Below are 288358 nucleotides of genomic sequence, written 5' to 3'. Positions count from 1 at the left end.
TGGTGGATTACGAACCGCTGACCTTTTGGTTAGCAGCCGAGTTCTTAATCACTGCACCACCAGGGCTCCAATCTTTCACCCAACCTCCTAGAACTGAAGGATAAATATGCAACAATATTTCAGCGTAGTTGCTTCCTTTGTTCGCTGTAAACCAAAACATAGCACTGCTGATGTTGCAGCCCATAGAAAAACGCCCGTGTCTACATGGAAATCAGCTTTAGTTTCAGACGAAGGACGTATGAACGAGGACAAGGCAACACGTTCAGTGGGTGCCGTTTCCATAGTGTTGGTGATCCCCCTGAACAGGGTGGTTCCTGGAAGCCAGGAAAATAGGATCCCGTAGTCTCTCACCGCAAAAGTCAGGAAAACAAACTCAGGCTTCTCAGTTCTGACATCAGCAGCATTTCCTGAGCCCTGTGTGCTGCCTCCTGAGCTCTTTGCTGGGGTGGAAGGAACCACTCATCACCTCCTCCCTCAGCTGCCAGCTTCTCACAGCTTTGTTAACTCTGAGCCCTCAGATTCACAACTTCTGCTGTGAAGACTTTTCCTAGTACAGATAACGCAAAAAAAAAAAAAAAATGCTTAAGCTTTCCTTTGAAAAGGTCCTCTGCTAACTGTCTTGTGAATTTGATTAATTCATAGGCCAGGACATTATGGCATTCGTTTGGATGACATCTTGCTTCGTTACAATTGAAAAGAAAAGCATTTAAGCTAAATCATGGGCTTTTGTATTTGAACACCCTTCAAAGGGCCCTGGATCTCAGTAACGGAAACCTGGAAGTCATCTTTGGTACTGACTGTCTTCTTGTTACTCTCCCAGAAGGAGATCCTCAGACAAGGACTCTAGTGCAAATACTGTGAAACCTGTGAGAGCCGGAACTCGACGGGACTGCCTTGTTTCCCACGTCTTGCAAGTTTTCCGCCTTTGAGAGGGTGCGGTCCTACCACTTTTCTGTCACTCATTTCACTGGAAAATATTTGAGTTTTCCTTTTCTGACTGGTTTCCACCTTCCACAGGTTCCGGCTTTCTCAGGTTTGACTGTAGTTTATTTGCAAGGTGATCCCAAGAGAGGAGCAGGGACTTGACAGAGAAGAGAAGGAAATCAAGAAAGCATATGCTATTAAACAACCTACCACTGAGGGCAGCTGGACTGACTTCATCTCAGGCACTCTGGGAGAACATTTGGAACAGGTTCCGGCCGAGGGCTGAGAGAACTGGGGGATTTACCCACCAATTGAGGCCTGAGGTTGAAGGCGGGTAGGGTGTGAATCGCTGGTGCCTCTGGTTTGCTGAGGCTCTGGACTGAGAGATGCAGACACTGAAGGTGGGTGTCCGAGGGCCCCCACTACAATGGCAAGGCCTGAGGAAGCAGCACAGGACAGCGGCATTGTCTGCCACACTTCCCCTTTCATGTTTACTTTCCTTTCTAAATATTCACAAGGTATTTAGAAAGAAAATGTTCTTGATTTTCCACTCTCTGTCATCTTACCTCACTTTGATATTGCAACATCACCTCCTAACTGGAATGGCTGATGTGTGTATGTGTCTATAGGTGTGTACACTGTATTTCTGCTATCTTTATCAGATATGAGGTGAATGTAGGTTAAGTAAAAAAATTGCCATTGAGTCAATTCCAAATCATAGCCACCATGAGGGCAGGGTAGAACTGTCCCATAGGATTTCCAAGGAGTGGCTGGTGGATTCCAATGCCGACCTTTTGGATAGCAGGCTCTTTCTTAACCCAAGCACCACCGGGTAAGTCAGGTAAATATTATGATATGGCCTTTGCTTGTAGTGCTCTCTCCTCCTGGAAGTCAGCCCCTCCCCTTTTGCCTAGCTACCCTCCACTCTTCCTTCTAATCTTAGCTCAGTCTTCACTTCCTTGGGGGAGTCTTGCCTAACCTCCCTGGCCGGGTTCATTTTTGCTAATGTTTGCTCTTATTACACCATATATCACTCCTTTGCAGTACTTATTGGAGTTGTAATTTTTATTTTTGTGTTCCCCAAACAGTTTGTTGTAACATCTTGTTACATCACAGAAAACCCTAGGTGCCTTGAGACACATAGACTTTTTATATTTTCCTTTATCAATGTTTCAATTGAAGAAGCAGAAGGCAGAGAGATGAAGCTAGTGATGATCATGGGGGAGAAAAAGGGAAAATTGATGGGTGTACACATCTGTATGTGTGTTCACCCTGTGTCTGTTGTCTTTATCACATATGCACTGAATGTATATGTCAGATAAATATTATAATATGATCACGTGAGTGCCAAGGGCTGAAAATGGCTGAACAAGGCTTTGTATTGTAAGGCCTACTTATTTGTTGTGGATTTAATCATTTTGGAAAGCACTGTCCTAAACTATTGACCAAAGCAATTTCATCCCACTTATATGCAGAATCGACTCGACAGCAATGGGTTTGTTTTGTTCTCTATGTTCTTCTCCTTTCTTCTCCCTGTTGACTACCTTCTATCCTAGGACATTTCTACCATACTTTTATGTTTGAAAACCCAAAAGAGTTCATGTAAGAAACGATGATGCAGAGTAGGAATTCCACTCCCCAACTTGTAATCAGATAAACACTGAACTGGCCTTCAGGGCCCAATGCCTCTCCTCCTCCCATAGAGCAGACTCTGACAGTCAGGTGGCAGCCCACCACCACATCCCCAGGGCACTCACCACGCCCCTGTACACTGGCCCCCAAATTCCTGGACATTTTGCATGAGGGCTTCTCTGCCTGCCTGAGCCTACGGGGTGCACCCTCAGGGAAAACCAGAGGCATCTGAGAGTTGGTGCCACCCTACCCTGAAGCAGTACTCTGCCAGTGATTAGTTGATTTGGTGGACGAAGCCCCCATTCCCCTTGCTCCTCTGGAGAGGTACCTCCGAGGCATGTTCTATGCTGTCTCCCATAGTTGGGGGCAGGGAGGGGGCTGGTGTTAAGCCCCAGACTCCCCCACGGCAGCTTCAGAACTGGTTGTGAAGTCAGGTCCAACTCAGGGCAACCCCACGTGTGTCAGAGTAGAACTGTGCTCCACAAGGTTGTCCATGGCTGACTTTTAGCAAGTAGATGGCCAGGCCTTTCTTCCCAGAGGTGCTTCTGGCGGACTAGGTTAGCAGCTGAGCACTTTAAACATTTGCATCGCCCAGGGACTGGCAAAGTGCTGCTCCAGGCTGGGGTGGCATTAGCCAGGGACTCCAATTTGCTTGTTGTTGTTAGGTGCTGTCCAGTCAATTTTCGACTCACAGCGACCCCATGTGACAGAGTAGAGCTGCCCCATAGGGTTTTCTAGGCTTTAATCTTTAGGTAAGCAGATCGCCATGTCTGTCTTCCATGGAGGGACTGGGTGGGTTGGAACTCCTAACCTTTGGGTTAGCAGCCACCGGGCCTCCTACACGCTTCATAATGCACCCTTTATTGGCTTTTCCCTTTTATATTTCCCTTCCTCACTTCGCCAACAGTATTTCCAGGAATCCCCTTCCAAGTGACTGAGCTTGAATCTTTGTATCAAGTTTGCTTCTGGGAAACCTAGAAAGGGAAAAGGAGCTTTTTGCTCTGAGCGAAAACAGAAGTCACTGCAGAACTTTGAGAAGAGGAGTGACAGGCTCTGACACACGATTTAAACGGATCACTTGCGTTGAGAATATATCGTAGGGAGCAGAGTAAAAGCAAGGAGACCACTTAGGAAGCTATCGAGCTGTGATAATAACCCCCCTCAAGACAAAGATAGTGGATCGAACTAGAGTGTACCTGGAAAGGTCATAAAAAGTGCCACATTGTAGTTGTATTTTGAAGGACAATTGCATGCAGAATATACATCAGAAAACACATGATAAACTTACCAGCTGTCTTAGTCATCCAGTGCTGCCATAACAGAAATACCACAAGCAGATGGCTTTAACAAAGAGAAATTTATTTTCTCACAGTGTAGTAGGCTACAAGTCCAGATTCAGGGCTTTGGCTCCAGGGGAAGGCTTTTTCTCTCTGTTGGCTCTATGTCCTCAATCTTTTCCTGGTCAAGGAAATTCTCAGGCGCAGGGACCCTGTGTCCAAAGGATGTGCTCTGCTTCTGGTGCTGCTTTCTTGGTGGTATGAGGCCCCCATCTGTCTGCTTGCTTCCCTTCCCTTTTTTCTCTTGAGAGATAAAAGTTGGTCCAGGCCACACCCCAGGGAAACTCCCTCTACACTGCATCAGGAGGTGACCTGAGTAAGCGTGGTGTTATAATCCCATCCTAATGTTCTTACCATAAAATTACAATCACAAAATGGAGGACAACCACACAGTACTGGGAATCATGGCCTAACCAAGTTGACAGATATTTTTGGAGGGGGGGAGGGACACAATTCAATCCATGACACCAGCTAAACATGATAAACAAGAGCTGTACTTGCTGGTGGGAGGGGAAAGTGGGGTTGGGGTTTATTATAACAACTGACCTTTAGACATGGAGTTTAGCCGCAGCTCAGCTTTTTACCAAACATTTTGGTTACATGATTTGGATCAAATCCATTTATTGCTTTGAGCTCCAATTTTCTCATCTATAAAATGAAAGAGGTCCTTCCCACTTCAACAGCGCCATGGTTCCTTCTCATTTGCAGCTTCACCAATATGGTAAACCTGCCTTGAATTTGCCCCTATTTCTGTCATTACCTGAGGTGGCAAAGCCCTGCTGTCCTGCAGGCTTTCCTCATGTTCTCTGGGTCTTCAGCATCTGAGGTGCCTGCTTGTGTCTTGGTCTCCTTCTGATATATTTACAGTTAAAATGAAATGTATACTGTTAGTTGAGAGGTAAAACATAAGCTAGTCAGAAGAAGCCCATATATAGTCTCAACTGTTTTAAACACTCAACCTGTGAGGGAAGGCATTGAAGAAGGGATGAAGGGACCACGGGAGGGAGCATGTCACCAATACATTTTACAAAGTAGAAGACAAGGGATATTGTTTGTGGTGGATGAAATAAGAACTAGAGACTTAAGAATGTTAGTTAAAGTTACAAACGTTACCAACAAAGAAAATAAAAAAGGTGACGGAGACTGGAGAAACCCCAAGAATATGGTCCCCAGACACCCCGATAGATCAGTAATGAAGTCACTCCTGAGGTTCACCCTTCAGCCAAAGATTAGACAGACCCATAAAACAAAACAAGACTAATGGGTATGCCAGCCCAGGGGACAGGAAAGCTGGTAATGGGAAACCCAAAGTCAAGAAGGAAAGAGTGTTGATATGTTGTGAGGTTAGCAAAAATGTCATAAAACAATACGCGTATTAATTGTTTAATGAGAAACTTGTTTGCTTTGTAAAGCCTCATCTAAAGTACAATAAATATAAAAATAAATAAATAATGGCTTTGTAATGTAGCCCAGATTATAAATGGGTCACCTGCTCCTTTGAATACTAAGTCAAGGTTATGGTTGCAAGAAGTATACAAATCTGTTAGGTACAGCCTATGAGAGCAATTGGCAAACAACTAACCTTTCAGTGTGGTAGAGTCCTCCCCTCACCCTCCCCCCGCCCCTACTTTTGGGCAATTAAAACATCAACAATAATGACAACAACAAACAAAGGGTGAAGAGAAGCTAAAGTTCAAAAAAGAAAAGAAAGTAGGGATAGAATCTTCTTGGGGGAAAAGGGAGGGGAGACGGGTTGTGGTATAAGTGAGCAAAATCCTCACCAACTGTAGCGAGCCATCAATAATAGTGAAGTCTGAATTTGGTAAATAGTGAAATCTTGGTAAAAGCATATAATTTGGAAGTGTTTCAATACCCACTGAAGAACCAAAGCCAGAATGGTTAAAAGTGATTGCCTCTGGGGAGTGGGGCTCCAGCAGGAGGGTAAGGGCTAGGCTATGAGCTTTCAGGACCCTAAGAAAAGACCAGCTATCTGAAAAGAATGGTAGCAGAGGTACTCACGGATGCCATCTGTGAGCGTTGACTGTGCCAGGTATGATGCTCAACACCATGTGCTAACTTACCTCATCCTTTTAAAAACAATGTTGTTGTTGGTGGCTGCCATCGAGTTGATTCTGACTCATGACCTCATGTGTTACATAGTAAAACTGCCCCATAGGGTTTTCTTGGCTATAATCTTAACAGAAGTAGGTAGCCAGGACTTCCTTTCAAAGTATCTCTGGTTGGGTTAACAATTGAGTGCAGACCATTTGTGCCACCCTGGGACCGTTAACAATCCTATGAGGTAGCTATTAACCCATTGCTGTAGAGTTGGTTCTGATTCATACTGACCCTATACGACAGAGTGGAACTCTCCTATAAACCTCTAAGATTTCCAAGGAAGAGCTGGTGAATTTGAACTTCTGACCTTTTGGTTAGCAGATGAGCTCTTAACCACTGTGCCACTGGGGCTCACAAGCCAAACCCATTGCTGTCAAGTCAATTCTGACAGGTCTGCAATTCCTTATTGGAAACTCTAAAGGGCATAATACATTTCGGAATTCAGAACTTTTTTGATTTTAGAAAGGTAATATAGTACATATACCCTATATTTTATCCTATATTACCCAAGACCTTCAGCAGAGTCTAGGGCAGTACCTTAAACAAATATATGAATATATTGAGATTGAAACATATGATATTTACATTCACTGGGATAAATACCCAAAAAACCAAACCTGCTGCCATCAAGTCAATTCCTACTCATAGCAACTCTATAGTGACTGGGTCACACTGGGTCTATAGTGACTGTGATAAATAAAGAGAATAAATAGCCTCACACTGGGTCAAGGAAGGCTTGGCTGCCAACAGAGTTAAAAAATCTCTCAGTTTTCAAACTCTTTGGGTTTATAAATTACAGATGAGGGATTAAAGAACATCACTATTCCCATTGTATAGATTATGAAATGGAGATACAGAGAACAAGTAAACCGCCCAGGGTCACAATCTTAGAGAGCCGGTAGGAATGGGGCCGAAGCCAGGCAGCCCAACTCCACAGCTCTCATTCTCTCAGCTGTGGATTCAAACAGAACAAAAACAAAAATAAAAAAGAAATCAGCCAAATTAAAATTTATAAATGTTTAATTAAATGTCTACAAAACATATCATCAACTTCATTAATTGTTAAATTCAATATACATAAAAATTTTATTACATTTGAAAAGAATTTGTAGACTTTTCTCTTTGAAAAAAATCTCCTAGCAGGTACCATGATTGCTCAGTTGCTGAAGATCGTTTTAAGAGTAGAATTATAAAAGTTTCGGAGAGCAGAAAAATTCTATTTCATGGGGATATGGGAGTATTTTAATATGTTTGATACAATGTATGTTGGGAATTCAAAAGATAATTGTACCTGAGATTACAAATTTCTAAAACCTGTCTTTGGAAAAAAGTGGGGCAAGGAAATATTACCTTTTATTATAAGCTCTTTATTCTAATTTTAAACCATGTATTACATTGAGGTTTTTTTTTTAACATGGGAAAACCCTAACCTTCACATATTCCAAGATAATTTAGAAGTACAAGTATGCAGTTAGAATCTTTTATGATATACTTTGTTAAAATATGTTTTAACTGCCTTACTGAATAACTCACACTGAATCTGAATGAAAACTTGATTTGTTTTATTCGTAGGAAATCTTTTTTTCTTTTTTCCAGAAGTATTTTGTCACAGCAGCAACAGTAAGGCTTTGGGTTTGTGTGGTCATTCATATCTCTTTCTGATCAACTTTAATTCAAGTTTTATATCAGGCTGAGTATGTTGTAGTTTTAGAAGATAAATCATTATGTTACCACTAAATCAACTGTATAAATACTTGAAAAATTAAACTCTTGTTGCCTTCCTAGAACTTATTGGCTGGGTTCTATTAAAATAGAACCTGAATAAATCCCTGGGTGGCACAAACAGTTAAACACTTGACTACTATCCAAAAGGTTGGCCGTTCAAACCCACTAAGAGACACCTTGGAAGACAGGCCTGATGATCTGTTTTCAAAAGGTCACAGTCTTGAAAACCCTATGGAGTGGTTCTACTCTGCACGCGTGGAGTCGCCATGAGTCTGAATCAACTCGATGGCAGCAAACACAACAACACCATTATCGTTGTTTGAACCAAACAATGTTAATGTGTCCAATTTATTTTAAATCATTAGAAAATCACGCACAAAAACTGTTGATTTATGACAATCTGGAAGGCACCCATGTATTTACTCATGACAGAAATCTGAGAATCGTCTTTGACACCTCCCTCGCCCTCACTCTCACCTTCAAGCCATCTGTCAGTTATGTTGTTCGATCCATTCCTCTCCACCTCTGACCATGTCACCTGCCTACCTCAAACCCTGTGACTTCCCAGTGTACATGGACAAAACTAAACCCCTTAAAAGGCCCGTAGGCGCTCAGCATTACCCTGGCTTTTGCCTTAGCTCTCTCCCCTGTGTCATCGCATGCAGCCACAGTGTCTTTTCCTCACACTTCACCCTTCCCCTTTAAGCCTCAGTTTACCTTTGCTGCCTCTGAGAGGCTGTCTTCCCTCCCCATTCCCATCTAGACAAGTTTTCATTCCAGTCCTCTGTCTACACGGTCCCTAACCTGTACGTTGTGAGGCCTCCCCTTTGTGAATGATGCAGTTCTAATAAAATATCACTGTTTCAGTTTAATCAAAAATGTATACCAAAATTTATAGCATACCTGGAGCCCTAGTGACGCAGTGATTAAGAGCTATGGCTGCTAACCAAAAGATCAGCAGTTCGAATCCACTAGTGGCTCCTTGGAAACCCTATGGGGCAGTTCTACTCTGTCCTATAGGGTCGATGTGAGTGGGAATTGGCTCGACAATAGTAGGTTTAACAGGTTTTTATTTTTAATCAAAAATGTATACCAAAATTTATAGTATATTTATGTCATTTCAAATATTTTATATTACCAGTCATTGTAACAATAGCACAATTCAGAAGGAACTTTTTTATATTTAGGTGAAATCAAACAAGTTTCTATGTATGTATTTCTTGCAGGGAAGTATGATAGAGATATCAATAACAGACTTTCAAATATAAAATACGTTACATTAGGATAGACTCTATAAGGAAAATGGAATGGAAAGTTGAGGATAAAGGGGAATGATATTAAATTTCTGAATGTTAATTAAGAGCGTGTCCATGTGCTTCTTGATGGATGAAAGTAGTCACCAAATTTCAACGCATTTAGATTCCATTGGATACATTTAAGAGAGTGATGTGCCAGTTTTTTTTAAAAAGTAAATTTTTCCAAATGCTGGAAATTGAATCCTTTGTAACTATTCAACATGAGGGAAAATCAGGAAAAGGTCAAGTATATGAGCAAGAATAAATTGCAGACCACTGGTGTATGAGATTTCCTTTGGCATTAGTTCTCAGATTTATCCTGTCCTCTGCCAGTGGGAACCCCCCAACAGGGCAGCCATACCTGCCTTCAGCTATGCCAAAGCTACCTGCTCAAATTCTTCTCTGGGTAGGATCCCCCTCCCTTAGCTCAGCTGCCACCTGGCAACCCCAGCACTCCTACCCACCCCTAACGTCCAGGCTCCTTCATCCAGAGCCATGGAAACTTCAGGGTCCTCCTCCATGGAAAGTTGCTTGTGGAATTCTGCTCAATAGATGCTGCCTTGAATTGCATCATGTGGTCACCCACATCATCTTTCAAGCATATCACAAACTGCAGAGAAGACATGTCCAGTCCTCCCAAGAGGCTCTCACCAAGCTGGCCTCCAGCAGCATCTCCGGGTGGCTTCACACTCTGCAGTTCTGTAAACACCCCGGGTGGAGAACAAGATGTTAGGGTTCCCTTTGGGAGGCACCCAGCAATGTCCACATGAGATTCTCTAAAACCCCACCTCACAGAAAGACAAGGGAAAAGTCTCCACGGCAAGCCCAGCAGCCACCGAAAGTCATTGACAGCTCCCCTATCTCCTCCTTAGTGTGCGTGCTGTGCCTGTGTGTATGTAGGGAAATGAAAGAACCCTGCCTCCTCATACGCTCTCAGCTCTAAGCCCTAATTTCTAACTCTGACACTGAGTAGCTTACATCCCCTTGAAATACCTTTTCTTTCTGTGTCACGATTTGTAATTTTGTGTTTATTTATGGCAATACGTTTAATGTGTTTCCTCCATTTGCACCAGGAGGGCAAACACAGCATCTGTTTTATTCACCCCTCCGCCCTCCTTGCTTTGTGTGGTGCCCAACGCTTAATAGCCAATGAATGAATGGATGCATGAATGAATTAGTTCTGCATTAGCCTTTGTAAGTCAATACCACATCCTTTTATACCTGCCAAATATATTTACTTTTTAAATCTGTCATGGTTGAGGAAATGTTGCTATTATTCTTCACTACTTAACAGGTATTTAGCACTACTCATTCAAGACTAGTTTTACAACACGTCAAGGTGGTGACTTTCACTTCAATGTGTCTCTGCCATAGAAAAATGAAAACAGTTATTTATGTTTATTTGTATTTTTAAGAATTTTAAAATATGTCAAAATCAACACATACCTGTGCAGGAAATGAGAATCACATGTGTTTTTCTATAAGCCTTCATGTTTTCTGCACTTGTCTTTTCCACCATGCATCTTGAGAACAAATTCAGATCCATTCTCACACGTATTTTTCAGACACAGCCTAACGACACATGCCTGTTTAGATGAGGCCAAACATTTCATATGGGATGAGGACAAGAATTTGATGATTATAAACCTAATTGCTCCTACGTGTCCCTGGAGCTGCAAACCCAGGGCACCTCTCCCAGTGCCTACTCCACTAGGGTAATCAGCCGTGTGGCTAGTACACGCGGTTCTCAATTCTGTGCCTGAGAGAAAATCGGGAGTGGATTTCCCTGGGGATAACTTTCCTTCCTTTCAGTGCAAGAATAATGTAATGGCACCAGAGCTACCGGGGTGTTGTTGTTAGGTGCTGTCGAGTCGGTTCCGACTCATAGCGACCCTATCTACAACAGGGCAAAACACTGCCCGGTCCCATGCCATGCTCACAGTCATTGTTACGCTTGAGCTCATTGTTGGACCCATGGTGTCAGTCCATCTCGTTAAGGGCCTCCCTCTCTTTCACTAACCCTGTACCAAGTATGATGTCCTTCTCCAGGAACTGGTCCCTTCTGATAACATGTCCAAAGTACAGAAGACGAAGTTTCACCATTGTCAAGTCTAAGAGGCGTTCTGGCTCTACTTCTTCCAAGACAGACCTGTTTGTTTCTCTGGAATTCTTCATCAACATAATTCAAAGACATCAATTCTTCCGTCTTCCTTATTCATAGCTCAGCATTTGCATGCCTATGAGGTGACTGAAAATACCATGGCTTGGGTCAGGTGCACCTTAGTCCTCAAAGTGACATCTTTGCTTTTTAACACTTCAAAGAAGACTTTTGCAACAGATTTGCCCAATGCAATATGATGTTTGATTTCTTGACTGCTGCTTCTATGGGCGTTGATTGAATAGGTTGGCCGATTCAAAGGAATTAAGTAGATATAAAATCATCTATTGCATGTTTTGTTTCACATCCCCCCAAATGATCTAACAATAAAACATAGATACCAAGTAGGTGATTTTTTAGTGGGAATTGTACACGTGTTGTAAATTTTTTTAGAGATTTACACGCTAAGACGTTTATTGCTTTAATGAAAAGAGTGGGAGGAAATGACTAACCTTTGAGTTAGCCACTGGATTCAGTTTTGCCAGTAGCAAAACAGATTTAAAATTATGCGACTGGCATTCTGAAATAGGGAAGTGAACAATTTATTCGCTAAGAAGTGAATACACTCACACCGGTATTCCAGGTCAGATTTTATATAGACCCAAAGGAGTCCTGCTGGCACAATTGTTAAGCGCTTGGCTGCTAACCGAAAGGTGAGTGGTTCAAACCCACCCAGCAGCCTCAAGGGAGAAAGACCTGGCAGTCTGCTTCCCTGAAGATTACAGCTTAGGATACCCTATGGGGCAGTTCTACTCTGTCGTATAGGGTCACTATGAGTCAGAATCGACTCCCTGGCATACAACAACAGCAACAGGTTCCTTTTTATTCTAAGAGAATAGCCACAAGATTCGTTTATGCATTCAGTTCATTTAGCAAGTGTTGGCTGAGCACCTACTCTCTGCCAGGTTCTGTTTTAGATGTTTGGAATATGTCAGCACAAAGAAATCTCCGCCCTTTATGGGGCTTTCACTCTAGTGGGGAGGAAAGATAAACAGCAATAATAAACATAACCAATAAAAAAGAAATTTGAGGTGTTATGTTTGAAGGTGACAAGTGTTATGAAAAAATTTTTTTTTTTTAAATTGGGTCACAGAGGAAGATTTGGACTGGGGGGCAGAGGCAGATTGTAATTATTATTATTTTTTTTTTTCAAAAGGTCAGGAGAGATTTCAAGGTGACATTGGAACAAAGACTTGAGTGAGATTGCCAACATGGATATTTGAGGGAAGAACGTTTCAGGCAGAGGGAACAGTCAGTGCAAAAGCCCTAAAATTGAAAGCGAGGATGTCCATGGGACAAGGGACAGTGCAAGAGTGTTAGAATCAGTCGTTTGCTGATCCTGGTGGTGTCTAAGGGCTTCTGGAGTTGAGACATTAGAGGGAAAAACCTAGAAAGACAGGAGGAAGTCAGAACATAAAATGCATGCAGCCCACCCCTGTGTGTGAAGAAACATTTGCCTCTGGTCCGCATAAGCAGCAGGGTGCACCCACATTCTGTCCACCTCCTCTGCTTTAGGTGTGGAAGTCTGGCTGCTTCTACAGGAGCCCATAAAAATAACTTCTGCATCATTTTTTCCCTTTGGGGAGAGAACTGCCAAGTGTCTGCTGCCCAAGATACAGACTCTGCTGGTGGCTGAATATTGCAGGGATGGCCCTGCAGCCTCGGACACTGAGCTTCCCCCACAAAGAACAAGAGTGTGTGATAAACCAGAACCAGGCCCTTGAGACTTGAAATCTTAGAATTTCCCTACAATTCTTCTCTGTTTAACAAAACAAAGCCAACCTCAATATGAGCAATGGGTAGGTCAAACTATATTTACTTTATTCATGGGGTAAATTTCTAAATAAACGCATGGCCTTCTGGAGTACACTGTACTTGTACTTTCAAATTCTAGATACAGTGCGTTTCAACTACTGCTCGTTTTCATGCAAGTCACCTCACTAAAAATGCTGAAGGCCCTGTTCCATGTGGAAAACAAAATGACCAAAAAATGAACAAACAAAAAACCCAAGAAAAACAAAAAAGGAATGACCTGCAATTATTAATTATTACAATAAACTATACTTTAAAAACAGCCTAATAAAGACATCTTTTATATCATTTGTTGTTGCTATTAATTTCCCTAGAGTTGATTCCAGCTCATGGCGACCCCATGAGTACACAGTAGAATTGCTCCATAGGGTTTTCAAGGCTGTGGAAGCAGATCACCAGGCCTGTCTTCTGAGAGGTACCAACGTTTCAGTTAGTAGTCAAGCACTTAGCCATTTGCGCCACTGAGGTACTCTGTGTCTTGAAATATACCTGCTCCTAATTGTTCATTTAAAATAATGAAATGACAATGCTCTATTGGGGCTTGGGGATACCTCAAATAGCAAGCCAGTGTTCTTGGTTTGTTAGGTTTCTGATATCCTTTAAATTGCTCTACCCAGCTTACTTGCACTAAAAAAGACAAAATGTCTCTCTTAAGGAACGTTTGTATTCATATGGTCAAGAGAAGGGACAGAACCAAGAAAGAACTAAATTTTAAGGATTTTTTTTTTAACCAGTTGCTGCAGGTTAGGCCTCAAGTTCCTATTTGGGGGGCCATTCTCATTCTTATTTTCAATTTCATGAGCCATACAGATTTCACTACCTGAGAATCGGCTATTTCAGGAGAAATTTCTGAATCTCCTGATCTGGTCTTTAATTTAGGTACTGAAATTCTAATATCAATAATTGTGTGCCTCTTCATCATGTTATATTGCCCCTCTTGACTTTTAGACATTTGATCATGGGAAATAGGGAAATTGTAAGTTTATTGATATGTCAGCATAGTCAGACTGATCTTGGAAACATTCAGGTGGGAAAGGAGGTAAAATCTTCTAATAGTCTTTTTGACTATCCCACCCTGATTTTTTTTTTTTTTTTTAACCTGAGAATTCTGAGTGAAATTTGACCTTCAAATTTTTATATCAAATTAGCCCAACACAGAGCAGGCACTTTGCAGTCATCAGTAGAATGGTTAAAGTTTAAAAGGTGAACCTTCTAGCCTATCTGGGCTAAAAAAATTTTAATATATGAACATCAACTCAGAGCAACACATTAAGCTTGATTAGAACAAACTTTTTAAATTGGGAGTAGAAGTATATGAAAATCAGTCATGTATGTCTCAATTTTCTATTTTTTATTGAAAGATATTAAAGAAGAGATTATTGAGTATGTTAGAACTCTATTAATTTGTTTCTGGGCAATTAATTCAGTGAGAAGAACTGGTGTTTCATGGATGAGTAGAATATAAAGTTATAGCACGTTAGGGCTGGAAGAAATGATGACATGGTTTTGTCCAAGCCCTCCTTTCCAGATGGAGGATCTGAAGCTCAGAGTCAGTTCTTCCAGAAGCTCTATGAGGTTTAGCTATTTCTCTGTTCCAAGGCCCCTCATCTGCGAACCTATCTCTCTACTCTCAAGTGCATGAATCTGAAAGGAAATTAATGTTTGTGAAGAGGCCTCATCTGCTTCCATGCACAAATGTGCAGAAGAACCTTAACCCCTCTCCAGATCCAAGCCTCCTTACCATGTCTCACTGCCTTTCCCTCTTGTAGATCCTGTACACCCAGGTCTTCTGATGCCCAGACCAATGCTCTTTCCAAGTTACCATACTTTATGAAAAAAATAATAAAGAGACATGGAATGAGAGGCCTTCAACAAGAGAAGGCCATATCTCTAGGAACAACTGCCTCTTTTGCCATGAGACCAGAAGAACTGGATGGTGCCCGACTACCATTGCTGAACATTTTGATCAAAGAGCCTATGGAAAAGACCTGATCAAAAGGGAAAAAGTGCAGAACAGAATTTAAAATTCTCATGGACTCCAGCTTTCTGGGGCCATGGAGGCTAGATGAACCCCTGAAACTATTTCCCTGAGATAATGTTAAAACTTCAACCAAAAATGCCCCCTCAAGTTTTCTTAAAACCAAATAATAGTTTAGCTTAACTAGTAAAAACTGCCTGCCTTGGGCATTATACTCTTTTAAGGACTCTTTATACGCGATCAAATTAACTAGCGCAACTTGAGAGATTAGACAGACACCTTAGGGGACAGCGAGTTTATGTTAATGGGGGAGGAATGGCTCAGGAAAGGAGGGTGAGATGGTTGCACAACTCAGAGAATGTAATAAACGTCACTGAATTGTACATGTAGAAACTACTGAATTGGTGTATGTTTTGCTGTGTATATTCTCAACAGCAACAACAAAATAATAAAATTAAAAAGAAAAAAAGAGAGAGAGAGAGAAGACCATCATTGTAAAAAGCCACTTTGGGCTCACCATCCCTGAAACTGCCCCAGGAACTCCAAGGCAGCAATCGTCTCTGGGCTCCTACAGCATGCCCCCTTCTTGGGCATCCTCATTTCACCAGTCTTGTGCCTGATAAAGCAGAGATATATATTTTTTTTAATTGTGGCAAATACATAGGTAGCAAAACATTTCCTTTTTCTACAATCTTCACATGTACAGCCCAGTGACATTAACTACACTCACCATGTTCAACCAGCACCATAAACCATTCCCAGTTTTTTTCATCAGCCTTCATAGAAGACTTGTTTTAGACATCAGGAACACTCTGAAGACTCTTGAAGTTGTCCCAAAGTGACTGTTACTCAGGCTGTTTTCCTTTCACTCATACTCCCAACACCAACGTCTCCAATTAGTTTTCACTCCTGTTCTCACCCCTTCACTGAGTCCAGTGCTCATCTGACAAGTGGTGGCTAACATCTGCTCGACAGAGCACCTTTTTTTGCTCCCCTCATGAGTTAGCCATTGAAAGCATCTTAAATAAATTTGGAGTTAAGCCTTTTGTATTCAATTTTGACTATCATGCCCTAGGTAAATGAATCCAGCTGACCCACTTTTGGCAGAAAGACATTTCTTCATCCCCATAATGTGGAAACTCATAGACTTCTAGAGAGAGTTGTCGATAAAGTATCTGTCCCTGAGGATCCACAAGCTTGCTTTGATGTTTAGATTTTACAGCCATATGAAAAACAAGAATTCCCTGGCAGACTCTCACAGGCTTGTTAGACTTGCGTAAGTAGGGTTTATCAGGCAACATCTTTGTGGATACGTGGGTAGTCGGCTTCTCCTGTCCTTTCCAACCACCTTTGTCATCCAATATTGAACCTAACTAATACAAAAAGAAGTGGAGATTTGGTGATTATCCTGCTGATTTGATTAATGTAGACAGATTACTTGAGTAATTTAGACTGCAAAGTGGATTTTTTTTTTTTTAGACACTAAACCATCTACTTTGCTAGTAGTGTACATTTATCAAATTAAATGGAAAAATACCAAGATTCCATTTCACCTTGTGTTATGAGGGTATATAGCCCAAGAAACTGACTCGGTCCTGAGTTACTTTACGTCTGGGGTAAGGATTGGATGAGAATATAAATTCTTGATATATACTTCAAACTAGGGCATAGTTTTCTTTTCACCATAGGTTTTCAAACTGAGTGTTTGTTGTGAAATCCATTATACAAATGGAATTCTAGGTAAGAACCCAATAGGTAAATGAAACTACCCTGATTGGCTAGAAGTGGCCACACAGGGAAACCTTTCTCCCACCCTTAAAATGCATTTCGAAATCCACTGCTTTCCAGAAAACTTATCATTGATCACATTCCACTATGGTTTTTTGCATGTGGGCGGGTCGGGGTCCCAAGAGGAAATATGGAACACTCAAATAAGGATCATTCAGGGAGGTTTTTATTTACAAAGTGAGAATTTATAAAGGCGTGGCACAGTGTAGGGGAACCATAAGGGATAGGGCAGGAATTCAGGCCAACAACAGTGGAGCTGCCACTATCCCTAGACCTGAAGGGATGAGGGAAGGGAGAGGTTACCAGAACCCCGGAAGGACAGAGTCATACAGAGCAAGCCGCTTTGAGAGGATCAGTGACCTTCTGTTGAGATGACCTCCCTGTTGGCCAAACTCAGTCAAATGTCAGAGGGCAAGGGAGCCCACTGATGTGGTCCACACAGTTCAGCTTAATTGAGAAACAAGCAGAATGATGGTGGGGATGTATCTGGAGGAGCAAACAGAAATGGCTGTCTTCACTAGCTCTAGCTCTTTCTTCCTACGTTCCTAATACATTGTCATGATGACCTACAGCATCCCAGTACTGAATTATTTCAGTGGTTTCATAACAGGCCTTCCTACCTCAGTCTTACCATCGTGAAACTAATTTTCCTAAAACATAATGAAGTTTCAAGGTTGGAAAGTTCTTAGGATTTAGTCGTTCATCTCTGTTACGATGCTTGAATCTTGCTAGGACATTCCCACGAGTTACTGTAAAGCCAATGCTTAAATACCTTTTTACCCCTGAAAGAAGCCTATTTCAGCTCCATGGAACCATAAGGCTTGAAAGGTCCCCTAATGTTGCGTTAAAATCTGCTTATCAGAAACTTCCACCCATTGTTCATAGTTACACAGGTGCAGAGAAAAGTCAAATCTCTCTTCCACACAAGAGCCATTTGCTCCTATGTTCCAAGACCCAGATACCCAGCAGTCATCTGCCTGGGTAGCCCCTTGCCTGTCCAGCTGCTGTGTAACCCCAGCTGTTTCCATGCAGTAACCCTGCCTTCTGAAAACAGGTCAGCTGATTGTTAATAGCTTTGATTTGATGTTCTTGGCAGGTAGAAAGCCCTCGACAAATATTTGTTAACGAATAAATACATCCTAAATGTAATTCCTCCTTTCTTCTCTGTGATATCTTCCTATTTGAATTATTTAAGAAACTAAGTAATATGCAACTGCAGCTTGGGGCTCCCGTTGTTTTACTAAATGTCAAGACATGTTATCTTTCGTGTTATTCTGCATTCCAGTGTATAAATTATATTTTCAAATCAAATTGTAGAATCTTGGAAAGAGATATTGAGGGTCACCTAACTCAACCTTTCCTCTGATCACTTTGCAGGAACATCTTCAAAAATATTGATTGTATAGGTAACTACCAAGCATCTGCTTGGGCACTTGTGAGGATGGGGAGCTCACTATTTCACAAGGTAACTATTGTCAATTGAACCATGTCCCCCCAAAATATATGTTGAAGTCCTAACCCCTGCTACCTGTAAATGTGACCTTGTTTGGAAATAGGCCTTTGAAGATGTTATCAGCTAAGTTAACATGAGGTCATACTGGAGTAGAACAACGCTTATCTACTCTGAGTGGTGTCCTCATAAAAAAAAAAAAAAGAAGAAAAGACACAAAGAGACAGACAGAGGAATGACAGTCATGTGAAGACGCACCTACATGTCAAGGCACTTCTGGGGTTGCCAGAAGCTGGGAGAGACAAGAAAACATCTTCCCCTGGAGACGTGGAGGGAGCACAATCTGGTGAACATATGGATTTGGACTTTGAGCCTCCAGAACTGTGAGACAATGACATTTGTCCTGATAGTTGGTGGTATTTTGTTATGGCAGCACTAGGAGGCTAAAACAGAAACCCATTCCTCTGTTGGGCAACTTCCATAGGTGGAACTAAAACAAGCATTCCTTTTTTCAGTCTTAGTTCTTACTCCAGAAACAACAAGGAGAAGGTCTGCTTCCTCTTTCACATGTTAGCTCTTCATGTACAGACAGACAGTCTCGCTGCTGACCCATATCAGGCAGAAGGAGATGCTTTGATTGGATCCCAAACCCAGAGCACTGGATTCTGTCAGAACTTGATTCCTCCATTCAGACATGCTCCCTAGCTAACCTAAAGGAGTCCCTTTTCTTAGGCAAAACTAGACAGCCATGTTGCTGGACCAGAATTCTCCACGTAGTTTCTTCTTCCCCGCACTGTATTTTCCCAGGGTGACTGCAGTTGAAAATTGACCCCCACTCCCTCCCACGCATCCACCAAGAAATCATCCATTCCTGAGTCCCACGCAGGAATTCAGATCTACATGTTCCTGTGTGTCAGCCAACATTTCCCTAGTTCTTTAATGCTGACACTGGATGAATCAATTCCATAAACCCTGGTTTATTCCCTTAACAATTCTACGAATAATTAACACAGTGCTTTGTTCTTCAGGACCGAATAGTTGCAGCAGGCTGAAACTGTACAAGCAGGCCAAGGTCAGGGCAGCTGCAGGCAGCACACCTACTGCTCTTGGCTACCATTATCAGCCCCAGGGAGAGCCTCTCACCCACCAGAGAAGAGCCAAGGCCAGTGTGTATGTGACAAGTCTCCTGCTTCCTTCTGGCCTTAACCACCTACAAATCAATATTTCCTCCCACTTACATTATATTTTTAAATTTTATTTTGGCAGACTTGGTGATTCAAGCCCATCCAGCAGCTCCATGGGAGAAAGACCTGGTGATCTGCTCCTGTAAAAGTTACAGCCCAGAGATAGCCTCTCTAACAAACGCTGCTGGCAAAACTGGATATCGATTTGCGGAGAAATGATACAGGGTCTATACCTCAGACCCAGGGATGGATTACCCAATAAGCAAGGTACTTTGATGTGGTGAAAAATGGTGAAATTGTGCACTAGAGATTAGTAAGCAAGCAAAAGAAAGCGCGCGCGTGCCTTGCTTATTGTAAGCCTGTGCATCCCTTACTTACTGGTTAATCCACCCCTGTTCACACCGCACCCAAAAACTAATTCAAGATGGATACCTAGATGTAAAACCTAAAACCATAAAGATCATAGAAGAAAAAATAGGGAGAAACCTAGGAACCCTAATTTATGGCATAAATAGAGTATCAAACATAACCAAAAAAAGCACAAATAGCAGAAGATAAACTAGACAATTGGGATCTCCTGAAATCAAATACTTGTGCTCATCAAAAGACTTTTCCAAAAGAGTAAAAAGAGAACTCAGACTGGGAAAAATTTTTCGGCTATGATATATCCAACAAGGGGAAATCTCTAAAATTTATAAAAACCCCAACGACTCAAATAACAAAAAGACAAACAACCCAATTAAAAAATGGGCAAAGGACATGAACAGACACTTCACCAAAGAAGACATCCAGGCAGCCAACAAATACATGAAGAGATGCTCGCAATCATTTGTTATTAGAGAGACGCAAATCAAAACTGCAATGAGATACCATCTCACACTGGTAATAATGGCACTGACTTAAAAAAAAACAAAACAGAAAATAACAAATGCTGGAGAGGCTGTCGGGAGATTGGAACTCATGCACTGCTGGATGGGAATGTAAAATGGTACAACCCCTATGGAGAATGATATGGCACTTCCTCAAAAAGCTAGAAATAGAAATAGAATATGACCCAGTAATCCCCTTCCTAGGTATATAAAAATAGCCAAGAAAAATAAAAGCTATGACACGAATAGACATATGTACACCCATGTTCACTGCCACATTATTTACAATAGGAAAAAGGTGGAAACAACCTAAGGGCCCATCAACTGATGAATGGATAAACAAACCGTGGTACGTACACACAAGGGCATACTATGCAATGCTAAAGAATAACCAGGAATCTGTGACCCATCTCACAACGCGGATGAACCTGGAGGACATAATGCTGGGTCAAACAAGTCAATCCCAAAAGGACAAATACTGTATGACACCGTTACTATAAAAAATCAAGAAAAGGTTTTCACACAGACAGAAATATTCTCTGCTGGTTACCAGGGATGGAGGGGTGGGGATAGCAGATGCACACTAACTTTGATGAAGGAAGAGGTAATCCATATGGGGGAAGTCAACACAATATGGTCAAGGTTAAAGAAGACACTAAAAGGTATGCAAAATAAAAGGCGACAATGGTAAATACTGGTACATACGAATTCCTGCGGCAGCAGTAATAGCAAACAATAACGTAGGAGTGGATACGTAGGTAGTTATGTAAGCCGATCAAGGGTGGAAGGGTGTATGGAAGTATACCATGCCACAAATATACCCACGTATCCAATAGTGCACACAGAGGAGACAGTCACGAAAACTTCTTAGCCATAACCATACACTTCTCAGGACTGAGCTACTGGGCTTGAGGGCTAGGGACCATTGTCTTGGGGAACATCTAGGTCAATTGGCATATCGTAATCTATATAGACAATGTTCTAGAGCCTACCTTAGTAAGTAGTGACCAAAGTATTAAAAGTTTGAGAGCGGCCTTCTAAGATACAATTGGTCTCTTCCCATCTGGAGCAAAAAGGAGTAAAGAAAACCAAAGACTCAAGGAAACAATTTTCTCAAAGTACTAATGAATCACAACAAACACAGCTTCCACTAGCCTGAGACAAGAATAACTAGATGGTGCCCAGCTACCAGTACCTACGGCTCTGGACAGGACCACAAGAATAGGTCAGGGAGAGTGGGAGAGAAATGTAAACAAAATTCAAACTCATTAATAATACCAAACATACTCGTCTGATAAGAACTGGTGGAACCCCCAAGACTATGACCTTTAGACGCCCTTCAAACTTGGAACTGAAATCACTCCCAGAGATCACATTATAGCCATATGAAAGACAGGCCTATAAAATTAACAATAACACACATGACGAATGTATACCTCAGAACAATCGGCTATACGAGACCTAAAGGGCAGCATTTACCCAAAAGCAAAGTTCAGAAGGGTGGTAGGGACATGAAAGCTGGGCAAATGGACACGGGGAACCCAGGGAGGAAGAGGGGAGAGTGCTGACACATTCGGGGGTTTGCAACCGATGTCACCAAACAAGCTGTGTGTAAATTGTTGAATGGGAGATCAATTTGCTCTGTAAACTTTCACCTGAACAACAATAAAATATTCAAAAAAAAAAAAAAGATTATAGCCTGGGAAACCCTATGGGCTCATTCCACTCTGTCACATGGGGCTGCTATGAGTCAGAATCACTCCACGGCACTTACCAAGAACAACAACAAAATAGACATAACCCCAAAACTTGCCATTTTAACCATCTTTAATTTTAGAATTCAGTGGCATTACTCACGTTCACCAAGATGTACAACCATTACTGACATGCAAAAGTTTAGCATCACACCCAACAGAAAATACATTGATTTTTAATATTGTAGCAACTTAAACACTTTAAAGCCATGGTTCTAATCATGTCTTTCCTGCTCAAAAACCTCCAGTGATCCACCATTGTCTACCAAATTCAGGCAAAACTTCTGACAAGCCTTTAACACTGAGCTGATTATATTCCATTTGCCAACCCCCTTTTCCAGCCATTTGGTACTCATCTCTGTGCTCTAGGAAGCAGACCGCCATGGACAGCATCACCAGGGCTCCCCTCATCCTCGGGCTTCTGGTTGGGTTTGGCCAATGGGAAGTAACAGAAAAGATGGAAGGATAGGAGGAGAGGTCATGATTTTCTTAACTACTCCCTCCCTGCTTAGGGCCACATTTCTGACAGTGGCTGTGTCCCTCCAATACTACAGCCTCCATTGGCTGACGTCTCCTCCAGGGGTCTGGCTTTCACTGGGTTCTTGTAACCTCTTTCTTTCCCTTGTTCTTCTGGTCTAGGAGTGATGGCAGTCTCCCTCTGTTGATACTACCTGGGTGTCTTAATATTTCTTGTTGAGCCCTTTAACACGGCCCACAACCTCTGTGAATGATCCCTTCATCAAAGGTTCTTGATCTGGGTGAGCTGGATTCTGTTTCCATCCAAGACTCTGATATAAATGTTCTATGGAAAATGACCCTCATCTGCTTCTCCATTCTTCACTCTGACCTTTCTAACTTAGACCCTGAACTTCAGTGAAACGCTCCTATTTGCTGCACCAAAATTCAGAGGGCTCCAACTCTGACTAACAACTTAAAAAAAAAAAAAAAAAAAACCAACCCTCAGAGATTCTGACTCAATTGCCCTGAGGTGTGGATGGGTTGTATGAGCATGGGCCAGTCAGAACAAATGCAGATACTAAACAAACAGTATGGCCGTGCAGAGGCAGGCTGGATGGGATCAGTCCTGGGTCCGGGCATTGTTTGCTTAAAGCTTTCCAGGTGATTCTGCTATGCAGCCAGGACTGAGAAGCACCATCCTAAATATTGCATTGCCCCTACTACCTCTTTGCCTTAGCGAAATGCTTCTGCGTGGAATATGCCCCACCTGTCTCATCCCTATCACCAGATTATGGAATCCCACCTTCGGAGCCCATCTCAGATGCCTCCTCTTCCATGAAGCCTTTCCCTACCCCCACCCCAACCAGCTATGACGTCTCAGTCCTTTGAACGTCCATTGTATTTATTCTTCTCTTGTGGCATTTACCCTCTTAGTCTTATATGATAGTTGTTGGGCTGTGTGGCCTTACTGCTCAATGATATGTGAGAAGGGATGGATGCTTGTATTTGCAAAGACCCTCAAAGGTCATCCTGCCTAACTCAGAGCGAGAAGCACGGACTCAGGCAATATTGAGCCCCATGTCCCTGGTGTCACGGCTTTGTGTCCTGCTATCACTTCTTCAAATTAAAAAGGCTGAAATTGATTCTAGTTCAAATTCTCAGCCTGTTCTCCTTACATCTGCCTAGCTATGCAACACCACAACATGTCAAAATGTTTTGTTGAAAATCAATTCTATAATCATGTTGTAGAACAGAAGTGTTTTGTTTAGATGATACAACTGAGTGTTAATTAATTGTTACAAATCATAATCAATAGATATAAACACTCTGTTCAAAACAATCCAATATTTCCTATAAGAACCCTGGTTTACTTGGATTTCAGGCTTTAATGCTAATACACAGAAATATGCTTTAAAAAAAAAATAAACTGCTTCTTTGATTCTGGGAGATGAAGTGACGTAGCAATTCCATGCATTGGGCAAGCCCTAGGGCATTACTCAATTTAATGGTGAACAAGGCCGGCCTGTCATCTTTTTATGACCTTCCTTCTCCTCCCTACACAATTTATATTCCTTTAACCTTTCATTAAAGCCTTGTGTGCTAGCCCATCATGCTATAATTGCAATTAACTGGTAACTCTGTGTGTGAATGAAGCCACCTGCTCCTCCATAGTGTTCTGCATGCTTCACTCATTTGTACATACGTAGTAATGTTTCAGAAGACCTGGTGGTGCAGTGATTAAAAACTCGGCAGCTAACCCAAAAGCTGGCAGTTCAAATCTGCCAGCAGCTCCTTGGAAACCATACAGGACAGTTCTAGTTTGTCCTGCAGGGTCACTATGAGTCAGAATCGACTCGATGACAATAGTTTTTTGGTTGTTAATGTTTCAAGAAGCCCTTGCTTAAAGCTTTCCAGGTGATTCTGCTATGCAGCCAGGACCGAGAAGCACCATCTTAAATATTGCATTTCCCCTACCACCTCTTTGCCTTAGCGAAATGCTTTTACTTCTGCGTGGAATATCCCCTACCTGTCCCATCCCTATCACCATATTATGGAATCCCACCTTCAAAGCCCATCTTAGATGCCTCTTCTTCCATGAAGCCTTTCCCTACTCCTATCCCAACCAGGTATGACATCTCAGTCCTTTGAACATCCACCATATTTATTCCTCTCTTGTGGCATTTACCCTCTTAGCCTTATGGGTTTTTTGGTTGTTAATGTTTCAGGGAGCCCTGGTGGTGCAGCGGTTAAGCACTCAGCTGCTAACCAAAAAGTCGGTGGTTTAAACCTACCAGCAGCTCCATGGGAAAAAGACCTGGCAATCTACTTCCATAAAGATTACAGCCTAGAAACCCCTAGGAGGCATTTCTACCCTGTCACCTGGGGCCTCTTTGAGTCAGAATCTATTCTACAGCACCCAACGACAACATCCATATTTCATAAAATCTAAGACACCGTCAGGTGGGATATGCACCATTATTTTCTGTACCACTAAGGAAGAAAAGTTCCTTGATAAATAAACTGTGGCAAGCCATCAATTACATGATGCCATTGATTGTAACGTGTGTCCTGAGTTCACAGGTGTTAATATGTTAAAAAAAAAAAAAGTGTGCCTTGGAATCTATACAATATGGCATTTCAGAGCATCACTGCGTCCTCCCTGTCAGCAGCTCTTTGATCCCATTACTGCCTCCGGTGGTTTTCCAGAGTAGACTCTGGGTACTCAAGCAATGACGCTGAGTTTTGGCTACGTCAATCTCTTCCTCTCCTTGTATCTGTTATATCTTATTAGGTTACCTTGCACCCATTCTTTCAGAGGTGAGTTTCTTATTGGTACAAGAAGCCTTCATCTTGTGTGATTATAGCACAGTTAAGAACTAGAAGACACTGCCTTTGAAATAGTCAAGTTCATTGGTGTGGTCTATCAGTCCTTCAGGGAGCCATTATAGAAACACTCAATTACTTCACTGAGAGTAGCTGGAGTTACTTTCTGTGACAGAAAAATTTATTATGTTACACCATTTTGAAGTACCACATTGTTTCTCAGTCGAAAAAGGGTAGTAAATAATATTGCATACATTCTCATGTTACCCACAAGCCAATTTTATTTTAGGTTCAATTTTTCTCATCTAAACTTTTTTTACTCTGCAGAATATAATGGAAATTCTTTTTTTTTTTTTAAGTCTGTAATTTTTTTTTTCTTATAAGATTTCCCACTGGTTTCTAAAATACTCAGAAACATTAAAAAAAAAAATACCAATGACACAGGAATGTGCCTTTTGTGATTTGACATGGAGGGGCAGTCCCCTAAAAATAGAACTGGAGGCCTATTCTAAGCAAAATGATGCGTTCGATGCTGTGAGAAGACTCCAGTGCTGAGACCATCACTTGGCAGCAAATTTAGACTTCCTTTCCTAAACTTAGGTCATGTTCTGTCTCGATGCTTAAAAAAAAAACTGTTTATTTCTACAATTCTAATGTCTGGGACAAGAAAGGTTTGAAAACTTGCAAATGAAGTCCTTTTTTTTTTTATAGAGTAAGATCCGCCAGAGAGATAGAATACAAAATGCCTATAAATTAGAGACCCATCTTCCATTCTGAGCTCCTCCAATTACTGTGTACCATTGAGAAAGTTGCCATCAAAGCCTCAGTTTCCTCATCTTTGTAATAGTGACAACACTAGCTATCTCACAGGGTTAGCACGAGGGTGAAATGAGATATGAATGAACAAATCTGTCTTGGAAGAAGTACAGCCAGAATAGAATGCTCCTTAGAAGGGAGGATGGTGAGACTTTGCTTTACGTACTTTGGACATTGTCTCAGTTATCTAGCGCTGCTTTAACAGAAATACCACAAATGGATGGCTTCAACAAACAAAAGTTTATTTTTTCACGGTGTAGAAGGCTAGAAGTCCAAATTCAGAGCATTAGCTCCAGGGCAAGGCTTTCCGTCTCTGTCGGCTCTGGAGAAAGGTTCTTGTCATCAATCTTCCCCTAGACTAGGAGTTTCTCAGCACAGGGACCCTGGGTCCATAGGATGCGTTGTTCTCCTGACTCTTATTTCTTGGTGGCATGAGGTCTTCATGTCTCTCTGCTTGATTCTTTCAAAATATATTGACTTAAGACACAACCTAATCTTGTAGATCGAGTCCTGCCTCATTAATATAACTGCCGATAATTCCACCTCATTAACATCATAAAGGTAGGATTTATAACATAGGAAAATCACATCAGATGACAAAATGGTGGGCAATCACACAATACTGGGATTCATGGACTAGCCAAGTTGACATATACTTTGGGGGGACACAATTCAATCTATAACATTCCACACCTTGCCCCCCCATTCACATCCTTGCCACATGTAAAACACATTCACCCCATCATATCATAGCAAAAGTCTTAAATCAACTCCAAGTACTAAATCCAAAAATTCTTCCTCAACTGTGAAATCTAAAATCCAAGTTATCTGCTTCCAAAGTACAATGGTGGAACAGGCACAAGCAAATGGGAGAGATTGGAAGGAAAGAAGGGGTAACAGGCACCAAGCAAGTCAGCAGAACACATTACATTAGCTCTCAAGGCTTGATAATAACCCTGTTCTCTGAGAACATTTAGGCAACGGCCCTGCCCTCCAGGCTGTAAGTATTGGCTACTCTCTCCTGGTTCTGAGTAGAGGCCCCTTCGCCCTGTGGTTCAGCTCCACCTTCCAGGCCCACTGGAATGGCAACTTTGCCCTCAAATTTGGGAGACCCCATTCTCCTTGTCCATCTGAGTGATCCCTCCACCCTTAGAAACTCCAGAGGTCGTGGCCCTGCCCTTTGAGACTGAGGCTGCCCTGCTTCAAGTGTTCCTTGTCCCTTCAGCTTCTGCTTCCTGGTTCCCTCTGGCCTCCCTGCCCGCATCTCCCCTGTGGGAGCAAGTGTTCCAAAGCTCTTTAGCCCCACTGATAAGCGCCTGGAGGTACCCAACTCCATTAGCAAACTTCGACCAGAAGGCACTGAGCTCTCCTGCTCCATGGGTCGGCAAGCCCAGCTCCGGTAATACGTGCCTGGAGGCAGGCCATTCTGCCAGGAAGCCTCCTGCACAAAGGCACTCAGCTCTCTTGCTGCAAAGGCACTTAGCTCTCTCGCTCTGTGGGTCAGCTCCAGTGCTGTCTTGAGCTGGTCTTCTAGTTCTGCTGCTGCTCTTTTTCTGCTGCTGCTGTTTCTCTGCTGCTGCCTCTCACCATCTGTACCATCTCTAGTGTAACAGCTCTCCTCATTTCCTTCTGAGTCCTCATCAGAATTGTCTTTGATGTCCATAATTCCACCAACAGTCTCTTCAAGATAATCTGGGCTTATACTGCTAAAACAAACAAACAAACTCATTGCCATCAAGTCGATTCCAACTCACAGCAACCCTATTAGGCACTTTAAAATTTTTCCAGGCTCTATTCATTCACACTCATAGCGCATATGAGTCAGCAGTGGGGTTTTTTTTTTTTTTCTAACCATTCACAGTTTCAAAATGACTTTCTTGTTTCAGGTATCCGTTAGAGCAGCACCCTGCTCTTCTGGCACGAAATTCTGTCTTAGTCATCTAGTGCTGCTATAACAGAAATACCACAAGTGGATGGAGTCAATAAACAGAAGTTTATTCTCTCACAGTCTAGTAGGCTATAAGTCCAAATTCAGGGCATCGGCTCCAGGGGAAGATTTTCTCTCTCTGTCAACCCTGGAGGAGGGTCCTTGTCATCAATCTTCCCCTGACTAGGAGCTTCTCAACACAGGGACCCGGGTCCAAAGGACTTGCTGTTCTCCTGGCTCTTGTTTCTTGGTAGTATGAGGTACCCATGTCTCTCTACTCTATTCTCTTTCGTATCTCAAAAGAGATTAATTTAAGACACAACCTAACTTGCAGATTGAGTCCTGCCTGATTAGGTGCCGCTAATCCCACCTCATTAACATTGTAGAGGTAGCATTTACAACGCATAGGAAAATCACATCAGATGACAAAATGGAGGGCAATCACACAATACTGGGAATCAGAGACTAGCCAAGTTGACACACATTTTAGGGGGACACAATTCAATTCATAATAGACATGTTATCAGGAGGGACCAGTGCCTGGAGAAGGACATCATACTTGGTAAGTAGAGGATCTTCAAAAAAGAGCAAGACCCTCAACAAGATGGATTCACATAATGGCTGGAACAACGAGCTCAAACATAGAAATGATTGTGAGGATAGCACAGGACCAGGCAGCGTTTTATTCTGTTGTATGTAGGGTTGCTATGAATTGGAACCAACTCAATGGCACCTAGCAACAACAAACGAGATATATAATTAGTAGCAGCCATCACCATTTTGAGGAGCCTGGTGGTGCAATGGTTAAATCTCAGCTACTATTCCAAAGTTTGGTGATTCAAACTCATCCAGTAACTCTGTGGTGGAAAGCAACTGGTGATCTGCTCCCGTAAAGATTACAACCTAGAAAACCCTGTGAGGTAGTTCTACTCTGTCACATGGGTCATATGAGTTGGAATCAACTGAATGGCACCCAACAACAGCATCATCATTTTAAATATACCTACTCTTTGACCCTGTAATTCCATTTGTAGGAATTTATGTGATAGATACACTGGTACAATTGCATAAATATGTATGTATGTACACGCATACTAATATGAAAATATTTGATGTACTTCTGTATGTCAAAAAACATCAGAAAAGAAAAAAAAGTAAACTATAAAGTAGGTAAAATATGAAAAAGGATCAATATCCTGAATAGACAAGATCTCTTAAAGCAATCAAGAATACTGTATTAAAAAAATTCACCTAAGAATATAAACATTCAATTAATGAAAGAAAAAATTTAGATGACTGCTAAACATGTAAAAAGGTGTTAATATTTTCCAGAAATTAAACACATGTACATGTAATAAAAAATATACCACTTGTCCGTTACAGGAGCCCTGGTGGTGCAATGGTCAAGAGCTCAGCTGCTAACCAAAAGGTTGGCAGTCTGAATCCACCAGCTGCTCCTTGGAAACCCTATGGGGCAGTTCTACTGTGTCCTATAGGGTAACTATGAATTGGAATTAATAGCACACAACAACAACATCCTAATTCCTACTCTTTGAGATCTGAGCTTGTTTCCTGAAAATCCAGACTACGTAAGTCCTTATTTTATGTGCTTGCTGCACTTTGTAAGTCTTCTTTGAGGTATGCTTCATAACAGTAATTACTTATTTCGTTAGTTAGATTTTAATCTGTGTCTCCCTCTAGAACACAAACTTCAGGTGGGCAGCCAGAAGTTGGATCTGTTTTTCTCCCTGAAATATCCCAGTGCCTAGAACAGTGCATATGTGAAGGAGGTAAACTACACATGTTTAATTGATTCATTTAGGTGGTGGTGGGAGGAACATATGTGTGTAACAAGACAATAGGTTGAAGTATTAGTCTTCACATTTTTGTCTCCCAAAGTTCTTTGTATGGAAACTTCTCCCAGCTGGTTAAACCAAACCAAACCCATTGCTATCAAGTCGATTCCAACTCACAGCAACCCTATGGGACAGAGCGGAACTGCCCCATAGGGTTTCCAAGGAGAAGCTGGTGGATTTGAACTGGCAACATTTTTCAGTTAGCAGCCAAGCTCTTTAATCACTGCACCATCAGGGCTCCTCCAGTCAGTTAGTGTTATCCAAATTGCCAAGACAAAAATTAAAACTCGAGATTGTGGTAGCAGAAATGGAAAGAGAAAGAAGAAGCCAATGTAATTTGTTAATCTTCAAAATAGGTTTTTGAAGCTCACACAGGAAGTGATCATTTTGAAAGCCAGAGCCTTTGATTTGCAAGTACTGGCTTTTGTTTAAAGAAACAAACAAACGAACGCTTGAGAATCAAAAGGGAAGGCCCAGGAAGAAGTAAGGCATTGAGATTGTCTTCTCAATAAATAGAAGAAGACTAAGATAAGGTTCGCTGGGGGGAGACATGTAAAGGGAGTGAGCTTGAAGGTTGTTCAGTGAGGTGTGAAATGAAGGAATTAGCCTAGGTGGCCACATGGCTGAGAGCCCAGCCAGTACAGAGAGGTAGCCCGGTGCTGTTGGTCACCAGCACCAGGAGATTGTGTGAGTGATGGGCTGTACACCTTCCCCTATCATTGAGTTAGCAGCCATGACACCCACACTAAGGAATCCTGAGAGCTGCTATTTATTTGAGGTCAGGTGAGAGTAACTTTGCCAACTCTTAAATATACAAAATATGGTAAAATTACCTAACTTCCAGGGCCATTGTGAAGATGAGATCATTTATGATAGGGCTAGACTGGTTACATAGTGGTTAAGTACTACGGCTGTTAACCAAGAGGTCGGTGGTTCAAATCCACCAGGCACTCCTTGGAAACTCTATGGGGCAGTTCTACTCTGTCCTATAGGGTCGCTATGAGTCAGAATCGACTCAATGGCAGTGGGTTTGGTTTGGTTTTTTTGGTTTAGACTACTAGCTGAAAATTTTCAAGGCACCTGGGAAGAAGGGCTTGGTGATCTGCTTCTGAAAGTGTACAGTCTTGAAAACTTTATAGAGCAGTACTACTCTGAACTCATGAGGTTTCCATGAGTCGGGATTGACTCAGCGGCAACTAATAACAACATTTGACAAAATAAATGGTTGATAACAATGATTATTATCATAGCTTGTATATACTTTCAATGTTTAGTTTTTGTTAGTTTTCCATTGTACATGTAGCTTTCTGATTCATTGACTTTGTTTGCAATGATGTTTTATTACAAGCTCCCTGAGGGCCAGAATCTTTTTTCTCTCACTAGTCACTAGCTCCTAAGTGCCATTAAACTGTATAGACCAAGCAAAGTAATTGACCTTTATACTTTTTTCCTCTGGGCAAACTTCAAAAGACCTCAAAGACAGTATGAAATATGATAAAAACATTTTTGAAACATTAAAACATTGATGTTTCAGCTTTTGGTCATCTTAGGAAATAATTTTCCTATACTTTGTTTCTAGTAATGTTAAAGTATTTCTATTCACATTTTGGTCTTTAATCTACCTGGAATTGATTTCTGTGTGTAGTGTGAAAAAGGACCTCATTCTGTCTTTTTCCAAATTTATAAACAATTAACAACAACAAAACCAAACCCATGGCCATTGAGTTGATTCTGACTCATGGGGACCCTACAGGACAGAGTACAACTGCCCTATAGGGTTTTCAAGGAGCCGCTGGTAGATTTGAACTGCTGACCTTTTGGTTAGCAGCCAATCTCTTAACCACTGCACCACCAGGGCTCCTAGTTAATCATTGTCATCTATTAAATAGTCCAGGGGTTGGCAAGTCATGTCTTGTGGGCAAATCTGGCCCACTCCCTGTTTTTGTAAATAAAGCTTTATTAAACACAACCACACCCATTCCTTTACGTATTATCTATGACTTTTTGCACCACAATGACAGAGTCCTGGTGGTGCAGTGGTTAAGAGATCAGCTGATAACCAGAAGGTTGGCAGGTTGAATCCACCAGGTGTTCCTTGGAAACCTTATGCAGCAGTTCTACTCCATCCTACAGTGCCGCTATGAGTCAGAATCAACTCTAGGGGAATGGATTTGTGTTTTTTTTTTTTTTTTTGGCAGAGTTTAATAGTTGTGATAGAGACCATATGGCCCACAAAGTCTAAAATATTTGCTATCAGGTTCTATACAAAAAGTTTTCCAAGTCCTGGCATTATCTATTCTTTTGCTCAATAATCTGTAATGCCATGTTTGTCATATACCAAGCATCCCACATATTTAAAGTCTGTTCCTGGTCTTTCAATTCTGTTTAGTTAATCTAATTGTCTATACAAAAAAACCATACTCATTGCCAATGAGTAGATTCCAACTCATAGTGACCCTAAAGGACAGAGTATAACTGCCCCATAGGGTTTCCAAGAAGCATCTGGTGCATTCGAACTGCTGACTTTTTGGTTAGCAGCCGTAGCTCTGCCAAAAAAAAAAAAAAAAAAAAACCGCTGCCATTGAGTCAATTCCGACTCATAGCAACCCTATAGGACAGAGTAGAACTGCCCCATAGAGTTTCCACGGAGCACCTGGTGGATTCGAGCTGCTGACCTCTTGGTTAGCAGCCGTAGCACTTCACCACTACTCTACCAGGGTTTCTGCCATAGCTCTATACTTGAATTAATACTATATTTACCACTCACTTTTCTTAGCTTTACTCTAAGTCTTGATGTCTAGTAGGGCATACCCTTGTCCACATTGTTCTTCATAAGTGTTTTTGCAGGACTAATGGACCACATCTACCACATCCTCCACCAGACTGAGTCCAATACAACCAGATGGGGCCCAGCTACCATCACTAACTGCTCTAACAGGGACCACAATAGAGGGTCCCGGACAGAGCTGGAGAAAGATGCAGAACAAAATTCTAACTCAAAAAGAAAGGCCAGACTTGCTGGCCTGACAGAAACTAGAGAAAACCTGAAAGTATAGCCCCCAGATACCCTTTCAGCTCAGTAATAAGACCACTCCTGAGGTTCACCCTCCAGCCAAAGGTTCGACAGGCCCATGGAACAAAACAAGACTAAAAGGGTGCACCAGCCCTGGGGCAGGGACTGAAAGGTAGGAGGGAACAGGGAAGCTGGTAATAGGGAACCCAGGATTGAGAGGAGAGAGTGTTGACATGTTGTGGGATTGTTAACTAATGTCATACAACAATGTGTGTACTATTTGATGAGAAACTAATTTGTTCTGTAAACCCTCATTTAAGGATCAATTAAAAAAAAGTGTCTTTGCTATTTATGGCTGTTGCACATCCATATATATTAGAATAAGCTTTCCAAATTCCAAAAAATATTTATTGGGAAATATGGTATATTTACCTGTTTTATTTCAGTTTTCCATAGTCTTTCAATAAAATATAAAATTTTTTCCAACAATATTCTTGCACATCTTTTGTTTGATTCATTCCTAAATATGTTAATTTTGTTGTTATTTTATATAGTACCTTTCTTAAAATTATCTGAATTTTCATGTTTGTTGCTGGAATGCAGTGATGAAATATTTTTAAATATGGATCTTTTATTTGGCAATTCCTTCTTTCCTATATAGATGCTCATATTATTCAAATGCTTTTACATGTTATTTCTTTTTCTTACTGCACTGGTTGGGACTGCTAGTAAAATGTGGATTAGGAAAAGCGATAGTGAAAAATCTTGTTCCTTCCCAGCCCTGGTGGTGCAGTAGCTAAGCACGCAACTACTAACGAAAGGTCTGTGGTTTGAACCCAGCAGCCGTTCCTCAGGAGAAAGATGTGGCAGTCTGCTCCCATAAAGATTACAGCCTTGGAAACCCAATGGGGCAGTTCTACCCTGTTCTATAGGATCACTTGGAGTCAAAATTGACTCTCGTTGGCAACTTTTTTTTTTAGGAGATGAGGGAAGACTAATGGGTAGGGGGGTTCGTTTGGGGAGATGAAAGTGTTCTGAAATTGATCGTGGTGATGGCTGCACAACTCTGTGACTATACTAAACACCACTGAGATGTGCACTTTAAATGGGTGAATTGTGTATGCAAATTACATCTCAATAAAGCTGTTATTTAAAAAAAAAAAATCTTGTTCCTTCCTAATTTTAAGGGGAATATTCATATAATTTCACCACTAAGTATGATACTTCCTGTAGGGTTTTGATAGCTACTCTTTATCATTTTTATTAAGAGTTTATAAAATGAGTAGATGCTGAATTATAATGTATGTTTTTATAGTCAGCTATTAAAATAATCACTTTGTTTTTCTTAATCTGTTCATGCAGTAAAATAACAGTTGTCTATATTAATGAGTTTGCATATAATTTTCCTTTCTTATACTGTCCTTGTCAAATTTTAGCCTCAATTTTATACTTACCGCATAAAATGAGTTGGGGAAGGGTGGTCCTTTTTTCTGTTTTCAGAAAAAAATTATATAAGAGTGGAATTCTCTGAACATGTAGTAGAACCAACCTGCAAAAACATATGGGATTAGTGTTTATTTTGTGAGATTTTAAACTATTGATACAGTTTCTATAATAAGACTATTCCACCTTTCTATTTCTTTTGGAGTGAGTTTTTGTGATTTTTATATTTTTATTAACTTTTTTTTCCCCATTATTTTTTTTATGAATTATTTGCAGAAAATTCATCTGGGAGAGGGAGGGTAGTGTTCTGAACTAGCAAAAATTGTATATTAAACAAAATGAAGGTCCTCATAAGCACAATTTTCTGTGTGTTTGTGTGTGTGTGTGAGAGAGAGAGAATTGCTTTAATCTTTACTTTTTCAGCCAATATTAGCAGCAGCTATCAAGCTAGTCACAATTTAGACTCTCTTCTTTATCCAGCCTCACTGACAGGCTGCTTCCTACAAATATAGCATGTTTATGTGCTTTCTCTTTCACTATCTCTATCTGGGACAAGGAGTCTTGGTGGTGCAGTGGTTAAGCACTAGGCTGCTAACCAAAAGATTGGTGGTTCAAACCCACCAGCCACTCCAGGGAGAAAGATGCGGCGTCTGCTTCCATAAATATTTACAGCCTTGAAAACCCTTCGGGGTAGATCTACTCTATCCCATGGGGTTCCTGTGAGTTGGAGTCTACTTGATGGCAGTGGGTTTGGTTTTTTGTTTTGTTTTATCTGGGACAAGACATTGTCAATTCTTCTTCCCACAGGGCACCATTTTGGAAAAATATGTTCTGCTGATCTTTCCTAAAGACAGAACCCCAGACATTTTGCTTCTGTGTCTTGCCACAGCCCTGATTCTTGACACACCCCTAATTTATCTTCAATGCCTTTTGCAGCTCTTGATCATAAATTTTAAATTGGGTTTTCTCAATTTTTAATTTTTTTTTAAAAAGCATCTTCATATCTGTTTGTAGTTCTCTTTGTTTTGGGGGAATGTCAAATAGGAAAATGGGCCAGAGATATCTTCAGAATACTGTCTTAAAACAGAATGTTACTCACGTTCTAAAAGAAAAAGAAAAAAATACATCTTGTTTCCAAATAGTGTTTTGTAGTCATTTTAATTACTTTCCTAAACTGCCCTTCCCAACATTTCACCATTTGTTACCATTTCTACTTTACACCATTCAGTCATCACAAGTAATCTTTCCTTTTGTCATTTCATATCTGTTCATTCCTCTGAGAAGCACTTAGTCAGACAATAAATTCTTTCCACCTTTCTACTTACCTCATTCCATTTAAAAACAAGTATTAAAATGTCCACTATGCTGATCAATCCATTATTTTCAGAGGTTCAGATACTCAAAGTTGATAAGGGAAAGTTGATAAACAAAAGACCATTGGGTTTTCCCATTAGTGGTAATAAAATAAACCCACTGCTGTCTAGTCAATTCTGACTCATAGAGAACCTATAGGACAGAGTAGAACTGTCCCACAGAGTTTCCAAGGAGAGCCTGGTGGATTCGAACTGCCAACCTTTTGGCTAGCAGCTGTAGCTCTTAACTACTATGCCACCAGGGTTTCCAGTGGTCATAAGAAATGCAGAGAATTTGAATCGTAAAGATCTGGTTTAAATTCTATTTCTTCCACTTACTAGCAGTGGTGTTTTAGACTTTTTTTTTAACTTTTCCGAGTCTTACATTTACTTAGTTATAAAATAAGAGTGAACAATACAGAAATGTTGTGAGGATTAAATGAGAAAAATCTTTAGACAGTACCTAGCACGTGTTGTTTTTGTTGTTAGTTGCTGTCAAATTGGCTCCAACTCATGGCAACTTCACGTATAACAGAACAAAATGTTATCCAGCTCTGCACGATTTTCATGATCATTGGTATGTTTGAGTCCATTGTTGTGGCTTTTATGTCAATCCATCTCATTGAGAGTTTCCCTTGTTTTTGCTGGAAAATAACCATGATGTCCTTTCCTAGTGACTGGTCTCTCTCGATGACGTGTCTACAGTAAGTGAGCTGAAGTCTTGCTATCCTCATTTCTAAGGAGCATTTTTGTTGTATTTCTTCTAAGACTGATGTGTTCTTCTAGCACTTAGAGGTATATACAATATTCTTCTTCAACACCACAGTTTGAATGCATCAATTCTTCTTCTGTCTTCTAGCACATAACACGTAGGTACCTTGCGCATAAAAGGAAGTCATAAATGTTTCCCTTCGGTGCATTGCCCCACCTCAGCAGTTCTTGAAGTGCTTCCTGCCCTCCTTTGACTAGCTATGGAGCTTAGCATCTTTATGTGCTTTCATGCCTACGTATGCTAGATTTGTGTAAGTTAGAAAGAACATGTATGAGAGGAGGAAAGCCTGTGTCTACAAGGGCATGCCGAAGGGAAAGCATAGCTGACAAGCGTAGGAAGGGATTCTGAAGTTTCCATAGCCCCTTGCCCAAGAACTCATTCTGCTTAAAGGGGCATAAGGGAAAGGTGGGAACAGAGGTTTCTTCCACATCTTTTGCAAAATGAATTTGTCATTGAATTCATTTTATAGAACATCCAAAGACTCCGCATAGATTCAATTATATGAAACAGAATCTCCTGGTGAACGTAAGAAAAGTGTTGCCTGAGCTGTATGGGGAAAAAAAGATTTAATTCCCACTTCCTCTCAACAGCTACCTTCTGTTTTATAAACGCTGGAGAAGTTTCTGGGACTCTTATTTAGCATACTCTTTAGAAGCCTGTTGGTTTCATCAGAACAGTATCCTTCCCTTATTTGAGTTGTTTCCTTCTGCTATTTCAACAGTGGTCTAGCCAGCCTCTAGACGTTCATGATGGATTAACCCTCACTTTAGAGAATACTGGAGAAGTCCACCTCACTTCATTCTCATAATTTATCTAGTGACTCCCCCTGAGCTGAACTCACCTGTGCTTTGAGTGAAGACAGGTAAGAATTTGAATAACATAAAAAAACAATCATTTGGGTGGCTGGAGTTTAAACAAATGAGATATGGAAATGACTGAGCTCACTGGACAACCGGCAAGGGATTCAGCCATATTTCTGAACCTCTGTTCTTAGTCACTGCAGTTGACTCATCTCTGGCCCTATCCCAGTTTTCTCTTGGAAGTTATTACAGGATAGAGTTATCTGTGGGAGGCTTAATGGTGGGTCTGCTCCTCAGGCCACCACATAACTTTGTTTAACACTAGCGAATACCAGAACAAGCCAGAACTAAATTGTAGAGGCACTGTCACTAATTTGCCACTAATACCCATGAGATATTGAGAACTTTCAGACCAAATAATAGGTGATATATTTGATATAGGAGCCCCTTGAACAGTTAAGCACCTGACTCCTAACCAAAAGTTGGCAGTTCGAACCACCCAGAGGAGCCTCAGAAGACAGGCCTGGAGATCAGCTTTCAAAAAGTCACAGCCTTGAAAATCCTGTGGAGCACTTCTACTCTGCATACATGGGGTCACCATGAGTCAGAATCAACTAGATGACAAGTAACAACAACTTATTTGATATGAACTTCTCAATATGTCTGTGCCAGGATCCTGAGGCCATTTTCCGTTGTGGTCTGGTTAATATTCCCTTTTAAAAGGCAAAATTAATATAGTCTTGCATGTTGTGATCTAGTCAAATAGTAACCAAAGCAAAAAGGCAATGCTAATATAAACTAGATGGCAAATCTCCCAGATTCCTGGTTATTGGTGTGTAGATTATCCGCTTAAAAGGTGTTTCGGGCAGCTTTATAAGCAACCAAGGCTAATGTAGAGACATAGATCTGAGGTAGCAGAGATTCTATTTGCTAATACTTGTGGAATATTTGCAGGCTTTGTCTTCTTGCAACAACTCTGCCAGGTAGTTTTTATTATCCATACCTTGCAGTAAGTAAACTGAAGTTAAGTAATATTCCCAAGTTCACACAGCTGGAAATTAATAGAGCTGGGGTTCTATACTCTGGTTTGCCTTATTCCAAAGCCAATTTCTTTCCCAAATTCAGTTCTACTGTATTTATAGAAATTAGCAAAAATTCACAGTCCATATTTACATAGGCCAGTGATTCTCAAAGTGTGGCCTGTGGACCACCACCAGCAGCAGAAGCATCACCTGGGAGCTTGTTAGAAAAAATGTAAATTCTTGACTATCCCACACCTTCTGAATCAGAAACTCTGGTTATGGTCCCAGCAATCTGTGCTTCAATAGGCCTGCAGGTGATTCAGATGCACACTCAAGAATGGGAACTCCCGAGTAGACGATTCTGTGTTGACTGCATTCAGGTAACAGGAAGCAGAAAGCATGGAAATGGCAAGTACTGGAAATGAAGAGTATTACTCAAGTGCAGGCCAGACAGTATTTTGATCCCAAAGAGTTTTAGCTCACGTAAGATTGCATTTCATGATTGTAAGAGTGTTAACTCTGATCTAAATTTTAATTTAGCCAGTTACCCTCCTCCTCTTTACATGCCCCAGCTGTCACTTCCTGCAGCGAGTGACCTCAGGAGTTTGGCATTTATTGAATAGCTACTACATTCCATCTTTGAGGAATGTCAACTTCATTAGCAAACACTCCTCTGTGATCTTTTCCTATGCTCACACACGCAGGAATTTCTGAGCAAAGATTTTGGTTTTGTCTTTGCAAGGAGCTGAAGGAGGTTTCCTAACAAAAGGGACAACGCATATGGATTTACAACAGAGCCATCAGATTCGTGCTATTGGTTGACAGTCTCTTGAGCACAAGAAACAATAAGCAGGAGTAGTTCAAATGTTTGAACAAGATTCAAAGGCAATTTTCAGTCAGTCAGATGTCATCAGTGGGAAAATAGATGCGTATGGGGCCTTGACATTTCAAAGCCTTAAAATCTGACTGTTGTCCTTACAGGAATGCATTGAAATTTAATATCTTCCTGCATAACATAACTGACTTTGACATCCTGACACTTGTCTGTTGAAGGATTCAAGATATTGACTTTCCTGTGCTGATTGAGCCAAAGTGGCAAGAAGTTGAGCTTGTGAGATGGTTGCCTGAGACTGTAAATGATGAACCTCGAAGGGAATTATTTTCTGGAGTCACTCCTATAAAGTGGGGCCTTTCTAGGGGAGATGAGAGGGAGCTGTGGCAGAACTGTTGTAGTTGAATCCCAATAGTCATGTTGCTAATCTAGCTTCCAAGAACGCTGCATTGCATTCTGTATCCCGTGTTTGCCAATGTCATTGTGAGTCTAATAATAACAGGAAGGGTGAAAATAGCTGTGTTAGAGTCACAGTGAATTAAGATCTTTGAGTTTGCCTAATCAACAAGGCTGATTAAGCAGGAACTACTTGTATATTTAGAATATGGGTTCCCTTTGATATGGACATTCCCTTTGATATGATCCATAAAGAGAGTGTGTACTGAGTAGATAAAAAAATAGACACTCCAAAAAAGGTAGTACCGAGTTGTGGTTAAAAGCCCGGATAGCCTGGGTTCAAAACTTGCTTCTCCTAGTTGACTATGTGATCTTAGGAGAGTTAACTCTCTCTCTCTATGACTCTTGCTTTCTCATTCTAAAAGGATGACAATCACAGTTCCTGCCTCCTGGGCTGTTGTGTGAATATACATGAAGTACCCAGGACCCTGGCCGACGCTCTATAACTGTTAGCCATTGTCATTTAAAGTATTCAGCTCAAGTGTACATGCATATATATTCATATATACAATGAAACACACAAGGGCACAGTTACAGATACTTCTTAGACATAACCAAACACCTCATGAGATTGATTTTCTGGGTTTGAATCCTTAGGACCATAGTGTTGTAGGACAACTCGGTCAATTGCCATAATATAGTTCATAAAGTTTATGTTCTACATTCTAATTTAATGAGTAGTGTCCAGGACCTTAAAAACTTGCAAAAATCCACCTAAGAAACAACTATTGGTCTCTACTCACCTGGAACAAAAGGGAAAGAGGAAACCAAAGCCTCAGAGAAGAAACTAGTTTACAGGGCTAATAATCTACATGAATCATGGCCTCACCTACCCTGAGACAAGAACTAGATGGCTGCTACTACCGGCCATTCTGATCAGAGCCGCAATAGATGGATCCTGATACAAGGGGAGAAAAATGTAGGAAAGAACTCAAATTCTTATAAGGTCTGGACTTACTGGACTAGTTGAGTCTAGAGGATGCCCTAAGACCATTGCCCAGAGATACCCTTTAAAACTTAAGCTGAAACTATTTCCTAAGGTTGCCTTTTAGAGAAATAACAGATTGGCTCATAAAATAAAGAATATCACTTGTGAGTACCGTCCCATCCCATTGCCATCGAGTCAATTCTGACCCATAGCAACCCTATAGGACAAAGTAGAACTGCCCCATAGAGTTTCCAAGGAGCGCCTGGCAGATTCAAACTGCTGCACCTTTAAAATATCATTTATATGAGACCAAACAGTCAACAATTACTCTAAAGATGAGAAGGTAAGGGGGCAGGGAAACCAGGTTACTGGAAATGGAACAACCAGAACAGAAATAATGAGAACATTGACATACTGTGCAAAACATAACCAATGTCACTGAAAAACTTGTGTAGAAATTGTTAAATGGGAACCTAATTTGCTGTGTAAATTTTCATGGCAACAGAATAAAATATTTTAAGATGAATAAATAAAAGGCTCAGCTTAAGGCGTCTTTGATATCAACAGAATCTTTATAAGCCACTCAGCGTGTGGATTTATTAGATCAGTAACACATCAAGTATTATATTGTTACTGAAGTACAAAGAAAGAATATCAATATTTACCGAGAGCGTATGATGTCAGGCATGTGTATGCTCCAAGCTTTCTAAATCCTCACCAACAAACAAACAAAAGCATACATGACCCGTAGCTTATAATATTGTATTATACCTGGTTTATAGATCAAGAAACTGTGGCTTAAAACATAAGGAAGTTTGTCTGGGTTCAGAGAGAGCAAGAACCCCCACTCATACTTGTTAGGTGCCGTTGAGTCGATTCCAGCTCATAGTGCCTCCATGTACAACAAAAGGAAACGTTGCCCAGTCTTGGGCCAACGGTTATGAAATCATTGCTATGTCAGAGCCCATTGTCGCAGCCACTATGTCAATCCATCTTGTTGAGGGGCTTCCTCTTTTTCACTGATCCTCTGCTTTACCAAGCATGATATCCTTCTCCAAGGGGTGGTACCTCCTGATAACATGTCCGAAGTAAATGAAAAGTCTTGCCATCCTTGCTTCTAAGGAGCATTTTGGCTGTACTTCTTCCAAGACAGATTTGTTCATTCTTCTGGCAGTCTGTGGTATATTCAACGCTCTTCACCAACACCATGATTCAAAGGCACCAGTTCTTCAGTCTTCTTTATTCATTGTCCACCTTTCGCAAGCACACGAGGCAATTGAAAATACCATGGCCTGGGTCAGGTGCACATGAGTCCTCAAGGTGACATCTTTGCTTTTTAACACTTGAAAGAGGTCTCTTGCAGCAGATTCGCCCAATGCAATACATCGTTTGATTTCTTGACTGCTGCTTTCATGATCGTGGATCCGAGTAAAATGAAGTCCTTGACAACTTCAAACTTTTCTCCATTTTTCATAATGTTGCTTATTGGTCCAGTCGTGAGGATTTTTTTTTTTTTTTTTTTTTATGCTGAAGTGTAATCCATATTGAAGGCTGCAGACTTAGATCTTCAAGGGTAAGTGCTTCAAGTTCCCTTTACTTTCAGCAAGCAAGGTTGTGTCATCTGCATATTACAGGTTGTTAATAAGTCTTCTTCCAATCCTGATGCCTCGTTCTTTTTCATGTAATCCAGCTTCTCAGATTATTTGCTCAGCATACAGATTGAATAAATATGGTGGAAGGATACAACCCTAATAAACACCTTTTTCAATTTTAAGCTACTCACACAAAGACATTTTGATATTCTGTTACATTTCCTTTGAATTGTATCATTCCACCTTTCTTCCAGTTCCTCTACTACCACACATGGTTCCAACCAGCCACCTTGTAGTAAAGGAGCTGGGACTCAAATCTTTTTTTTTTTTTTGCTATACAACCAGAAACAAATACATCAAATGAGAGCCAAATCTCAACTTGGGAGAATTGAGCTCTTTGTCTAAGCAGCAAATTGAACATGCAAAGGCATAGGTTTTACTTTGTAGAAAATGCACTACTGTCCTTTTGGATTAATTTGTAAACTTGCCCATTTCCAAATGTAATAAGAACATTACATCACAAGCATTTAAATGAAGGTGGGAAGACAATCACAGCAGTACTCTTACAGAGTGTCTCTAGCAGTTGTATATAAACTCAAAGGACAGCATTCATGTAATACTTACATGATCAATCTTTCTGCAATTAATTTTGAAGAAAAGAACAATAATGGGCTTCTAGATTTTAATGTTGTTCAAACAATGTAATTCAATTACAGAATTTCTTAAAAATGGAGGGAAAAAGTAATATAATTCCATCACTATACCAGAGGTTCTATCATTTTGGGATATTTGCCTTCTCAGTTTTTTAGTACTTAATTCAACTGACACTTCATAAGAAGAAGGAGGTGGGACTCAGCATTCAGGGTGAGCAAAGAGACCAAAGTGAAGCACCAGGGATGTTTTGAGGAACTACAGGTAGATGGATTTAGACGAGGTGCAGAGAGTGTGATAGGAAAGTGACTGAAGTTGAGTTGAAAAGGTGGCTCAGGGCTGATGGTGAGGAGGTATCATCCACTCTGCTAGCCCATTTAACACCTCAACACTATAGACACAGTGCCTAGGGACTATAGACTTCTCAGGACCTTTGAGACCTGAAATAAAGTAATTGCCTCTTAAGTAGGGACAAAATTGCAATAGAAGTGAATAACATAGCATTACACTAAGTAAATAGCAACTCAACTCAGCCCTCAAATCGTTAACTATTACCTGTTAATATTGATACTAGTATTAATTTTGATTGTTAATATCAACTTATTTAATATAACTTATTTAAAATGTAATATGGTTGCATTTTTGATATTGCAGATTCATATGTTTACCTGCCTACTCAACATCACCACTAGGATGTCCAATAGACATCTCAAACCTTACATGACCATCACAGTTGGTGGCAAATGCATCCTTCCAGTTGCTCAAGTCAAAAAGCTGGGAGTCGTCCTTGGTTTCTTTTTTCTGCTCACAGTTTGCATCAGGAAATTCTGTGATTCTGCCTTCAAAAGATACTCAGAACTTGACCACTTCTTACCATCCTGGTTGGCGCCACTATCATCTTTCATCTGGATTACTGTAAGAGCCTCCTAATTGGTCTCCCTGTGTTTACTCTTGCCCCCTTCATTCCATCCTCAGCCCAGCAGAGAAGCTCCATCTCCAACCCAGGCTAGAGCTTGCCACCCACCTGCCCACTGCCAGCAAGGCTCTCCCCTCTCACTCAGATGAAACCTACAGTCCTCCTGCATGATCTGACCTCATCTCTCACCACATTCATCCTTAACCCACTCCAGCCACCCCAGCCCCCATGTTCCTTGAACATCCCTCAATCCTTGGAGCTGTTGCTCTGACTGTTCCCTGCTGGGAATACATTCCCCCAAATATCCACTTGGCTCACTCCATCCCTTCCTTGAAGTCTTTGCTCAAGCCTCCCCTTCTCAATGAGTACCTATTCCTACTACTCTATCCCCACCGGTCCCCACCCCACAGCCAACCCCTCTTGCAATGCTCTATTTTCCTCCCCACAGCATTAATAGTGAGGAAGCATGAACCACCTTCTAACATTCTGTACAATTTGCTGACTTAGGCTTTGTGTTTATTGCCTTTCTCTCCCCTGTAGAATGCAAGCTCTGTGAGATCAAGAATCTTGGTTTTGTTCAGTGAGTTGTTCCAAGCTCCTGGAACTGTTCCCGGGTAACGATTCCAAACCAAAAAACCCACTGCCATTGAGTCAATTCCGACTCATAGAAACCCTATATGATTAAAAAAAAAAAAAAATTAGTGTTCCATAAATATTTGTCGAGTAAACAGTGAATGAATTAATATGGCAGACCTCAGAAGATTTATTGGAGAAAGATAAGGAGCATACAGGTAGAGATACCCATCTGAAATTCAGGATTATGCTGAAAAGACAAATCTGGGCTGAAGATGCAGAGCTGGGCAATGTAGGTATAGAAAGTGTAACGGAAAAACAATTCATGTACGTATAGTTTTGAATGCTGTTTTTCCACTTTAAGAAAATGTATCAATCTTCTTGTCATTTGTTGCATTCTTCATCACTGTCATTTTAAATGATTGTACTATATTCCACTGAGTGGATACATAGTAATCATTTCTCTTTTGTTGGGTATCTTGCTCCTAATTTTTCCCTATTATTAATGTCATTGTTATGGATATCTTTATGCATGTAGCCTTTGCTTTGAATTATTTCATTAAACAGTTTGGCAAAGGCTAGTAAAAACAATTTTATGTTTCTCCAAAAGGGTTATACCCACTTTCATCATCTCAAGAGTACTGGAACGTATGCGTTTCACCATAATATTGGGAACGTTGCCAATTAATATAAGGAAATGTTGACTTAATGTTTTCAATATGTAGTTCCATTTCTGTATTTTTTATTTGTATCATTTCCTCGTTTGTTGACTTGAAGCTTACTTTTGCTGTTTTTTCAATTCGTATGAATTATTTACCAAAATCTGAGAGGTTCAAAAAAAATGCGACTTTAAATTGCTTTTTCTTATGAAGAGTAAATTAAGCATTCTTTCATATGTTCAAGAACTATTCATATTTCCTTTCCTGTGAACTGGTTGTATCCTTTGCCCATGTCTCTGTTTTTTGTAGTCTGTTATTCATTCCATTTGATAATGACTTTCTTATATGATGTCCAAAGGTTGTCAGGTGGTCTGGAGCAGGTCCAGGAGAGGAGGCCATGCTTCACAAGATTGTCTAGGAACCCAGGCTCCTCCTTCTGATTGCTTCGTCTTCCCTGGGTTGTTTTCCTCCTCCTCACAGCATTGCTGGCTTACCACCTGCAAGTCTGAAGTCTGATCTATAGGGAGGGAGAAAGAGAGTGAAGAACACACGGTTTCCTTTTTAAGGAAGTACCTGGGTATCCACACGGATTACCTACCTGCCAGGAAGGCTGAGAAACGTAGCCAGGCATTTATATGTCTTGCTAGAACTCAGAGGGTTTTATTATTAACGAAGAAGAAAATGGACCCAGGGGGAGGGGATTACTGGTTTTCGCTACAAATTCTAAAATGGATTTCCCCCTCAAAATTGTCAAACATTTATCTCAACTCCATTAAATACCAACAGTTACCATCAAGTTGCTTGCGATCAAGTTGATTCCGACTCATGGTGATCTCAGTGTTGAACTGTGTTCCATAGGGTTTTCAATGGCTGATTTTTCAGAAGGAGATCACCAGGCCTTTCTTCTAAGGTACTTCAGGTGGGCTCGAACCTCCAACTTTTTGGTTAGCAGCCAAGTGCATTAAACATTTGTACCCTCAGGCAGACCATTTGTTATATAAGATGCCCTTTTAGCTATTGTTTAGAATGACCCTCTCGTGACATAATATTGACTCCAGTAATAGTCTCTCTCTTTTTTTTTTGAAAATATTCTTAATACACTTTTGTAATTATTTGTTAATATTTATCCATTGCAGGGAAATGTAGAGTGTCAACTGATCAAATTTTACACAAGTATCAGGAAACCCTGGTGGCATAGTACTTAAGTGCTATGGCTCTTCACCAAGAGGTCAGCAGTTCGCATCTGCCAAGTGCTCCTTGGAAACTCTACGGGGCAGTTCTACGCTGTCCTATAGGGTCGCTATGAGTTGGAATCGACTCGACGGCAGTGGGTTTGGGTCAGTGGGTTATATTACTATCAAGTCATCTAAACAAAATTATTTACGTTTTCAAAGAAAGTACTTACCTCTTCTTACAGGTGCATCAACAAAAATAAAACACTATTTTAATCTCAGTGGATACTAATACAGACTCAAAAGACATCTTAAGATTACAAATCTGTTTTACCAAGAAAAGAATAACGTTAACAAAATAAACCTAGGACCAGGTTTAGGATAAGTATTAGATCCTCTCCTTAAGTCTTGATTAAAAAAAAAGCTCAACACATTGCCACCTAAACAAAGACATAATGTAACTAGGCCAAATTCATTTTCATAATATGAAAATAGAGGTATCATTTCTCTCTACACTAAAAATGAGCAGTGAAGGACTGGTAAGATTTGAAGTTTCCACAGCAAAGGTAGTAAGGAATGATAAGAAATTAACAGAAAATGAAGTTGTGTTTCTCTTTAGTTGCTCGAGGTCATGTCTGTTTCTAGTGGTAATGGTTTCCATCGCTCATGGAAAACTTCACCCTTGCCACTTCTTGCCAGCTTTGCCCTGGGGAGGGTCACATTGTTGCTGAGAATTAAGAAAATCTTGATATATAGACTGGTATGGTCAGTGGACTGAAAGGGAACATTACTAGAGATTTAAAAGTGAGAGTCTATTTCCTGAGCAAAATTTTGAAAACTGTGACTTCATGCTCTGCTTTCCACATGAAACCGATTGGGATTGTCCTTCCTTGTGTCCACTCTGGACAAATGGCTTTAGATACCCTGAAATCACTCCTTTGGAAAGAAGTCATTCAATCCCTTGCTTCTGTAGGGCAGGACAATAATTAAACTTTCTCAGAGAAATGGGAATCTATCTTCCTTTTTTAAGCCTTTCAGAGAAGGATAGTTTGAGAACTTTATTAACTGGTCGGAACCTCCTCGCTTATGGCCACATAAAGTTCCAGGAAGCAGGGATGACAGAAAGACGGAAAAGAGCTAAAGAGCTAAAGGGGAAGCTCTAAGGAGCCTGAATGGCCTTAGGAAGTGTCATGGTTCATTTTATATGTCAACTTGACCAGTCCGTGGCACCCAGTTGTGGAGTCAAACACTAGCCTAGGTGTTGCTGGGAAGGTGTCTTGTAGATCCAATTAACATTTACAATCAGTTGACTCCAAGTAAAGGAGATGACCCTGGATAATATGAGTGAGCCTCAACCAATCGGTTGAAGGTCTTAAGAGTAAAAGCAGGTCTCCCGGAGAAGAAGGAACTCTCCTCAATACTGTGGTATAGGAATCTTGCCTGTCTGCACGCTCTATAGATTTCAGACTTACCAGCACCCGCAATCAGATGAGCCAATTTAAGTTCTCTCCCTCTCTCCTTATATACATATACATACATACATACATGTATAACGAAACGCATTGCTGTTGAGTCAATTTCGACTCATAGCCAACCTATAGGACAGAGTAAGGCTGCCCCACAGGTTTTCTAAGGAGCGGCTGGTGGATTTGAACTGCTGACCTTCTGGTTAACAGTCGAGCTCTTAACCACTGCGCCACCATGGCTCCAGTCTATCTATATAAAAAAAATATAGATAGACTGGAGCCATGGTGGCAAATATACAGGTATATAGATACCTCCATGATTGGTCTTGATAGAAGAAGGCTTTCCACCTGTGTCCTTACCTCAGATGAAGGCAACACCCCAGGAACAAGAGCTGTGGGCGGAGCAGGGTGACTCCCACAGCAGCTTGCTTTTCCTGATGTCAAATCAGAAGGCAATTTCCCAGCTTGACACATCAGAGCTGCTGTAGCCTTCCTCATCTCTCCTGTCCTAAATCAGAAAGGTGCCCGATATTGCCACAGTCTGTGGATGACTGTGCCAGAATGTTCTAGTGGTTCTGTCAGAACTAGGCTGAAGTGAGCAGCTCTTCATCTAAGAGAGCACAAAGATGGCCAAAAGAAGGAAGGGCTCTCAGCGAGCCCTTCTCTAGGCCTGCCACGGAATCATTCCGGTCTCCGCTCCAAGAAGAGGATGAAGCATAGCACCACGTGGCTAGTGGAGGACTGATGAGACGGGCTAGGAAGGGAGCTGGCCATCATGTATCAGGGTTAGAGGCCCACAAAGAATAAATGTGTTCTCATTTACTTTAGACTTGATTTGAAATCCTGGGAGATTTAAACAGCTAAGTATAATCATAGGAGAAGCTTAAATACAATGAATATAATACTTACCAAAATTCTGAAGGATGAATAATATTCTAAGCTGAGAAGTAGCAAGAAAATTCTTAATAAAAAATAGGACTGTATAAACATTTAACACTTTTTATGAAAAATCCAAGACAAGAGAGAAACTACACACTGGGAAGAGTCTGATAGAAAAATGCTCCATATATTTATGAGATAAAGAGATCATATGGGTACCTAAGAAGAACATTGAAACCTTAAGAGCTAAAATGCAAACGAATGCAACCAGATCGTTTACAAACGGGCAAAGATAATTAGTAATAAAAATATGAAAGAAAAAAAAAAACAGTGACTCTCACTTGTAATCAACATTAGGTAAATAAAAACAGTGGAGTTAGTCACATTTTTTCACTCTTGGGTTGAACTAAAGACACATACAGTGCACAATTCTGATGAGAGTGTAGTGCAACCTGTATGCCCGTGGTTGTTGTAAGCTGGTGCTACATTTGTTAAAGCAATTTGGAAATACGTATAAAAAGTCAACAACATTCATTTCCTTTAATCCAATAATCCCACTTACGAAATTCTTGTCTAAGGAAATAACCCCAAATATGGGAAAACATGTATACGGTGAGACAATGGCTGAAATGTTTCTATAAAAAGTCAGAAAAAGTCCAACAGTTGAAGTCTGGCACATTCACTTCATACCACATGATATCTACATTAGACACAGTGATTATGAAAATTATGAGGCAATGTGGAAAAAATACTGGTAAATTAAATTGTATAAAACTTTATGGGAAGTAAAACTACAATCAAATGTGGAAATAAAATATAAATTTGAAAAAAAAAAAAATAAAGCCTGGAAAGGAATATGCCAAGAAGATAATAATGACTAGGTTGTGACCATAGAATGATATGGGATCATTTTATTTTCTTTACTTTCAGAAATTTTGGTATAAGGTTTATAAGACATCTAATCTTAAAAAACAGACTTATACAGTGTATTTCTTAAAATGTGGAAATAAGGGAGACATTGGCTATTCAGATAATCAGAGTGTCTTGTAACTGAGAGGAACAATCCCTACACAGTTGGACATCTTGAATGTCAGTAAGTCCATGTCTTTGGTGTTCTATTCTGTTTTCAGATGCAATCTAGTTGTTATGAAATTATTAGTTCAAATGAGTCAAAATCTATAACTTCTATGTGGTATTTAAGAATAAAGAACTTTTGTGTGTGCTGGATCTGTTCATTTTCTTGATGTTGGTGATAATTTCTTGGGTGCATAAACATGTCACCACCACTGCCATTGACTGGATTCCAACTCATAGAGAACCCATAGGGCTTCCAAGGCTGTAAATCTCTATGGAAGAAGACTGCCACATCTTTCTCCGGCAGAGCCACTGGTGGCTTCAAACTGCCAAACTTTTGGTTAGCATTTGATCATTAAACTTGTCAAAACTTATCAAATTACATAAATTGTTGTTGTTGTTAAGTGCCGTTGAGTCAGTTCCAACTCATAGTGACCCTATGTACAACAGAACAAAACACTGTCTGGTCCTGCACACCCTCGCAATTGTTGCTATTTCAGCCCATTGTTGCAGTCACTGTGTCAACTCATCTTGTTGAGGGTCTTCCTCTTTTCACTGACCCTCTGTTTCACCAAGCATGATGTCCCTTTCTAGGGACTGCTCTCTCCTGATGACTTGCCCATCTTTGCTTCTAAGGAGTGTTCTGGCTATACTTATTCCGAGACAGATTTATCTGTTCTCCTGGCAGTCCATGATATATTCAATATCTTCACCAACACAATAATTCAAAGGCATCAATTCTTCTTTGGTCTTGTTTATTCGTTGACCAGCTTTCGCATGCAAGTCAAGTGATTGAAAATAACATGGCTTGGGTCAGGTGCACCTTAGTCCTCAAAGTGACATCTTTTCTTTCTAACACTTTGAAGAGGTCTTTTGCAGCAGATTTACCTGATGCAATGCGTCTTTTGATTTCTTGACTGCTGCTTCCACAGGTGTTGATTGTGACTCCAGGTAAAATGAAATCCTTGACAACTTCAATCTTTGCCCTGTTTATCTTAGTGTTGCTTATTGGCCCAGTTGTGAGGATTTTTGTTTTCTTTATGCCACCGTGTAATCCATACTGAAAGCTGTGGTCTTTGATCTTCACAAGTAAGTGCTTCAAGTCTTCATCACTTTCAGCAAGCAAGGTTGTATTATCTACATATCGAAGGTTAATGAGTCTTCCTCCAATCCTGATTCCACATTCTTCTTCATGTAGTCCAGCTTCTCAGATTATTTGCTCAGCATACAGATTGAAGAAGTATGGTGGGAGGATACAACCCTGATGCATAACTTTCCTGATTATAAACCATGCAGTATTCCCTTGTTTTGTTCGAACGGCTGCCTCTTGGTCTGTGTACAGGTTCCTCATGAGCACAATTAAGTGTTCTGAAATTCCCAGTCTTCACAATGTTATCCATAATTTGTTATGATACACACAGTTGAAAGCCTTTGCATAGTCGATAAAACACAAGTAAACATCTGTCTGTTTTTCTCAGCTTTCTGCCAGGATCCATCTGACATCAGTAATGAAATCCCCCATTCCTCCTTCTCTTCTGAATCTGGCTTGAATTTCTGGCAGTTCCCTGTAGTACTGCTGCAACCGTTTTAAATTATCTTCAGCAAAATTTTACTTGCACATGATATTAGTGTTACTATTTGATAATTTCTACATTCTGTTGGATCACCTTTCTTTGGAATGGGCATAGATATGGATCTCTCTCAGTTGGTTGGCGAAGTGGCTGTCTTATATAGTTCAAACAAGTGCAATTTCGAGAATGCCAATTATACTTCAGTAAAGTTTTTAACAAATAAAATACTGTTTCACACAAGATGACAAACATTCTCTATGTAAATGTGAAAATGTCCTTTTAGGATCAGTTTTGCATTATTTTAGAGAGTTGAGAAACTTGTTATAGTTTCTCATAGGAATATGCAAGAGTGGTGGGTAAAAACCTGAGTTCAGGAACCGAGGTGAGTCTTAATTATTCTACAACTCAATTTCATTCTACATGCATGGTACAGTCTACCAGGTGATCTAAACGTAACATTAGTGACGTCAGCATCCATCCAACATGCACACACATACCCACGTACACTCCTTCCTCTTTGGTTGCACTGTCAGGGCACAGGAGCATGCCCGGAGAAGGCACAGGGAATCTCTCCAGGTGTTGACATCTCTTCTACACGTGCACTGCAGGAACGTCCATCTTTCTCACTGGAGTGGGTCATTGTGAAGTTCTGCTCCAGCTTCACTGCAAGGTCTCCTGGGGTCTGACTATTTCTTGGCAGTACCCATGTCTGCCTCGTCTGTGTGGGCTCCTTTGCTGCTCCTGCAGTCCTTTAGGCTATAGGAAGAATCTAGAAGTGATCTAAAGCTCCATCTGACTGGCTACAGGTGGAGATCTTTGTGCCTCTTGGGCCTGTACATAGGAAAGGGAGCTCAGGTCCTGCTTAATCTTGATTCCTTGAATCTCTGTGGGGTTTTTAATCTTCCCCCTGGGGCAAGCTCAGGAGAAACATAACTCAGGGCTTCCCAGTTCTCACTCTCCTCTTACCCTCCTTCTGCTTGCTGGGAATAAAGTCTCTGGATGATGCAAATAGTTGACATGTTTGGTTGCTAACTGAAAGGTTGAAAGTTTGAGTCCACCCAGAGGTGCCTCAAAAGAAAGGCCTGGTGACCTACTTCCCAAATATCAGCTACTGAAAACCCTGTGGAGCATGGCTCTACCGTGACACACGTGCGTGGAGTCACTGCGAGTCAGAGCTGACCTGACAGCCGGTGGTGGCGGTTAACTCGGTGGGAAGAGGAAGCCAGCATACAAACCTCCACATCTCCTGGGATCGTTCAGGGTTGTCTCAGGGACTAGGTTTGAAACTTTGCCCTGTGCTCTGCTGTACGATCCTTCCCGGAGGCACTGGATATGCAGCGACCTGTATCACAGAACGGGGGAGACAAGGAAGTATGGAAGAGGGACGGGGAGCTTTGGCGAGTACTTCTCCATATTAACTCTGTGACGATACGGTTGTGTACACATGCTTATCTGCGCCTTCTCTTACACTGCGGAACAGATAAATCGTACTTCAGTAACTTGTAGAGGAAATATCTGTTGACCTCCATCACAAACCAGGAATGTGTTGTCATGGAAAGACAGATTGTAACAAATACTCAGTGGAAGACATTTGGTTGCAAAGAGGGTAGATCTAAACACGTGATAGACTACACCCTAAAAGTTATTCAAGTTGGGGGTATCAGTAACCAAAAAAAAAAAAAAAATTTCCTATTTTGTCAGTACTAAAAATTTGAAGTTTGGCATATCACATTTACTTAAAAAGTAACAGTGTTCATTGCAGCACTATTCACAAGAGCCAAAAGGTGGAAACAACCTAAATGCCCATCGGCAAGTGAACCGATAAACAAAAGGCGGTTCATATGTGCACTGGAATACTGCTCAGCCAGTAGGAGAAATGAAGTCTTAATACATGTACGGTACGGATGGCGCTTGACGACATTATGCTGAGTGAAATCAGCCAATCACAAAAGGACAAATATTGTATGACTTCACTTACATAAAAACACAAGAAAAGACAAATGCATAGAGATCAAAGTTTATTAGCAATTGCCAGGGGTAAGAGGGAGGGAAAAAGGGGGTAATGGTGATGGAAAAATCACCTTGTTAAAGGAGGGGTTGCACAGGTGATTATTGTAAGTCCTGTCGATAAGTTGCACACCTGTAAAAAGTTGAACTGGCAAAAGTTGCGTGGTAGATGTATTTACAACAACAAAAACAAAAAAGAGTAGCTACTGAGGCTGCTTATGTACAATGAAAAACCTCATGGAATTTGGTCCCTTCGTTTGGAGGTTTAGGGTCATAGTTTCATGAGACATTCCAGTTAAACGGCCTAATAACATGTTTAGTGCTTCTCTCTGTTGTGTAGTACCTGGCGTCTTAAAAACTTGCAAGCAACCACCCAAGACACAACAGTTCGTCTCTATGTGCCTGGAGGAACAGAGGAAGAAGGATCTAGAAGTGATCTAAAGCTCCATCTGATTGGAAGAAGGAGCAACAGGAAATCAGGAATAAGAGGAGGACGTGGAATGTATGGCTAATTGCTTCCATGAACAACTGCCTCCTTTGCCATGAAAAAAAAAAAAAAAATTGCCATGAGACCAGAAGAACTGGTGGTGCCTGGCTACCATTACTGAATATTTTGATCAAAGATTCTGTAGAAGAATCCTGATCAAAAGGGGGAAAAAAATGTATAACAGAATTTCAAATTTTCATGGACTCCAGACTTTCTGGAGCCATGGAGACTGGATGAAGCCCTGAAACTATAGCCCTGTGATAATCTTTAATACAACTTAAACCCCAAATACCCTCTAAAGTCTTCTTAAAACCAAACAATAGTTTAGCTTAACTGGTAAGAAATGTCTGCCTTGAGCATTAAGCTCTTTTAAGAACTATCTCTACGGGATCGAACTGACAACAGTAACTGGAAAGATTAGATAGGAAGCTTAGGGGGCAGTGCATTCATGTTAATGAGGGAGGGACAACTCGGAAAGGGAGGTGAGAATGGTTGCACAACTCAAATAATGTGATAATGTCACTGAATTATATATGTAGAAACTATTGAATTGATTTATGTAGTTACTGTCTATTCTCAACAAAACTAAAAAATTTTTAATATAGTTTTATTAAATGAAAAAATTCTGTTTTAAGTTTTTTTCTTTCTTTAATTATTATTATTTTGCCATCCAAAAGTAGAAAATGAAGATGCTGAGGCTGTTTTAGAAATAAGGGGCAGCCCATTGGTCAGAACCTGTCCAAAATCCATGCCTGCTGAAGGCCCTGGCTCCTTTTACCATGGCTTGGCCTTTTAATTCTCCTTTTATTTTTATTTCTAGGCTCTTTACTAGGGCTGTGTCAAACATATTTCATTCATAGCCTAAGTGGAATGATAAATCCTCTGAGTTTAAGACAAAGAAAAAAAAGCTTCATTGTCTCCTATGTTCCAGCAAAGTTTAGAGGTCAAAAATAATGCATATTTGAAGAGTGCTTGGAGAAGAATTCTAATATCTCTGTTGCTTCCTATAGAGGACATGATGGAGGGTATGTTGCAATGTTTGAAATATGAGAGGTAATTACCATACTTCAGAATTCAACTCATTCTAGGTCAAGAATGACTTTTAAAAGACTTTAAAAGAATGCTGAAGATAGAAAAGAAGGACCCACAAGCCTATCCTGATCTTCAGCTTTAAGTTGAAGGTAATAACGGTGTATAAATTTGGACTAAAAATAGCGATGCCTCTTTAATGTACACAGCCTTGAAATAGCTCTTAACATAACTCCTCTCCCCTGCAGTCTGTACAGAGAGCTGGGGCCACTCAAACCTCAGGCAATCGAATTGCTGCTGTCCCTGCAGTCGCAAACATTCTTTCAGATCTCTAAAACCTGGAGCAGTTACATCTCAGAAAGGTTAGTAAAGACTGCTAAGCAAATTTGCCTTCCAGAAGAAGAAAAAAAAAGGGTCTGCACTTGGAATGAACCTGGAACCACATCCATACGTTTTGAGTTATAATGCCAATTCCTGAACACCAAAGCGTTTGCTTGCTCATTGTTTCTATGTCATCCTCCTTGGGTGGGTCTTATGGGATGTGATGTTCCACCTTGTCCTCAAATTGAGACTATCATCCCCTCTCGTATACTCTTTATTTCAGGGTCTAAGTCAGCTCACCTTACAGGTCTTTCCATGTAAACATGCATTGTCACACATATCCAGTGCTTTATTTAACCCCATCATGCAGAAGCTATTTTTATTAGCAGTGGCAGCTGACAGGTAATGGAGCTTCACCCAGGTGGCTCCTGGTGCAGCTGCTGCTAATGCATCAAGCAGGGGCCCGTCCAGAGATCCCTGGACCGCCAGCTGCTGCTGTCAGTAGCCGCTGAACAAGCACAGCACTGAGACCTGGGTGCACACCAATTAGCAAGCTCCTGAGACCACAGCGGCAGACAGTGGGTGCGCAGGCTTAGCTGCAGCTACCTGCTGTATGTCAAGCCCAATTTGGGGAAAGAATTCTTTTAACCTTCAAAAGTCACTTTACATGCAGTGAGGCATGGTAACGATCTGATAGGTAGGGACCGGGTATGATTACAGAAAAAGAGAGGAGCTCGGGCTTCTTAAGGTGTGCCCTGCTGTTTCCACCAGGCAGAGTTCAGCTCTCTGTTTCCCATCCTGGTGAGACACACTGGAAGACTCAGGGAGTCCGTAATGATAGGAGCGGCTGATTCCCGGCTACTGGCACCGCCATCTCCATGTTCTGACTTGGCTGGCTATGGAATGCTGGTAATATAGACAGTTGTCATTTTTCATTTTAGGAACAGAATGATTTCAGACATCTAGGCCTGCTATGTGATTTGGGGCTTACTCGGGTCGATACAGAGGCATTGGTGGTTCAGTGCGAGAATTCTTGCCTTCCATGGAGGAGATCCGAGCCCATGCACCTCATGTGCAGACACCACTCGTCTGTCACTGGAGGCTTGCATGTTGCTGTGATGCTGAACAGGTTTCAGCAGAACTTCCACACTAAGATGGACTAGGAAGAAAGGCCTGGCAATCTACTTCTGAAAATCACCCAGTGAAAACCCTATAAGTCACAATGATACAATCCGTCACTGATCACGGCAATGGCGCAGGAACTGGCAGTATTTTGTGCCTTTGTGCATGAGGTCACCACACGTTGGGGACTGGCTCAACAGCAACTAACAGCAATAATATGGCTTGAACTGTATCCGCCCCCGCAACCCAAATATGCATTGGAATCCTAACCCCTATGCATGCAGATATCATCCCATTTGGGAAGAGGGTTTTCTTTCTTATGTTTATGAGGCCATACCAGTGTAGGTTGTGTATTAAGCTAACCACTTCTGAGATACAAAAGGAGCAGATTAGGCACAGAAGCTAACAAGGACAAAGGGGGCAAAATTGATGCCAAGTGGAGATCACCAAGAAACTGAGGAACAGAAGCTGAAAAGAGATAAGGACCTTCCCTCAGAGCTGGTGGAGATGGGAGCTTACCTCAGAGCCAATAGAAAGAGAGCCTTCCCCTATAGCTAGTGACCTGACTTGAGACTTCAAGCCTCCTAACTGTGGGAAAATAAATTCTTCTTCTTTAAAATCACCTACTTGTGGTATTTCTGTTATAGCAGCCCTAAGAAACTAAGACAAACAACAGGCTATTATCCAACAGGCAGGAAACTGGATTTACTGGGAGACTGGGGACTGCAGAAGAAGCGTGGAGGTTCTGCATAGTGCTCTAAGGTAGGCGGTTTCTAAGATGGCCTCCAGTGAGCCACACCTTCTGGTAGCCATGCTCTTGAGTGTGGGTTGGGCCCAGTGATTTTCTTCTAACAAATAGAATACGGAAAAAAGTAATAGGGTGTCACTTTTGAGGTTAGTTCCAAAAAGGCTGGGGCTTCTGTCTTGGGCCCCTGTCTTCCTCTTTCACTTTCCCACTCTTGAGGAATCAGGTAACATGTTGTAAGTTGACCAGTGGAGAGGCCCACATGGCAAGGAATTGAGGGAGGTCTCCAGCCAACAGTCAGCAAGGAACATAGGCCCTCAGTTCAAGAGCCTGCTAGACTGAAGTCTGCTAACAACCACCTAGGTAAGGTTGGAAGCAGATCTTTCTCCCCCGGTAGAGTCTTCAGATGAGACTCCAGCCCTAGCCAATAGCATGACTGTCCCTCACGAGAGACCTTGAGTCACAGGCAACCAGCTCAGCTGCACCAGAATTTTTGACCCACAGAAACTGTGAAATAACATGTGTTTATTATTTTAAGTGCTAAATTTTGGGGTAATTTGTTACACAGCAAGAGATAACTAATACTCTGAGTACAAATCAAGATCCAGGTTATAGAGTATTCTGATTGTGAGATGCAAGGTTTCCCAGAATCTTTTCATCCTGGAGATATTTTTGTATGGCATCATAAAAGACTAAAATATAGTCCTAGCCAATGATTCTAAACATTTACCCCCCTGAAAACTTTTTATGACAGGTAACAAGATATGAAAATTACCAGTTTTAGGTTTTTTTTGTTGTTGTTATTAATAAATTATTCCTTCTACCACTTAGCAAAAGTATAAATGAGCAGTGAACTAGACCAGAAGCAACTAGCTTGAGGGAAGAGAAATGGGTTATCAGAAAAGCTGGCACATCTGATTCGGGCAGTGACTACAGAATGCCCTTGGATTGTCTGAAAGAAGGCAGAGTGGTGAGAATAAGACGAGAACCAAAAAAATAGAAACATATCCTCTGGGTATATGTCTGAGGTGGACAATATTTCAGTCTCCTGGTTCCATAATTTTGGAAAATATAGAAGCTGATTTCGATTTCAAAATAGAGGAATAGAGTCTTTAGAGATGAAAGAACCTAATTATCAATTAATCCAGTGGTTTTCAAAATATGTTTTATCCACAGGAGTTTTTATAAAAAATAAAATTGTAGGTAGAGCTCCAATAGGCAAAATAGAAAATACGGTATTTTTCTTAACAGAAATGTGTTTTATTCATTCAAATTCATAACGTTTACTCACAAAGCAAATCACTGAGAATAACAATAAGAATACAACATTTGGGAATTAGGATTTATGGACGTCAGGGGCAGCCTTACCTTCTCTTTGGGGGAGTTGTATGGTATTGAAACAATTGTAATTCACAAAGATCAGTAGTTCCTGATGGTAAAGGTTTAAGAACAGCTTGCCTTGTGATCTAGGGGACAAGTCAACTAAACTAATCCAGAAAAGTGAATGAGGAATAGTAAGGCCATTTTTATTTTAATGATATCATATAAAAGGTCATATTTTTAAATTGATTATTGTTAAATTTGGAGGAAGTCAATCAAATACTGCAGCTAGTTTTATTTATCACTGGGCAGAAGATATTTTTCTAATGTAGCCCAACAATATCAAATATAAAGCCATGTTAATTTTTTAAAAAACCAGATATAATAATGCTCTATTCTTTGCCAGAAAATAATTTGAAGTTTCTAAACTGTCTAATTTACTTTGTTTTGCATGTTGCGTCCAAATTTTAGCTTTCAGTTTCATTGCTGATTTTTTAGCTGTAGTTTTTGGCATGATCACCTAGGGACCCTACATTGCCAAAATTAGTTCTTTAAAAATATCAGCAAGGTATCTAAATGATCCAGCCACGTTATATTTGACAATTTCAGATAAAAATGCTTCTATTTCACAATAGTAATTTCCCATCTCGTTTGAAGTATTTACAGTGATGCCTCACCTCAGCATAACCAGCGAATTTCAATACGTAAAGTTAATCCTGGAAGTCACCACATTTATTACTGTCAATAATTGAAAAGTTTGCAAAGCAAGATAATTCTTTAATAAAATTGTCATTTTGTATGATGTCACTCAACACTTAGAAAATGAAGTTGCCTTTTTCCTAACAGCCAGTGCTTGTCTGTGCAAACACACTATTGCACATACATTGGCAACAATTTTTATATGAATGGTTTTTCTGGTACTGCTGTGACTCATTCTACAGGCATCACTACATTTGTATAAGTTTATTGTGTCGCGTGTTACTAGTGTTCTAAGCAATTAACCTTTTCTTCTCCTAATATGTCTGTCACCAAAACCAAACCAAACCCATTGCTGTCAAGTTGATTCCAATTCATAGCAACTAATAGCCACCCTATAGGACGGAGTAGAACTGTCCCCTAGGGTTCCCAAGGAGTGGCTGGTGGATTTGAACTGCTGACCTTTTGATTAGCAGTTAAGTTCTTAACCACTGCTCCACAAGGCCTCTGAATATGTCTGTACTGTTGTATAAAATGATAAATCCGCCTTTTTTTTGCCTGCAAGAACAAAGATAAAAACAATCAAAATGGAGAAATCACCAACATCCCTGCGCTTGCTTATTTGAAACGTAAAGATCTTCTAATCTCAGTCTTCAAGCCAATTATTTAAATACTTTGAATCTGCATTCTTAGCTTCTATTTTAGACTATATTGTTGGACAATGGTAATCACTGTTCTGTATGAGACTCCACTAGCTTACGTTTCATTGGTAACACCAACAGCAAGGAATCTAACAGCATTTTCCTTACATAAAGTACTGTGACCAGTCTGAGATCTTACCCTGCTTGCGAGCTAATGAGTTTGCCAGAGTTTCGTGAAAGCTGATAGAAGACATGAGACTCCCGGCTCAGAGACAAAGGGCTTTATTACTCACGGGACAGCAAGTAGCATGAGCTTCACGTTTGCCTTGGTTCCTCTTACCTCCCGTGTCCCATCGGGATGACACGGAGTAGCCCAGGTGCGTGCTATGTATGCAGTGGGTTTGTATCACAGCGGAGGAACCTGGAACTTAGGGAACTGGAATATTTTAACATATACTAAAATATGTATTAAAATATATTAAACTTGCTCAACCATTGCACTAGAGGGAAACATTATCTTTATTAGACTGGATGGTAAACAAGCCAGCCTCTGCACCAGAGGAAGACATTAGCTCAGTTTTCCAAGTCCGTTTGGTATACAAACATCCTTGAAAAAGATAATCTGAAATAAAGGTTGTCAGCGACTGTTTGTGAGATGTACAGAAACATGCGATCCATGAAGAATAGTTATCCAATACCCAATAGTGCATTCTTCCCCCTCACCTGCAATGTTGTGCTTTCATTTGAATGATTCTGTAAGTGCCTTTTCATTTTCAGGTTTCACTTTTGTTTGGAGAATCCCCAAAGTACTTCAGAGAAATCTTACAGTTTGAAGTAACTACTCTAGTCTAAGCCTTTATTTATGAAAAGGAAACTGAGGCACAAAGAGGTTAAATGTCTTGTTCTGGTTACAGCGAGGCAATGGAATTGTAAATCTAAGCAGTACTGGATAGCAGCCAAAATAACCTCTTCTTGAATCTAGATTATTTAAAACCTTTAAGGGCAAAGAACTTCTCAAGGCCTTTTAATTTGGGTTCCCCCATACGCAATCTCCAGACAAGAGTTTTGAATACAAGAAGATTATTTGGGAAAGGGTCCCAGGAAATATCATCAGAGGAAAAGGAAGTGAGGCAATGGAGGAAGACAAGTCAACAGAAGGTTTGTTAGGAAACAAGTTACCACTGTGGATTCCCGGAGCTTAATCCCACCAGGGAACTCTGAAAACCAGAGTTGAATGTGCACCTTGGAGTTAGCCCACCTGAGGGATGAGGGAGCTGGGGTATTTATCTACCAGCTCCCATCAGCATTGGTTGAGGGAACTCAGGGAGGTGTTAATTCCCTCTCACTTCTGCCCTGCGCTGCACTCAGAAATAACAAATGCTATTGGCCAGAAAAAACCCAAACCACAGCATTGCCTTAGAGTCCTTTCTGACTCATAGCAACCCTACAGGACAGAGTAAAGCTGCCCTATACAGTTTACCAAGGAGAGCACCTGGTGGATTCAAACTGCCAAGCCTTTTGGTTAGTAGCCGTAGCTCTTAACCACTACGCCACCAGGGTCTCCCTGCTGGCCAGTGAGAGTCCTAGACAAAGAGCTGCAAGTGCGGGCAGTTGGAAGTTAGACCCGTGTTGGAAATGGTGCCTTCCAAAGGGAAATGGGATGACCACCAGCTGTGTCTGCCACACCACCTGCAGCCGATCTTGAAAATTTAATATCTATTTCGGTGAATCTTCTCTAGTCTAATTCTCGGTCTCTGTGTTTGGGTGAAGGTCTTCAAACCTGGTGGGGACACTTGTGGGTGAAGTTAAGAAGGCTTTTTAACGAAATGACAATTGCAAGAAGGCAAAGTGTCGATCAAAGGTGAGGGGGGAAATCCTATCTGACTAGGATTTAAAATATTAACGGGAGAAGATAGCAAGAAAGAGAAAAGGAAGTAGAGGACAAGGAGAGCGAGAACAGAAGAACCGCAGCCATGGGAAATTCTCATTAAGAAAACTACTCAGGGGAATTTGTGGCTGCGAACAGGAAACAGACTACCGATTCTCTTCTTAGGCTTTCTCTGAGGAGACTCAGCTAAATTAGAAAAGTCTCTCTGGTGCAGATTATAACAATGATTCCAAAATCGTGAGTAGGAGGATCTCTTTTTACATAAACAATTGTTTTCAAGATCTTTGTGTGTTAGTGGTTGCAGTTTAAATATTCTTTGATTAAGAAAACACATGATGATTAAAAGCTACAACGAATTCAGTAGCATTTCAAAATGAACTCGTGTTTTATCCATCGCTACTGCATCTGCATATGTTTAAAAAATAGCTGGTGCCTGTGCAAGACGTGAGACGTATGCAGGCCACCGACCGGAGAGTGCACTGGCTCAGGGATCCGTGACAGTGACTTTCCAGTGAACTTTCGCCTTTGAGGATGAGCTCTCGTCTGAAAAGTGCTCATGACTGGAGGAGCCTGGAAGGTGGTACCACTGAAATGCTTTAAATATGCGTCAAGAAAACACATCCCATGAGACCTTCCCCCAGATTAGACGTTCCTGAGTAGTCTCCTAAGTAGCCTGTGGAGCCCTGGTAGTCCAGTGGTTCAGAGCTCGGCTGCTCACCGAAAGGTCGGCAGTTCAGATCCACCAGCCACTCCTTGGAAACCCTGTGGGGCAGCTCTACTTTGTCCTATACAGCAACTTTTTTTTTTTTTTCTGTTTTGAGTAGTCTGTTTCCTGAATTTCTTCCTATCAGTCAAGATTAAGAAGTCCCTGGATGGTGCAAACAGTTAAGCGCTCGACTACTAACTGAAAAGTTGGCAGTTTGCAGCCACTCAGAGATGTCTTGGAAGTAAGGCTTGACGATCTGTTTCTCAAAGTTCACGGCCACGAAAACCCTATGGAGGAGTTCTACTCTGACACATGGGGTCACCATGAGTCAGAATCAACCCAACAACAACTGGTTTGCTTTGGTTCGGTCAAGATCATTGTTCACCCAATCTGCCTTTGTGTGGTGCAGGTGGTACACACAATGGCAGAAAGAAATTGAGCTCAGGAAAAAGGCAAAACCCTATGAATCTGCAGGTGTGTTCTTTGAAGGAGAAATGTGCTTACCCCCACCTCTTCCTGCCCACCCCACACACACACGATTATTCTTGCATGATGGCAATACAAGGCTGCAGGTAATATGTCAGAAGCTCAGTGGCTTTCTCTGGTGTGGGGAATCCATGCTTTGTCTAACCAGGCATGTGCATGTGAGTGTGTGTGTATGTGTATACGTGTGGGCTTTTTATAACAACTTGGATTGATGTATGACTGCCTTAATTTTGGCTCAGACTCCGAGACAAGGTTTTGGGTGTAAGCAATTTATTTGGTAGGTGTTCCTAGGAAGCATAGCACGGGACTGGAAAGTGAGAAGAGAAAGGAAGGAAAGCATTAACAAGTGAGTTACTGCTGTGGGTAACTGGGGCTCAGTACCACTGGAGACCCTTTGAGAGACTGTGTGGAACACACTCCAGGACACTCCCACCAAGAGTTAAGGAAGCTGGGGTATTTATCTACTGATACCCATCTGCATTGGTTGGGTTACTCATGGGGACATTAACTTGTGGTATTTCTGCCCTGCCCCCACATGAGGGCCAAGCACATGTCTGTGGCCAGAGGAAGCCCCCAGAATGGCAGCTCATGTCTTGAGAGAAGAAGCCATTAGCCTATAAGGGCGGTAAGGGATCTGCTCAATAATGTCGTGGGTGACCTTTAGGGAGGGCTATGGGGATATGAGGGGAACACTGGCAGCATCTGCTATAAAAATTTGGACTAAATAATAGTATCTACTTTTAGGTTACTTAGGCATTTATCGAATTAGCCAGGTTTTAGACCAATTTCTTCAATGGCACCACGGTTTTTTCTCTACTTATAAACAGGATAAGAATGGTGGTTTATTGGAGTACAACCTGCTTTGTCTCCACTCTACTTTGGGAATCAATCTACAAATAACATAGGAATTTAGAGCTTTCAGGATCTGAAGAAAATATGTATACATTACAGAAATTAATTTGAAATGACATTCAAGGGTAGCTTGGACAAGAAACGCAAAGGGGCAGCCTCAGCCCTATGTGAGTTCTGCTGTATAGACAGGCTTTGAGGTGTGGTCTGAGGCCATGGTGGAGGAGGGAATCTGGGAGTACTACAAAGATTCAGTTATTGGGGCTGAATTAGAACCTCTCCAGTTGGCTGTTACCTTCCAGCATCACTCACTGCTTAGCATTATCAGTATAGGGACACTCAAATGTGGCAGGATCATCTTAAATAAGCAAACTCAAGATGGACTTCTGGAAGGGCCTCCCGCAAAATTTAGAAAAACCACGAATTTTCACCAGTTTCAATGTTTCCTTCTTCAGTAATTCTGGGGAGTTATAGAAGGTTAGAGTCGCCAGGTGGTGCGAACAGTTAATACACTTGACACTAACCAAAAGGTTGGAAGTTCGAGTCCACCCAGAGGTACTTCATAACAAGGGTCTGGACATCTACTTCCCAAAAATCAGCCATTGAAAACCCTATGGGATACAGTTCTACTCTAACACTAACTAGTATGGTACGGGGTAGAAGGTTAGGTTGCAAATTTGATAGCAACAGGTATTGTTTTTCTTGGTTCCGGAAGATGTAACTCCTCTTAACTTTCAAATTGATGCCCAGATGGTTTCTGGACCAATCTCCCAAAGACAGCAAATAGAAAAAACTGGAAAAAAAATATAGAAGACATTGAGAGCTATGATGGCAGTGGGAATTTGTGGGGTTAATATCTGGGAGGGAATGTATTTAAATACTGGCTTTTCACTTTTTCACGTTCCACTCTTCTCAGGCTTCCCATTCCTCTTTCTTGGGATCACTCCCTAAAATAAACCCCTTGCATGAACGCCCTTGTCTTGAGTCCTACTTTTGGGGGGATTCCAGGTCAAGACATCTGTGAATGTTGCTAATGGGCCCGAAGGAGATATAGCATAGCAACATGGTTGAGCAAGAGTACTAGATCTTTCATTAGGTTAGAGCAGGGTCTTCATCTTCTGATGCTTCTCCTGGGGTAAGCAGAACGACAGAATACACATGCCTTTCCTTTATGTCCAATATTCAGTCAGTTGCCATGCCCTGTCATGTGTTCCTCTACACAACATTCTTTTCTTTCCATCAACTTCTAATGTGACCACCAAGGTCCGTGTTTCATCAGTCACACCTTAGCCTCACCACTGTGACCCCTCCAGCTTCAGTGTTCCCCCATCCGCTTGCATACTAGTGCCTGACCAGTTTTTCCAAAATATTAACATTTAACGTTTTCATTGCTAAGTATAACACATACAGAAAACCACATGTATGGCTTAATGAACTGTTATAAGACAAACACCTTTGTAACCACAACCCTCACCACGTGTTCCTTCCCAAACTCAATCTCCTCCCACTCAATAGTTTTCCCTTCCTGTTTTATCAATCATTATGTATCCCTAATTGAGCCCTGGTGGCACAGTGGTTAAAATCTCTGCCGCTAACCAAAAGGTCAGCAGTTCAAATCCACCAACCGCTCATTGGAAACCCTACGGAGCAGTTCTACTCAGTCCTATAGGGTCGCTAGGAGTGGAAATCGACTCAACGGCAATGGGTTTGGTATGTATCCTCAAAGAATTCTTGGATGGAGCAGATGGTTAAGTGCACGACTACAAAAGGTTAGTGGTTCGAATCTACCCAGAGACATCTCAGAAGAAAGACCTGTTGATACACTTCCGGAAGATCACAGCCATAGAAAACTCTATACAGCACAGTTCTACTCTGACACACGTGGTCGCCATGAGTTGGAATTGACTCAACAGCAACTAGTTGTTTTTCTATTAACACAATTCTAAATACCACAGTTTTTTTTTTTTTCCTTTTAAATTTATTTTAAGCTGTTTAGTCTATAGGCTCCCTGTCCATCTCTTTATTTTACCTAGCAATGTCAGTTGAAGAAACCAGGTCTTTTGTCCTTAGAGACCTCACAGTCTGAATTTTGCTGATTGCATTCCAGATAGAGTTTAAGGTAGTCTCTGTCCTGTGCATTTCCTGTAATTTTGTGGTTGGACCAAAATAGCTTAACAGTGTCATTTCCTTGCTCAAGAACCCATCAGCTCCCCTAAACTCCTCAACCTGGCTCTTCTGGAGTGGAACACAGAAACAAAGTTGGAAAGAGGCTTTATCTAAGTGGCAAAAACCATCCTCACTGCCACTAACACGTGATGCTGTTTTGGGGAAAGAGGCTCCAGAAAGCACGTGCTGGAAGGTACCCACATTCCACGTATACACCATGCTCATCCCCTCCCTGGTGTTCTCTCTGAATGGTTCCTGAGGCCAGGTGAGCTCCCCAGCTTCTCCCCTCAGCGTGTGACATCCTTGTTCTGCTCTAACCCCTCTGTGAAGCCTTCACAGGGCTGGCTCTTCTCTGGACTTCTAGGGGACTGGAAGTCTGTGGCATCAGTGGGAGACAGAATGATAGCCCCCAAAATGTCCCTGCCCTAATGCCCAGAACCTGTGAATATGTCTCCTTATATGGCACGTGAACTTTGCAGGTGCGATTAAAGTTATAGCCCTTGAGATTGGGAGATGATCCTGGGTTATCCAGATGGACTCAATCTAATCACATGAGTCTTAAAAGACCAAGACTTACCCTGGCTGAGGTGAGAGAGACTCGAAGGAGGGTCAGAAAGATGGGGCATTGCTAGCTTTGAAGGTGGAGGAAGGAGACCATGAGACAAGAAGGCAGGAAGCTTCTAGAAGGTAGAAAAGGCAAGGAACAGATTCTCCCATACAGCCTCCAGAGAGGAACACAGTCTTGCCTTCAATTTGATTTTAGCCCAGTGAGACTGTAAACCTGTAAACCAATAACTTTTTTTAAGCCACGAATTTTTTTTAACTAATACACCATCCATTTTGGCCCTGAGTGTGCTTTCCTCCAGCCAGACTCCATGCTGGTGAAGGCACAAGTCACATTTTATACTCTCCCCGCCATAATCCCTTAACACGTGAAAGGTCCCTGGTTCGAAACCGGGCGGAAACATAGTCGTGGTATAACCCCTTACCCAGTATTAAAAAAACCCAAACCCGTTGCCATCAAGTCGATTCAGACTCATAGCAACCTTAAAGGACGGGGCAGAACTGCCCCATAGAGTTTCCAGGGAGCACCTGGTGGATTCGAACTGCTAACCTTCTGGTTAGCAGCCATAGCTCATTCCTGGCATAGATGCAGGGAAAGTGTATAAATATTGTTGATTGACTGAAAGCGTTTAATAAGATTAGAGATGGGACAGAATCAGCAACTGTTATGAATTCTACATGCAAGTGATTTAATTGCAGATTAAAATAAGTGCAATTCGTTCATCTTAGTAGTATTTCTCAGGTACCTTGCAAACCATTATTTACATATTTGCAGGAGAAATAAAAGGAATCCTGGTGGTGCAGTGGTTAAGCACCCGGCTGCTAACCTAAAGGTCAGTGGTTCAAACCCACCAGCCGCTCCTCAGGAGAAAGATGTGGCAGTTGGCTTCTCTAAGGATTACAGCCTTGGAAACTCCATGGGGCAGCTCTGCTCTGTCCTATAGGGTCGCTGTGAGGCAGAATTGACTCAATGGCAGTGGGTTTTTTGAATTAGGAGAGTTCATGAAAACACTTTCATGACCACCTAGCAACTTTGTTACCTTAGACAACTTTTGGCAGGTTTTGAAGCTCCTGTAGGGGTGGGATCATCACACAGGTTGTGAAGATCAGCTAACGTGCTTGTAAGCGGTAAGGCTGCAGTGAATGACTGCATGGGTAATGATAACCTACAATGTCACGTAGCTAAAAATATTTGCAAATATTTCTAAATAGTTGGTTTTTCCCCTACATCAGTCCTTCCAAAAGCCATTATTAATTGCCAACTTTGTATGAAATGTTAGTGGAATATTCTGTAGAGTGAAAAGACATCAGTCTTAATCAGTTTGTCGTCTTTAAATACCATATGGGCAGAAATCACTGAATGAGAAGAACTCTGAGAAAAGAGAGTTTACTGAATAATGAATGGAGGATGCTGTTTGAAAGGGAGGGCATTCCAGACTACCAGGTATGAAACTGCACAGAATTATTCCTTAATCACAGATGTCCAATTTAAAAATTTCCACCAAGTCCCCGAAAGAAGAGGGCTGTTCTGAGCAGTGCGCCACAAGCAGCAAAGGGAAGACGGTATCACATCCCGTATTTTCCTATTAACTTATTTTTCTCCAGCGAAGAACGCGATTAATGAAAGCAACCAATCTGTCTTGGAAGAAGTACAGCCATAATGCTCCTTAGAAGAGAGGATGGTGAGGTTTTGTCTCAGGTACTTTGGACATGTTGTCAGGAGGGACCAGTCCCTGGAGAAGGACATCATGCTTGGTAAAACTGAGGGTCACTGAAAAAGAAGAAGACCCTCAACAAGATGGATTGACACAGTGGTTGCAATAATGGGCTCAAACATAACAAAGATTGAGAAGATGGTGCAGGACCGGGCAGTGTTTCGTTCTGCTGTACATAGATTGCCTGTGAGTCGGAATCGACTCAATGGCACCTAACAGTGACTAGTTGAGAATTGCTTTATATTTCAGAAGTCTTCTCTTTTAATATATGCGTGTAAAACACTAAATAACGAGACTCTAACTGAAGCCTCGTTAACTGGAATTCTCTACTCAGCACTCTACTTTTGGAAGAAAGTAGCAAATGCAGGAAACCAAGTGGATTTTACTAACTTTTAAAAAAGTAATTCTAGCACATGGACTGACTTAGCACAGATTCCATCCAATCTTCTACCCACTTAACACTGTAAAGTGAGGACGCGTGTTCAGAAGGGTGACTGAGGCATCAGAAAAGGAGGGGGAAGAAAAAGGATTCATTTTACTTAGTATACTGAGCTTTCTAAGGTAAGGTATCAGCTTGCAATATTTTAGGAAAAATTTTCAACTTACATCCCGGCTAAAGGGGCTTACTTTCTGGTTAATCCTTAACCAAAATGGAAATTTAATTTAGCAGAGCAGTTCCTTCCTGAGGCATTCCGATTAATTGAGGGTTTATTGTATCTAGCAGAAATGTTTCATACATGATATTGACCTAAAGGCAGATTTCAAAGCAGAAATTTGAGTAAAATCCTCTTAGCATTTCTAAAGTTATAGGAGTGCTCTTCAAATTTTTCCTGTCTGAAATTAATTCTGCCCTGCTGCTAAGAATGAAAAACAGTGTAACGTTTGATCATTTTTATTTTTCAACCCAAGCGGTCTTCACGTTTTAAAGTTAGTTGTACGTGTCTCTCAGCACTAGAAGCGTTCCTGACAAAATGCATACTGAAAGATCAGTTACTATTTGAGCAACTAGCATTATTTTTTACCTTAAATTGCACTCAACTTTAAAGTGTTATTTCATCAATTTTTTCTTTACTTAAGCAGTAAGGAAATGCATAGCTGTTTCCTCAAATCCCGATCATGCTTCAGAACCAGAAGCTGGTAGAATTCTAAAGATGGTACATAGAAGGGCACCTCAATTTTTTTTTTTTTTGGTATGTATGAACTTTCATTCTTTGTTATTGGTATTATTATTATTGCATTAATCCTGTCAATCACTTAGAGAGAGATTTCTGAGTTGCTAGGTTGATTCTTGAGTCCGAAGAGGAAGTGAGAAAGTTCTTAGCAGTTCTGGTAAGGAATCGCCATGTCATCTTAAGACTCCTGTTTCAGTCCCTTCTCCCTATGCTGACTCAGATAAAATAAAATACAGAACTTGGCCAGAGCACCAGTATTTGTTTTGAAATTCTCATAGTGAGTTCATAAAGGCGTCGGGGCCTTTTCACCAATGTTCAAAGTCCTCTGTCCCCTTGAGCAAGCTCAGAAAAAGAATTTCCATCATTAATAATTTATTGTTGGCTCTGTGCTGGGCATACAGGAAAAGGTGCTGGGGGTTGTACAAGGCAACCAGACTTGGTCCTGCCCTCAGGGTGTTTATATCAACGCTAAGATACCAGCCAACCAACCCATTGCCGTTGAGTTGATTCTGAGTTATAGCGACCCTATATAGAAGACACATAGAGAAATAAGGCTCATTACTCCAGTGGAATACTTGTAGCACCAATAGTTATTTTTCTAGCAAAAAGTCACTTGAGGGCAGGAACTGTGACTTGCTCACTTGAGTGCCTCCTGTAGAGCCCCCTCCTGTACTAAGTTGGCAATAAATATTCATTAAAGTGAATGTACAAAAACAAAACTGTTTATCCTTAACAAACCAGTTTTCCCAACGTTTCTATTTATGGTATTGGCCCCGTTTTCTTTGGAGTTACCCACATGTTATGTTTGACACTTGTCGTTCTTTGTCCAATCACCTTTGGAGCCTTCCTTCTCAATTCTCCTAGGCCGTTTTCCCATCCCTTCACTCCACCCTGTTGCTGGTGTTAGTTGTTCTAGAGTTGATGATGAGTCATGGCAATCCCACGCGTTACAGGGCAGAATTGCTCCACAAGGTCTTCTTTGCTGTAATCTTGATGGGATAGTCCCCGGGTAGAGCAAATAGTTAAGTCCTTGACTACCAGCTGAAAGGCTGGTGATTTGAACCTACCCAGAGGCACTTCGAAAGTAAGCCTTGAAAACCCTATGAAGTTCAGTTCTACTCTGTACACACGAGGTCATCATGAGTCAGAACCAACTAGCAACAACAACAATCTTGACGGAAGCAGATTTTCAGGTCTGTCTACTGCGCCCTGTCGCTGGGTGAGTTCAAGCCACCAACCTTCAGCAGTCTAGTGCAAATCATTTGTGTCTTGTATTATAACCTAAGTAATGCAAACTTCCTTATTGCCCGGCATTCACATGCATATGAGGTGACTGAAAATACCATAGCTTGGGTCAGGTGCACCTTAGTCCTCAGAGCGACATCTTGGCTTTTTAGCACTTTAAAGAGGTTTCTTGCAGCAGATTTAACCCATGCAATTTGATTTTTTGGCTGCTGCTTCCATGTTGTGTTGTTGTTGTTAGGGGCCACTGAGTTGGTTCTGACTCATAGCAACCCTGTAGGACAGAGTAGAACTGCCCCTTAGGGTTTCCAAGGAGCGTCTGGTAGATTTGAACTGCTGACGTTTTGGTTAGCAGCCATAGCGCTTAACCACCACACTATCAGGGTTTCCATAGGCATTGATTATTGATCGAAGTAAAATGAAATCTTTGACAATTTCAATCTTTTCTCTGTTTGTCATGATGTTGCTTATTGGTCCAGTTGTGAGGATTTTTGTTTTCTGTATGTTGAGGTGTAATCCATATGGAAGGCTGTAGTCTATGAACTTCATCAATAAGTGCTTCAAGTCCTCTTCACTTTCAGCAAGCAAGGTTGTGTTGTCTGCATATCTCAGATGCATGGGAAAGCTGGATAATGAATAAGGAAGACCGGTGAAGACTTGATGCATTTCAATGATGGAGTTGGTGAATAATATTGAATATACCACGGACTGCCAGAAGAATGAACAACTTTATCTTGGAAGCAGTACAGCCAGAATGCTCCCTCAAAGGGAAGATGGCAAGACTACGTCTCACGTACTTTGGACATGTTATCAGGAGGGAACAGTCCCTGGAGAAGGACATCATGCTTGGTCAAGTACAGGGTCAGCAAAAAGAGCAAGAACCTCAACCAGATGGATTGACACAGTGGCTGCAACAAAGGGCTCAATGGTGCAGGTCTGGGCAGTGTTTCCTTCTGTGGTACATAGGGTCGCTTTGAGTCGGAACTGACTCAATGGCACCTAATAACAACAACAACATTGTAAAATTCCAGCAAACTTCTTGCCTTCCTAACATTTTTGGTGCATCTATCAAATGAGTTTTCCTGAAGCAAAGTCCAGATATTGTCCACCCTTAATGACCTTCTCTCCTCATGATCCTCACATGCATCCTCTGCTCCATTTAGGTAAATGGGACCATTCCCTGTTCCCATCAAGTCCTCCCACATCCCCCCCGACCCTATCCTCACAGTTCTGTGTTCCCTCCATTGGGAATTTCCTCCCTCTCTGTCTCCATCTTTCAAGATCCTACAGTCTGTTTCGTTCACAAGTTTTGGTTGCAAGCAGGATAAATTGCCTACAGCAGAACAGGAACTTATTGGAAAGATATTGTCATGGATTGAATTATGTTCCCCCCAAAAGTGTGTATCAATTGGGCTGGGGCATGATTCCTGGTATTGTGTGATTTTCCCATATGTTCTAAATCCTGCCTGTATGATGTTAATGAGGGAGGATGGGCGGCGGTTGTGGTAGTGAGGCAGGACTCAAGCAACAGGATTGGTCTGTGTCTTGAGGCAGTCTCTGAGATATGAGAAGCAAGCAGAGATACGGGGGACCTCATACCACCAAGAAAGCAGCACCAGGAGCAGAGCATGTCCTTTGGACCTGGGGTCCCTGGGCCTGAGAAACTCCTCGATCTGGGAAGATTGAGAACTAGAACCTTCCTCCAGAGCCAACAGATACAGAAAGCCTTCCCCTGGAGCTGACACCCTAAATTTGGACTTTCGCCTACTTTACTGTGAGAAAATAAATTTCTCTTTGTTAAAGCTATCCACTTGTGGTATTTCTGTTACAGCGGCACTAGATGACTAAGACAGATATCAAGTAGTTTGCAGGGGAGTTGGAGAAGCAGAAAGAAGAGGGGAGAACCAAGCCGGCTAACTACCGCTGTCCGGAAGTGCTGGGACCATCTTGTTCAGAGCAATTCCAATCGCACCCTCCTTTGTCTTTGTCATCCTCTCAAGTTTCAGAGTCCTGAGCGGGAGGGTTCTATCATCCAGTCTGAGGTTGTACGTCTCGCAGGGTCTCTGGGAATAAGGACAGTGAGGAACCTACTCTGCCTCTATCCAAAGACTGGACAGGAGGACTCCATGAAAGTAGGAAGGGGGTTGGATGTAAGGTAACCAATTCATGGCACCTTCATCTCTCAAGGCCTATTTCTTGTTTTTTTTCCTACCAGTTACTGGTTGCCATTGTGCCTACGCCGACTCCTGGCAACACCATGTACGTCAGATGTGCCCCACAGGATTGTCAATGACTGATTTTTTGGAAGTAGATCACCAGGCCTTTCCTTCAAGGCACCGCAGGGTGGACTGAAATCTCCAACCTTTTGGTTAGCAGCTGAGTGAGATGACTGTTTGTACCACCCAGGGACTCCATGAGGCCACCACCTTTCATAAAGCCTCTCCTGATTGTCATATTTTGTTTCATACTTTTCATAGTTAGCTTTATATGATTGTTGTTTGCATACTGGTTTTATCCTTCCTCTAAGATAAAAAACTCTTTCTTTGTTTCTCCTGAATTGCTTCTTACAACATCTTACAAATGGAAAAGTAATAGAAATGTTTAATTGAATGAGGGTTAAAATAGAAGGTCACAGAAAGGCTGACATGTTTACTGTGTGACAAGCACATAGTTTAGGCATTTTTATGTTATCTCATTTAATCCTCATAACTCTTTGCAATAAGACTCTTATCCGAGGCTCGGGGTGATTAAATGACTCAAATCGCAGGTTTGTAAGTAGGCTTTGGACCTCTGAGGTTTGACTCAGCACTCTCAACCATTGTGTTATAGATGAATCCAGGGAGGGGGTTAGATAGGTGGGCTTGAATGGTGCTTTGAAGAAAGAAAAGTAAATAACTGGTTGCCCTAGAGTCAATTCTTACTCATAATGACCCCGTGTGTGTCACTGCACTCCACAGGGTTTTCAATGGCTGATTTTTCAGAAGTAGCTTGGCAGGCCTTTCTTCTGAGGCATCTCTAGGTTGACTGAGAGCTCTAAACTTTTGGCTGGCATTTGAGCATGTCAACTGTTTATGCCACCCATGGACTTCAGGTTTTAAACAGGTGAGGTGGTAAGGGGGTGGGGAATTCCTAGCTGCCTCCAGCACTGTAAGGATGTGAAAATTTGTGTTGCTAGGAGTCAGAATGGACTCCTTGGCAATGGGTAAGTGAGGGTGGTGGGGAAACCAGAGTGACTGAAGGGAATAGTTTATACTGGGGCGGAGTTACAAACTACACTGTTAGGGCAGGACTACGTTCTAGAGGTCTTTGAAAGATAGTCGAGTTTAATGCTGAGGTGATTTGGGGGAAAAGGTTTATACTTCCAACAGTTGCAACATTTCATTATTGAAACAAACAGGCACATTAATGGAGTAACCCAGAAACCCAGTGCTGTCGAGTCGATTCCGACTCATAGTGACCCTTTAGGACAGAGTAAAATTGCCCCATAAAGTTTCCAAGGAGCGCCTGGTGGATTCAAACCGCCGACCCTTTGGTTAGTAGCCGTAGCACTTAACCACTACACCACCAGGGTTTCCATTAATGGAGTGGAATGCAGAAATACATATATGCATTTTTAGATAAAGACAGACTTCAAAGAAGCGTCTTACCTATGTTGGATCTTATAGTGAGTTGAATCGTGACCCCCACCCCATAAAAGATACATCCACCCAGAACCTGTGAATGGGACCTAATTTGAAAAAACAGTCTTTGCAGGTATAATAAATCAAGGATCTCCTGATAAGATCATCCTGGATTAGGATGGATTACCAAAACCAAACCCACTGCCGTTGAGTCGATTCTGACTCATAGCAATCCTGCAGGCCAGAGTAGAACTTCCCCTTACAGTTTCCAAGGAGCCCCTGGTGGATTCGAACTGCCGACCTTTTTGGTTAGCAGCCATAGCTCTCAACCACTACGCTACCAGGGTTTCCAGGATGGATTAGGTGGGCCCTAAATCCACTGGTAAGCAACCTTACAAGAGAAAAGACAAGTGGAGAGGACACAGAGGGATGGTCATGTGAAGACAGGGACAGGGGTTGGAGTCATGCTGCCACAGGTAAGGAGCTTCTGGAGTCACCAGAAGCTGGAAGAGGCAAGAAAGGATTCTCCTCTAGAGCTTCTGGGGGGAATGCAGCCCTACTGACACCATTTTTTCCTGATTTTTGACCTCCAGATTGTGACTGAGAATAAGTTTTGTGGTTTTAAGCCATGCAGTTTGTATCGGCCCAGGGAAACCAATGTAGGCTTCTTAGGGCTAGATTGCCCAGTCTTCCTTGGAGCAAATGCTCACCCCTTGTGTGATTAGAGGAGTTTCAGCAGACTGCGGTGGGAAACTGGGAGCTTGAGGTGTGCGGTCACCTTACAGAAAGCAATTTGGCCTTTGTTCTGTTTTTCATAGCTGTACCAACACCTGAGGCTGATGAATGGGGGCTGATCTGACCAAGAGGGATCACCTGAGTGCCCAATGCTGCCTAAGCCTCACAGGCATGATGTAATCTACCACAGCCACGTGGTGAGGCTGATAAAGGCCCAAGGCTCAGAGGTGCTTCCTGGCTTGTGACCATGTACCAGAGACTAGTGTGTTCTTTGGGACGTGGAAGCTCTGTGCTGTGACCCATCCCAGGCCTCATCCTGTGTGTCTCTTCATTTGTATCCTTTTTGGTTGTAATAGAGTTGTAGCTGTTAAGTATGGTGCACTCTCCAGGAGATTTGCTGAGTCACTCCAGTGAATTGATGAACCCATGGGGCAGCCGAGAGCCAGGCGGGCTTCTGTCTGCCTATTTGGCAATCTGAAAGAAGGTGTCCTTCTAATGTGTGAGGTCTGACCCATGACCTAGCACTAGGTGGGTAGGGCCCAGTAATGCTGCATGGATAGCTGGTCTGAAATATGGTATCCGTGTAACTTGTGGGCTCTGACGCAGCTCTGGGTGGCTAGCGTGGGAGGGTATGCCTGTGAGTGGCTGGTGACAAGAATGGAGAAGTGGGAAGTTAAGGACTGAATCCGTCCCCACACTTTGGGAATCGGACTCTTGTTGATGCCGGTGGCATGTCTAGGGTATCGCCCTGGTCCTGGGTGCATGGAGCCACTGGACAGTTTCTGTTAACTCGGTACGGCCCAACGTACTTCCTCAAGCACCCAAACCCAAACCCAGTGCCGTCGAGTTGATTCCGACTCCTAGTGACCCTATAGGACAGAGTAGAACTGCCCCATAGAGTTTCCAAGGAGCACCTGGCGGATTCAAACTGCTGACTCTTTGATTAGCAGCTGTGGCACTTAACCACCATGCCACCAGGGTTTCCTCCTCAAGCACAGTAACGTGTTAATTAAAAGATGAACAAACTTGACTTGTATTTTTGAGCTGATTGAGCCACCGTGAGTCAGTCGACTCAATGGCAATGGGTTTGGTTTTGGTTTTTATTATAATAGAGTTATTTAAAAGAAAGGTGTCAGATGTTTGGGCAGGGGCGCCATTTTCTGTAGGTAGCCGCTGGTCGTGATGGGTTAATAGAAACTTTCAGTGGTGCCAAGCACCCACAGGTGGTACAATACCTGCCATACCAGCCATACCCCAGTTCTGCCTCTGCCAGTTGATCCGTACCTTGCAGTTAACGATGAAGGCAGGATCTGCCCAGCGCCACTTGCTTAGTGCAGGTGCCATGAGAGGCTTTTGTGCAAGGGGAGGGGCAAGAGAGAAGCCGGCTAGGAAGACATTGATATTCCATGTAAATCTGGGGGATGGGAGGAAGTGAGGTATGGGAGGCGAGTTGGAAGGTAGTGGGTACAAGAGGAAAGAACAAGAGACTTAGAGTCAAGAACATGAGGGTTCTGTTCCCAGCTCTGGCACTTACTTTTTCAATTTTTTCATCTGTAAAATGGGGATAATATTGTATGTGAGTTAGAGATAATATATGTAAGGAATTCAATAAATACACATTACAATTATTGTTAATGATATAAATATTAGGATGGTGGCATTGGAAATAGAAAGGTACTATCAAAGAGATGTTTAAGAATCAACAGGACTCAGAATCACAGGAGTTTAGACCGAAAGCGATCTTAATGTCCTCTAGTGCCGCCTCCTTACTTTCCTTGGGGAGAGCTAAAACAGTGGGGATGAAAAAGTCCTGGCAGCATGAGCTTTCTACCTTGGGAGCCAAGGTGCATGGTGCACTCCTGGGCAAGCCTGAGAGATGGTGGGAGAAGGAGCTAACTCGGAAAAGTGATGAGTTCACTCTGAACATGCTGACTTTGATGAGACAACGAGTGGCCTACAGGAGAGGTCTTCTGGGCCGCTGATAGTAAGGCATTGGAGTGTAGGTAAGAGATCAGGGCTGAGGAGGTATCTAAGGCTACAGAGCTAGGAGTTATTGGCTGAAAGTCCAGCTTGCAAGATATAAAAAACCATTGTCTCTCTTAAAAAAAAAAAAATCAGAATAAAAACAAAAGGCCAAAGTCAGCTTTGGGAATATTACGGTTACAGGTTGGGGAGTCAAAATACCCCACAAAGAGACAGATGGGTGGGCAGAAATGTAAGAGAATCAGAATTAGTCATTTTAGACAAATGAAAAGATGATCATGTTTGAAATATAGTAGAAAGGACACGTTTCAGAAAACTGTACAGGATGACGTTTGAGGAAAAGACCACTGGGTTTAGACAGAGAACGCCGTGGGTGACTTTAAGAAATTACCAGAGGAAGAAGAGGAAACACTGGGTGAAGTTCACACATCCATGATTCAGTCAAAGTTTACAAAACAAGTAAAAACTAGGTTGATATCATTATACTTATTTTGAGTACGTTCATTTAAAACTGGGCCAGACCATGACTGGACTTCTGTTTTACTTATTGTAAAGCTGTTGTTGTTGTTAGCTGCTGTCAAGTAGATCCGACTCATGGTGACCACATGCACAATGTGATTGGGCCATCGTGATCCATATAGAGTTTCCATTGGCTGATTTTTGGAAGTAGATTGCCAGGCCCTTCTTCCTAGTCAAAATATTAGTAAAACAAGGTTTTCACAAAAGGATGAATCCAAACCAAACCCATTGCCATCAAGTTGATTCCAACTCATAGTGACCCCACAGGACACTGCCCCACAGAGTTTCCAAGAAGTGCCTGGTGGATTCGAATTGATGACCTTTTGATTAGCAGCTGTAGCTCTTAATCACTCTGCCACCAGGCTTTCCTTAAAGGATGAATGGAGGTCGCTTTTTTTCCAGCATCACTGCAGAGAAGAATGAAGATGTCCTGATTCCCCTAGCCCCTCCCACCAGAGATTGCTTAATGGGCACCACCTACTGCCAGGGACTGTGTCAGGTGGGTTAACATTACATTCCCATCTTGCAGAGGAAGAAACTGAGGCGTAGAAAGGTTAAGAGATAATTTGTGCAAGGTCACACAGTTGGGGAAACCAACAGTCACTGAATTGACTTCAAAACCATACTGACTCTAGTTACCTATCCTTGGATACTTCCTTTAGGGAACGCGATGGGATTTGTGAATCAAATAATACTACCCCGTCACTTTGGATAGATCATTACTGCTTTAATAATAATGGAGAAGCCAAGAATCTAGGAAAAAATCTTAACATGGAGACATGCCATCCCACTAGGACATCAGGATTATTTGCATGTTCAGGTTTCCTTTGGGAAGCCATATGGGAAGGGGACTGGAGAACAGACATCTGCACGCAAGTGCCTGCGAAAGTGAAACTTCTGTCTTTGCTCTTCCTCCGGGGTTTTAAGCTTCCAAGTTTGTTTACAGGTAAGCGGCAACTTGGTGCTGAGTGAACCAGTCCCCCACTAGTGACAACTCCTTCTGGGCCCACAGTCAGGCAGCTCCTTATGGCGTTCTGTCCTCGTGGGTGAGTGTGCAACCAGAATCCAACTGGCTCGAGCTGGTGACGATGCAGGGGAGGCAGCAGAGTTTGGGTTTCCTCTCCTCCCCTTAGGAAGTGCCTCCAACAGGGATGATGGAGCAAAAACTTGTCTGGTTAGGAGTGTAAACAGATGCAAGACAATCAAAAATATCCAAAAGCAATTACTGGGAGGCAGTGACATTTTTATGTAAGTCACTTTTCTGATGGACAACAGACCTGCTTTGCAGAGTGCCTTGGGGACGCTTCCGGGAGGGGGACAGTGGCCAAACAGTGCACTGATAAGAAAATCGAACTAAAAGGATGGGAAAGACGACCCTACCAGTCATTTAAGGCTGGAAGTTGCTGCCTTATGTTCATTCTCGTGCCTCACTCCCAACGGTAAAGGTACTTTCTTTTCTCTCCGCACATGGTACCGCGTTTCTCCCAGTATTTACCCGTCGCCAAGCGGCTCGCGCGCCACCCAGGCTGAGTATTCCCTTGCGTCCCTGCTATTCTTTTAAGCGTTCCAGGCCCTGGGCCGCCGATCTTCCACAGGGCCCCCGGCCGGGCCCGACAGCCTGCCCGGTGTCCGGTCCCGGAGAGGCGGCCGGAGGCTGGGTGCGGGCACGGATCGCACGCGGGGCGGCGGGGCGGGCCCGGGAGAACCCTGTGAGGAGGTGGCCGCGCCCTGTGCTGCCCGGGCGCCCCCAGGTGGGTCTCGGCGGCCGGCGCCCCAAGCACCCGGGGCCTGCGGCCGCCCCGCACGGCGTCAAGGCGCGGCCGGGGGAGGAGCGGCAGGAGGAGGCGGAGAGGGCAGCGAAGGGAGGGCGCAGAGGAGGAAGAGGAGCGGAGGAGGCGGGAGCTGGGCGCCGGGGGAGGGGTTGCCGCCGCCGGGGCTTCGTCAGGCTGAGAGCCGCGGCGGGCGAGCGAGGCGCGGAGCAGCGGGCGAGACGGGCGGGCGGACGGCCGGGCCTGGACGCGGCAGGGCCGAGGCGGCGACAGGGCTCAGCGGCGGCCGGGCCGGGGCAGCGCACGCCGGGCCGCGGGAGGGGGCGAGCGGCCGGCGGCGGCGCGAGGAGGGAAGCGGCGCAGACAAAGAGCGGCGTCTCCCGGGTGCTGAGCGCGGCCACCGCCGGGACCCCCGCGCCCGGCCCTCCGGGCGGCGCCGCGCGCGGCTGCCTCTCTGCCCTCGGCGGGCGGCGGCCCGGCCAACCCCTTCGCGAGGTAAGCGCCGCCGCCGGGGAGCACGGCCGGGACGGGCTCGGGGCGCGGGGGCGCGGGGGCTCCGCGGCCGCCGCAAACTTGTGGCCGTTCCGTGGAGTTGGGAGCGCGGCGGGGGCTCGCGGGGCGGGGCTGCGCCTGGAAAGGGACTCGGGGGACTGGGTTCCCTCTGCCCTCTCCACCGGGTCCCCGGGCCCTGCCGCGCGCGGCCTGGGGCGCCCCCTGCCCCGCGCTGTCTGCCCCTGGGGTCGGGCAGGGCTGGGCGCCGCACTTCGCAACTCCTCACCTTTCTTCTCGCCTGCCCGGCTCGGGCCCCTTCGCCGCCGACACTCCTGGAGTGTGGGCACTGGCCGTGGGCAGGCAGGAGGGTGCGGGAGCCGGGGGCTGCCGGTCGACCCCGCGAAGCTGGGACTGACTGACCCGGGGAGCTGGGGAGCCCCGGGCAGGCAGGGAGTAAGCGGCCTCCGAGCCAGCTGCGGGGACGAAGCTCGGGGCCGGGCGTGGGCGTGCGTCCTCCTCGGGGTCACAGCAGGCCCGTGGGGGTGGCCGGGGTCGCTGGGGCGCGTGCGTCCTCGGGAAGAACAGCCCTGGATTGCAGGGCTCCTGCGCAGGGGACGTGGGAGGCCGAGCTTTGCCGAGAGAACTTACTGTCCTTATTGGAACTATTTATGAATCCCCGCACAAAGCTGCTGTCATATCGCATAAAAGAGGTCCTCGCCTAGGCGAAGGGCGCTTTTGTGGCGGATTCAGCCGTGTCCTGTCCCAGATTTACTTGATTCTGTTACAGCCACCGGAACCAAAGTTTCTCATCACAGCTTTGCTCTCCTGGCTTATTCAGGACGATTTAAGTACGAAGTGGTTCCGAAGAATTTGGTGTGTGACTCCTAAGGCATTGACTGTAACTCCCTCACCAGCTTGGTTTTTGGGGGATATTGTATGGAGGGGTTTAATTTGCAAAACGCTTTAATTTGTAGACAATAAAGATCACCGTGGAAGGTCTGCGGGGGACGCTGGGGGTCACTGGCTGATGAACGTCAGACACCTGACTTAAGATAAACACTTTAACAGCTTCAGGGTCAAAGCAGTAATGTACCTGGAGTCTGCCTCAGCCACTTCAGACAATTCGGTTTGGCAGTTTCCCCTTTATTTGGCTTGTTTATTTTGCGAAGAGGTTTAAGGTCCATTCGGCCAAGTTTTCACCCCATCAGTTGGCTTCTCCATAATCAGTTGGCTTCTGCATAGTGCGAGCAAACCCCAGTGCTGGGCAAGAAAGGCTTACCAGCATCAAGTCCGTCTCCTTCCATTGACCCATAAAGAAGCTGCACTCTGGCCAGGTGGCTCCCTTTCCACCCACAGGTAGGAGAGTCCCCAGTCCCAGGACAGCCCTGGCTTCTTGAAGTAGATTTTGTGTAGGAATGAAAATTCGGGGTGTGCTTTGTGCCACTGTTTTTGATACAGTTGTAAACAGTACTTCTCAGTCTTAAGAAATGAAGGAAAAAAAGTGAAAATGAAATTTACCTGGGGCTGCTTTAATTTATCAGAACAGAAGTAAACTTTGCCTCTGAACACACTGGTAACTCACTCGCCAAATGTTCCTAGGTAAAGGGCAAATAAGAGAATTCAAGCATGTGCGTGGTTTATATAAATAAATGTTCATGATAATCAGTGGTAAACGTGGAGAAGAAATGTGGGATGTTTGGGTCTGTTGTTGGGTGCTGTCTAGTTGATTTTTACTCATGGTGACTCCTTGTGACAGAGGAAAACTGCCCCATAGAGTTTTCTTGGCTGTCATCATTAATGGCAGCAGATTACCAGGTCTTTGTCCCATGGAGCTGCTGGATGAGTTCAAACCACCAACCTTTGGTTAGCAGCCAGGCGCTTAACCATAGCGCCACCACGGTTCCTGGTTTGGTATAGATAAATTGGTTTTTAGATGTTGTTGGAGACAGATTTTCTGACGAGTGGGTGTGAACACGGTTTGTGAAGAAGTGACCACACCTCGATATTTCTCTCTCCTCAAGGTTGGTTTGATGTAGTTTTGATTGAAGAAAGTGGCAGAATCTTAATGGTGGTCTTAGGACGGCTTCATGCTGGAATTCAGAACTTGAAGCCAGTTGTAAGCTTGTGGAGGTGCCTTACTCATCTTCCTCTGCACCTGGGCCTGAGCTTCTTAGCTGCTGGGTAAACACTGAACTGGATTGTCACAGAATTCAGGATGTAGCTGGTGGCAAATTGCCATAGGAGAATTGACTGCTCCTTAAGCCCTGTGTCCACGAGGGGGGAAACCCATACTTTTTAGGTGGGTGAGGCATGTCTAAGGTGCATTTTAAATAGCTGTGCTCAGTTTCCTATCTGTTAAGAGCTAGCTGCCAACCAAAAAGGTCACCAGTTGGCATTGACCAGCTGCTCCTTGGAAACCCTACAGGGCAGTTCTACTCTGTCCTGTAGGGCTGCTATGATTCGGAATTGACTGGGCAGCAGTGGGCCTGGTTTTCAGTTTTTTTGATGCTCAGTTTCCAGGCTTTGAATTTTGCTCGATGGTAAGTTTTGGTCAAATCGTTATACAGCTGCATCCTGAATCTTCTCTGTCAGTCTCACCTTCTGGCGTTTGCGTAGGGGGTTATTGTTTTCCAACAAGCAGCAGCTCTTGCGTACACAGTGTTTGAGAAATGAATTATCATCTATGTTAAAGCACTGGAAATTCTCTGCATGTGCGCAGACTGGATAACCTTTTAAAATACTCTAAAGACTTCCTGATCGCCTGGAATCTTTTCCTTTATCACTGACATTAGCTAGATTTGCCCCGGCTAGGCCAGGGCTGTGCTGCTGTATAGAACACAAATGCTTCTAATCGCTCAGACAGGCCTGCAGTATACACTGGGGGAGACGCGGCTTGTGGAGGTGGGTCTTCGCCTTTAAAAAATGAGGCTTAAGATTGCTTGCTGGAACTGCAGGGGAGGGCAGTGGGTGAAATTTGGGTAACCAGTAAATTGTTTTTCACAAATGAACTGAAAACTCCCACAATCCACCCCAGAGGCTTAGGAAATTAAATAGTTTTTCCCATCCAGAGTTATTGCAAATGGCACTTCCAAATTGTTTCTCTTTCCTGAAATGAGTTATGGAAACACTTCACTGTGTGTTTTCAAAGGGCCTAAGCTAAAAATTATGTAATGTGCGTTGTTAACTGCTTGAGTTAAGGCAAGGAGCAGGTCAGGATAGGCCTTAATGGGTTATTGAAGGCGTGCAGCTGAGGTAAAAATAGTTTATTTCTCCTAGGCCGTTTTAGCAGTACAATTTTAAAAATTATTTTTTCTCTCCCTGCATTTCACGCCGAACACTGAATTTATCCCAAAGTGCTTGTATTTCTGAAGGTATAATTAACATTGGCAAGATATTACACCCTGTCCCCTAACATACACACGTTTACGTTCACACGTACATCCCTGCCTCAGGAATCTCAGTCCTTGAAGTCATGACAATGCAAAAAAAAAAAAAAAAACCCCACAAAAACTCCCAAAACAAACCTGCTGCCCTCCAATCAATTCCAACTCATGGCAACCCCATGTGTTACAGGGTAGAAGTCTGTAGGGTTCTTTTGGTTGCAGTCTTTATGGAAACAGATTGCCAGGTCTTTCTTTCGTGGTGCCACTGGGTGAGTTCCAACCTCCAACCTTTAGGTTAGTAGTCAAGTGTAAACCGTTGGTGCTGCTCAGGGAACTTGGCAGTACAAAAGTACTTTTAATTGTACTTTTTTCTCTTTAAGGGTTCACTCTGTTTTAGTAACTTCGGTCCTGTTATTTCCCCTACCTAAAATATTTTCATGCCCATTGGTTATAAAATAAAAACCCAAATTCTGTGGCTTTCTATTCTCTTTCCTTACTCCCAGCAGCCCACCATGGTGACGTCACAGTGGTGTTACTACGGCTGGCCAGCTCCTTTGTTCCTTTCTCCACTCCTTTGCTCTGCCTCATGGCCTCTCAGCCCTCTTGTGGTTTTAATTTCTCATCCATCCTGAAGGTCTGTCCCAATTCTGTATGGTCACCACATCTCTTTGCACCAACTTTGTCCAATTTCCCAACCCGAGGTGGTGACTTGGCCGTTGAACTTTCATAGCACTTTCTTTGAGCCTCTGATTTGGCATTTGTCATAGTCTGCCTTACGGTTTCTTTGTGTTCATATTTTTCTTTGTAGATTTTAAGCACCTTGAGGGCAGAAAGTTTTCTTCACTTAGTGTAACATCTTATACTATGTGTTGGGTGCACAACACATAGTTATGGATAATACATGCATATTGAATTCTGAGCCCTCAGGGTTACTGGGGCTCTAGAAAACTCTGTGGCCATTCTACCCAGTCACATGGGGGGAAGACTTTGTCAGTAGGATGTTGGAACAATGGGGTAAGTCGGTCTGGTTGCCTTTCTCCTTGGTAAACTCTCTGTCAAATGATCCATTCCTAGTTCTGAAACTAAGCTTAAAAGAAAACCAGAAAATCCCCCAACTATGTAACAACTTAGTGGTGGGCTTGTTGGCTGGCTTGCTTTCCAGTAGAGTTAGCCTGTTTCCAGGGCCCACCTAAAGTGGGAAACTTTGGGCAAAGCGCTCCTTATCCAGGCCTGATAAGTTATTTAGTACCATTCTACTTCTTGCTGCCATTTGTAATTTTAGTATTTTTAAGTAAAGCGGCTTCAAGTGGACTCAGATTTTAAATATCATGAATTCCTCTTTTGAAACAATTGAAAAGTGAGGTGCTTTTGCTGGTCTTTCATGAATGAAGGTTTAAAACAGCACAATCCGATGATAATAGACTCTAATTAATGCTTGTGTGATAATTCATAGTTTACAAAGCACTTTTCACATACTATCATGTTGAATACTCGAAATAACATGGCACAGTTGACCTAGCCTTTATTTATATGTGAGAAAGTTGGAGCTCGGGGAACTTGCCAGAGACTGTATACTCTGAACTTGTACCTAAGTGCTTCTGCTTCCAGCCTGTGTCCCTGGGCCACGCTAAGCAGGCAGCAAAGACTTAACACCAAAATGGTGCTGAGTAGAGTTGCTTGTAATGTGGCAGTAGATAGGGCAGAACTTTGTAGACCTTGGGTTTATGCCTCTGCCATGTTGCAAATGTGTACAGATATTGATAGGAGTAAATTCTGTGTAAGTTGCCTCTTTGAAAAAAACTATTTTGTGGGAGACAGGAGCAGTGGGCTTGTGACCCTTCTTCACTGTCAAGAGCCAGTGTCATCCTAGCAATTCTGAAGTTGAGGAGTGCTTATTCCTATTTAGTATGTAGCTACGTGCTCTAAAACAAGGCTGATTATTCTAGAAAGTCCTGTTGCTTTCATCACCCAGATCTGGAATCTGTGTTTATTTGAGGACACCAGCCTGTGATGGTTTCAGAGCAGTCAGAGTGGGGCGGGACTGTCTACTCGTATATATGTCAGTCATAGCCAAAAAAAACCCCAACCATTGCCGTCGAGCCCATTCCGACTCAGAGCAACCCTATATGACAGAGTAAAAGGTTTCCAAGGAGCGGCTGGTGGATTCGAACTGCTGACCTTTGGATTGACAGCCGAGGTCTTAACCACTCTACGACCTGGGCTCCACAGTAGGACCTTGCAGTAGGCAAGAAGCCTTGGCTTTGGGCTTACAAAGACTGGTCACATTTTAAGTAGAATAATTAAGGAGAGAAAAATGTCTTGACTTGATTTATGAATGCTTCCCCTCAACATACGCAGGTTTAACTGCAGTCAAGTTTTATTTATTATTATTTTTCAAATCAGGACCATGGTGAAATACCAGAGACATGGAAGGTGTTGGCACCTGGATGAATGGAGCAAAGTGTTAGAAGGCAGGGCAGGTGGCAGCCCCCAGCTGCCGCCCCCCTAGGCCTGTAACTGCTGTTCTGTGCATCTTTGCCCAGTAATGAGTGAGTGTTGGTCAGTGTACCGTGTGTGGGTAGGACACACCCTGGGTGCTATATGTCTGTTCTGACCTAGACTGATTTGAGTTGTCCAAGATGATGACACAAGGCGGGGGGAGTGTATACGTGACTGACCTCTTTCCAGCTCCAAATCTCTCTGATAATTCATGTTTCCTTTGTTCTTCATTCATTCATTCATTTATTCATTCACATGAAATAGCCAATGTTGTACTGATCATTTCCACCCAGAACTGTGAATGTGTCCAACTGTGTGTACCATCTCTGGACGCTTCTTTTTCAGTTAACCTTACCGAGCCATCCTTGGATTCCCCTGACCATCCAAATCCAGTTATCAGACCCCTAGTGATTCTACTTCCAGAATGTCTCGTATACCTGAGCCCTGCTCTGGTTGTTTTTTTCCTCTTTTCACTTGGACTGTTGAATAGCTTTCTAGCCATTCTTGCCAGTCTGTCCTCACTGCACCGCAAAATTCAAGTCTGGTCATAGCCCACACTCCACGCGTAGTGCTCTCCATCACCCTTGGGTTCATGTCTAAAGTCCCCAGCATGGCATGTGTGGCCCCGCTGGGCTCCCCAGGTTCCACCAGCCTCTAAATATGACCCTTCACCCCCCTCCTCAACATACCCTGAGCCAGTACAGTCACCCTAGGGCCACAGACGGAGTGGCAGTTTGCTAATTGTAATAATAATAATAACAAAATAGCAATGTTTATAAAAGTTTGAGAAGCATTGGGCTGATTGAGGGTTATCCTCTGTAATAATGACAGGGCAACTGCAGCTTTGTTCCGCTGGGATTGTGCGTGAGCCCTACTCTGCCTGGTGGGAAGGAAAGAGACTGAGTGCAGAAGATGGGGCGGGTGTTGGTTTTAATGCTGAGCGTTTCCCTGTAAATGCCCCTTGAAATGCTTGTCAAGAGCAGTGCTGTCCCGTAGAGATGATGCAGTTACAGATGGCGTTTTAGATATTCTAGTAGTCACGTTAAAAAAGTAGAGAGAAACACATGAAACTGATTTCCACAATATATTACATCTAAGATACCATTTTTACGTGCATTCAATATAAAAAAATATATATACATCATAAGTGGGGCCGAAGTCTCCGGAATCTGGCGTGTTTTACGTGTACAGCACATGTCAGTTTGCCGTAGCTCCATTTTGACTGCTCAGCAGCCACGCCAGGCTGCCATATTGGATTGCAGGTTTAGGGTGCAAAAATTGGATTCGGTTAGAAGCAAATATATATAACCAAAATACCTTGTGTGTTTTAGAAGTATTTTTAAATGTGTTTTCAATTACCAGTGTAAAATAAATTTTTTGAGTATCCGTATTCAATGTATTTCTGATATGTGCTAAGCGCTCAGTCCTTAAGTCCCGGTTGCCGACTAATCGACTTGGACTCATGGTGACCCCATGGTGTCAGAGTAGAACTGTGCTCCAGAGAGTTTTCAGTGGCCGAATTGCCAGGCCTTTCTTCTGAGGCTCCTCTGGATGAGTTTGAACCTCCAACCTTTCAGTTGGCAGTGGAGTGCCTTAACCATTGGAGCCCCCTGCCTAAGATTATATACCTAGTAAATGGCAGATCTGCAGTTCACACTCAGGGCATCTGGCTTCTGAGTCTCCTCTTATCCACTAAGCTAGGCTGCTGTCTCTTCATTAAGGTGTATCTGGACATCCGTAAAGCAGAACCATAAATTTTTATTATAAGATTACAGAAACATTTATGGAACATCATTGATAGGGAGAGCAACTTGGATATTCTGGTTCATTCTGGGAATCCCTTATCAGCCAAGTCTTGTAGGAGGCACCTGAACTTTGGAAGGACATAATAATAACTGCTAGGGTGGTCATTGGATCCCTGGTGACATAGTGGTTAAGAGCTACTGCTGCTCATCAAAAGGTCAGCAGTTTGAATCCACCAGCTACTCCTTGGAAACTGTATGGGGCAGTTCTACTCTTGTATTATAGGGTCGCTATGAGTTGCAATCGACTTCATGGCAATGGATTTGGTGTTTTTTTTAGGGTGGTCATTGGAGCCCTGGTGGCACAGTGGTTAAGAGCTCAGCTGCTAACCAAAAGGTTAGCAGTTTGAATCCACCAGCTGCTCCTTGGAAACCCTATGGGGCAGTTCTACTCTGTCCTATAGGGTCGCTATGAGTCAGAATCAGCTGGACGACATACAACAACAGACTGGTCATTGAAAGGTAGCAGTTAAAGGGTTACAGAAGGACATTGTTGGGCACCTTTGGCCTTGCTCCTCCTCTTCTCCGCCCCTCCCCACACTGTGCCTAATAAGGGGGCATCAGACTCCCTTGGAGGACTTGTTATAACACAGGCGTCTCTGGTGGAGGTCTCGGGTGGGACCTGAGAATTTTCTTTTCAAAGTTCTCAGATAATTGGCTGCTGTTGGTAGGGGCAGGGCACTTTGAGAGCCACTGTGGTAAGGAATTAGAATACAACTGGGAGAGTGAGGACGTTTTCTCTTATAATAGCATTTTAATGGGAACGTGGTCTGAAAGTCTGCTATGTAATAGCACCATATAAGCTTGTGTGATTATGCCATTTCATAAATAGCTGTGTGGTGGTTTCCCACCCCGTCAATACCATAGCGGAGAATGAGGTAGCTAGAGTAATTGTCGCCTCACTCCGCCACTCTGTACCTGAACCCATGCCTCTTGTATTGATGCGGTGTCTTACGTGAGGCCATTTTCAGCTGCTGCTTTTTTTCCTTTTTGAGTTACTGTTAGTAAAGTGAAGGTGGGTGGGTATTTGCTGAAAACCTTGGAGTTGAACACACTAAATCCTGTGTTTGTGCTCTCTTAACATCTATGAAGGTCCTGAATTCCAAGATGGCTTTGGAAATATACTTCCCAAGCCACAAGAGAGGCCATGTCAAGCCTCAATTTGGTAATCTTTGAAAACTCCTGGTAAAAGATTCCAATAGAAACTTTAATTTTAACTGCCATTCCTAGTGAGTTTTAACGTGCCGGAACAGTCCAGACCGGCCTTTCTGTGTCTGCAGGACCCTTGATCATCAGAGCTTTGGGCTTCCTTCCCCCAGAGCAGGTGGAAGTGAGATACTCTGAAGAGTCTGGGTGTCACTGTCGGGAGATGCTTCCCTATATAGCAAGACTAGAGAAAACATTAGGCTACAACTTGGATAGGCTTAGATTTGTAGTCCGTTGCTTCTCATATGGACAGCTATATGTAGCTTGTTTCAGGATGAGTAGTAGCAAAGATCGGTTTATATACACGTGGTTAATAATTCTCCCAGCAACTGTGGGGGCGGCCAGTGAGTGAGGAATAATAAGTTTAGTATAGCGTGCTACATGTTTAGAAAGGCGCCAGTAGCCATCTTATAGGACAGAGTCCATCACTGTTTAAATCTGTTTTCCTTAAAGGATATGCCTCAAATCCTTAACAAATTTTGGCTGTCTACCATGGATGTCTCCTAAGTCAACAAATATTTGAATTATGTCACTTATAAGCCTGGCTGCAGAAGAGAAGAGCAGTCTCTCTCTCTGTCTCTCACTCCAGTTGTGTTCATCTTAAGGAAAATTGCTTTAAAAGTTTGTATTCCTGTTTAAAGTCTCTGTGTGTGTGTGTGTGTGTGTGTGTGTGTGTGTGTGTAAGTGAGACAACGGGAAGGAGAGGGGAGAGATCTGGATTGATGATAAACAGCACTCTTTTCTTACTGCTCTGAGTGAATGGAAGCTGGTCTGGGGACACTGACATAAAACTATCAAGCTGCAGGAGTATTTTTAAGAGACCAAGAAATAACAAGGGACGGAGGGAGTTATTTTAGAGACGGTTTCAGGAAATTTGATACAGGTGAATGGTGACTTTTTGTCAGACTACTTCTTTTTTTTTTTTTAAGACAAATTTAGGAGCAACATCTTGCAAGACAGATATAAAAACTGATTTTTCTTCCCATTGCTTTTTCACGTTTATATCTGACTCACCTTGGGCTTAGTGCGCTCTCTTCTGCCCCGGCCGTTTATCTTAGAGTTGTTCTGTTTTCCATCTGTCTTCATTGCCTGCACTCCTATGACTTTTGTCCTTTACATGTCTCAGTTCTTGCCTTTTTAGGACCTACCTAGCTTGTATTTGGAAGATTCTCCTCACTTTTTTAAGCCATCTGCCTTGTTTCAGTTCCCTTTTCATAGTTTCCTTACTGGGTCTGTTTTATATGGTTCAGTAGACAAGACCCAGTGGAGACTATAAAGAAACTATGACGTTATCATACAAAAAAAGGGGAATGTCAGATTCCCTACTGTCTTAATTGTCGTTTTGAAGCTTGGCTGGCTGGAAGTGTAGCTTAGTTGATTGGTCATTATAGATTTAAGACCCGGGCGATTCATGTTGCTTCTTACACTTATTGAGCCATGTGCCTAATGTCCCTCGGCCTTGGTCAGTAAAGCTGATTCCACCTTTCCTAGGAAGTAGGTTCTCTTTTCGTGAATGTCCCAGAATGGCAAGGGTTACATGTAGAAGGAAGAAAATACGTTTTCTGCATACTGTGCGTTAATATATATGGGTTCTCGGGTTTGGATCTTATTAGCTATTAGATTTGGATTAGGAAGTGGAAGCAGTTCACTTTTGAAAATACACAAATACCTTTTTAAAAGTTAGTATTTTGAAAACGAATTGAGACTTGGACCTCCACCCCGTATATATATTAGTGGTCTTAACTAGAAGTGATTTTGCCTGTGTGGACATTTGAATGTCCAGATTGCTTTGACTGATGGTGTGTTGCTAGCATCTGTTGGGTAGAGAAAAAGGTTCTGTTAAACATTTTATAATGCACAGGGCAGTCCCCTACAATAAAGAACTGTCCAGCCTAAAAGATGACAATATTTATGCCACCTTTTTGTAAATGAAGGGTGTAATGCTTTGGTTAAACTTTTTTTTTTTTAATTGTAATCTGTTTATTTACTTATTTGTAACACTTTTTTAAGTTGTACTTTAGATGAAGGTTTACAGGTCAAATTTGTTTCTCATTAAACAATTAACGCACAGATTGTGTTGTGATATTGGTTGCCAACCCTGCGAAGTGTCAATACCCTCCCCTTCTTGACCTCGGGGTCCTGCCTACTCATCCTTGCCCCTGGGCTGGTGTGCCCATTTAGTCTCGTTTGTTTTGTTTTATGGGCCTGTCTAATCTTTGGCTGAAGGGTGAGCCTCAGGAGTAACTTCAGTACTGAGTTAAAAGGATACCTGGGGGCTGTACTCTCGGGGTTTCTTCAGTATCTGTCAGACCTGTACTGTTACCTGTTGCCATCGAGTTGATTCCGACTCATAGCAACCCTATGGGACAGAGTAGAACTGCCTCTTAGAGTTTCCAAGGAGTGCCTGGTGGATTCGAACTGCTGACTCTTTGGTTAGCAGCTGTAGCAGTTAACCACTATGCCGCCAGGGTTTCTGTCTTTGTGAGTTATAATCTTGTTCTGTATTTTTCTCCAGCTCTGTCTGGGACCCTCTGTATGATCCCTGTTAGAGCTGTCACTGGCGGTAGCTGGGTGTCATCAGGTTCTGCTGGACTCAGTCTGTTTGGGGCTGTGATACTTGTGATCCATTAGTCTACTTTGTTTAAACTTTTAACCCTTTATCGTGAATGAATTTTTTTATGTTTGTGATTTTTTTTTTTAGTGCTGTAATGTTTTCTAACTAATGGAATTGCACGCCGAATCACTGAGTGTTGGGAACCTTTTGTTAAGTAATATGGTGTTTTATTAATATTATGTGGTACACATATATACCCGTGAACTCTGGAGGTAAGATAGGTGGAATTTGGCCGAGAAAAAATTTTTTCTTGCCAATTGTTTTCTTTTTTGTTGGTTGGGTAGAACATCATTACATAACTGCCAAACCACTGTGAATCATGGCCCAGCAAAGTGGACACACAACCTGAACCAGCACAACAGGGTAATACAAATACCATGTCTCCAAACCAGTATGAGAATACACAAGGGGAGACATTACGTAATTCCAGCCTCCTGTAAAGCTAAAGCCCCCAAAGGAAGTGCTGTCGTGGGAACATTACCACTGCAGTGAATTACCTCTTACTGCCAAACAAGTACTTACAGCTCAGAAACCAGAAGATAGGCCCTTGGTGACTGCAAGAAACGTGCATGTGGTATGTCGAGGGTGCTACAACATGGGCTTATACTGTATTTCTTCTGAAAATAAGTTTTTCACATGGATCTTGCCTAATCTCGAGAATCGTCCGTACCCAATAACACAAAGAAAACCAGAGGTATTCTTACGAGGCTCATCTCTGTTCAGAATTCCAAACGGCCCAAAAATGTAATTGGTACTTACCTGTACCTGTGTACGTGAAGTACGGCAAGGATGCATGTTTACGGGGTATTTCCACTGAAAATAACTTATGCACTTGAATACTACGTAACGGCCGAAAACCACACCCTCCTGATAACGCAAAGGAAACGGTCGATGTACTTACAAGCCTTATCTTGCTGTACAGAGGGAAAAAGAGACAAAAGTCACTTACAGTCACTCTTCCCAGCTGCATCACCTTCTGCAGTAACAAGACAGCAACATGGCACCGGCCAACTTCCTTCCAGTTTAGCAGCTACAGAAGTCCCTGCCCCAACCTCAGCAAGTAGCAAAATGTTACAAAACCATACCCATAAGCCCCCAGAGGTGAAAAATATGAGTGGTACTTATATATACCAGTATACGTGGAAGAGTTAAACTAATGACATAAGTTCTTTTACACAATTGTACTTCTGGGGATTAATTTTTTCTTCCAATTTCATAAACATAATAGGAAAAGAACATGTATTTAGCCATCTAAATACTATTTATATATCTATACAGTTAAATATGTAAAGGAGAAACTTACTGTAATGTAAAAAAAAAAAAAAACAAACCCACTGCCGTTGAGTCGATTCCGACTCATAGTGACCCTATAGGACAGAGTAGAACTGCCGGAGTTTCCAAGGAGTGCCTGGCGGATTCGAACTGCCAGCCTCTTGTGTAGCTGACTTTATTTTATCCGTAATGTTAAGGTAAACATAGTGTACATTGCTTCTGTATTTTCTAATTCAACATATTTGGACCATATACCTATAAAATAGTGATGTTACAGGAAGCATTACGATAAAAACATATTCCCCTTGGAAGGTCTACTCACAAGGAAATAATAGCGTGCGGGGGTGGGGGGGAGGGAGTCTCTTACCAAATACTTTTAATAAGTAATTGATTTTCAGAGTTTAGTTTAATCAAACACATCTGTTTACTTAGCTGAGATGCCTTATAATTGGTGATTGTCTATAGTAAAAAAAAAAAAAAATTTATTATGAAAGTTCGTGAGATTCTAGGTTCAGCCTGATGATATTCTTTGAGCTGGTTGGTCACATCTGTTAGCTTTTGAATGTTTTATTTCCTTCACTGTATAGTTCTAAAATAAACTCTTCAGTAAAGACAGAACAAAAATACCACAAATTAGACCTTACCCAAGGCAAAGGAAAGGGAAAATTATAATTTGTCTGTTAATTGCTGACGCCCAGTGTCTAGATTAGTGCCAAAGCTGCCTGTTAGCTGTCCGAGAATATGATGTTGATGTCCGAATTTTTTGTCTTTATAAATAGGCTCTGACTTGATAAAGTAGGATAAGCCTAGAAATTAAGAGGGTTGTCAATTAGAAGTTCCTTGAAAGGAGAATTAAGAAAACAAAAGACACAGGGAAAGATTAGTTCAAAGAACTAATGGACCACATCTACCATGGCCTCTACCAGACTGAGTCCAGCACAACTAGGTGGTGCCCGGCTACCAGCACCGACTGCCCTGATAGGGATCACAATAGAGAGTCCTGGACAGAGCACGAGAAAAATGTAGAACAAAATTCTAACTCACAAAAAAAGACTAGACTTACAGGTCTGACAGAGACTGGAGAAACCCGAGAGTATGGCCCCCAGACACCCTTTTAACTCAGTACTGAAGTCACTCCTGAGGTTTACCGTTCAACCAAAGATTAGACAGGCCTGTAAAACAAACAATAACACCTGTAGTTTAACTATTTTTATGAGACCTTTTGTGGGCACACTGGCACAAAAGCAAAGATGAGAAGGCAGAAAGGGACAGGAAAACTAAACGAATGGAAGTTGGGAAGCTGAGGCTGAGAAGGGGAGAGTGTTGACACCTGATGGGGTTGGCAACCAGTGTCACAACACAAAACAATTTGGTATTAATTAAATGATGAGAAACTGATATGCTCTGTAAACTTTCACCTAAAACACACACAAAAGATATTTCCTTGGCTTTATCTTCATCTGTTTTGTGTGAATGATTTCCTGATATATTTCTCCACGTTTTTACTTTGTAGCTTCTTATCTCCTCTCTTCCTGTTCTGATAGTTACTAGAATAAACACAGAATCAGCACTTTGTATATTTGTGGTCTTTTCTTGGTGGAAAAAGTACAATCGATCCTTTCTTTTCCTTAACCCTCCCATCCTCATATGGACTGAGAGAGACATCTGAAAGATTCATAGTAATTCTCTGGACAGACTTGAAAGTTCTGAAGTTATATGCTATAAAACAACACGCATCTGTTATTTTTGCAGACATTGTATTTTTGGAGTCTTCTAGCATTGGCTGAGGGAGGCAAATGTTATCAGCCATTTTGTGGATGAAGAAAATGTGGGTCAAGACCTAATGGTCTGACTGAGACTAGAGGAACCCCAGAAGACATGGCCCCCAAATTCTGTTAATCCAGAACTAAAACCATCCCCGAAGCCACCACTTCAGACAAGGATTAGACTGGACTATAAAACATAATGAAGAGTGTGCTTCTTAGTTCAAGTAGCTTAAAAAAAAAAAGTTTTTTTTTTTTTTTTTTAAACGGGCAGCTCTTGTCCGGAGGACGAATGAGAAGGCAGAAGGGGATAGGAGCTGGTTGAATGGACATGGGAAACCCGGCGTGGAAAGAGGGAGTGTGCCGTCATACTATAGGGATTGCAACTAGGATCATGTAACAAAATGTGTATAAATTTTTGTTTGAGAACTTGACTTGAGCTGTAAACTATCACCTAAAGCACCATTTAAAAAAAAAAAAAAAGTGTGGGTCAGAGGGCCCGTGTCTGGTCCACAGAGTTCCCCCAGGGAGTAGAAGAGGTGAGACGTGGAGCCCCAAATCTAGGGTTTCAGACCCTGTACTTCATTATGGCTTTGCATTAATGTGATTGAAATCTCTCGCAAAATAAAGCATCTGCCTTTATGTAGGGACATCTTGACCTTGAATGTCACAGTAGCAGCTGAGTTAAAACAGTGTCGTTCTGAACTTTGTTAATAGATACCCATTGCCATGCAGCCGACTCCGACTCAAGGTGACCCCGTGCGTGCAGAGTAGAACTGCTCCCCAGGGTTTTCATGGATGTGACCTTTCGGAAGCAGATTGCCAGGCCTTTCTTGTGAGGTGCCTCTGGGTGGGTTTGAACTGCCAACCGTTCAGTTAATAGCCTGTTGCTTAACTGACATGTCCTGCAGGGACTCCTGCTTTATTAATAGCTAGTCTCAATTTGAGCTTCAAAAATTAAGATTCACATGAGGAGTAGAGCTGTAGATTCTCCTTTCCTCTGCTGCTAACTTGGCTAAAGTTGCATGGCTGATTTTTCACCTCTCTTGACCTCTGTTTTGTCTTCTGTGAAACGGGGTTAACTCTAATGTTCTTTAAGACCTTCTAGAGTTCTATAATTCCCTGTTTTAAAATTTGAACTGTATAGCTTCTTATTAGGGAATTTATTTTTTTCTTCAAAGCTAGTGGAGTGAACTGATAATGTGGTAAAGTCATGTTGCCGTTCCTAGGTTTAAGAGCCCTGGTAGTACATGGTTATGTACTTGGTTGCTAAGTGAAAGGTTGACGGTTCGAACCTACCTGCTGCTCCGCAGGAGAAAGATGTGGCAGTCTGCTTTCGTAAAGATTTACAGCCTCAGAAACCCTGTGGGGCAGTTCTACTCTGTCCTATAGCGTCGCTGTGAGTCGGAGTCAACTCGACAGCGGGGTTTTTTTTTCTTTTGTGGGTTACTAGATTTGTCTGAATCTAGTTGGCAGGCCATAGTGTTTTCAGTTGCCTCATGCACGCAAAAGCTGGACAATAAATAAAGAAGACTGAAGAAGAATTGATATCTTTAAATTAATGGTGTTGGCAAAGAATGTTTGAATATACCATGGACTGCCAGAAGAAGAACAAATCTGTCTTGGAAGAATTACACCCAAAATGCTTTTTAGAAGCAAGGATGGCAAGACTTCATCTCACATACTTATCGACATGTTATCAGGAGGCACCAGTCCCTGGAGAAGGACATCATGTTTGGTGAAGTAGAGGGTCAACAAAAAAGAAGACCCTCAACAAGATGGATTGACACAGTGGCTGCAACAATTGTGAGGATGATGCAGGACTGGGCAGTGTTTTCGTTGTGTTGTACATAGGGTCACTGTGAATCGGAACCGTGACAACAACAGTTAAGACTGAAGGAGCAAGTGTGTGCAGAAGTAGAAACTGCTGCGTTGTTCCTCCTGCTTCTGACTTACAAATTTGACTGCTCTCCTAGTTCTGCTGTCACTAAACGGTCATAAAATCTTATACCGATCGAGTATCAGCTGTATGTGAGGCACTGTGCCAGGTGCTGTGGGGAATACAGAGACAAACCAGACAGAACTGCCCTCAAGGAGCTTATTAACTTGTTTGGAGATTTTACAAGTTCACGGTCAAGACTAACCTTAATTAACAAGCACATAAAATGACTCTTTGCAATGTCTGTGTGGAGTTCTGTAGGCGATACAAGAGGAGAGACTGTTGAAGGTCCTCCTCACCCCAAGGCCAGGTAGAACTCATCTCAAGTATCCTGGGGGAGGATAACAATATTTCCTTCAAGATTCTCAGAAATCTCCAGTCAGCCCTTGGAGAAAGTGGAATTCTCAGCTGAAAGTGAAATTGCCAGTTGTGAACCACTGTGCCCACCACTGCGTTAGGTGAGTGCCCTGGTTCTCTCATCTCAGAATTGCTGCCCTTATTCCAGGTCCTGAATGAGGACCAGACTGTCAGTTTTCATAGGATGAGCGCTTGATATTTTGGATCAGTGAGTCCTTTTTTTTTTCAGATAATGTAAACTCTACTTAATATGTTGTTCATTTGCTTAAAACCTTTAGATCTTAAAAATTATTGTGCTAGTTGTCTAGTGCTGCCATAACAGAAATACCACAAGTGGATGGCTTTAACAAAGAAATTCATTCTCTCACAGTCTAGTAGGCTAGAAGTCCAAATTCAGGGCGCCAGCTCCGGCGGAAGGCTTTCTCTCTCTTTCGGCTCTGATGGAAGGTCCTTGTGATACATCAGTCTTCCCTTGGTCTGGGAGCATCTCAGTGCAGGAACCTCAGGTCCAAGGGACTTGGCTCTGCTCCTGGCACCCCTTTCTTGGTGGTATGAGGTCCCCCTGTCTCTGTGCTGGCTTCTCTCTTTTATATTTCCAAAGAGATTGGCTTAAGACACTATCTAACAGATCTCATCAGTATGACTGCTGTTAATCCATCATAGTGATAGGATTTACAACACATGGGAAAATCTCATCAAATGACAAAATGGTGGAAAATTATACAATAGTCGGAATCATGGCCTAACCAAGGTGATACTTATTTTTGGGCGATGCAATTCAATCCACAATAATTATTGAGATCACTTCTTGATGATTTTAATGTAATGTTGGTGTTAGGTACCAAAAAAAAAAAAAAAGAAAAAAGAAAAAAAACTAAAAAGCACTGCCGTCGAGTTGATTCAACTCTCAGCAACCTCACAGGGTTCCCAAGGCCGTAAATCTCTGTGGAAGCTGACTGTCACATCTTTCTCCCTTGGAGCTGCCAGTGGTTTCTAACCGCTGACCTTTAGGTTAGCAGCCAACCGCTTTACCCACTGCATCACCAGGGCTGTTAGGTAGTATATTAATAATACTTTATTCCTTTTTTTATTTATAAAGGCATGAGTGTATTATGCAATTACATTTCAATCTAGAAAATACTTATTTAGACAAATTGCAACTTTGCTTAGATTAGTATTGAATGTTGTAAATCAGTCCTATCCAGGTTTATTTTTCTATCCTACCAGTAGAGGGTCTAGTTTGAAGTGTGTTTCTTTCAGTCTGTTTCCTTTGAAACTTAAACTATTTCTTACTTCATAATAGATTTTTTTATTTGTATTTTTAAAGTGCTGTACTTCAAATTGTCGACTTCTCCTTAACCTAATACCTGTGCTATTTGACAAGACGTTTCACAGAACATTGTTACCAAAGTGTTTTCCGAAGGGAGACTTCTTATGGTGTTTACATTTTAGCTGTGCCCGACATCTGGAAATAAATTAATACTAAATCCCAAGACAAAGTCGTAATTAATGCTGTGGCCTTCATTTTACACTAAAACAGTTTACATATCCTTTAACTTGTGATGACGTGGGTATGTATAATGGCTTTTCTGATATACTGTAATTTGTGATACAGTGTGATTAATGCTTAGTCTTTTGAATGAACTTAATTTAAGAATAATGCAAATTTAATTTGAGATTTGTGATGGGATGTTAAAGATTGGTTGAAATTCATTGATTCCTGACTCCCAGGGGCCTTCAGTAGGAGAGAATTGAATGTATTCTCAACAGGTTCATGTTGGGTCTCATTCAAGGGAGCAGTATTATTATTTTTTTTTTTTTAGCAAACTCGTGCAAAGTACTTATCATTTTACATCAGGTACACGCAATCAGTTCTCTTTTGGCCAATTTCATTATTTTTGAAGAACAACAAAAATTGTACTGAGTTTCAAACATGTGATAACCTCATTCTGTTCTGTTGAGCTAATCAGTAGGTGTGTTTGTCTCCTTTCATTGAGTATTTTCCTAACTTTCCAAAGTACAGCTTGTCATTGTAGAGAACAAGCCATGTTATGATACATACATAGCATATATTGTGCATACATGTTTTTTAAGTAAACTTTTTAAAATAAGCTTCTTTCCTGATACCCCGCTCCCCAGAATTTTAACCACCTCTTGGATATTTCCATCTGAGTGGCTCACTTTGAATAAACCTGAGGATCTTCCTTTGCTTTCTGGGTATTTGTTATTAGGTAACCCTGGAGTCAGTTCTAACTTGGGTGATCCCATATATAACAGAATGAAATGTTTGCCCAGTCCTGTGCCATCTTCATGATCATTGGTCTGTTGAGTCCACTATTGTGGCTATTGTATAGTGCCTGCCAACCTAGGAAGCTCGTCTTCCAGCACTATATCCGACAGTATTGTGTTGTGGTCTAATTCTTGGAAGTAGATTGCCAAACCTTTCTTCCTAGTCTGTCTTAGTCTGGACCCTCCATTGAAACTTGACTGCCATGGATGTCCCTGCTGGTACTTTAAATACCTGTGGCATAGCTTCCAACATCATAGCAACATACAGACCACTACTGTATGACAAACTAACAGGTGGGGGCTTCTGGGTAACCTCATCCTTAATTTTGATGGCCTCTGAGTTCCAGTAGAGGGGGATGTAGTAGGGTTGCAGCCGTGAACTCTACCATGTAAAGATTGGTCTGGACCAGAGTAGGAAAGTCTTTAAATGCCAGCTTATCTGAAAATGATTCCACTGTGTGTGAGAGAGAGGGAGGTTGAGAGCATCCTGTGGACTCTGTTCAAATTTGGGCAAATCAGAAACCATCACTAAATCCTCATAATTTCCAGTTGTGTCCCTTGCCTACTTCTTTGCAGAGACCATCTAGCTCTAAAGAGGCAAAGTCTGGTTTGAGTGGGAAGCAGTGGCCTGAAATGTACTTTTCCAGGCTTAGGTCTATTATTGGCCTCCCCTTGGGATGTAGCTAGAAGAAATACCATGATGGCGCTCCTTCAGTGGGTCACAGCCCAACTCCTGGAGAACAGAGTCTAGGTAGGGAAGGAGCACACACATCTGTAAACATAGACCCCACGCCTTCTCTTGTGACCTTTATGATGTGAACCTCCCCTGGGCCAGTGAGGATGTCTGCTCCCCAGGTGGTGTGATGTGGCTTCAGGTGTGTGTGTGTGTGTGTGTGTGTGTGTGATGTGGGTTGGGCAAGAAGTGGCTCAGAACCTGTCTTGGGGGGAGGGGCTTGGAAGGGCCCTTTTACTGTGCTGGCAAACTGACCTCAGATTCCAGAGAACCTTTTGTGGAGAGGGAAGAGTGGTTGACATTTGTCTTGAAAGCATGGAACTTAATTTCTCTTCTGTAGCTCCGGCCCTCCCCACCTCCCCCTACTCCACCCCCTGCCAAAATAATGGTGCGATTTGAGGATGGGGAGTGGAAAACCCCTTGGTGGGAGATAGCTGTTCTAGCGTCCTTAAAAACTACATAGCATCATATTAGAGTCAATTGTGTTCATGCATGTGAATTAATTTTTGGTAATACGTCCTTTTTATTAAAAATTACTGAATACAGACATATGCAATGGCTTTTTTTGAACATTATTTTAAGTCCATGCCCGTGTTAAAGTAGACTTATGACTTCTATTTTGACCTGCAGATTTCTGATGATTTTTTTAAAATCGTGTTCTTTTCCTAGAAATTTTGCCTTGACTAAGGCAAAATTAACATCCAAGGTTGTTAATGTGAGGTGAATCACTTGACATGAAAACTCTGACTTCCGCTTTGCTGGGAAGCAGTTTGGGACAGCATTTTTTTGAATTGATTAGTCTTGGGTTTTCTTTACAGCACGTCTGTTGAAAACATAATTTTCGTATATAAGAGTAGGCTAGGAGTTGAAGAGAGACTTATAGCGACCCTACAGGGCAGAGTAGAACTGTCCCATAAGGTTTCCTAGGCCGTAATGTTTATGGTAGCAGATGACCAGGTATTTTCCCCCACAGAACTGCTGGTGGGTTCCAACTATTGACCTTTTGGTTCGATGGCACACAACAGTGACAGAAGTTGAATGAGCTGACTTCCTCCAACTTTGAAGCTGAAATGGGCCTTGCCCAAGAAAACAATAGTATTTAGGAGGGCAGAGAATCAAACCAGGTGGGCGTAAGTCTAGGTCCTGCGTTCTTTCTGCTCTGCTAGGCGGCTTGGTCATATCAGTGGCTGTTCTATATATTAACGGCAACATTATAAATGAGCCTCTGCCCTGAAAGAGCTTTTAGTCCCTTCTGTAGCCCCTGAGTCTGGAATCTACATGAAATTCTGAGTGGTTTCCTGAAGTAGGGGCCCTTAGCTTGGGGGCCCTGGTGGTAAGTGGATGGACTTCAGGGGTTCCATGATTTGGGGTGGGAAAGGTTTACATTTTTATTTTTTCCCATTTTTAACTGAAATTTAGTATTTCCTTCCACTGTGAATGTAAGCAACACAGCCAGTGGCATTTTGCAGTGCCTGTGACTTTGTCATCCGCAGAAATGACAAGTAGTTTCATACCACATTTCAGTTGTTGTGGATATGTTGAAAGGAGGATATGTTGAAATACAGATTACTTTCTTACTATGAAACTATGGTAGTTATTACGGCTATGGCTAGATCTTCTTGTTTAGTGTGTTAACATAACTAAAAAAAAAATCAGTTGCCGTTGAATCAGTTCCAACTAATGGCGACCTGATGTGTGTCAGAGCAGAACTGTGTTCCACAGGGTTTTCGGTGACTGATTTTTTGGAAGTAGATCACCAGGCCGTTCTTCCAAGGTGCTTCTGGGTGGCTTGAACCTCCAGCCTTTCAGTTAGCAGCTGAGTGCGTTAACCATTTCACCACCCAGAGGCGCCCTATATTATTATATCTCACATCTTTTAAATACTATTTTAATAACTATTTTATTATACAGCTATTTTTTTATTTGTGCTATTATATTTATAATATAATTGCATAAAATTAAAACCATTTAAAAAAACATCCTGAGAAGGAGTCTCTAGGCCTCACCAGTCTCCCGTGGGGGCCCGTGGCGCAGGAGGGAAGGGCCTGGCTGGGGACCATGTGCCATCCTGTCCTGTGATCGAAGTGCTGATCAGGGGCCCAGATCACGAGGCCAAAAGTCCACGCTGGTGGGGTAGAAAAGCAGTTTAATTTTTCTGCTTAATAGAACTCTTTCCAGTAACATAGCCATGACAAAACATCCCCCAAAGTGGATAAAATAAAATTTCTTCTCTGAAAGAAAATCTAAAAAGAAGTTTATTTAAATTGGATAAAAAAAATTCACTATTTCTTGTAAATTTAATTATTTAAATCGTCATCGTGGGATTATTATTTAACCAGTTTATTAGGTTAAAAAAGAAAAAAACTAAATTTTGTTCTGGAATATGTGATTATTTATGTTACCATGATTGGGTTGGGTTGTGGGTCAGGTACTTAGGGGTTAATGATTTCCAGGATTAGAAAAGTGTCAATGACTTTTAAAAATCTGCATAAAAGAGTGTGACTTTTTAGTTCTTGGAATTCAAAACAAAACAAAACAAAAAAAACAAACCACCCATTGCGGTAAAGTTGATTCCGACTCATAATGACCTTATAGGAAAGAGTAGAACCGCCCCATATGGTTTCAAGCAGTGGCTGGTGGATTCGAACCGTTGACACTTTGGTTAGCAGCCTGAGCTCTTAAACATGGTGCCACCAGTTCTCAGGATGGTTGTGACAAAATGGTCCCTGGAGTGTCTGACCCCATGATTAACAGAGATATGCTATAAAACAAAAAATAATTTGGAAAGAGAATTGGCTCATGCATTACTCATACTGTGCTTCTCCGCACATGGCAATATAAATACCAGCTGCCAGAAATTCCCTTGAAATGATGGACTGTACAGAGAAACGTTCTTAAAGAATTAATGTGGCAACAACAGGTAATATTTACTGAGCACTTAACTGGCTGAGCACTTCAGATACGTTATATAATTGATCCCTTCACTGGAACCATGTGAGGCTGCCCTTGCTATCCCTGTTTAATAGATGGGGGAGCAGACTTGGAGAAGATAAGTAATTTACCCGAGTACTAGTCCTGGCAGCTTCGCTCCTGAAGAGCTTCACCTAGGTGTGCTGTATTTGCACACATGTGCAGTGATCCCTGGTGTTGGTTACAGCTGAGAGCCCTTTGGCATGGTTTTGCATCTATATTCTGCAGGTTAATGGGAGCCTCCAGGCAGGCATCCCCTATCCTTAATTAATTTAGAGACTGGAAGTTGAGTGGAAAAGCCTCCTTTTCATGCAGCTGTGGCGGGCAGCTGCCTGAGCTCTGCGTGTTTATCAGTGGCCACGCTCCAAGGACCACAGCCCCTGAGGAGCCTGCAGCAGGCTCTGCTTCAAGGTTCCCCAGCAAAGCTGTCTGAAAACCTGATGGCCAGTCTCTTCTGATTGAGCAAGAAGCAGGAAGGTCATAGTCACTTGCTTTCTTCTTCCCAGGTGGGATTTGCAGCACCACCAGGTAAAAAGTCCTGAAAGAGCAAACTGAAATCACAGACACCATATTGAGAATTGTATTTCTGAGACTTAAATTTTCTGGCACTGTTTTTTTTTCCGCCCTCCATGGGTTTTCTTTTAGTAATAAAGACCATAGTTCTGAAAGATAGTTTTTGAAAAAGGAAGACACCTTTTGTCATCTCACCACCCTAAAAGAGGAATTTTTCATATTCGCAATTAGTTTTCATAAGTATTTGTAACCATTTTGTACACTTTTATATTCTTTTCCTCTTCATTGTAATGTTTTTTTCTCCTTACCAGTAACTATAATACATATTGCTATATGATATTCCATGTAGTTGAATGTCCCATAATTTATTTAAACCATCTACTGGACACTAAAATTTTTGCTCCAGTAGGTACAATACCTGTGTCTTTCTTTCTCCTATTAAATTATTTCTTTTGCATAAACTCCTAGGAGAAGGGTTACAGAGTTAAGGTGCAGACATCTTTATGGCTCTTGATACATCTTACCATAATGCCCTTCCAAAGGGTTGCACTGGTTGTCAGTGGTGTTCAAGTACCAAACCCATTGCCATTGAGTCGGTTCTGATTCATGGCGACCTTCTAGGACAGAGTCTTATGGAAGCAGACTGCTGCATCTTTCTTCCACGAGGGTGGCTGGTGGGCTCAAACCACTGACCTATCAGTTAGCAGCTGAACGCCCAACCACGGTGTCACCAGGGCAAACTACACCCAAACTACACCTCCAAAGAGGCATCTTGAGTTGATCTCTTCTAAAGGACTTTATCTCAGAGCAGTGTAGCTACCATTTTAAAAACAAGCGTACTACAGTTTGTGCATACCAAGAACACCGTGTTCTTTCAGACAGGCAGACTTTAAAACAGTGCCCGAATCTCGGGGACTCTGCCTTTGCACACCGGTTTTAGAACTCCCTCATGGTTGTCCCCAAGGCGGGACCCAGCTGCTGACTCTTAGAGTTTATAGCCGGTGGCACATTCTTTGAATACACTCTGTGACGGCATATTGAATGTACTCAACTGTGGCACATCTTTTCCCTTTGAGGGTGAATTTAGTTTTTGTTAATAAGTTGTTCTTCGGAGCCTTGTTTGGGGCATAGAGTCAGTGGATGGAGCTGGATTATCTTCTTTTTGGTCACTGGTAAAGTGAGGTAATGGTGCTACTGTTCTCTTAGTTGGTGATCTGATTTAAGAATGTCTTAGGAAAGAGTTCCAAATATTTTTAGTAAGCTGCCGGGACCGTGACAGGCAGATAGCCTCCCAAAGCTCTGGGGAGTGTGTGTGCGAGTGAGGTTAAGTGTGTATGTAGGTATCTATTGCTGTGTAACAAATTGAGAACCCAGCTAAGTCAGGCCTTGACTCCAGACTCACCAACCAAAACCCACTGCCATCGAGTCGATTCTGACTCATAGTGACCCTATAGGACAGAGTACAACTGCCCGATAGAGTTTCCAAGGAGCACCTGATGGATTCGAACTGCTGACCTCTAGGTTAGTAGCAGTAGCATTTAACCACTATGCCACCAGGGTTTCCTCCAGACTCAGAAACTGAGATAATAAGTGTGTATTGTTTTGATAATTATGCAGCAGTAGATAATTAACACAGTATGCACATTTTACCTGTTCCTATTACTCCGTGGTCGGACTTTGATGCCAAGCGGGAGTCCCTGAAATTGCTACTCCACTTCTTTACTAGGTTTTTATGACGTTTCTTCTAGTTGACTCAAGATTTAGTAGGAATTGCTTTATATAGTACCTGTGGTTGTTAAGATTATGTGTCAGCTTGGTGAGGCCATGATTCTCAGTGGTTTGGCAGGTATTGTGTAATCATCCTCCATTTTGTGATCTGCTGTGAGCAGCCGGTCAGTTGAAAGAAGAGTTTCCTTGGGGGTATTGCCTGCATCCAATGTATATGGATGTTCTGGCAAAGCTTGCTTGCTCTCAGTCGTGCATCTGACTCTTCTTCCTCTGACTTCAGTTCTTGGGATGTGAGCCAGCAGTCTGCCATCTGATCTGCAGACTTTGGGTTCATCAGCCCCTGCAACCATGTGAGTCAGGGGAAGCCTCCAGCCTGATACCTGACCTGTGGATTTGGGACTTGCCAGCCTCCACAACTGTGTGTGCTGGTTCATTGAAATAAAACTCAGGTTCATGTAAAAAAAAGACTTAATGGTCTGACTGAGAGTGGAAGAACCCCTGAAGTCATGGCCCCCAGACGCTTTGTTAACCTGGAATCAAAACCATTCCTGAAGCCCACTCTTTAGGCAAAGATTAGACTGGGCTATAAAACATAAAATAATGTTCATGAAGAATGTGCTTCTAGTTCACGCAGATACGTGGGACCAAATGGGCAACTCCTGTCCAGAGGCAGGATGAGAAGGCAGGAACTGGTGACTACCTTTTACCTAAAGCACAATAAAAAAAGAAAAAAAATGTAATCAATATAAAAATTTACTAGTGAGATATTTTATTTTTTGCCTAAGTCTTCAATCTCAAGTATGTATTTTGGACTTAGGGCAGTCACGGCTGGACGTGGCACATTTTGAGTGCTCAGTAGCCATGTGTGGCAGATGGCCGCCGTGTTAGCCAGGGCAACCGTACACTGCTTCTTGTTACATCCTTCACCCCCAGCTGGCTGGCTGGGCCCTATTTTAAAAAACACTCCTCTCTGCTGTAAAACAGCTGGTGAGTTCTTATTTCACAAGCTCTCCTTCTTTACCCTCTCTCTGACTTGCCAACTCCTCCTGTTCCTGGTTGTCAGGAAGCAAATGGAGAAAAAATATAGTAACATTTCTTGGGAAACGAAGTGTTTAAACGCAGCCCACAGATTGTGTATCTGCTTATAATGACTTAAAGAAAAATAACTGAAGAGTAGCAGGCAGGCAGCCATAGCCACCAGTTTTCTAAGGAAAGGGGCTGTGTAGATGCGGTCCCTTGCCCAGATCTGCCTGAGAAGCCTCATAGGTTTAGGTAGCTCTGGTCCCCGCCTCTCCTTTGCTCAAGAGTCAAGGCTGCACAAGGAGTCTGTGGACAGGAACACGTGCATCTAGGCATTGTAAATAAAATTGGCGCAGGAGGGGAACCATTCAGAGAAAAACGAGAATTTTTGTTTCTCAAGTAGTCTCTGATTTCGTCCGTCCTTGTATGATGTTTCTGCATTTTTAACTTTTACTTTCTTAATTTTTTTTCTCATTTTTGATTCAGAATTTTGGAGCCGGAACTGCTGGATTCAACTCTTGGCTCTACCACTCACTGGGCCTTGGCCCAGTTACTTTACCTTTTGGGGCCTCAGCTACCTTCGCCTGAAAATGCATTGTTAGGAAGATTAGAATGAGTTTACTGTTCAATGAGTTAAAACATGTAGAACGGTGCCTGGCATGTGACATTATGTAAGTGTATTTGTACTTGCTTAATTTCAAGATATAAAGCAGTAGTAAATAAAGAAAAGGTATATTACAAAAATAAAAGGGAATGGTAAAGAGAATGTCCAGGGAGTTGTGTCAGGGTGGGTGGTTGCTAAATTTCAAGCGTATAGAATTTTTATAAAATTAGTATTTTGGACATGGTTTATTCAAAAAAACTCTTTAAGGGCAGGATGAAGATGTCTGTTGCATCATGACCTCCAGCTGGAGACAGACTTAGTGACACTATCAGATGTTAAAATGTTTTTAAAGGGTGGTGTTTGCATCTGGCTTCTGTCTTCCTTCTGAGAGGTAGATAGACAACAGTGATAAAGGCACACTGTGTTCTACAACAAAGAAACCCTGAAACTTAGCTGTAGGGTGGATGTATGTGTGTTTATATATATATAAACGATCACATTGAACGTTTCTTTAGGAATAAGGGAAACCCTGGGGGCGGCGTAGTGGTTAAGTGCTACTGCTGCTAACCAAAAGGTCAAAATCCACCAGGCGCTCCTTAGAAACTGGGGGGCAGTTCTACTCTGCCCTACAGGGTCGCCATGAGTCGGAATCGACTTGAAGGCAGTGGGTTTGGTTTTTTGTTTAGGAATAAGAGGATATAGGATATATATTATCTTTAGAGTATGTAGATCTGTGTGACGTAGAAGCAGACCACTCACCTGCAGAATAATCAGTTCATGGTTTAGAGTTTGAAGTATCGAATTAATTCATATGTTAAATTATAGAAGGCTATATTGCCTATGATATGGGTATTGATATTTAGTAATCTTGTTTTTTTTTTCTTATTTTAAATCAGAGATCTTGAGCAGGTCAAGAAAAAAATTGTTTTTAAAAAAAGTAACTTTAGCCTTTTTTATACTTCAGATATTCAAGAAAAAATTTGGGGGAAATAAACTATTGCATTAAATAGTTTCGTGCTTTAGATTGTTTATAATTTCAGCATTGAAAACTATTAATACAACTTTGTCTCTATCCTCATTCACATATTTTATTCTCAGTTTCTAGTAAGAAATGGAAGAACTAATTTCTATCTGGACAAATACTTCAAGAGTAGGTTCTCATTGTTCCTCAACATGTGTCTTAGGTAGAAACTAATGTTCTTTATGACAAAAGGACTGTTTTTTTTTTTAAGCTTATGTTTCTCAAATAGAGACTATTAAGACTTCCTTTGAGTCCGTAAACCTCTCCACGAAGAGCATGCGCCTTGGTTTAACACAGTTTGCAGCAATATCTAACCTTTATTTTCTTCTGTCTGAAGCAAAAACCCTTCTGGTCTCGAATCCTTTCTTTTGTCAGGCCTACCCATCATTCAAATCTATTTTTTTCCTACAGCTGCTCCCAGAAGCTTTCTCAGGCTGACTTCCTCCCTCCCAGGGTAGTTTGAGGACCTAATTTTCCATTCCCTCCTTACCACCCTTCAAAAATTAGGCATTGTAGAAGGCTGCAAGAACTCTTCAGCTGTGACGTCTTTGAGAGCTGTTAGCTTTTGAACGGCCCTGTAGCGTTTGAGCTGCCCACCGGTCTGCAGAGCTGCTGGTAGCTGAAAGGGTAGGCAGTTCTGAAAGCTGTGACTTATTTGAGGTAGATAAATCTCAACGATGAGGAGCAGGGACTGTTTGAAGGAAACTGAGAGTGCTGGTTTAGCAGTTTCTTACTGGTATCTTCCTAACAGCCTCTCCGAGCCTCTTGGGAGTGCTTGAACTCTTTGGCCCTCCGTTTGAGAACCACGGATTTAGACTGTTGATTTTAGCGTTCTCAAGTCCCAGCTCAAACACTTGAGTTGCTTACTTAGTCCCAAATGAGAACCTTCTGGCCCCTTGGAATTAATAAAACTAAATATCCTATTCATCTGCCGGTGCTCAGTTACGAAAAGTCCTAGAAAAAGTAAAATATTCCTTTCTTCCCAGTTATAATGCAGGCGTCATCCGTATTTTTCCTTTAGCCTGCCCTCTTCTCTTCTGTGTACCCCCTCTTGTAGATGGCTGGTCCAGTCTCATGGATTCAGTGATCACGTCTCTAAAAGTGATTTGATCTCGGGTCGGAGCCTCTACCTTGCAGTCAGTCTCCTATTTTTACACACAGGAATTTGAATGTCTTCTCTTGGGAATTTAGTACTTATGTAGGATGGGGAAGAAAACAGCAACCAAAGGTCGTTGCTGCTGATTTCAAGGAGCTTGAAGGTATTCCCAGGCATGCTCCTTAGAAGTGAGAATAGTGAGACCTTGGCTCCCTTACTTTGGACATGTCATCAGGAAAGACCAATCGCTAGAAAAGGACATTGTGTTTGGTAAAGTAGAGAGTCAGCGAAAACGAGGGAAACCCTCCATGAGATGGGTTGCCACAGTAGCCGCAACAATGGACTCAAACATACCAATGATCATGGAGATGGCACGGGATAGGGCAATATTTTGTGCTGTTATACCTAAGGCCCCGTTAGTGAGAGCTGACTCAATGGCAGCTCACAACAAATAGGGCTTTTTTTTTTTTGCCATCCTGTTTTTCTTAAACCCTTCTTCCTGAAACTGGCTTCTCTCTCTGCCGTTTTCACAGTTAGTAAAGCTTAAGGATTATCTTGGTGCCAGGATTCATCTGACCTGCTGGCCGTCCTTCCTCTTGCTGCGTCTTGGTCTCTAGGTCCTCCTGCGTCTGTTTTCTCAGCAGCCCCTTCCTGTCCATTTTCTCTGCTGGCTGCCTGATCCCCCTACCATCCTCACGTAGGTGCCTTCCTGCCTGTCTGTGGGCCTCTTCTTTCTCCCGGGTGCTGCCAAAGCACTTTTTTCTTAAACCAGTTATTATCCTATCGTTTTCCTCCCCGAAAAATACAGTAGTTTGTTTTCCTACAACATTGAGTGTTCCTTTTCCCCTCGTCCCTCGGTCTTACGGTCCTGTCCGCCCCAGACAGACCTGTCTTCTTGCTGTCCATCGCACGTGCCTTTGCTCATGCTGTCATCTTCTCTGGAATGCCTCCCGCTGTGCCCGTACGCTCCACTCATTACTGTGTCTGCACCGTGTCGGGAGCCTCCTGGGCAGGTAGTTACAGGTCAGTGGGAACGCTCCTGTGGTGTCTGTGATCTGTCCTGCTTTGCGTTTAGATCTCTCCTCCCTCCCCTTAAGTACTGTTATTGCTGTTAGTTGCCATAGAAAAAAAGAGTCACCTCCAATTCATGGTGACCCCATGACAATGGAATGAAACACTACCCAGTCCTGTGACACCTTCATGATCGTCGGTTTGCTAGAGTCCATTGTTGCAGCCATTGGGTTTTTTGAGTGTCTTCCAACCTAGGGGGCTTGTCTTTCGGCAGTAGACTGGCCAGTATTCTGTTGTGATCCATCGGGTTTTCATTGGCTGATTTTTGGCCAGGCCTTTCTTCCTAGTCTGTCTTAGTCTGGAGGCTCTGTTGAAACCTGTCCGCCGTGGGTGACCCTGCTGGTATTTGAAATACTGGTGGCGTGGCTTCCAGTATCACAGCAACACACAAGCCACCACAGCACCACAAACTGACAGATGGTTGGTGGCAGAGTTCTATCATGGCAACGAATATCGCAGCATCTCTTTGGCACATAAGAGTTTACTACTTAAATGTTAGTTTTTTTAGCATGTGAATACATATTTTTTGAAAGAGCTGAAACTTTATTCGCTCATTAAACTAGTGTTTGATTGCGTGCTGTGTGCCAAACCCGGTTTTGGCAATACCGCACTGGGAAAAGTAGATATAAATCTTTTCTCTCCTGAGGTTGTGTTCTGATGGGCTTCTTGGAGAATGGTCAGTGGTTATGGACTTACGGACTTGTGTTTTTTTTTTTTTTTTCCTTTTATGTAGTTGCTTGAGTAGTTCCATAATCATTTATTAACTGAATTTTTTTTTTTTAAAGCGTGAGCTTCAATTTGGATCATAAACATGCTACCAGACACCAAATGAAGTGTTTATCTAGATATCCTAACGCCAAAGATTTAATTCTCTAACTGCCTTTGTGGAGGAGGTTTTAGGTTCCTAAATTCCACTCAGTAGCTTAAGACCTCTGCCCTGTGTGATGATGGTGTGACAGATACTCAGTATTTTTTGTTTTAGCAAAAATAAAATTGACATATTGGTCAAATCTGGTGGCATTCTGTGAAGGCTTGTGGGGCACCTCTTGTGCCCTGGTGTTCTCAATCCCTAGAGTGGTGTGTCTGGATCCCTGTGCCAAATTCCCCAGGAAGTTCTCTCGTCTCTGTCAGGCCAGGTGTCCACTGCTGGTCTGGTCAGCTGTGGCCAGGGGTGGTCACACAATTACAGACATGACTGCTGGACTCCCCCACCCCCGAGGTGGGGCAGGACTTGGACAAATCACGTGAGGCCTGGGCATAACAAAAATACAGCTCAGTAAGCAGATTCTTTTTTTTATTTTATTTTATTGCAGTAAATATATATGTAACAAAACATTTGACATTTCCGCAGTCTTCACATGTACAGATCAGTGACATTAATTATGTTGATCACGTTGTTCAACCATCACCATTATCCGTACCCAGATTGAAACCATCATCCTTAGGAGAAGCTCAGTGCCCTCTAAGCATTGAGTCCTCCTTTCAGGCAGAGTCATTTCAAATTCACGTTTATTTACCAACTAATGCAAGGCATCTAAGGAGCCCTGCTGGTGTAGTAGTTAAGGCTCTCAGCTGCTAACCTTAAGGTTGGTGGCTCAAATCCACCAGCCACTTCATGGGAGGAAGGTGTGGCAGCCTACTTGCATAAAGATTACGGCCTTCGAAACCCGATGGGGCAGTTCTACTCTGTCCTATAGGGTCACTATAAGTTGCAATCGACTCTATGGCAGTGAGTTTGGTTTTGATTTTTAGCAACTTTTGGAGCCTGGTAGTGCAATGGTTAAGAGCTTAGCTGCTAACCAGAAGGTCAGCAGTTCGAATCCACGAGCAGCTCTTTGGAAATCCTTTGGGGCAGTTCTACTCTGTCCTGTAGGGTTGCCATGTGTCAGAGCTCAGTCGATGGCAATGGGTTTGGTTTGGTTAATGAGGCATCTAAGGAGCCCTGGTAGCACAGTGGTTAAGCACTCAGCTGCTAACTGGAATGGTCGACGGTTCAAACCCACCAGCTGCTCTGTGGAAGAAAAAAGGAAGTCTGCTTCCATAAAGATTTACAGTCTTGGAAACCCTATGGAGCAGTTATACTCTGTCCTTGTAGGGTCATTATGGGTTGGAATTGACTCAGTGGAAGTAGGTTTACATGGGCATCTGTGGAACTCTGGCTTAGAAACACATAATATTTTTAAAGCGTTTTAAAATAATTGAAAAACCTTTAAAGAAACCTTTTTTTTTTTTTAGTTGTATGTTTATCTAAAGAAATACATGATATATAATTGAAAAAATGCTTTCTAAAATCTTTGCCAGGTGGATTCATTTAGAGATTAAGTAATGTCACACTGACTGAATGCCTTATGACCTGGTTTTGGCTTAACTTTATTTTGTAAACAATAATAATAAGTGACATTCAGTGAGAGGTGATGACTGACTATTGGCCACTCCTGTGCTAAGTAATTTGTACTGTGCGTGTGTGGTATATGGGTTCACAGTCAATGACAATTTGCCTATTGATTTTTAATTTTTTATAACAGAAATTTCAAACATGGCAGAGTTAGAGGACTGGAACTGCTGTGCGCTAACCCTTGGCTGCAGTTGACATTAGCTCTTGGCCAGTCTTGTTCCAGCTTTACTCCCCTCCCCCCCTCCCCCAGAGCCCTCCCTTCCTCATACTCTCCACTGGATTATTTTAAAGCAAATTCCAGGTATATATCAATTCCTCGATGTTATGTTTAATCAGAATGTTATGTTTTTAAATTTAACTTCAAATTGGTTTTGCTTGAACTTCCTTGTTTCCTCTGCATTGCTTATTTTTCTCAGTTGTCCCTATATACTCATTGCTGTCCAGTTGATTCCAACTCACAGCGACCCTATAGGACAGAGTAGAACTGCCCCATAGGGTTTCCAAGGAGCGGCTGGTGGATATGAACTGCTGACCTTTTGGTTAGCAGCCGAGCTCTTTAACTACGACTCCACCAGGTCTCCTGCCACTATATGGCACCTTGATATCTTGTCTCCTTAAGGTCTTAGACCCCATTATTTGTGATTTATCACTTACCTTAAATAGCTTGTTCTGTAGACTAAAAGAGGTGTCTGTGTCAGGCTGCCTGTCCAATAGACAGTAATCAGCTAATTAAAACCATTTGAAAATTAGCTTTCTTTTTTCCCCTTCTTGACCTCAGCTTCGTTCCTGTAACTAAAACCCCACACCTCCCAGTGCGTAAGCTTCAAGAGCTACATTGATTCAGGTGGGTTTTTTAAAATGTGAATTTCTTTTCTTTGCACGCTAATCCGCCTCATAATTTCCTCATCTGTAAGTGAGAGGGTTGGAATAGCTTGTTGCCAAAGTTCCTTTTTTGGTTTTGTGGTTACAAAAAAAAAAAAGTATAAGGCGTCACTGGTGACCATCAGTTACTTAAAAAAAAAAAAAGCTGTTGCTGTTGAGTTGATTCCAACTCATAAAGACCCCATAGGACAGAGAACTGGCCCATAGGGTTTCCAAGGAGAGGCTGGTGGGTTCGAACTGCCGACATTTTGGTTAGCAAATGAGCTGTTAACCACTGTGCCACCAGGGCTCCTATCAGTTACATACAGGGGAGTTAATGACTTCCATCTGGGAAATAATTAAAAAAATACACTCATTGTATTTTAGCATCTCACTGCTTATATCCTTTACTGAAGACTACCTTTGGGGAGAAGTGAATGTGGAGGAGGTCACGTGTGGCCTTTGGACCATCCCAGGGGATCTGGAAGGTCTACCCTGCTGTTAGACTTTGTCCACAAACTCCTACTTCATGTGTGCGACCACAGTGTCCCAGTCAGGAGTGGGAGCGCCCTCCAACTTTTTGTTATGGTAGCAACCATACATTTTGTTTTTTCTGTAACACACTGAATTTTGTTTCTTTTGCCCCTTATTTCCTTTCATAAAAAGCCAAAAACAAAACAAACAAACAGAAAAACCCATTGCCATTGAGCTGATTCTGACTTATAGCAACCCTATAGGACACAGTAGAACTGCCTCATAGGATTTCCAAGGAGTGGCTGGAGGATTTGAACTGCTGACCTTTTGGTTAGCAGCCAGGCTCTTAGGATTCTGCCCCGAGGACTCCTTCCTTCCATAAGCACGCCAAATACCTTGAAATTTCAGCATCTCCTGGAGTAGCCAAGGGAAGTTTGGGGTGGTTCAGTAAAACCTGTTGCTGTGTGGTATGACACATGGGCAGGCTTATTTGATGTGGTGGTGGCTGCCCTGCAAGGTTTGCAGCCACCAGCTGTGGATTGAGAGGCGGTCATCAGCTCCTCCCTGTTGCCTCCCAGTAAAAAAAAACCCAGTACCGTCGAGTCGATTCGGACTCATAGCGACCCTTGCCTACACAACCGAATTCCTTGCAGGTAGCCTGCGCGCCCACTGAGGGCCACCGCTGTCTGAGTGTCCTGTATTGTTCCCTGCCGCAGCACCTTGTCTGTACCTTTATGACGTTTTTAACGTGACCTGGGTCTTAATTAGCTAGTGCTGCTGTATGGGTGGCTTTCACAAACAGAAATTTATTCTCTCACAGTTTAGGAGGCTAGAAGTCCGAGTTTTTTTAAATGATGAATTTTTTTTCTTTGTGCACTAATCAGGCACGTAATTCCCTCATCTCTGTCAAGGTTGAAACAGCTTGTTGTCCAAGTTCCTTTTTGATTTTGTGGTTTCAAAAAAAAAGTATAAGGCATAATTGTTGACCATCAGTTACTTAGGGAGTTAATGATGCTGGCTCTAGGGGAAGGCCTTCTCTCTCTGTCGGCTCTGGAGGAGGGTCCTTGTTTTCTTCTGAGCTTCTGTTCTGGGGCCATCTTCACGTGACTTGGCATCTCTCTTCCCCCAGCTCTGCCTCCTGGCTTGCTTGTGTAATCTCTGCTATATATCTCAAAAGAGATTGATTTAAGACACGCCCTACACTTATACTGTCTTGTTACCATAACAAAGAAAGCCTCTTTCCAAACAGGATTATAACCACAGGTATTTTTTTGTTGTTAGGTGGATGTGGAGTCTCACGGTGTTCCTTTACACAACAGAACGAAACACTGCCTGGTCGTATGCTATTCTCACAGTTGTTGCTATGTTTGAGCCCATCATTGCATCCTCTGTGTCATTCCCTCTCCTTGAGGGTCTTCCTCTTGGGGTAAGATTTACAACACATATTTTGGGGGAGACACAATTCAATCCATAACAGCCCAAAAAGGAACTTGTGGATTTTTCTAGGCTTAGCCAGTGGACAGTTGATGCCAGGCTAGGTAGATACTTTTCGTCCTCTATCTTGCCCAGCTAGTTCTAGCTCAATCTTCCAAGAAGGGGTGATGTCAGCTGTACCCAGGCTCCAGGGGTTCTTTAGCAATCGGACCACAGGTGACTATTTGGGGAGTGACACAACCCTCTGGTATCTTTTTGTTTTGACCTAACTAAGGAGTCATGAGTGCTGACCTCATTTTTCAGATGACCTCTGCTTTATTCTAGCCTCAGAGTTCTCCCGGCCCCCCTCAGGCACCTCTCTGTTAGGAAAATAGAAGCCTCTCTAGGTATTTCAACCAGATAGTATCTAATACAGGGAGTGATTACAAAAGTGTTTGAGGGGCTGGAGGAACAAAAGGGGAAGGCAGTGTTAGCCAAAGAGAAAAATCTGAAGAAAGCTGCCGCCATCCCTAGGTCTGGAGGAGCAAGACAAGGAAATGGGAGTTGTGCAAAGGCCATGAGCAGGTGCTGTCACTGAGCAGGAATCCTGGAGCCAACAGACACGTTGACGCTGCTAGGCTTGTTAGGCATGCAGCTGGAGCCCCTGGTCACTTTCTCCTGCAGCAGTTGTTGCGGCTATTGCGGGAGGCTGCTGCCACCACTGCCATAAGCTGGATGGGAGGTGGCCCAAGGCTTCTCCTCATTCTGCATTTGAGTGTTGTACCCGGGACTTTGTTTGGCAGAAACAAACCAGAATCCAGCTGGCAAGGGAGTCTGGGAAATACAGCTTTCAGGTTCCTAGCCCCTGTGGTACAGAGGAGAGCATGAATAGATAGCAGTGGTCCTGAGCACCAGCAGACCATGTCTGGCCCACAAACTCCCTAATGCGTTGGAGAGAATTAAAGGGACCAGTACGTGTCAGCTACTTGACTCAGTGTCTGACCACCTGGCCCAGCATGAGTGAATGAATAGTAGGTGGTAGCTGCTGTTCATATTTTCTGGATGGATCAATAAAAATGGACTATAGATAGTTTGCTATCATACAGATTATACTCAATTGCTAAGGACTAGAAAATAGAAAAGTTTAACACAACCTATTTTGGCTAATGGAAGTGAATATAAATTCATCAATTGTAGCTGTACGTAATACTTAACGGACACTGATATGTTCATTCAACATCAAGGTAATACCGTGTTAATGACTCAGCGAAGGAACGGTGGTTCTCTATGATGTGTGATGTTGTAGATGGGAGAGCTGAATCATCCTTTGAAGCGCTGGTACTGACTGTTCACTGCTGTCAAGCGGGAAGCAAGTACCTGCATTTTGAAAATGCTAAGCTCTTATTCACAGTTCTTTTAAAAGTCTGCCTTGAAGAGAAGATGGCATTGAAGTGATGGCTAATGAGATTAAAGCAGCAGAAAATTAGCTTCATTTGTCCATTCAGCTTCTCTCCTCCTAATAATGGAAAGTTCTCTTGGTTTGGCTCTTTCGGCCTCGTGCGCTTCTCTCGGCATGCCTGTTTGCGTCTTTTCTCCAGCCGTGTCAGGAGGAGCTGCCATGGTGGCAGGTAGCAGAAACCCTCTTGAGCTAGCTGAAGTAAGAGAGGAATTTGTCACAAGAATAAGGTGTCTTATGAGAGAATATCAGCAGGCCTCTGGGACTGCCTGGATCCAGGGCTTGAACAGGGATGTAGGGACCCTAGAAAGCCCCCGTGTCTCTCAACTCTTCCTCCCTCAGCACTTGCAGACTGGCTGCCCCCCTTTCCCAGCCCATATGGTAGACAGTGTCTGCCAACCAACAGTTAAGGGGTATGTTTCCCATGGAGGTCGAGATCTTTAGTCTCAATTCTGTATTCCTCAGGGAGTGTCGTCTTTATATCCTGTGTGGTCAGATGACCACTCTGAGTTAATCAGCTGATCACCCACCTTCCCAGAGGAGATGGTGTCTTGTAAGAACATGCCTGTCCTCATTATAACCATGCAGATGGGGAAGGAGAAAAAGACAGCTGATATTAGAGACGGGGAAACGATAGAACCTGGGCACCCACCCGTTATGATTTACTAGAGCAGACTTTCATAAAGTAATGTAGGTGATATGGATTGAATTGTATCCCCCAAAATGTGTTGGAATCCTAACCCTTGTACCTGTGGATGTAACCCCATTTGGGAACAGAGTTTTCTTGGTTGTGTTGATAAGGCCTTATTAGTGTAGAGTATGTCTTAAACCTAATATTTATGAAATACAGAAGAGCGGATTAGTCACAGAAGGAAGCAAGCATGAATGGGGTAGTGATAGATGCAATGTGGACATCTTCGAGGAACCCCGAGAAGAATACTAGAGAAGCTGAGACAAGGATTTTACCACTGAACAGACAGCCTTCCCCTAAGAGCTAGTGCCCTGAATTCAGACTTCTTGCCCCCTGAACTGTGAGAAAGTACATTTTTGTTCTTCAGAGCCACCCACTCGTGGAAGGAAAAATACTAAACAGACAGTAGATAAGTGGTAACTTTGGTGAAGGGTAAGGCAGTATACAATACTGGCAAAGCCAGCACGACTTGTCCAAGGTAAGTCCCATGGACACATCCAGACTCCTTGAGTGACCAAATTACTGGGCTGAGGGATGTGGGAACCATGGTCTTGGGGAATATCTAGCTCAATTGGCATAACATAGTTTTATGAGGAAAATGGTCTACATTCTACTTTGGTGAGTAGTGTCTGGGGTTTCAAAAGCTTATGAATGGCCACCTAAGATACCCATCTGGAGCAAGGGAGAATAATGAAAACCAGAGACAAAAGGGAAAGATTACTCTAAATGACTGATGGACCACAAGTGCTATAATCTCCACCAGACTGAGTCCAGCACAACTGGATGGTGCCGGGCTACCACCACCAAGTACTCTGACAGGGATTGCAGTAGAGGGTCCCAGACAGAGCTGGAGAAATATGTAGAACAAAATTCTAAGTCACACACGCACACGCACACATGCACACACGCACACACGCACACGCACACACGCACACACACACACCAGACTTAGTGGTCTGACTGGAGAAACCCAGAGAGTATGGCCCCCAGACACCCTTTGAGCTCAGTAAGGAAGTCAGTCCTGAGGTTTACCCTTCAGCCAAAGATTAGACAGGCCCATAAAACAAAACAAGACTAAATGAATACACCAGCCCAGGGGCAGGGACGAGAAGGCAGGAGGCAATAGGAAAGCTGGTAATAGGGAGCCCAAGGCAGAGAAGGAGAGAGTGTTGACATGTTGTGGGGTTGGCAGCGAATGTCACAAACAATATGTGTACAAATTTCTTTAATGAGAAGCTAGTTCTGTAAACCTTCATCTAAAGTACAATTAAAAAAAAAAAAAGAAAAGAAAAAGTAAATTTAGGAAAAAAGGGAAAAGGCAAATTGTTTTTAAACAAATAGAAAAAATTAATAAGGGAAATACAAAATTAAAGTTACACTGAAATACTATTTTATAGTCTTATCATATTGGCAAAAATCCAAACATTTGACAACATATTTTGTTGGCAAGTTTGTAGGGAAAAGGTACTCTCGTACGTTGCTGATGGGGAAATATAAAATAGTAGAACTCCTATGAAGGGGAATTTGCCAACATTTAGCCAAAAAACGCTGTCACTTACATTTTGATCCAGCAATTCCACTTTTAGGAATCCATCCCACAGATAAAGAGCAAAATTATAATTATAATTAGACATATGCACTAGGCTATTGATTGTAGTACCATCTGTAATGTGAAAGAGTATTCTAAAACTGAGGTGCTTAACATAACTAAAACGGCTAACACAGTCTGAATTGGACTCCATTTTGTCCTAGGCCCCAGCTTTTTAGAGTATGTGACCCATGACTACACTTTTGACCCAGATAACTTGTTTTGCAACATTTTGAGGTGGCGCACCCAAAATGCTGCGGGAAATGGAAGGAACTAGCTCTGGAATGCAGGAAACTGTGGCTAAGGTTGAGTTACCCAGCAAATAGAAATTCTTGATAAATGAGTCTTAGAGATCATGTTGAATGTCAGCCAATCAAGTGTACCCCTGTAACTCTTTTCCCACCCTGTACAACGTTATGATAAAAGACGCGTTCATGCCTCTCCTTCAGAATGCCGTTTTGAACTTTCATTTTTGTGCTTCCCAATTTGCAAATCTTTGAATAAAAGTTTTATTCTACAGGAAAAAAAAAAAAAAAAAAAGCCCACCCATTTGCGATATTTCTGTTACAGCAGCATTAAGAGACTAAGACAGAAGGCATGCTGGAGACACGCCAGCTTACAATGTATCATTAACTGGAGTTCCTATTTTCTGTGCATTTGTGCCTGGACTGAAGGAGATAATACCTTTGTAAATGCAGTGGCTTTGTGTATAAACTGGAATAATGGTTGTTTAAAAAAAGAGCTTTAGTAATATTCTTGAAGAATATATCCTTTTAAACTCAGCCACTCAAACTTTTGTGAATATTGAAACATATAATTGAGAGTAATTTTATTAAATTGATTATTATAATGCGTTTAGTGGAATCACTCGTGAAGAAAACGTAAGAGACAAAAACTCAGGGCTTTTAATCTTTTATATTAATTTAATTAAAGAGAACACTTTAAGTTGATGACCATTTAATTGTTATATAGACCTGGTAGTGCAAGGGGTTTGCCATCAGCTGCTAACCTAAAGGTTGGGGATTTGAACCCATGCAGCCACTCCAGTGCCTGTCGAACTGCTTCCTTAAAAATTCCAAGAAAACCTTATGGAGCAGTTCTACTCTGTAACATATGGGGTCACCATTAGTCAGAATCAACTTGATGAGAACTGGTTTGGTTTTTTGTTTTACAGAATATGACAGCGTTGCCGTTTACCCCTTATAAAGTGATAAACTACACCATTATAGCTAACTTGGTTTCCTAGAGCAGAATGTAGCCAGCGGGAATAGAGACTCTTTCGAAGACTACACCTGTTGTATAACTCGCCTTTGTGGTGGACACATGAAAGAGCGAGCTTGTTTCCCCACCCATTGAATGTGACACAGGTAGAGGAAGGCACATACGTAATGGTAATTTTAGTTTGTTTATAACGCAGCTTTTGAACTGGTCCGCTTTGCTAGTCCGTAGTTTAAAACACAATGAGTAGCAGAAAACTTGTTTTGTGGGATTCGTATGTTCTGTATCATAGGATTGATTTTCTTAGTTCTGTGAAGGGGGGACTGACATGAGAAAAACAGCATGAGGAATATCCCAGCCTACGTGAGCTTCTGTGTGGTCAGACTCCCTTTGCCCTCTTTTAGGGAACGTGATACACACGTCCACGTACCTTACCACTGAATGAATTATTTGGATGTTATGTGTTGTTACCCCTTCATTATTTAATCCATTTCTACTCTTCATAAACCACCCCATCTCCCATTTAGTTGGTTTTCCCTTTCTCCTTTTTATACGTGATTATTTTAACTAAGCATATTTTGGATGTACTAGGCGAAGTGCTAAGAAATAAGGCACATGTGCTTAATAAATTTCTGATTGCAAGATTAATCAAATAATAAATATTTATTGTAGAGCATTTAGGAGGTTTTTATAGTAAAATTTTCAGTGTTAGAGCCTTAGCTGTACATCAGCCAGATTAAGCTGGGTTCTAGTGTCATGAATATTTAGATGTCTGTAACCATATGTATTTCCATGATATGGTTTTCATGTATGTAAATTTATTTAAAGGATACATGTGTGTACTCGAACACACACCCATTCTTATTTCTATTTTGGTATCTGGGTTAAAATTCTAGTGTTTATCCTCAAATCCTGCTGCTTCCTCATGCCCTGCACCATGTCCAAATGGGTGTGGAATAAGGTAACCATATTATTACCTACATGGGACACCTTGGAGAGAGAAAGGGGGTGCTGTTGATATTTTTGTAGAGAGAGGAGTCATAAGCCAGGGCAGATGGTCACTCAGCCTCAGATGACTGACCTTTTCTCATTGCCCTTTCTCATGTACCCATGGTCTTTGTGTCTTCTTCCAGACTTTTCTCCCTCCCCTCTACCTCTTTGTTACTGCGGTTGGTATTTCTAATATATAGATCTGATTGTTTATGTCTCTGCTTCTAAACCTTTACTCCCCCGTTTCCTGCAGGAAAAAAACCCAGAATCCTTAGTGTTATTAAAAGACCCTAAAAATTTGCCTCATCTTCCACCGTTTGGCACTTCTAAACTTCATTATAAGTATGATCACACTGCTCATTTCCAACGTGACCATGTGTTTTCACACCTTCATGCCTTTGCATGCGCTGTTCTGATGGTTGGACTGCCCACCCCCCACTGCAACCACTCTTAATCTCCTTCCTGTGTTCCGGACTTGACTAAACTGGTACCTCTCCTTGGAAGCCTTCCTGGATTCCCCTGGCTAGAACTAGTTACTCCTTCCTTGGTCTTGTCCTTGTTCGTGTACCAGAAACCAAACCAAAACCCTTTGCCATCAAGTCGATTCTGATTCATAGCAACCCTATAGGACAAAGTAGAGCTGCCCCATAGGATTGCCAAGGAGCAGCTGGTGGATTTGAACTGCTGACCCTTTGGTTAGCAGCCGTATCACTTAACCACTGCTCTACCAGGGCCCCAGTTCGGGTACACCCTTCTCTTAATACTTGCGTACTTAATCCTGGGAGACAGTATAGCATGGCAGTAATGAGCTGGTGCCCAGGCATGAATCATGGCCTTCCACTTGTCACTGTGTGACTTTGGACTGGCAAGGCTCTTTGTGCCTCAGCTTTCTCATCTGAAAAGTGGGAACAATAATGGTACTTATAGGATGGTTGTAAGGTTTATGAGAACAATGTGTGAAAAGTACAGAGCCTGTTTGGCGAACGATAACCCTGTGGTAAATGTTGCCTGTGGTTAGTGTTAACTTTCACCTCGATGTAGTGTGATAATTTGTATATGTGTTTCTACAACTGGAATATGGCTTATTTTTAATTTTATAAACCAGCTGTGGTTACGAGGTTTATAAAAGATAATTAGCAAGGCAAAAAACATCCAGCATATGAAGATTGCAGGTGGTAATGCTAGACGGAGTGTGTGGAGAGGCTTTTGGGTTTCTACCAGAGTTGGAGCCTGGAGCTAGATTGTCCCTCATCCACCCTCCTCCCCCATTACCGATTTTGAATAGTTTGGGTAGGCAGGATAACCCTTCAGGTCTGGCTGTTGGCGGGCAGGGTGGATAGGCCTGGGAGCTGGTGATGGATTTCCTTCTGCAGTGGGTGTTGAGGTGGCCGGTTCACCAAGCAGATCCCGCTCATGGCCTCCCACAGACTGGAGGGGGACTGCCCAGGAGCCACTGTTGCGTCTTCTCTCTGCCTTCAGAATCGTCTAAAACTAGTTCCACTTACTCCACCATAGGTGATAGTTTGGCTAATGGCCCTTGGAGGACGTGGGAAGAAAGGTGTCATATACCGAACGTTCTTTTCTTAACGATTGAAGTTAATTTAAATTCTACGCAAAATCTTAGTTGAGGAACGCTGGCTACGTAAAACGTTGTATGCCCATCATCCCACTCTTCAATTCCATTAATCGTCCTGTAGATTTTACCAGAGAAGAGGCTTTCTCTAGCTTCCTTTCTCTGTGTATGGGTTTGGTGTTAGTACTTTTTCTTCTTACTTCTTTATAATAATTTTGTTTTCATGGCCAGTTTAGGTTAATTCATACAGTGTCAAATGGTAGATGGAGAGGAGATAGAAATTGTTGCACAGGTTGGTCATGCTTATTTTGAGGACTGGCAGTTACAAAGCACATGCCTCCTAGAACCGGCTTTAAATTATTTGTAGTAACATTATCAGAAACCCTGATGGCATAGTGGTTAAGAATTCGGCTGCTAACCAAAAGGTCGGTAGGTGGGATCCACCAGGTGCTCCTTGGAAACCCTATGGGGCAGTTCTACTCTGTCTTATAGGGTTACTGGGACTTGGAATCCACTCAGCGGCAACTGAGGAATCTGTTATCTCTGACATTCCTTATGAGCAGTTGCTTTCTGGGGGCATAAAAAACCAAACCAAACTCATTGCTGTCAGGTCAATTCCAACTCATAGTGACCCTATAGGACAGAGTAGAATTGCCCTGTAGGGCTTCCAAGGAGCAGTTGGTGAATTCGAACTGCTGACCTTTTGATTAGCGGTCCAGCTCTTAACCACTATGCCACCAGGGCTCCAGTGGGCATAAGAGACAGTTGTTATTCCCAGTTATTCCTTCACCAGCTTGGTGAAGGTAATAGCTACACCTTTATTTCAGGTGTACTAACAAGTCCATTTGCCTCAGAATCAGTCAGTAAAGGATGCCTTCCTTTATTTAACTGACATGCATCAGGTGCCAGGCCCTGTTTTGGGCACCTGGGATATAATTGTAGAGCAAGATCAGTGGGGACACCTGCCTTCTTGGAACGTGTAAGCCCCTAGAGTTACAGAGGGGCAGAGTTCTAAAAGATGGTTGTGAAGCTTTCTGGAGTTCTACTTTGCTTTCTGTTTAAGCTGCTGAAGCAGAGTGAACCCCTGCTTTAGCTGCTGCTGAATCAGTCACCAAAACAGTCAGCAAGCCTGAAGCTGTGTTTTCTGTAAAATGATGTGGTGATTTAAAGTGGAAAATAATAATGACAATAAAAATGCTCGCAGTGATGTTTGGAGGTGGAAGGATCTGCTTGTAATCTACCCCAAGCTTGGTGATTTCCCGTTCCCCTCCTCACTTGGTGATGGTTATGAGAGAAGAGCCTTCCGTTGCTTGCCTTCGTGGGTGTATGTGTTTCATTTGAACATGCAGATTATCCCAAATCCGGAAAGATGAATGGCATTTCCCAGGGATTCAAGCTGGCAGAGTCAGCCCCCAGTGCGTGTAGAATGTGCTCAGGAATGCGGACGGTCGTTTCAGGGATTAACTAACTGGCCGAGGACTGCCGTAGATTTTTTGGAAACTAAAGTTGAGGTTTGCACTTTGAAGGAACATTTTCTTACAGCTTAATATACCAGCCATGTGCGAGGTACTGTCCTAGCCACGGAGGGCGAGGGTGGAGGCGAGATGGTGATAAAAGATCTATACCATCCTGGCACATGGTCCTCCCTGCTGAGGTCCCCTCTCCCTTCAGGTGGACAGCAATAGCTTGGGTGGTGAAGGGACAGAATTTAGCATTGTGGATAAAAATACTGTTGGTTGCTCTTTGCTGCAGTATTCCCTAATGACAGTTTAGGACCTTATTAGGATGTGGAACGTGTACTTTGTTGTCGTTGTTAGCTGAGGTCACCTTGCCCTGATTCATGGCGACCCCACGCACAATGGAAGGAGACACTTGTGTGGTCCTGTGCCATCCCCATAATCTGTTGCAGGTTAGATTGTTGTAATCCATAGGGTTTTTCCTGGCTGATTTTCCGGAGCAGATCACCAGGCCTTTCTCCCCAGTCCTGCTTAGTCTGGAAGTGCCGCTAAAACCTGTTCAGCATATTAGCAATACCCAAGCCCCCCCTGACAAGAGGAGTGGTGGCTGCGCATGAGGGACATTGGCCAGGAATCAAACCCGGGCACCCCATATGGAAGACGAGAGTTCTACCACTGAACCACCATTGCTCCCTGAGTTTGCCTTAAACAAACAAAAAAAATCTGCTCAAACCTGTTGCCGTTGAGTCGATTCTGACTCATAGCGACGCTATAGCACAGAGTAGAACTGCCCCAGAGAGTTTCCAAGAAATGCCTAATGGATTCAAACTGCCGAGCTTTTGGTTAGCAGCCGGAGCTCTTAATCATTATGCCAGCAGGGTTTCTGAGTTTGCCTTAAAAATACCTTAGCCCCTGGTAATTTCTGATGAATGCTTTGTAATTTGAAAAGTCTTACGCGTGTTACATGCTTTATGCTTGTTATATGTATGAAATTTTGTATGTTAGTAATTGTCGATGCTGGTAATGTTACTGTCACTTTGTCAGTGTTTGATAGTTGGATTAAAAAAAAATGTTTTACTTAGGATAGTTTTAGATTTACAGAGAAGTTACAAAGATGGCCCAGAGAGTTCCCACATACGCCCCCTCCCAGGTTTCCGTACTGTCAGCCTCTGACATTGCCGGGGTACATTTGTCACAGCTAAAAAACTAACAATGTTTGGATTTGAACACATGCTCACTGGAGGTGACTGTCTATTGACGTTCCCCTATTAAAGCTTCTTAATTTTATGTAAGTGATTAAGTCATTTCTTTTCAGATATCCTCAGAGCATTCTAAGTACCAAAGAACATTATTTTGTGGCCATCAAGTGTAGTTGTTATTATGATATATGTTTCTTACCCCAGAGAGGTAGAATTCCTTGTCTGATCACGGGTGTTTTGATTCTTTGTTCGTACCCTGAAAGTAGAGGCTTTTTCATGCTTCATGTATGACCGTACAGCCATTTGAAAAGCTCTCAAATTGTTAAACAGGGTTCCAGAGAAATTTATCAATTCTTCATCCCTTGTTTGGCTCCTTGATGCATTTAGGATCCTTTTATAAAAGCTGCTGGACTGTAGAGGGTGTTGACAATTCCCATAGGAGCCTTTGGGAAGGATGGTTACAGATTTGCCTTGGGAAGTGGTCCCTGCATTGCAAGGGATGAATCCATTGTGCTCTGGTTGTAATAGGTGGAGAAGAGAGGTGAAAACAGACACTGCTCTTTAAATCCCCCCAGTGGTCCTCTCAGCTTTTCTTCAGCTTACCTGTTAGATGCTGAGAGATTTCTACGATGGGCTTTTAAAACTGCTTTTAAAAAACAAACAAAAACCCAAACCTGTTGCCGTCGATTCCGACTCACAGTGACTCTATAGGACAGAGTAGAACTGCCCGATAGAAGGGAGTGGCTGGTAGATTCGAACTGCTGTCCTTTTCCTTAGCAGCCAAGCTCTTAACCAGGTGCCTCCAGGGCTCCAGAACTGCTCTATGACAGATAAATTAGAAAGAGGCCATCACTATGCTGAACCCCTTTAGGTGGAAAGTAGTGTTGTTTAAGACTAGCCCCATCTGTTAGAAGAAAAAACTATTCAGCAAATTCACAAATCTGTTGTAAAGTTGGTTTAGATAAATTCTTGTTCTGTGAATAGAAATATCTCAGGTATTAAAAGACAGCTGTGATATGTTTCTAAGTTCATATGTATTCCTTGACTTGTGGCCTTCAGTCGTGCCTCCTCTTAGACTAATCACCGCGTTGGTTGCGAAGGCTTATGTAGAGCTCGGCCATAAACCGTGGATCCCACCATATTAGCCTCATTTGGTCTTTAACAACTAGTAGAGATAAATGTCTTCACTATCATGGATTTCTAGAATGTGTGAAAAGAACTGAAAACATGCTTGTTACTTACAGTTTTAAAAACAATTTTAGATATATACTGGTACATTGAAAATGGTTGGAAATCTAAGACTTAGTCTTAGGAAAGTGCGGCTTTTTTTTTTTTAAAGCTTAAATCTTTTCTCAAACTTACTAAGTGATGTCAGAACTTCTAGCCGCTGAGGCCTGTATCACAGGGAAAATTTATGAGCTAAAAGGAGCCTTGGGGATCATTTAGTGGGTTGATTCTTTTTTCATTTTTAATTAGCATGTGTTCCTTTTTAATTGCAAAAATGATGCAGGCCTGCAAGTACCACAGCCTCTACCAGACTGAGGACAGCACAGGTAGATGGTGCCAGCTACCACCACTGTCTGCTCTGACAAGGATCACAATAGAGAGTCCTGGACAGAGCTAGAGAAAAATGTAGAACAAAATTCTAACTCACAAAAAAAGACCAGACTTACTGGGGTGACAGAGACTGGAGAAAACCCGAGAGTATGGCCCCGGACACCCTTTTAACTCAGCACTTGAAGCCACTCCTGAGGTTCACCCTTCTGCCAAAGACTAGACAGGCCCATAAAACAAAATGCAACCAAAGGGGCACACCAGCCCTGGGGCAAGGACTAGAAGGCAGAAGGGGACAGGAAAGTTGGATTACTGGAAATGGGGAACCGAAGGTCAAGAAGGGGAGAGTGTTGACAAGTCAGAACAATAATGTATATTGTTTAATGAGCTATTAATTTGCCCTGTAAACCATCAACTAAAGTACAATAAAAAAAAAATTAAAAAATCATGCAGGTCCAATGCACGTGGGCCGACTTGCCCATCATCTTCATCGCTAAGCTGGGCATTCACTCCTGTTTACCTGAGTCTTCATTCTGCTCCCACTCCTGCCTTGCTTTATTTCCTCCTAGATCAACCTGGTAGCGTAGTGGTTAAGTGCTACGGCTGCTAACCAAAGGGTCAGCAGTTTGAATCCACCAGGTGCTCCTTGGAAACTTTATGGGGCAGTTCTGCTCTGTCTTATGGGGTCATTATGAGTCGGAATGGACTTGATTGCACTGGGTTTTTTTTTGGGTACTGGGTAGATCAACCTGCCTGCTGCTTCTCGCCTCTTCCACCTCTGGACCCTGCCCAGCCTCCTAACTCACTCACCCCGCCCCGTCTTCTCTCCCTGATGCCCTTCCCTAGTTCTGTAGCTGCGGTGAATCTCGAAGTACTAGAAAGAGCAATGGCTTTAGAGCCTGGAGGCTGTGCCACCCACCCCTCTGTACCACGTGTGCCATCTTTGCAGGTCGCTTCCCTCTCCGCGCTTCCATCTGTGCACCAGTGTACCATGGGGATTAAGAGAGGTGATTGAGTATTTGTCTACACAAGCCCTTGTCGTTCTTGGCTCACAGTAGAGGCCCCTTTTCTCTCAGCCACTCTGATGCTGGTTTCTGGCCTTGAGGGCATGCACACAGAGTAGCGCTGTAGTTTGCCTTTTTGCCCGAGACCGGTCAGAGTTTGGCTTTTGCATGTGCTTGTAGGGATGGGGCAAAATTATGGCTTCTCTTGACCCTTTCAGTTTGTTGAGGCTGAGTCCATAAAATGTACTGGGGATTATCTACTTATGTGGACCCTTAAATAACAGTAACAGTAATGGTGATGATAATGAAGGTGGTGTTGACCTTACAGTGTATAAGCACTTCATGTGCCTTATCTCCTTTAATTTTCGTGACAGCCTTCTGAGACATCTTGCCACTTAGCCAGTGACACATAGGTGGCCAATGGAGAAATACTGGTTTGTCTTACTTGAGTCCTCTGCTCTTAAAATCAACAATGTTCTCACAAAAAATGTGAGATGGGAGTTTTATTAAGACTTGTTATTAAAGAACAATGAGGCCAACAAAGTGTGTTTGACATGTAGAGCTTGACCTTTCCCCAGGCCTGGGTGCAGGCTGGCCTGCCCTCGCTCACGCTGCTTGTGCAGGAGCGGCAGCTACTGCGTCTGTCACAGGTGTAGTTGGGGACCAGGCCTGAAGAGGAAGAGGTGCTGAGAAGGCGGGGAGGAAGCGTGAACAACACTGCTTTGAATGTCTGTGGGAAAGGCTGTTTTTGAGAATGTTTTGTTCTTCAGAAGATACATAGGCCATTTAAGGGAAGTCCTGGGAAGCGCTGTAACCAGCCCCAGCTGGGGTCTCCCAAGGAGAGGCAAGAGAGCACCCTGCCCTTCTCTGTCCTTTGTGTTTTTGCTTCTGAGCATGTAGCGTGCTTGGTACGTGTCTTCTCTGTATGATCCCTTTGTAGCTATGCTCTAGAGACACTCAGCTGCCAGCATTAGGGGACCAGTAAGTACTGTATGACATCACTGTGTGACATTGGCCAGGAAGAGAGATCCTTCAAAAAATGTAGAAGGAGGGAGGGCTGAGTCAGTGCAGGATTCTTGTGAACAGTGAGCCTGAGTTGAGCCTTGATGGTTAGGGAGGATTCAGGGTGGAGGACTTAGGAGCAAAAGTGGGTGAGCAGGAGAGGAACAGTAGATTTGGGTAGAGGGAGTAGATGGGGGCACCCTAAGCACACGAGGCCTCAAGGACTTGATTTGGGAGATGAGTGACCTGGTTGAGGACTAAGAGCTCAGGTGGTTAAGGGTGAGGGTGCTAAAACCAGACCACTGGGGCGCTTCTCCAGTTCCAGTGTTTATCATTGATCACCTTGGTTTCCCCATCAGGAAAACGGGTCCATGACTGATGAGATAGATCCTTTACACATAAAGCCCTTGGAGCAGTGCCTGGCATACACTGAGCAGGCGAAGGTTGGCTGCTGTTCTGATTTGGAGACCCGGGTTCAGCTGAAAGGTTTTTATAAATGAGGTTGAGAACAGAAACAAGGGGAAAAAGCATGAAATATCCAAAAATATCTTGAAAAAAAAATTAATATCATAGACCTAATGATATATTGTATAGGGTTGCCTGAGGGGGGAAAAAAGTTTTCAGTGGACTTATATTCTATCTTGGGAGATGGGAAGAATGGGGGCATGATTTGCAGAGTCCCCTGTATTAATTTACTTCTGGTTAAATGTTACTACTAACTGTTCTAAAGTAGATTTGAGTTGCCTTTGATATAATTGAAGGTAAAAGTCGGAGCTAGTCAGTAAATTGGGCCCCTGTTGGGTTGGGTTGTTCTGGAATACTGCCATGTAGCGCATATGCCATAAGTGTGCTTTTTTATTTAGGGGTAAAAGGAGCTTGGTGAAAAGTTGACTGTCTGAGCTAGCCTTGGCCGTTCCACAGTCAGCTTGCTTGTTGTAAACTTTCTACGCTGAAGCCCCACGTTCCTAATTTGTAGTCGTTCCCATAGCGAGCAGAATCCTAGGGAGGCAGTAGAATAATGTCATATTTTTCCACCTTGGTTCTGACGAGGATTGTAAAATGTATTGGCATGAAGAAACTCAATAAATATTCTGAACAGTTGTCTTACCTAAATACGTTCTGATTACTCTTGTCTCTAGTACAAGGTTAAAACTGAAAACCTCAACTCTTTCGAAGAATGGAACAGCAAGGTAACCTGTTACTCAGGCCAACGCTGTGGTTTCACGCAGAGGTGATTCAGAGCTGGTAACAAGGATTGTCTTTCCCAGAAAGTGGGAGTCGTCACTTCTCTTCTTTTATACTACTGCCTTGTAACAATCAAAAAATTGGACATGTTTGGGATTTCCGGGACAAAATAAATACGTCTTTCTTTGCAGAAGATAGAGTGTAATTTCCTTTCTGGGTTACCTAATAATTATCTAGAATTCTCTGCTTCCATGTGGGAGACCCAGGTTTGACTGCTGGCCGGTACACAGCCACGACCTGTCTGTCAGTGATGGCTTGCGTGTTACTCGGATGCTGAATGAGTTTTAGACTAAGACTATGAAGAAAGACCTGGCTCTCAATCTGTTTCTGAAAGTCAGTCAAGTGAAAACCGTCTGGGTCACAATAGTTTAATCTGCAGCCGAACAAGGGGATTGAACAGGACCAGGCAGTGTTTCACCCCATCGTATAGGGGATTGTCATGAGTTGGGAGCCCACTGGCCAGCCAGGTATTTATAAATGCTTTACATAAAGTATTCTCCTTTAATTTAGTGGATGCTGTGTTGTCATTTTGTTGTTGTTAGGTGTTGTTGAGTTGGTTCCGACTCACAGCAACCCTGTGTACAACAGGACAAAACACTGCCCGGTCCTGTGCCACTCTCACAATCATTGCTGTGCTGAGCCCGTTGTTGCAGCCACTGTGTCAGTCCATCTCGTCAAGGGTCTTCCTCTGACCTTGCCCTTTACCATGCATGATGTGCTTCTCTAGAGACTAGTCAATCCTGACAGCATGTTCAAAGTATGTAAGATGAAGTCCCGCCATCCTTGCCTATAAAGAGCATTACAGATATGTTCGTTCTCCTGGCAGTCCACGGTGTGTTCAGTATTCTTTGCCAACACCGTAATTCAAAGGCGTCACTGGACACTGAAGCAACATCAAAATTGTGAGCAAAGGGTGAGAAAGATTTTATACCCCACGGGGGCAACATGTCTCCCTGCTTTGTGCTAGTTACTGCTCCATGTTACAGGCCCTAAGGGTAGGGATGGTGCAGGTGAGTAATGACTACAATGGCCTGCTACCGCCCCCCGTTTCCTCTCCCACCACTTACTGCATGGCCCCCGGTGTTCTCTTGGTATTTTCTATTCAGTATTCCTACTATATATAGAGTAAGAACTTATATATATGTACACACACACGTGTATATATGTTGTATCATAAAATACTGCTTGCATAGGATACACAGGTAAAGTTAGGAATACATGAATGCAGTTAGACAGTTTACCAATTCAAAATGCTTTGAAGTAGCAGTTGTTTGTCGTGTCCCTGGGAGTCGGACGTGGCCGTGGTGTCTGTGTCAGAGTGGAAAAAAAGCCAGAGAACAATACACGCCTTCTCATCCAGGAGCCTTGTTGGAAGGTTCTCTCTGGAGACATCAGACATGTATTTTGCCTCCGGACACAGGAAAAGATGATAATGTTGTCATGTAGAGAGACAGCGTGAATGTAATTCCTGGTACTAAAAAAGATCAGATTAAAACGGAGTTAAAAGTCACTTTACCAAAATACAGCTGTCTTAGTCATCTAGAGCTGCTATAGTAGACATACCACAAGTGGATGGATTTAACAAAGAGAAATTTATTCTCTCACAGTTTAGGAGGCTAGAAGTCTGAATTCAGGATGCCAGCTCCAGGGCAAAGCTTTCTTTCGGCTCTGGGGGATGGTGCTTGTCATCAGTTTTCTCCTGGTCTAGGAGCTTCTTGGTACAGAGAACCTGGGTCCAAAGGACATACTATTCTTCCGACTCTTGTCCCCATGTCTCTCTGCTCGCTTCTCTCTTTTATATTTCAAAAGTGATCGGTTTAAGACACATCTAATCTTGTAGATTGAGTCCTGCCTTATTAATGTAACTGCCACAAATCTCGCCTCATCAACTCCATAGAGATAGGATTTACAAAACATAAGAAAAGCACATTAGATGACAAAATGATGGACAATCACAATATTGGGAATCATGGCCTAGCCAAGTTGACAGATACTTTTGGGGAACACAATTCAATCCATGACAACCGCCAATTAAAAATCTTCTTGTAATGCTGCCTCCTGTAGTTCTTCTCACAACCTTAATGGTCACACAGACAGGTTTTCCTTTTACAGACAGAAGGGAAAAAGGTTAAATGTAAAAAAGCATAAGTCACGTGGAAGCCATATGATTTTATTTGCCCATTCCTTGATTTCAGTAAAGGAGTCCCCCCTTCGTCCCAGGCAGCACCTTGTGCCCAGTGGTGAGGTCGGTTTACCCAGTCGCTCTGTGGGACAGCCCAGTGCAGTGGGCTAGAGCAGGGGGTGTGATGTTTACCTTTGTGCTTTGTGCTTTGTCAGCTAAAGCCCAGAAGAACTTTATCACACAAAAAAGTCACTCTCCGGTTCAGCAGTATATTGGGTATAATATAAAAATATTGGGTATAGGATGTTTAATTCCAAGTAAGCATTGTGTCATTTGTTCTTATCTGATACGCTAAGGAAAATAAGTACTTACAGCTGGTAGCTGTGAAATCCTTCTGGTCTAAACACTCCAGGGAGGCGGAAATGATTTAGCTGAGCCCTTTCATTTCTTTGTACTTACTCGCTTTGGGCTTATGTGTGTGCATGGATCCACTCTTTGCCCATTTGTTGACCTTCTTGTTTACCTTCTGCCTTATTTGCCTTATTCTCATGTCCCTTCCATTGTACATCTCTCTACCCATTCAACCATTCATCCATTCATCCAGGTGGCATTTTTTTTATCATCAGTTCTGTTGAAGGCACCATGATAAAGTGTTGTATGTGGGATGGTAAATTTCACAGTCCCTGCAGCAAATACAAGGAAGAAAGAAATATGTGCACAAATGGCTTTGATACAAGATAAACAATATGAATTCTGAATATATGTAATAAGAACCCCCAAAAAACCAAACCCATTGGTGTTGAGTTGATTCCGATTCATAGCAACCCTATAGGACAGAGTAGAACTGCCCCATAGAGTTTCCAAAGAGCGCCTGGTAGATTCGAACTGCCACCCTTTTGGTTAGCAGCTATAGCTCTTAAGCACTATGCAACCAGGGTTTCCAGGTTTGATTTAGAAAACTAAATCTATGTAGAAGCGTGCCCTTTATATCTTGGCCCCCTCTTCCCTCCAGTCTCACCTCTCTAGGCCCTTGTGTTGTTCCCATTGTGTTCGTCCCCTTCTTATTTCCTGTGAGAGGCTTAAGGTTCAGAGGTGGGTTTGCTGTGCTCTGGGGCCAGCTACCTAGGTTGGAGTCCTGGCCCCAGCCCTTTAGCAGGTTACCTAACCTCTGCTCCTCCTTTCTAACGTAAGGTGATAATGGTGGTCGGACTTAAAGGAGGTGGTATGTGTTAAGCCTCAGGGCTGGGTTTGAGAAACTCATGGAGCCCTATAAACTTTGTTGTTGCTGTTGGGTGCTGTGGAGTAGCTTCTGACTCACAGTGACCCCGTGTGACGGAGTAGAACTGCCCCATAGGGTTTTCTTGACTGTAATCTTTATGGGGAGCCCCGGTGGCACAGTGGTTAAAGCACATGGCTGCAAACTGAAAGGTCCTCGGTTCAAACCCACCAGCTGCTCTGTGGGAGAAAGACATAGCAGTCTGCTTCTGTAAGGATTACAGCCTTGGAAGCCCTATGAGGCAATTCTACTGTGTCCTGTAGAGCTGCTATGGCAACGGGTTGGTTTGTTTGTTTTTTAATCTTTATGGAAGCAGAATGCCAGGGTGAGTGGGTTTGAACTGCAAGGGCCTAACCTTGCACCGCCAGGGCTCCTTTAGTGAACTTTAGCGGCTGTCAATTATTGTGGTTGTGTTCTCACCTTCTCTGCTCTTTGTTCCGTTTATTGCTTAGCACTTCCTTCTCAGTCCTGGCCTTGACCCCACTGCAGGCGACAGCCAGACAACCTGCCCGATGTGTCTTCTGTCCTAACCGCTCACTTCCTCATCTCTACATCACAAATATTTTTCTTTTCTAAAGCTGCTTTTCTCCCCCATACAGAAAAGAAGTCAGCTCGGCATAGTAGAACGTGCATGGACGCCCACATCTGCAGTGATCCTGGGCCACGTCCTGTCCTTTCTCACTATGAGCCTCACTGGATTCAGCACTGAGGTCAGAATCCATCAGGGAGACGTGGAGTGGGTGTGTGAGGAGGGCCTGGCTAGCCTTCCTCTCCCTGTCACCCCAGCTCCCCATGCAGGGTGTCCCTCTTTGGCCACAGTCCTTTATGCAAGGCAGCTGGGCCCTCCTCTCCTTCCTTCTGCTGGTATGATGGGAAGATTAAAGCCACTGCTCTTTTGTTTTAATATTGACCCATTCCCACATCGTTAAGATGAACTCAGACTCCTCGCGTAAGACTTTCGTAAGGAGAAGTCAATGCAGATTCCCTCTGTTACAGATCCTGCACCTGCAGGGGTGACTCAATGACTCAGGGGTTTCCTGCTGCTCTGCCTCCTGGCCCCGCCCCAGCCCCACATGCCATGACCAATTACAGATAATATTTGGGGCACGGTCCCTCATATATTGGACTCTACTTGTACCAGGATGCAAAAGTGGAGGTGTTAACCTTTGAAATAAGTTTCTAAATTCTGACGTTCCTTGCACTTTTTTACTTTTAAACCCATTGCCATCGAGTCAATTCTGACTCATAGCGACCCTACAGGACAGAGTAGAACTGCCCCACAGGGTTTCCAAGGACTCTTATTTATTTGAATTTTGGGAGTTGGGCGTAAGGAGACTGATTCTAAATTAACTGTTTCTAATTAGTGGTATGAAATGAAGAGTCAGAAAACCTAGCTGCTGTTGCTGTCGTTGTTTAAAAGGATTTTTGTGCCCTAAAAACACCTACACCCTTTTGTGGAAGCGTCAAGTACTCTGGTGGGGTAAAGGCATTACTTAAAAGCAAATTAAAAGGAAAGTTTTTCTGTTTGCTGTTAACCCCTTTTAGCTTTTTTAAATCTATGCCTACAAGAAAATTTTCTCAGGTCTACATGCTTATATTTTATCCAGATTAGCTTTTCTTATTAGCAGGGATAGATATTCTGAAACTACTTTTATTTTCTTCATCTTTTCTTGCCAAGTAATATTCATACATATATATGTATATACATACACATATACACACGCATATACGTATACATACACACGCATGCGTGCTCACATGTATATATATGGAGCTCTGGTGATGCAATGGTTAAGAGGTTGGCTGCTAACCAAAAGTTGGCAGTTCAAATCCATCAGCCACTCCTTGGAAACCCTATGGGGTGGTTCTACTCTGTCGTATAGGGTCACTGTGAATCAGAATTGACTTGATGGCGCAGTGGGTTTATATATATGTATTTTTTTATATATATAGTCACTAGTTTTTTTTAGTATAGTCACATGGAGTTACTATGTATTATAGTCATATATTGGTAATGGAGTCCTGGTGGCACAGTGGTTAAGAGCTCAGCTGCTAACCAAAAGGTCAGTAGTTGGAATCTACCAGCCACTTCTTGGAAATTCTTTGTTCTATGGGGCAGTTCTACTCTGTCCTGTAGGGTAGCTGTAAGTCGGAATCGACTGACCACAACTGGTTTGGTTTGATATTGGTAGTATAAGAATCTTATGCTGACCAATGCAGAGCTTAGTAAACTTCAAGGTCCTTTCTCCAAAGATTTTCTATTTGTACTTGTGTTCATTTACCATCCTTTGCCTACAGAATGCGTCCTTTCCTCCTATTTTCTCTCCTTTTCTTTATTCTTAATTTGCTTAATTAGACCCATTGCATTTCAATACTCTGTGCTTTAAAACAAGTCATCTTTATTAATTCTTTTGTGCCTTTGACAGATGCAGACTGTAGTCGTAGCAATGGACTCTGTTTCTGAGTTTTTAAAAATATTTTAATTGCATTCATCTTTTTAGAAATTATAAATTGATATAAATTATTATTTACAATATTATGACAATGATCGTTCTATTTCATGCACAGTTCTCTTCCCCCCTCCCTCCCACACTCACAGCTTCGGTATTGGAACAGCACTTGTACTCAGATTGCTCCAGTGCAGGAGCTGGGAGCAGCCTCCAGGTGTGTCCCACTCACCTTCCCTGGCTCATTGACTGGGACACTGGGTCTGTAGTTAAGGGGATGACTAGGCCAAGGTTATAGTCACACACGCACTTGAACCCAGGTGCTTACTAGTTTTGTTTTTTTTTTTTAATGAGAGAAAACATTAGCCTGTTTCTTTTGATCCAGAAAATAGAGTTTGTTCCATTTGAAGAAATGCTTTCCTGAGTCTTTCTGATAAATGGTTCACCTGTTAGATAACATCTGAACATCTGATGCCCTAACCTGGGCGAGAAAACCTGTCCAAGGAACACATTTTAAAGCATCTAGTACCCATCTGGATCTGCTTGTGAGGATGTAGCCCACTGGTTCTCAAACTCGAGCCAGAGTGCTACCCGGACCCGGACCCGTGGTATCTGCTTTAATAGTCTGAGGTGGGGGCTTGAGAATTTACTGCTTAAGCGACCCGCTTTGAGAACCACTGCTCTAGCCGTCTGATAATGAAAAACAGATTTGACGCCAGTAGTTAGTTACCTAAATTTCCACACATATGTGTTGAGTTTTTCCTTCATTAACTACTTGTAAGAGGAGTGTGTGAATCAGTGTTTAACAGTGTACTCTATTCAACATCGAATCCAAAGACGCAGAATTGGCTTCGCTTCAAAACATCTTAATTTTTATTGCTGCTGTATGTGAAATGTTATCTTCTGTTTGTAGAAAGGGAAGAATTAAAAGTTGATTTGTGAGCTAAAAATACAATAAACCATTTCTTCTTCATCATAGCCCATGAATAGACTAGAACATTTAGACATTTAGGGTAAACCATTTAGACATAGTGCTCTTGTCCTTAGAATTTAGTTGATCAGATTAAAATTATAGACTATCTCATTTCTTTACTTCCTGCAGCTTGCATAATTGTTTACCACCTATGATTAGTGGATCTTGCATTGTTGACTGAAAGTGGTAAATGTTGTTGGGCTCTGTGCTTCTCAGTACTGTAGGCCGAGCAGGTGGCCAGGCCGTGAGGACGGGTAATGTTATCCTGCCTGGGTACTGTGTGGGCTGGTATGCCAGGGCCTCTCTAACTGCGTGGTAAGGGGATCTCTCGGCAGCCTGGGAACACGGCCAACTTCTGCCGGCCCCTTCTTGTGACTCCAGCCACCCAGGGCAGCCGTGGCTCGAGTCCACATTTCGAGGGCAGAACTGGCCCCTTGAGAAGTGTGCCAGGCCAGGTGGTGCTGCTTAAAGTGTCTCACCACTTGATACCGTATTGCTCCTGAATTTGTCCTCACTCTCGGGTGAATGTAAGTGCTCCCATCAGCGGGGAGGGCTCTTTGAGTTCCTAGTCTCTTGCCTGCATTTCTTAGCAGACCTTAGGGAGAAGCATAAATAGGTGGAGCTTGTCTTTATTGGGGCATAGAGGTGAGTCTGGGGGTCCCCTGGGTTGGAACAAATAGTTAACGTGTTCAGCTGCTAGCTGAAAGGTTAGAGGTTTGAGTCCCCCCAGAGGTGATTCTGAAGAAAGGCCTGGAGATTTATTTGTGCAAAATTAGCCATTTGAAAACCCTATGGAACACAGCTCTACTCTGACACACACGGGGTCACCACAAGTTGGGGTTGGCAGGTGGTGGGTCTCTTGTCGCCGGAGGAACATTTTTAAACCGATGCGTGCAGGCAAGGTGTGGGCGGAGCATTCGGTTCTGTCACTTTGACCTCGAAGTTGTCCGCTGTGAAGCCCAAGGCAGGGTCTGGTCAGCCAGCCCATGCCCTAGTCAGCCAGCAGGGCCCCTGGCCCACAGGGTTGGCAGGAACTTAGCCAGAGCCCTGACCGTCATCCGTTTTGACATCAACACACAAATACAAACCTTTAGGGATAGTGCTGTTGTTATTAGAATTTGGCAGGAATTGGGCAATACGACTTTGGTGTTATTGATTCAGGTGCAGGAAACTACGGGGGTCTGGAGGTGACCTGTGAGGAGCGTAACTAAGAGTGCAGGGTTGTTCTCAGCACCTTCGGACAAAGTGAAGCCCCTGTGACCTGGGGCTCAGCCATTCTGGGCTTTAATTATCTCATTTGTTAAAGAAGGGGTTAGAGCAGGAGAGATTTAATCCTTCCTTTCAGGATTTAAATTCTCATTATTTGTAAGAAAACGTTGATTTCATCTAGAGAAGGCTGAGGAAGTGCAGTAAATTATTGCCACACTGATAAGAAATTTGTCATTTTTTACCTCTTTAACCTCATGGACTGTCATTTCTTTGCCCTCACCCCAGAAGAATAGTGAACTGGTATGAATTAAGCCTCAGTGAATTTCGGAAGGAGGACTGTTGGGTGTGTTCACGGTCAGGAGTATACATGGTATATTGTTGTTAGTCGCTGTTGCATCTTCTCCGACTCATGGTGACCCCATGCACAACAGAACTAAATGTTGTTCAATCCTGTGTCATCCCCATGATTAGTTAAGGATCAGACTGTTGTGCTCCATAGGGTTTTCACTGGCTGATTTTCGGAAATAGATGGCCAGGTATTTCTTCCTAGTCTGTCTTTGTCTGGAAGCTCTGCTGAAACCTGCCTACTATGGGTGACCCTACTGGTGTTTGAGATATTGGTGACATAGCTTCTAAATCATAACAAATGCAAGCCACCATGGTACCAAGCCGCCACCATGGTACCAAACTGACAGGCGAGTGGTGGAGATATGGTATATGGGTACTTAATAAATTAGTGAATTCACCCATCACCTGTCCTTACAGTCTTCACCAGCCAGAGAGTTCCAGCAGTTTTATCTTTGCTTACTGGGCCAGGGATGTCCTTGTTCTTAACTTGTATTTCAGCGTAGTTTATTATATGTTTATATAGTACCCTGATGTGTTGACCTGTTTTATATGGTAAATGTCTCTAGACTAATGAGCATTTCCAATTGCCACACTGAATAATAGAAGTGATTGTAGTGGTCTCTGTAAGTAAGTGCTTGGTGCACGCTTTCATTTTTATAATTTTGGGAAACTGATGATGCATTCTCCTTGCGGCCTGTGAGTTAGGAGGAGTCTCCGTAGTTCTGTCAATGTGGAAATGACACAGCCGCTTGGAGCTGCCTTCTTTGTTCTTTTGCCACATCGCCTGCAGTCATTGATGTCATGCCCGCAGGCAAGGAGGATGTGGTGCTCCAGGCTTTTCTCAGACGGTTCCTACCTGAGACCTGGAATTAGCGTTTCTTCCAAGATCCTTGGTTCCTTTTAGTAGGAAATGGAATTAACAGTTGGGTAGTGGTGTTGTCAAGTCAGTTCTGATTCAGGATGACCCCATGTGTTACAGAGTTGTCTTTGTTATCTAGTGCTGCTATAACAAATACCACAGGTGGGTGGGCTTTAACAGAAAATTATTTTCTCACAGTTTAGGAGGTTAGATGTCCTAATTTAGGGTGCTGGCTCTAGGGAAAGGCTTTCTCTCTCCCTCTCAGCTCTGGAAGACGGGCTTTGCCTCTTTGAGCTTCTGCTCACGGGCAGTCTTCATATGGCTTGGCATATCTCCTCTGTCATCTCTGCTTTTCTCGCTTGCTCATCTAATCTTTTTTATATCTCAGAAGAAATTCATTGAAGACACACACTACACTAGTCTTGTCTCATTAACATAACAAAGACAACCCATTCCCAAATGGGATTATAACCACAGACATAAAACCAAAAAACCAAACCACCTGCCATCAAGTGGATTTCAATTTATAGCAACCCTGTAGGACAGAGTAAGACTGTCCCATAGGGTTTCCAAGGAGTAGCTGGTGGATTTGAACTAATGACCCTTTGGTTAGCCACCTGAGCTCTTAACCACAGTGCCACCAGGGCTTTAACCACCAGCATAGGGACTAGGATTTACAGCACATTTTTGGGGGGTACGATTCAATCCATAACAATCTACCCTTTGGCCCCCCAAAATTCATGTCCTTGCCACATGCAAAACACATTCACCCCATCCCGTCGTCCCGAAAGTCTTATTAAATCAACTTCAAGTCCAAAATCTCATCTTCTGAATCATTTAAATCAAATATAGGAGAGACTTTAGGGGTATTCCATCCTGGGACAAAATTCCTATTCATCTGTGAACTTGTGAAATCTGGAATACAAGTTATCTGTTTCCAAAGTACAGTGGTGGAAACAGGTACAATATGTTCTCCTGTAACAAATGGGAGAAATTTGAAGGAAAGAAGGGATAACAGGCAGCAAGGAAGTCCAGAACCCAGAGGAACAAATTACGTAAACTCTCAAGGCTTGCAAATAATCCTCTGTTCTCTGAGACCAGCTGGGCTATGGCCCCACCCTCCAGACTCTGGGTGTTGGTCATACCTTGTGGATTCTGGGTGGAGGCCTCTTGACCCTGGGCTTCAGACCCACTTTCCAGGCCCACTGGGATGGCAACACTGCTCCCTTGGCTTTGGATGCCCCATTCTCCTAGTCCATCTGAGTGGCTATCCCACCCCCTCGGCCCCATTCTTTTGCCCCTTGGGCATGGCAGCCCTGCCTCCTCAGTCTTGGGTAGCATCCCCATCCCCGTGGTGTACTTATCAAGTGCAGCCCCACACTCCAGAACTAACTTGGTAAAGATCTGACTCTTAGAAACTTAGGAGGCCATGGCTTTACTCTTTGAAACCGAGGGAGCCCTCCGTCCCGTGCTCCTTCCAACAGTTCTGATCTCTGAGCTGCTCCAGGGGTGGCCCTTTTCTTTCCTTGGAGGGCAACAGATATAGCTTCTTTGGACTGTTCCCTGCCTGTACAGTTCCAATAGGCAAACAGTGTTCTTTTCCTTTTGTTCGTTCTCTGTCCCCTTCAGTCTAAGCTGATGGGTTTTCTGCTGTGGCAGTTGGTTAGATCCATCAGCCACAGGCTTAATCTCTTTAACAAAAGATTGTGTAGTCACATCCTTGGTGAAAATTCTAGGACGTGTGTCCTTAGCTTGTATAACAGAATTTTCTAAATTTTTAAGCTTCGTTTTCAGTTCACACAGTTCGTTTTTAAGTCCATCTCTTTTCTCTTGCATTTTGTTATAAGCAGCAAGGAGAAACCACATGGCCCCTTGAAGGTCTTGCTTAGAAATCTCCTCAACCAAATATCCAAGTTCATCACTTACAAGTTCTACCTTCCACCAAACATTTAAACATAATTCAGACAGGTTCTCTGCTACTGCACAAAAAGCATGGCCCTTCCTCATTGTCCAGTAATATGTTCATCATTCTTTTAAAGCCTCACTAGAAGCACATTTAACATCCACATTTCTAGCAATACTGTGTTGCTGGCGCCATATGTATTCTCTATAATGATACTTTCTCTATAGCTCTCCTCCCTTGCTCCCGAGCCCTTGCCGGAACTGCGTTCTATGTCCATAATTCTACCAACAGCTTGTTCAAGGCAGTCTAGCCTTTTACTATTAGAAAAACAAAAAACCCAAACTCGTTCAGCCTCTACACATTACCTAATCCTAAAACTACTTCCACATTTTAGGTATTTGTTAGAGCAGGACTTCTACCTCTGGGTATCAAATTCTGTCTTAGGTATCTGGTGCTGCTATAACAGAAAAGCCACACATGGGCAGGCTTTAACAAACAAATTTATTTTCTCACAGTTTAGGAGGCTGGAAGTCTGAATTCAGGGCACTGGCTCTAGGGGTAGGCTTTCTCTCTCTGTTGACTCTGAAAGAAGGACCTTATCTCTGAGCTTCTACTCTAGGTGATCTTTATGTGGCTTGGCATCTCTCTTCCCCGTCTCTGCTTCTTTTGCTTATTTGTCTAATCTCTTTTGTATCTCAAAAGAGATTGATCTAAGATACACCGTAAAGTAATCCTGTCTTACTAGTGTAACAGAGACAACCCATTCCCAAATGGGATTATGACCACAGGCATAAAAAAATAGGCTAGGATTCACAGTACCTATTTCTGGGGGACAATTCAATCTATAACAAGAGCAGAACTGCTGCATAGCATTTTCTTGGCTGTAATCTTAATAGAAGGGATCACCAGTTCTTTTCTTCTACAGTACCTCTGGGTAGGTTATCAGTTGACAAACTCCCCCTTTTTGGGGGGGGGGTGTTGCTTTTTCTTTTTTACCATATCAAATTCATACTGATATTTTGAATTCAAAATTAGGATTACAAGATTTTTTGTTTCTTTGATTTTTGTATTGTATCTCTTGTGTTGAAAATCTTGGCCCACGAACATTAACGTAATTACTTACTTGCTTGATACATAGCACATATGAATGTTAGTTTTGAATAACTACCAATATTATTACTAACGGTATAAGTAATGAAAATAATTGCAGATTTTTTTTTTCCCCTTAGGGCTTATCCCACTAGGGAAGAACTAATTATTATGATTCAAAGTCTTTTGGAATCATCCATCTCTGTGTTTATGCTACCAACTCAGTATATAGTTGGCTTGTTTGTTTCATTCTGCTTTTAATTTTTAGTGCTTTTAAAAACATTCATGTTATTTTATAATTACATAAACCATTTACCTGGTTCCAGTGCCAAGCCTATAAAACCTGGTGTACTTAGAGAAGCCCACATTGTATGTCTGTCCCCTCTACCCTGTTCTCTCCCTACCCCTTTAGATCACTGTGCTTTAAAGGATTTTTGTCTTTTCTCCTTCCCCCTTTGATTTATTTTTTTAATGTAGGCAAATACATATATACATACATTTATATACTTAGTTTTAAAATTTCTCCTTAAAGAATAACCTACTCTGCGCACTTTCTCCAACCAGTATAGATGAGTATAGTTTTATTAAGCTAGAATTTAAAGGTTGTATTCTAATTATGTAGCATGCTGTAACTTAGTTAATCATGAAATAAGTTACATTTAACGTGCCTGTTCGGTTGGAGCTGTGGTGGTGCAGTGGTTAAGAGCGCAGCTGCTAACCAAAAACGTCGACAGTTAGAATTCACCAGCCCCTCCTTGGAAACCCTATGGGGGAGTTCTACTCTTTCTATAGGGTCGCTATGAGTTGGAATCAACTCGACGATAGTGGGTTTTTTGGGTTTGGATTTGTTCTGTTATTTTGGGAGGAGAAATTATAGCAACTACCACCAAATATTTTAATCATATTCTAGAATAGTTAGAAGTACATGAATATCCTTTATTTTTGCTGTTAAAAAAACAAAAGCAAAAACGAAATACCCCTTGATCTAATTTGTATGTATTCCAGTTTAGTGGTGCTCAACCTATGATGATTTCGCCCCCCAGGGGACATTTGGCAGTGTCTGGTTGCATCCTACAATGGCTGGAGCGGCCCCACAACAAAGAATTATCTGGCCCAGAAAGTCAATACGTGTACCACTGATGAGAAACCCTGCTCAGGTTCAACCAGGCATATGAGAGCTTGTGTTTTCTCCCTTTAGCTCCCTCCCTCCCTCCTTTCTTCCCTCTTCCTCTTCTTTTTCAATAAAACTAGTTATTTTATACCTAGGACTTGAGGAGAACATCAGTCATTTAAAATGAAAAGTCACTAGAACATCACTGGTGTATGATTCACCAGACTTGGAGAAAGGGAAGAGTAGTGCAGCACTGGACACCGCTATTGGAGTTTACTCTGGGATAAATCGTGTACAACTAAGTATTTGCTGGAAAGTAAATTCCGCTTTCTTACAGATCTCGGGAAAACAGGATTTCTTGTTAGGTACGTAGACACAGACTACCATCTACGTGGTTTAAAGTATTTGCAGTAGAAATTGTGAAGAACTGGAAGCATTATGTTTTCATAGTTGGTTTGAAAATATTATCCGTTTATGAGAAATCATCATGCCAAAGGCACATGTGAATTTAGAGTTTAGGTAACAGTTGGGAAGGTTGATAGCTTTGCTGCTGTGATGCCGTTATTTTGTCATTGATGGCATAAGGGGAAGTCTGGTGGCTAGTGTCAATTTTTGTCTCTGCGCTTGCTTTTTCTATTGCCTCCTATCTGTATCCTCTGAAATCCTGTTGCAGCTAAAAAGAGGAGTGAATAATTTAGCTTCATTGCAGTTTTAAGGGTTGCATGTATAATGTGATAAGGATGAAAGGTGGGAGGGCTCCTTTTCTTACAGAGGGAGCCTGATGGGGTGTCCGAGTTGTACCTTGTTACTTACACTTGGTCCATTTGCCGAGAAGGGTCTGGAAACAGAAGCATGTGGCGTAAAAAGCAGGTCCTCAAGGTGGACAACGTCCAATCTAATGTTGTGAGTTTATGGCTTCAGATTTCAGTTTCCTGTTGCCCTTAGTAATGGAGAGGTTCCAAATATTTTGTGTTATTCCAGAAATTCCTGACATCACTGCTCTTTTTTCCTTATTTATTTCCTGTCTTGCCCTACATGTCTATCAGGTGAATTGAAAGAATTAGAAAAAACTTGGTCAGCATTTCTTTTTGACACCGTAAACATAATACAAATGTGATTTTGTGGAAAGGAAATGTGTACGTAATTAGACTAGTTATAGACATACACAGTAACAGTTGAGAGGTTTGTCAGCCCTTTTAGGAGTAGTTTTTATAGAACAAATTTGATTAAACATTTTATTCATAAGCTTCAGCACTTTTGTGCTTGGGTAAATGCCACTATTTGGGGTGAAAAGTGGGTTATGATAGTGGTTACAAGAGTAGTCTTTCAGAAATAGATTTAGTCATCAAAACCCCCTTTTGGTTTTAACCTTATGCCCCTATGACGTAAAACTTTACCCTCCTCTCTGGACCTGTGATTCACATCTTTTACCACCAATCTTTTCCTTTTACTGTCCCTCTCACACCCTTGCCCCCCAAAAGAAGCTAGCATTTGATTTTTTAGCCTTTCTCTTTTGCAGAATCCAGGATCTTGGAAAGCACTCACCCCTATTTCAGTCTTAAATGCTAGTTTTAGAGGGAGTGGGGTCCTGAAGCCTTGGCTGTCTTGTCTTTTCTGCACAGAAAAAAAACAACAGCTTGAGATATTTGTGTTGTGAGTGTTGAACTCACAAGCTTTAGGGCACAAGGAGGCAAGCAGCAGTGCAGTTCGTATCCTGCTTTGTATTCTGCAATGTGAGGGCAAAAACGGCTTCCTTGTCTTCCTGAGGAAGAAAAGCAGCAAGAGGGAAAAGAGGGAAGTCCTTAAAATACTGTATGCTTCACCTAGAGCAGCCAGCACTCACGGCGGAGTTTTACTAGGGCTTCAGGATTGATGGAGAATGGTGTACATCTTCGTCTTGTTGGGTTTCCTGTAAGGCCCCGTGGGAGAGGACTGTAATAACAGTGAAGTAATAAGTAATTGGATTTGCAGCGACTCCTAACCAAGAATGGGATTCATTATGATTTTGCCTCAGCTTTGCTTAGCGAGCAGATGCAAAGTCTTTCGTTACCATAATCAGTTAAAACAAAGCGCCTGAAATCGCGGAATCCTGTCAGCTGTTGCCTTCCGGTAGGAACAGGATGTTTTTAGAAAAGAAAACCAGTTCATGACTTTGGCAACGAAAAACTCTTTTAGTAATTTGGGGTGCACGCTACTTATTAGTTTATGGTTTCGTAACTTTTTTAAGCTACTGGCACTAACTGCAGTTCTTTAAACTATTTCATCATTTTAAGTAAGGTCTGACTGTAGGGTGACTAGCTGTATTAATCTGATTCAGCTCATTTCCTAGGAGAACCAAATTATAACTACATTTTCATTAATTTACAGTTTCAATCCATCTATTTCAGAGCCAATATTAAATTATCTCCTACCTCCAGGAGATGTGTTTTTGAACATTAGTGTCTTTAGGATTTAATATTCTGTGAAAGGAATGTTTGCCTGTTGCAAGATTTATTTTCTTTTATTTACTCGTTTGTTGAGGAAAAAAATATATTTGAAAGAGTGAAGCAATGAGTTTTTTTTTTTTTTTTTTGATTAGTGCATAGTTACAAAACAAAAAAACCCCAAGGAGCCAAAAACATGAAACAAGGGAAGTTCTCCTCGGGCCCCAGGCACCCAGATGGCCTGACCAGTCAGAGTCGGGGACTGCAGTCCCTCATGTGTACCAGTCAGAAGGTTCTGTATGTATCTAAGCACAAGGTTACCTCAATCATTTATTTTCTTCTCTTTTCTCCCTCTTTTCTTATAAAAATGAAGAGATCTACCCACAGGCGTCTAGTCCCCCCTCCCCCCAACCAATGAATTGTATAAATTAAAACGGTGAATTTTATGGTATGTGAAATGTATCTTAGTTTTTAAAAAAGTAACCTTGAAATCATTTAGAGCATAGAACATAGCTTCCTCCTGTTTTACACGTAAACAGTATTTCAGCATCTAACCAGTCGATGTTGAGTCAGCTCCAACTCGTGGCAATTGTGCTCCGTAGGGTGCTCAGTGGCTGGTTTTCTGGAAGTAGACCAGGCCTTTCTTCCGAGGTGTCTCTAGGTGGACTCAGACCTCCAACCTTTCAGTTTGCACCTAAGCACATTAAATGTTTACATCACCCAGGGTCTCCTATTTCAGTATGTAGATGTGTTTACCTGTTGATAGGCATTTAGACTGTTTTCGTTTTGGTGTGTACTACCAAATTGTTCTCCATAAAACCAAAAATCCAAACCAGTTGCTGCTGAGTCAGTTCCGACTCATGGCAGCCCCACGTGTTGCAGAGTAAAATTGCTCCGTAGGGTTTTTGTGGCTATGATTTTTTGGAAGCAGATTGCCAGGCCTTTCTTTCAAGGTGCCTCTGGGTGGATTTGAACCACCAACCTTTTGGTTAATAGCTGAATCTTAGTGCTTTACACCTCTTAAAAAACCAAAACCAAACCCATTGCCGTTGTGTTGATTCTGACTTATAACGACCCTATAGAACTGCCCCATAGGGTTTCCAAAGAGCGGCTGGTGGATTTGAACTGCTGATCTTTGGGTTAGCAGCCAAGCTCTTAAAGAGTACCTGTTTCATCACAGCCTCACTGATACAGTGTTTTATCATATTTACAATTTTTTGATAACTTTTCAATTCCTTAAGTTTTCATTTTGAAATAAATTTAGACTTATTAAATGTTACAAAAATAGTACAAAGAATTCTTCTATACCCTTCGTCTGGATTTCTCCAATGTTAACATCTTAAATAACTGCGGTACAATTTTTGAAATCACGAAATTAACATTGGGACAGTGCTATTGTTACCACACTTTCTGATTTCTGACAGTCTATAGTTCAGAGGTGGTATCTTAGTGTACTTTTAGTTTACATTTATTTTATTATGAGTGAAGTCTTGCTTCCTTTCATATGTTTGAAAGCTAGAGTTTTTCCCTTGCTAGCCCTTTTTTTTTCCAGTCAACTTTTGGGAGCCCTGTCTGCATCAGGGAGGTGAATGCTTTGTCTCTTCCATGAATTGCAGGTATCTTTTTTTTTTTTTCCTAGGTTTTTGTTTGTCTTTTTGAATTCACCTATGGAGTATTATGCTATATAAAAAAACTTCATGTAGTTGAATTCATCCATCATTATGGTTTCTGAACTTTGATTTATAGATTAAAAACAAAACAAAACAGTTCTTCCATCAAGGAAGCTGTGTTTGCCTTATCTGGACTTCCCCTCCTAGATTTTGCCTGCCTGCATTCTTGGCTGCAGGAGGCAGGTGAAGGATGCCTGATAGGAAATTGGTTGAAAATAGTTAATGACCTAACATTTTGTAAAAAGATGGTAAGCACATTTTGGAAAGTATGTAAGAATTCCTTGAAGAGTTCTCTCTGGTAATTTCACCTTTGATATTAAGGGAATCTGTGCCACTCAAAAACATGGCCTGTGCTCATCTGGTACAGTTTTAGTCTCGATTTGCATCAGTATTTTTCAGAGATCTAGCTTGCCCCTAAGCAAATGCTCAGTGAAAAGAAAGGGTTAACGGAGTGGTTGAGTTCCCGCCTTGCTGCACTGCACTGTGAGTTCTAGCTGCCCTTAGGTCTACTAGCACCAGGGGCAGGATACCCAGGGGCAAGGCCAAGGGCTCTGAATGAAGTCAGCAGTCTCCAAATCCCGGCTTACAACTTACTGGTGGCATGAACCCGTGCTGGTGGGTTACCTGACTTCTGCAAAATGGGGATAATGAAGCCTCATCCTGATGTTAGGAGGAAATGTGGTAACGCATGAAAAGCGCTTGACATCGTCTATGGCACCCAGGAAATGGTCCCCGTTATTACTGGTCTGTGTCCTTTGCTTGTCAGTGTGTGAAACTCTGAGGCACAGAATTCCTGAACTTTGAACTTGAGTGCTGGCAGAAAAGGAAGATAGTATGTAAATTGGGATGAAATATGGAAGTGGTGTGTGCACGTGTGAGTAGCTCATAGTAGGCCAAAACCCAGGACAAGATGTTTGAGAGAGATGGACAGAGAGTAGATTTGGTGCTTGGTGTCTGATATGACTAATTGGCGGGAGCAGGATTGAGCAGCTTTCATTTGTATTGATTTTCATTGACATTTATGTTCCCCTCATTTTCCTTTTTTTTCCATAAAACAGAATAATCTTCAAGGTAGAACAGAACAAATATGATTAACAAGGAATGGAAGCCCAAGTTGGGACAACAGTGAGTAGGAAAGCACCGTGCCACTTTGACTCGAAGGCTTGAGGTTCCAATGAATGCTATGAATTTATAGGTGGGTGGCAGAATCACTGTTGGTATTTTTTGAGTGACCTTGAGGAAGAGGACAGATGCCAGAACATTGGAGACAGGCAGTTGTTCTCATTTTCTAAATGGAGAAAAAGGCAGAATTGGGGAAGAGACTGTTGAACTGATTACTAAATGGAGATGAAAGCTGAGAGCCTGGAGCCTGTCAGCATTTCTTCTCGTTGATGTCGTGTGGCTTGGTTTCGGTAGGGTACCTGGATAAGGTTGGACTCACATTTGTGTCCCTTAAATCTATAGTGTTAATATAACTTCTTGCTTTGGACCCTCCCTTCTGACCCTAGCCATTGTCTAGAAGCTTTCTCCTTTGGGATGAGACTGTGATCATCCAACCTCGCACTGCCCTGTGGGACCTCCCCACACCGTAATCCTGATATCCATTGACCAGTTCACTGGACTTACCTCTTCCCACCCCCATGTCGCCTTGTGCACATGACACATGATTGGGGGAACTTTTTTGCTTAAACTCTCATACTCTGACTACACAAAAAGCAGTGTACAGCATTAACTGAAAGAAAATGAGGAAGATGATGGAGCGTCGGAGAGGCCTTTGTCATGTGCTGGCTCTAGCTGAGTAGGAGGGAAGGTGGCTCATGGTACAAAGGAAAACTAGAGTGCGCCAGTGCCAACCGACAGAGGGGTGTTTCTGACCTCCACCCCGTGTGTCTTCTTCTGCCCCGGTCTGTCTGTCTGCCATCTGATACCAGCCACAGGAATAGTTCTTGGTCTTCCCTGGCAGGCCCAGTTATTCACAGGTTGGGTGTTTGGGGGCAGGGTGGTTCTTAGCTCAGTTCTCCTTTATAATCAGAGTCCGGGTGGGGGAACAAACTAACATTTTTTGAGTACCTACTATGTACCTCCATCACCCATCTGTCAGTGTGTTGTACTGTGGTGACTTGTCTGTTGCTATGATGCTGGAAGCTATGCCACCAGTATTTCAAATACCAGCAGGGTCACCCATGGTGGACAGGTTTCAGCAGAGCTTCCCCACTAACACTAGGAAGAAACGCCTGGCATTCCGCTTCCAAAAATTAGCCCACGAAAACCCTATGGATCAAGCGCAACATTGTCCAGTGGACTGAAACACGCCAACAGCCATGGGGCAGAGCTTTGTTCTGTCGTAAATGGGGTTGCCTTGAGTCAGCGATGACTTCACAGCAGCTAACGCCACCACCAGCGTGTACCTATAGAACCTTGCTGGGTCCTTCATGTGTTATTTGAGGTATACGTGTCTGCAGAAATCCGTTTCTCTTTATCCTCCATTTTATAGGGGAGAAAACCTGAGTTTTAGAGCTAGTAAGCCGTCTTTCCCAAAGCCATAGCCCGTAAGTGATGGAGCTGGCATTTGATTGCAAAGCCAAAGCTGGTTCCCTGAGTCAGGCAACAGGCCTGCCTCCTTGTGTACACAGCGGTTTGTGGATTGGGAGTTGGTGGAGTGGCCTTTCCCGAAGAGTGCCTTTGACGCCTCCTTGACGCTAACGTGTTCATTAGCTTGGCTGAAAACCAAGAAAACCTGCTTATCAGATTTGTGACTATGAGTGGATGTGATGAGAGGGCTGATCCATGACTGAATTAGAATTTCAAACACTTGAGAAGCTGGAAAGCTGGACTGAAACAGACATGATGAAGTGGAATGAGATTAATAACATACTCATGTCCTCTACTTCCATTCAGAAATTACCTGCCCAAGTGCGGGATGAGAGAGACTGGGCCCTACCTGTGTAGGTAAGATGCTACCTGAAAAAGTCACGCAGTATCAGGCATCATTAGCATGCACTTACTACTAACCTTTCCTTCTTCTGTAATGGATATTCCTGCCTGACTTTGTGTGTCACGTACGGAGGCCCTAGATGATGGTCAGCCACATCCTGCATTCCCCTGTGCGGGTCCTTACCACCCAATTGTCCGTTGCTACCACTTTGTTCTAAAAAAAAAACCAAACTCGTTGCCATTGAGTCAGTTCCAACTCATAGTGACCCTATAGGACAGAGTAGAACTGCCGCATGGGGTTTCTGAGGAGTGGCTGATGGATTCAAACTGCTGACTTATTTTTTGGTTAGCAGCCATAGCTCTTAACCACTGTGCCACCGGGGCAGCACAGCTTTGTTAGTGCAAGGGATATATCTGTACTGTTCATCAGGTTTCTAGTACCCAGCACCCGACCCCATTGCCATCGAGTTGATTCTAACTCATAGAGACCCTATAGGACAGAGCAGAACTGACCCATAGGGTTTCCAAGGAGTACGTGCCGGATTTGAACTGCTGACCTTTTGGTTAGGAGCCAAACTCTTAACCACTGTGCCCACAGGGTTTCCAGCACCCAGCACAGTGTTGTTTAATAGCGGGTGTTCAATAAGTACTTATTGAATGAATTAGCTTGGAATTTATCTGAAGAGAGAACAGTATTGGGACGATGATGTTTAGGAAACTATGTAATTTTTCAGAGTAGGAAGGTTTTGCTTGGAGAAGTATTTCCAAGAGACGTTATATTTCTCCTAACGGTCCGTCTGGGAAAGTGAGATTAGACCTACTTTCTACTGTATCATAGATTGTTTTTTCTAAAACAACTACACTGATATAATCACTAATTTTGCCTGTCTCCTTAGAGTTTTTGTCAGTTCTAAGGCAGATATAGGCAGATATTTTGGGTAGCACACAACTCTTTTAGAAGTTACTTAAAAAAAGTTTAGCTGGTGTTTTTCTTATAGGCAAATATTCTTGTAGCAAGTAAGATTTAAAAAGCAGTGCTGTGTTGTCTCGTATTTAACTTTGGTTCCTTGAGGGCAGTGTTTGTACTTTGCCATGTTTACGCACTGTGTGTGTACACAGCACATTTGAATACGTTTTCGTTGAGTAAGTGTGTCTTTCGATTAATTCTGTCAACAAGGTGACTGGCACTGTCTCCGAGGAAACTTAGTCTGAGGCTAAGAGGCAGCCTCAAAATAATATAGCTAGTAAGGTGCGAAACGAGGATTTGCATCTAGTTTAAAACGTATGCAGAGACAGTGCAAACTTTTATTACCTGGATTAGTCTTCTTTACTACAGACCTTGTATTCGAATTATGAGGGTTCAGGGAATAAGAGTTTCTTGAATCGGTCATTCTTGTTTCTTTTCCTTTTCTCTATAATAGTAGTTCTTAAGTGGTTCACTGGAAGATTTCTCACCTTCCATGCAGGAGACCTGGGTTCGAATTCTGCCCAGTGTACCTCATGTACTGCTACCACTTGTCTGTCGGTGGAGGCCTATGTGTTGCTGTGACGCCGAACAGGTTTGATTGAAACTTCCAGAGTAAGGTGGACTAGGAAGAAAGACCTGGCAATCTACTTCTGCAAATCAGTCATTGAAAACCCTGTGGATCACAATGGTCTGATCTGCATGCTGGTCATAGAGATGGCGTGGGTCTGGGCAGCAGTTTGTTCTGTTGTGCATGGGCTCGCCGTGAGTCAGAGGCCAACTGGACGACAGCTAACAACAGTGGTTCTTAACTGTGGTTCTGCATCAAAACCATGTAGGAGCTCAGACAGTCTAATTTGGCAGCTCTGGGTAGGATCTGTTTGGAATAAACAGGCCAGGATCCCTTTCCGTTTCTGGAATGCATGTTAGAACATGCATGGTTTCGTCTATTGTAAGTGACTTGTAGGTCCATGATGCTCAGTATTCTGTATTTGGCTGAGTTGTAGATCTGAATAATGGGTTGCAAGGTGTGTTTAGAAAAGTGAGGGAGTAATTTAATTCATTAGGTGAATCTTTCCAGTCCCCCAGCCCCTCAAGGAGGTTTTGGCATTGATTGCAATGTTTACAGGAGAAGTTGTATGCATAGAGGCAGTTGTAAACTTCAAGGTTTACTAATGACTGAGTGAAATTGTGAATTATGAAGTACTGTAAAGCAGGGAATGCCTGGAGTCCCTTCTGGACTCTGTCCCCTCAGTACACGGAATTGCATTGTGAAGTCCAGGTTGATCATCTCGTAATGCGTGTGAACGAATAGACGAAAGCATTGATGCTTATGGTGGACGAGGATTACCGGAGAAGACCTGGTTGGACAAGAAAACTGGTTTTGACTTTCTGCCGGATGGTCACTGCAATGTCTTTTCTTTCTTTGTGCCCAGTTAAAAGGCCTGGCATGTAGATTTTCATACTCTTGTCTGGTTTTAGCTTTGGAAGTGCTTACACAGCTAATCTGGCATTTATGATTATTTCCACTTCAGGGTCAGCAGGAGGCTTTTTGGGGACATTCATACAGAAATGACTTAATTGGATTTCAGCCCAGACACAGCATTTGAATGGCTTTATGGATGGTATTAATTGGACAGCTGTTGTAAGAAGTCATATATATGTTTTGAGCTTTAGAATTTAGAAGTACTTTTTGATTGAGTGTTCCTCATTGGCTTATTGCTAATTTATTTAACAAATGAGATAGTCCAGAAAAACAAATCTATAGCAGTAAAGTTAAGAAATATGATTTGATCTCCATGAACAACTGCCTTCTTTGCCATGGGACCTGAAGAACTAGATGGTACCTGGCTACCATTACTGAACTTCTGATCAGAGATTCCATAGTAGAATCCTGATCAAAAGGAGTAAAGTGCACAACAGAATTTAAAATTCTTGTGGACTCTAGACTTTCCTCTTCTTTTGAAGAAGAAGGTGGAGGGAATATACAGAGTCACTGTACCAAAAAGAACTGGTCCACGTTCAACCATTTCAGGAGGTAACATATGATCAGTAGCCGATGATACTGAAGGAAGAAGTCCAAGCTACATGGAAGGCAGGAGCAAAAAACAAGCCTCCAGGAATTGACAAAATGCCAATTGAGATGTTTCAACAAATGGATGCAGCACTGGAAGTGTTCACTCATCTATGCCAAGAAATTTGGAAGACAGCTACCTGGCCAACCAGCTGGAAGAGATCCATTTTTATGCCTATTCCCAAGAAAGGTGATCCAACCAAATGCAGAAATCATGGAACAATATCATTAAAATTCTGCCGAAGATCATTTAAAAGCAGCTGCAGCAGTGTATCGATAGAGAATTGCCAGAAATTCAAACCAGATTCAGAGGAGGACATGGAACCAGAGGTATCATAGCTGATGTCAGATGGATCCTGGCTGAAAGCAGAGAATACCAGAAAGATGTTTACTTGTGTTTTATTGACTATGCAAAGGCCTTTGACTGTGTGGATTGTAACAAATATGGATAACATTGTGAAGAACGGGAATTTTGGAACACTTAATTGTGCTCATAAGCAACCTATACATAGATCGAGAGGCAGTCATTCAGACAGAACAAGGGGATACTGTACGGTTTAAGTCAGGAAAAGTGTGCATCAGGGTTGTATCCTTTCACCACACCTGTTTAGTCTCTATGCTGAGCAAATAATCCGAGAAGCTGGACTATATGAAGAAGAACAGGGCATCAGGATTGGAAGAAGACTCATTAACAACCTGTGATGTGCAGATGACACAACCTGGCTTGCTGAAAGTGAAGAGGACTTGAAGCACTTACTGATGAAGATCAAAGACCACAGCCTTCAGTATGGATTACACCTCTACATAAAGAAAACAAAAATACAACTGGACCAATAAGCAACATCAGGATAAACAGAGAAAAGATTGAAGTTGTCAAGGGTTTCATTTTACTTGGATCCACAATCACTGCCCATGGAAGCAGCAGTCAAGAAATCAAACAGTATATTGCGCTGGCCAAATCTGCTGCAAAAGAGTATTAAAAAGCAAAGATGTCACCTTGAAGACTTAGGTGTTTTCAGTTGCCTCATATGCATGTGAAAGCTGGATGATAAAAAAAGGAAGACCAAAGAAGAATTGAAGCCTTTGAATTGTGATGTTGGTGAAGAATTTTGAATATACCGTGGACTGCCAAAAGACTGAACAAATCTGTCTTGGAAGAAGTATAGCCAGAATGCTCCTTGAGAGTAAAGATGGTGCGACTATATCTCACATACTTTGGCCATGTTATCAGGAGGGAGCAGTCCCTGGAGGAGGACATCACAGTTGGTAAAGTAGAGGGTCAGCAAAAATGGCTGCAGCAATGGGCTAAAGCATAATAACGATTGTGAGGACGGCGCAGGACTGGGCGGTGTTTCCTTTCGTCATACACAGAGTTGTTATATGAGTCGGTTCCAACTCAACAGCACCTAACACCACCACCTACTACTAGACTTTATGGAGCCATGGAGAGTGGATTGTTGCCTGAAACTATTGCCCTGAGATAATCTTTAAACCTTAAACCAAAAATATCCCTGAAGTCATCTTAAAACCAGCAGTAGTTTAGGTTAACTAATAAAAAAGGTCTGCCTTGAGTATTATGCTGTTTTAAGAACTATCTGTACAGGATCAAGTTGACAACAGCAACTCAAAAGATTAGATGAGAACCTTAGGGGGCAGTGAGTTTATGTTAATGCGGGAAGAAGAGCTCAGAAAACAAGGCTGCACAATTTGAAGAATGTAATCAGTGTCACTAAATTGTACATGTGAATTGGTATATGTTTTGTTGTGAATGTCCTCAACAACAACATCAAAATAAAAAAGAAATACAGCTTGTAAGTACAACCGTCATTTGGTTTCAGCACAGTTAAGATTATTATTTATACTGAGGCTTCCATGTTAATATGCATGGTCTGGCTCAGAGGCAACATTGTGCAATGGAGTTAGGTTCTCTTGGATTGAATATTAGGAGAAGAGGACTCTGTGTGGCGTTAACTGATGCAGGGTGTTGGGCAATTACACCAAATCTTACAGATATAATTAGGGATGTGAGATTTTATTGGATGATACGTGTCTGAAAGGAGTAATTTTATCCACAGCTGCCCCGTGGTCTCTCCTTGGAGGCTCTCCCTATCCGAATAGTCTTGTGTCTTAGTTTCCTATGGCTGCTGTAACAAATACCACAGTGGGTGGCTTTAAGAACAGAAATTAATTTTCTTGCAGAGGTATAGGCTAGAAGTCGAAATCAGGGTCTCAACCCTGTCAATTCCTTCCTTGTCAGCATCCCCAGGCATTCCTTGTTTCCTTGGCTTGTTAGATGATCCACGCCTGGCCTCTGTCTTCCCCAGTATGTGTGTCTGTGTCTATTCTGGTGTCTTTATAACTCAGAAATGATTAGATTTAGAGCCCACCCTACTTGGGTATGATCAAATTAACAAAACCTATTTCCAAATTTAGGTACATGTACAGATTTTGTAGTTAAGTGCTATTGAGTCAGTTCTGAGTCCTAGCAACCCTGTGTACAGCAGAATGAAACACTGTCCAGCCCTGCTCCATCCTCACAGTTGTTGCCGTGTTTGAGCCCATCATTGCAGCCACTGTATCAGTCCATCTCGTTGAAGAGTTAGGATTCCAGCACACATTTTAGGAGATGCATGATTTAACCCATAAAAAAAAAATCCATAATACCATGTAAATGGAGAGATTATGATATTGTAAAGTAGTGGTTTCTATGGGAATGGAGGACATTCTCTCAGAAGAGGGGACATACCTGAAAGTTTAGAACTGACAGATGAGGTAGATTTGGCTGGGCCATGGTGGTGTGAAGCTGAATGGGGAAGGGCATTCCCAGTAGGGGGATAAGTACAGAGGTACAAAATTGTGAAAGGGTCTGGCATATGGGAAAGTGTGGGCAAACACACTTTGAGCATTTTAGGAGTATTTAAAACGTTAAATATACTTCAAAAACACTGGTATTAAAATGTTTATTCACTTGAAATAACAGCACAGATCACAAATTTGTTCTCTGTAATCAGGTTTTCATAGCAATTAGCCTTTTCAAATGGAAAATTTTAATTTACTTAATTCTCTTTTCATTTCGTGTTTTACGGATTTTACGGGATACATTTACGGGGTGCTGTATTATCTGCAGGATCCCTGGTGTCTCAGTGGTTAAAGTGCTTAGCTGCTAACTGAAAGGTCAGCGGTTCGGGCCTGCTGGCCACTCCATGGGAGAAAGATTTGACAATCTGTTTCTGTAAAAAATTTCAGCATCAGAAATCCTGTGGGGCAGTTCTACTCTATCCTGTAGGGTCGCTATGAGGCAGAATCAACTGGACGGCAGTGGGGGTTTTGGTATATTATCTGTATGACCATTACCTCTCCTCAAAAATCAAGGAAATGTCAGAGGTGGAAGAGGATAATATGTAGTAAGACTCTCTCTCAGTTTCTTAGAAAAAAAGGAATTCATTCTGTAGTAGGCTTCTCAAGGTTTCAGCGGTTACCCAGTAATTTACCCAAAAAAATCTAACAGCCTTTCCACAGAATCTTTCTCAATCTTTTATCTCCAGAGCTGGCTTACTCTGTGTTCTCCTAGAGACTTTTCAGATGCCAAACGGGCTATTGTCAGGTCCTTTTAACCCGTACCTTCATCTAATTGTTAATAAAAATCCTATCTCCCACCCTGACGTTGAGAATCCTGTTCTGATTTCTTAAAAGGCCAGTGATGTTATCTGGAACAAAGGTAGGGTCTGAGTAACACATGGAATCCTGGAATACTAAAATCTGTATTTTATAACAAGTCAGTCATTGTGCCGTGCACACTTGGGGATGCGGCCACTTAATCCTGAGTTAATTAGAACTAAGGCCCTGACCTGAACAGCTCACTTGGGGTGTTTCTGTCTTGCAGTACACGTGTGTGTGTGTGTGTGTGTGTGTGTGTGTGAGTGGTGGGTTTAACAGATTGAGTGTTCTTCTTTCTAAATTTAATATGTGACTCTAAAACAACACCCAAGTGCCTTACTTGAAAAGCAGGGGAAAAAATAAAGGTTTCTAGGATTCTGATTTGATTGATTCTGGGGTATGGGAAAATCCTGAGATTCACATGAAACAGTAGAAGTGTTCTTTGTAGGAAAAAAATAAAGTACAGATTTTCTTTCATAGAAAAAGTGTAGAGGAAAATATTGTTTGGTATCTTAAGAGAAACCGAATCAACCAATTCCACATCTCTGACACCAACTAAATTGAAGGAATTCACTTTCAATTCAGTTGCATGTGGCAGTATTTCTTTCTCGGACCCTAGCCATTTGGAACTAGGTCAGACCTCACAAGTTAAAGGGCACAGTCCTCTAGACTGCCCAGTCTGCCCAAGGCTTCAGAAGCCAGTCACAAGCTGGGGGGTCCCCATATACCCCTCACTTCTGACCTGGGATTTGATAATTCACTAAAACAATTCACAGAGCTCAGGAAAGCACTGTATTTATGATTACAGTCTTATTATAATAAAAGTATACAGATGAAGAGACCTTACATAGGGTAAGGTCTGGGAGGGTTCTCAACGGGGAGCTTCCATATCCCCAAAGGGATGTGCTGCCCTTCCCCATGCATCCGTGTCTATCACCAACCAGGAAGCCCTGGGAAATGCAGTGTCCAGAGCCTTTTTGGGGACCTCATTTCATCAGCATGATTGAGGTGATGCTGATAACACATGGTGGGAATTTCTGGCTTTGGCATCCCCCACCCAAGAGGCACCTCATTATCCTAAACCCTCAGGTATGGTCTGGAGGCCTCATCAAGGACACTTCAGTCAGTGGAGAAATTCCACAGTTTTAAAGGTTACCTCTCAGGGGTAAAGGACAAAGACCAAATTCTTTGGGTAAAGTTAATCCTACAATACTATGCGTTTAATATTTGTACATAATTTGACTTAAGTATATAATAGCATTATGTTTCCTCAAAAGGATAGTTTTGGGGCTTAAAATGCTACCTTCATAGAATTGTGGTTGAAATCCCCATGAGACCACACCTGCCTGGAGGAGGTGGCGTTGCACCATGCTGTTCTGCATAACATTAGCCTACCCATGAGATGGTCAGTTTTTAAAACCATTTTCTTAAAGCCAAAAAACCCCAAATCATTTAATGCTTAGCTTAGTTTGTAACTTATAGCCTTAAATTTTATATACCTTTTCCCAGTGGGTAAAGTAGTGTCCTGGGAGGCAAGACAGGGGAAGGACCCAGGAAATGGAGGGTGGAGTGCTGTAGGTGTTGATCCCTTCCCATGCCCTCTACCTCCGGGAGAAGCCCACTTGAAAACAGGAGCAGTGGACACAGATAAGTAAGAGTCTTGAGTCTCCGGTATATGGTTGTTGTTTGTTACTATTGAGTTGGTTCTGACTCAGAATGAAAAGTTCCTCAGTCCTCCACCAGCTTCATGATCTTGATGTATTTGCAGCATTTCTGATACCTGAGCTCCCCTCATTTTTTTTTTTTTCATTTTCTGAAAACATTGATTAGTTGGGCTGCTTCTCAGTACCAAGTGCTGTGGTCATTACTAGGTCCCTCTCCTCAAGAAAGTTAGGCTCTCCCATCCAACTAATCTTTAACCAGTTGGCATCGAGTTGATTCTGATTCATGGTGAACCCACGTATGTTAGAGTAGAACTGTGCTGCCTAGGGTTTTCAATGGTGGATATTTTGGAAGCAGATCACCCAGCCTTTCTTCTGAGGCACTCCAGAGAACTGCCTCTGGACCGTCCGGACTGTCCTCTAGACTGCCAAGTTTGCCCCAGACTTCAAAAGCCAGCCACAGGTTTGGGGGTCCCTAGGCATCCCTCACTTCTGACCTACAGGCTCCCACTACCCCCTGGGATTCGATAATTTGCTAGAACAACTCACAGAACTCAGGAAAACGTATACAAACGAAGAGGACTTACACAGGACTCGAACCACCAACCTTGTGGTTAGTATTTGAGTGTGTTAAGCGTTTGCACCATCCAGGGACTCCCAACTAGTCTTTAGCACTAATTTACTGGAAATAGCAGGGATGGAGGAATATGTACAACATCAGCGTGATGAGATCTACAATGTATTGAAAAAAAAAAATAGAATGCAGAAATTCTGCAGGACAAATAACCTAGTTTCTTCAACAAGTTAATGACAAGGGGGAAAATTGGAGGGAAAATAAGAGTAAAAGATGGCTTAAGAGACATATGAGAAATTGTAACACGTGGGCATCATTTCGATGCCGATTCAAATAAACCTACTTTAAAAAGACGTTTATGAGGCAATTAGGAAAATTGGAACACTAACTAGATATTAGATTTATATTAAGGAATTATTTTAAGTGTGGTAATGGAGTTGTGCTTTTCTGATGGTGATACGCACTAAAGTGTATATGGAGGAGATAATTTTTTGTATGGTGTCTGTGTTCGGGTCCTAATGAGGGCTGATGTGCTGGCTGTGTGTCTATAATTTTTGATGTTGGGTGGTAAGATACATGGGGATGGGTGTATACTCTACTTTTAAACATCTCCATTAAAATGCAAAAACAACGATTATGTTACAGTGTGGTGAATGCTACTGTTGAGCTTTGCATAGAGAAGGGAAGGTAAGACTTTCTGTGTAGGAGAATCAGGAGTGTGTTCCAAGAGGTGACAGTATTGTGACTGGATTTTGAAGAATGAATAGGTGTTTGAAAATTGGAGAATCTATCCCTTCTTATGCAGATGAGGAAGGAAGCAAGGAGAAGTACTGTGGGTTTGTTTGGTGGTTTTGTTACTGGTCCTATCTTTTCATTCATTCATGAAATATTTGAGTCCCTGGATGACACTGGACTACTAATTAAGAGGTCGGTGGTTCGAAGCCACCCACAACCCACTGAGAGGCACCTCAGAAGAAAGGCCTGGGGATCTGGAAGTTCACAGCCTTGAGAACCCAGTGGAGCACAGTTGTACTCTGACATCTAGGGGGCCACCAAGACTTGGAATCAACCAGATGGCAACTGGTTTGATTTTTTGGTTTTATTGTATCTGTGTACTGTGGTAAGAATTCATGGGATTATGATCTAGTAAAATAGATGGGCATACAAAACTGTGGTGTAGTGCTACGGATTGTGTACCCCAAAAGTGTTGACTTGGCTAGACCGTGATTCCCAGTATTGTGTGGTTGTCCACCATTTTGTTGTCTGATGTGATTTTCAATGTGTTGTAAATCCTACCTCTGTGTTGTTAATGAGGCAGAATTAGAGACAGTTATGTTAATGAGACAGGACTCGGTCTACAAGGTGAGGTTGTATCTTGAATCAGCCTCTTTGGAGAGATATAAAAGAAGCAGAGATGAGGGGGACCACTGACCACCAAGAACGCATAACCAGGAGCAGAGCATGTCCTTTGGACCGGGGGTCCCTGTGCTGAGAAGCTCCTAGACCAAGAGAAGATTGATGACAAGGACTTGCCCCCAGAACTGGCAGAGAAAGTCTTCCCCTGGAGCTGGCCCTGAATTTGGACTTCTAGCCTCCTAGACTGTGAGAGAATAAATTTCTATTTGTTAAAGCCACCCTACCTGGGGTGTTTCTGTTATAGCAGCACTAGATAACTAAGACATGTAGTAAAATGCTATAAGATACTAAGGAACCTAGGAGAAAACATGTTTAACTGACCCTGGAGCCATCCCAGAAGTCTTCCCCAGGGGAAGGGGACTTTTGAGCAGCCTCTTAAAAGAGGGTAGGAGTTGACCCCACCCACAGAGCATTGAGAGAAGTGGAGGGAAAGGAGTTCTCAGAGATGAGGTGGAGAGGGAGAGGATCAGGGACAGGAAGGTAGAGATGGTGGGTGCTGGGTAGACACTGGACAGTTCAGCCGGGACGGATGATGAAGGACACCTTGCTTGCTGCTTGAACAGTTTGTCTGCCATGGTTTAGGCACCTGGAGCTTGTAAAGGATTTTAAGCAGGGGGTTGATATGAGATTTGCGTTGATGAAAACCCTCTCTGGCTACAGTGTGGGACCTGCGTCTAGGAGACAAGTCTGGAGCCATTTTAGTAGTGGACATCAGAAGAGATGAAAGGACAGGTTGGAGAGGAGGGGCAGATGTTTGAGAGAGTGGGTGCCCAGGGCTTGCTTTAGTGTTAGACTCAGGGGAGCAGCCTGGTGGAGCTGCATGTACTTCAGAGGGAGAGAGAGAAAGGGCACACTCCCTGTGTGTGCACATCCAGGCTTCTGTTAGGAGGCTGTGCAATGGACAGAAATGCAGAAAGGAGGATGGCGTTGTATAAAACACTTTTCTTCTGTGTTGCAAAAGTAAAACACTGCTATAAAAAGTCAAACGTTATAGAAATGCATACAGTGGAGTGATTCCACTACCCAAGTTTATTAGTAGTTACCACTGTCCAGTTAGTATAACAGCTGTGGCTAGCCTTACAGATCGCTTTTCAAGATTCTATTTAAAAAAAAAAAAAAAAGGCTGTGTGTGAGAGAGAGAGAGAGAGAAACAGGAGAGAGGAGAAGGGGAGAAGGACAATAGACATGTATGCTTTTCTGTGTACCACAAGCACGTTTATCTTGACCTTTCTTTCAGACTCCTCCTTCCTTTCAAACCTTCATCCCTAAGACGTAAGGTGCAAGAACTTAAACAAAATAATAAAAACAATGCTTTACACATAGGTACAGGTAGGAGAGACCTTTTGGATCACATAGTAAGCTTCATTTATCTCAGGTAAGAGTTCAGTATTTCTTCGAATTGTTTTTTTCCACCCCAAAAGGGGGGTTGTACACTTTGATTCAATAGTGTGTTTTAGTATTTAAGATTTATTTTTTTTCAGCATACTTCTTATTGGTCTTGTAACTACTTGGACAAACTCTAAATCCCATTTGTACTTAATAAATAATGCTATTGAACCTTTAAAAAACAGTGTGTGTGATTGGCTTATCTATTTATGGCACTGAGATGTATAGCAAGGCTTCTAGTCTGACTCTAGAACTGTGGTTTGCACCAATGGGGAGATCTTAGAGTAACATCTTAACAAACCTTTCGAGAGTGGAGTACCGTTGTGTTTATATAAACAGAAATCTTTATAAGCCATTAGTGTTTCTGATCAAATTCCTGTATATACATTTTTTAAGGCAGTAGCCTGTAAAACTTAAATTCATTTTAAGATTCATATTATGACTTTCCAGTCTTGTTATTTTAGCTTTAATAAAGTTCCGCACCATATCATCAATTTTTCATCATCCTAAAGCCTATTGCCATGTCCTACAGAATTGGAGTCAGTGGGGTCCTAGTTGAGTCTGCGTTGTGGACATGAACAGGTGGCACACAGTCACACAGGATGTTGGTGGTGGAGCCAGCCTGGAACCAAGTTCTCCTGTCCCACAGCCTCTTTCTTAGTCCATACGTTCCTTCTCGTTATGGATGGTGGACCCACTGTTTGTAGTTCGGTTCTTTTCCCAGTCCTGGAACACTCGAAGGCAGAAAACTTCATTATTCTACAACATAGAAATATGGGAGCTCAAAATCCAACCAGTTACTCTCTTTGCCAAACACCCACCTGAGTCTCATGTGCTGTCTCTCTGAAGTTGTTTTGAGTGTTAGAAATTAGTACTGGGGTGTTTTTCCTCCCATTTTTGCTATCACGTGGAAGGTTGGAGGTTCAAACTCACCCAGTGGTACCACAGGAAAAAAGGCCTGGCAATCTGCTTCTGTGAAGATTACAGCCCAAAAAAACCCCTATGGGGTATTTCTACTCTGTCACATGGGGTCACTATGAGTCAAAGTCAACTCCAGGCAACTAACAAAAACAACATATGCATTCCCGGGCTTGCTTCTTTGATGCAGCATTACCCTGGAGTCCCTGGGTGGTACAGACGGGGCAAACCCTTCAGCTGCTAACCGAAAGGTTGGAGGTTTGAGTCCACCTAATGGCTTTCCTCAGTCTATTTCAGGAAAATCAGCCATTGAAAACCCTATGGACCATAGTTCTACTCTGACACACGTGATTGCCATGAGTCACAGTCAACTCCAGGGCAGCTGGTTTTGGCAACTCTGTCCTTGTGTGATGCTCCAGACACATGGTAGCAGCAGAATACATTCGTCTGTGATGAGTCTCAAGGTTCTAGCCCTTTAGTGCTAATCTTTGTGAGGAAAGAGAGCATGGTTGGGTTTTACAATCAGACAAGCTTGTGTGATATCAGGTGGGGACACAACCTGGCAGTTTGGTTGCTGAGCTGAAAAGGAAGGTATATATCATGGGGTTACTGTGAAGATTCATGAGGCTGAAGTGAAAATAAAGCAAGAGAGCGTTGCCTTACTTGGCCAAAAACCAAACCAGACCCACTGCCATTCAGTCGATTTTGATGTACAGTGACCCTTCTAGGACAGATTTGAGCTGCCCCATGGTGTTTCCCAAGGAGCAGCTGGTGGATTTGAACTGCTGACCTTCTGTTTAGCAGCGATAGCTCTCAACCACTGCACTACCAGAGCTCTTCACTTGGACCAGTACGTGGTAATTTTTCTCCTTGCCCGTTAGTTAACGTCAGTCGAGGAGGAGAAGGTAGTATTACATGACCTTTCTGAAAGTGAACCTTTTGATGGTTTCAGTCATCTGGACTAATAGGCCACTCCAAAGCAGGAGGAGTAATATGTCCAGCAGTATTGAGCCCAAAAGACACACAGCCTTGGGCAGTTAGCAGAGTAGGGCAAGCACATTACCTGGTTATTAACCCTTAATGACTTGAATTGAGTAAAGCTTATTGGGTGTGGGTGGCAACACTTGACTCTTAAGGTTTGAAGGAAATGGCACAGTACTGCCCAGAAGACACTACCCTATATCATACCAAAAAATCCATTGCCATGGAGTCGATTCTGACTCCTGGTGACCACATAGGACAGAGTAGAACTGCCCCATAGGGTTTCCAAGGACAGCTGGTAGATTCAAACTGTCAGCCTTTTGGTTAGTAGCCGTAGTTCTTAACCACTGCGCCACCAGGGCTCCTATATTGCACCAGGCACTGGGAATTTAAAATGGAGGCGGTCGGCTTGCATAGGGGTGCCTTGATACCAGATTCTACCTGGAGAACGGGAAGTATTACCTGGGTTTGCAGACCGCGGTGCTGAGGAATGCAAACCCAGAGTGGGCGCTCACAGCTGGGATAAGTCTTGCCATCTAAATGCCTCCAAAAAAAAAAAAAGACTGAAAATCCCCAGGTTGTGGTTTGTGTTTTTCAAGCAGTAGCTGAGAAAAACCAATTCTCAGTGTTGCAGAGAACACAGATAATCCCTTGGATTTTACTGTGGAAAATGTCATATTATTAAGGGTTCAAATAAGAGAAAGAGATGCATTGGGTGTTGGTGTTAATTCCTTTCCACCCTTACTCTTCCTGTATTATTTCTAAAGGGAGATGCACGTTGGACTAGTGGAGAAATGTTTTAGAAGAAACATACGCCCGTTTCTTGTGTTCTCTCATATGCTCAAAGCAGGCTTTGTGGAAAACCTTTGGGTAAATTCTTTGGTAAGGGCTTTCTACATTCCAGACTTATTACCTTGTGCCTGATAGTGTTTATCTCGCAGTTTGATTTTTTTTCCCCACAAGTATATTTTTTTCTGATGTGTTTAGATCACAGGTTGTGACTATAACCTGATTTGAAATGCTTAGTCTTTAACACAAGTTTTGAATAAGCTGATAGCCCCATGTTGAGCATAAGCAGTGGGCGGATTTCAGTGAAACCCATAAAGAGAGGTCTTGGTCGTCTGTTTATTTCTGTTTTATTTAAGGTATATGCTGAGCACATTGACATTTTGCCAGTGAAATGCTTTTCTTAAGGAAAACGTGGTGACCTTCCTTTCTGTATTTCATCCCAGATGGCCACTGGCACCTTTAAATTGATTTAAAACAGCCGTCACTTTCATTGGAGCTAGCCCATTAATTCAAATTCTGGACTGTTCCATCTGGTTTCTCTTTTACTGATTGTGCTTGGAGGCGGTGTGTTGTGTGTTGCCTACTGTACAGAGTATGGAAGGACTGGGTTCCAAATCTCCTTCGTTATTCCTTTGCTTCGGGCTAGTAGGTAAGGCTCTCAGACCCCTGGCGTTTGTTTTGCTATTAGTTTGATGAGCTTCTTTTCTAAATTGTGTTTTCAGAGACTTCCAAGAAAGGAATGAGTTTCTAAGTAATACCCATGCTTGTGGCAGGTAAAGAACACTGGGTTTGAAGTTTTGAAGGTCTGAATTACCAACGGTCGAGCTTATTAAGCTTCACCTTTAACCTCTCTGAGAAGGTTAACTCATCTGTAAATTTGTGTATTAATGTCTATGCTGGAAGGTTATTAGGAGAATTTAATAATATTACTCTAGAGAGCACAAGTACCTGGAGAAGGAGGTCCATATTTGGACCAATACCACCTAGCATTTGCCTAAGGAAGTCTGACTCCAGACGAATGAAATTTTGTCTAGAATAACACCTGAAAATAGTGATACAGAAGTAGCATTTTGGGGGGCATGGCTACTGTTCTGGATTGAATTGTGGCCCCCCAAAATGTGTGTCAACTTGGCTAGGCCATGATTCCTAGTGTTGTTGTGTGATTGCCCACCATTTTGTCACTGATGTGATTTAGCTATGCATTGTAAATCTTCATGGTGTTAGAGGTAGTTATGTTTATGAGGTGTAGGACTCAGTCTACAGGGTTATGTTTTATCATGAGTCAATCTCTTTTGAAATATAAAAGAGAGAAGTGACTAGAGAGACACAGGGACCTCATTACCACCAAGAAAGAAGTGCCAGGATCAGGATGTCCTTTGGACTTGGGGTCTCTGAGCTGAGAAGCTCTTAGACCCAGGGGAAGATTGATGACAAGGCCCTCCCCTAGAGCCAACAGAGAGAGAAAGCTTTCCCCTGGAGCTGGCACCCTGAATTTGGACTTCTAGCCTCCTAGACTGTGAAAGAATAAATTTGTTAAAGGCATCCATTTGTGGCATTTCTGTTTTAGCAGCACTAGATAACTAAGTTAGCTACCCAGCACATCGCTATATGTTTAGATGGTGGCTTTCTTCAGTAGGTGGCATGTAGAGGTCAGGAACGTCAGCAGTGAGAAATCAGAATCCTTGGCCAGGACCTGAGTTCAAATGCCAGTACCTCCTCTTCGAGAGAGCCTGTCACTTTGTTGTAAATATTTAGCAGAGAGAAGAGAGCCGTCTTCTTGGTATACATTTAAAATCTTGCCCTGTCTATAATTCCCATTATATTTGGTAATCATTTTTTCTTGTTAAATCATATATCTTTTTGAAAGTATGCAGCCTTTAAGATACTGCTAGAGAAATCCATAAAGAGGAATAATTGTTTAATCAAAATTTATGAACTTGCCTTATAACATTTTTTATGATAGTCCTACTTGAATTTTTCTTTTTGACTGAAATAGGGTTCGATTTTTCTGTGGGGTATTTAACATTTTGGGTCACAATAATGCAAGTGGTGAATTAATAGATCTTCTCTGAGTGAACTGTCAAGACATTTCCCCTCTGGGTTTGAAATGTAATTAAAAATGTCAGCGGACTCAACTCTGAAGTCCACAGAGGGCTCCAGGGGCCCCTCTAAAATGTTATTCAAGGACTGAAAATATTTACCCAAGTGTCATCAACATACCGCAGCAACAAATGCTTGACAACCAGGAGGGAGACCAGGTCACCTCTGGCAGGTTTCTCTCCATCTTCACTTCCTGGTAGCTTTGAAATGTCATTCTCAGATTTCTGACCAGTGGGGGATGTTTTCGGCACAGTGCTATGTCTCTAGTTGGTGACATCCCTCAATAAATGGCCAGTGCAGTCCCAGCAATGTTATGTTTTTAGAGACTTCCAAGATAGGAATGAGTCTCTAAGTAATATCCATACTTGCTGCAACCTTCCTCCTCTGCTGGCTCCCAGACTTGCTTTCTTTCCACTCGGCACCCTCCCTTTTTTTGTGGCAGGCTTTGAAGGGTGTGGGTGGAGGGTAGTAAATAGGGAAAGGAGGGCTGGAAGGGACTCCCTCGGTTATGCCTTGATCATTGCTGGCTGCCCCCTTTCTCCCCAGCCCTTCCCTCCCCTGCTGTTCACGCAGTGTGTGTTGATTCTCCCCAACCTCTGCTTCATGGCTCACGTGGGAAATGGGCGGGGTAGAAGGGCGAGAGAATTTTTGTCGCAGAGATCTATATACCCAAAGCAACTTTTTTTTTTTGAAGTGAAGGTAGATGAAAAACACTGGTTTCAGGCAAATAAATAACCAGTTATCTTAAAGATGGCCACTTAAAATCAAACAAGCCAGCCCTTCTGACATGTGGTTCTTTCTCTTTCTTTTCAGATTTCCTATGTTCCTTTTATATAAGTTGTTTCTGAGATAGTAACTTTCTGCTGAGATTTGAGTGGAATTTGAGAATTTGGGGAAGGTCCTGTGGCTGCAGAGGTGTCATCAGCTGCAAAATTAACCTCTTTGAAGAGTTCTGCATTTTGCCACTCGACTCCGTGTGCCAAAGGTACGTGTCAGTTTTCTGCTTAAAACAGGCCAGGGAAGTTGTTGCTTTTACATCCAAAGCTTCATTTATGCAGTAGCTTTGAAGCTACTAAAGTAACAATAAACGGAGCCCTAATTTGTCGAACCACTTTAAATTTAAGCTTTCAGAGGACTTGGTTCAAAAATTAGATTATGACTTTTCCTGCTTTAGCATGCAATGGTTTTGAGCATGTAGATGGGAAACAGAATGGTGGGAACCTGCAAACTGTGAAGTGCTGTTGTGCTTCATTTTTTTCAGCTGAACAGATAGTTCTTGAATATGTACTGAGTTGGGGCTGGGCCATCTGTGTGCTGTATCAGGGTTAGGACTACAAAGATACATGAGAACTGCCATCAGCCTACTCTCGGTCTAGTACAGGTGTGATTCCAACTTTGATATTCAGAAGATAAGTCTACAGCGTAAGAGAAGCAAACAGATAAAGGATTCTTAAGAAATTTTTACCTGATGAATGAGAACTCTGCTAGCCTGTTGTTTAAAAAATGTATACTATTTGCAGTTATAATACAGCATGTGGATTCTGGGATCCAGTAGTCATATACCAAGTTTCTACGTAAATAATGTGTGCCTTCTGCGTTTGTTTGCCAGCCGCACCCTCCACCTGTGAGGTATTTTTGTAAGTGTGCTATGCTATTTTTTTTTTTTTTAAACCAACATGTTAAAAAAAAAAATTGGCATACCGGCATCTATGAAAATACCTTGAAGGGGGGAGGGCGTGGTTGGCAAACGCAGAAGGTGCACATTATACGAGTAAAAATGGTAATAACAGATGGTGGGCTAAAATATGTCTCTGTGTAGCAACAGTATTTTTTAGCCTTAATAAATACTTTGGGACCCTAGATTTAGAATGTAAGAGTTACTGTTTAGTGCCTTGGGTTCATCTGGTGCTCCATCTCAGATGGGCAATAAGAAGTTTTTCTAAGAAGGTGTTATTTCACTTCCATGAGGCCGTCTCAGATTTTCAGGATAGCACCCAATGCGTCAGCTTTCCTTAAAAAATCTTACGTTGCTTCTGTTCTTCACAAATTGTTTTAAACTCTACTTGAATCTATAATTTTGGACAGTAAAATCTTTAGGTATAATGATTTCTATACATTTACTGTTGTTTTTATTAGGTGCTATCTAGTCAGTTCCAACCGATAGCAACCCTATAGGACACAGTAGAATTTCCCCATAGGGTTTCCAAGGAGTGGCTGGTGGATTTGAGGTGCTGACCTTTTGGTTGGCAGCAGAGCTCTTAACCACTATGCTACCGGGGCTCCGCACATTTACTGCTTTACCATAAATTAGAATTTCCTTTTATTTGCTTTAAAACTACTACCAAAAACATTGTGAATGTACTGTCTTTCTTTGATCACTTTTCCAAAAATCTTTTTGGAACCTTTTCAGCCTCAGTTATGCCCCTTTTGTATGGTAACCAGGATGGCATAAATGTAATGCATAGTATTTTGTAAGGATAGGGTTAAACGTCTTAGTAAATGATCCTTTATGGTTTCTTTTGAGAAAAATGACACATTTGTACTGTTTATCTAGGGTATTATTCGTTACTATTTCCCAGTCTAGTCTGAGGTTGGAATCAAGAGCTCAGAGTTCGTATCGCTTAGCCTGATTCCACGTCCCCGCCTTTCTGCCTCCTCAAAACATTTGAGTCATGTTTACGCACATGTAAATTTATCTCCCCACCCCAGAGCTTTTTTGGCTCTTACTAGCTTTAGATACTATCATGCATGCATAAGGCATTTCCAAGTTTCTCTTTCAGAGATTTTCTAAAAATATTAAGACAAACACCACTGAGATGTTTTGTTTCTAATCCTAGGAGATGTGCATGGCATAAAAAAGCTCTTTCCAAACTTTGGTGGCTCAAAATTTTTTTTTTTTTTTTTTAATAGCCATTGGTCTGGAAGCTTTTAAGACTTAACCATTTGTAAGTGTGGTTACGTATCAGTCAGTTTGTCAGATTTTAAGTGGAATAGAAGCTAGAAATGAGCGCGGATCTTCAAATGTGATCGTTGGAATTCATTACTGATTCATGAATAATCAAAACCTGGTTACAAAAGTTTTTGATCATCAGTGACACTAACAGACAGCAAGTTATTCTTGGTCCTCTATGACGTCATCTCTTTAGGCAACCCATCTTACGTAAGCACCCGGTAAGCATATTACCCAAACTAGTGCAGGCGCCTGAGTATAAATACATGGGGAACCGTGCACAGATCATGAAAATATAAAAATACCTCTACCCACGTAACTTTTAAAGAATTACTTTTTTAAGCTCATGAGATCCACGCGAAACCCTGATTTCTGTATTATTGTGGTTTGGAAAAATCATTAGATGCATCCATTTATATAATAAATATTTGTTGTGAGTATACCAACTATATGCTAGGCTGTTTCTCTTTAGGTGACTGTTTTAGCAGCCACAAAAAATAGATAAAATATTGTTCCAGACACACTTGAGGGATGGGGCAGGACCCCAACAACCCTGGGATTCTGGTAGCTGAAATAGTTGAAGGTACTTCTAGAGTCTTAGGTACATTGAGGCAGGAAGAACTGACCCTCCAGAGAGGGGTCTGGAAAAGCGAGAAGAGGCTAGATTTAGAAAGGTTTTAAAGAATCAGGGGACCAGGTGTACAGAGGCAGAGTGAGTCCCCTTGGCAGAGGGCAGGCTCTGGGGATTGGCTGGATAATGTGTCCTGAAGACTCCAGATCATTTAAAAAGTGATGGGCTGGGACCATGCATATGGTCTTTGGTCTTTTAAGTGCCAGCAGGAATAGTGATAGGTCGGTCAGCTTTATCTTAGGGCCTGTTTTGTACAGGAATCAAAGGCCCTGATAGCCTGACAGGATGCTAAGTAGGGATATCTGCTGCAGATGCCTTCCCCAGTCCTCGGGCTTTTCAGGTTTGCACTGTACCAGCTACATCTACACCTGGGGCTGGGCTGAGCAGAGCCTTCTGAGCAGGGTGGTTGTCTGAGCTGCATCTCTGAGAGGCATCAATTTGGTGTCTGAGCCTGTGCCTCCCAGGCAGTACCCTTCCCAGACTGGTGTTCTCTTCTCCCCCTGGGGCCCTCCTTTGTTGACGTTAAAGAGCAGTCTTCAGAGCCTCCTGGCTCCCATCCTGCCTACTCTGGGGAGGGGAGCCTGTGGGAAAGCATGGTGGCACACCCCTTCCTCTCACAGCCCAGCCACAAGAATTGTGTGTTGTTTTCACAGATGCCCTGGTGGTGCAATGGTGAAGCATTCAACTGCTATCCAAAAGGTCAGCGGTTTGAACCCACCAGTGGCTCATCGGGAGAAAAGACCTGGCAATCTGCCCCCATAAAGACAACAGCCTAGGAAACCCGATGGGGCATTTCTACTCTGTCATGTAGGCTTGCTGTCAGTCGGAATCAACTAGATGACACAACAGCAGCAGTCTACCCTTAATTCTTGCCATAGACAATCAAGACTTGACTAATTCACTGTTATTGCAGGTGGCTAGTATTTACTGGGGGTGGAAGACATGAAGGAATTAGTGTGCTATGTGAAAGATTTTTTACCTTTCGAAAAGCTATTAAAGGCCCTTTCAGGAGAGAAGCGTCCTAACTGGTAGAAGGATGTTGGTGTTATGGTAGAAGAAAGACTGTGGCTTAGATGACAAACCTCATGGACCTGGTAACATAAATACAGTCTATGTTTTTACAGACTGTAAGAGTCATTTTCTATTCTAGAATCAGCAATGGCTTTGTTTCATTGAGCACTGAGGAAAAATGAAAGGTATTTCTGTCACTCTTACGTTCTTCAACATGCTAAACAATAATATTTCTTTTGGAAAGGAAGTTTTTACTACTTCATATTAGCCACAATTTATATTATACAGCTTTCCCAGAGTTTATATACTTAGAAAAATTGCCTTAAATATTGCTCCCCACTGTTACCACACCTGAGCTTTTTGGGCTGCACTCCGTAGGGTTTTCTTTGGGAACTAGATTACCAGGCCTTTCTTTCAAGGTCCCTCTGGATGCATTCAAACCACCAGCCTTTCAGTTAGTAGCCAAGCGCCGAACTGTTTGCACCACCCAGGGGGCTCCTTAGAGTGGCTAGGATCTGATAATTGGTTAAATAATTGCCCAATAGGTGTGGACAATTGCTAAGAAATATTGTTAACATTGATTCTACCACAATTAAAACCTGGTAATGCAGTCCATGGATCCAACTATAATCTACTGAACACTTGCTGGGTGCTTAGTACAGGCCTTGCCGCCTCTCATGTATTATCTCTGGTCTAAAATGCAGATACTATTATCCCCATTTTACAGATGGGCATCACACCTCAGAAGAAGTTAAGCGAGTTGTCCAAGGTCACAGAGTTGTACGTGCAAAAAAGTATTTTATCCAAGGTCTGCTGCATATAAGCCCATGTTCTTTCTGCTCCTCTATGTTGTGGCTCTCCCATTCTGTGCTGATAACATAGTAACAACCCTGGTATTTGAATGCTCATCTTGAACCAGGGACCACGTGAGGCTCTGAGAGATTTAATAGCCTGGCCAAGGCCCAGTGCTAGTGAGTGACAGAGAAAGTTACGAGCCCACAGCTTCCTGACTCCAGAGTCTCTGCTCACGCTTACTGTACCATAAATTATTTTATTTTTCTTGAGCAATCTCCAGCAACTACATATGTCGTAGACGAGGGTGCATTTTGGAAACTCAGGGAAGCCTGGAGGAAGGTTTTGGGAGGGGGTGGGTGGATAGGAGACAATAAGTCAAATCTCCTGGAAGGGCCTCAGTACCTCGTGAAGGTCCCCAAGATCAATTTAGCAGTTTAGGGGCTGAGCTGAGGCAAAGATTCAGACCATCTGATCTCCACATGACCTGTCTCAGGACGGTGTTCAGAGTTGCCTTGTGTTGGTGATTCCCAACTTATGAACAAATTTGAGGTTACCTGTAAGAGGAGAGAGATCCTAGTAATAGCCGTTTACTGGGTGCGGAGTGGTCTTTGTAGTCCCTGTTACACATCCCCCAGCACCTTCTTACAGAGTGATGCCTTTTAAAAACCACAGTTTAACATTTCTGCATGCAGTCAGTGAAACCATCATTTTCTGATAATTTGAGGGGATTATCAAAGTTGAGTCGAGCGTTTTTCTCTTTTATCTTACCTAAAATGCCCTAGTAGTGTGGCTTCCCAGAAAGCTGGAGAAGCAAATTGAAAACATGAAAATAAATAAATAAAGCAAATCCCCACCCTCCTGCTGCCTCCTTTCCCCTCTGACAGATTGTAGAGGCTGAATACATAAAATTTCAGTCATCCTGTGGCTCTTCTCAAAATTGTACCTTCGTGTGTATAGAGGAATTTTTGAATACACATTTTCATAAACTCTATTTAAAACCAGGTGATGTGGAAATTTCCCCCTTCCCCTATTTTATAGACAAAGGAGTTTAACCAGGAGGGGTTATATTACTCGCCTTCTACGGCCCCGCTGTTAAAGGGTGATCAGTGACCCAAGCCTAAATGTTCACTCACAGATACCAGGACAGTTCCTGGTAGCCTGCCTCCTGGTCACAATGCAGTGCTTTGTCTGACTTTAAGGCTCCCTGACCAGGCCTGGTGTGTGGCGACAGCCTGTCCATGGGAGGAAGCAGTGTTAAAGGAACAGGCCACATTGTGCTTCCAAGGAGGTCTGGCTGCAGTGGAGATTCTGAAGTGAGGAACAGGAGAGTTTTTTCTTGACCTCCCTCCTCCGGAAAAGCAAAGAATATATTCCTGCTGTGTGTGTGTTGCAGGGTAGTGGGGTAGGCTTTTAGCAAACTGACCTGAATAGGCAATTAAAAATAAATGGAGAATTCTTTTATGGGCCTGCCAGCGGAGCGTGCCGCTACATGGGGCCTCTGTGAGCAGCTACAGGCCTATCATTTCGTAGTGTAAACATCTGGAGGTCTTGGAAGCCTAGCGGGTTGGTGGTGGAACCTCTTACCTTTCTCCTTCTCATGGCAATGGTGCACCTCACTACACAAAGCAAAAGCATTTTTTTTTTCTTTTTAAGTTTATTTTTGAAAAGTCAACATATAAGAAAAAAACCTTTAAAAAAAAAAAAAAGATAAAATTCAAACCATTCAAAGTCACCCAGACTCCACCTCCAGAAGGAACCGATTTTGTTTTTTGTGTGTATTCTTGCAAAGGTAACCTGTGATTATAAAAGTACTTACATGTATACTGTAATTTATTTTTTCATTTTACCCAAACAGTAACATCTTACTTTTTTTTTTTTCCTTCTTAATACCTTGGTGGCAATTCCACATATAAACTGCCTCCTTCCTTTCTAATGACCGAATGATGTATTTCGTTGCATAGATGTACTTTAATTATCCAATCCTGAACTCATGGACACTCGTGTTGCCAGACTTTTGCAGTTACAGAATGCCGCTGAGAATACCCGTATGACATGTGATGTTAAGCCCTTGTCATGGTTGCGCAGATGGTTGTCATCTGTCTATCTTCTTTGGGGAGGTGTCTGTTCAGATCTTTTGCTCATATTTTAATTCAGTTGTTTTCCAAAAGCATCTGAAGTTTTAGAGTCCTGCCTAAGAGAATGGCTTTTCCTCTTGGTTTTTATTATAACATTGTAAGTGTTTTCTTTGGAAACAGTACTGGCTCCACGATGTTGAAATTGTTATAAAAACATTATAAATAAATCAGACCATAAAAGATCAAGGTTTAAGGGGAAGAATTTTTAGTACTGTGTTAAGGAGCAAAATATTAACAGAACACAGGTTTCGAAATGGAAAGTAATAAACCACAGTGTCTTGTGGAGGGGAGGGCATAAATAATGCTAAGAAGGGAGAGGAGAGGTGAGCGTCAAGCTGCCTTCGCTCACGGTTGTGCCCAAGTTCATAGCCCTGTGTTGTGGGCTGTATTGAAACTTGCATTTTTCTTGAGGCCCTCACTGATCTTTGCTAAAGGGATATTCTACTCTGAGGTCCTACATTTGAGAGTTTTCATGTATTCATAACTGTACTCACCTGCCAGGTCCGATTGTAGCCTTTTCAGCCTTCCAAAGCAATAATATTGACATCTGGAAGTTAGTTGATCAGATTGGAACTTAACTGCTGTGTGGAAATAAGGATGATCTTTCTTTTTGAACCTGACCAAAATCCCTTGCTCTCTGGTCTTTCCATTTGGCCACCTACCCAAGGCCAAAGTCTGAACAAGCCACAGTCAGAAATAGCCCAGCGCCAGAGTCAACTCCAGTGGCTGTAGCAGGTGGGACCTGGAGACCTGAGGGAGGGGGGTGCCTCTCCTTAGTGGCTAGTTAGCTTGCCCCCCCACCCCGCCCCAAAACATGGGGAGCTCTGGCAGTTGGCGTTTTTAGCGGTTTTTCTAAATGGCTTGTGTTTTCTGCTGCCAGCCTTCTATTTTGGGTTTTGTTTTTAGTTTTTAAAAAAATTATTTCATATGTGTTCTCTTTCCCTCTTCTCTCTCACTCACAAACACAAACACGTCACGTTTTCGTAGAAAACAGTTTTCTGCTTTTACACTCATTAAACACTTGAGGAGGGAATAAGTGAGAAACCCCGCAGACGTGAGACACCCACCCCACCAGTGAGACACCCACCCCACCAGTCAAACTCGTTTTGATGAGGAAGTTCAGGGACAGGCAGCTGATGTTTTACACAGAGTTTTTGTTGTCACTGTGGGTATTTACAGAGACCATGAGGGACATATCTCGCCCAGATTGAAAGAGCTAGGGAATACCATTGATTCTAGGAACCTGAGAAAGAATCTTCTTTGCTATAGGTTGGGCCTTAGTTGAGTGTGTCTTTTATGGGAAAAGCTGACTGCAGGCCACCTTTTAAAATTACCGTATCTGATAACCTGAGAGCTCGTTTTTAAGATATTTCTATAAAATGCTGGTCATCGTTTCCTGGTGGTTAGATTCCACAGCCTGTTTAACTTGTCCTTGAAATCCTCTGTCTTAAAGATTTTGATCCGCCAGTTTGGAAACTGCTAACTTAGACCCTGGGCTTTATAACCTCTGCCAGCTGGAGAGGTAATGGACTAGTCTGGGAATCAAGAGCACAGATACACTAAGAAGGGAGAAAAAGGGTGAGTGTCTGCCGAACAGGTCTTCAGCTGTGTTTGTGGCCAAGTTCACACCCCTGTGTTGTGGGCCATTTTTTTCCTTAAAGCCCTCATCAATTCTTATTAAAGGGATATTCTATTCTGAGGTCCCACATCTGAGAGTTTTCATATATTTACACTTTAAATAGTTGATTAGACTTTTAGAAATCCCATTTTATGACTAATTACAGTGTTTGTTGACAGTTCCGCTCCTTGATCCTTACAGTGAGCCAGTCCTCGAGGGAGACTGATCTTACCGCACAGAAACTTAATAAAATATAATTGAAAAACAGGAAGCAACACTGGGCACTGTGACTTTATAGAACATACACAAAATAGAAACTTTTCTCCCCACGCCTCGCGTACTCCACTTTGGAAACCTCTGGTTGGGAAGATGGTGGATTCCTGGAAAACGTGATTGAGGGATGGTGGGAAAATTGCATAACAGCCCATATTGTCTAGTATGAAAGGGAAATAATGTTTTCTCTTCTTTTAGGGATATTTTATGGACCCCTTATTTTTGCCCAAAGCACAGAAGGAATGTGAAGTACTTATAACCTTGTGAAAGGTAATATATACAAAGCCAGTCCTCTGTGCCGCAGATCACATTACACCCCTAGAACATTTTTACTGTACTCCCTTACACGGCCAGAATCTTCTAGTCATCAAATTTCTAAGTCCCTTACATTGTACCATCCTGATGATCACAGATGGCACCCCTAGCACCTTGAAATTGTGAGGTACCTTTGGGTTAACTAGAATGATTGAATTATGTCCTTTATTACCATAGAGCTGAATGTTAGGATGTTCCATGTCATTGAGAAGGCTGACTCTGTGAGGGCCAACTCTGTCCCCTTTGGTGTGTTGGGTGCAGCTTGAATAATTGCCATCAGGTCAAGTTATATTATCCATTTATGTACACGTTGGTGGAGAGACCTGTCATATTTGACTATCTAAATAATAGAAAATTTAAAGATGCCGATATATAGACTATCTCAATCAACCGTTCCCCCCCGCCCCCTCCCCCCCCGCCCCGCCAAACCATAACTACTAGAAATTGCTTATTCTCAGTTAGAACAAGATTCCAAATGGGTTACTTGGTTAAGGGTTCTGAGCTCCTTTCTGCAGCCCTAGGACCCGCATGTTGGGGCCATTCCTGGCTTGTTCCCAGAGGTGTACCCCTCCTTTTCAATGCTAAATGCCAGCCAAGTAAGTGTCCTTTCCTCTGAAGAATTTCCCTCTCTCCCCATCTTATCCTGGCACCCTTGAGAGAGAGATTAGATTTGGGATTGAGAGTGTGGCTAGAAAAATTGAATTCTGTGAGATAAAGCAAACTAGAAAAATGGTCTTTGCCATGACTGCCAACTCTGACTAAACGTTTGTTCCCCTTTTATAGTTCACTGTAGCTAAGGCAAAGCAAGCTCTGGAGCCAGCCCACCTGGGGCGGAGTCCCAGCTGCTCTCCTACTGTGTCCATTTGGGCAAGTTAGGATAAGGGGTATCTCGGTGGTAGTGGATAAGTTCAGTATCTTGACTGTGGGTGGTGGTTACATGAATTGACATATGCGATAAAATAACAGAACTGTGGACACACATTATACCAGTGTCAGTTTCCTGGTTTTGATACTGTACTATAGTTTCATTAGATGTAACCGTCAGGGGAAACTCTTAAACATGGACCTCTTTGTATTATCCTCGGAGCTTCCTGTGATACTATATAATCATAATTTTTTCTTCAATAAAAGGAAAATTTAAGAGATCCACTCATTTCCTCTTTTGAAAATAGCTTGTAGTTTGGGATCAAAGAAATTTCTAAGTTTACATAACAATTGATGAGTTGTTGTTAGGTGCTGTCAAGTCAGTTCCAATTCATATCAACCCTACGTACAACAGAACAAAATACTGTCTTGTTCTGTGCCATCCACATGATTGTTTTTATGCTTCAGCCCATTGTTGCAGCCACTGTATCAATCCACCTCGTTGAGGGTCTTCCTCTTTTTTGATGACACTCTACTTTGCCAAGCATGATGTTCTTCTCCAGGGACTGGTCACTCCTGATAACACGTCTAAAGTGTGTGAGACAAAGTCTCGCCATCCTTGCTTCTAAGGAGCATTCTGGCTGTACTTCTTCCAAGACAGATTAGTTTGTTCTTCTGAAAGTCCATGGTGTATTCGGTGTTCTTTCCCAACATAATTCAAAGACATCAGTTCTTCTTCAGTCTTCCTTGTTCACTGTCCAGTTTTCTCATATGAGGTGATTGAAAACACCATGGCTTGGGTCAGGTGCACCTTAGTCCTTAAAGTGACATCTTTGCTTTTCAACACTTTAAAGAGGTCTTCTGCAGCAGATTTGCCCAGTGCAAATTAATGGGTAAGGTATAAAAAAAGAAACAGGATGGAGGGAGAATTGGATACATGTCAAGGTTGCTGTAGAATATGTTTTCTTATCAACCAATATCCTGTTTCCTAGTTGGGTTCTAGCCCTAGTTTTTGTTTTCATATACATGTATAATCTACAGTAATTTACCCTGCAACTGACTAATGCTGATCAAATGAAATAAAACATAAACAGCATGCATTGACCAGAAGAAGGTTACAATTCACCAAAGCTCTGTGACTAAATACACACAGACACGCCAATGTGGAGTGCAGTGTTTAAGAATGTGGTCCGTAGACTAATACTTTGTTTTGACTCTTAAACCTAAGAAACAAGGCTGCAAACAGCAGAAGGGTCTGCAGATCATGCCAGCAACTGCCAATGAAATACCTGTTGTCATGATTTACACACATGAATACTAACCTTGGAGTCGGGAGACCCAGGACCTCGGCTTGTCATTGATTGGCTGTGGCATGTTGAGCAGGTCACTTTCCTGTGTAACCTTAGTGTCCTTGCTTATAAATTGGTGGAAATGATATGTTCCTTTAGGGCTGGTATATGAATAAAATAAGACCCCGCATGTGTGAGCTATTTTTTTTTTTTTTTTATGTGTGAGCTATTAGTAAATTAGAAAGTGTTCAACACAGCACAGTGCCGTCATTCATGCATCTCCTCACCTGCACCCATAGGAAGATAGAGGCTCCTACCTGATATAAACTATATCATGCTTTATAGATATATAACTGTATCTGTCCCTATAGGACAGAGTAGAACTGCCCCCATGGGATTTCCAAGGCTGTAAATCTTTTTGGAAGCAGACCGTTGCATCTTACTCCCACAGAGCGGCTGGTAGGTTCGGACCACCAACCTTTCAGTTAGCAGCCAAGTGTTTAATGAACTGTGCCACCAGGGCGCCTAGATATAAGCTGTAGGTCTAGGTATGAGTTCATACACTCCATCTCTCTGAGGCTTAGACCTTCCCAAAAATAGGTGTTACATTTCAGCTGAACCCAGATAAGCTTAATGCCTTATTTGGGGTGCCTGGCCCTGGATGGCAGAAGTCAGGGTGGCAGTAGAGTGCAGAACTTCCGGGCAAAGCCGTGCTGACTGGCAGCTGGCGGAATGCTAGCTAGTAAAGTACCAACTCCGAATGCTCATCTTTTTGCATGACCTCTGTGCTTCATTTTTACAATGGTATCTGTGATGTTTGATAGGTACAAACTACGCAGATGCCGTCTGTGCAGTTACACAGCATAATAATAAAGCAGATAACCCATGCATTCACCACCAGACTTCAGAATTAGAGAATTGTCAATACTGGGGAAACTAGAGTGTCCACCTCACCCCATCCCATGGCTTCCTCCCCCTAGAAGTGACAGATTTCCTGTTTATTGTTCCCTTGCTTTTTTCTTTTCTTTTCTTTTCTTTTCTTTTCTTTTCTTTTCTTTTCTTTCCATAGAACAGCCCCATAGGGTTTCCCAGGCTGTAATCTTTTTTTATTTTTTTAATTTTTATTGTGTTTTAAGTGAAAGTTCACAAATAAAGTCAGTCTCTTATACAAAAATTTATATAGACCTTGCTATGTACTCCTAGCTGCTCCCCCCGAATGAGACAGCACATTCCTTCCCTCCACTCTCTAGTTTCGTGTCCATTCAGCCAGCTTCTGACCCTCTCTGCCCTCTTATCTCCCCTCCAGACAGGAACTGCCCACATAGTCTCATGTGTCTACTTGATCCAAGAAGCTTACTCCTCACCAGTGTCTTTTCTTATCCCATGGTCCAGCCCAGTCCGTTTCTGAAGACTTGGCTTTGGGAATGGTTCCTGTCTTGGGCTAACAGAAGGTCTGGGGACTATGACCTCTGGGGTCCTTCTAGTCTCAGTCAGACCGTTAAGTCTGGTCTTTTTATGAGAATTTGAAGTCTGCATCCCACTGCTCTCCTGCTCCCTCAGGGGTTCTCTGATGTGTTCCCTGTCAGGGCAGTCATGGGTTGTAGCTGGGCACCATCTAGCTCTTCTGGTCTCAGGCTGATGTGGTCTCTGGTTTATGTGGCCCTTTCTGCCTCTTGGGCTCATAATTACCTTGTGTCTTTGGTGTTCTTCATTCTCCTTTGCTCTAGGTTGGTTGAGACCAATTGATGCATGTCAGATGGCCGCTTGCTAGTGTTTAAGACCCCCCCTTTTTTTTATTTTAATTTTTTACTTTAGAATGGTTTCAAATTTCTAGAAAAATTGCAACAATAGTACAGAGTTCCCATACACCTTATACCCAGGTTCCCCTATCATGAACACTTTACACTATTATAGTACATGTTTCACAATTACTGAACCTCTATCGTGGATACATTATTGTAAATGAAAGCCCTTACTTTATTAGGATTTCCTTCGTTTTTACCTGATGTCCTTTTTTCCTGCCCCAGGATTCCATCTGGGAGACTACCTTGCATTTATTCATCAACCCTCCTTAGGCTCCTCTTAGCTGTGACAATTTCGCAGGCTTGCGTTGTTTTTAGTGACCTTGACAGTTTTGAAGAGCTGCTGCCAGGCAAATGCTGTGAGTCGGAATCGACTCGATGGCAGTGGGTTTGGGTTTTTTTTTTTTTTTCTTGGTTTTACCAAGCAAACATTTTGTAGAAATGTTCCTCTATTGGGATTTACCTGATGTTTGTCGTGATTCGACTGGGGTTATGGGGTTTTGGTGGGAAGACCCCAGACGTAAAGTGTCATCCTCATTACATGGTACCGAGGATACCTGTTTTAAACATGACATCACAGTTGGAGCCCTAGTGGCGCCATGTTTCAGAGTTACTACTGCTAACTAAAGGTTGGCAGTTCGAGTTCACCAGCCGCTCCTTGGAAACCCTATGAGGCAGCTCTACTCTGTCCTGTAGGGTCTCTCTGAGTCGGAATTGACTGGACTGGACAACAATGGGTTTGGTTTGGTAAATCACAGCTGAGGTTGAACCTGAGTACCTGGCCGAGGTTGTGTGTGTAAGGCTTGTCCATTGAAGGGTTACTCCTTTTTTTTCCTCTTTCCATACTCTTCTCTTTGGAAGGAGGTCATTTATGTGCAGCCCACACTGAAGGGGTGGGAAGTTGGGCTGCACCTCCTTGAGGCAGAGGGTTCCCATAATTTGCTTAGAATTCTTCTGCAGGGAAGATTGGTCTATTTGCCATCGTTGATTTATTTACTCCTTTATTTCCAGTAGTTTCATCACATGTATATTAAAGATAAATGCATAGGTAAGCCTAAACAACATTGTTTCATTTTGCTTGATTTGGGGCTTTGTGAAAATGGAACCATGTGCTGGGTAGCCCTCTGACTTTGTTGTCCTACTCAGCATCGTTGTAATTTCACTTTCATATGAGGGTGAATTGTGTGGCTAGACTGCCAGTTTATCCCTTCTCCTATTGAACTTTTTTTTCTTAACAGGGAATGCTGTCTAGAGCGTTGTCGTTCAAGTCTGTTTATACACAAGTGTGAAGTTCACTACCGTCTGTAACTAGGAGTAGAATTGCTGGATTGTAGATTATGTCAATATTCAGCTTTATAGGAAAATTTCCATCATTTTCTCTCCAGCAGAATATGAGGATTCTCACTAATTTGTAGCATTCCTAACACGTTATCACACTTAAAATGTTATCCATTGAGGGCAAAATGGTATCTCATTGTGATCTCAGATTAGGAGTGAGGCTGAGCTTTTTTTGTGTTTATTCACCACTTGTGCTGACCATCTGTGAAATGACTGCTTGTTGCTCATTTTCCAATCGAGTTGTTGTCTTTTTCTTATTGAACTGTAGGAGTTTTTTTTTTTTTTTTTTTAATAGATTCTGTATACCAGTCCCTTGTTGTTATGTGTGCTGCTTGCCACGGTTTCTTTACAAGGACATTTCATCAAGTTTTGATCTATGGAAATGGGTAATTCCTACATGGAACTTACTGTTAAGCCAGACTGTTTAACTACAACAGAAATCTTTTATTGCACAGATGACGGATACCAGTACTTACGAACTTTAAGGTTTTCGCATAACAAAAGAATCTCGTATTCTCATAACTCTGCTGCGAGAGGGCCGTATGCATGTTCTGTTGTTTCAGCCTTCAGCAGCCTATTTTTAAATTAAATTTGGGGGTTAGTAAAGATAAATACAAATTTTGTAAATGCCTGGACTTGTTTTTAAAGTACTTAAATTATTTTTGTCCAACATATATAATCTAGTCTTAGGCTATGCCTTCTTGGTATTAAGAAGCTTTGCTGAACTTTTATCTTTCATTCATGTGTTGCTGTAGCAGTCACTTGCTAGAAAGAGTTAGACGATTCACTCGTCATCGTGGATCGGCATTTCATGAATATTTATGTGTATTCCATGTATTTTCACCCTTTTACTCAAAGTAGCTGAATGGTATAAAATTTTAACTTTTAATGGGGATTTAGCCTCCATCATATGCGCAAAAGACCTGGTATCGTGTAGAATAACAATGAATATATTTTTTAAAAAATAGGATTGTTTTAAATGAAGCATCTTAAATTTGAATCCATTTGCGAATTAGTACTTCGGTATAAGATGCAGTAGCCTATGGGCATTTTATATTTGTGGGTTGAGTATGGCAGAGGAGCCCATCAACAGGTATTTGTAAAGAGCATAGTCAGGCCATTCATTCATTCACTCCTTCAAATATTTTTGAGTATATACATGAATGTCTTAGTCTGAGTTCTCTGTAGGAACAAAACCACTGAAGCATATATATAGATATATATAGAAAGAAATTTACTTGAAGGAAATGGCTCACGCACTGGTGGGGGCTGGCAAGCCCCAAATCCACGGGTCAGGTGGCAGGTTGGAGGCCTCTGCTGGCTCATGAGGTTCTGGGGGTTGGCAAATAAAAAGTCTGCAGGTCAGGTAGCAGGCATACACCCCAAGAACCAGAGGTCAGGCTACAAGAAGAGTTCAGGGTCAGGAAAGAGAGCGAGCTTTGCGAGAACATACATTTGTATACTGGAGGCAGGCCACGCTACCAAGGAAACTCCCCTTTCAACTGATTGGCTGCTCATATCAGATCACAAAATGGAAGTTGATTACATAGTGTCCGCCAAGCCACTGGGAATCATAGCCTAGCCAAGGTAACACGTAACATTAAACATCACAACGTGCAACCCCTGACAGCTCCTGAGAATATATGCAAATGAGTTGGGACTATACAAACCACCTCAGGAAGGGAGGGGGGCATGATGCCATCAGTCATGCATATTCATTGATTCAGTCAATCATGAATGTGCAACAAAGCGCATAGAAGGCTTATTGGATTGGAGAGAGCATGCCCCTTCGGGAGAGTGGCACATCCCTGGGGACAATGGAAGCTTCTTCGTGCCTGGACCCCTCCCAGACCGTGCTGTGCGTGTCAGTTGCATTGTATTGCTTCTGGTTATATGAATCTGTAAGTGTAGGTATTCTCTGGAAATCTTATGAGCTGTTCCAAGGAATTAATGCATCCAGAGGAGCAGCGAGTCAGCTGGGGCTGTTTGCCTCTCTGGCGGTCTGAAGGACAGAGTCCTTCTGACTTCTGTGTCCTCACTTGGTGTGGGATGGCTGGGATCAGTGAAGGGCTGAACGGATAGCGATTAGACAAGTTGGTCCATCTAACTTGTGAGCTTCCATCCAGCTCTGGGTGGCTGGAGGTTGGAGAGAGAGTGTGCTGTTCAGGTGGGTGGTGACGAGGATAAAGAAGTGGGAAGTGAGGACTGGACCCACTACCAGGTGGGAATTGGACCCATGCTTGTGCCTGCCTGGCTGTTAGAAATGAAGATGGGAATTGCCCATTGTGCCTCTTTTTTAGTGCACAGAGTCCTTGTCTGCGAGGAATTATATCCAGTGGGAGACAATTGCTAATAAGTAAAAATGTGCATGAAGTACTGATAGTGACATGGAAAAAAGAAAACAGCGTGAAAAGTTAGAGTGTAGGGTAACAGCTATTTCAGATAAGGCGCTGCGGGAGTGGCTTGGCAGAATTGGCTTTGGTCAGGGATGGGATACGAAGAAGGGAGAGAGGAGCAAGGGAAGTAACATTTGAACAGAAGCCTGAGCAAAATGAGGGATATGTCGTGCAGGTATCTGGGAGAAGAACGCTCTAGGCAGAAGGAACAAGTGCAGAGGCCCCAAGACAGGAGTTTGTCTGAGGAACATCAGAGGCAGAGTAGCAGTGGGCTATAAGTTTGGAGAAAGTACCCAGGGCCAGCTTATTTTGGGCCATTGTAAAGGTTTTGGGTTTTACTCTAGTGTGATGGAAAGCCATAGTGGGGCTTGAGCAGAGGAGTGAGACAAATCACCTTCAAAGTGTCAACATGGGCTGCAGCTATGAGGCACATAAACTGGGAGTAGGACCAAGGTGTGGGAACAGAGCAATTAGGAGACAGTTACCGTAGTCCACGCAAGAGATTGTTGCTGGCCTGGACCACAGTGGACCAGTGGAGGGGAAGAGAAATGGTTGGGTTGGAGACATTTTGCAGGTGAGCCCGGTGTTTACTGAGCAGGAAGAGTTTAAGGGATAACACCAGGTTTTTTGACCTGAGCAACTAGGTGAACAGTGGTTGTCTAAAATGTCATTTACTCAGAAAACTGTGGGGGCACAAGAGTTTTATTTGTGTAGAGTTCTGTTTTGGACACGTTTTGTTTGATATGTACCTTAGACATCCATATGGAGATATTCAGTAGGCAATTGGGTGTATAAGTCCTTCGGGATAGAGCAGGGCTGGAGAAGAGACAGGTCTCCTGTGCAGAAATATTCCAAACACTTTGTGTAGACACTCTGCCCTCTGGGGGGTGAAGCCTAACCCCCAAATCCTTAGGTGTGGGCTGCGCATTGTGACTTCCTTCCAGAGATTACAGTATGGAAAGAGGATAAAAAGGTAACTTTACAGTGGACAAATCTGACACATACTACCTCGGTCAGGTGATCCAGGTCTGCCTCAACTGAGACAAGTCATGTTGATAGCATGTACCTGTGATATGATGCGACAAAAATGACACTTTACCTCTCTGGTTTTCTGCCAAAAGCTCATAGCCTCAGTCTGATGTCTGATGAAAAAAACATCAGACAAGCTCCAAATGAGGGACATTGTACAAAATACCTGACCAGTACTCCTCAAAGATGTTACACAGCGAGAGGAACCTAAGAAGACATGTTGAGTAACTGTAATGTCGTCTCCTGGGTGGGATCCTGGGACAGAAAGAGGACATTAGGTAAAAACTAAGGAAATCTGAATACAGGACGGAGTTTAGTTAATAATAATTTAGCAATACAATTTCAGTAACTGTATCAAATACCATACTAATGTAGGGTGTTAATAATAGGGGAACCTGGTTGTGTATGGAAACTTTTTATACTTTTGTCCCAGTTTTTTTTTTTTTAATAAGTCTAAAATTTTCTAAAAAATAAGTTTATTTTTTAAAAAATGAGCCACAGATGCTAAAAACCTTTATTTCATTATTCTGTTTTCTTGAATGATAACGAAAGCTTTCTTTAGAAGAATCATATGTTTGTAATAAATAAACCTTAAGCGCTTGTCTTTCCAAATCCATTTGTGGCAGTATCTGTTGTGTAGTGACTAAACCCAAAACAGGCCCAGTTCACCTCCCTTGTATTGGGAGTATGCTGAACAAGGTGTGAGTGAGGATCCCTGTCCACAAAGGCTGGGTACTGAGGGGCTTTCTAGAATTCCCTCTTCCATTAAACGGGAAAATCTGAAACAGATTTACTGCTTAGGAATGTGGGCATAAGTGTTGTAAATCTGAAGAACTATAATGATTTTGGCAACTTAAGTCATATTTGAACATTATGAGACCCAGATAATATGAAGCGTGTTGTTTTAAATCACTGTGCTTCTAGTGTCAACCTCGTATGCTTCAAAATATCGGAGGCAAGAGAACTGTAAATAAGGAAATAGGAGGGAGAAAGGACAAGCATTGATTAGTATAGCTGAATTCATTTTTAGAACTGAGGATGCTCATGACACTTGTATTTTGATATGTTGATAAAATAGATGTTTAAGTTATAAAAGCTAACTATTACGGTTGTAGGGAAGAAAATAGCAAGTCCTAGTAAACCGTGAAAAACAGTGACCGATTGCTGTTTGTCTGCTTTGGGAGCCGTAGGTGTGCATTATCTGAGAGTACTTCACAGCCTGTTGTGTTTTAAGAGGGTCAAATTTAACCAAAGTTATCAATGTTGACTTTCATAGATGCTTTATGGGCATTTTTCCATTGCTAATATTTTTTCCGTCACCCCATTACTCTGGTGCCTTCCATTTTGGTAAGGCAGTGTCAATTCAGAGTCCAGTACAGTTATTTGGAATTCTGTTTATTTTACAATTAACATTGTGTAATAAAATTAACATTAAAATGTCGGTGATTCTCATGCATGATGGTACTTCGGCATCATTTAAGGTTTATAACCTTCCTCCTCCCGGTGTGACAAATGTTTAAGACACCCACCAGGACGCTTAAAAAGATTAGCACAGTGTATACCCGATTGTGACTTGATGGTAAGTTATGTGTAAAATAGCATTTTCCAGATTCTAGCTGAAGCAGCCATGTCACCAATTATTTTCTTCTGTAAAATTTTCCAGACACTAATGAGTTGTGTTGACTTGTCTTCTAGTCTTTTAGAATGCTGATTATGTCCCGGCACTTCACATAGTAAAATAAGTTGCTTGGTGGACTGTTTCCTGACAACTGGTTGATAAATTCTCATTTTAAGGTATTTTCCTTATGTGGTTTAATTTGGGTGGAGCCTGATCCTGGCAGTAGGGATGAATTAATGGTAGATATTCACTTCAAAGGAGCCCTGGTGACTCAGTGGTTAAGAGCTATGGCAGTTCGAATCCACCAGGTACGTCTTAATAACCCTATGGGGGCAGTTCAGCTCTGTCCTGTAAGGTTGCTATATGAGTTGGAATCGACTTGATGGCAATGGGTTTTTTTTTTTTAATTCACTTAGAAAGGGGCGGGCAATGCAAAACCTTAGATTCATTAAGTATAAAATTTTCTTTTTATTAAAAATTCCCATTGCCTAGCAAATCCCACTGAGGCTCCAGTATAGAAGAAGGGTCACTTTAGAAATTAGGTGGTGTAGTATGTGCTTGAACTTCTGCTGAACAGTGCTTATTGTATTCTCTATTCGGAGCACTGGCGGTACAGTGGTTAAGTGCTTGGCTGCTAACCTAAAGGTTAGCAGTTCGAATCTAACAGCTGCTCCTTGGAAAACCTATGGGGTAGTTCTACTCTGTCCTGTAGGATTGCTATGAGTCAGTATTTAAACAGTGTCAAATCCTGATCTGGGGTCATGGGGATCTTTCCAATGAGTGGCTGGAAAGGCAGGTGCAGTACCCAGTGTGGCCCTTAGCCCTAGAGATAGAGCTCTGCGAACAAAAGCTAGGCAGAGCCAGCAGTGGGAGGTGGATGCACTTGACAGGCTCCAGGGCTGGGAGCCAGGGAGGGGAGGAGGGAAGACTGGGGAGGAGCAGGCAGCAAAAGGGAAGGAAGAAGCCAGATGATTACTGATCCAGGTACACACTTCGCCGCCTGGTTCTCTGGAATAAACATCAACAAATACTTTAAATTTACGTTTTCATGATGATGTAGTTCCACCTTCTTGTCTGTGAAATGTATTCTGGTAGGTGTTACAGACACATGAAAATCCCCACTAGGCTGAAAATCACTATCAAAATACAAGCTGGTATTATCAGTGTTAGCCGCAGTGGCAGCATTGGCAGTGCCTGCTAATTCGTGGCCAGTTCTCCAGCAATGAGGAGTTAATGGAAATATCATCATTCAGAAGAGTGGAGCTTGGGGCGTACCCAAGACCCACTGGAGTCTCTCTGTAAAACTTTCTAGTAGGGTTCACGATACTGAGGCATTAAATTTTATGGTACTACCTTTGAGCGTTATTAGCACATCTTTTTGTTATTGTAAATTTTCTCTCTATTTTTAAATGGCACGATCCATAATCTAGTGCAAGTATTTCGGACTACATTCAAGTCCAGTGAGTCGTTTGATTTGGCATTACATAGATGTGGCTAAAACAATAACAGTAATGGCTAATGTTTATTGAACATGGGCCAGTTATCAGGTACTGTGCTAAATGCTTTCCATGAATTGTCTCATTTAATCTCAAACTCTGACCCTACAACACAAAAATGAAGGTCAGAAAGAGGTTGAGTCACTTTCTCCAAGGTAACCCTGATGCCAGGAACTCCGGATTATGCTCTGCGTGACTCTATCAGGCCAAAAAGAGAACAAAAGGTTAACTTTATTGGTTGGCCAAGCTGTCCAAGACTGCCTCGCAGGCAGCTTGTTGAGGCTGGTTTATATAACTAAAAAAAGGTTTATATAGGCAGGATCAATTTCAAAATACAAAATGGCGCACATGCAGGTACACAGCATTTTAGAATGAGTAAGCATTTTCTAAGGCCCAGGTTCAATTCCCCCACGCAGGAGGAGGTTAGCCATTTTTCTTCATTAGCATGTTAGCTCTCCACGCAGGGTGGGGAATTGACCATGCATGAGACAGTTAATGAGCTAAAGGTTATCTGGAGTGCCAAGATGGGGGTCAGAACCAGTCTAAGTCATTTTTGGCCAGCCCATGGCTGTTTCTCTTCAAGGGAATTCTGAGGAGAAAAAGAATTCCAGGAAATGGCCTGGGTGAGGGGCTGTCTTGAGGCTAAGAAAAAATGGCTGTAGGGCTCTAGCCCTGTCTTAACCCAATGGTTAGTGCCAAGGCCGGATTCCAAACCCTTGTCTTCTGAAGAAGAGTATTCACAGAGATGGATCACACGTTTGTCAAAAATCTTGCCAAATTCAAAGAAATAGAGATTTTCACAGGCCACAGTCTTTGACCATTATCCAATAAAATTAGAAAACAGATCATTAGAGCCTGTCTCCAAAATAACCTGTGGGTCAAAGGTAAGCGAGGTCTCACTGATAGACAACAAAGCCTCCATCCGCCCTATAGCATTCACCTGTAAGCAGGAGTGAGTGTGGTTGCAGTGACGTGTAAGTGGGCTCCCAAAAACAGCAGTGCAGAAGGGGCCTGCTCCCCAGACAGGAGAGAGAGGACCTGCACTCTTCAACCCCTTGTTTTGGAATTGGGAAAGATACGCCTTTTTGACCTTTCTCGGCCACCTTCAGTAAAATACTGAAAAACAAAACAAACAAGCCCCTTACCAAAACACACCGGGAAGATGGAGAGATACTGCTGTTTTCTCTTGGTTTTTCTCTTACCAGTTGTCTTAGTTATCTAGTGCTGCTATAACAGAAATACCACAAGCGGATAGCTTTAACAAAGAGAAATTTAATCTCTCACAGTCTAATAGGTTACAAATCCAAATTCAGGGCGTCACCTCCAGGGGAAGGTTTTCTCTCTCTGGGCTGGGAGGAAAGTCCTTGTCCTCAATCTTCTCCTGGTCGAGGAGCTTCTCAGGTGCAGGAACTCTGGATCCAAAGGCCACACTCTGCTCCTGGTGCTGCTTTTTTGCTGGTATGAGGTTGTTCCCCCACCCCCTTCCTTCCCTGTTATCTCTTGAGAGAGATAAAAGGTGGTACAGGCCACACCTCAGGGAAACTCCCTTTACTGTGGACCAGGGAGGTGACCTGAGTAGGGTGGTGTTACAATCCCACCCTAATCCTCTCAACATAAAATTATAATCACAAAATGGAGGACAACCACACATGGCCTAACCGAGTTGATACACACATTTTTGGGGGAACAGAGTTCAATCCATGACACCAGTTTGTCAAAGTGAAATTGAAATTCAGTTCTTATTAGCATATGCTTTGCCTATAAGGAGCCCTGGTGGCACAGTGGTTAAGCACTCAGCTGTTAACCAAAAGGTAGGCAGTTTAAACCCACCGGCTGCTCCTGGGGAGAAAAACGTGGCAGTCTGCTTCCATAAAGATACAGCCTTGGAAACCCTGTGGGGCAGTTCTACCTGTAGGGTCGCTATGAGTAAGAATGGACTCCACAGCATCAGGTTTGGTTTTTCGTTTGATCTTCCCCTTGAATTTTTTTTTTTTTTTAACCCTGCAGCAAAATTCTGCTACCAATTAACAGCAGGCAGTAGAGAATAATAAAGCAGGAATAATAAAGAAGAAGGCTGAGGGTGGTCAAAAAGATCTAAGTTTCCTGATTCCAGAACAAAGGGTTGGAAGAGGGCAGGTCCTCTCTCTCCTGTCTGGGGAGCAGGCTCTTGCACAGCTATTATGAAAAGACAGTTCTAGTGGCCTGGAATCCCATTCCAACCACTTTCTATCCTTGTGAACTTGGACAAGTTATTTAATATCTCTAAGCCCCAGTTTCATTTATAAAATATATCTATAGACAATACCTACTTATGCTATAAAGATTTAATGATCGCTAATACATATAACATGGGGGCCCTGGTGGTACAGTGGTTAAGTTCAGCTGCTAACCAAAAGGTCGGCAGTTCCAATCCACCAGCTGCTCCTTGGAAATCCTATGGGGGAGTTCTGTCTTGTAGGGTCGCTATAAGTTGGAATCGACTCAACAGCAATGGGTTTTGGTAACACATATAAAACACATATATAGTGCCAGTACAAGGTACCTGTTGGTTGTGTGTACTGTAACTATGTCCCTCTGCCATTGGGATGGCACTTTGTACTGGCGTCTCCACCTCTGTACACAAAAAGGTGTGTTGAACCCAGCTCTGTGACTTCTTTTCTGTGTTGACATGTAGTGTCTTTATTGGTGTCTTAGAAAAGACCTTGATTCTCGTCACAGCTTAATTAGCTTATTGGGAGTTGGAACAGCCACTAGATTCCATATTGTGTCCTGGTTAAAGCGGAAGCATGGTAGCTGTAATTAGTGACACTGCTTGTGAAAAGCCACCAACTGGCCTTTCTGTTCCCCCACAGAGTACCACAGGTTCCTGCCAACTCCTGTCAGATTAGTTGGCGTCTGGCAAGTCTTTTCTCTACAACAGCACAACTTGGAATTTTAAATAAGAATTTATAAGGTATTTTATAGTTGCTTCTGAGAGTCTTTCTTGAGGAAGTCTCCTTAAGCAAATGTGCCATTTTTAGATATTTACAAAGATACACTCAGGAGGGGGTAGGCGTTATGATAAGTGGAGGGAAACAGGAAGTATTCCCTTTGTTTGGACTGCCCTATTAGTGTTCTCTACTGCTGTAGCCAGTGGCTGCAAACTGAGTGTCTTAAAGCAACACAGATTTATTCCTTACAGGTCAGAAGTTTAACATGGGTCTCCGTGGGCTAAAATCACAGTGTCAGCAGGGCAGTGTTCCTCCTGGAGGCTCTCAGGAAGAGTCTTGTTTCCTTTCCATTTTCAGCTTCTGCAGGCTGGCGCAGCTTTTGGCCCCTCCTGCGCCTTCAAAGCTAGTGGCATAGAGTTATTCAGTCTCACTCTGACTCTTCTGCTTCCTTCTCCCACTTATCAGGCCTGGTTTGATAACACAGAGCCCACCTGGATAATCAGGGTAATCTTCCCATCTCAGAGGGAGCCGATTAGCAACTTTCATTCCATCTGTAACCTTAACGGCCCTTGCCAGGTAACACAGGTTCCAGGGATTAGGATATAGACATCTTTGGGGGAGGAGGGTATTAGTCTATCTACCATACCTATGAAAAACCTATTATGTTTGAGTGAATTTCCGTATGAATTGGTTGATGGCATTTTTTTCTTCCTCCTGAAGACATGAGATATTACAAAGAAAAAAACTCTACAGAACCATGTTTATGTTGTTAGGCGCCATTGAGTTCAATTTTCAACTCGACAACCCCCTGTGACACAGTAAAGCTGCCCTACAGGGTTTTCTAGGCTGTAATCTTTCTGGGAGCAGGTCACCAGGTCTCCCTCCCGAAGAGCCACTGGGTGGGTTTCAACCACCAGCCTTTCAGTTAGCAGCTGAGTGCTTTACCATTGCACCACCATGGCTCCTCAAAAGAACTATAGCGAAGTAGATTATATTAGACTGCGTTGTTGAAAATCAGGGTCAGGGTGACACTTTTTTTTTTCATATAATCTCAATTTCTTTTCCCAGCTGCTTATTCTCTAAACCAATTCTTTGCTCATGGACACATATTTAGGATAACCAAAAGGTCAGCAGTTCAAATCTGCCAGCCGCTCCTTGGAAACCCTATGGGGCAGTTCTATAAACCACAATCTCTGCAGTAACTAGCTCTCAAGTGGCCAGGACTTGGTCAGTAACTACCAGCTTCCCCGATTTTTTGAAACCCTGGTTGCATAGTGGGTAAGCCCTACCAGATGCTCCTTGGAAACTCTATGGGGCGGTTCTACACTGTCCTATAGGCTCACTATGAATTGGAATCGACTCTATGGCAATGGGTTCGGTTTTGGTATCCACATGTAAGGAGCCCTGGTAGCGCAATGGTTTAAGCACTCAGCTGCTAACCAAAGGGTCAGAATTTCCAACCCACCAGCTGCTCTAAGGGGGAAGGATGCCCACTCTACTTCTGTAAAGACTTACAGCTCTGGAAATCCTATGGGGCAGTTCCACCCTGTCCTACGGTGTTGCGGTGAGTTGGAATCAACTCAACGGCAGTGGGTTTTTGGTCTTTTTGGTGTATAAAAAAAAACATGTACACAAATTTATTTTTCTGAAATTTAAAATTAATTCGATAGAGGTAAAATGCTAGATTTGTTTTATTGATCCGTTTGTTTATGCATGTATGTATGTATTTTGAATTGAGTTCAAGAAATCAGAATTCTTCCATTTAAGATTTACTTATACTGGAAAGTGAGATGGGCAGTTTTTTAAAGCTGTATGCCTGTGGTGGTCTCTGAGGCTAGCTAAGCTGGTTGGTTGGTAGAAGAGTGGATGGGCAGATGTATATTAATCTTGAATCACCAGCCTGCCTTTACCTTGAGTTTCCATTCAACCAGGTGGCTGAAGCCTAAATAACCATTATTGATACCTAATATGATTGGGGGAAACCCTGGTGGCATAGCGGTTAAGTGCTAAGGCTGCTAACCAAAGGGTCGGGAGTTCAAGTCCGCCAAGCGCTCCTTGGAAACTCTATGGGGCAGTTCTACTCTGTCCTACAGGGTCGCTATGAGTCGGAATCAGCTCAGTGGCACTGGGGTTTTGGGAATATGATCGGTTGGACAATGAGTAATTGAATAGGTAATCTCAGGTGGTGTTTAAGTGCCATTGAGAAAATGAAACAATAGGTTATATCCTAAATGACCTCTGGGAAGCAGAGGGTGGGACAATGATACTGACTTAAGACAGTCAGGGGAGTTATCTCTGAGGAGAGCTTGAATGATGAGAGAGACGGGGCCTGTCTCCCTTACCGAGGAACCCCAGGTGCCCTGGAAGAATGCGTGGTACCTTCTGATAGAATGAATGTAGGAATCAACAGAAAGCTTAAACCCACCTTACATTTATTTATGGAGTGTGGGTGTTACTTTGTATAGAGGCCTTTTGTTACGTTGTAGCTACCGTTCTTGAGTGTTTATTCAGTGTACTTGGTGCTCTCTTTACAACCTTTCAGGTTAAGTATTACTGTTTTTGTTAGTTGCTGCCGAGCCACACCTGACTCATGGCGACCTGATGTTCAACAGAACAAAACACTGTCCAGTCCTATGCTATCTTCATGATCATTGGTATTTTGAACCCATTGTTGGGCTATTGTGTCCATCCATCTCATGGAGGGTTTCTCTCATTTTCGCTGACCCTGTACCAAACATGATGGCCTTTTCTAGCTGTAGGTACTATTATTATCTCTCATTTTCTGGAAGTGGAAGCTGGAGTTAAGTGAACCTCAGCTACAGCAAGTGATGTGGCAGGACTTCAGCCTGTATCTGTATGACCTGAAACCCCACATTTTTAAATAATTTTTGTTGTTCTTCTTGAGAATATACACAGCAGAGCATATACCAATTCAGCCATTTTCTACAGGTACAATTCAGACGTTAATTACGTTCTTTGAGTTGTTCCTCCCCCACTAACAGGAGCTCACTGCCCCCTAAGCTTCCTGTCTAACGTTTTGGATTGCTGTTGTCACTGTGATCCCACATAGGTAGATCTTAAAAGAGCACAGTGCTCAAGGCAGACATTCTTTTATTAGCTAAGCTAAACTATTGTTTGTAAACCCCACTCTTAAACACACTGTTGTGTTTCTCGTGGGTATCAAAAGTGTCTTGTGAGCCTAAGTAGATGCTATTATCTCCATTTTATAGAGTAAGCTTGAGCCCAACGTGGACTTAAAGTTACACCAATGGTTCAGCTAAGCTTAGAACCCCAGATTTTTGACTCCTGTCTTCTATTTGCCATTACAACCAAGTGGTTTAGCTTGGTTCCATGACCTCTTTAGAAATATCTGTGACCATTTTGGGGTGTCATGGGGGCACTGGCTATTATAAGCAGTATGTTACACAGCAGAAAGCAGTAAATGGGATCGTTTTTAGAAAAAAAAAAAAAAGGGGGGGTCTCAGAATAGGATTGATGATATTTTAGGGGTTAGTGAAAACTGTTGAGCCAAGGAATTTTTTGTATCTGTTGTTTCTATTTTTCATTCTCTTAACCTTCTCTCACCTAAGACTCAAAAAAGCAGCCTAGTTCATGAAGTTTTTCAGTTTCTTTTACTCGACGTAACTTGAGCTCCCTGCTGAGCTTTATTCCTGAGTAGTAATGTGACATGTAAGATGTGACCTAACTGTATGATACCAACCAGCTGGCTGTTCTCTCCGTGGGCTGGATCTCACTGATAACTAGCTGTAGTTCATGAAGGTGAAAATTAGGTTTCCTTGAACTTAAGCTGGAGAGGGAAAGACACATTATTCTTTGAACTTGACCTCTATGATTCTGTCTTAGGCTAAATCACAGTATCATCTCTGAGGTAATATTTCAGTAGTCACTTATTTAGAAAGCACTTTTTCAGACTTTCTTTTGTTGGGGCTTTTCTATATTAGAAATTTAAGTTCATTTTTCTGCCTAGTTTTATTGATCTTGATTCATCTCCAGTCTCTTCCTATTCCAATCCATCCTCCATGCCACAGAAAATTATACTTCACTGAAGATAACTTGTGTTCCCTGTGGGGCTCCTAAGAATGTTTTCCAAAGCCTCAGGGCTGGAATTCGAACTCTTGCCCTGCATGCAGAACCCTCTGGTGTGGGCTCCATCGACCTTTCCAACCTGCGCTGGTGAACAAAAGGAAGATCAAACGTCTTCAGAAGTGAAGAGCAATGATTGGGGGGTGGTGGGCTGAGCGATACCTTGGCTTCTGTTGTTGTTAGGTGCCATCAAGTTGGTTCCGACTCATAGGGACCCTCTGTGCAGTAGAGTTGTGAGGTCCTGCGCCATCCTCACAATCATTGTTAGGCTTGAGTCAGTTCATCTCCTTGAGGATCTCCCTCTTTTATGCTGACCCTCTACTTTACCAAGCATGCTGGTCCTTCTCCAGGGACTGGTCCCTCCTGATAACATGTCCAAAGTATGTGAAGTAAAGTCTTGCCATCCTTGCTTCTAAGGAGCATTCTGCCTGTACTTCTTCTAAGACATTTGTTTGTTCTTCTGGCAGTCCATGGTATATTCCTTGATATATACCTTGGCTGGAAGCAAATTAAGTTTGAGTTTTCTAACAAAGTACTTCACATTGAAATGGCTTCAAAAAGAAAGAAAAAAGATTCACAAATATATATCCTGTGTTGTTTTTTTTTTTTAATTAGTCTCTTCCACTATTCTTCATTCTTTTTCTTAGTAACATATTCTTCCTACCTGGTTCTTGCTTAAACAACTTTCTGGCCTGGATGCCTCCTCCTACTGCTTTGCTTGGTCACTTCCTTCCCATCTTTTAAGACCTAAATCTGTTTCCTTTTGATCCTTCTCCAAGTCCCGGTTACCGTCCTTTTCTCTCAGCTCTTGTGGCAGGTGTGGTCTGTATCATTTATTGGCAGCTTAATCACCCACTGTCTTCTTTCATCTCCCATATATTTTTTTTATGTGACTCTTTCTTCCCGCTTGGTTTGTGGTCCATGAGGGCAGTGACCTTGGCTGTTATCTGGCAGGCTGCTTCATAAATGAGGAAGGTGGGAGAGAACTTAGCATTACATTTAGGCAGCTTGTTTTACATGCGAGGTAATTCAGACACAGGTGAGGTGCTTTGTTCACTGCTTCAACTCAGTATCTGAAAAAGCCGAATGTGTTGCATTTTAATCAGGGGAGAGGTGTGCTTGAAAGCCAGAGCCTCCTGAGCGAAGAGCTAATCTTTTGAAGGGTTTTCGGATGTGTGCATTTAGGTATTAGATTTGCAGAAGTATAAGGTTCAGGGTTTGGTTGACCTTTTAACTCTTTTGCGAAGCAATTATTTTCTAGTTTGAATTTTTGTTGATACCACGTGTTTTCATGCTGAATCATTGAGTGTGTCTGAATTTTTGGTAGGTAGTATGGCTTTTTTTTCTCGCCCCCTCCTATAAGCCTACCCTAAGTGTTTAGTGGTGCACACAAAATACCACTAATTATACCCCAGAGCCCCCACCAGGGTTTGTTGGTACATATGTATAACAAATACAAATTTCCAAAATTTCTATTTTTCCTAACAGAAATTCAGACACCTCGTATAATACCCTGTAAAAACAGCTATTTGCAGCACACGCCCGTTTCTTAGGTTTCAAAAGTCATAAAGGCCCCTGCCTGGCTGCAGCATGGACTGTCAGTGGTGCAGCTGATTCCCAGTGAACCCCAGATGCTGAAAAGGTAATCGGTCCCTCAAGGTACCCATGAGATGAAAGGGTTAACCATGGATGCAAAGTCACTGCCTTGGACTATTGCTGATTGGTTGCCTTCTGACATACTCTCACTGGAGTGAGGCAGCTGTTGATTGGCTGGCTGGCCTTCGGAATCGGTTCTGTTCATGGGAGGCTGTCAGTAATCAATCAGGATAGATTTAAAATTACCTATTGCTGTAGCCAAGGAACAACCAGTCGTCCTGGGTACATTTTTTGTTGTTAGTTACCATGGAGTCACCTAAGAACTTTTTACTCTCATCTCTCTTAGAATCAGAGATTTTCTAGATTGGTATAAACAACCACAACAAAGACCAAACCCATTGCTTTCAAGTCCATTCCGACTCATGGGGACCCTATAGGACAGAGTAAAACTACCCCATAGGGTTTCCAAGTCTGCAATCTTTACGGAAGCAGACTGCCACATCTTTCCTCCCGTGGAGTGGCTGGTGGGTTCAAACTGTAGACTCTTCAGTTAGCAGTCGATCACTTTAACCACTGTGACACCAGGGCTCCTTAGGTTCGAATCAGTCTATCAGAATACAGACCACACGTTAGATCCCTAACCACCCCAAAATGAGCAAATGAGCATAGATTTGGGACTGGAGCTCAAATCCTGACTCTTTCATTAAACAAGCCACTTGATCTCTGTGATTCCCAGTCTCCTAAAGGATGAAACCTCCCCAAAAGGGGTGGGTCGAGATTAAGTTGATGTGAATTGAATTGACATGTGTGAACTACCTATGGTATACTTGGTACTCAGAGCTTGTGTACTTCCCTAAACTGAACATTTACGCCTTCATTACAGCCCACAGATCCAGTGTCACGGTTGCTACTCAGGAAAGCATCCATGAGGAGGGGATTTCTAGCTCTGTTCTGTCTTGTTTGGCTTTTGCCTCCTAAGACTGTGATTAAGGAGACTTGGTGATACAATGGTTAAGTACTCAGCAGCTAACTGGAAGATTGGCGGTTGGGATTCACCAGTGGCTCTGCGGGAGGTAGGCCTGGCGATCTGCTTCCGTAAAGATTACAGCCAAGAAAGCCCTATGGGGTAGCTCTCTTCTGTCACATGAAGTCTCTATGAGTTGGATTGGACTCCAGGACATCCAACAACAACAAGACTGTGATTAGCTTTGGAGCCCTAAGGCCTTTCCCAGGCTAGCCGCTACGTCTTCTCTCTGGACTGGTGGTTTTCAACCCTGGCTGCCTGTCAGAATCACTTGGAGAACTTTAACAATCTATCGATACCTTGGCCTCACCCTAGAGCTTCTGATATAATTGGTCTGTGGTACAGCCTCAGGCAAGCGCATTTTTAATTTCTCGTGCCTGGTGGTATATATAGCGACCATGAACTTTTTCAGCTTCTGGGGTTTGCTGGGAAGTTGCTGTACCACTGATAGTGTGCTGCTGCAAGACAGGCGCCTTTAATACTGTCTGAAACCGAAGAGACAGCCATGTGCCACAAATGATTATTTTTACAGGGTATTGTATGAGATGTTTGAATTTTTGGTAGGACAAACAGAAATTTTGAAAATTGTTATTTGTTACACAGGTGTACCAGTAGACCCCAGTGGGGAATACGTGATATTGGTATTTTATATGTACCACTAAACACTTAGGGTAGGCTTGTGGAAGGGGGCGAGAAAAAAAATCCATACTAACCTACCAAAAATTCAGACACACTCAATGATTCAGCAAGCTTCCGTTAATGAAAACACATGGTATCAACAAAAAATTCAAAGCAGAAAATAATTGGGTCACCAAAGGGTTAAAGCTCCCCATGTGATGCTAACTTGAGATCAGGATTGAGAACCCCTGAGGCAGACCTTGCCCAGCCAGCTCCTTACTTAATTGCTCTTCATACAAACCAAACAAAATCAAACCCCCTTGCCACTGAGTCAGTTTCAACTCACAGCAACCCTGTAGGATGGAGCAGAGCTGCCCCCAGGGGGTTTCCAAGGAGCGCCTGGTGGGTTTGAACTGCTGACCTTTTGGTTAGCAGCCGTAGCTCTTTATTACACCACCAGGATTTCCACTGTTCATACAGTAGAAAATTAGTAAATAGCTTTGTTTGGTTAGGTCATGGTTGATCTTAAGTAATGAACTGTTCTAATTAGAAACTTTTTTGAAAATTGTGTAATTAAGAAACAAACCTGGTTTTCAAACGGAGTATTCTCTGAACTGCGTTCGCCTTACTGTAGCCCCTCTCATTATTATTTTAAAAAGAACAGCCTGAATGACTTTAAAAACACATAAAGGTCACGTTAGAGAGATACATGGTTATGGACTGGAGATTTTCAAGATAACAAAATTAGTTCTTTTGAAATGAGCTTTGTGTAAATGATATCCTCTTGGATATTTTATACATTATGCATAAGGCTTATTAAACATTTCCTTCTTCCCAAAAGGTTTGTTATCTGTAAATTTGGAAGTTAATCCGTGATAGAGGAGGGCATGTATTATTTATAAATTTCTTTACTGTCTAGTAGAAAATGTCATGTTATTTAAAAATAGTATTTATTAAAAAAAAAATAGTATTTGTGCTTCCAAGGAATTACTGTACATAGGTGCTCTCTGTAATCCTGAAGCCACCCCCGTAAAATAGTGAGAACTCTCTGTCAGGGCTGAAGGGAGTTTTAAATTAAGAGTCTAGCATTCCTTTCTTCTTAGTTTTGGGGAAACTTCTAGTCAGTTGAAGGACTAAATATTGACCTTTTCTGCTGAAAGGATACTGGCCTGTCTTCTACCGAGTAGGCATTAAGTTGCTGAAATAGTTGGTAACTATATATTCATTTTGGGAGCCTTGGTAGTGTAGTGGTTAAGAGTTTGGCAGTTAACCAAAAGGTCAGGAGTTTGAATCCACCAGCTGCTCCTTGGAAACCCTATGGGGCAGTTCTACTCTGTCCTGTAGGGTTGCCATGAGTTGGAATTGACTCAGCGCCAACGAGTTTATAATCCTTTAGTTACCAAGTACATTTTGCTGGATACTTAACTAGATACATAATATACTGTACTTATTTGTTGTTAGTTTTAATAAGCTTTTTATTCAGGGTAAATTTCATATTTACAGAAAAGTTGCAAAGACACTACAGAGAATTCTTGTGCACCTTCACCCACCTTCCCCTAATGTGAACGTCTTACTGAACACTTGTGTGTTTGTCAAAAACACAAGATAAACATTGGTGCATCACCATTAACCAGACTCTGGGTGTTATTCGGGTTTCACCAGTGTTTATGCCCATTTCCTTTTTCTATTTCAGGATCCAATCCAGAAATACCACATTGTATTCAGGACTATATTTATTTTAATTTGCAGGAGCAGTTTGGGTGGGTTGTGTTTATTAAATATGTTCATAAAATTCAGCATATCCCAAGGAAATGGATGTAAACATGTCAGCTATAAGGAGCTGGTTTTATTTTATCGAATGAACACATTCAGTTATATTTTTATTTAGATTTTTCTGAAAATTTGTTTTCGTTCTTGGCAGAGCACGCAGAATCCCCAGTGTTTAAAACTAGCAGGAACATAGGATTTGTTATATAAGTTTGCTGTTTCTAAACAAAATACGAAAGTGTGTTGAAAGAAGGTCATTTTAAGGTTGAGTATTTCAAGACCCAGGAGACAACAGGTTGCAGAGTTGTAATAAAAGCTGTAAATGCATGATTTTTCAAGTTGGTGCAAAGGATGAGGCATCTGAATGGTTCTCTAATAAGCGTCTCCAAATGTTTTGCTGGCAGAAGGACTCCATGAAAGATGACAGAAGAAGTGATTGTTATAGCAAAGTGGGATTACACTGCCCAACAGGATCAGGAACTTGACATCAAGAAGAATGAGCGCCTGTGGCTGCTGGATGACTCCAAGACATGGTGGCGGGTGCGGAACGCAGCCAACAAGACGGGGTACGTGCCGTCCAATTATGTGGAAAGAAAGAACAGCTTGAAGAAGGGCTCGCTCGTGAAAAATCTGAAAGACACACTAGGTAAGTGTCCTGTTCGTTAGGCCCCAGGTGATAGACATAAATTGTTTCTCGTGATGGAAAGAGAAAACCTTGGGCTTTTCCAGGGGAGGTTGTTCACGCTTTTTAATTTGTTCCTTGACATCTTTCTAGTTGGCCTTTTTTTAATCTCTGAAAATTAAGAGATCAAGTTGGAGGACTAATCATGTTTGTCATTTCCTAGGAATTTTAGGGTTTGTAGTTGTGAATGTTTACACTCCTGTGTGTTTTGGACCCCTGCACATATTTCTCTCTTCTTGCCTCAGAGTTCAAGAGGATCCTGAAATGAGATGACCACCTCAGAAAATGTCTTCCGCTCTGCCTCTATCTTTCCAGCAAGTCTTTCTGAAGTGTGTCATGTATAGCTTTCTGTCTCTTAACAAAATCTTTCTATATGGCCTTTATGCGTAGAAAAGGAGATAGCAAAAAGCACTTGGAAGCCAGGTGAATTTCTTCCCTCTCTTAAATTAATGACCTTTCATACCACAGTCCTGGGCGGTATAGCTAAGGTGGCAGCTGGGGCCCACACCAGTGTGACGTCACAGGCCGTGTGAGGGCACTGAAGCGGAGACTGCTGGATCTTAATTGCCAGGATTTCTTCTTCTGAGCCTCTCTCCCTTCCTTGTTGCCCTGATATCAGGTTAAAGGTATCGTTACCTCATTCTCTGAGTGTAATGGTGGTTGGTACGCCTGAGACTGCTTGATTATAACTTAAATGTTTGCTATTGAGATAAGCCTGTAGCACTTCAGTATTATCACCTGTGTTACATTTACTTGGGTTAAGAACAAGTGTACCTGTTCTTATCAAGGAGCCCTGGTGGCACAGTGGTTAAATGCTTGGCTGTTAATTGAAAGGTTGTCAGGAGAAAGACCTGGCAACTGTAAACATTGCAGCCTCAAAAACCTTAAGGGGAAGTTCTGTTCTGTCACTTGGGGTCACTGTGAGTTGGGATCCACTGGACAGCATCTAACAACAGTTTCTAACAGGATTTGTTTCATTTGGGGTGGGGGGAGGAACATGTGGGAAACTAAAAAGAAGACAGTGAACACGGTGGGTGTTGCCGAGTTCATAATGCTGCGTTTTATGCAACCTTGCAAAGTCTGTTAACTCTGCAAAGTCCTTCAAAGCCTTCATTCATTGGGTAGTATTTTTGTGTTCTAGATTAGGTTATTCCCACGATTTGGAGAGAGATAAGAGACACAGGACTGCATAGGACTCACACAAAACTGTCAGCAGTCATGGGTTCTGAGCCTGATGTAGAAATCCCATTTTGCACAGGCATCTTGGTTCTTTTTTCACCAAACTGTCTCCCCTTTATCTTCACCCCTCCCCATAAGCATGTCACTTGAAAGAATCATGGTTGCCTGTGCATAGAATTTTCACTTAACTGATAACAAGAAATGAGGGGAGCCCAAATAGATACGTTCTGTAAGATTGTCCAAAGTTTAATTTTAATTTATTTTTTCCAATTTCAGCTTCTTACCTGCCTTTTTTAGAGATGCCAGACATTGTTGACTTGGGTGTTTTGCCCTCTTTCTTGCCTGTGTATGTGTGTGTGTGTTCTCAAGATTCTAGCAAGCGTGGTATGCCCAAAAATTGGCGGAGGAAGTAGAAAAAGGCATGACAAGCACTCTGGAGAATCTAACAATTCCCTTGAGTAACTTAAATTGTCATCAGTTTTCAGAAGGAGAACAGGCAGAGCCTCAGACTGGAACGATTAACATCTTTCATCCAGTGCATTTAGATTTCTTCCTGAGCTGCGATGAGTTAAACCTGTTCGTTTGCCCCCAGACTCTCAGAATCAGACGAGACCGACTCAGCCAGCCCCCCCGGGCACCCATCCCTGACAGATGGCCACCCAGCCTCTGCTGGAACACTTCTGCTTTTCAAGTCGGCCGGTTCCATTTTTGGCGAACACAGATTGTTAGAAGGTTCTTCCTTAAATAGCATCTACATTTTTGCGTTTCTTTGGCTGTCTCCCATTGGTTCTTCTTTTGCCCTCTGGGGTTGGACTGAGCAAATCTGATTTATCCCTCTAGAATGACAGCTCTTCTCCAATCTGCGGTCTAAGTTGAGTCACACATCTCCTTGGAAACGTTTGTATGAAGTATTACGTATTTTAAAAATAGGAGTAAAGCTATGCTTTGAACATCCGCATCTATTAGCAGTGGGTGGTAGTCATAGTCTAAAGGCTCTCAAGGGTCTGTATCCCCCACCATCTGGGAGAAACTCCCCCCACTTTTAGTATATCTTGTTTGTTTTGATGTGTTTATCATGCTCACCTGAAGCCTTCTTTTGTTGGTTGAAGGAGGGACCTTATATCTCAGCATGTGTTTTCTATTGCCCTGTTGGACAGGGATCACACAGAAGGGGAGAGACCCTGACAAGCGAGACTTCTTATTTATTTCTCCGTAGCCTAACTTGTAGTAAAACCTTCTCGACAAAGGCATCACTGTCAAGCAGGAAGGTGAGAAAAGTTCTAGAGCACCTCCTGCCTCACACCAGCCTCCATTGCTAAGAAGATCAGAGCTGCAGTATTCATGGGCTTCCTGTTGAAATGGTTGTCATGGGTTCGCTCTCAGAACTGCAGTATGCTTTTAGACCGATGGTGTAGCCAGCAGCAATTATCTCTCTCATGTATTAGAAGGAGTGAAATCCACACTGAAAACTACATTGCATATATCAACCTTCTGATACCTGCTCACGGCATCTTCAATGTCTGTAATTTTTACTGCTCTGAGAACTCACCTAAATCCTAAATCTGTGGTGAAATTTCCTTGGCAGTGGCTTGGTTTGGAATAAAGTAGCACCGTCCTCCCCAGCAAACCCTGGGTGGTATACAAGTCTCAGCGTTATAAATGTGCGCATACATCACTAATTTCAGATGTCTGTAACTCTATAGGGTTCTCTCCTGCTTTGTGATACTCACCGGTCGAGTATCAGAAAGCAGGTCATCGGTCGAGTACCAGAAATCAGGATGGGTTTGGTAGCGCATTTAATTTTCTCACGTGTAATACTTCGTTGGAGTAACTTCAGGAAAACAGTACCTTTGACAAAAAGATCTCTCTGTTAGGAAAGGATGATCCTAACGGTCTTTCATTTCCTTTAATAATTTATAATTGAATAAGACAATATAAGCTCTTATTTTCACATGGGCAAAACATTTGTCTACTGGATCTCCTCTTGTATTCAATTTATGATCCTGAATAGTCAAAGAGAATTTTTCCTCAGATAACAAGGAGCAATTGTCAAGAACTATTTCTGTTGGCAGGATCCAGTTGATGTTTTGAAGGGCTCAGACACAGATTTCTGCACAGCTCTCAGCTCAGCAGGGAGGGTTTCTGGGCTATCGTCTGGGCTTGATATTGCAACTTATAAAATCTGTGTGTTAGGTATTATAAAAGCTCCGGAAGAAATCTTTCATGATGGCAAAGGTGCTGAAGCCGCACCTAGCAGGAATTTTTCAAAGATTTTTCTTCTGGCTAGTGAAGAACAGTTTTTGTTAACTACTTCATGATCCCCAGCTGGTATCCACCAAAGCCTCAAAGGTCATCCTCTTCCCAATGGTTAACCTAAGTGCCGACTTGGGCTACCTAAAAAGATACAGTTCCATTTATAATGTAATAGTAAACCTCCTTAGGAGGGTTTGTTCAAAGGCTCACATACGGGTACCTATCCAGTTCCTTCCTAGGCATCTGGAACCAGTGTCCTGCTACCAGGGTTGCTCGCCCAGCGCTAGTCCCGCTTTGACTCTAAAAAAGTTACCGTCGAGTAGATTTTGACATATGGCCACCCATGTGTCCCAGAGTAGAACTGTGTTCTGTCGAGTTTTCAGTGGCTGATTTTTCGGATGTGGATCTTCACATCTTTCTTCCGAGGCACCTTTGGGTGGACTTGAACCTCCAGCCTTTCAGTTAGCAACTGAGAATATTAACTGTTTTCACCGCCCAGGGAATCCAATGTGACTGTATACATAAGGCCGGTTAGAAATCAGTCAGCGATGAGCACCAGGATCTATCGCTGCCTCTGCCATTCTAAGAGAGCCTAGAGAGGACGATGAAAGAAACAGCTTCGTGTTTATTAATTGTAAAATAACCTCTGTACTGGTCTGAACTAATGCCGTTGGAGGAGTGGTGGTTTCTGTGGGTGAAATTGACAGGGTTCGCATAGCCAGATCCATGCTAAATACCGCCTTTGGAATTGAGACACAAGAGTACATACTGTCTGGTCCCATTTATATAAAGCCTAAAAACAGGAAAACTAATCTTTGGTGTTAGGAGTCAGGATTAGGATCAATAGAGTCTGAGGGGAGGGCATGAGGGGCCTCTGTGTGTTGGTAATGTTCTGGATCTGGTCGTGGGTGTAGGGGTATGCCTGTTTTGCCATAATACATTGAGCTGGACACTTTTATAGGGGTTATACTTCAGCTTTTAAGAAATTATTTTAAAAAATATGTCACTAATTCAAAACAACCAGAATAACAAAACATCAGAACTTTTGGAGAACCTGATAGAAATATCCAAAGGTGTAGACTCTGTGTTCAAGTTACTTTTTTAGTTGGGAAGGAGGAAAAAGTGGCCCCACCAACAAATTCCTGCGTTAGTAAGCATGTAGCGTTACGATTGTGATGGTGAAGACATGTGCAAAGTCTAGTGGGAGTGGAGGAGAAACGACAGCCCCTCAGTCTTCAGGAAGGACCCTGTGCAAAAAGGTAGTTTCCAAACCCAGAATCAAGGCTGGCTGGGGGACTGCCAGGCAGGGGCGGTGGGGCCTTCCAGGTGGGAAAGCAGCAGTCTTCCATTAACCCGTATTTACTGAGTGTGCCTGCTGAGTGCCAGTCTCAGTCCTACATGTGCGCGCAGGGTGGACGCAGTCCCTCCTCTCGGGGAAGTGATACATCACGCACAGGTTTAGGGACCTGGGAGACCATGGTACATCTCAGGATGGTGACTAGTGTCAAGTTTCTGGAAAGTAAAGTTCAAAGGAGGAAGGTGGGAGATCAGGTTGAACAGGTAGTTGGATGACTTCTGGAGTCCTCTGTAAGCCAGGCGCAGGAGTTCAGTGTCTTGGCCTGGGTGATCAAGGGCAATTAAAGATTGTGAGCAGGGTTATCACATGGTTCTTTGCAGGGCTGAGGAGGAATTGGAGATGATGAAAAGTTGGAAAACCTGGAAAGAGGCATATATTGGTCTAGACTGAAGATGCAGAGGCCTAAATCAGGGTGGGGAGGTGGGAGGGGCAAGGAGGGATGAACCAGCAAGACCTCGAGGAGCCAATAAGGGTGAAGGTGGAATCCATTGGTTCCCATTCACTGGCTTGTGGGGTTGGGGGCAACGTGATTTTTGCCAGTTTGCTTCCTTACCCCTCCCTCCTACCTGGAGTAGTCATTCCCTGCCCTCTCAGTTTGTTGGACTATCTTAGATGCTAAATTTTCTGTCTAATTTTGTCAAGTTTCTACTCAGCCTCATCAGAGCTATTGACTCATCAGAGCTATTGACGGAAGCTCCCAGGACTCCATCGCAGTGTCTCCTGAATAAGTTATTCAAGGAGCCAGAAAGAAAGGGGCATGGGTGGGGGTGGGGGGGAGTGGCTAAGGAAGGTCCCCAGCCTTTGTGTCGGTGCCCTCGGGCAGGAAGCCACAGTAGCAATGCTCATAGCAAATCACATACCATTTTTTTAAATGTGTTATTGCTAAAAGTAAATGACTCGCATGCCTCTGCTGTGGAAAAGAGAGCAGTTTGAATTTCATTGATTGATTTCTGTGCCTCTATCAAGTTGGGTTTTAGGTTTTAAGTGGACTGATAAATCAATTCCCCATACGTGTAAAAAATAAATAAACGCATGTCTAATTGTAACAGTAGATGCCCTTGTGATATTTTTTAAGCATTAGGATCATGAGCAACTTGTAAGTGCAAGCCTATGCAGGATACACGCATTTTGGGAGCGGAAGCATGGCTCAGGAGCCTGATCGCAAGCCCCTTCTCTCTGCGGAAGAATGCCCACTGTAGGAGCTGTGAGGTCAACCCAGCAGGGGAGAATTCTTTCCTTCCTGGCGCAGCAATAGACTTAAAACAGCTTTCAGGCTTATCGATGCAATTTAAGTTTCTCTAATTTCTAACGCGCATCTGCTTTTTACAGAGACTGCTCTAGTATTTCAATCATACTCAATAATTTGTCTTAAGATCAGACTGGCCTGGAAATTTTTTTGGATTCAGAGCACTGGCTACAGCAACTAATAGGCAGAGAACCGGCTGTCAGCCATTATGTAAGAGAACGCAGGAAGACCTCTTCTGCCACCATGGTAACTAAGTAGCTAACCCTGCATATATGCACATAATAAAAGTGACAGCTTGCAATTTACATATTGTTGTTAGGTGCAGGTGAGTCCGTCAGATTTCACAACAACCGGATGTGACAGAGCAGAGCTGCCCAAAAGGTTTCCAGGCTGAAACCCTTACAGAGGCAGATCACCAAGTGTTTCTCCCCTGGAGCCACTGGGTGGGTTCAAACCGCTAGCCTTTCAGTTAGCAGCCAAGTGCTTAACCATTGCACCATCAGGGCTCCTTGCAATTTATCTAAACCTAAAACCATACGCATTGTCAAGTAGATCCCCACTCATAGCGGCCCTACAGGACAGAGTAGAACTGCCCCATAGGGTTTCCAAGGAGTGGCTGGTGGATTCGAACTGCCAACCTTTTGATTAGCAGCCAAGCTCTTAACCATTACGCCACCAGGGTTTCCCGTAGTGTATATAGCACGTTGCAGTTTATCCAGCTGCTCACTTCTGCATACGTTCCTCGTATGAACAGTAGAGACTCCCGACTTCTGCCTCAGGAGCATGGGGGGCTTCAGACTAACTAGGGGGTCCTGATCCTGTGCTGGAATCCTAAGCATGCTGATTATACTTAGATGGAGCAGCCTGAGTTAGTAGAATAGCCAAGTAAAATGGTTTTAGTTACACAGTTACATAATTTGTGAAAATATCAGTTGTTCACATAAAAACGTGTGGCACTCCCCAGGCGTACCCTGGTGGTGTTACTGATTACAGATACGAAAACGAAGGCCTAAGAGCACACTCCTAGTCACTAGGACGTGACTGAGATGGGACTTCGACTTGAGGTTTTCTACTATACCTGGATTTAGCGGGTGGGCCTCTTTGTGTGTTTGATAGAACTCTGTTGAAGAGTCAGACAGTAAATAGAATGTTAGAGAAAAGTTTCGCTCCACCACGGTCTTCATTTTAAAGATGGAAAACTAGGACCTAATTAGCAAAACTTGAATGGGGCCCAAGGCTTAGGTGGTGATAATGTATCAATGTTAATTTATTTTGATGGCTGTACTGTGGATATATGGGTCCCTGGTAGCACAGTGTTTAAGCACTCTGCTGCTGATCCAAGAGACCAGTGGTTCAAACCCACCAGCTGCAGGAGAAAGATGCAGTAGTCTGCTTCCATAAAGATTAAGACCAAACCCGCTGCCATCGAATTGATTCCAACTTTTAGTGACCGTATAGGACAGAGTAGAGCTGCCCCATAGGGTTTCCAAGGAGCAGCTGGTGGATTGGAACTGGCGACTTTTTTGGTTAGCAGCCAAGCTCTTAACCATGATGCCTCCAGGGCTCCCTATAAAGATTACAGCCTTGGAAATCTATGGGGGCAATTCTCCTCTGTCCTGTATGGTCTGTGGGGTTGCTATGAGTCAGAATTGACTCTACAGCTGTGTGTTTGGTTTTTGGTTTTATCATAGTTAGGGAGGAGTCCCTGGGCGGTGCAAACGGTTAACGTGCTTGGGCACTAATTGGAAAATTGGAGGTTTGAGTCCACCCAGAGGCACCTCAGAAGAAAGGCCTGGCAATCTACATCTGAAAAATCAGCCATCGAAAACCCTGTGAAGCACAGTTCTACTCTGACACATGTGGAGTTGCTGTAACTTGAAATTGGCTCAGCGGCAGCTGTTTTTTTAATGTGGCTACGGAGGAGGAGCTCCTTGTTTATGGAAACACACACTCAAGTTTTGGGGGTGATGGACATTATGTTGGCAGCTTACTCTCAAATGGTTCAGGGAAAAAAATGTTCTTTGTACTGTTGTAATTTTCCTGTGCATTAAACCAAACAAAAATAAGAGTGGTTTAGGGACTGCCTGAGGCTATAAAGTTAAAAATAGAAAGTTAGCTTGTAGCAAAAAAGACATTATGACTTGGGCTCCCGGGCTCTGCCAAGGCACTTATTGGACATTTGTGGTGGCATAGTGCCTTAAATTTGGCATAGACATTTCAGAGATCAGAGAGCATCGCTGAGTATCTGCCGCCTCTGGATCTAAAACCTGAGAATAACGCCAAGTATAAACTTGTCCAGCTGATTCTTAATCAGAATGGTTTTCCCCAGTACTTGATTGTTGTTGTCAGGTGCCATCAAGTCGATTCTGACTCATAACGACCGTATGTACAACAGAATGAAACACTGCCCAGTCCTGTGCCATCCTCACAGTCGTTAGCTTGAGCCCATTGTTGCAGCCACTGTGTCAATCCGTTTTAATTGAGTGTCTTCCTGTCTTTTGTTGACCCTCTACTTTACCAAGCATGATGTCCTTCTCCAGTAGCTGATCCCTCCTAACAACATGTCCAAGGTAGTCTCACCATTTTTGCATCTAAGTAGCATTCTGGCTGTGCTTCTTCCAAGACAGATTTGTTCCTTCTTTGGCAGTCCGTGGTATATTCAAGGTTCTTCGCTAACACCAGTACTTAATAAGGAGTTTTCTATAATTATGGAGCACGTTCTCTCCATATCTCTCACATGCGTGCATATGAGAAACTCCCCACCCCTTGCTGAATCAGCCAAGACTGTTTTGAGCCAGTTATATGCAGGTTTTGGTTATAACAGATATAGGGAGAAGGAGAGCCAGAAACAACCTTCTGGGACTCATAGCCTTCATGACTTGTGTGGGGCGTGGGGGATTTGTGTTTAGGTACTGCAGAATTGTGGATCTGTCTAAGTGATTATGAATGTTCTCAACAGGTCTGAACAAGGGCAGGTGGTTAGTCATAATGAGATGTGAGTAAGGTATGCAGCCTGGGGGTTGCGGCAGCGGAGTCTGAGTTTGAGTTGTCTCTTCCTGTCTCTATCCCTTGGAGATCCCTTCTAAAGCCAGCTTCATTCACTGCTGGGTGTCCTTTGAAAACAAGAACCAGCGACTTTGAAAGAGGGAGGCAAACACTGTGCTGGGATCATGACAGTGTAATAGGCTGTGTGTAGATCAGAGGTAGGGGCCTGATAGAGTTAAGGTTTAGCCCCTGACTTTCTGAAGCTTGTAATTTAATTGGAAAAATAGTGTTGGCACAAAATAGAACAGCCTTCATTAAGACAGCGGCACTGCCTCTGCCTGTGACGTTAGAAACTGGGTCAGAATTGTCCAGCTCAGGCATCTATACCTGGAGGAAAGCAGTATAGTCCAGTGCTTAGAAGGGAAGGCTAGAGTCCCAGACTGCCACCCTTCAAAGCCAGGCTTTGCCACTTTACACAAGCTGAGTGACTTTGGGCAACGTATTGAACTCTCTAAGCCTCAGATGCATCATCTGTAGAATGGGCTACGTGACTACTTGCCTGATAAAATTTTGGATGAAGTCTTTCATGTAAAGCATACTCTGGGCTGGGTCAGGACTTTCAAGGAGGGGAGAAGGCAAGCGAAGATTTAGAGATTGAAGCCATGAGGCGGTTGAAGGACGTTAAGTGACCCAGTCGGTCTAGAGTAAGGAGAGCTCTGGGGAGTCCTTAGCAATCAGGGTGCACCACATTGAAGGCTCTGGACATTAGGCAGGTTTCTGGGTAGTACAAGCGGTTTGTGATCGGCTGCTAACTTAAAGGCTGGCAGTTCGAACCCACCCAGCAGCTCTGTGGATGATAGGCCTGGTGATCTGCTTCCTTAAAGATTATAGCCAAGAAAGCCCTATGAAACAGTTGTACCCTGTAACTGCATGGGGTCACCATGAGTCAGAATTGACTCGATGGCAACAGGTATGATTTTGGTTTGAACCTTAGGCCTGATTGCATTTGGAAAGGAACCCCCTCCCTGCAAGGTTTCTGCATGGCAGAAGGAAATGAAAGTAGGGGCCTACCATAGGTGTCCTGATCCTGGTCTTCAGAATGGGACCGGAGAGAGCTGGGCATGAAAGCAGGAGGCTGGAAAGAAGTCACAGAGGACCCCAGGTGGGATGTGGTAAGGCCTTGAGCACAGCAGAGGAAACAGAGGGTGGCAGATTTGAAGGAATCCCTTGACGCTGGCTGGCTGACTGGATTCGGAACAGCTGGAAAACGTGTTAGTCAGGAAGAACTTGGAGGGGTTTGAGGCTGAAAGACCGATGGAAGAGCAACACACTGAAAAATTAGGGAGGGAGGATGAGCAACTGAGCTGGAAGGCTAAGACATGTTTCAGGTATGGATCTCAAGCTTAGGAGATTTGTAGATCATGTATAAAATGTTGGCATTCAGATTTTTGTTATGACATACTTCATATGTTCAAGTAAATTTTAGTTTTTGAACTTGTGTGTAAATAGTTTTTTTCTAGGGTCAACAGTGGAAACCTAGCATTTCCAAGGCAAACTTTGAGTCTTTCTGTTGTCTGGGGAACTGATCCCAGGCCTGATCCTTGTCCTTTGTAGACATGGCTGTGGCCTTCTCAGCTCGTGGGAAAAGCTTCATGCCCTTTAGCAGTCTGTAAATTAACCACCTTGGACACAGCTAACACTGACAGAATAACATTGGAAAGAGGAGAGAGAGAGACAGGGAAAAAACAGCATCGCCAGGTACAAAAGCAAATTAGTGATTTAAGTTCAGGTGCCCCTACACATAGCTAACAACGCATTACCTTCTCTGTCTCACCAGCAGCCCTCCCCTGGCAGGAAGGCACCAGGTACTGGCCTAGGCCCCTGTGATGGCCACATGCTGATTGGGCCCATCTGTGTCCCCCAGCCAGCATTCCCCGTGCTTGCAGGGCTCCTTGCTGAGAAGGCACAAATAAGTGTGTCACTCCACCAAAGCAAACAAAAAAACTGGTACAACAGAAATATTCAAGCCAAGTACCCAAACTGATTTTATATGCATTTTTTATTCTCTTTGATTTCTATAAAGTAACTTGCCAGAAACACCTCTTCAGTTTTTTTTTTATTGTACTTTAGATGAAAGTTTACAGAACAAACTAGCTTCTCATTAAACAGTACACATTTTGTTTTATGACTTTGGTTAACAACCTCGTGACATGTCCACAGTCTCCCTTCTTGACCTTGGGTTCCCTATTACCGGCTTTCCTATTCCCTCCTGCCTTCTAATCCTTGCTCCTGGGCTTCGTTTTATGGGCCTGTCTAATATTTGGCTAAAGGGTGAACCTCAGGAGTGACTTCATTACAGACCTAAAAGGGTGTCTGGGAGCCATACTCTCAGGGTTTCTCCCGTCTCTGTCAGGCCAGTAAGTCTGGTCTTTTTTGTGTGAGTTAGAATTTCATTGCATGCATTTTCTTGAAATGAATGAACAGTAATACTTTTTCCTTTGACTGCCTAATTTGTGCCAGATACTGGGCTTGCATATATTTTTGTTTAATCTTCACAATAATCCTGAGAGGTAAATGGTATCCTCATCTTTCATGTGAGAAAACAGGCTCAGAAGTAATGTGCCCAGGAACACAGAGTAAGTGATGGGGTTGAAGTTCAAACCTAGGTCTGTCTGATTCAATGTCGGTGGTCAGGCTCCTGAGTTGGATTGGTGGGAGAGGCAGGGGTGGGTGGGCATCAAAGTGCCTGCTTGATTGATACCTGTTTGCGATGGATATTGGTGAATTCAGTTACTCGCTGGCTACTTTGACATCCTTGCCCCAGCTCTCACTGTTTAGGTTTTTTGCTGCCCTAAAATGCCAGGGGAAAAGCCACTGCAGTGTGCATCATTTTCTCCCTGGTTCCAAGGCCTGTTCATAGCTTTAGATTATTCCTTAATGTTGAGGTGCGTTAGAGCCATCAATTAAAGTGATCCAGCAGCTGAATGTTCTGAGAACATGTCTCCTTTTCTGTAAATTTGTTTTTACTTTGGCAGCAATTTTTGTCAGTAGCAAACATGTACTGTTTACTGCAGGCATAATATTTTAACCATCTTTACTGTTTCACATATTCTTTGTATGACACACGTTTTTATAAACAGATATTCCTCAGAATTGTTGCTTCTAAAATGCCTGTATTTTCAAAAATTGTCATTTCTCTCTTGTGTCTCTTTGTGTGTGTGTAGGTGGTAAAATACTTAAATAACAAAAATATTTGCCATTTCAACATTTTTTACATGTACAGTTCAGTGGCGTTAATTATATTCATCATGCTATGCAACCATCACCCTGAACAGAAACTCAGGGTTCCCTAAGTGGCAACTACCCTTTTACCTTCTGCCTCTGATAACCACTAATAAACTTTGGTCTCTATACTTGTGAATTCTAGGTATTTCCTATAAGTGAGATTATACAATATTTGTTCTTTTGCATCTGACTTATTTCACTGAGCATATTGTTTTCAGGGTTCATCCACATTGTAGCATGTATCAGGGCTTCATTTCTCTTTATGCCTGAATAATGTCCCATTGTATGTATTTACCAACTTTTGTTCCATTCATCTGTTGATGGACATTTTGGTTGTTTCTACCTTTTGGCTGTTGCGATTAGTGCTGCAGTTAGCATTGGTGTACAGATGTCTGTTTGTATTCCTGCTTTCAATTCTTTTGGATAGATACCTAGGAGTGGAATTGTTGGGTGATACGGTAATTCTATGTTTAACTTTTAGAGAAATGACCAAACAGTTTTTCACAGAGGCTTCCACCATTTTGCAATCCCACCAGCAATGGATGAGTGATGCAGTTTTTTCACGTTTTCATCAGCAACCTGTTATTTCCCCATTTTTTAATCATAGGTGTCCTGGTAGGTGAAATAGTATCTCACTGTGGCTTGATTTGCATTTCCCTAATGACTAATGGTGTTGAGCATCTTTTCATATGTCTGTTGACCACTTGTGTATCTTTTGGGGTGAAATGTCTATTCACATACTTTGCTTATTTTTTGATGGTGTTGTTTTTTGGTTCTTAAGTTGCAGGAGTTCTTTATATGTTCTGGGTATTAAGCCCTTAACAGATAAATAGTTTCCAAAAGTTTTTTCCTAATCTGTAAGTTGTCACTTCACTTTGTTGATAAAGGCCTTTGATGAACAAAAGTGTTCAATTTTGATGCACTCTCATTTATCTATTTTATCTTTTGTCACTTTGGGCTTTATATTTAAAACTAGGCCCCTAAAACCTTGCCCGTATATTTTCTTCTGAGAGTTTTAATTCTCAAATTTAGGTCTTTGGTTTATTTTGGATTAGTTTTTGTATATGGTGTGAGGTATGGGTCAATGTTCATTCTTTTGTATGTGGAAATCCAAGTGTCCTAGACCATTTATTAAAGAGACTATTCTTTCTCCATTGGAAGAACTTAGCATTCTTGTCAAAAATTAACTGACCATGGATGTATGAGTTTATTTCTGGGCTCTCAAGTCTATTCCATTGGTCCATATGTCTTATCATTATACCAGTACCAGGCTATATTAATTACTGTAGCTTTATAGTACGTTTTGAATTCAGGAATTATGAGTCCTCCTAGTTGACTCTTCAGGATTGCTTTGGCTATACGGGGTCCTTTGCCCTTCCATATATAATGTGGAGGATTGACTTTTCCATATCTACAAAGAAGGTTGTTGGAATTTTGATGGGAATTGCATTTGAAGGTATAGGTTGATTTGAGTAGTACTGATAACTATATTAACCTTCCAGTTCATGAACACAGAATGTCTTTCCATTTATTTAGGTCTTTAATTTCTTTTGTAATTTCCTTAGTTATCTAGTGCTGTTACAAAATAAATACCACAAGTGAATGGCTTTAACAAACAAAAATTTATTTTCTCACAGTTTAGGAGGCTACAAGTCCAAATCCAGGGTGCCAGCTCCAGGGGAAGGCTTACTTTCTCTGTCAGCTCTGGGGGAAACTCCTTGTCATCAGGCTTTCTCTGGTTCAGGAGCTTCTCAGTGTAGGGACCCCAGATTCAAAGGACGTGCTCCGTTCCTAGCTCTTCTTTCTTGGTTGGTATGAGGTCCATCTTTCTCTGCTGCATTCTCTTATATCTCAAAAGAAGCTGATTCAAGATACAACCTAATGCTGTAGACTGTGTCCTGCCTCGTTAACATAACTGCCTCTAATCCTGCCTCATTAACATCATAGAGGTTAGGATTTATAACAATAGGATAATTATATCAGATCACAAAATGGAGGACAACCACCTAATACTGGACATCATGGCCTACTCAAGTTGACACACATTTTTAGGAGACACAATTCAATCTACAACAGTAATGTTTTATAGTTTTCAGTGTTCAAGTCTTTCACCATCCTGGTTTAATTTATTCCTATGTACTTTGTTCTTTTAGGTAATACTGTAAATGATACTGTTTTCTTAATTCTTCTTCAGCTTGCTCATTGGTAATGCATAGAAACCTGACTTATTTTTGTGTGTTGATCCTATTCCCTGAATTCATTTATTAGCTCAAATAGCTTTCTTATGGAGTCCTTGGGGATTTTTATATATAGGATGATATCATCTGTGAAAAGGCATAGTTTTACTTCCTCCTTCTCAATTTGGATTCCTTTTATTATTATTTTCCCATCGCGTAATTGCTGTAGCTAGAATTTCCAGTGCAATACTGGATAGCAGTAGTAAGAGCAGGCATCTTTATCATGTTCCTGATCTTAAGGGGAAATTTCAGTCTTTCTCCACTGAGTATGATGTTAGCTGTGGGTTTTCTATAAATGCCCTTTATCAGATTGAGGAATTTCCTTTCTATGTTGAGTACTTTTTATCATGAAAAAAACCAAACTAAACCTGTTGCCTTCAAGTCAATTTCTGACTTGTGGCAACCCAATAGGACAGAGTAGAACTGCTGACCTTTTTTGGTTAGCAGCCAAGCTCTTTAACCGTTGCTCCTGAAAGGGTGTTGGATTTTGTCAGATGTGGTTCTTTTCCTTTGTTCTGTTGATGAGGTATGTTACATGGGTTGATTTTCTAACGTTGAGCCACCCTTGAATTCCTGGGATAAACTCCCCTTGGTCATGGTGTATAATCCTTTTATTATGCTTTTGGATTCAGTTTGCTAGTATTTTGTTGAGGATTTTTTGCATCTATATTCTAAAGGATATTGGTTTGTAGTTTTCTTGTAGCGTCTTTTTCTGGCTTTGATATTAGGGTAAGGCTAGCCTCATGGAATGAGTTAGGAAGTGTTCCTTCCACATCTACTGTTTAGAAAAGTTTAAGAAGTATTGTGTTCACTTCTTATGTTTGTTGGAATTCCCCAGTGAAGCCATCTCGTCCAGGATTTTTCTTTGTTGGGAGGTTTTTGATTACTGATTCAGTTTGTTCATTTGTTATGGGTCTACTGAGATTTTCTATTTCTTCCTGAGTCAATGTAGGAAATTTATGTATTTCTAGGAAGTTGTCCATATCATCTAAGTTTCCTAATTTGTTGGCATACAATTATTCATGGTAATCTCATTTTACCTTTTTTATTTATGTAGGGTGGGTTGTAATGCCACCACTTTCATTTCTGATGTTATACATTTACATCTTCTTTCTCTTTTTCTTCGCCAGTTATAGCTAAAGGTTTGTGGATTTTATCTTTTAAAAAAAACCTACATCTAGTTTAATTGATTCTCTGTTGTTGTTTTTCTAGTCTCTATTTCATTTATCTCTGCTCTGGTCTTTGTTCTTTCCTTCCTACCGGTAGCTTTGGGTTTGGTTTTCTTTTTCTAGTTCTCAAATTGTAAAGTTAGGTTGTTGATTTGAGATCTTTCTTTTTTAATGTAGGCATTTACTGGTATGAATTTCCCTCTGTGCACTGCCTTCACTGCATCCTATATGTTTTGGTATGTTGTAGTTCCAAAAAAAAATACCTGTTTTTTTAAAACTATTAATTAGTTGTCCTCAGTCTTAAAGATAGGCATACTCATAAAACATTTGGAAGATATGGAAAAGCATAAAGAGGAAAAATCACTTCACCAAGAAATAATCACTGTTAACATTTGTGTCTGTTTTTCCAGTATTTGTATATATCTAACCAGTATATATAGATAGATAATCAAGATAATGTTACATAGATAACTTCTTGAAGTTATCCATACAAAAAATATTGGGCTTTTACTATGGGGTGCCCAATCCAGACACATGCTGGAAATGAGGCTTGCATAGTTGTTTTCATTATATATTTCCTGGCTGTGTAACAGTTGGGATGCTCAATGTGTTTTGTATTTTCTCTATGCTATTTTTTTCTCTTTTTATGCAAAAAGAAAAGTTGATTTTTTTGTGGTGCATTTATGTTAGAAGCAGTTGGTTGTTCTAGGTTAAATATTCTTAAGAAATAAAAAAAATACTCTTAATTTTCTGCATGTCACTCAAAGATGCTTCCTAAACTAAGTCAGTCTTTCAAGGAACCAACTTTTCATTTAGAAACACTACAAAGCTAAGTCACTCCCCACACAAGTTTACAGTAATATATGAAAAATAAAATTTAAGGTATCTCAATTTGAAATTGTTTATCACCTCTTCGCCATATTAAAACAAGGACTCTATAGAGCTTCCAGAGCTGCATTTAGTACTTCAGGTTTACTTTTTTTTTTTGGCGGGGGGTCTCTTGTATAATTTACCACTGTATTACCATGAATTAAATATAATATATCATAATTTAAAGTTCAGCATAGCAAGATCATTCAGGATGGAAATAGTCTGCCAAATCTATAGCCTACATAATGTGGAAACTTTTACAATAATCATGGTGCCACCCACCTAAAATAAACTTGGATTTGTTTTTGTATATCATAAGCTTGCAAGTATTTGGAACTAAAAATGTAAAACAAATCACAATAGATTAGTGGGAGGATGATTAGAGAGAAAATAGAGATAGGTTGTTATTAGAAAAAATACTAATGGGGAAAAAGCCAGAAGAGACAATGGGAAATGAGGGAGGGACTCTGTACCCTTATAAAGCTAAGGAGAAGCTGCTGTAGACTAGCCAGGCTCCTTTTAGGTGGAGTTAATACGTGTAGGAACATGAAATCCTAATTGCTGTGTTCACTGGGCCGAGCGATACCCTCTCAAGTTCTGACAATCGACAAGAACATGAGTAAAGTGTTTCTTGGTTTGTTACCCAGCAACTGGCATCTTGGTTACTTCTTTTTAGAATTAGCTTACTCTGCTTCAGCTTTCTAAAGAGCATAGAGAACACCTGGCCTGGCTAAAGAGTTACTCAAATGGGAGTCTTAAGTTTTGGAATAGAGAAATGTGCATTCCAAATGCCTAGGAATTAAAGTAAAATCTTCTTAACACATTTCTGACTGCGTTTCCCCATATGGCACACTCCCTTTTTTAGGTCCTATCCATATGTCTAGAGTGTTCCTTTTCTCCATTACTTTCTAGTGTCTGTACCCTGGGGGTGGGTGTAGGGGAAGAGAGTGTGGATTTGTTTACGGTCATGTCGCTTAGATGTTTGCTGCTGAGCCCACTTTATTGGCTATAGATTGCTTTTGGACCTTCCTCTCCTGCATGCTGCTGAGCCCACTGCCTGGCGCCCACTGTCCCTCTCTGGAGCAGAGGGTAGCGGGCATCTGTAGGGCTCCTGCGCGACCAAGATAAATCGAGGTCGCCTTGGTAGACTTCAGCCAATGCAGGCATTTACTCAGGTCACTTATGTCAAGAAGTCTGTCCCTGTGATCTCCTCCAAGCTGTTGTTACTTTCTACTGGTAACTCATGACTTCCCCTGTCTGCTTCCGAATTCACAGATTCTATAAAAGGAAGGTCGTCCTCAGTGGTTCTCACCGCCTTGGAAGCCACCTGGAGGGCAGCTCTTTTTAAGACTTTAAGCTTGGGGCTCCTGAGTGTTGTCCCAGAAGCAGGTTATCCCATGGCATCTCTTTGTCAGGAATCTTGCTTGGTTTTGTTTTTTTTTTTTAAGAAGGATAGCAGTTAATTGACTTCAAAAATTGACAGGTGTGCATTTGAAATATATAAGTTGATCATGAATTAGTAGTAAAACTGCAGTTGTTCCCATGTTACTAACTTAAGTTGACTAAATCTCTAACCCCCACGCGTCTGTCAGTTTGACATACTGTGGCGGCTATGCCACCGGTATTCAGATACCAGCAGGGTCACCCATGGGGGACAGGTTTCAGCTGAGCTTAGAGACTAAGACCAGGAAGTAAGTACATAGGGTCACTATGAGTGGAGACTACTCGACAGCACCTAATAACAACAACAAATCTCTAATGTTTAACTGAGTGTCCTAAGAAAAAGACTCAAGTCACAAATGATGGCTTTGCAATGACAAAAATGACCGCTTGATTCCATTGTGGTTCTGTCTGGGTGTTTTGTAATTTTTTTCTTTGTAGCCTCATATGTCTGGCTGTGTTTGTTGTTGTTGTTATTGTCAGGTGCTGTTGAGCCAGTTTCAGCTCATAGAGACCCTGTGCACAACACAGTGAAATACTGCTCAGTCCTACGCCGTTCTCACTATTGTTGTTATGCATGAGCCCATTGTTGTAGCCACTGTGTCAGTCCATCTCTTTGAGGGTTGTCCTCCTCTTCGCTGGCCCTGTTACTTTACCACTCGTGATGTTGGTGAAATTTTCTCAATAATTGAGGCTAGCTATAGAATTCTAGAATCTGGGAGGAGCTCTGGAGATAACCTGGTCCAGAGGTTTTCTGTGAAAATGAGGCACTTGAGACCCAGGTAAACTAAGTGACTTATCTAAGGTTGCAAAGCTACTGCACAGCAAAGCCAAGGCCAGGCCTCCCAAGTCCCAGGCTGGGGTGTTTTCTGCTGAAAGCCAGAGAGAGACGAGGGCTAGGAGGCAGGAGCCCAGTTGCATCAATGACCTGGAGCATGAGCAAGTAGAAAGGAACATAGAGCGCCATAGGACTTGACGTTCTTCGTCTTGTCCAAGCAGGGTGGGATCCCACTGAGCCCTCCTTACTTCGAAAATTGTCATTTTTTATTCCCTGAGTTGAGGGTCATTTTGCATTAAGTTGTACTTTCTGTGACTATTCATGGCAACCCGCCTGGTCCATGAGGACGTTAAGCTGCTCCTGATCCCAAGAGGAGTGAGATTAGACCTGTCCTTCAGGAGCCTTTTGGAGCCCCAGTGGCTCAGTAGTTAAGAGCTCCGCTGCTAACCAAAAGGTCAGCAGTTTGAAGCCACCAGCGGCTCCTTGAAAACCCTGTGGGGCAGTTCTGCTCTGTCCTGTAGGTTCGCTTTGAGTCAGAATCAACTAGAGAGCAACAGGTTCAGCAGCCTTTTAGAGAAAGAAGTAGATACGTGCACATCTCTATTTAAAAAGTACCATCTTGCCTTTTGTCTGCTTCATCAGCCTCTGCCCCCAATCCTGAAGGAAGGCAGTTAGGTGACATAATAATAAACACAACAACTAACATACAGGCTCTTGCTGCATGCCAGACACTGTACTAAGGGCTTTCCGTAGTTATCTGACCTTTATAACAGCCCTACATGGTGGGTGCTGTCTATATCTTTGTATTTCCAGTACCAGTTGCCATTTCAACTCCCGGCCACTGTCTGGGTATCACAGTAGAACTGTGTTCTGTAGGGTTTTCAATGTCTGATTTGTTCAGAAGTAGATTACCAGGGCTTTCTTCTCAAGCTCCTCTGGGTGGACTCGAACCACCAACCTTTTGGTTAGCAGCCGAGCTTGTTAACAGCTTGCATCACTGAGAGACTCCATATCCTGACACTACAGATGAAGAAGCTAAGGAACACAGAGGCGTTATGTAATTACCAAGCTCAAAAGCTAGTGTACGTGGAAGCTGGGCTTGGAGCTCAGGTCTGAAGGGTGATTCAAGCTGTGTCTTTGCCGGCTACTCTCCACCTGCGTATTTTCCCATGAGTCTGCTGTCTGTTTACTGTTTTTTATTTATTTGTTTCATTTTACTTAGCAGGTGTGGTCTTGAAAAGTTGCCTGCATGCTGAACTTTTGCCAGCGGATTGACACTTTAATGCTTCAGAATGTCATGTCTAATCCTTGCCACATCCAGTATACTGTTTGGCATATTCAAAAATTCCCATGCTAACGGATCCAGTATATGTGCTGGAAAAAAAAAAAAATGTGCTGAGAGGTACTAAATATGTATTTTAATTAGAAATTATAATTAAAATTTTAAAAATTCTTTTCATTGGCTTCTGTGTTACCGTTTGACTTTCACATTTGATATAAAATCTTATAGTACTTCTAAACCATTTGCGGGGGGGGCTTAAAAATTCAGTTATGTGCCTGCCTGCAAACTAGTGAGTGGGCTTTCTTATGAGCAGGGATGGGAACTCAGGTGGTTCAGAGCCCTGGACACATATATTGTGCTATGGTAGGGAGGATGGACCCCTTTGCCTCTGACTCTTCTTCACCTCTTTCTGGAACGTCTGCCTGCTGGGAAAAGGGGCCATCTGGCATTGATCCCTTCCTCAAGTGGCAACCCCTACCCAGTCAGTGTGGGTTTCTTCAGGAATAGTAGTTCTCCATCTTTCGTTCCTCTTCCTTCCCCTGTCCTATTCTACCACAGCCACCCCCACCCCTGAAATTGAGAATTTTATATGGCAAACGCTAGAGCTCTTCACTGTAGAGTGAGGGGCAAACACTCAAAGTGCACATGCCTAAAAACAATAAAAGTTAAATCTACCAGATTCAATCTGCATTGGGAGAGAGAAGGCCAAACAGCTTTACTATAGGGGCCTCCCTGAGGATGGGGGTGGATCAGGAAAAGAGTATTACTGTGGATATGTCTGACAACCCCAGCTGGCCCAGCACTTTCGCTACACCTCATCACTGCTTCACTGACTTAGGAGTTTATGTGTGCCTGGCACATAGTAGGGCCTCAAATTTTTGTTGAAGATTGAAAGGAGAAAAGGTTGCAGGAGAAAGGTTAGCATGGTGTGTACTTGGGAAGTTTGCTAATTGCAGTATCTGTCTGCTTATAATTAATCTGTCTTTTCATACTTCTGGTAAGAGGAGTGGGTGTCACTGGGGAGATTTGATTCCTCCGGAAGGGCTGGTGAGGGCATATGAAATAGTGGTGATTAAGATAGGAAGTGAAATTTGCTAACTGGGCAAATATTTATTGAAGGCCTGCCAGTGCCAGGCCCTGAGGACATAAAGGTGACTGAACATGGTGTTTACAGATGGATGAATACAGCGCAGTGAGGTGGGTGCTGGAGTGGGGTGGATGAGTGCCACCAGGGGGTGTGGGAGAAAGGCCCCTACAAGACTCGTTCTCTCATGGGGAGTGACATCACATTATTGTAATGCTGTTTACAGATCTGAGAGGTAAGCAGGTTTTTGAGATCAACCCTCATTTTATTGTGGAGGAAACACAGCGAGTTATTTACATGCTGGCCCTGGTGTCCTACTGATCCACCCAGGGCCTCTTTGCTCATGGGCTGTGTTGACTGGCCAGGGAGATGGAGTTGGCTAAGCTTTTGGGAAAGACATCGGTTTTTTATTTTTTTCAAGCTAGAGTTAAACTATTTCTTAGAGGAAGAAAGGATCCTGGCCCAACATTATACCCAACCCTTAATGTCTTCTGTGTCTAGCACATCCTGATCGTCAAAGGAATACACTCCATTCTTCATGATGGGGATGTTATAAAACATGGGCGCAACTGTTGTGGCACCTGACAGCACAACAATGGTAGTAAGACTGGGTTTGGAAAAGGGCTGGAATTTTATGCAAATGAAATGGTATTAAGAGTAATGCCCAAAGAGAGACATGGAAGACCTGGAAAAGCCGGCAAGGGTACATGTAGTCCTTTGCCTCAGCAATGATTAGGAATTTAGAATTTGTTTTTCTGTATAAATATTCACTTCCTGATAGTGAGTCCACAGTGTCAAATAGAGCATATTTTTCATCAGTAGGACACTAAGAAGAGAAGGGTAGGTCGACAGACGTTTTGCTTTGCTTGACACGGTTCTGTCCACCTCGACTGGAGACATTTTTGCTTCCACCCTGCCCAGTTCTCTTTTTTTCTGTGACTACTAAGTTGGCTTACAAAACCTGCCACTGGCTGTGACTCGTACCCAATTCCCAGTCTCGTCCTGTGCCCCCTCTCTGCCTTGCTGTCCACACTGCAGCCACGGAGGTCTGCCTTCAAGTGCTTGAGTGGCCAGCTCCTCTTCCTGCTCGCAGTCCTGGTGCGTCCTGTCTTCTCTGCCTGCATGCGCTTCCTTTCCTGCTCCTGGGCTCTGCCCACAGAGAAGCCTTCCCTCCCTGCTTTCCCTGTATTGCACTTGTCACAATTTGTCACTGTTTGAAATTTGGATTTTTTAATACCGCCCTCTTGCATCAATCTGTAAGGTTCAGGAGGCCAGGAATCTGTTCCAGTCTTCGTTCCTTCCCTTGAGCCATGCAGTGAACAATGAGCAAAGAGACCTTCATCAACCTCAGGTGGCATCTGTAGGTGTTCTCTGTGGATTAATGGCTGAACCTAGGGATAGCATTTCAGGAGGGATTGAGGAGCATTCGAGGTCTATTAGAGTTCCCCCTGAAAGCCCATTCCTTAAATGCCGTTTGCTGTTAAGGAGGATTCTGCAGTGGTTATGAGGAAACCCCAGAAAAAAAATAACTCTTTCCCCCCTTCTCATTTGCCTAAACTGGCCACATCATTTGTACAGTGAATGCCTTCAGGGTTCTCTTTTTGGAGAGGCAGACATTTTGGCTGCACCCCGTCCTCTCCCAGCTGGGCATACCTTTGCCCACGGTGGAAATCCAGACCAGTGTCATGAAGTTCCCCAGTTACCAGGGAAGCTTCACTTGTCCTTTCAGATCTCACTCCCCTCAGCCCCTGTGAGCCTCCAGCCCACAGTTAGTAACATGTTTGAGCCCGTGTGTGACCAGAAGAATAAATGCTAACTGAAGCAACCTGAAACCAAAAGAAAAGTAAACCGATTGCCGTTGAATTGATTCTGACTCATAGCGACCCTACAGGACAGAGTAGAACTGCCTCATAGGGTTTCCAAGGAGTGCCTGGTGGATTCGAACTATTGATTTTTTGGTTAGCAGCCGAACTGTTAACTACTATGCCACCAGGGTTTCCTAAAGCAACCTAGTGATGGCATTTGTACTTGAGTCTGTTTTGACTTAAATTTGGACTTGTCATAAGTAGGTTTATACTGAAGACCCTGTTCTTCTCTCTTGAGCCTCTCTTGATGATCTGACAACCTGTGCTTAGGATACTGGACCAAAGTGAATTTAGTTGGGCCCATAATAAGTCAAATCTGATCAAACCAAACCAAACCCATTGCCATCAAGTCGATTCCAGCTCATAACGACCTTATAAGACAGAGTGGAACTGCCCCAAAAGGTTTCCAAGGAGCGGTTGGTGGATTTGAACCACTGACCTTTTGGTTAGCAGCTGAGCTCTTATAGCCCCCAGGAAATTGAGGTTAGATTGCCTTGGCTGGTGAGACCTAAATTTGATGGACACCCACTCTCAGATTTCTCATGACAGCCCTTATTGTAAATATTTTAAACCCAAGATTATCTGGGTTTAGGACATGTGTTCACCACCCCACCCCACTCCACATCCAAACCTGGGTGGTCCAAAACTATTAGTGTGTTCTTTTCTACATGTGCACCAAATTAGGAATATACCACTGTCCCGAAAAGGAGTCAACAGTTTGGCATATTCTAGGAGGTGAGATAGAGAGGTGAGGATGGGGGAAGAATAATTTTATTTTTAGCCAGGGCTCTTACTTGTAAGTGACAGAAAGTTCACTCAAAAGTAGCTAGAGCAAAAAAAAGAGGTAAAATTTAAAAGAAAATTTAAATTGTTGGCTCAGTTAATTGGATGTGCGGTTGGATCCAGGGGCTCAACTCATGTCATCAAGGTTCTCTCTCTGTCTTTCTATGCCCCGTTCCAGCTCATCTCTGCCTCTTCATTTTTCACATAGACCCCCTACCAATGTGGCCTGATGGCTGCTGGCAGCTTCAGAGAGATGGTCTTCCCATGACCACAGCAGATAGTGCTAGCCAACATGTGTCCTGTCCCATGGACCAGCGAGGGTGGGACAGCTCAGGCGTGGGGTCAGCCCTGCCCAGGTCACATGAACGGGCTCCCCTGTGAGGAAAGAAGTTTTGTTCGAATTGAAAAGGGAAAAAGGATGCTGAACAGATAAAAAGCAATGGCGAAGCGCTGTGTTAATCTTAGATGGTCACCCTTTCAAAAAATATCTGGTAAATTTGAGTTTTTTACCTTTACACATTCAAGTATTTTTTTATCGTAAATCTTTACACTGGATACTCTGCGAGTAATAGAAGCTAATCTTCCCAGCCTAACTAAAAAACTTGATGCAAGCTAAGTGAACATATGATAACATGAAAAACTGTTAGAAGCCAAACATGAAATACACCCTAATTTGTAATTTGTTCACTTTGTACCCTAATCAAACCTTGTCAGAGCTCCTTAACATTTAATAGTAAGAACTTTTTATAATTTTTAGTTGACTTTAATAGGCCCTAATCCTGATTAGAGCAAACCCCCACAAATTAAGGTCCCTAATCAGGCGTTCTTAGAAACTCTATGGGGCAGTTACTCTGTCCTATAGGGTCGCTATGAGTCACGACAGTGGGTTTGGTGGTTTAACCTAAAGGTGGAAACCCTGGTGGTGTAGCGGTTAAGTGCTACTGCTGCTAATCAAGACGTCAGCAGTTCAAATCCACTAGGCACTTCTTGGAAACTCTATGGGGCAGTTCTACTCTGTTCTGTTGGGTCGCTATGAGTCAGAATTGACTTGACGGCAGTGGGTTTTTTTAACCTAAAGGTGGAGCCCTGGTGCCATAGTGGTTAATAGCTACGGCTGCTAACCAAAAGGTCGGCAGTTCGAATCCACCAGGTGCTCCTTGGAAACCCTATGGGGCGGTTCTGCTCTGTCCTTTAGGGTCGCTGTGAGTCGGAATTGACTCCACACAAACAGGTTCTGCTTACCTTGATGACAGTGGGTTTGGTTTTGGTTTCTGATCATGCTTAGCGTAAATGAAATTTTCAATACAAGGAAGCTTTCTAGTTAAATGTGGTTTATGATACAGATCTCATTAGTAACAAAAATAACATGGTTTTGCAATAGAGTTCCTAAAACTTGAGTGCATTATTGTCTAAATGAATTTGCTTGAGTGTATGTCTGAGCTGTCAGATTTGTTTGAAGTTTTATTTTAAATCTCTAAGACTCCACCTGGAAGATGACAGAACATGTTTTAAAGTCATCTGTTATAACATCCCTTTATCTTAAAAGGGGTGTAGGGAAGATTTTGACTTTAGAATTACTAGCATTAATAATGTATGACATACTAAGCTTTTATTAGAACTCAGTCTTTAATGTATGTAATTTTATTCCAGAAAGTTAAATGAAATGTGCTTATTATTGTCAATAAAAATGTAACTCAGGGTCAGAGATCTAATAGCTCGCTGCCAGGAAATCGTCACAAGAGCAGAAAAGTATAGGTTACCTTTAAATCCAACTTGGCTGTTTGCCAATTTAGAATTATGCTGTCTGCTCATAAAGTAAGAAATATTATTTCTGATGCTGCACATGTGACTTTTTTTAATTAAATGCAGATAAAGAGAACTCGTCACCCAGCTTGTGGCTGGTCTTCCATGTGGCAGCTGTAGCGGTGGCACCTTGACAACTTGTTCAGATTCTGTCTTGACCCCAAACCCGGTCCCTCCCGGGCAGCCCTGTGCTCAGGAGTTTTGAGCCCATGGAGCCATGTCCCAGCTGGCTGCCGGCTGGCTTGTGAGACCCTGAGACTGTCATCTATCTTATCTCTCGAGCACTTGTCAAGCACTTCTTGCCTGATGGGTAGAGTGACAGGGGTTGGAGCTGCGGGGACTGCAGCAGCGGTGGGGTTTGCAGGCTCTTGTGCCTGCTAGTCTCCTCAGCAGCACGCACACGGGAACTCAGGACCCCACAGCAGCAGCTTGAAAACATGTGACCAAGATGACTGAAGTTTCTCCTAGTGCTTAAATGCCGCAATTTTGTGACCAGAGATTTAAGGAAATTGAGCTGCTTTTGGGGCTTAATCTTCAGTGTAGAAGTTAAAATCCTGGCACATGAAGCAGCATCTTTTTTTTTTTTTTTTCCTTCACAGTGATTTCCATTTCTTCTTTGTGTGGGAATTCTTCTTGCAAGGGTGTTGCAGTTGATACATTATTGAGCAAACCCTTAAAGAAAGTCAATACCTGGCAAAATATTACTTAACCTCACCCAGTAGAGCATGCCAGCCTTTAGATTTTGCAAAAGGCTGCATTCTAGATATTCATATCCATAATATGTTTTACCCAAAGCAGATGGCAGAAGCACCTGCAGCCAAAATGCTCCAACACTGAATTTTATGATTAAAATCGAGAGAAATACACATCTCTTGAACTCTTGTCCAAATCTTGCTGAGACACACTGAGTGCACATTCCTGCCTCTGAAAATGCAACAATGCAGTAATTGAAGTTGTCTAGGCATTTTGCACAGGGTGAGTCCTCAAGTGCCCAAATGAATGCACGTCTGTGTGCCTGCCATAGGGCCTGGTCTCCTGAGGGCCCTATTGTCCACAGCTGAAGCTACACACAAGGACTACATGATTGGGCCTAAGATGAGCAGGCCTTGAAGGAAAGTTCTAGAATGTGCTTTGAAAATATGGGATGAGTAGAAGCACTAATTAATAAGGGTCTCTGGTCTATTACATTTGGCTTAGTTATGGTTTAGTTATATTAGATAAATATGACCTGAGTCTTTAAGAAATGTGTGTGAGGATTTGCCTCTAATATTGGGAAAATATGTAAATTCTAGAAGAAAAAAAATCACTATCCTTGTTAAAAACAAAAAGCATCGAAGTTCATACCTAGAAGAAGTAGATGATAGGACTTTAATGAAAGAAGATGAAATGGAAGATGTATAGAAAGCAGACGTAAAGAAAGTGGAAAGCAATGGAATGCCCATGTTATGTCTTTGCTTAAAAGGTAATAAATTTGCCTTCAAGTTAGAGAAATTGCCTTGGAGGGCTGGACCAGTGAGGGCGGGGAGTAGGGGACCTGGGGCTCACGTACCCCTCTGTCTTCTGACTTGCTCTCTGGGGCTTGTGTAGGAGTGCTGCTCTCATCTGGTAGACGCACGTGAACCACTGCTCATTCTGTAGTTAAAACCCATCCCTATGAGATCTCATAGCTGTACCATAGGTGCTATTGTGACTTCAGGGTAAGTAGAGGCAACGAGAGAATGATAGAGGAGCCCTGGTGGCACAGTGGCTAAGACCTTGGCTGCTAATCAAAAGGCTGGTGGTTTGAAGCCACCAGCCACTCCTTGGAAACCCTATGGGATAGTTCTGCTCTGTCCTGTAGGGTCACTATGAGTTGAAATCAACTCGACAGCAACAGGTTTGGATTTTTTTGGTTTTGGGCAGGTCACTGAGCCCTTGAGCCTGTTCCCACGTAAGTTATTATTGTATTATAGGCAGCCCCGGCTCACAAATTTCAGTTCACTTAATTTTCTCACTCAGAAAGGCCACCCTAACTGTTGGTGGGATTTGTTTCTTACCTCTCTCCTTTTCTTTCCCTTTTGCCACCAGAGACACCTTGCCTATCCACCTTACTATTCCTTCCCCCCATTCCTCAGCTTTTTTGCTATTTTCCCCAGTATTCCTCGCAGTGGGAAGGGCAGGAGCAAAACTGAATCTTGCTTTGCCAACATTTCAGGGTCTCTCATCCCTTCTGTTTCAGATTACCCTGGCTCTGACGGTTGGGCAGAATCAGGCTGAGGGGAAAAGTGGGGAAAAGAAGGAGAAAGAGCAACCCCTTTCCTCAGCAACCCAAGCGACTTGGTTCCGTTTATACATTTTCTACCAGCAACCCCCTCCATCCCTTGTCCCAGCCTAGCTAACTGCTGCTTCGCGAAAGAGCCCCTGGTCTACGACTCTCACTACACACTAAATCTCCATCAGCTCACCCACAGCTCTGCTCCCAGCCCCCCGACACAGGGGCTGTATTCATTCCCTAGAATCTGAGGAAAGATTTATGCCTGCTTGGGAGGGCAACAGAGAAGGGGGCACAAGTGGGCTCTTGACACCCTAGTTCAGAATCCCGGATGCGTTTTCACACGAAATCAAGTTACAAATGATAATTTATTTGCCATGAAAACCATGTTACAAGTCAGTCTCTAACAGAACTGTGCTCCTTGAGTATTATGGGTTAAATAGGCTTTTATTGGGCCTACAGGTCTGTGTGTGTTGCAACAGTTCCCCAATCTCTTAAGCTTTGGTTTCCTCATCTGTAAAAATCAAGAGAATAGCCACCTCATCAGAGGACTGTTGTGAGGGTTGAGGTAATGTCGGTGTCAGTAAAGCAGGTCCCTTCCTTATTCCCAGACACCTGCCTCTTGAATTTTACTGCACCAGCAATGACAGGTGACGTTACTCCCACAGAAGAATGTTTTCCAAATGCCGGAAATCCCGTAGACAGGCTTTTTATTTTGATGGCCACCTGGTACTAGTGGAATCTTGACTGAGAGCTTTTAAAGAGGATTTTGGCCCTCTTGGAGCCTGGTTAAGAGCTCGGCTGCTCACCAAAAGGCAGTTCAAGTCCACCAGCTGCTCCTTGGAAACTCTGTGGGGCAGTCTACTCTGTCCTGTAGGGTTGCGGTGAGTCAGAATCGACTTTATGGCAACAGGTTAACAGGGTTGGCCGTCTTTTGGTGAGATAGCATTCTGAGAAAAAACCTGAAGTCCCATCTCAGTTCATAACAGTATTAATTACTATCATTCATAGACTATTTCTGTGCTTAGCTCTTTATGTGCATAATCTGAATTTATATACAATTGCTGTCCACATTTTACAGGTAAGAAAAATGAGACACAGAGAGACTAAGTAGCTTTCCCAAGAACACACAGCTGCTAAGTGGCAGACCCAGGATTCCCAGCCAGGGCTGTGCTCTTGGTCATCCTGCAGCAGTGCCATCCACTGTTGCCTCAAAGAGTAGCTAGATCACCTTAAAGCAAAACGGGTGTATTTGCCTCGTGAATATTACAGCTTTGATAAGAGAAATGCAAGCTCCATGGAAGGGCCCGGAGCCTGCCTCTTTTGTTTATCTCATCCGCCCTAATGTCTAGGACGGGACCCAGCACGTGGCAAGAACTCAGTGATTGGATTAAAACTTTCGTTACTACATTCCCCCCCTTTTTTTTTGATGGCATGTATTTTCAGTATTGGAATGCTTGCTTGCTAATTGAGCGTGTGTTAAATTTTTGATTGGGAATAGGGACTTTGAGAAATATGATCTGGTGATATAAGCCACCAATGAGGCGAGTGGCACTGTGGTGCCACCAATCTGTGGTGTGACAATATACCAGTGAGTCGCATAAATAACTTATTGCTGGTACCTTTCTATCAGGTTACATGGGGAGCCTCTGGTTTTCCAAATATGACACAGAAAAACCAGAACAAACCCATCAGGGCTCCCTAACTATCACAAAGGAAAGCCCTAATTATTCTTGCAAGCCTCATCTCACAGAAATAAAGGAAAAGGGGCAAAAGTTTACAAAACTAACACATCCAGGAAACATCACCTAATAGAAATGCTCAACCTATGCAACAGTGAGGCTCCAGCTCAGGTCTGCTGAGCTTCACACACTTCAAAAGGGACCCACCTTGGTGCTAAATGCATTAGAACCAGAATAAGGCCTTACCTCTGAGATCTAGAGGCATAAAAAGTGGCTGATAAACACTGTTAACCCAATGGTAATGAAGAGTTTTAATTGAACTAATTATTTGACGGTTAGAAAAAGTCACCAGATGAAGTAGTATATTCACAAATCAGCTATGGAGTATTACGCTAAGTATGTTTCGTTCTGTTGTAGGTAGGGTTGCGCTGAGCCAGAACCAACTCAACGGCACCTAACGAATGTAATGTACAGTATAATGTATTATGGTAGTAAAGCCTTCGTGTTGTTGTTTCTGGTAATCTTACCACCTCTATCTTTCTGTCATGATGAATGTCCTAAAACCTGCTCTTCTGTGTTTTCTCAAGTAGCTTCTCTGACTCACAGATTTGAAAAGGTCTATTAAAGTATTATTTTTTAAATGCTATTGTCTTGAAATCTTGGTTACAATAAAAATGGTACTTGGCCTGGTCATTGCTGCTTCAGCATGTTGACTGTTTTATGAGTTTTATAACATCTTCATGACGAGCTTTAGGCCCCGCTGTCTTCTGGACAGACGCCTACTCTTGTGAACTGCCTTCCGTACTTTGAAGGTGCTGAGTTATCACAGTGCTTTCTCATCACATAGGTGAACTGTGCTGCATCTGAAAACACACAAAAGGATTGTTGTTGTGTGCTGTCGAGTCCATTCCAACTCTAACGACCCTGTAGGACAGAGTAGAACTGCCCCATACGGTTTCCTAGGCTGTAGTCCTGTGGGAGCAGATTGCCAGGTCTTTTCTCCCACAGAGCCAGCAGATGGGTTTAAACCACCAAACTTTTGGTTAGCAGCCGAGTGTTTAACCACTGTGCCACCAGGGTTCATATTAAAGGGTTAGCGCTACTCAAATTTAGAGGTTCATGTTTTCCTATGAAACAAATTACCCTTATTTAGAAATCTAAATTTTAAACACTCAGTCGAATATTCCAGGTTTCTCTTGCATTCCCCGTGCACTTGAGTAAAATGTAAAGAAATTGCAGAAGCCATTAACTTTAGATGAATTCCTCTATTCGCTTTAAAACTCTGGTGAATGACCACTCCCCAGCAGCATGGTGTGCACCACACAGGTCTTGCTCTGCTCATCTGAGTGCCTTTCGGCCTGAGCGGCTCTGCTGGGCGGCCCAGGGTGGGCATAGGTCCAGGATAGTGGAGTCTGAGAGCTTGGGCAGGTCCACACGGGAAGGCAGCACACCACCTCTCAACAGCAGAGGAGACATGATCCAGCATTTCAGTCTTCATGACTTCACACTAGCGCAAGAAGACGGGAGAAGCAAAAGTAATTCTAAGGGGCCTAACTGCCTTCGTTGCAGTTTAAGCAATTGGAGGAGAGATAAGTAAAAGTTACCCATGAAAAGGCCTGCAAGTGGCCACAGTTTTCATATAGAATCTTGAAGCAGAGCTGGTGGGTAAGCAGCTCACTTAGGAAAGGCTCAGGAGCATGGCCAGCCCCAGCGATCCAGGGGTACATCCCCACCGGTCCGGGGGTATATCCCCAGCACTGGGGCTGGCATGCTTTCCTCCCTTGGGCTCACTTCTCAAGAATGTTCCGGAATTCTGTGCATTTTAACTGAGTTAAAGCATTTTTACCTCAGGGCGTTTCAATTTTTTTTTTCTCACCTACAGGAAGAAATACGTTTCACAGTACAATCTGGGACACACTCACATATATAACTGAAGAAACAATACTGATCCTAATTGTCTGATGCATTCAAAGATTTTCTATTTTATTCCCTTAAAAAAAAAAAAGCTACCCAGTGAATTGATTTTACGATTCGCTAGTGGGTTTTGAGAATCCCCGAGTGGCTGAAATGGTTAAGCGTTCGGCTGCTAATTAAAAGGTTGGAGGTTTGAATCTATAGAGAGGCACCTCAGAAGGAAGTCTTGTCAACCTACTTCCAAAAGGCCATAGAGCCTAGTTCTGCTCTCACACGTGTGGGGTCGCTATGAGTGGAAATCAACTCCACGGCAACTGTTTTTTTTTTAAAGTGGGTTTTCAATCACAGTATGAAAAATTTCTGCTTTAGATTTAACATATCAGCTAATCTTTTCTAATTTACTCAGCACAATGTGTTGTGGGAAAGTAGTCCACCGTTTTTGAAAGAAAGAGGGATTTCAGGAAGGGAACAGGTGAGTATACATTCCTGTCCAGTAGGGCCTATTATGGTGACAGGCAGCCATTCCAGGCACTGAACATCGGAAACCCTGGTGGCCTAATGGTTAAGACTTACAGCTGCTAATGAGAAGGTCAGCAGTTGGAATGCGCCAGGCGCTCCTGGGAAACTCTATGGGGCAGTTCTGCTCAGCCCTATAGGGTTGTTAGGAGTTGGAATCGACTCCATGGGCAACTGGTTTGGTTTTTGTTTTTGTTTAACCTGATAGGAGCAGCAGAGGAGGGCCAGAGTGAGAGGAGGCGGGGAAGGAGCAGGACAGGAAGTGTAAGCTTTGCTCGCCGTCTTAGGGTTGGAACAGGGGCTTGAATTCCTTTAGTTCAGCTTCCCATCCAGTACAAAAATGCGGACCATCTTCTGTCTATGCCTTTATACCTTATTTCTGAGTGGCACACGAATGCTCTAAAAGGTGTATCATTTCAAAATGAAACTTAACTTTCCACTATTTTTGGTTAGGTTTTGTGTTGCAGGTACTTTGGCATTTTTTTTAATGAGGAAAAGAGAAAGATCAATTTTAGTAATTTGCAGCGTTTAGTGATTTGATACTGCACAATAGCGTGGTCAAAATTTTATGTTTCTGATGGCGATGGTAGCTCGTCATCACAGTCAATTTTTAGCCCTTTGTGTTACATTGACGCAGGAATTGCATCAAAACCCTCATTATTTATCGTTGTAACTAGTAATCCTTTAACCATTTAAAAAACTAGTTGGCATTTGATTGTACGTGTGCTGCGGGAGTGCCCACTCAGCGCGTCCCTGTGTCTTTGCAGGCCTGGGTAAAACGAAGAGGAAGACGAGCGCCAGAGATGCGTCCCCCACGCCCAGCACGGACGCCGAGTACCCCGCCAACGGGAGCAGCGCCGACCGCATCTACGACCTCAACATCCCCGCCTACGTGAAGTTTGCCTATCTCGCCGAGAGGGAGGACGAGCTGTCCCTGGTGAAGGGGTCCCGGGTCATCGTCATGGAGAAGTGCAGCGACGGCTGGTGGCGAGGAAGCTACAACGGGCAGATCGGGTGGTTTCCCTCCAACTATGTCATGGAGGAAGTGGACGAAGCCAGCGCGGACTCCCCCAGCTTCCTGAGCCTGCGGAAGGGTGCCATGAGCAACGGCCAGGGCGCACGGGTGCTCCACGTGGTGCAGACGCTCTACCCCTTCAGCTCCGTCACCGAAGAGGAGCTCAACTTCGAGAAGGGAGAAACCATGGAAGTGATTGAGAAACCCGAAAATGACCCCGAGTGGTGGAAATGTAAAAATTCCCGGGGGCAGATTGGCCTTGTTCCCAAAAACTACGTGGTGGTCCTCAGTGACGGGCCGGCCCTGCACCCTTCCCACGCCCCTCAGATAAGCTACACCGGACCTTCGGCCACTGGCCGCTTTGCGGGGAGAGAGTGGTACTATGGGAACGTCACGCGGCACCAGGCGGAGTGCGCCCTCAACGAGCGGGGCGTGGAAGGGGACTTCCTCATTAGAGATAGTGAATCTTCGGTAAGTGCCTGCCAGTCTCTGAGTTTATGCCCAGCTCGTTGGTGGGCTCAAGAGAAAACAGTAAAAATAAGTGTGTGTGTGTATGTATGCATGTGTGTGTACATATATATAATAGAGAATGTGTCTATGGGTGGTGCAAACGGCTAACGCTCTTGGCGGCTAACGCTCTGGGTTGCTGTCTGAAAAGCTGAAGGTTCAAGTCCACTTGGAAGTGCCTCAGAAGAAGGGCCTGGCGATCTCCAAAATCAGCCATTGGAAACCCCTTGGATCGCAGTTCTATCCTGATGCACCCGGGGTACCCAATGAGTCTGAGTTGACTCAACAGTAAGTAGCTTTTTTGGGTTTTTTTTATACACGTACACACACACACATCTATAGTGCACAGTATGATAGTATCATGCCATTTCCTTTTCAGGTTATGAGAATATACTTGAAATAGCCCAAGAATATTTAGGGGCTCCTGTGAAGATAGATGAGTAAGATTCAGTATGGACTTTATGGTTTACTTATATCTATTTAATATAGTGACTCATTGTCGACTTAACCACTTCTCTCCCGGAGTTACAGGCATGGAGAGGGGAGGGTAAGTAAAATATGTTTTGTTCATAAATATTGTTTTGCCTTTTTTTTTTTCATGATTTCCCCATGCCCTTTTCCATTCTACACTCAGGAGTCATTTTCCCTGACTGTTTCCCAGTCTGTTAATGACCCCCGCCGAGGCCCCAGTGATTCACTGTGTCTAGGCATAGAGGAGTACTCTCAGCGAGGTGGGTGGGTGCCTGGTTTCCAGTACAGCCTTTTGTTGGCTGGTTTATTTTTCTTTTTAAATCATAGAATCCCAAGGTCATCTCTGCTGCAGGCAGCGCTACTGAGTTCACTTCTGAAAAGCTTTTAGAACACTTAGGAACTGCATTGAAAAGCAATACACCGTTCTTGAGAGAGATGAGTTTGTGTGTATGAACTGAATCAAGGCATTGAGGCCACTTGACTTGCAGCGGCATGTCTGTTTCCAGTGGTAGTCAAACCTGGGGTGTGTGTGGCTGAGCCTGTCTGGAAGAATTGGACCAGTTTTGTAGCTCTCTTTCCACATATACCATACACCTAGTGAGACCCCCAAGAACAAGAGTTTGAAAGATAGAGACCAGTGTATTTTATATTTGTTGTTATCCGTAACGTTTGCAATGGACTCAGACACGGCAACGATCGCGAGGATGGCACAGTGTTTTGTTCTGTTGCAGATACGGTCACCATGACGCTCCGGCAGCTAACAACAGTTTTATATTTAAGTTGTATTGATTCTGGTAGGCTTCAGTTTATTTTTTTTTTTAATGTAAAGCATAATGCTAGTTAAGTATATGCTATGTACTAGTAATTGCGTGCCTGAAAATGTCGTTATCATGATAAGTGTCTATTCAAGACTCCTGTTGACTGATCTGAGTGGAATTCAAGGCTACAGAGATGCGTTTTCCCTTCAAAGAGAATTAGCTGTGATCTTTTCTTCTTTGAGGCAGAAGGAGCATCATAGTGGTGGAAATAGGACCTCCTCATGATGTCAGCAGCTTTGCAGAGGCTGCCGCAATCTTTGAGTTTGCTTGGGTGAGCACGTTGTGCCTGAAAGTTAACTACATCTGAAATCTGAACTCCAAGATTTTCTTATCAAGCCACCAGAGTTTATCATTTCTGGCAAGACATCACATTAAATTGTTCTCACGCCGTGTAAGCTCTGTGCATAGCTTCCCTTAGACCATGTTTGAGGCTTCAAAGAATAAAGTACAGCAGCACTTTTAACTCTATTGGGCAGGAATTTAGAGAAAGCACTGTAAAACCAGCTACAATATAAGGTGAGAGGTCCAGAATACTTAAGGAAGAAGTATAATTCAGAATCGAAAGGATAACCTTGATTTAAAATGTTTGAGTTGAATTCTTAGTAGAGAGAGGGGCTAAAGAAGCCCCACAGTGTGGAGATGTTAGTCCCATTCATTGTTTTTTCTGTCTAGGACTTGGGGGAGAAAGGGAAAGTCTTCGGAAGGAGGATGGACGAGAATAGACTCCTCCAAGGCTGTTTGCCATAGGGAAGATGTAACCCTTCTCTGCCGGACCAGCACTTACAGTGGTCTTTGCTGTCTGAACTCAAGGACCGCATCTAGTGAGGGATACTTGCATTATCTGGGTTCCATCTCAGAATTTGATACACTCTTAATGTCTTGTGGTGGGGGGCAGCGGTAGTTCAGTAGCAGAATTCCCGTCTTCCACACGGGAGACCCAGGTTCAATTCCCAGCCAGTGTACCTCACGCACAGCTGCTGCCCGTCTCCCATTGAGAGCTTGTATGTTGCCGTGATGCTGAACAGGTTTCAATGGAGCTTACAGACTAAGACAGACTAGGAGGAAAGACCTGGTGATCTGCTTCCAAATATCAGCCAGTGAGGACCCTGTGGATCACAGTGGCCCCATCCCTAACCGATCAGGGGGATGGTGCAGGGCTGGGCAACGTTTTATCCTTTTGTGTATAGCCTCACCATGAGTTGGGGGCCAACCTGATGGCAGCTGACAATGTCTTATTTACCTCACCTTATTGGAGAGTAAACTTAACCTTCTAGAAATAATTGAAACATGAATTGCTTAAATTCTATTTTAACCATTTGAATGAAAGCCTTTCCAGATTTTTTTCATTCTGCCTTAATTTAGAAAAGCTGAGCCCTCCAACGCTGGGTTGCTGCTGTGATGTTTTTATAGTGTGTTTATAATGTTCCATGCCCTTTGATACCAGGGGCATGGGGGTGGAAGGTGAGAAATTGGCCTTGACAGTAACTGCTGGGCCTCTCGTCAGCCTGCACTCAGTGGTGCTGCCTTGGTCTGAAGGCTGTCACGTGGCCTGGAGACATGTAGGTTCTTTTTCCTGAGGGATCTTGCTTTAGCAGATGATGTGCGGTGTGCTTACCTTGTGCCAGAGGGCTGCTGGAAGGGTCTTCTGAGGCATGTTGGTCGTCTCCTGACTGCACAACTACTCCGGCCTACCTGCTTTTCTCGCTCATCACTAGGGCTGGTCTTTGCTGCCAGGTGCTGCTACTGGGGAATCTGTCCTGGTGGTCTCCATTGCTTATTCTTTTCCACTATCCACTGCCTCTGCCTCTTGCCAGCGTCTCCCCCTCTGCACTCCCCTTTCTCCTTTGTCTTTTTCCTGTCCGTTCTGGCATTTCTAAGGTTAAAGCCTGGCTTTCACAGCCACCATGGAACCAGAGAGAGCCCTTACTTCATAACCTGACGTACCACGTAGTGAGTGGTGTGTGTGGAATGGAAAGATTCCTGATGAGACCAGCGTTCCTGTAAGACTCAGAAATGTCTTTCTTTTAATTTCCTTTTCCTCTTTAAGAAACTTTGGGTCTAAAACTGTTCCTTGGATTGAGGTTACCACAGGAAGCCTGACTTCTAAGTAAGCACAGCAGCTTTTTTTGGAGTCTGTCTGTAAGAATGTATTATTTTACAATATCCTGAGGGATTGCCGTATAAATGAGATAGCCTCTTGTGCTTCGCAGTGTTTTTCGTTTAAAAATACTTAATAGTTTTCTGTTTTAAAGAGTAAAGTAATAACCCAACTCTGAGTCCTAGTAAGTCAGTGCTTTTTTAAGGGGGGGAGGGGTGGTACATATATCTGGGAAAAAAGAAAAAGGGGTCATCCTATGATATCCCGTGTTAGTGAAGCTCTCGCTGTTTCACAGATCAGTTAAATGCGTATTTTACCAGTGAATGAATGAGTGGACCAGTGAACGTATGTACAAACCAACAAAGTTTCTTTACCTGTTGCAGTCCTCTTTCTCATTCCTTCCTCTCATCTCTTCTTTTGCTGTCCTCTCTGTATAATTGTCATGTATTTTATTTCTAGCAGCTGAAGAATAAACAGTATTCTTGCTTATTATTCATATTTCATCATCATACTTCTGTCTGCTAAACCATAGTTCATTAAATCTGGAAAATTCAGAATTCCTACCGTTTACCTGTATATTTGTCATAGGTCCTTACATATTTTGTCCACATTCATTCTATAGATAATGGTTAGCAGGCTGTTCTTACAATAAAGAATAACTAGTAGCTAGATTTATAAATAGTAAGCAGTGCAAGTTGTCAGTGTTTTATCAATTCCTTCTTTTCAAAGGAGCCCTGGTGGTCATAAACAGTTAAGCACTCAGCTGCCAAACAAAAGACTAGCCGTTCAGACCCACCCAGTGGTCAATCTGCTCATGTAACGGTTACAACCTAGGAAACCCTATGGGGCGCTTCGCACTATGAGTAGAAATCAACTAGACAGCACCTGTTTTAGTTATAACAGAAATACCACAAGTGGATGGTTTTAACAAAGAGAAATTGATTTCCTCACAGTCTAGTAGACTGGAAGTCCAAATTCAGGGTCTGCTCCAGGGGAAGGTGTTCTCTCTCTGTCAGCTCTGGAGGAAGGTCCTTGTCATCAATCTTACGCTGGGCTAGGAGCTTCTCCGTGCAGGTGCCCCAGGTCCAAAGGACACACTGTGCTCCCCGCATGCAGTCCACACCCCAGGGAAATTCCCTTTACCATTGGATCAGGGATGTGACCTTAGTAAGGGTGTTACAATCCCACCCTAATTCCCTTTAACATAAAATTACAATCACAAGATGGAGGACAACCATGCAATACTGGGAATCATGGCCTAACCAAGTTGATACATATTTTGGGGGGACACAGTTCAATCCATGACAGCACCTAATGATGACAACATTCCCCCGTCCTCTCCCAGGTCCTAAAGGTTATTGAGAAAGTGACAGGTTATAACTATGAGGAAGTCTGAAAATTATAACACCTGAGAGAGTAGCTAACTTCATAGCATAAGCTAATGGTTTAGGAAGTCATCTTCATCTCTGTAAGACTCAAAAGATCCCATCGAAATCACAGTTCTCCCATATTTTCATGTCCCACAGTAGTATTTACATCCCAGTGTTTAACCGTTTGTTTCTGATAGAGAAAAACTGTGTCTTGGTATAAAGATAATTTTAACCCACATATCTGGCACTCTCAAAGTTAGTGTGTGTTTATTCCCCCCCCCCCCCACTTTTTTTAATGTATTAAAATTGGCCAGGAAGGAACAGAATAAAAGGATTAGAAAAGTTCCTGGCCATTTTTTTAAATTTTAATATTTTCTTACAGCAATCATTTTTAAACCCAAACTATATTTTTAGGAAGTCTCTTAAATCTCTTTCTAAATCAGTGATTCTCAAACTTTAGTGTGTATCAGAGCCCCCAGAGGGCTTGTGAAAACACCGATTGCCTGGTCCCGTCCCCCGGTTCCCCGCCCCCCCCCCGCCGCCGCCCCGCCCCAGAGTTCCTGATTCAGGAGCTGTAGACGTAGGGCCTAAGAATTTGCATTTCTAACACGTTTCCAGGTGATGTGGATGCTGTTGGTCTGGGGTCACACTTTGAACCCCTGGTCCAGATTGTGTATTCCCTATGGTTTTATACGTTGCTGTGGAAACTCTGGTGACAGTGGTTAAGTGTTATGGCTGCTAACCAAAAGGTCAGCAGTTCAGATCCACTAGGCGCTCCTTGGAAACTCTATGGGGCAGTTCTGCTTTGTCCTATGGGGTCGCTATGAGTCAGAATTGACTTGATGGCAGTGGGTTTCATCAATGGGTATGTTGTTCCTAGGTGCTGTCAAGTTGGTTTTGGCTCATAGCAACCTCAAGTGTGCGGAGTAGAACTGCATGCCATAGGGTTTTCGTAATATTTCTAAATTCAAATATTTAACTATTAAAATTGGAAGTACCTGAAGTATCATTTACTATATGTACTTTTCTAGGCATTCAATCCTCACCTTTCACCTGATGCTCAGGTGAGTCAGGACCTTCAGAGAACCCTACCTCATTAGCCCTGGCAAGCTCCTCAATCCACCTTTTTTTTTTTTTAAACTGAAGTACAGCATTTAAAATTATTCTTCACATTTACTTCTGTAAAGAAGACAAGAGTCTTATTTAATGAAATGGAAAAACTAATCTCCAACTTTATGTGGAAAGGAAGGAGGCCCTAAATAGATAAAACAATATTAAAGAAGAACAAAGCAGGAGGCCTTATACTTTCTGATCTCAAAACTTACCATACAGCCACAGTAATCAGAACAGCCTGGTACTGGTTCAATGACAGGCACATAGACCAATGGACTAGAATCGAGACCCCTGAAGTAAATCCATCTGTGGGCAGCTGATCTTTAACAAAAGGGTAAAAGCCCATTCAATGAAGAAGAAACAGCCTCTTTAACAAATGGTGTTGGCAAAACTGGATATTTGTTGGTAGAAAAATGAAACAACATCCATACCTCACACCTTACACAAAAACTAACTCAAAATGGATCAAAGATCTAAATATAAAACCTAAAACTATAGAAACCATGAAAGAAAAAATAGGGACAACACTAGGGGCCCTAGTATGGCATAAATATAATGCCAGCCATAACTAAAAACACAAACAGCAGAAGATAAACTAGATAACTGGGTTCTCCTAAAAATTAAGTACCTAGGCTCATCAAAAGATATCAGCAAGAGTAAAAAGAGAACTGGGAAAAAGTTTCCAACTATGACGTAGCAGACAAGGGTCTAATCTTCGAAATTTATAGAAAACTTTTAAACACCTCAACACCAAAAAACAAACAACCCAGTTGAAAAAGGGGCAAAGGACATGAACAGACACTTCACCAAAGAAGGCATTCAGGCAGCCAGCAAATACATGAAAAGATGCTCACGATCATTAGCCATTAGAGAGATGCAAGGCAAAATGACAATGAGATACCATCTCACCCCTGCAAAAATGGCAATGATACAAAAAAAAATAGAAAACATGCTGGTGAGGCTTTTGTGGGAGTGGAACTCTCACACATTGCTGGTAGGATTGTAAAATGGTACAACCACTATGGAAAACTGCAGACCTTCCTCTAAAAGCTAGAAAAAGAAGTACTTTGACCCAGCAATCCCACTCCTAGGTATATATTCTAGAGGTGATAAGAGCAGTGACAGTAATAGACATGTGCATACTTACGTTCATTGCAGCACTATTCACAATAGCAAAAGGTGGAGACAACCTGAGCGCCCATTAGTGGATGAATGGATAAACAAATTGTAGAATGTACATACAGTGGAACACTACACAACTATAAAGAATAATGAGTCCATGAAAATGATATTTGATCATGTCACATGTGGATGGGCTTTAGATCTATGGAGTAAGTATTTTAGAGATACAGTCAGAAAATAGAAAATGCCATTAAGGCTGTTCACACTTGAGAGTAAGGAAGAGATAATCTGATGTAACAACAGACAGCAGTATCAGCTGACAGTGGCATTGAAGTGTTGAGAGTGAGCCAATTTTGATTAAAAGAAGTCTACGTTAGACAACTAGCGAGGGTGCTCTAATAAAACGGCAAAACTGAAAGGTGGGTTTTCTGAAATAAAAAGACAAAATAGTCAATGGAATACAGTTTGCCTCTAATCCATTGGTTCTCAAATTGTTTTGTCCGCTTCTGTGGACAAAAGAGTACCTTCATTAAAGTAAAAAAAAAAAAAAAAATACTCATTTACCAAAGTAAAAAACAATGACACAGCTTTTTGATAAGAAACCAACAAGGTGACCTGTCTTCGGGGTCCAGGGAATATAAATATGTAACGGTAAGTTGTTGGTGCTCAGAGGTTTCAAGGTGACCACATAGTCCAAAGCCCACCTGGGAGACCTGGTGAAGCACACAGAGGGGATTTCTACTCAAATCTTTTTATAAAATCCAAAGTGGAATAGAAGTAGAAATTTTAAGGCTATTAGCGATTGAGGAGTGCCTGTAAGCAAGGTCCCTCCCACCCCTCTTATTTCCTCAAGGCCATTGTGCTTGGAAGAAAATCATATTAACACATAAGCTTTCAGGGATGAAGGAAGAAGTAAAGGATATTTAAGACCGTTCTCAGCATCTGTTTTTTTCCCCCTCAGTGAGAAAATACTGATTAAATTCTGAGTAGATAAGTATCTGATCTAGGCATCTGTTCTAGAATAATGCAAAAGGGCTTTTGAGCAAGTATTTGAACCAATGGTTCAAGCTTAGTGAAGCTGCAGGAATAGCATCAAAGAGTTTGTGCTCTGGTTTTCTTCTCTAAAAGCACTCTCTTCTTGCAAGCTGAAATCGCAAAGAGGTGAGGTGTAAGAATTATTTAAAGAAATGAATAATGGAAGAGCTGTCAGAATTGGAAATTCGTTAAGTCAACGTGTTTGTTGAACACTTAGTAGAAGCCCAGTGTGAGGAAATGGAGTTGAATCAGGTTCTTGCACTTACAGGGTCATATTCAAAGAGGGGCCGAAAGCCCAAAATGAAAACGACGGTAATGGTAAGTGCCCCGACAAAGGTTAGATTTCTTCCAACCTATTAATTGTTCACAGATTCCATTTGGAATCTAAAAAGAAGGGTGGAGTTAATGGGTTATAAAAAAAAAAAACAAACGCATTGCCGTGGTCTTGATTCCGATTCACAGCTATCCTATAGGACACAGTAGAACAGCTCCATAGGGTTTCCAAGGAGCATCTGGTGGTTTCGAATTACCAACCTTTTTAGTTACCAGCCAAGCTCTTAACCACTCTGCCACTAATTGATAATTCTTCAGAACCTCCGATTCAAATACGAGAATAGAAAAGTCGCTCCTTACTAGGAACAAAGAGGAGGTAAGAAGAAGTGGTCTTATGTTTTAGTTTTGCCTACTTTTGAATTCTGTAGATGGTGCCCCGCAGCAACTCGCTGGAAACACTAAGGGGCGGTTCTACTCTGAATTGACCCGGAATTGACTCGATGGCAATGGGTTTTTTTTTAATCATACTATGGCTGTTTTCTTAATTCGGGTCCACACGGTGAGATTTTTAATCTCTGTTGACGCATCCCTCTCGTTGTTTGCTGGCGGCACACATCTCAGTCTTTTCCCATTTGCTGCTGGTGAACATGAGGAGTGTTGGCAGCACAGGTTTATGAATAGTCCTGCTGTGGACATTTTTTTTTTTTTAATTATATGAACTGTGCTATCAAAAGCTCATTCAGGCATTATCTATAGGAATTCGTATTCTATATAGATAAAAATTCTGGTTTACTTAGAATACCGTGTTTACTTTTACCTGAAATTATTCTATATTCCTTTTTCTAAAAAAAATATTGTGTTTTTGGTAAGCAAATTAGTTCCCCTTTGGCGATTTCTGTGCATATTGTTCAGTGACATTGGTTACATTTTCCACATTGTGTTGACCTTCTTAATAATTTTTGTTCTGGTTGTTCCATTAGTCTAGCCTCCCTGCCCCCTCCAACCTTCTCATCTTTGCTTTAGGCTAAGTGTTGACCATTTAGTCTCATACAGATTTTTTTTTCTTTAAGGAGCACAGTACCCACAGTGATTTTGTTCACTGAGCCAATCTGTTATTTAACTGAAAGGTGGTCTCAGAAGTAGTTTCAGTTCAGAGTTTAAAGGGTATCTCAGTACAGTAGTCTTGGGGGTTCCTCTAGTCTCCACTGGTCCGGTAAGTCTGGCCTTTTTTTTTTTTTTTAAAGAATTTAAGTTTTGTTCTACAGTTTTCTCCCATTCCACCCGGGACCATCTATGTGTGCCTGGTCAGAACTGTCGGTAGTGGTAACAAGGCACCATCTAGTTCTCCTGGCCTCAGGATAGATGAGGCCACGGTTCATGTAGGCAGTTAGTCCTGAGTTGTCCCACCAGACTATGGTCCTAAGCCTTCAAACTCAGTAAATCAATCCTGCAAGGTGTTTGGTTATATCTAGGCACTATCCACGGCTGTGCCTCCTGTGTGTTTTATTATATATGTGAATAAATGTGCAGCACACACAAATATGTATATATATATGCCTACAGATACACCTATACCTGCACACATATACCTCCCTATACGCATATATACATATATATCTACCTATGCAACCAGTCACATATTTTTTAGTTGTTTACCGCTGTTGTTGCAGAATTGTGTATGTTACAGCATTTACCAATAACATGTCCTATTATTGTGTACTTCTTAGTGTCATCATTTACTTTGGTCAAGTTGAGCAGACTTCACCCACACAGCCTTTCCCATCCACAAAAGTACTAAGTGCCTACTGTCTACAGAGTGACTCCCCCTTCCTCCCCTTCCTATCCCTGGTAACCACCAAGTGATATTGATTTTTGTATGTGTACTTATTTTTTGTCTTTTTACACAAGTGGGATCATACAGTATTTTGTCCTTTTGTGATTGACTTATTTCAGTCATCATAATGTCCTCAGGATTCGTCTGTGTGGTTTCAGGAACTGATCATTATTCTTTATAGCTGCATAGTATTCCATTGTATGTACGTACCATAATTTGTTTATTCAGTCATCCATTGACGGTTGCTTAGGTTGTTTAAATCTCTTTGCCATTGTGAATGATGCAGCAGTGAACATAGGTGTGCGTGTGTCTATTCATGTCCCTCCAGGGTATATACCTAGGCATGGGATTGCTGGATCATAAGGTACTTAGAGCTTTTTGAGAATGTGCCATACCGTTTTCCATAGTGGTTATGCCATTTTACTATCCCACCAACAGTGGATAAGGGTGCCACTCTCCCCACAACAAAAATCTTTTCTGTTTTTTTGATCAGTGTCATTTTTGTAGGTGTGAGATAATATCTTATTATAGTTTTGATATGCTTCTCTCTAATAGCTAATGATCACAAGGATCTTTTATATGTTTGTTGGCTGCTTCACTGTGGATATTCTTGAACGTGAGTCCTGGTAGACACGTTGCATGCATTTCTCAATACCACATTTCCGAGATGAAATTGCTGGGTCAATGAAAATGACCGTCATCAGACCACACAGTAATGTAGACGCTGTGTAACGAAGCACTAGCACTGCGTTATGCACTCAGCAGCCATGAATGAGAGCTCCCCAGACCAGCAGTCTTTCCACCTCAGAAATCATCATGGCGCACTGGTCCTTCAGCGATGGAGTCTTGACAGGCTTCACCCCTGTGCCCCGGCGGAGAAGGCTCACATTAACCACCTTGTGTGAGCCTTCCTCCAGAGAAGAGAGAACTGTTTAGACAGAACGGAATCCCTATGACTTCAAATCAGTAACACTCAAAACTGAAAACATGTAGAGTGTTGAGTTAGAGTTTGTTTTGGTCTTCTTTCTCAATGTAGATATTCAAACAAAACGTGTTAAAATTCTTTGACAGCTTAAATTTAGAGTACTGTATCATCATATTACTACATTCCTCCTCGCTGAGGGGGTGGAGTGTGGCATGGTCCTTTTCCAGTCTGATTTCTCCAAGTCTATTTCAGAAAACCAGGCATAAAAAGACCACAGCAGACGTGAGCAGGGGCTGGTGGAGTTGCCTTTGCTGGGATCATTCCCTTGAGCTCCCTTTCCTGGGGGCTGAGTTGTTTGGGGCCCAGAGTAGCTCCATTTCCATCAGATCCAGGGAACTGGCTCAGCTTACGGAATTCTCTGCTGCGGTGCCCCAGCTGTCCCATTAGGGACATTCCCAATAAGGAAGGTCTGGAGCAGGGCCAGGCTCCGGGATAGAATCAAAAGCATCTGCAGGCTGAGTGAAGTAGGCAGCACAGCTTCCTCCAGCGTGGGGCTGCTTAGCCCGTAAGTCACAGCTGGCCGTTCACATCATTTTCTGGTGGCATTGAACATTTGAATGTACTCGTGGTGGTTGACTGAACTTCATTTCACTTCTCAGGCTGCATGAGGATCTCCTGGAGGGCCTGTGAAAACACAGCGTGCTGGGCCCCACCTCTCGAGTTTCTGATTCCCTAGTTCTGGGATGCGGGCCGAGGATTTGTGTTTCTAACAAGTTCCCCGGTGATGCTTCTGTTTCTGTTCTTGGTTGGGAGCACACTTTGAGAACCACTGGTCTAGTTATCTTCACATTTGATTTAGAGCTGTTCAGTGGTAACCCATAACCGTGTGTGTTAGTATGTAGATTGTTCGCTCTCTGATTTTCTGAGGGGAATCTACGCATTTGGAATTAAAACACCCCACATTTTGAATACTCCTGCTTTGCCTGAATGAAGTTGGTGCTCTTTCCTTACCTGATTTCTGCTTGAGAGCCCAAGAAATTAAAAACGACCTTTCCTGCTGCCTCAGTTTTACTGCCGTAGCGCACACATATACACACATACACCTACGCACGTACACATACACACGTAGACACTACGATGCTAAATCAAAGAGCTTAAACTAAAAGCAAATTTCCCTGTCTGAAAAAATCATCTGCTGATCATTTGGGTTAATTAAAATCGAGTCTGTCACACACTTAGTAGGATCCATTCATGTACCACCTCCACTATGAACGATGCCATGTTCCCTGTGAATTGATTGAAGTGTCTGTAAAACTTGCACAGTGCCTGGCTCATGGTAAGGTTTCATATGAGACCCCCCCGCCAATCTTTTCCTAAAGGTACAACTTATGGCACAGACAAGAAGAAGAAAAATACCAAATACCTGTGTTTATAGAATATATATTTTTAGAATATTCATAGTGAGAAACTTGAAACTGAAAATAATTCAGGGAAAACCTGAAACCATCAGAAGAGAGGGGTAAGCTGTTCATAGCCATATATCCTGTTGCTACGTTTAATGCAGTATGGTCAGCAGCGGTGGTTCTCCTAACCTGCTAGAACGAATAATGGTGACCGTGGCAAGGATGTTGGCACTCTGGCCTTGCTTGCGTGTGGAGCACCTGTCAGGCAGCACCGGCTTTGGTTTGTTTTGTATTCAAAGCCATGCTCAGCGGTTAATTTGGATGGTGATACTGAGGCTCGCAGGCATTCATCATGTTTAATTCTGTGAAAATAGTAATGATTTGAGACTTGTGCGATCAGATGATTACTTAGAATATTGTTTTGTGCCGTTTAGAATATTATGTGGATAGGACTGGCTCACGTGATCACCTGCGACAGCAGAGTTCTGTGATGACTGATTCTAAGGGACCTAGTAGGCGAAATAATTTCCGATTCTCTGTATGCAGACCACTTTTAATAAATCCCCAGTTTATAAAAAAAAAAAAAAACGGAAACCCTGGTGGCGTAGTGGTTAAGTGCTACAGCTGCTAACCAAAAGGTTGGCAGTTTGAATCCACCAGGCGCTCCTTCGAAACTCTGTGGGGCAGTTCTACTCTGTCCCATAGGGTCGCTATGAGTTGGAATCAACTTGACTGCAGTGGGTTTGGTTTTGGGTTTTTGGTTTATCAAAAATAACACAGGAAGTAAAAACGTCACGTTTCTTCGGTGCCCAGGTTAACACGGGTGCCTCGCATCCATGATGGGTTCCCAGGTTTCAAATAACAAATTCATTTAGCACCCAAACTGTGCTAGGCAAAATTTAATTTTTCTTTGGTTCAGAACCTTGGAATGCCTCGGGGCCATTCTCAGTTTCAAATACTACTCTCGGTGTTAACACAGAACGGGCTGGCTGAGCTTTTGGGTGGTTTGGATTTGGATAAGTGGAAGATTCAGACTGCGCGACCCGAAATATTTAAGAGTCAAGAAGTTACAGCTCCCACAGTAAAGAATGTCTGTTCTCAGTTCTTTAAGTTTCTGGATGGCTTGAGTGTTTCTGGAGCCCCCGCTCTGTGACCGGGTCCTAACGTGTGCTTTGCTTCCTCCCTAGCCCAGTGACTTCTCCGTCTCTCTCAAAGCATCAGGGAAGAACAAGCATTTCAAGGTGCAGCTGGTGGACAATGTCTACTGTATCGGGCAGCGGCGATTTCACACCATGGACGAGTTGGTGGAACACTACAAAAAGGCGCCAATCTTCACCAGCGAACACGGGGAAAAGTTATACCTTGTCAAAGCCCTTCAGTGACAGCCGAGGCGGGGTCCCCTCCCCACGGTCCTCTTCCAACTACAAGCCTTAGGTCCAACACTCATTTCCGCAGCGCGGGGCTCATCTACCTGAAGAAGAAGGCTGAAGCCGCTGGCTCCCCTGCAGAGGGTTGTGCTCTCTCTAGTGGCGTGTCCTTTCTTGGGTTCTTCTGCTGGTTGACCTTTTAGCCAGTTCTGTTTGTGTTCCGTTTGCCTTAGGTGTAAACCATGAGCAGCCATCTCTAGCAGTCACATCCACGCTCAAGTCCAGCACCCCCTGCCCACTAGGTTTGTAGAATTTGGAGATGGAAGAGAGGAGTGTTTGTTTGCTTTATTCTTTTTCAATTGGAAGTGGTGTTAGTCTGTTCAAATTGTTCATGCTGACAGAGCCCCCCCGTTAAAAAGACGTTGGGCACAGTCTGAATGCCCTGAAGCTACAGTTCATTGAGACAGAGTACACTCAAGAAGTTGTGGCCAGGAGCTTTAGGGCCGTTTTGCTTACCAGGTAGCCTCCGAGGAGTTTCTAGGTCCCAGAAGCATTTGTTCCCCCGCCCTTTGCTCTCACGTGGCTTCCCAGACTCTCCAAAGAGTGAACGCATTTGGTGGTAGCACTAAACTACTAAGTCAGATTGTCGTTCTAGAGCCTGTCTCGTGCATTTTGGACTGTGCTTGCAATAAAGAACAACTTTGAAACTCAGTCTGCAAAAGAGGAAACCGGTGACTCATAAAGAATAGAACGTTTTGGTGGTTGACCCCAAATGTGCCATCCACATAGTGCTTTTTCCTTTCACCCTCCTGCTTGCTTGAATTTTATAATTATGTATTTAATTCTCAAATTTATAAGTGTACCTGTAGCTATTTGTTGACACTAATACAGATGATTATGGAGAACAGCTGATCTTTGGGGAAGGGGCGCTACCAACACTTTATATATGTGTGTGTGTGTGTATACACACACTATATGTGTGTGTATATATATACATATATATAATTTGCTTTACAGGGAAATTTTTTAGGGTTTACAGAGAATATGTGATTGGTAGTGAGAGACACACAGAATGTTTATGAAGAAAATGCACTCCCTTTTTTCTTTGCATTTAAGTTTCTTTACAGTTTATACGTCTTGAGATGGCACATTCCTGAGATTGAAGAAGGGGTCTTGCGATTCCCCTAAACTTGCATACCCAGTTTTTTGGATATTGTAATAAAAAAGTATTATGACGAGACCGTGCGTAGATTTATCTTTGGCAAAACTCGGACGCAATTATGAGCATATCTACCGCAGCTTTTTCCAAACGCTCTGTGCTGAGAGGGAAAATTGTTAGGAGTTTAACAAATTATTTGTGTGCTTCCTTTTTCTACCACCACATCTTTGTATATTGAAATAATAAATTTTAATTAGTGAAATTCCATAAGAAACCAGAATCACAAGCTTGGTCGTAACATTACTCTTTGGAAGTTATTTATTTAAAACGATGTCTTGCCAAACTGTTGTCAGCCAGCCAGAGTTCTCATGTTTAGTTTTTCTCTCCTCATTAATGTCTTACTTTCGTTTGCTCAGTCAGTAAGCATTTCTCAAACAATCACATGTGCCAGACACTGGAAATAGTCACATAAACACAAGGTTTGTTCCCTTTTGGGCTAATTGTAGCTGAAGTTTACTGAGTGCTACCTGCGTGCCAGGCCCAGTTCCTCACTGACCCCATCAAGACCCCATGAGGTGGGTCCTATCATCGTCCCCATTTCACAGATGAAGAAAATGAGGCACCAAGTAAATGCCCAAGGCTAGTGGGTTAGTGAACGTTAAAGCACGGATGCAAACCCAGAGGACCTGGCCCCGAGACTGCCTGTTGAGTGCTTTTGCTCCGCCATTCCTGTTTCCTTAGTGTTAATTGCATCTTTTTGTTGCCTTTGATTATAATAAAGAAGGTTGGTTCTGGTTACTGAGATGGGGGGCGGTGGGTCGGTGGGAGGGGAGACAGTTATATAAGAATAGGCATCCAGGTTTTGTAGTGAGACCGTCATCACCTTATACAAAATAACATTTGTCCTGTGCTTTATCCATGGAAACAATTCCTCTTGACTGTTTCAGGTTCACATTTTGGCTTCAGTTTAGAATCATTCTCAATAGTCAGTGCCTGGAGAGCTGAACAACTTTGATATACACATAGCCATTCAGGAAGAAATGAGTAATTAAAGGATAGAAGACAGATACACATTTTGGCTTCAGGAGCTTTGTTAAGGCTTATATTGTAATTGACACTTATTTTTAATCTTTTCACAAACAGAATTCTCCAGCTTACTTGGGTAGATCAGGGCTATCTTTTATTAAGGAAATGGTACTCCAGTGGACCTAGGAGGGTGGATTGATAGCCCCAGGGTGCATCTATCTGTAGACCAGGAGCCTGAAGACTGCACCCCAAATGGTTTGGAGTGTTACCACGATGCTCTGGCCAGGGGGTACTTCTGCCATGGAAAATCTCTGCGTGTCCAAAGATTTCCTAAACAAATCTCCCTGCTTTGCTATCGGCATTGCCCCTTGGCACAGACAGCAAAGAACAATAAAGGTTATTCTGTAGCTGGGTAACATTTCTTTGCACTTAGATCTGACTTCATTTTACATAAATAATGTGACATATGGGTACCCTGCTGGGTTACAGTTCATAACTTCTAAGCCCTTCACAGGTGGTTGATGGCCAAATACTGTTACACAATGATTCTTGGGAGCCAAACGGTCCATCAGTTTTTTCCCAAAGTGTATCGCAAATTGAAATCTTAAATTATAATTAGAATCTTTATAACCACTGGAACGCCGACATTTCTAAAATAAGCATTTTGGACTCCAGGACTATTTTGTCTTTCACTTCTGTAGCTGATTTATATCTATTTTTCTACCATTCCTATTGCCTAATGCCAGAAAAATGTCTTTAAGACCAAAGTTCAGAGGTGAAAATAGAAAAGTTTGAAGGTATTTGTTCAATGTATTGACTTTCATTAAATATAGGTTTAGTTCTGACTTCTCACTGGAATCTAACATTATTCGTTGTGTTGTTAGTATATAATTAGTGTAGTTAATATGGCTATTTCAATTCTAACACCTTTCCAGGTGCTAAATGAAGTGGGACTCATTCAGCCACAGACTCTGGGGCACCTACTAGGAGCCAAACACGATAGCAGTGTGGGGTTCTTATTAGCCCTGTGATTCAAACAAATCGCGGAGTGTCGATGACTGTGTTTGCTCAGGAGTAAAGCGGGGTTGCTACCCACCTACATTTAACATGCTCGACTACTAACCGAAAGGTTGAAGGTTCAGGTCCACCCAAAGTCTCCTCAGAAGAAAGGCCTGGCGATCTTTAAAAAAAAAAAAATCCATTAAGAAACCTGTGGAGCACAGTTCTACTCTGACACACATGGGGTCACTGTGAGTCGGAATGGACTCAACAGCAGCTGGCAGCGACCCACCTGTATCATCACAGCTGTGCGAGGAGGCGGTGAGGTGATGCGTGTGGAAGTACTTTGTGTAAAGTGCTATATTCAGTAATGGCAGTCAGGACCTGCTGTGTGTCACACAATCCACTTAAACGTTCGTCCGCACACGGTGGAACTCATCAGTACCTCGTTAACCCATTGCCACTGAGTCGATTCCAACTCATAGCGACCCCGTAGGACAGAGTAGAACTGCCCCATAGAGTTTCCAAGGATCGCCTGGTGGATTTGAACTGCCGACCTTTTTGGTTAGCAGCTATAGTTCTTAACCACCATGCCACCAGGGTTTCCAGCACCTCATTAGCCACGGGCATTCCTCAGATGACCCCAACATGTAGAGCTCTGGCCCAGTCAGACCACCACTGTGATCCTTACTCAGCAGTCCTGGAGCCAGCCTTTCCCTGTTTCTTCAACTTAGACTCTTACAGTGTTTGAGAGGTCTCTTCAAAAACTGCTGCTTTCATTACAAGTCCAGAACTGAAATCCATATTCAACACTCAAATTTTTACCTGAGGTAGTTGCCAAAGTCACATCCCTAAAAATAGTCCTCTTTGGGGGGAGAAACATCTTTTTTTGTTCACTGTGAGGAAATCCTTCTGTTTTTCAGCCTGAGTCTGACAACACAATCCCTACTGAGTACTGAGCAAAATTTGCATAAGCCAACAAGTGCCAGTTAAACCTTTTCTCCCTCTCAGAAGGTGGTGTTCCCACGGCTCTGAGAACGCCGGCCGTTGCTGTTCTACATAAAGCTCATTCAGACCTAGAGGGCTTACAGTTCCAGCCTTACAAACTGCTGCTTCAGGCAAATCCTGGAGCCCTGGTGGCACAGTGGTCAAGAGCTACAGCTGCGAACCAAAGGGTTGGCAGTTCAAATCTACCAGCTGCTCCTTGGAAACTCTGTGGGGCAGTCAGAATCAACTTGATGCCAACAGGTTTGGTTTGGTTTTGGTTTCAGCCAAATCCAGGGCCAACTGAAGGACCAAGACCCAAACAAGGAAAAAAAAAAAAAAGACACTAGTGTTTGCTTCCAAATCACCCTGGGTGGGGGTTCCTCATGAGTCGGAATCAGCTGGAAGCAACTGGAGAGGAGGGAGGAGAACAGATTGGGACCTGAACTTTGAGTGCTTTCCTTGTCTATTTGAAATCTGTGGGAAAATACCTGTTCCGTGCACTTGGCCTTTCTTTGGCTCTTAGAGAAATGTCTGATCTTGAGTGCCTAAAATGGTTTGGCTTTGGTATTTTTTTTAGCAGTCTTACTTGTCTGCATTTGGATTTCCCATATCATAGCTACTGACACTCCGAGCTAGCTGGAGAGATTCATTATGTCCCATCTTTGGAGGGAGTCCTGTTACTTGACAGTAGGTTATTACTGAAGATGGTTGAGCCTGACAGCTGTTATAAAAGCTTACTTTGACAGCTTTTGAAAACGCACAGCCTCATCATCACCAGGGCATCAGGCATTTGGCCAACTCTGCTGGGTTACCAGATTCTGCAGCTAAAGTAATATCAGGCACCAGGGGACTAGGTCGTTTTGCTTCAGTTGCCCTCTAATGAGTAAGGCAAGTGGCCCTCTGAGAACAGGTCATGGCCTGAGGAAACTCCAAGTCCAAAAGTCTTTGGGGACTTTAAACAGAGGTCCTGCTTTCATGGGAGTTGAACCCATTGGCTTTTGTCTGGCCTGGGGTTGAGCCTGGGCTCTGCCCCTCAACAGCAGAGCAGCCTCCAACAAGGTCCCAAACCTCTTTGTGGCTCAAGTGCCTCAGAAAAACTGGTGCGTACCTGCGGTTCTTACACAACCCTTCAAAGACGATGTTGTTAGAATTTATACATTTAGATAATGTGTCTTAGTTATCTAGCAATGCTATAACAAATACTACAAGTGGATGGCTTTAACAAAGAGAAATTTATTCTCTAACAATCTAGGAGGCCAGAAGTGCAAATTCAGGGCACCAGCTTAAAGGGAAGGCTTTCTCTCTCTGCCCAGGGGGAAGGACCTTGTCATCAATCTTCCCCTGGTCAAGGAACTTCTCAGCACAGGGACCCCAGGTCCAAAGGTACATGCTATTCTCCTGGCTCATGTTTCTTGGTGGTATGTGGGCCCCATGTCTCTCTGCTTGCTTCTCTCTTTTGTATCTCAAAAGAGACAGGCTTAAGATACAACCTAATCTTGTAGATTGAGCCCTACCTCATTACCATAACTGCTGCTAATCCCACCTCATTAACATCATAGAGAGGATTTACAACACATGGAAAAATCGCATCAGATGACAAATGGTGGACAACTATGCAATACTGGGACTCATGACCTAGCCAAGTTGACACACATGGAGGGGGACACAATCCGTAACATAAGGTGAATTCCTTAACATAATCATGTAAAATGCTTAGAAGCTTTGTACAGATTGTTAGATGATCTTAATGAAAAGGGGGAAAAGTAGGTTAATGTGTTAAATTATTATCAGAATGGAGCCAGTAGTGAGTAAAATGAGATTCCAGACCACATCTGATTGCAGTATCACAGAGGCACTGTGGTTGAATGAATTCAACATAGAACTCCATATACAAATGGAATTCAGTTGCTAGCAGGATTTACTTGAAAAATGACATGGATTTCCCTTCCAGTGCTGTGAAGAGCAGGGAGTAATAAAATAAGTAAGGCATGACTTTGAAGTAATGAAACCAAATAAATATTTGCCTGACTAGAAAATAGACATCCAAATAGCATCCAAATCCTGTAAACTCTGTCACAGTGGTCATGTTAGCTGTTGAATGCTTAGAGACACTACCTTTGCTGAGGATACTTTTCGGAACATCGTGAGAAAATGTCCACCCATGCTGGGGTGTAGCCTGAACCTACTGGTGCTAGACAATCCTTAGGGTTTATTCAGAGTGGGAAGGGTGGTATTGCTTATGGAACTACTCAGAAATCATTTGGAGAAGTTAGAGAAGTTTTTATTTTCTTTTTCATACTTTTTAATATTTCCCACATTTTCTTCAGTAGATGTGAATTATCTGAATGAAAAATACATAGGGAAAAAATGTTTTCTATATTTGTGTGGAGTAAAATTGGGCAGATAAAATTAGGTGCTCACATCAGTTATACCAGTTGTAGACAAATATTTAGCAGAGAGATTTCTGCTGTGGATTTTGCTTGGTTTCCTTCAAGTATTAGGAAGTAATGTTATCTTTTGTCAATATTTTCATCAAAAATGCCTGTTAGAAATATGATTGCCAAATTTAAAAGTGCAATGAAGTCAATAAACAGCAGAAGAAAACTGAATTCAAAGTCCAAGTATTCTAGATTATTTCGGACGAACCTTTTCATTGTAGCCTGTGCTGACTGCCCTATTTAATACTTGGCCTGTCCCTGCCCTGATTCCATTGCACTGCTCTCTTTTTTTCCCTTATAGTACTTACCAACTTCTAACCTACTGGATAATTTACTTCATTACTATGGTTATCATTTACTACCTGCCAAAGTGCATGTGCCTGCACACACACACACACACACCCCTCACACACAGCTATAAGGTAAGTTCCACAAGGCTTCCGATATCAGTTTGGTCAACTGATGTAACCTGAATAGGATAATGCTTAGCACCTAGTAGATAATAAATACTTGTTTAGTAGCACTGAGCAAATCAACCTCATAGGAAAAAAAAATATATATATATATATATACCTTGAGACATTGTATATCTGAAAATGCCTTTACATCGCTCTTGAAAAAGAATACTTGCTTGGGTGGGTATGGTTCATGCAACACTTTTTTTTGCTTTCAAAAAATCTAGATACTGTTCTATCATTTTTTGGCATTCAGTCAAACCAACCCTACTTTAGTCTATGATGCCGTCATTATCCTCTTCACTTAGGTCAAGAGCTCACCTCATCATTTGTTCTGCCTTTCTCATTTAGCACCTCCCACACACCTCAGTTCAACCTCCTCTCACTCCGTTCTTCATAAGGTCCTTATCCAGCCCCTCTCATCTGCAATACATAGTTTTCTATTTTTAACCACCTATTTTTATTTTTGCTTTCTGCCTACAAGAAACAGTAAATTTTAACTATGGGCCTTCACATAATTTCTTCCCTCAACAATTTATCCTTCCTGAATCTCTGATCATATCACTTAACCGTGCTATGAAGACCCATCAACCCCCTTTTGTCCAATAGAGATAGATGATGAAATCCAAATCGTGCTCAGACAACTGAGGAGGCTTGCTACTAACATGCCATAACTCCTAAGCCCAGTTCCTCATGTCTTCTTACCTAAACTGTGTTCTTCTCATGATTCCACAAACAGGCATAGCACGGGCATTCATATTTCTCTGTCCACATTCTTCCCAGCCTTCTCTGTAATATGAGTAACTTCCTCAGCCCACCAAGTGCCAGTGTCCCAGCTCGATCCCCGTTTTCTCCTTTCTCACTCTGCCCCTTCTCCTGGACCACCTACAACATTTGTCTGGCCTTTCTTATTGTTGGCCAACTTGCATCTGTGTCTTATCTCTCTCATCAAATTATCAACAATTCTAGTTTAGGTTGAGTGATATGAAATTGCCATTCTTTTAAGGTCAAAAATGGTAGAATACTGGAAATTTTGTATGGTTTCCAGCTGAAAACTTTTCTCAAAGTTCTTAATACCTTGCTCTCTGGACATAGTAGGTACTTAGCAAATATTTGTCGATTGACTTACAGAAGTAGAGAACCTATAAAATAAAGCAACACTCATCTCTCTGGCTTAATTAGATTAAAGCTAAACCCATTTTAAAACACTGATAAGGGAAATTCGACATAATCTAAGACCTTATTAAAAGAGTTCATTCTAGTTGTCAGCGGTCCTCTCATTTCTCTCGAGTCTGCATCTGCACGCCTTGAAGAGGAGAGACAGACTCTTGTGTCTTCATCCCTGATTTAGACATATGCCATCCAAAAAACATTTAGTTGGACCCTCAATGTTGGGACCTGGGTCTTATTCAGGAGAGCTGTTATTTCTTATAATCTTGCTCAATAATCTACCACAGAACTTCTGGGAAATCCCTTAAGTGGGACACCAGATGTGATCTGTGACCCATTGTGACATTTTTATGAAACTCAAAATGTTATACCATTAGGACTCAACCTCAAATTCATAACTGCATGCGTGAGCTTTAACATGTCTGTATATCCTCAAACATGTACACATCATGGCACCAACAAGAGCATCTAATTTACATTGTAATCTCTTGAAACATTCATTTTTATTGACCTTAATCCATAGGTGGGATACATAGAGTACAGCCAGTCCTAGTTTTGAAAAGCCAAAATCTGGAAGCAAGTGAACAGGAGATCAGAGATTAGTCTTCAAAGGACATTGATGTTAGAAAATCACTGTCATTTAAAATCAGCCAAGGTAAGCCAAGTAAGCAAAAAACGGAGTAACCTTGTCCCAATAGTCACCACTTTCCCTCTACCTGTGACTTTAATTGATTTAATCTATTAAGATCAAGACAGACAACCCTGCCAAAATTAGGACGTTTGGACTCAAAACACTTTTATATGTCTTCACACACATTAGACAAGGATCCCTGGTGACACAATGGTTAAGTGCTCAGCTGCTAACAGAAAGGTCAGCGGTTCGAACCCCCCGAAGGCTCAGCAAAGATTTGACGATCTGCTTCTGTAAGGATTACAGTCTTGGAAACCCTACGTGGCAGTTCTACTCTGTCCTATAGGGTTGCTATGAGTTGGAATTGACACGACGGCACACAACAACAACACATCCTTTAGACACCCTTGCTCTTTAACGTATATAGGTTTTTCTTGATTCAACCAATATTTAGATGCAAGTCCCTCTGGTAGGCCATGGTCTCAGGGAGCTTGCAATTCCACGGGAGTGGTACCTGTCAGTATACGAGGAAGCAAATGAATAGCCACATAAATTACAAGTTTACTGGAAAAGCTATGAAGATCAAACAAATCCATCGCTGTTGAGTTGATTTTGACTCATGGCAACCCCTCATGTGTCAGATTAGAAGTGTGCTCCACAGGGTTTTCAAGGCTGTGACCTTTCAGAAGCAGATTGTCAGGCTTTTCCTCCGAGGTACCTCTGGGTGAGTTCAAACCACCAACCCTTCATTCAGCTAGTAGTCGAGCACTTAACCATTTGCACTCCACAAGGACACCATGAAGATCAAATGGGAACTTTGATGGAAAATGAGAAGGTTGCCTAATTTAGTTAGTGAGGTAAACAAGCAAACAAAAAAGCTTCTTTGAAGAATTGAACTTTAAAATTGAGAAGGAGCTGGCTGTACCAAGAGACAGAGCAGGAGTGCCTCCTGTAACGGGGCAGCATCTGTTGGGCCCCAGGGAAGGCAGGGAAAAACGGAAGCGCATGCAGCGCTTGAAGATGGCATGAGATGAGGGTGAAGAGTTTGAAGAAAACTGAGGGGGAAACAATTTAAAGTAGAAAAATCAGTTCAGTTCATCCAGAGTTCAGTTTTAAACACGGAAAATCTGAGATGTTTGTAAGACATTAAAGGGGAATTGTTGGAGACAATTATATGTACCAGGCTTGATATAAACTGTGGAAAGTATCAGGTTATACATGGCATTTAAAGTCAGGAAAGTAGATGAGATTATCCAGAGAGAGAATGTAGAGAAAGAAGAAAAGAAGGTCCAGGATCAAAGCCCGAGGAATTGCACATTTATAGACCCCGAGGAACCAGCCAAGGGGAATGACAGAGAAAGGAATACAATGATTAGAGTGTGGCATTGTGGAATCCAAGTGACAAGAACGCAGACGAAAAGAGAGACAACTATATCAGTAGTTGTTTTGGAGTCCCTGGGTGGTGCAAACTGCTAATGTCCTTGGCTGCTAACCAAAAAGTTGGAGGTTCAAGTCCACCCAGAGGTGCCTGGGAGGAAAGACCTGGCAATCTACTGCTGAAAAATAAGCCACTGGAACCACGATGGAGCACAATTCTACTCTGACACACATGGGGTCGCCATGACTCAGAACTGACACAACTACAACTTGTAAAACCGAAGCCCATTGCCTCCGAGTCAATTCCGACTCACTGCAACCCTATAGGACAGAGTAGAGCTGCCCCACAGGGTTTCCAAGGAGCGGCTGGTGGATTTGAACTGCCGACCTTTTGGTTAGCAGCCAAAAGCTTAACCACTGTGCCACGAAATGGGTAAAGGTTGTGTTAAATGAGAAGAAAGGACTCACAGAGATTAGCAACAGAAAGGTCGATGACCTTGACATGAGCTGTGTGAGTGGAGTGGGGGAGTGGTCAGATTGAAGAAGATTGAGGAGAAATGTAGGATTTGGAAGAGGGGAATTTCAGAGCAGAGAAATGCAGCAATAATTTGGACGGGGCTGTGGAGTTCGTGGAGCCCTGGTGGTGCAGTAGTTAAGCACATGACTGCTAACTGAAAGGCCAGTGGTTTGAACCCACCAGCTGCTCTGTGGGAAACAGATGTGGCAATCTGCTTAAGCAAATATTACAGCCTTGGGAACACTATGAGACAGTTCTGCTGTGTCCTATAGGGCTGCTTGTGAGTTCGAATCGACTTGACAGGAATGGGTTTTATTTTCTTGTTTTTGGTGGAGTGCTTCTGGAGTTGGAGATACCAGAGTTGTTTATGTGCTGGTGGGGGCAGTCTCTTAGAAAGAGAGAAATGGAGGATGTAGCAAAATGATCATCCAAAGGAGTAAGGTTCCTGAAAGCAAGGGAGGAAGGGAGGATCCAGAACTCACAAGAGAGGACTGCTCAGCCAACAAGGAAAGGAATAGGAGTTTTGTTCCATGGAAGGAAGAACTGTACCAACTCTACTGTTTTGTAGATATGGCAGCCAGGCGATGACGGAGTGCCTTTCCAATGGCTTCTGTTTCTTCAGGAAGTATGAGTCTATCCACAGGAGTTTTTAATTTTTTGATTTTTTGTCCTCAAGGATAGCTTTTGAATGCAGAAAAGATGATTCAAATGAAAGTTCCTTGGGTTTTTAAAAATATATACAAATCCAAGATGGTGGAGTAGTGAGACACTTCCTGTGGTCCCTCTTACAGCAAAGACCCAAAAAAACAAGTGAATCGATTATATATGACAGTCCGGGAGCCCTGAACATCAAGGACAAAGTTGAGGAGTTTGGCTCAGTGACCAGTGGAGGGAAAAATGGTTCAGAAGCAGCAAGGAGTTGCCAAACCTGACCCACTGTGAACCGGTGTCCTGCGGGTCAGATCCATTGACGCCACCGTGGTGAGGCAAGCAGTGGCGTTCAGGATGCATTTTCCACATCGGGAGAGACCGAGTGGTGGAGAGTCCACTCACGCCTCCAGAGTCTGGCTGCAAAACCCACCTACCTAGATGCCCTAGAGAACAGGGACATGATTTCCTCACAGACACTCAGGCGTAGTTGTCAGCTGCTGCCCCTACTGCAGCCAGATACCTGTGCCTACACCAATCACCCATGCTCAGCTAAGACTGTAGGTGAGAGAGCCTGCACCACACACTTGGTGACCAACTACCTGGACACATGAGCTGAATTCATACAAGAAAAGTAAATGGACTACTGGGCTCATATACCTAGTAACAGCTCTAACCACCTGGTGACAGGACATTAGAGCTTCAAAGGCACCAATAATCAAACTAGCTCACTCAAGCAGCCTGTATGAGCATATCAAAACAAAACAAAACAAAAAAAGAAGCTTGGACATAGTTAGCAAACATAAAATAAATACAATAACTTATTGATGGCAGGATTCACACCAGGTATGCAGAGATGGTTTAACATTACAAAAACAATCAATGTAATCCATCACATAAATAAAACAAAAGACAAGAACCACGTGACCTTATCAATTGATGCAGAAAAGGCATTTGACACAGTCCAACACACATTCATGATAAAAACTGTCAGCAAAATAGGAATAGAAGGAAATTTTCTCAACATAATAAAGGGCATTTATACAAAGCTAATAGCCAACATCATCCTAAATGGAATCTGAAAGCATCCCCTTTGAGAACAGGAACTAGACAAGGATGCCCTTTATCATCACTCTTATTCAACATTGTGCTGGAAGTCCTAGCCAGGGCAATTAGGCCAGAAAAAGAAATAAAGGGTATCCAAATGTAGGGAAGAAGTAAAAGTATCTCTGTTTTGCAGATGATATGATCCTATACACAGAAAACCTTAAAGAATCCACAAGAAAACTACTGGAACTAATAGAAGATTTCAGCAAAGTATTAGCCTATGAGATAAATATACAAAAATCAGTTGGATTCCTCTACACCAGCAAAGAGAATGTCAAAGAGGAGGAAATCACCAAATCAATACCATTACAATAGCCCCCCAAAAGATAAAATACTTAGGAATAAATCTAACCAGAGACATGAAAGACCTATACAAAGAAAACTACAAGACACTACTGCAAGAAACCAAAAAAGACCTACATAAGTGGAAAAACATACCTTGCTCATGAATAGGAACACTCAACATTGTGAAAATGTCTATTCTACCCAAACCAATCTGTAGATACGATGCAATCCTGATCCAAATTCCAATGGCATTTTTAATGAGACGGAGAAACAAATCACCAACTTCATATGGAAAGGGAAGATGCCCCAGATAAGTAAAGCATTACTGAAAAAGAAGAATAAAGTGCGAGGCCTCGCACTACCTGATTTTAGAACCTATTATACCATCACAGTAGTCAAAACTACTGGTACTGGTACAACAATAGATACATAAACTAATGGAACAGAATTGAGAATTCAGACAAATATTCATCCACTTAAGAGCAGCTGATATTTGACAAAGGCCCAAAGTCTGTTAAATGGGGAAAAGACAGTCTCTTTAACAAATGGTGCTGGTATAACTGGATATCCATCTGCAAAAAAAATGAAACATGACTCATACTTCACACCACATACAAAAACTAACTCAAAATGGATCAAAGACCTAAATATAAAATCTAAAACAAAAAAGATCATGGAAGAAAAAATAGGGACAACTCCAGGAGCCCTAATACATGGCATAAACAGTATACAAAACTTTACTAACAATGCAGAAACACCAGAAGAGAAACTAGATAACTGGGAGCTCCTAAAAATCAAACACTTATGCTCATCCAAAGACTTCACCAAGAGTAAAAAGTCAACCTACAGACTGGGAAATAATTTGGCTACGACAAATCCGATCAGTGTCTAATCTCTAAAATTTACAAGATACTGCAAAACCTCAACAACAAAAAGACAAATAACCCAATTTAAAAATGGGCAAAGGATATGAACAGACACCTCACCAAAGAAAACATTCAGGCAGCTAACATGAGGAAATGCTTATGATCATTACCCATTAGAGAAATGCAAATCAAAACTACAATGAGATACCATCTCTCCCCAGCAAGGCTAGCATTAATCCAAAAAACACAAAATAATAAATGTTGGAGAGATTGTGGAGAGGCTGGAATACTTACACACTGCTGGTGGGAAGATAAAATGGTACAACCACTTTGGAAACTGATTTGAATCTTCCTTAAAAAGCTAGAAATAGAACTACCATAGCATCTAGCAATCTCACTCCTTGGAATATATCCTAGAGAAATAAAAGCCCTCACACGAATAGATATATACACACCCATGTTCGTTGCAGCACTGTTTATAATAGCAAAAAGATGGAGACAGCTGAAGTGTCCATCAATGGATGAGAGGATAAAGAAATTATGGTATATTCACACAATGGGAATACTACGAAACAATAAAGAACAATGATGAATCCACGAAACATTTTATAATAACATGGATGTATCTGGAAGGCATTATGGTGAGTGAAATTAGTCAGTTGCAAAAGGACAAATGTTGTATGCGACCACTATTATAAGAACCCAAGAAAAGGTTTAAACACAGAAGAAAACATTCTTTGATTGTACGAAGGTGGGGAGGGAGGGAGAGGGGTATTCGTTAATTAGGTAGTAGACAAGAATTATCTTAGGTGAAGGGAAAGACAACACACTATATAGGGGAAGTCAGCACAACTGGACTAAACCAACAGCTAAGAAGTTTCCTGAATACAACCAAACACTTCGAGGGACAGAGTAGCAGGGGTGGAGGTCTGGGGACCATGGTTTCAGGGGACATCTAGGTCAATTGTCATGTGTATTAAGAAAACATTCTGCATCCCACTTTGGTGAGTGGCACCTGGGGTCTTAAAAGCTCGCAAGTGGCCATCTAAGATGCATCAATTGATCTCCTGGAGCAAAGGAGAATGAAGAATAGCAAAGACACGAAGAAAATATGAGCCCAAGAGACAGAAAGGGCCACATAAACCAGAGGCTGCATCAGCCTGAGACCAGAAGAACTAGATGGTGCCCGGCTACCACCAATGACTGCCCTGACAGGGAACACAACAGAGAATCCCTAATGGAGCAGGAGAAAAGTGGGATGCAGAACTCAAATTCTAGTAAAAAGACCAGACTTAATGGTTTAACTAAGACTAGAGGGACCCCGGAGGACATTACCCCCGGACTCTCTGTTAGCAGAGAACTAAAACCATTCCCGAAGCCAACTCTTCAAACAAAGATTAGACTGGACTATGAGACGTAAAATGATACTGGCAAGGAGTGTGCTTCTCAGCTCAAGTAGACACATTAGACTAAGTGGGCAGCTCCTGTCCAGAAGAGATGAGAAGGCAGAGGGGGACAGGAGCTGGCTGAATGGATATGGGAAATACAGGGTGGGGAGGAGGAACATTCTGTCTCATTGCAGGGAGAGCAACTAGAGTCATATAACAATGCGTGTGTAAGTTTTTGTATGAGAGACTGACTTGAATTGTAAACTTTCACTTAAAGCACAATAAAAAAAGAAAGAAAAAACCATATATATATATATATCCCCCAATATACACACACACAAATACAAAACCCTGGTTCTTCCTTAAGCTTTTGAATTCAGTTTACTAACCTTATTCTGTTTATAAATCTAGCATTTAGCGATTCCTTTTAATTATTGTGATTAATGTCTAGTTTCATTTTAAGATGTAGTTAAATAAACTCCCTTAAGTATTTTAAACTGCATTTATATGTCTATTAATTCAATTTCCTATTTAAGTACTTAAGGTATCTAATTAAAAAACAAACTTCTCCAAGTACTTAAGTAATCCTTGGAAATCTAATAAATTAAATTTGTAAACATATAAATATGGTGAGCCTTAAATTCTTTTAAAAACTTCAATGCTGTTTATATACTTAGTAGAATTACAACCTAAATTCAAAGCTCTAAATTGAATTATAATGAGACCTGGTGGTACAGTGGTTAAGGACTTGGCTGCCAACCTGAAGTTCGGTGGTTTAAACCCACCATCCCTGCCTTGGGAGAAAGATGTGGCAGTCTGCTTCTGTAAAGACGACAGCCTTGGAACCCTATGGGGCAGTTCTACCCCGACCTGCAGAATTGGAATCAGCTCCATGGCACACAACAACAACAAATTCAATTATACACTTGGTATTAAGAGGCCAAGTTCTCTTAAATTTTATAAGTACATAAGCTACCAAATGTGCATAGATTTTTTTAAATCTCAAAAATATTAATGCTATCGGTTTGATTCTCTTAAACATTATTATATCAAACTTAAATCTTCCTGAGATTAGGAAATATTTGCCTACTGAAGAAATCATTGTCACCCCCAAATATTTTGGCATAGCCTCCCTAGGGGTTCTCTGAGTTTGCCTTTTCCGCTGCTGGGATTTTTTAATGATCAGCGAGGTCACCGGCCTAGACGCTGGTGGGGTTCTTGCCTATGAGCTGTCAGTACTGTCCCAACAGTTTGCTGCTCCACAGCCCACACCCCTGGATTCAAGTGACCCAGTTTCTAACTCTTACTACTCAGGGAGATGACAATTTCTACCACTTTGTTAGATTCGCCTGATCTATTTACTGGAGGTCCTGTTGTTGTGGCTCCTTGGAAGAATGGCCTGGTGATCAACGTCCAAAAAATTAGCCATTGAAAATCCTATGGAGCACAGTTCCACTTTCACCACACATGGGGTTGTCATGAGTCAGAATTGTCTCCCCAGAAACTTGATTTTTATTGGGGATTCTTTTTGCATTGGTCCTTCCTGCTAGGACCACAATCTTGGACTGATATCTAACTAACATCCAGTTAAATTTCTCATGGCTTTGTGTGGTTCTAAGGTCATAACAAGGAGCCCTGGTGGAGCGCTGGCTAAAGCACTCAACTGCTAACTGAAAGATGGTGGTTCAAACCCACCGGCTGTTCTGCAGGAGAAAGATGTGGCAGTCTGCTTCTGTAAAGATTCGTTGTTGTTAGGTGCCATCGAGTCGGTTCTGATTGGTAGGGACCCTATAGGACAGAGTAGAACTGCCCCATAGGGTTTACAAGAGTGGCTGGTAGATTTGAACTGCTGACCTTTTGAAGCAGCCAAGCTCTTAACCAATATACCACCAGAGCTCCTGTCAAGATTTACAGCCTTGGAAACTGTGTGGGGCAGTTCTATCTACTTTGTACGGTTGGGTTGCTATGAATCGGAACCAATTTGGTGGCAGTGGGTTTGGTTTCAGTTGGAAGGTCATACCAATGACAAAGGCAAGACCATCAGGGGTGAGGGGATTGAGGAGGGAGGAAAAGGTGTGAAGTAGCCTTCACAGAGCATGAGCGTTTTATTGAACTTATTAGCCAGAGTGCCCACCAGATGGTGAGCACTAGTGAGCAGCGGCTACACTCCCCGAGTGTCTGCGCTCCTCTGTTCTCGTCTATTTAACAAGAAGCAATGTTGTTTGTTTCAGGCCTACAGGTGTTCCAGCACCTGTTTATTCCAGGCTTACATGTTATTGTAATAACATAATTCTACTCAGATCACTTCTCAAGTAGCATTTGGTGTTTACTCCGTTTTAAAGAAAACCAAACTGGACCTTGCAGAGGAGGCTTTATGGTGACTTATACCAGAAACACTATGCCGAACTCCAGTCAGAAGGCCCCTTCTCAAAGGAAAGGCATGGGCCTAACTCAAAAGATTGGCAAATTAATATCTATTCATATGTGGTAAACCAAAACAACATGTTCCAATGTGTATATAAGTGATGCCTGGGTGGCACCAACAGTTTGTGCTCGACTACTAACATGAAGATTGGGGATTCAAACCCACCCAGTTGCACTGAAGAAGAAAGGCCTGGCAATCTGCTTCTGTAGAGATTACAGAGAAGAAAACCCTATGGAGCAGTTCTACTGTATAAGACATGAGGTTGCTATGAGTTGGAATTGACTTGGCTGCAACGAGTTTGTGTTTTTTGTTTATTTGTGTTTTTGTATATGTATCGAGTCTCTGGATGGTGCATTTAAGTGCTTGACTACTCACCGAAAGGCTGATGGTTTGAAGCTTCTAAAAGATCACAGCCTTGGAATCCCTATGGAGTTTTGTTCAGTTCTACTCTGTACAAGTAGGGTTGCCATGCATCAGAATCAACTCAACAGCAATTGGTTTGCTTTTCTGGTTTGGTAATATGTATGGGTCATTTTTTATAACTCCCAATTTTAATGTACTTTTTCAATTAAATTACCAATTACCAGACCAGAGAACATTGGGTAGAATGGCTTCTGCTGTAACTGTAAAGATAAACCATGGAAGCTAAGTTGGCTAAAGGGAAAAGTAAAGAAAAGAGGGATTGATGACGAAAGAGAAAATCTCAGGGATCTATGGAATAAGGGGCCTTAGTGAGATTGAATGATTAAAGAAATGAGCTAGTAGGGTAATTGATTGTGCTTGGAAAATAGAATGTGTGGATTACAAATTTAGAGGTGGTGCAGTTGGTGACTGTCTTAGTTATCTAGTGCTGCTATAGCAGAGATACCACAAGTGGATGGCTTTAACAAACAGAAATTTATTCTGTCATAGTTTAGGAGGCTAGAAGTCTAAATTCAGGATGCCAGGTCCAGGTGAAGGCTTTTGCTCTTCGTAGGCTCTGGGAAAAGGTCCTTGTCTTCTTTCAACATCTGTGGGCCTGGCATTCCTTGGAGACCTTTGTGTGTCTTGGCATCAGTCTTCCCCTGGGTCTAGGAGGTTCTCAGCACAGAGGCCCTGGGTCCAAAGGATGCACTCCACTCCCAGCTCTCCTTTCTTGGTGGTAGTCAGGCCCATCTTCTCTCTGCTCACTTCTTTCTTCTTTTATCTTTTGTAAGATAGAAAGATGTGACTCAAGTAAAGGTGTAACTTGAGTAAGGGCATGACTTGAGTCAAACCCTTTTGTAAGGCAGTGACTCAAGATACACCCCAATCTTATCCGCCCCATTAACATATAGAGGTTAAGATTTACAACACATCACAAAATGGAGGATAATTACATCCTATCACAAAATGGAGGACAATGCTGGAAATCATGGCATAGCCAAGTTAAACACGTATTTTGGGGGACACATTCAATCCATCACAGGGACCAAGGAAGAAAGGAGAAAAATGCCACTGGAGAGAAGTAAAAGAAAAAAAAAAAAAAAAAGATTCGACTGTGTGTCCTTGGCCAATTCTGGCTCTTAAGATTGTAGAATACTTCAAAGATTACACTTATGTTGCTGATCAAACCACACTACTTCTTTTTCCTGTAAAGGTATGGAGGCACGTGTTCTGAGCTAGATGGGACCTTAGCGGTCACCCAGACCCATGCTCTTATTGTATAAACAACAAAACTAAGGCATAGCAAGATTGTTGGAGCAACATAGGAAGAGCTTTGAGCAGCAAGGACTTCAAGCACAACCATGAGCCTCTTCAAACAGATCACTGGGGTGGACAATCTCTCAAATGGAGTGTGTTGTGGTCTTTGTTTTTTGAAGAATCAACCTTTCTGGCATCAGGAAAAGGCATATGGCAGCTTTGCCCACCAAATTCAGTACTGGTGTTATAATTTCCTTTTGCGGACATGTCTTAGTGGTCATCATGCACTTCTAAAGATCTAAGAGGTGATGGAACTATCTGCTGGCTGGTCAGCCCAGTGGTTTCAACACTATGACAGTGGGGCTGAAAGCCAAGGCCATGACTTTGAGACTAGAATGGCCTGTGAACCACACTCCCCACTCATTGCTGGTGGGACGAGAGACAAAAGGGGTCATTTGCAGTTGGGAGGACACAGGAGTATTCTGAAGTTGGTGGAGAGAGAGGTTTAAGTGTTATTCAAGAGGCAAGAGACAAATATGTGATCATTTTTGGGAAGCAGGAGACAAATGACTTCCTAATAATTATTCTCATCTTTCACAATCAAACTTAATAGTGTTATTTTCTACTTACCAGTTTTTGATCATTTAAGATCAGTGAATTTGAAAACAAGTACTTTCTCAGGAAGCATCTTCAGGCACCTGTAATTTTGGAGGTCCTCATCTGAATGGGTGGCCAGGCATTTGGAAGTCAGGGTCCTCTACCCCCTCCGGAGGCCACCATCCAGAAGTTTCCGTGGTTTGAAAATGGACCACACCGTCTAATTCTTTCTCAGTCAAAAGCCCCCAGTCAGCAACAATCTCTCTGGAAGGTGTGTTTCCTGTGAACAGCACAGAGCTGGGAGTCACCTTGGAAGAGCTGGCCAGAAAAGTGTAATCAGTGTAAACTGGGTGAGGATAGAAGGGCCATTATGAGTGGCACCAGGCTTCATCAGGACAGTAGAAGCAACTGCCGTGACTGATGCAGAGAAAGCACCTGCAACAACACTCAGCTCCCAGGCTAGACACTGAGGCCAGGAAACCTAGTGCCGAGGCCAACAGACGTAGCCTCCAAAGGGCAAGGTTTCCAGCCCGCTGGGTGATGTGAATCTTGGAGGACTACAGCTCCCTAATCACCTAAGCCTCGTTTCTGACTCCTGGAGACTCAGGGACTCAAATACACCTTTGTCTCTCCACTCTGCTCATTTCCCACTCAAATAAGTCTCCAAATGAATCTCCTTGCCTCTAATCTCAGCCTACTACTATCTGTCTTCCACGCAGTTGCTGTGTCTGGAAGGCTGTATTTTCCAAAATAGCTAGTCCCACTGATTTTATTTTCCAAAAATAGCTAGACCCACATATTCTTCCAGAATTTTGCCACTCCCTCATCAAGAAATGGAGCCTAGGTCCCTTCCCCTTGAAACAGGCTAGGCCTTTGTGAATGCCACAACTAGTAGAGTAAGACAGAAGTAACGCTACATGACTTTGGAGGCTAGGTCATAAAAGCAATACAGCTTCCATGTGGTTCTTTCTCTTGCAATGCTCACCCTTGGAACCCCGTCACTATGTTGTGAGGAAGTTCAGGCTCATAGAGAGGCCTGTGTGGAAAGAAACCAAGGTTCTTGGCCCTCAGCATTGACTGAATTCCCAGCTGACAGCCTGTACAAACTTACCAGCCATATGAGTGAGCTGTATGATCTTGGAAGCTGATCCTCCATCCTTCAATCAAGCCATACCAGCTAATGTCACGTAGAGCAGAAATAATGAGCTTGGCTCAAATTGCAGATTCATGAGCAAAATAAATGATTCTTATTGTTTTAAGCCACTGGTTTCGGGTGCTTTGTCATGCAGCAGTAGATAACTGGAGCACCAGATAAATCGCTTCCCGACTTCAGGTCCCCAGTTAGCCCAGTTTACAATCCCTTCACGCTCAGGTCCCTCCACCACGGCAGCCACAACTCTGTCTAATTCTCCAATCATAACATACTGTTTTCGGACACTGGGTCCTGCAGTGTTCTCTCATGCCTCCTTGCCTTCACACATGCTTTCTCCTTTGCCTGGAACACTCTTCTTTCTAGCCTCATCTGCCACCCTCTCTTTACTTACTCCGAGTTGTCTTTCAAGACTCAGCTCAGGACTCACTGCTCCAGAAAGCTTCCCATGCTCCCCTTCCTCAATGTGGAGACTGAAGAAGAATTGATGCCTTCGAACTATGGTGTTGGTGAAGAATATTGAATATATTATGAACTTCGGAAGAACGGACAACTGTCTTAGAAGAAGTACAGCCAGAGTGCTCCTTGGAAGCAAGGAAGGTGAGACTTCGCCTCACGTACTTTGAACATGTTACAGGAGGGACCAGTCCCTGGAGAAGGATATCACGCTTGGTAAGACAGAGGGTCAGCGAAAAAGAGGAAGACCTTAAATGAAATGGATTGTCATTGTGCCTGCAACAATAGGCTCAAACATAGCAACAATTGTGAGGATGGCACAGGACTGGGCAGTGTTTCATTCTGTTGTACATAGTGTTGCTATGAGTCAGAACAGACTCAATGGCACCTACTTAAACAACACTCCCCTCATGCATGATCCAACAGGAATCTGAGCATTTCTTCGTTGTAGCACTTACCAAACAGTACCATAATTTATATGTGTCTTCCTTCCTCAGGAAATGGTGAGCTTCTTGTGGGAAGGGCCTGTGTCTTATTTGTCTTTGGAACCCCAGAGATCAGCACAGTGCCTATCATAAAGGACATGCTCAATAAATATTTAATGAATGACTGATTCTAGACATGGAGTCATTGAACCCTACTGGAGCTAGAGGAGTGTATATAACGGTTTTTGGCTGAGATGGCCTTGATGAGGTTTCCACGTTCCCTCTTTTCTGACGAAGTATGCCCACTTTTATTCAGATGACTTCTTTACTGGATATCACCAACAGCCTTCCTTCATTTCTAGCTCCTGCATTCAAAATTAGCCCAGCCTCTATTCTCAGAAGTACTTTGTCTATATTATCCACTAGGTGGCCTAGCATAGTATGTAGAGTGGCGGTATCTATAGCTGCATTCATTAGGGATTTATTCTCTCATTTTTCCTTCAAACTTACTCTTTCCTTCATGTGGTTGGAAATCTTGAGCAGGTCTCATAACATTTTTGGCCCTTCGGGTCACAAAATCAATCTTGTTTCAGTTTTGAAAATTTCCAACCAATGGACTTCTGGAATTTTGTCCAATTTAAACCTATCCCTAATGGTAGTGGAATAATTTGAAAAAGGATAGCAAAAGTGGTTGTACAAATTGAAGAATGTAATCAGTGTAACTGAATTGTACATGTAGAAATTGTTGATTTGGTATGTTTTGCTGTGTATATTTTCACACACACACAGAAAGTTAATGGTAGAATTAAACAAACAAACAAAACAATCCCAGTGTTAGCCTGCCTCTAGGTGGAAGCCTGCAGAGGGGGAAGGGTATTTGGTCTGTATCTCTTCAATTCTCACTCCACTTCCCCAGCTCCTTCCGGCTGCAGTGAGTTGGGAGGGGTCAGAAAGGAGGATACAGGGCAGGAAATGCCTTTCCTGTCTCATCTGTTGTAATCAGGATGTGGATGGATGTACAACTGCTGGTTCTTCTTTCCACAGGGTGCGTGGTGAACTTCTGGAATCCCTCTGCTGGGGCTTGTGGGACACATCTGTCCTCTGGCTGGCTCTTCTGACTCTACACAGTTTCTGAGCTTCCTCTGTAGAGCTTCCTCCACCTTTCAGGCAATCTCCTTGGGTGGGTCCCCTTTTAAGATCACCCCAGGCTGGCTCCTTTCTGTTCTCCAGATGTACCTGCATTTTCCACCATGGAAGTGCAGGTTACTCCCAAAGCAGCCAGTTCTCTTCATTTCGATCCCAGAAAAGAGCTGCCCTAGCCTTTAGTCTTAACAGGTGGGAGTCAAATAACCAGTCACTATTCACCCCAAACTCTAGGGAACATGATATGCAGCTCTCCAAGTGGTCTTACGAAGTCCAAATCACCTTGCTTGAGGTGAGAGGGAGCCGCTTCCTTCAACATGGGGTGAGGGACAACTCTCCCTCAAATATTCCTCAACCCAAATGTATTCCACCAAGCCTACTCCAAGGTGTTGATGGGTAATGCGAGCAGAACTGGCTTCACAATCTCTATGCACTTAACTTTCAGATATGACACCTATTGTACTGTATTAGGATGGAGGAACCTACCATATTGTTTTTAGTCTTTGGGGCCCCAGCCAAAACTGTAAGACAAAAAGAGTCCAAGTTTTACATCCTGTTACACCTGTAGAGTTGTCCCCAGAGTTTATGTTCTTAAATGAATCTATTAGTTGTGGAGGCTGCATATTTAAGTTCCTATTTTGGTTCAGATATACCTGTGATTGGATGACAGGAGAGGAGGCAGAAATGAATTTGCATGAGGGTTTTTGTCAGAATGAGAATGAAGGAACATGCAGCAAGCAGTGTATGCTTGGGTGGGAGGAGATAAGGAAAGAGACCACCATAGCTGCCTGAGATTGGCCCCCCTCCCTGGCACCACCGATTTACTTCTGAGCCCATGGGTGGGAATAAGAAAGTGGCTTCCCTATGGACTTGGTGAAACCCGTGATAGTGGACCCAAGCAGTGGACACCAACCAGAATGTCCTCGTTGGAAGAATATGATGGATCTACATGGGAGCTGGGGAGTCTGCTCATGAGCTGGAGTGACTCATCCAATGTCTCCAGAAATAATTGGGTGAAACCCTGAGTGGAGATGGAGACCTGGCATTAACGAATGGGGTGAGGCTAGAGAAAGAGTTATTTTTGATAATGTGACAACGTTGAACCTATCCGCTCGTGAAAACTGAGGCTATCGTTTTAGTATATTAACACAGTGCTGGATTTAAAAACACTTCCCCCACTTACTTCTTTTTGATGACGAGATGGTAAGACCTAGAAAGACCTTCATAGCTAGTGTCCTTGAAAAGACACTGCTGTTTGGCATCTCCTACAAAAGATTTGGTTCCATTGATCTTACTACCACATCTCTGCCTGGGTTTTATTTTAACTCCCTGTTTCACAGAAATAAACTATTGCCTCCTTATGCTCCATGTCAAAACATGGTACAGAGATAGCACCTGCATAGTAGAGTGCTGTTGTTGTCAGGTGCAGTCCAGTCGGTTCTGACTCATAGCAGCCCGAGGTACAGCAGAACAAAACACTGCCCTGTCCTGCGCCGTCCTCACAATCATTGTTATGTTTGAGCCCATTGGTGCAGCCACTGTGTCAATCCATCTCACTGAGGGTGGTTAAGTGCTACGACTGCTAACCAAGGGTCTGCAGTTGGAATCTGCTAGGTGCTCCTTGGAAACTCTATGGGGCAGGTCTACCCTGTCCTACAGGGTTGCTATGAGTCGGAATCGACTTGAAGGCACTGGGTTTGGTTTTTTTTTTTCCTTCTTCTTTACCAAGCATGATTGTCTTTCTCCAGGGACTGATCCCTCCTGATAACATGTCCAAAGTAGAGTAATATAAGTAATAACTACGGTATGGAGAAATTGTGCCTTCCCTAAAACATGGCTTTGAATTTTTCTTTAGAGGAGATTGAGATATGGGTCATCTCTCCAGAAGATGGCTGCCCTAAAAAACCTGTTGCCGTTGAGTCCATTCCGACTCCTGGCGACCCTATACGACAGAATAGAACTGCCCCATAGGATTTCCAAGGAGTAGCTGGTGGATTTGAACCGCCAATATTTTGTTTAGCAGCCTGAAATCTAACCCACCCCTTAAGTTTTGTTTTCAAACAATCTCAGCTAGGCCTCCACACTGTGATGACAATAGAAAGGAGTTAAACACATGCAAATTATTCACTTGATTAAAAAACATTGCAGTATCTCCAGTCTTTGCAAACCTCTCTTGGACTTTGGCCTCTCAGGGTCCTTTTTCTGGAATCCCACTTAAAATGCACAACAAATTCTGAACCTCTTTTATAAACTTTTCTCTTGTCATCTTTCCGACACCCACAGGCCATCAGTTGGAGTAGATGCCAAAAACGGCTGCTGTTGTCCAGCGTTTTCCATCGTCAGCCGTAGCCACGCTGTCCATGACCCCTGGGGCTGCTTCCTGAAGCACAGATTTGCACAAAGGCCTCTCTCATAGCTGTTTCTCTCTGTCCCCAGAGGTCCCTGGGCTGAGTCCCTGAGTTAGAAACCCTAGCCACAGCTAAATGTAGTGACACAATTGGGCTATTGTGTGAACTGCAAGTCAGCGGACAGGCAGCAGAGGCTGGGCTGACTCACCAGGCGCACCTGCCCTGCTGGTCCAGTGGGGCTGCTGAGCGTGAGCGGGGCTTTCTGGACGCCCTCTGCCTCAGGCCCTGCCCTTTCCACTGCCCCCTGAGCATTTGGGGGCTCTCTCTGCTGTCACTTCTGCCTTTCTCCTCTCTTTGCCTTCTCTATTCCCGAGCAAAGGCCCTGAGGCCAGTCTTTTGACGCCTGTCGTCTAGACATTGCAGCCCCAAGCCCACTCTAGTTCTTGAGCAGCCCACACCTCACCCTGAGTCTGAGATTAGAGATTAACTGGTTGCCTGCAGGGTCCAATACTAGGCATGTCAAGAATGAGCTCCATCCCACATTTCATGAAATCTTCAAGTTGCAGCAGTTCTAGCCAGGTTAAGAAGGAGGCCAGCTGGCAGTAGCCTGGGGTACCAGGGCTGGTGTGGCAAGGCTGGGGGTCTTAATGGACCTCAAGGGTGCCAGCCACAGAGCCAGGGCCAGTGAAAGGGTGGGAGCCCCAGGGGAATCAGCACTTTTGATGGGTTAACACTGGGAGCAAATGCAGCAACACAGAAGATGTCCAAGAGGGGAAATAATGCCAAAGGGGGCAGGATCTGGTATGGTGCGTGCCAAAGCACCAGGACCCACAATCCAGGGAGACCACAGTGGTGGGGACAGTCTCCAGAAAGGGGAGCCTGGAAGACAGGATTGAGGCTGGAAAGAAGTTCATGGGGAATTCAACACACCTTTCCATAGACCTGCACTACCCAACATGGTAGCCACTAGCCATGTGTAGCTACTAAGCACTTGAAATGCGTTGTTGTTCTTGTTAGGTGCCATGGAGTTTGTTCCAGCTCATGGTGACCCTATGTACGACAGAACAAAACACTACCCAGTCCTGTGCCATCCTCACAATTGTTGTTATACTTGAGCCCATTATTGCAGCCACGGTGTCAACCCATCTCATTGAAGGTCTTCCTCTTTTTCACTGACCGTCTACTTTACCAAGCATCATGTCCTTCTCCAGGGATTGATCCCTTCTGATAACATGCCCCAAGTAAGCAAGATGAACTCTCGCCATCCTTGTTTTTAAGGAGCATTCTGGCTGTATTTCTTTCAAGACAGATTTGTTCATTCTTTTGGCAGTCTATGGTATATTCAATATTCTTCGCCAACACTGCAATTCAAAGGCATCGATTCTTCCTTGGTCTTCCTTATTCATTGTCCAGCTTTTGCATGCGTATGAGGCGCGGTTGAAAATACCATGTCCTTAATGTGACATCTTTGCTTTTTAACACCATAAAAATATCTTTTAGCAGCAGATTAGCTCAATGCAATACATCATATTAGATATACCCAGTTCAATAAAATGTTAAAATTCACTTCAGCCTATTTCTTTTTACTTTTTTTAAAAACAAGTCTATTAGAAAATTACGTAGTTTGTTTGCATTCTATTTCTATTCTGCTCTCTGCTGTTTGTTCACCTTAATTCCTAGGTTCCCTCAGCTGGATCCCCCCATCTCTCCTGCCAACCCCACTGCCCCTTCTTCCAGCAAGCTGTCCCTATCCCCTCACTGAGATGCTTGGTGTGGAATGCCTACCGTGGACCAGGTATTCTTCACACATTATTTCCAATCTTGACAATAATCTTTTAAGGAAGGTATTACTATTCCTACTGAGAAAATGAAAATGCAGAAAGGATAACTTCCCAAGGCCACATGTCTTATTAGTGTCAGTATTTGGGATGTGGTTTTCCTGGCTCCAAAGTCCACACTTTGTCCACCACACCACCCTGCCTTCCTCCTTTCTCCTGTACTTCCAACCTCTGTTGTCAGTCCCCTATATCAGTGTGGGGGCAAGGACTCCCCAGCCCCCTGAGATATGAGATTCACCAAACAAGCCTCAACCTCTCTGTTATCGATTGAATTGTGTCCCCTAAAAATGTCTGTCAGCTTGGCTAGGTCATGATTCTCGGTATTGCGTATTGTCTACCATTTGGGGATCTGAAGTAATTATCTGATGTGTTGTAAATCCTCTATAAAGTTAATGAGGCAGGACACAATCTACAGAATTAGGTTGTATCTTGAATCAATCTCTTTTAAGATATAAAAGAGAGAAGCGAGCAGAGGGGACAGGGACCTCATTACCACCAACAAGGAAGTGCCGGGAGCAGAGCGAGTCCTTTGGACCTGAGGTCTCTGTGCCTAGAAGACCAGGGAAAGACTCATGACAAGGACCTTCCCCCAAAGCTGACAGAGAGAGAAAGCCTTCCCCTGGAGCTGGCACCTTGAATTTGGACTTCTAGCCTCCTAGACTGTGAGAGAGTAAGGTTTTGTTTATTCAAGCCATCCACTTGTGGTATTTCTGTTACGGTAGCCCTGGATGACTAAGATACTCTCCCTGGGCCCAGACTTCCAGAAGCTCAGGGACAAAGCTATCCCAAGCTCTGTCAAGTAACTCCTGGGTGAGCAGTCACAACAGTCCTACTCATCCAGGGCTCTTGGGGGCCATAGGATGGACTTTACTACAGGGATGGAAGTTTCCTAAGGGCCTGAACTGGACATCCCAGGAACATGAAGAAGACACGACATGAGGTCATCTGGCCTCTGTGCCTTTGCGTATGCTTTTACTCTGCCAGGGACTCCCTTCTACCCTTCACCGGGTTGACTCCTCTTGGCCCTTCAGGTCTGTCCGGAGCCCTCCTGTATGCTCTCGTATCATCCTATTTAACTCCCACTGAACCACTCATCATATCCTAGGACAGGGGTTCTCAGAGTGTGGTCCCTAGGCTGGTAGCTTCAGCAACACTTGGAAGCTTACTAGAAATACAGATTCTCAGACTTCACCCTGACCTACTCAATCAGAAACTCTGGGGTTGGGAATTAGCAACTGGTGATTAAATAAACCCTTCAGATGGTCCCTGGGTGGCATGAACAGTTTGTGCTTGACTGCTAACCTAAAGGCTGGCAGTTCAAGTCCACTCGTGGCACAGCAGAGGAAAGGCCCAGTGATCTGCTTCCATAAAGAATACAGCCAAGAAAACCCTACGGAGCTCTACCCTGTAACACATGGGGTCACCATGAGTCAGAATCAACTTGACAGCAATGGGTTTGGTTTTTGGTTTTCAAATCATTCTGACGGCCACTCAGGTTTGAGATCCGCCGGTTGGGGGAAGGAGCCCTGGTGGTGCAGCGGTGTCATTCTACTCTGCCCTATAGGGTCGCTAGGAGTTGGAATCGACTTGAGGGCAATGGATTTGGTTTTGATTTAGGGGAACTTCTTGTTTGCTTGTTGGCATCTCCTTCTAGACCATAGACTCTGGGTATAGGAACCACATCCTGTTCACTGTAGTGTTTTGAACCCCTAGCCCAATTCCTGGCACATTGTATGTGCTCAGTAAATGTTTATTCAGTGAACATGTCTAACTTCATTGGCCAAAAACAAAAAACATAAGCGTGAGCTGTGCATAGTGACCTCCTTGCAAAGAGTACAGTCTGGAAAGGTTGGGTCGGGGAGTAGCTTTACAGTGGAGACACCGGGCAAACACTTGCTGAGCCAGGCAATCAAGGTCAACGCAGCAATGACAATGATGTTGACAGCCCATACCATTGATGTGCTGTGATGAGAGTGGCATTTCACCTCTTCCTCTCAAGAACCCATAACCACAGCCTAATCATAAGAAAAACACCAGACAAACCCCAACTGAGGGACTTTCTACAAAATACTTGACAGGTTCTCCTCAAGGTCATCAAAAGCAAAGAAAGTTTGAGAAACTGTCCTGCCAAGAGTAGCCTAAGGAGACGTGACAACTATATGTACTGTGGTATCCTGAATGGGACCCTGGAAAATAAAATGGGCATTAAGTAAAAACTAAGGAAATCTAATGAAGTATGAACTTTAGTTAGTAATAATGTATCACTATTAGCTCATTAGTTGTGACAAATGTGCCACATAAATGTAATACGTTAACAACAGCGGAAACGGGGTGTGGGCTATACAGGAATTCTTTGTTCTACCTTTAAAGCTTTTCTGTAAATCTAAAACAATTCTGAAATTTAAAGTTTATTAAAACAAAGGAACAACAAAGATTCTCTTCTGCCCAGTTCCTGAGCCCAATCCGGTGTGGATTTGACGCATGGCTTGCTGATTGGTAGCCTAGAGACTAAATCAGCAGTACAAATGTGCTTCATTTGATTCTGAGTCCTTTAAAAAATATATATACATTACTTGCTAACATTGAAAAATCAGGAAAAAAACGAGAATTTCCAACTTTCTTTGAAAAATCAAAGGATCCAGGTGTTCCTGGCTTAAATTCCCAATTGTTCTAGCCAGGGCTTAAGCTCTCCAGCTTGCCATAGTCTCCACCATTCTCTATTGCCTTCCAGAAACAGACTTCCTATCAGCTGCCATCACAGTTGTGCTTGCCCTGCTTTGTTTTGTTCTGTTTTACTTTCCCTAAGTTTTCTTCACTGCTCATCTGTGCTATCTGCCTGGACCCTGTGGATATGCTTCACCCTGGCCCGTCCTTACCCAGAGTTGTCTCCGTCTGGGGGAGGTCACTCAAGTCCTTCAGACACCTGATCTCATCTGAATCTCTGGGCTGGTGCTGACTTTATCCTGCCTCCACGGTTGTCACCATCCTTCAGCTACATTCCACCCCACAAGGAGTTGTTTTCTGGAGCTTCTGCCCTCCTCTCAGCCTGAAAGAAGTTTTTTTTTTTTTTTTTTTTTTTCATCTTTTTTAACCTAGAGCCATTTAGTTACTCTGGGAATTTGTGCTTTGGTGCCCAAGAAAAGTCCTAGAGTTAGGTTTCATTTGGAAAAGGGTTTGTTTATTCCCCTTATTTCGTGGCAGAACTACGATTTTAGATAGTTTTATAAACAGGTAGCAAACGAGAAACGGTCATATTTGCTCACAGAGGCCTGCCTGTGAGTCTGCTTGGGTCTGTTAGAAGTGGAGAACCTCCTGGGAAAATTAAAGGCTGTGGACTAGGTTCATACGTGACAAGTATCATGTGGTAACTGAGAAAATTCATTAGATCCCTTGGGGAATATTTGTTTAGAACGAGAAGGGTGAAGAGACCAGGCAAGTATAGTCACACAGGTAAAGAGAGGGCTTAATCGTTACACATCCTGAGGAGAAGGGAGAGGAAGGCTAGGCTCAGGTTCCTTTTTGGGCTCAGCTCGCTGCTGGTTATCACACTTTTGGGATTAGTTTTTCTCTCTTAGGTCTCCAGAGTACCTGGGTGGTGCAGAAGATTAAGCACTTGGCGGGTAACTGAGAGGCTGGCAGCTTGAGTACACCTAAAGGTGACTTGGAGGAAAGTCCCAGTGGTCTCCTTCTGAAAAATCACCGCGAGAACCCTGTGACGCACAGTTCTACGCTACGCTAACGCACCTGCGGTTGCCGTGAGTCAGACTGACATGAAGGCAGCTGGTTGTTACACAACGCTCAAAGAGTCAGGACACCAGGCACACCACACGGAGAGGAAGGCCCAGGGCCAAGAACAGCAGGAACGAGAGAACACCTGTGCTCCCTGAAGAAACAGAGCCTCTCCAGAGAAACCACCTGGAAACACTGGTGTTTGTTCATCCCTGAAAAACAGTGCCAGCTCATTGCTCATGCCCTACCAGTCCAAAAGCCTCAACCCCAAGTTCAGCCAACACTGTAGGGCCTCCCTCAAATAGTAATGTTGTTGTTCAAATAGTAATGTTGTTGTTAAGTGTCGTCGAGTCAGTTCCAACTCATAGGGACCCTGCGTACAACAGAACGAAACACTGCCCTGTCCTGAGCCTAATGTTGCAGCCACAGCAACCCATCTCATTGAGGGTCTTCCTCTTTTTCACTGACCCTTTACTTTACCAAGCATGAAGTCCTTCTCCAAAGACTGGTCCCTCCTGATAACACATCCAAAGTATGTGAGACATAGCCTCTCCATCCTCGCTTCTAAGGAGCATTCTGGATGTACAGACCTGTTCATTCTTCTGGCAGTCTGACGTATATTCAATATTCTTTATCTACACCAGAATTCAAAGGCATTAATTCTTCTGCAGTCTTCCTTAATAGATAGCCAAAATCTATCAGACTTTCACAAAAGCCTCCAGCAGGAAAGATAGAGACCTAAGCAAAACAATACCTCCCAAAAAGAGGAAGAAGACGATATAGGCATCGGATATGTATATCCATATATATATATATATATATATATATATATATATATATATATGTGTATATATATATATATATATAAAACAAAACCAAACCTGTTGCCATTGAGTTGATTCTGACTCATAGCAATCCTATAGGACAGAGTAGCTGCCCCATAGGGTTTCCAAGGCTGTAAATCTTTTATAGATGTACACCGACACATCTCTGTCCTGCAGAACAGCTGAGGATTTGAGCCATCAGCCAGCAACCTTTCATTTAGCAGCCAAGCACTTCACCGCTATACCACCAGGGAGATATATATACCCTTGAGTTCAAGTCATATATATATATATATATATATATATATATATTTATATTTATATTTATATTTATATTTATACATATTTTAAATATATATGGACATTTACTAAGTGCTTTAGGCACTAATGTTAAATTCACACACAACCCTGTGAGGAAGATGCTATTATTCCAATTTTTTACCAAAAAAAAAAAAAGAGACTCAGAGAGGTTAAGCAACTTGACCGAAGTTATTTAGCTAGTAAATGGGCAAGCAAGGATTTGAACCCAGGCTACCTGCCTCAAAAGGCTGTAATTCTAACTGTTATGCAATACTGTTTGCAGAATACAGTGTACCGGTAACAAGAATAAATAGGATGCTATAAAACAGGAATAGTCAGAGAACAAAAGAGAACTCTTGGAAGTTAAAAACAAGATTGCCTTATTAAACAATTTGTTAGAAAGGCTGGGCAATAATTTTGAGAAAATCTAAAATTTAAACAAAAAGAAAAAAGATGGCGCTGCAGAATAAAATGGAGAGAAAAGATAATAAAATTATAGGATCATACCAGTATGACCAAGGAAATTTAAGGAGTTCATACCACAAAAAAAAAAAAGGAGGGGGGGGAGGAAATGGTGAGTAAAAAATTATCAAATTTCCTGTGAGATGGAGGAGAGGAGAAGCAAGGGCAAGGCTGAAAGATAAATTCTCATCTATCATTAAAAAAAAAAAAAACCAAAACAAGAAAGCATGCATTGAGTAGATTCTGACTCATGGCACCCCAAGTTTACAGACTAGGACTGTGCTCCATAGGGTTTTCAATGGCTGATTTTTGGGAAGGAGATCACCAGACCTTCTGTGGAGCCGTTGGGTGGTTTGAAACTGTCAACCTTTGGGTTAGTAAGCCGAAAAACCAAACCCATTGCCGTTGTGTCAATTCCGACTCAGCGACTCTATAGGGCAGAGTAGATCTCCCCCTTAAGAGTTTCCAAGGAGCTCCTGGTGGATTCAAATTGCCTACCTATTAGGTATAGCTCTTAACCATTATGCCACCAGAGTTTCCTTTCGGTTAGTAGCGAGAGCAAATCATTTGTGCCAATCAGGGACATTATATTAATAACAGGTAAAGTCTAAAATTGAAAAAGAGCAGTATAACAATGATATTTAGATATTTGGTCCAAAAGTGAATACTAAGTGTTAAAAGTAAGTGGTGCCTTGTAGGGAAAGGGACAGTGGTGACATTATAAACCAGGGGCAAATCAGCTGATAAATCAAGTTGAATATAAGCTTACTATAAAAAAAAAAAAAAAAAAAAAGCTTACTATACGACCTGGAAATTCCACTGCTAGACGTATACCAGAAAATTCTATACCCCCCACATGAAGACACGTAAGAATGTTCATAGCAGCATTGTGTATAGTAAAAAACAAAACAAAAACTATTAAAAATATCAAAAATCACCAACAGGATATCAGCTAAATAAATCATGGGATAGTCATACAAGACTAATTTTGAATACAGTTGTTGCAGAAGAGTACATGTTGTATAAGATTATGTATGTAAAGGTTGAAAACATGAAAAACAGTGATACATGTTAATTAAGATCATATATGTAGTAAATTTTTAAAAAATAAATGAGAATGGTTAACAGCACATCCAGAATACTCAGTGATTAAGAATACTCAGTGGTTAGGGTTGGCCGCTAACCAAAAGGTCCACAGTTCGAATCCACCAGCTGTTCCGTGGAAACCCTATGGGGCACTTCTACTCTGTCCTATAAGGTTGCTAGAAGTCAGCATTGGGTTTTGAAGGGAGGAGGTTGTGATCAGGGAGGATTACGTGGACCCTTAACCTGTATTGGTAGCATCAGTGTCAATTGTATTTTTTATTTTTCTTTCTTTTTAAAATAGTTTTGAATTGTGAAATATAACATACCTATATAAAATGCATAAAAACTTATATCCACAGTTTATCATATATTTATAAACACCCATGTAGCTGCCACCCAGGTCAATTCTGACTCATAGCGACCCTATAGGACAGAGTAGAACTGCCCCATAGGGTTTCCTAGGAGCTGGTGGATTTGAATTGCAGACAGTTTGATGTAGCAGCTGAGCTCTTAACTACTGTGTCACCAGGAATCTGAGAAATAGAACATCACTGGCCTGGAGGATTTGAACTGCTGGCCTTTTGGTTAGCATCTGTAGCTCTTAACCACTGCGCCACCAGGGATCCGAGAAATGGAACATTACTGGCACCCAAAAGCCTCCCACCCGTAAATCTTGTCCCCCATCTGCACACCCTCCTTCCTTCCATAGGTAACTGCTATTCTGACTTTTAAAGTAATCCTGCCGTCAACTTTCTTTATAGTTTTACCTGTGCAAGCATCCTTGAACAATACGTTTTGGTTTAGCCTGTTTTAAAACTTTATATAAATGGAATCATATGGTATTATTTTGCATCTGATTTCTTTCCCTCCGGATTATATTAATAAAAATTCTCTGGGTTTTGTGTGTGTGTTAGCCAGTTGCTACTGAACTGACTCCAACTCATGGCAACCCCGTGTGTGTCAGAGTACAACTGTGCTCATAGGGTTGTCAGTGGCTGATTTTTCTAAAGTAGATCACCCAGCCTATCTTCCAAGGCACCTCCAGGTGGCCTCCAACCTCCCTGCAACCTTCTGGTCAGCAGCCGAGTGTGTTAAGTGTTTGCAGCACCCAGGAGCTCCTGGGGGTGTATCTACTTCATCCATTTTTATTGTGATAATATACAGCTATTTTATTAATATATAAAAATCCATTTATTCATCCTACTCTTGCTGAGTCTTTGGTGATTACTAGAAATGAATTATTATCTAAATTTTAATGTGCCTCTTGGGAATTTGGTTAAAAAAGGAAAACTGAAGAAAGAACAAAACTGATGAAAAGTGGGAAATAGTTTGCCAGTTTGAGCGCATTAACTTCAGTTCAGACAATAAGAGTGGTGTTGTAAGTGACTTTGTTTTTAAACCTCATGATTGTGTAGAACTCACACACACACACACACAAAAAAACCTGTCACCGTCTAGTCAATTCTGACTCATGGCGACCCTATAGGACAGAGTAGAACTGCCCCATAGGGTTTCCAAGGAGCAGCTGATGGACTCAAACTGCCAACCTTTTGGTTAGCAGCCGATCTCTTAAACACTGCACCACAACCAGGCAGGGGTTCTTAAATGTTGGCATGCATCGGAATTCCCTGGAAGGCCTGGTAAAGAAAGAATGTTGAGCCCTACCTCCCCCCCATCCGAGTTTCTAATTCAGTCGGTCTGGGTGAGACCCAAGAAATTGCATTTCTAGCAGTGACTACACTTTGGAAACCACTGCTGTAGACAATTCTTGTGCAGCAACTGATAGGTATTCTGAACTTGAAACATCAAATAAAAAAGAACAGCATGCAAATTTTTGTGTTACAAAATTATTCTGAAGACTCCTTTCCTGAAAGCTTGGGATTGCAACAGTATTCCTGTCTGCAAGAAAATGAAATTCAGTAGAGCTAAGTCAGATTTGACTGAAGCAAGTAGATGGCCTATTACATAAACTCCTCAATCTGGGACCATATTATCTCAAAGAGTAATACATACAACACCCGGCTTGGGTCATTCTTGAGATATCAGTAACTGCTGATTACCTAACTCAATATATTTATAAGAATAAACTTTAATGGGAATTCATTATTAATTTGACTTGGGAGATATTATTTACAATCATTCATATCAAATGAACATTTGAACTTTGGGAGCATTATTATTACTGATTGAAAATACTCTTGCTTAAAAGATGGTCATGTAAAATTACAAAGCGTTTTCTGGACATGAAAGTCAGAAGTTCTTCAACATATTATGAGCTATACTTTACAATTATATCTAGGTAGGCTATCTCTGCTCTTAGTGCTATCCATGTATTAGTGATACATTCATTCATTCAACAAATATTTATTGGAAAGTCATTACATGCCAGGCACTGTACTAGGTCTTGGGACATATCCGTGAAAAAAAGAAAACCAGTAAAAGTTTTCTGTTTCTATGGAAGTGATATTCTGTGTGTGTGTGTGGGGGGGGTGGGTGAAGACAATAAATCATAAGTGTAATATATGAGTAAATTACCTATTTTTATTAGAAAGTGATAAAATAGTTTAAAGAGGTTTCAGGAATGTGGGAAGTGATGGTTGTGGTGTTGGAAATGAAAAACTGTTATTGTGATAAATTTATATGACATTTCTGGGCTGCATCCATGGCTGTCTTACCCTTTGGTCTGATTGTTTGGTCCCATGGGAAGAAGTGACAAGAGATGAGAGGGAAGGAAGACAGTGAGTCCAGGTCATGAGCTCTCCTCTATCATCCTGGCTGGGCAGTAGTTGGTGATGCATCTCTGGGAGTCCCTGGGTGGTACAAATGATTAATGCGCTGTTAACCCAAAGGTTGGAGGTTTCGGGTCCACCCAGGGGTGCCTCAGAAGAAAGGCCTGGCAATCCACCTCTGAAAAATTAGCCACTGAAAAGCCTATGGAGCACAGTTCCACTTTGACACACACGGGGTCACCATGAGTTGGAACTGACTCAGTGACAAAAGGTAAATATATAGGTAACAAAACATCTGCCATTTCTACAATCTTCACGTGTATCATTCAGTGACATTACGTTCATCGTGTTGTTTGACCATCATCATTAACCATTCCCGAATTTTTCCATCACCCTTAACGGAAGCTCAGTGTCCGCTATGGAAATGCAATTTAAAGTAGGGAGGTCAGGTTGGGTCTCATGGAGAAGGTGACATTTCAACAAAGGCTTAAAGGAGGGATTTTGTCATGTAGATATTTGAAGAATGAATGTTCCAAACAGATGGAAAGTCTCTGAGGTGGAAACATGACTGATATCTTTGAATCAACTGTGTGAAGAAGATGAACTCAGTGTGTCTGAAGCTAAGGAAGCAAGACAGAGAGTAGTAGCAGACACGGCTGCGGAAGGTGAATATGTAAGGCCTTGTAGGTTACTGTAAGGATCTTGGCTCTTACCCCAAGTGAAATGGACATTCCGGGCAAAGGGAAGGCATGGTCTGGCTTGGTCCCATTAAGATATAACTGAAGCATGGTAGATTGCACCTATTTGAGTGTATAATTGGTACGTTTTGCCATGCATATACATGTGTGAAACCATCACCATAATCAAGATATGAACACACATTGCATCAAAGGACTTAATCAAGAAAGTGAAGAGACAACCTACAGAATGGAAGAAAATATTTTGTAACCATGTATCTGATAAGAATTTAATATCCAGAATATATAATAACCCCTACAACTCAACAATGACAACAACAAAAAGAAACAGCCACATTTAAAAATGGGCAAAGGACTTGACTAGACATGTCTCCAAAGAAGATATACAAATGGACAATGAGCACATTAAAAAGATGCTCAACGTCGTTAGTCATGAGGGAAATGCAAATCAAAACCACAGTGCGATACCACTTCACACCTACCGGTGACTTTTATCAGAAAAACTGAAAATAATGAGTGTTGACGGGAATGTGGAGAAATCAGAACCCTCTGCTCAGAACCCTCTGCCATTGCTGGTGGAAATATAAAATGGTGCAGCTGCTGTGGAAAACAGTTTGGCCCTTCCTCACAAGTTAGACGTAGAGTTACTGTATAACCCAAGCATCCGTCAACAGATGACTGGATAAATAAATGTGGTATATCTGTACACCGAGATGTTATCCATCCATAGAGAAATAAAGTGCTGACACATGCTATACACGGATGAAACTTGAAAATATGTTGAGTGAAGCCAGGCACGAATGACAAATATTGTCTGATTCCACTTACATGAAATATCTAGAATGGGCAAATACGTAGAGACAAAAGTTTATTAGTGGTTATCACTTTCCAGATAGTAGACCTTGTTATTTTTGGTGACGGGAAAGGCAATACCCACTATGGGTCAAGTCTGCACAGCTTGTCCAAGATAAATGAAGACAATAAGTAGTACATAAGAATAAAGGACAATTTCGGTAAAAACTACAACAATTTTGCAACAACAGTAATGACAACCAATAAAATATGCGTGTGGTTACATAGGTAGACATGCATACATATACAGGTATAGGGTGCACATGTGAATATATGAGCATGCATGTACAGGTGATTCTATGGGTATACGTATATATATATGTGTGTATGTGCACTACATATATATTCATGTATGTAATAAAGCACATAATGGGTACTGTTTAGGAAACTTCCTAGACTTATCCAAACACCTCGTGAGATTGAGTTACTGGGTTTGAAGGCTCAGGACCATAGTTTCTGGGGACATCTAGGTCAACTGGCAGAACATAGCTCCTAAAGACAATATTCTATATCCTAGGTTGGTGAGTACCATCAAAGGTCTTAAAAACTTGCAAGCAGCCATCTAAGATACAAGTATGGATCTCTACTCATCTGGAGCAGAGGAAAGTGAAGGAAGCCAAAGACCCGAGAAAAAAAAAATTAGTCCACGAGAACCACAGCCTCTTCTAGCCTGAGAAGAGAAGAATAGATGGTGCCCGGTACCACTGCATGGAAGAAAAATGTAGAACAAAACTCGAAGTTTTACAAAAGGCCAAACTTACTGGACTGATAGAGACTAGAAGAACCCCTGAGACTATCGTCCTAATATACCCTTTGAACTTGGAACTGAAGCCGCTCCCGGAGGTGATCTTTATCTGAACGAGAGATTGGCTTATAAAATAAACAACTTCACCCTTGAATACTGTGCTCCATTATATTAATCAACCACCTGAGACCAAATGGTCAACATTTACCGTAAAACAAAGATGACAAGCTAAGGAGAGGCAGGGAAGCTAGATTAATGGAAACAGAACAAAAAGAATGAAATAATGAGAATGTTGACACATTGTAAAATATGTAACCAGTGTCAGGGAACAAGTTGTATAAAAATTGTTACATGGTAGCCTAACTTGCTATGTAAACTTTCACCTAAAACACAATTTAAAAAAGTTTGTTAGTAGTTAGGAGGGACTGGGCGAAGGGGGGGGCGGGTGGCGAGGGAGGAGAAAAGGGGAAGTTATTGCTTAAGGGGTGGTGAATTTCTGTTCAAGGTAATTTAAAACGTTTGGAAATGGATAGTGGTGATGGTAGCACAACAGGGCGAATGGATACTTTAAAATGGTGAAAATGGCAGATGTTTGTTTTACTACATTAACATTTTTAAAAATTAAGATAATTTTCGCAACTCCTAAAATTTCCCCTATGCCCCTTTGTAATCCCTCCTTCCTGCCCCTGTCCACCACTTCCCTCCCCCAGGAAACCACTGACCTATTTTCTGTCACTATGATTAGTCTGCATTTTCTAGAATTATATATGTACTTCTGGAATCATATAGCATGTATTCATTTTTTCTTTTTTCTTTTTTGTTCTGGCTTCTTCCAACCAATACTTATTTTGTGATTCACTCATATTTTGTGTGTATCAACGGTTCATTCCTTTTTATTGCAGTATTATAGTATTTCATTGTATGAATGCGCCATACTTTCTGTATTTACCTGTTGATGGGGATTTGTCCTTCAAAGAGCAAAGGTAAATCTTTATAAAGCCTCACATAATTTTTTTTCTTTTCCAGACGATTTTTGGGATGTTATAACTAAGACATCATTGCCTAACCCCAAACCACAAATATTTTCTTTATACTTTCTTCTGTGAGTTTTACTGTCTTATATTTATGTCTATGATCCATTTTGAGTTGGTTTTGTGTATGGTGTAAGATATGGATCAAAGCTATGAGTCAGAACCAACTCGACTGCATATAACAACAAACCATGAATAAGGTATACATCTCCATTAATTTAGATCTTCTTTAACTTCTTTTAACAAGGTTTTGAAATTTTCAGTGTACAGGCCTTTCACATCTTCTGTCAGATTTATTCCTGAGTTTAATATTTCTGATGTGATATTAAATAATATTTTTAAATTTCAATTTCTGATTGTGTGTTGCTAGTATACAGACACAGAATTGATTTTTTAAATCTTAATCTTGTATCTTGTAACCTCACTAAATCCACTTATTAATTCTAATAGCTTTATTAGAGATGTCATCAGATTTTCTACATAGATGATCAAGAGATGGTGGTATTATCAGAACAGGAGGGGGTCAGGTGCTGTCCCCCCCAACAGAAGCTGGAACTAGGACAGGCCTTCAGGAGGTAGACACAATGAGGAAATGCAGCTGCTGCTGGAGAGCCTGCCCAAGGCCACTCCTCAAGTCTCTCACCAGTGCCTCCAGTTGGCCATATCTAAGCCAGAAGTCAGCTGACATGGAAGCCCAGGAAACAGACTGTGGAGCCAGGTCTCCTGTGAGACAGAGAGCTGATAAAGGGTGAAGGAGGGGTGTGAAATCAAACAGGCCAAGAAACAGGATAAATATTAAGAGCTCAGGGATGTGAGGAGGAACCAACAGGTGAGACTGTGAAACCAGCGAGGTAGAAGAAAAGTCAGCCTAGCTCAGTGTCCTAGAAGCCAAATGAAGAAAGGGTTTCAGTGAAGTGGAAACAAAACGTGGAGAGAGAGACGCTGAGAATGACCGTTGAA

At 42.5% G+C, this 288358-nt stretch overlaps 1 protein-coding gene across 4 annotated transcripts; it reads left to right on the top strand.

The window, feature by feature from the left end:
• Positions 1-79182: 79182 nt before the first annotated feature.
• On the top strand, positions 79183-249085 carry NCK2 (NCK adaptor protein 2). 4 transcript variants are annotated; one of them, XM_049856976.1, is made up of 6 exons: positions 79183-79353; positions 133348-133458; positions 167048-167219; positions 200238-200479; positions 233262-233980; positions 247666-249085. In XM_049856976.1, the coding sequence occupies exons 4-6, from the start codon at positions 200254-200256 to the stop codon at positions 247858-247860; spliced, it is 1140 nt and encodes a 379-aa protein (XP_049712933.1). In that variant the 5' UTR covers positions 79183-79353; positions 133348-133458; positions 167048-167219; positions 200238-200253; the 3' UTR covers positions 247861-249085. The 4 variants fall into 4 exon arrangements, with proteins under 4 accessions (XP_049712933.1, XP_049712935.1, XP_049712932.1 ...); XM_049856978.1 differs by lacking the exon at positions 133348-133458 and having other exon boundaries at positions 200241-200479; XM_049856975.1 differs by lacking the exon at positions 133348-133458.
• The last annotated feature ends 39273 nt before the right edge of the window (positions 249086-288358 follow it).

Source organism: Elephas maximus, chromosome 17 (genome assembly GCF_024166365.1).
Source record: "Elephas maximus indicus isolate mEleMax1 chromosome 17, mEleMax1 primary haplotype, whole genome shotgun sequence".
Lineage (NCBI taxonomy): Eukaryota > Metazoa > Chordata > Mammalia > Proboscidea > Elephantidae > Elephas > Elephas maximus.
The sequence above is the reverse complement of the archived record's forward strand: the minus strand, read 5'-3'. Positions and strand labels throughout refer to the sequence as shown.

Excerpts from the sequence above, each read along its gene's own strand:
- NCK2 (XM_049856978.1), top strand. The coding sequence starts at position 200,254 with ATGACAGAAGAAGTGATTGTTATAGCAAAGTGGGATTACACTGCCCAA. Across the intron at positions 200,480-233,261 it reads AAATCTGAAAGACACACTAG|GCCTGGGTAAAACGAAGAGG; the intron begins GTAAGTGTCCTG and ends GTGTCTTTGCAG. Across the intron at positions 233,981-247,665 it reads TTAGAGATAGTGAATCTTCG|CCCAGTGACTTCTCCGTCTC; the intron begins GTAAGTGCCTGC and ends CTTCCTCCCTAG.